General features: G+C 45.2%; 2 protein-coding genes across 5 annotated transcripts; both read left to right on the top strand.

Moving 5' to 3' along the window:
• Positions 1 to 55,032: 55,032 nt before the first annotated feature.
• LOC119965096 (lysine-specific demethylase 3B-like) lies at positions 55,033 to 207,731 on the top strand. 2 transcript variants are annotated; one of them, XM_038795387.1, is made up of 27 exons: positions 55,033 to 55,360; positions 83,698 to 83,865; positions 84,752 to 84,865; positions 91,713 to 91,815; positions 98,814 to 98,938; positions 99,767 to 99,898; positions 100,395 to 100,494; positions 104,120 to 104,877; positions 109,907 to 110,040; positions 118,983 to 120,352; positions 128,003 to 128,204; positions 133,936 to 134,150; positions 150,750 to 150,902; positions 153,116 to 153,223; positions 155,805 to 155,932; positions 158,073 to 158,403; positions 168,816 to 169,075; positions 170,591 to 170,860; positions 176,779 to 176,950; positions 182,894 to 182,984; positions 183,306 to 183,436; positions 185,024 to 185,143; positions 188,496 to 188,519; positions 195,975 to 196,114; positions 202,778 to 202,954; positions 203,416 to 203,550; positions 204,438 to 207,731. In XM_038795387.1, exons 1-27 carry the CDS (start codon positions 55,196 to 55,198, stop codon positions 204,516 to 204,518), a joined length of 5,907 nt encoding a protein of 1,968 aa, XP_038651315.1. In that variant the 5' UTR covers positions 55,033 to 55,195; the 3' UTR covers positions 204,519 to 207,731. The 2 variants fall into 2 exon arrangements, with proteins under 2 accessions (XP_038651315.1, XP_038651316.1); XM_038795388.1 differs by lacking the exon at positions 188,496 to 188,519.
• Positions 207,732 to 221,992: 14,261 nt separating this feature from the next.
• On the top strand, positions 221,993 to 247,940 carry LOC119965097 (E3 ubiquitin-protein ligase NEURL3-like). Of its 3 annotated transcripts, XM_038795390.1 has the most exons (5): positions 222,011 to 222,394; positions 237,052 to 237,167; positions 237,258 to 237,597; positions 243,225 to 243,347; positions 246,730 to 247,939. In XM_038795390.1, the coding sequence occupies exons 1-5, from the start codon at positions 222,349 to 222,351 to the stop codon at positions 246,966 to 246,968; spliced, it is 864 nt and encodes a 287-aa protein (XP_038651318.1). In that variant the 5' UTR covers positions 222,011 to 222,348; the 3' UTR covers positions 246,969 to 247,939. The 3 variants fall into 3 exon arrangements, with proteins under 3 accessions (XP_038651319.1, XP_038651318.1, XP_038651317.1); XM_038795389.1 differs by having other exon boundaries at positions 222,016 to 222,394; positions 237,052 to 237,597; positions 246,730 to 247,938; XM_038795391.1 differs by lacking the exon at positions 243,225 to 243,347 and having other exon boundaries at positions 221,993 to 222,394; positions 237,052 to 237,597; positions 246,730 to 247,940.
• The last annotated feature ends 13,431 nt before the right edge of the window (positions 247,941 to 261,371 follow it).

The raw sequence follows: 261,371 nt of genomic DNA on the forward strand, positions 1-261,371 counted from the left end.
GCGGTGTGGAGGAATTTAGAAAGGTTGGCATCATGGTCCTGCTGGTCATGGCCGCAGATGGTGACATTGTCGAGGTACGGGAAGGTGGCCTGCAATCCGTACCGGTCAACCATTCGGTCCATTTCTCGTTGAAATACCGAAACTCCATTCGTGACGCCGAAGGGAACCCTAAGAAATTGGGTTCGACTGTCTGCCTCGAAGGCAGTGTAGGGACGGTCCAATTTATGGATGGAGAGCTGGTGGTAGGCGGATTTCAGGTCAATAGTAGAGAAGACCCGGTACTGTGCAATCTGGTTGACCGTATCAGAAGTGCGGGGGAGGGGTACGCGTCAAGCTGCATGTACCGGTTGATGGTCTGGCTGTAGTCCACGACCATCCTGTGCTTCTCCCCGGTCTTAATCATTACCACCTGGGCTCTCCAAGGGCTGTTGCTGGCCTCGATGATACCCTCCCAAAGCAGCCGTTGGACTTCGGACCTGATGAAGGCCTTGTCCTGGGTGCTGTACCGTCTGCTTCTTGTGGCGACGGGCTTGCAGTCTGCGGTCAGATTGGCAAAGAGTGAGGGAGGCTCGACCTTGAGGGTCGCGAGGCCGCAAACGGTGAGGGGAGGTAGGGATCCGCTGAATTTGAGGGTGAGGCTCTGGAGATTGCACTGGAAATCCAGGCCTAGTAAGAGTGACGCGCAGAGGTTGGGGAGAATGTACAGACGGAAAAGGTCAAATTCCACACCCTGTACAGTAAGTTTAACCAGGCAGAAACCCTGGATCGGGACAGAGTGGGACCCGGACGCGAGAGAGATCTGCCGGTTGGCGGGATGGACCGCAAGGGAATAGCGCCTTACCGTGTCCGGGTGGACGAAGCTCTCGGTGCTCCCGGAGTCGAAGAGGCAGGAGGTCATGTGGCCGTTGACCAGCACCGATGTGGAAGAGGGTGCCAGGTTGCGAGGACGCGACTGGTCGAGCGTAATGGAGGCGAGTAGCGGGCGATCGGCGGTCGAGTCAGATGAGTCCGGCGAGGAGCGGTAGCGACCCGTGTCCCTTGGCCCCATCCCGGGAGGACAAAATGGCGGCGTCTGGAGTACCTGTGGATAAAATGGCGGCGCCCATGGAGCGCACGTTGTGGGGTCGGTACAAAATGGCGGCGCCCATGGAACGCACATGGCGGTGGTGGATGAAGATGGCGGCGCCCACTGATTGCACATGGGGGCGCGGGAAGCGGACGGCGAGGCCCATTGAGCGAGCGGCTGAGGCAAGGGGACCGGGGGTCGCGATAGCGGCAACCGTCCGGGACTGACACACCGCTGCAAAGTGGCCTTTCTTACCACAAGCTTTGCAGGTCGCGGTGCAGGCCGGGCAGCGATGGCAGGGGTGCTTCTGCTGACCGCAGAAGTAACAGTGGGGACCCCCAGGGAGCGCGATGCGGCGAACAGTGCAGGCGTAGTGCACAGGGGCGGCTGCTGGGGGGGCCGTTTGTGGGGTCCACGAGGGGTAGGACGGGTGGGCCTGGGGGGCTGTTTGCGGGGTCCACGAGGGGTAGGACAGGTGGGCCGAGTGGCTAGCGGAGTAAGATTGCGCACTACGGGAGGCGGCCGTCATGGAAAGCGCCAGGGCCTTTGCGGCCGCGAGGTCGGGGGCGACCCCTTCCAGCTGTCGTTGCCGGATAGGGTCCGATGCAATGCCTGCAACAAAGGCTTCGCACATGAGTAAATCGGAATGTTCCGTGGCTGTGAGGGCCCGGCAGTCGCAGTCTCGTACCAGAGGTAAAAAGGCCCTCCAGAAGTCCTCAATCGACTCACCCCGCTGCTGGACGCGAGTAGAGAGTTGATGCCTCGCAAACAGGGTGTTCGCCGATGGTGAATAGTTCTCCTTGAGCAGTTCCATAGCTGTGATGGAGTCAGTCGCATCTCAAATTAGCGGAAAGACACTGGAGCTAAGTCTGGAGTACAGGAGTTGCTTTTCCTGAGCCTCCGTCGGGGGAGGGTCCGCTGAAGAGATGTAGGCCTCGAAGACTGCCAGCCAGTGAAAAAAGTATTTTCTGGCGTGAGGCGATTGCGGATCCAGCTGCACGCGGTCAGGCTTGATTCTGATGTCCATGGTGAATGGAAAATCACACAGCAATAAATTGTGGCGCTAACAATTATACTCAAAGCCGAGAGACTAGTACTATAGAGGCTTTATTGCTGTGCGATGCTATTCCTCCATCTCCAACTGTAGACTAGGGTCTGAGTGACTCACACGCATATTTATACACAAGCTCCCTGTCGGCGGAGCTAGCCGGCAGGGGCTGACCGGAGGAACCTGTATTACAGGTACAGGCATACATCCCCCTACTGCAAGTACACATCACTACAGTGGTTATATCACCACAGACGATGCATTTGTTTTCAGTGAGGAATGGTAGAGCAGGGGCGCGATTCTCCCGAGTTACGAAAAATCGGGAAGCTGGCGTCAAAAACGGGCGCGTTTGACGCCACCCTCCACCCCCCCCGACCGGGAACCGATTCTGCTCCCCGGTCGGGGCTAGCATCGTGCGGCCGTGAACTCCGGCATCGCGGGCTTAACGAATTTTGTTAAGCCCGCTAGCCGAAGTTAGCGACGGCTGACGCGTCAGATGACGTCAGCCGCGCATGCGCGGATTGGACGACTCCAACCTGCGTATGCACGGATGACGTCATCACGCATATGCGTGAAACCCGCGCATGTGCGGGCCGGTATGCCCCTCAGCCGCCCCGCGAATGGATCGAGCGAGGCGGCGGAGGGAGAAAGAGTGCGCGGGTTAAGGACCCGCTGCCCGCGATCGGTGGGCACCGATCGCGGGCCCATGGCACCCTTGGCACGGCCGTGGTACGGCCATGGTTCCCCAGATCGGGACTTTACGGCCGTTTTTACGAACGGTCAGACCAGGTGTGTTTTACGTTCATAAAAACGGCCGTAAAGGCCTTGGAAATTGGTCCATCGGCCAGGGGTGAATCGCTGCTCGCCGTAAAAAAACGGCGAGCAGCGATTCGTGTCAGGGGACAGCCGGGGGGGGGGGGGGGGGGGGGGGGGGGGGGGGGAGAATAGCGGGAGGGCGTCGGACCAGCGTGGCCGTAAAAATTTCCGCCGCCCGCTATTCTCCGATTTTTCGTAAGTCCGGAGAATCGCGCCCCAGATTCTTGAGACTTCTACCTCAGACTCAGAAACAGTAAGCAGTCAACATTTGAGTGAAAGAGGGCGGCATTCTCCTCTACCCGGCGTGACGGAGGGTCCCGGAGTAGGGGAGTGGCGCCAACCACTCAGGGGTCGCGCCTCCCCAAAGGTGGGGAATTCTCCCCACCTTTGGGGGCCAGCCCCGCGCCGGAGCGGTTGCCACCAGAAGACCAGCGCAAAAAACCGGCGCCCCCGGCAGCGGGGCTGGCCGAAAGGCTTTCGCATGCGCGATGTGGGGTTCTTTTCTGCTTCCGCCATGGCGGAGGCCGTGGCGGCCGTGGACGAAAATACAGCAGCCAGGGCACTGGCCCGGACTCTGAGGGGGGGGCCCCGATCGCGGGCCAGGCCACCGTGGGGGCACCCCCGGGGTTCGATCGCCCCCAAGACCCCGCGGGCCTGATCGTGCCGTTGAGCCCGCCGTTCCAGAGGTGGTTTAAACCTTGGCGGCGGGAGAGGCCTCCCAGTGGCGGGACTTCGGCCCATGCGGGCCGGAGAATCGCCGCAGGGGCCTCTCCGATCGGAGTGGCGAGATTCCTGCCCCCGCCACTTCCCGGGTGGCGGAGAATCTCTGCCACGGCGGGGGCGGGATTTTAGGCGCCCCCAGGCGATTCTCCGACCCTGCTGGGGGTCGGAGAATTTCGCCCAGAGAGAGAGAGAATGACACACAGCCTCTCCTCTCAGCTCCTGGAGCTTTCTGCTGGGTTCTTTGAAAAAAATCATACCTGGGAGGACCCAATAGTTGGCTGTTGCAAGGCATAGTACGGTCCCTGGCCAATCCATTGACTACCAGCCAACCAATCAAACTGAATCCCTCCAATCTTTCAGATGCCATAAAGTCTGAGTTCTGTTCAAAATCTAAATCTTCATAGCACAGTGTACTATTTGCCAACTTCTGAGTTCCTCACTTGACTTAAAGGTATATCTTCATATAAGATCCATGGACTGAAACGATAATGACAAAGTAAAATAAATAGGAACTAAGGGAATGAACAGGAAGGGCCCTTACACACCAAATATAAAATAAGCACCACACCAAGGTAAATTAATATTGATCTTAACGGAATAGACTGCATGAAGTTAGGTCATCATATAATTTCAAAGGGCAGCACGGTGGCCTAGTGGTTAGCACAACCGCCTCACGGCGCTGAGGTCCCAGGTTCGATCCCAGCTCTGGGTCACTGTCCGTGTGGAGTTTACACGTTCTCCCCGTGTCTGCATGGGTTTCGCCCCCACAACCCAAAAATGTGCAAAGTAGGTGGATTGGCCACGCTAAATTGCCCCTTAATTGGAAAACAATAATTGGCTAATCTAAATTTTAAAGAAAAAAAAAATCATATAATTTCAATATTCTATATGTAGTATCCTGTAATGAAACATTGTTATGGGCCAGGGTTTAGAAACTCCAAAGTGTATTATGAAGTCCACCTGACCGACAACCTTTATGTTGAATTTGGCTAGGATGAGCACAAGAGCCTTCCCTTCAGGTGTGATTCATCTGTCTTCCCAGACACTTTAATCAAAACAAGCTTTACTCTAAGAACTTAGTTAACATATACGTATAGAGGCAGCGCGGTGGAACAGCGGTTAGCATTGCTGCCTACGGCGCTGAGGACCCGGGTTCGAATCCCGGCCCTGGGTCACTGTCCGTTAGGAGTTTGCACAATCTCCCCGTGTCTGCGTGGGTTTTGCCCCCACAACCCAAAAGATGTGCAGGTTAGGTGGATTGGCCATGCTAAATTGCCCCTTAATTGGAAAAAATAATTGGGTACTCTAAATTTATGGAAAAAAAACATATACGTATAAACACACAGCAAGAATTTTTTTATCAATTACAAACATAAAGACACCACACAGCTACAGTAATCGATAATCAATAGTCAATAACCACGGGGCATAAATGTAAGGTAAGGGGCAGGAGGTTTAGAGGGGATGTGAGGAAAACTCTTTTCACTCAGAGGGTGGTTGCAAACTGGAACTCAGTACCTGAAAGGGTGGTAGAGGCGGGAACCCTTATAACATTTCAGAAGGATTTAGATTAGCACTTGAAACGCCAGAGCATACAAGGCTACAGGTCAAGTGCTGGAAAATGGGACTTGAGTAAATCAGCTCTTGATGGCGGGCACGGACACGATGGGCCAAAGGGCCTCTTTCCGTGCTGTAAAACTCTGTGACTCTCATGCAAGAAGACAAAATATGCAAGAGAATGCCAGCAGTAAGCATCGTTATTTTTGGTAATGGAACTTGCATTTACTTATTTATAATTTTTTATAAATAAATTTTGAGTACCAAAATCGTTTTTTTCCAATTAAGGGGCAATTTAGCGTGGCCAATCCACCTACCCTGCACATCTTTGGGTTGTGGGGGTGAAACCCACACAAACACGGGGAGAATGTGCAAACTCCACACGGACAATAACCCAGAGCCGGGATCGAACCTGGGAACTCGGTGCCGTGAGGCAGCAGTGCTAACCACAGTGCCACCGTGCTGCCCTGAATTTGCATTGATATCGTGCCTTTGGCATTGTAAAACATACCAAGGCACTTCACAGGAGCACCAAATTTGACACCAAACCAATGAGGAGATATCAGGACAGGTGACCAAAAACTTAGCCAAAGGTGTGGGTTTCAGGGAGAGATAAAGTGGTGTTGAGGTTTAGGGAGGGAATTTCAAAGCTTAGGGCCGAGGCAGCTGAAAACACGGTCACCAAATGGTGGAGAAAAGTAAATCAAGCATGCACACGGAGTCAGATTTAGGGAAGCACAAATCTCAGAGGGTTGTGGGGTTGGAAAAAGTGGCAGAGCAGGAGATTTGAAAATAAGGATGAAAATGTTTGAATCAAGGTGCTATCAAGCCAGGAGCCAATGTCGATCAGCAAACTCAGGGGTGACAGGTGAAGTGGATGGTGCGAGTTGGTGTCAGGATGGCAGAGTTTTAGGTTTTAGTATGTGACAAGTGTGAATTGGGAGACTATCCAGGAGGACATTGGACTAGTCAATAGTCAAGAGTTGAGGTAACAAAGATATGGATGAGGGTTCCCGCAGCTGATGCACAGTATAATAATTCTACTCTCCTCCTGAATGCTGACTTCCACATTGAATGGTAGGATTTGACTTTGCCACATTCTGCTTGTAGTGTTATGGGAGCAGCGTTTTCAGAACCCCAAAATGTATCATGGAGTTCAACCAACCTCTCCCTTCAATGTATTGTTGCTTTTGAAGCACACGGCTTGGTCTCCAGGTGTGGTATTACAATTATGGACACAGGGGTTTTTAAACACAAAACAATGTTTATTCCATGAATTCAACTTAACCTTTTTAAATAAACATTGGATCATTTACCACCCCTTACTCCAAAGATAACCCCGAAAATAATGCAACACTAAATAATCCCTCAAAATGTTCCTTCAAACCTCCAAAAGACTTAACACCTTTAACAACAGAAACACATCAGGTTAAAGACATTACTATTATGAGTTTAAATCATCCAAATGATTCAGAGATAGTCTTTCATGGCAGAGATCACAGCAGAATCCAGCTCATTGCAAACACAGACACACCCAAGCTCTTTTCCTTAAAACTGAAACCAAAAACAGTTCACAGCAAACCAGCCAGGCACTTTTCAGCTGCTCTCTCTCAAACTGAAGCCAAAACACTGCAAAATGGCTGAGTGAAAAACCCAGTTCAACCCACACTCTGACATCACTTCAGTAATATGAGCTGCTTAATTTCTTAAAGGTACATTGCTTAAACATCCATTTCTTAAAGGTACTCTCACATGACAGTAGTATTTTGTGAGATAGAACAAAGAACAAAGAAAAGTACAGCACAGGAACAGGCCCTTTGGCCCGCCAAGCCTGTGCCGACCATGCTGCCCGTCGAAACTAAAATCTTCTACACTTCCTGGGCAATATCCCTCTATTCCCATCCTCTTCATGTATTTGTCAAAATGCCCCTTAAATGTCACTATCGTCCCTGCTTCCACCACCTCCTCCGGCAGCGAGTTCCAGGCACCCATGACCCTTTGTGGAAAAAACGTGCCTCGTACATCTCCTCTAAACCTTGCCCCGCGCACCTTAAACCTATGCCTCCTAGTAATTGACCCCTATGTATAAACAAGTAAATTGGATTGGATTGGATTGGATTTGTTTATTGTCACGTGTACCAAGGTACAGCGAAAAGTATTTTTCTGCGAGTAGCTCATTCATTAAGCATATGGAAAGGAAAGGAAATAAGATAAAATACATAAAAGAAAATACATAATAGGGCAACATAAGGTACACAATGTAACTACGTAAGCACCGGTATCGGATGAAGCATACAGGGGCCTCACGGTAGCATGGTGGTTAGCATCAATGCTTCACAGCTCCAGGGTCCCAGGTTCGATTCCCGGCTGGGTCACTGTCTGTGTGGAGTCTGCACGTCCTCCCCGTGTGTGCGTGGGTTTCCTCCGGGTGCTCCGGTTTCCTCCCACAGTCCAAAGATGTGCGGGTTAGGTGGATTGGCCATGCTAAATTGCCCGTAGTGTAAGGTTAATGGGGGGATTGTTGGGTTACGGGTATACGGGTTGCGTGGGTTTAAGTAGGGTGATCATTGCTCGGCACAACATCGAGGGCCGAAGGGCCTGTTCTGTGCTGTACTGTTCTATGTAATACAGGGGTGTTGTGTCAGTCCATAAGAGGGTTGTTTAGGAATCTGGTAACAGCTGGGAAGAAGCTGTTTTTGAGTCTGTTCGTGCATGTTCTCAGACTTCTGTATCTCCTGCACAATGGAAGAAGTTGGAAGAATGAGTAAGCCGGGTGGGAGGGGTCTTTGATTATGCTGCCCGCTTTCCCCAGGCAGCGGGAGGTGTAGATGGAGTCAATGGATGGGAGGCATGTTCGTGTGATGGACTGGGCTGTGTTCACAACTCTCTGAAGTTTCTTGCGGTCCTGGGCCGAGCAGTTGCTATACCAGGCTGTGATGCAGCCAGATAGGATGCTTTCTATGGTGCATCTGTGAAGGTTGGTAAGAGTTAATGTGGACATGCTGAATTTCCTTAGTTTCCTGAGGAAGTGTATGTGCTGTTGTGCTTTCTTGGTGGTAACGTCGACCTGTGTTGACCAGGACAGATTTTTGGTGATGTGTACCACTAGGAATTTGAAACTGCTAACCATCTCCACCTCGGCCCCATTGATGCCGACAGGAGTGTGTACAGTACTTTGCTTCCTGTAGTCAATTTAGTTGACTAGTTTTGCTGGCACGGAGGGAGAGATTGTGTCGCTGCACCACTCCACTAGGTTCTCCATCTCCCTCCTGTATTCTGACTTGTCGTTATTCGCGATCCGGCCCACTATGGTCATATCGTCAGCAAACTTGTAGATGGAGTTGGAACCAAATTTTGCTACGCTGTCGTGTGTGTACAGGGAGTAGAGTAGGGGGCCAAAAACATGTTCAGGTACCTGCAGGTAAAGGCGTTTGCTAGGCGGCAGTTGGAGGAATTCCCTTTGCTGCCCGCGAGGGGGGTGAGGGACAGGGTGCTTTCGGGGGTCTGGGTCGGGGATGGGAAGGTATCTGATATCTACAAGGTAATGCAGGAGGTGGAGGAGGTGTCAGTAGAGGAGCTAAAGGCTAAGTGGGAGGGGGAGCTGGGGGAACAGATCGAGGATGGGACATGGGACATGGGCAGATGCCCTGGAGAGGGTTAACTCTTCCTCCTCATGTGAGCGGCTTAGCCTCATCCAATTCACGGTGCTGCACCGGGCCCATATGTCCGGGACTAGGATGAGTAGGTTCTTTGGGGGCGAAGACAGGTGTGTCAAGTGTTCGGGGAGTCCAGCGAACCGTGCCCATATGTTCTGGGCATGCCCAGCACTGGAGGAGTTCTGGAAGGGAGTGGCGAGGACGGTGTCGAGGGTGGTAGGATCCAGGGTCAATCCAGGCTGGGGACTCGCGATTTTTGGGGTTGCGGTGGAGCCGGGAGTGCAGGAGGCGAGAGAGGCCGGTGTTTTGGCCTTTGCGTCCCTAGTAGCCCGGCGGAGGATCTTGCTACAGTGGAAGGATGCGAGACCCCCAAGCGTGGAGACCTGGATCAATGACATGGCGGGTTTTATTAAGCTGGAGAAGGTCAAATTTGCCCTGAGAGGATCGGTACAAGGGTTCTTTAGGTGGTGGCAGCCTTTCCTCGATTTTCTGGCTTAGCGATAGGGAACTAGGTCAGCAGCAGCAGCAACCCGGGGGGAGGGGGGGAAAAAGGGGGAGGGGTGGTATTGACCATGTTTATTTAAGTTAATTTATTTTCAAGTTCTTTTGTTGTTTACCGGGTTTGGGAGGGGGGGGTGGGGGTGCTCGATATATGCGCTGTTACGGTCTTGGGGGTGTTATGCTTATTATGTTGTTTTATTGTTGTTTATTACTGTTTGTTGTTATATATTTTGTAAAAAAATTTCAATAAAAATTATTTTTTTTAAAAAGAGTAGGGGGCCAAGTACGCAGCCTTGCGATGCCCCGGTATTGAGGACTATTGTGGAGGAGGTGTTGTTGTTCATTCTTACTGATTGTGGTCTGTTGGTCAGAAAATCGAGGATCCAGTGGGGAGCCAAGTCCTAGGTTTTGGAGCTTTGATATGAGCTTGGCTGGGATTATAGTGTTGAAGGTGGAGCTGTAGTCAATTAATAGGAGTCTGGTGTAGGAATCCTTGTTGTCGAGATGCTCTAGGGATGAGCGTAGGGCCAGGGAAATGCCGTCTGCTGTAGACCGATTGTGGCGGTATGCGAATTGCAGTGGATCAAGGCGTTCTGGGAGAATGGAGGTGATGTGCTTCATGATGAACTTCTCAAAACACTTCATTACGACTGAAGTCAGGGCCACTGAACAGTAGTCATTGAGGCACGTTGCCTGGTTCTTCTTTGGCACCGGTATGATGGTGGTCTTCTTGAAGCAGGTGGGGACCACAGAGTGGAGTAGGGACAGGTTAAAGATGTTCACGAACACATCTGCCATCTGGTCCGCGCAAGCTCTGAGTGCACGACCAGGGATCCCGTCCGGGCCCCTCGCCTTCCGAGGGTTCACTTTCAGGAATGCCAATCTGACTTTGGAAGCTGTGATGGTGGGTATGGGTGAGTTATGGACTGCTGGGGCAATCGACTGCGGATTGTTGGTTTCCTGCTCGAACCGAGCATAGAATGCATTGAGTTCATTGGAGGGGTGCGCTGCTGCTGGAGATACTGCTCGGCTTCGCTTTGTAGCCCGTTATGTTGTTTAGGCCTTGCCACAACCACCGAGAGTCTGTCTGTGACTCTAGCTTAGTTTGATATTCTCTCTTGGCATCTCGGATGGCTTTGCGGAGGTTGTACCTGGATTTCTTGTATAGGTAAGGGTCATTTGACTTGAGCACCTCAGACCTGTCCTTCAGTTGGGATTCAATCTCGCGATTGAGCCATGGTTTCCGGTTGGGGAACATACGTACTGCTTTCTTTGGCATGCAATCGTCCACACATTTGCTGATGAAGTCTGTGACGGTGGTGGCATACTTATTTAAGTTGGTTGCTGATTTCTTAAATATGGACCAGCCCACTGTCTCTAAGCAGTCACATAGGAGCACTTCTGTTTCCTCGGACCAGCACTGCACAACCTTCTTAGCTTGATTCTCCCATTTTAGTTTCTGCTTGTATGCCAGGAGAAGTAGATTTTTAAATAAAAATCCTCTCTCTCCCTACCTGTGTCTGGAATTGTTTCCCATGGACCATTCATTGGCATGATTTCAGCCTGGGATCAGATGAGGTTAAATGTTACAACCTGGCTCTGAGTGTTGCCGGGACCAGGGACATCGTTTGGAATTGGCAGGCCAGCTTACATGTTGCTGGAGCCATTGGCTGCTCATATATCTCTTTAGTCTGTCACCACAGCAGGTGAGACGTAATCTAAGCAATGGCCTTTGTGAGATATGTTGACATGAGTATGAGAACTGGTACCGCTCCACCTGATCTTGTCCCGAGTAATCATCATGAGTTACTGGTTATTACCCCTGGAGGTAACTGCCAGTGTGAGATGGTTGAGGCACCTAATCTTACTGACAGTTGCATATCCATCAATGGTGAGAAGGAAGGTGCAAACACACTTCACACAAGCAGATGAGTTGTCTGTAGCTCCTGTGGGCTCCTCTCAGGGCTCTCTGTATGAGGGCAGCAGCTCAGTCAATCAATGCATCCTTCGTGCCCCTGTCCCCTTGAATGTTCATATCTTTTCCCTCAAAGTCGTCATCCTGTGCGATCCCAGGTTCATCCCCAGACCCATCACTGGAGTCATCCTCCCTGGTCTCACTCTCCTTTGATTCTACTTTGTTACTAACCTGACACACTTTGTGCAGCTGATTGACCCAATCGATCCTGCAATGAACCAGAGGCATGGAAGGTGAGGGATGAGTAACCACCCATTCAATTAGAGGTGATTGCAGGACCTATCATTTTGCAAAGGGTGTCACTGTGTACCTGTAGAAATGGAGCATCCTGTGATACTGAACCACGGACCTTTGGAGGTAGCTGGCACTCTACCTGTATACTCTAGCCTCTGGGTAGTGCCGTTTTTGGTTCCCCCTCCCAACTTGGCCTCCGTGCTGATCGTGCATCAACTGAGTCCATGACGGACTTCCGGTGATGGCGGGCGGGAGGCAGCCACGCAATGGACGGCTCCCTTTCGGGAACGGCATTTCCGGGGCTTTAAGCCCGGTCCCAGGGTCCATGGAGGCGGCAAAAGCAGGGAGAAGGCACAGAGGAGGCACAGTGAAGGCACAGTAAAGGAAAATGTCGAGGGTGAGCAAAAGAACGGCCGTAAAAAAAACAACTGAAGGTTCGTCGGGGAGTGGAAAGTTCACTGTAGGGTCACCAAGAAAAATGGAGGCTGGAGCACTAGGGGAGGCCGCATTGCTTACGACTGAAGAAATAACTAAGGTGATGGCTGCGGAACTCGAAAGGCAGTTTACAAAATACACAGACAATGAGGAAGGTGATGAGGGAGGTTTTGAGTGTGCTGGTGGAGGAGGCAATTTCCCCGGTGACGACAACGGTGGCGAGCGCAGTGGCGGAGGTGCGGGAGCAAGGGGAGGCTCTGAAGGAAATGGAGGTGACATTATTGCAGCACGGTGATCAACTTACCTCGATGGGGAAGGAAATGTGGAAGGTGATGGAGATTAACAAGGATCTGCGAGGAAAAATGAAAAACCTGGAAAACAGATCCAGGCGACAGAATTTGAGGATTGTGGGGCTGCCCGAAGGAGTTGAAGGGCCGAGGCCGACTGACTATTTTGCTGCGATGCTGGCGAAACTATTGGGGGAGGGGGAGGATCCCTCCTGATATGAACTGGATCGGGCTCATCGGTCGTGGAGGCCTGTACCAAAGGCGAGTGAGCCGCCAAGGGTAGTGACTCTTTGCTTCTGTAGGTACAGTGTGAAGGAGAAGGTTCTGTGCTCGGCCAAGCAGAAGAGGGTGGTGCAGTAGGCTGGAGCTGGTTTACGTGTATACCAAGACTTTACAGTGGAGCTGGCGAGGAGGTGGGCTGCTTTCAACCGGGTGAAGAGGGCACTGTACATTAGCAAGGTGCAGTGCGGCATTGTATATCCAGCGAAGCTGTGGGTGACTTACAAGCTCAAGGACTTTTATTTTGGAATGGCGGAAGCAGCGGAGGAGTTTGCGAAGGCAGAAGGACTGTGGCAGAACTGAGAAATTGAGAAATGGCCATGTGCTGATGTGACCTTACGACTGTATTTTCTTCTTTTTTGTTTCACTGTGTGCGGGTGTATGGTCTAAAGGAACCAATGTTGTATATATTTTGACAAGGGAAGTGATGGGACTTTCACTCGAAGTGAGGGCTCTTTGGGGTGTAGGTGGATATGCGGGGTGTGTGTGCTAAAAGGGGATTTCTGGGCTTTCCTAGGGCCGGGCAAGGGGGAAAGGGACCCGGGCAGGGGCCTCCACGCTGGCTGGTTTAAGCTGGCCAGTGAATGGGAGTGAGGTGGGGGGAGGGGCTGCGGCCGTCCGAGCCTGGCAGAACAGGGTCCGAGTGGTCTAGCCGTGGTGGAAAGTTGGGGGGGGGGGGAAGGAACCGAGGTTGGGGGGAGGAGTTTATACAAGAGGCAGTGGACAGGAGGGGTTGGAGAGTGGGGGGGGGGGGGGGGGGGGGGGGGGGTTGTGTTTGCAACTCTTTTTTTTTTTAAATTTTAAAAATAAATTTAGAGTACCCAATTAATTTTTTCCAATGAAGGGGCAATTTAGCATGGCCAATCCACCTACCTTGCACATCTTTGGGTTGTGGGGGCAAAACCCATGCAAACACGGGGAGAATGTGCAAACTCCACACGGACAGTGACCCAGAGCCGGGATCGAACCTGGGACCTCAGCGCCGTGAGACTGCAGTGCTAACCCACTGAGCCACTGTGCTGCCCTGGGTGTTTGCAACTCTTGAGTATCATGTACGGCACTCTTTCAGTGGTTGGATGGCGTTGAGTGTGGGGGGAGGGGGGGGGGGGCGGAGTGGACTCTATGGTGACCATGGGCGGTCCCGGACTCTTGTTTTCTTTTTCTCCTTTGTTTTTTGTTTCTACCATGGGAGGATTTGTTTGATTGGATGCATATATTGACAGGTGGGCCGTTGTTTGGGGTGGTGGGAGGATGGGATCGTTGTTATTGTTCAGGGGATTGATTTTACATTTGTTACCATTTACTGTCTGTGGGTGGGGTGTAAATTTTGAAGGAAAATGTGAAAATGAAGAATAAACACATTTAAAATAAACTGAACCCGTGACTCTCCTCTTAAGGTGTCTGCCTCGAACACTTCCTGTGCTCACCTGCCCTCCTCTTCATCCTGCCCCTCTCCTCCTCTTCAGAGGAGATCCCACCAGCTGAATACTATCTTCATTGGATCAGATGCAGAGGACCAGTGCCTTGCAAATGATGGAACACTGTCGTCCAATCCTCAGGAAAACCTTCCAGGGAAATCCTGAAAAGCTGAAAGTTGGGCCTCAAATGTTAAACAATAACCAGGAAACTCAAGCTAAACTCTATATTCACACAGCTACGATCTCCCACAGCAAACCTGCTGCAGCTCCGGGATCGTTTAATTCTGCCTTTGGATGAGGAAATGCAAAACAATAATGGGCATCCACCCGTTTTGCCTGTGTGATGGACTAGGAAAAGCATGGGTAGCATGAAATCACTGTTGATTGGACTTTTAATGGCCTTAATTGGCCATTTAATTTTTGGCAGGCAGGCAGGCATCTGGTTTGTGCATGTAATATTAATCATGATAATCTTTATTATTGTCACAAGTCGGCTTAAATTAACACTGCAATGAAGTTACTGTGAAAATCCCCTAGTCACCACACTCCGGAGCCTGTTTGGGTACACCAAAGGAGAATTCAAAATGTCCAATTCACCTAACAAACATGTCTTTCGGGACTTATGGGAGGAAACCGGAGCAGCCGGAGGAAACCCACGCAGACACGGGGAGAACGTGCAGACTCCACACAGGCAGGAACCCAAACAGGTATCGAAACTGGGACCCTTGCTCTGTGAAGCGACAGTGTTAACCACTGTGCCCGCCATCCTCAAAATCGCGCATGTGCCTGATGACATCAGCGAACGCACCTTACATCTTCTCATGAGATTTTACTCACTTCCGGGATGAGCGTGATTCCGGCTCAGACAGTTAAAATTCTGGCCCGTGTTTCTTCCACAATAAAAAAATGTAACTGATGCCCTTCTAATCACCAGTGTATGACAACCATGAGGCGTGCCAGCACATTTAGCTCTCTGACTAAGCTAGTCTCCACATAATAACAATGATGCACACATCAAGAGGTGAAACCACTGTCATGTGATACATTTACAAGGGAAATTTCAAATTGATAAACACCCGTGCTTTTGTGTTCTCAATGCGTCTTACGTTAATGGCAATGGATTTGAGCAGAAAAAGATGTAGTCGTGATGAAGATCTTCCCTGTTTTTCCAGGAGACTCTTACCTGCTGCATTGACAGCAGATGGCAGGTTTCACCAATGAAAGCTTCCTCCACTGTGTGATCGCACCCGTCTTCCATTTTTGCTGATGGGTCTTTAAATTTTGCTTGGAAACATGTGGGAAAAAAGATCATCCAGCACCAGTTCAAACCTTTATCTTCCACTTGCATGGCTGAAATGCAGATTAGTTATTTGTGGCAGGCCTGTGCACAGATTTCATAACAGGGAGACAATGGCCAAATCAAATTACTCTGAATAACTTTTGAAATTCTTTTCAGCCATGACTTTTCCCTCAGCTTTCTGACTATGGGTTCAAAGTAAGGTTTGCAACATAATAAAACATTGAAAGCTTCTGCACTACAATACAGACATAATCACCCCATTGTGGCTGTGCCAGTTCAATGCGAGATCAACCTCAAACTAATCCCACTGCCTGCGTTCTCCTCTCAGCCTTGTATCTTTCTGGTTTGCTTTCTAATTATAACTGACAAAACTCCCTTCCCAGATCTATCTGGACTGACTGAGCTTTTGCTCATGACTCTCTTTTTTTTGTCCCTGCTGGCCATAAGATTTCTGATGTCTTCCCTGTTTAGTGATTTATCAATGGAAATGTCAATAAAACCACTGAAAACCTACCCTGGATATTATTGTAGTCATAGATATTTGTAAGAAGCACATGCCAAAGATAAGAAATTGTTCTTGATTGTTGTTTAAACCCACCTGCAATACTTGCCTCTTTAACCTACAAATTCCTCACAGGTTACAGTGCTGGCCTATCAGGAGAATTTTAAAACTGTACAAATTTATTTTAATTGAAAAACATAACTTAAATCTAGAAAACGATGCAGAAAAATCGCTAGACGGCATTTGGAAAAGTGCCAACTTATCTCAACACATGTGCCGGGCTCCAGTTGGTTGAAAGTACTTGTCCAATCCCAGCAGCCGAGTCTTGGAGGGATGAACTAAAGAATGATAGATTCAGACACAACACCGTCTCCACCACTTATACTGCCTATATTAAAAAGGTGACAACCATCTATACCTTGGTCAATTACTATCATCATTTTCCATCACCATACAAGTCAATTTTAAGATTAGCGGTGTCTGTGCAAACATTAGGTGTGCTGATTCTTTCAAGGAATTCAATAAGCTTTTTTGCACCTTGTTAAAGTGCAATTGCTTTAATTGCTTTAATTTCTTTATCTCCTCTATTTACCAATTTAAAAGCTCTGCAAATTGATATGTTTATTAAATGTCTTCCAGTTTATGCTGCTAACTTTTCACGTGGTATGTAGGAGCTGAGTGGCTCAACACTGCAGTGTAGTCAAATGCTGTCACTATCATGAGCATGTAAAAGAGTGGCTGAGTGGTGGGATTACTTCTCGTAGTGGTTCAAGTTTTATTCATCACCAAAGCATTCAATCATGTGAGCAGAGGCGGTCTATTAGGCGGCTGAAGAAAATTGGCTGTCTGCCAAAGCTGCTCAATGTGACATGCTATTTCCATGACAACAAGGAGTAAGGCTAACCATGACAGTGTAACATTGGAACACTTCGAGATCTGCAATGGGGTCAAGCAGAATTGCATTCTAGCACTAACACTCTGGCATATCATTTCCTTTGCTAATGTTGTATGCCACAGTTCATCTGCAGAGGGTATCTATTTACATACCAGAACCAACAGAAAGCTGCTCAGCTTTGCCTCCTTGAGATTTAAGATAAAGGTACGCCAATTCCTCATCAAAGATATTCTTACATCAATGATGCCGCACAAACATTTCACACTGTGGAACACCTCCAGTTGCAAATGGACAGACTCTCTGATGTTTGCAAAGAGTTTATTTGACTATCGGCATTAGGAAGACAAATCTCATCGTTCATGGATGTTGCCATACCGGCATCTATCAGCATTGACAATGTGACACTGGAGGTCGTTGATAGCTTCACGTATCTAGGCACCACAATCACCAGCAATCTGTCACTTGATGCTGAAATCAGCACATGCATTTCAAAAGCTGGAACTGTTATATCCAAGCTAAGTAAGAAAATGTAGAACAGCAAATTGATGGAGAACAACAAATTGTTAGTCTACCAAGTCTTTGTCCTCAGCAACTCCTCTACAGTGGTAAGACCTGGACAACAGATGGCTGGAGAAAAGGCCAATCAGTTTCCACCTTTGCTGTCTCAGACGTATTCTCAGCATCAGGGGCTGGTTTAGTATACTGGGCTAAATCTCTGGCTTATAAAGCAGACCAAGGCAGGCCAGCAGCACGGTTCAATTCCCGTACCAGCCTCCCCAGGCGCCGGAATGTGGCGACTAGGGGCTTTTCACAGTAACTACATTGAAGCCTACTCGTGACAATAAGCGATTTTCATTTAATTTCATTTAATTTCTTTGCAGGACAAGATCACCAACTCAAAGGACTGGAGTGCTAATTCATAGAACATAGAACATAGAAAAATACAGCACAGAACAGGCCCTTCGGCCCACAATGTTGTGCCGAACTTTTGTTCTAGATTAAGAATAAATTAATCTACACCCCATCATTCTACCGTAATCCATGTACCTATCCAATAGCCGCTTGAAGGTCCCTAATATTTCAACTACTTCCACAAGCCCATCAGTATACACTCATTACTAAGCCATTTAAATAGTTCGGCCACTTTCATCCAATGAATGATTGCCATATACAAAAGACCTACAGTACTGCAAACTGGTCAACTGGGTCATGATCTCCTGGACATACATAACTGCCACAAGCATATGAAATATGAAGCTGGCAGACATTGCCCACTGACAGCTGAGAAATAGCAGCTGATAGCTGGTGTTGGGATGGTTTTGGTTGCAGAACATGCCTGTTAAGAAGTTTTTTTATTCTTCTGCATGTTACAAACAAGTGTTTATTAGCTATCTGTAACTATGTACAAATATAGAGTAAAGGATACAGGCATGGAGCTATCTCCTTTCAGATCTTATCACATCTCTGGCCAACACCACACTGACCCAAGGTCGAGGTCATGTGCCTTCTTACATCACCGTGTGAATGGTACTGCACTCAGTCCCACATTAACCCTATGTGTATCAGACCCTTATGTAACAGCTGGGACCACTGGAGTCTGACTGTTTGGAGGAGCATTGGAAAAGACAAGGAGATACAAGAAGCTCAGTTGGCTGAGGAGAGGACCTGGAGAAAGCAGAGGCCAGTGAATGATGCACCTTCTCAGCACACTGTTTTCACCTGCAACTGGTGCTTCAGAAACAGCCATGCCAATGTGACGTTCCTGAGCCGCACGAGGTGATGTTTAATGCACAAGTTGACCACCAAGGCGCCAACCATCATCTTATGAAATGCAAGGCTGCCAGTATACTCATTATAAATGTTCAAGATTTATTAACACACCACTTTAGGAGATTGGTGACTTCTACGTGAACAAGGTAGACCTGGAATATTATGCCATGGTGCAGTTTTGATTCAGATACTAGAGAGCAACTGACTCTTTCCTTATTCTCTACTTCTCAGATTTACCATTCGCTGTTTGTAGTACGAAAATCATGTTAACACTAGAATGGTGGGGTCTGTAATTGGGTGCCAAAATTTGAAGAAATAGGGGGTTTTATTTGGGGGTCAATTCTGATATAATGGACAAATGAGTTGCAGGCAATATAACATTACTGGTTGTGGGAATAAAAATCTCTATGATGAACAGTCAGGCAGAAACACTCTTGGGGTATGAGAGATAAGGGAGAAGCTAGAAACACCAACTTTGTAAATTAGATGTGTGAGGGGAGACGTGGGAACTGGGTTGAGGGGCAGGCGAAAGAGAGCCAAAGCTGAAAGTAGCACTGGTAGGGGGGAGGAGCTAAGAATAGTGTGTGTGGAGAGAGGAGAGACAATCTCAAAACAATGCTCTGGAGAGGGTGAGGAGAGTGCCAGAGTTAACTGGCTGATGAGAAGAAGTCCCAACATTGATTTAGTAGAAGGAGGAAGGTGAGCTCTAATAGCAACTGAAGGAAAAAGGTTAGATCTCAGTTGGATTGATTGGCTGGTGGCAAATAAATTGGCGTAAAAGGCTGTGCTCAGCCCGGTAACAGGTGGCGATTGGACCTGATCCCACTGAAATGTTTTCAGAGTCATGGGGTTTTCAGTTTGGTTTCTGTTTGACACCTGGCAGCTCAGAGAGAAGACCCACTCTCTCTTCCCTCCATTTTCCCCCAGCAAGGCTGTGTTTCTGAACTGGCAGAACATAGAACATAGAACAGTACAGCACAGAACAGGCCCTTCGGCCCTCGATGTTGTGCCGAGCAATGATCACCCTACTCAAACCCACGTATCCACCCTATACGCGTAACCCAACAACCGCCCCCCCCCCCTAACCTTACTTTTTAGGACACTACAGGCAATTTAGCATGGCCAATCCACCTAACCCGCACATCTTTGGACTGTGGGAGGAAACCGGAGCACCCGGAGGAAACCCGCGCACACACAGGGAGGACGTGCAGACTCCGCACAGACAGTGACCCAGCCGGGAATCGAACCTGGGACCCTGGAGCTGTGAAGCATTTATGCTAACCACCATGCTACCGTGCTGCCCACACCTGGATGTATCTGTTACAGGAGAACCATGACAAGTCTTGCAGGCAAAGTTCAGAATCTGTTAACTCTCCCAGAAAAACTGGTGTGAATCGATTATCTTTCTCCAGAAGGCCTGCTGCCTGTGAGAAATACCTTTTCTACACTACAGGAACCTGAATACGAACTACGAGCTGAAAGCAAGGTTTGAGGAAACAAAGTCTTGCTTCTCCAAGAAAAGTTTAGGGCAGCACGGTAGTACAAGTGGACAGCGCTGTGGCTTCACAGTGCCAGAGTCCCAGGTTCGATTCCCCGCTGGGTCACTGTCTGTGTGGAGTCTGAACTTTCTCCCTGTGTCTGCGTGGGTTTTCTGTGGGTGCTCCGGTTTCCTCCCACAGTCCAAAGACATGCAGGTTAGATGGATTGGCCATGCTAAATTGCCCTTTGTGACCAAAAAGGTTAGGAGGGGTTATTGGGGATAGGGTGAAAGTGAGCGCTTAAGTGAGTCGGTGCAGACTCGATGGGCCGAATGGCCTCCTTCTGCACTGTATGTTCTATGTTCTATGTACAGCTCTTTTAAAAACTGCAGGAAAACCAGTACAGGCTGCAACAAAGACTGATTTAAAAACAAATATTTTAATTCTCCTCCTTTTTCACATTTTCTCCCGAATTAGCAACAGTGAAATTGATGCCTGCCCCAAGGTTTGTAGCAGCACTCTCTTCCCTTTCGCCTCTTCAAATATCCCCACCATCAGGGGTTGCCAACTTATCCTTGAATTTTTATAATATTCCACCGGAAACTCATCCGGCCCTGCCACCTTCCCCGACTGCATCCTCCCAATCGCATCCTTTATCTCCTGCTCCACTATCGCTCCTTCTAATGTAGCTCTGTCCCCCTCCCCTAACCTCGTTGTACTCAAACCCATCTAGAAATTCCTGCATCTCACGGTCTCCCCCGGGTGGCTCTGACCTGTACAACCTCTCATAAAACTCCTCAAAAACCTTGTTAATCAGCTCCGGAGCCACCACCAACTTCCCTATCCCTCACCTGAAGAATTTCCCTTGCCGTTGCCTCCCTCCAGAGCTGACCTGCTAATATACGCCCCGCCTTATCTCCATGTTCATAAACTGCACCCCTTGCTCGTCTCAGTTGGCGCACCGCCTTCCTGGTGGACAGTCGGTCGAAGCTCGCCTGTAGTTCCTTCCTCTTTTCCAGCTTCGCTGGGTCCCCATCTTCTGCATTACTCCTATCTACCTCCAACATCTCATCTATTACCCTCTGCCGCTCCAACCTCTCCTCTTTGTCCAGCCTGGCCTTAAACAAAATTATCTCACCCCTCACCACCGCCTTTAGAGCCTTCCAGACCACTGCCGTCGACACCTCACCCGTACAGTTGAAACCTACATATTCCTTAATTGCCTTTTCAATTTTCTCACAGAACACTTGGTTCCCCAAAAGCCCCACATCCAGTTTCCACCCTGGTCTCTGCGCTACCCCTTCTCCAGTACCATATCCACCCAATGTGGAGTCTGATCTGACACTGCAATTGCAAAGTATTCCGACCCCTTGACTCCAGCCAGCAAAGCTTTTCCACCACAAAAAAGTCGATCCATGAGTATACCCTATGGACTGCTGAGAAAACGAGTACTCCCGTTCCCTTGGGTGAAGGAACCTCCAAGGTTCCACCCCTCCCATTTCCATCATTAGCCCAGCCAGCGCCTTCGCCCCCCCACTGATGGGACCAGTGAGCGTGGCCGTGTCTGTCCAACCTTGGCTCCTGCACCAAGTTCAAGCCCCCCACCCCCCCCACAATCAGCTCATGTGGCCAAGTCGGGAATGGCCCCAAACACCTTCCTCGCGAATCCCACATCATCCCAATTGAGACCGTATACACTTACCAGCACCACTAATCTCCCCCTGCACAAACTCGCCTCCATTCTGACCCACTGGGAATCAACCCCTTTGACCCAGCTCTGCACCTTATCCACATTCGCACGCCAGGTTCGGGAGGCCCAAACCCCCTGCCTGCCTGCCCCTCTGTAGCAGCACCTTTCTCACTCTGGCCACCTTCCCTCCCCATATGAACGAGGTAACCCTTCCCTCAATCTCCCTGAAAAAAGACTTTGGCAGGAAAATCGGTAGGCATTGAAAAATAAACAGAAATCGTGGCAACATGTTCATTTTAACCGCCTGTACCCGACCCGCCAGTGACAGAGGAAGACCATCCCACCTTGCCAGGTCAGCTTTCACTCTCCCCACCAAACTAGTGATGTTGTACCTGCGAAGCCTCCCCCACTCCCGGGCAACCTGCACCCCCAGATACCTATAGTGAGTCCCTACTCTACGGAATGGCAGCCCCCCCACCCCTGCCCCCACCCCCGGCCGAGAGACCACAAAATACTCACTCTTGTCCAGGTTCAGCTTGTACCCCGAAAAAGATCCAAATACTCGCAGTAGCTCCAATATTCCTCCTATCAACGCACTCGGTTCCGACACATACCGCAGCAAGTCATCGGCATGTAAGGACACCCTATGCTCTACCCACAACCCCCCCCCCCCACCCCGCACTATTCCTTTCCATGCTCCCAAATGTCTTAATGCGATGGCCAACAGCTCAATCGCAAGTGCAAACAGCAGGGGGTCATAGGACATCCCTGACTCGTCCCACAGTGGAGAGAAAAGTATCTCGCTGATACAGCTGAAGGTATATAGAGCGCACCTCATGAGGGCGAGGATGAGCCGATTTTTTGAAGGAGTGGAAAATGTGTGTGTGCATTCCGGGGTGGGGGAGGGGGGGGGGGGGGGGGGCGCTAATCACGTTCATATGTTTTGGTCCTGTCCAAAGCTAGGGGAGTACTGGAAGGAGGTTTTTAGGGTAATTTCCAAGGTGGTGCGCGTGAAACTGGACCCGGGCCCCCGGGAGGCCATATTTGGGGGTGTCGGACCAGCCAGGGTTGGAAACGGGTGCGGAGGCAGATATCATAGCCTTCGCCTCGTTGATCGCCCGAAGGCGGATCCTGCTGGGATGGAGAGCAGCCTCTCCACCCTGTGCCCTGGCGTGGCGAGGGGACCTGTTGGAATTCTTGACTCTTGAGAAGGTTAAGTTCGAACTGAGGGGAAGCTCGGAGGGGTTCTACAAGTCATGGGCACTACTTATTATGCACTTTCAAGAACTGGATAACATCGAACATTAGTTGGGGGGGATGGGTGGGAGGGTTGGGGGGGGGGGAGGGGGGCTGTAGGCTGAGTTTTTGTTCCTCCGTTGTTCCGGCGGTGCTGGCTTCTGCCAGGTAGGCCTTAAAACATCTCAGCCAGTGGGAAAAAATGTCCTTAGCCTCTGCATCCTGCGGGTCGAGTTCTAGGCGTCCGGGCTTGAGGGCTGCTTCCATGATTTAGTTTGACTGTTTCGTAAGTATATTGAATTGTTGGAACCAACAATTCTACGGACACGTGCTTGTAGGATTAGAATAGCGGTTTTAATATACTTACAACAGAGCCAGCCTGTTAGCCGGTGAACTTTCGGTGAACTGGCTGGCTGACCCTGTGGCACGGATCTTTATACAGCAGCTCCAGGGGGAGGAGTCCTGGGCGGAGCCAAGGGAGGAGCCCAGTACAAACTCTCGAGTACTCCCAGAGCTACTCCCCCTGGTGGTCAGGTAGTGCAACTGCACTTACAATATTGATACATATATGTACAGATTATAATACCGTGTGAATCTCATTCACCGCAGGTATTTTGTAAGAATTATTGGTTAATTCACTTGTGTTGTGACTTGGATGCTGGAATTGACTGCAATTTTCCAGGGTGTTGTGACAAAGATTTTAGTATGATAAAAGAAAATGCATAAACTTTTTTGAAGGATGATCAAAGACCGAGAAACAAAAGGACAGCTGCAGCGGCTGGACAAAACATAAAATAGAATCTTGCAGTATTACTGAAAAATAACATGATCAGAGAAGAATTGAAAATCATAAGGGATACAACTGGGCTCTAAAATGAATAGTTGGAGGGGAGGGTGAGGATTCACGTGAGGGGACATTTGAAATTTAAAATGAAAGGATAAGGCAATACTGCAGGATCGCAATAAGCAGAATAGTGGCCAGAGTGTGACAGGAAATGACAGAGTACGAACATAAAAGTGCATCCGCAAATATGATCAGGTTAGGGAAAATTGGCTTAAAGGGCAGCACGGTGGCACAGTGGTTAGCACTGCTGCCTCACGGTGTCAGGGACGTGGGTTCAATTCCGGCTTGGGGTGACTGTGTGCAGTTCTCCCCGTGTCTGCGTGGGTTTCCTCCGGGTGCTCCAGTTTCCACCCACAGTCCAAAGATGTGCAGTTTAGGTGGATTGGCCATGGAAAATTGCCCCCGAGTGTTCAAAAGATTAGGTGGGGTTACTGGGTTAAAGGGATGGTCTGGAGATGTGGGCCTCAGTTGGGTTCTCTTTCCAACGTTCGGTGCAGACTTGATGGGCCGATGACCTCCTTCTGCACTGTAGGGATTCTAGGAGAAGGGAGGGAAGGTTCAGGTGAAGGGAGCTTTAGAAATCCAAAGGCGAAATTTGTGACAGCAAAAGTATATCAATGTGGGCGATTTCAAACTGAGTGGCACAGCAAGGGGAGAACTTCATCAGCTTTGCTTCCAATTTCAATTCTTTACTTAGTTCCACATGGTCCATCTCCGACACTTCCCTTCCCGTCTTTGACTTCTCTATTTCCATTTCTATTTTTAAACTCTTTTTATTGGCTTTTCTCATATTTATAAACAGTTACTGTGTATATACATTACATTTTTCTTGCCCACGCTAGTTTACTTTATTTTATAGAGGTTTGTTTTGTCCTTCATTTAACTAACTCTATGTACATTTCGTTGCCGTCCGGATCAGTCTATGATTTCGCACCCCCCCCCCCCATTGGCTTCAGCTTCTCTTCCTCTTCTCTTGTGGTATCCCCACCTTCCTTCCGCCCCCCCCCCCCCCCCCCCCCCCCCCCCCCCCCCGCCCGTCCCTCCCCCATTGGCTTCAGCTTCTCTTCCTCTTCTCTTGTGGTATCCCCACCTTCCTTCTGCGCTCCCCCCCCCCCCCCCCCACCCCGCCCCGGGTTGCTCAGTCCTTTGGTTCCCCATCTATCTTTTTTCCCTGGCTTACTCCTCGTTGCTGGCCTCGAACAGGTTTTGGAACAGGCCGACGAAATGCCCCCAAGTGTCCAGGAAGCCTTCCTCTGACCCTCGGGTGGCGTACTTAATCTTCTCCAGGTGGAGATATTCCGAGAGGTCAGCGAGCCAGTCTGCGGCTGTGGGTGGTGCTGCCGATCGCCAGCCGAGCAGGATTCTCTGGCGTGCGATTAGGGAAGCGAAAGCGAGGGCGTTGGCCCCCTTCCCCATGTGTAACTCTGGCTGCTCCGATACCCCGAAGGTTGCCACTATTGGGCATGGCTTCACCCTCACCCCCACAACCCTGGACATTGCCTCGGAAAAGGCCGCCCAGAACCCAGCAAGCTTGGGGCAAGCCCAAAACATGTGGGTGTGGTTGGCCAGGCCGCTCTGGCACCGCTCACATTTGTCCTCCATCTACGGGAAGAACCTGCTCATTCGGGTTCTGGTCAGGTGAGCTCCGTGCACCACTTTGAGCTGCATTAGGCTTAGCCCTGCGCAGGAGGAGGTGGAGTTCACCCTGTTCAGTGCTTCGCTCCAGAGTCCCCATCCTACCTCTGTCCCAGTTCTCCCATTTTTGTCTGGTCTCGTCCAGTAGTGTTCGAGCTCTGTCCAGTAGATGTCCGTATATTTTCCCACATAGCTCTCTCTTCTCGCTGCTTGTGCCTATCAGGTCCTCCAGTAGTGTGTTTTCTGGGCCCCGGGGTGCCCCACCATCTCTTTGCGGAGGAAGTGTTTTATTTGGAGGTGTTTCAATTCCTGTCCTTTTGCTAGCTTACACTTCCTCGCCAGTTCGTCCAGTGTCGGCAGTCTGCACCATACATAGAAGTCCTCGACCTTCAATGTGCCCCCGTCCCACCTCCATCTTTTGAAGGGCAGCACGGTAGCATTGTGGTTAGCACAATTGCTTCACAGCTCCAGAGTCCCAGGTTCGATTCCCGGCTTGGGTCACTGTCTGTGCGGAGTTTGCAAGATCTCCCCGTCTGTGTGTGGGTTTCCTCCGGGTGCTCCGGTTTCCTCCCACAGTCCAAAGATGTGCAGGTTAGGTGGATTGGCCACACTAAAATTGTCCTTAGTGTCCAAAATTGCCCTCAGTGTTGGATGGGGTGACTGGGTTATGGGGATAGGGTGGACGTGTGGACCTTGGGTAGGGTGCTCTTTCCAAGAGCCGGTGCAGACACGATGGGCTGAATGGCCTCCTTCTGCACTGTAAATTCTATGATCTATGATCTAAGGTGGCATCTAGCATGGCTGAGGGGAATCTATGATTGCCGCAGATGGGGGCCATGGGTGACATTTTGGTTATCCCGAAGTGCTGTCTCAACTGGGTCCACGTTTTCAGCATGGCCGCTACCACTGGGCTCGTTGTGTATCTTGTTGAGGAGGATGGGAGTGCTGCTGTAGCCAGGGCCCGGAGGGTCATTCCTTTACAGAATGTCTCCTCCATTTGTACCCAATCTGTGTTGGGTTCTTGTACCCATCCCCTCACTCTTTCTGCTGTTGCTGCCCAGTGGTAGTATTGTGGGTTTGGTAAAGCCAACCCCCTTTGACTTTTCCTCTTTACAGATTAGACTGTCTACGTTTTGGAAAAAGGCCTTGGGGATGAAGATCGGAATGGATCTAAACAGGAAGAGGAACCTTGGCAGTACGTTCATCTTGATTGTCTGCACTCTCCCCGCCAGGGAGAGTGGGAGTGAACCCCACCGTTGAAGGTCTTTTCTTACTTCCTCCACCAGGCTGGTCAGGTTCCACTTGTGGATCCGTGTCCAGTCTCTGGGCTATTTGGATCCCCAGGTAGCGGAACCTGTTCTAGGCCGTTTTGAACGGGAGCCCCTTCAGCTCTGTCCCTCCCCTTTCTGAGTTCACTGGGAATGCCTCACTTTTGCCCAGATTAAGTTTGTAGCCCAAGAAGGTTCCAAACTCTTTCAGTATTTACAGGACTGCCTTCAGTCTCTCCTGTGGCTTTGAGACAAAGAGGAGCAGGTCATCTGCATAGAGTGAAACTCTGTGCTCTCTGTCCTCTGTTTCCATTTCTGATGTGGAGATGCCGGCGTTGGACTGGGGTGAGCACAGTAAGAAGTCTTACAACACCAGGTTAAAGTCCAACAGGTAGGGCAGCATGGTGGCACAGTGGTTAGCATTGCTGCCTACGGCGCTGAGGACCCGGGATCGAATCCCGACCCTGGGTCACTGTCCGTGTGGAGTTTGCACATTCTCCCCGTGTCTGCGTGGGTTTCGCCCCCACAACCCAAAGATGTGCAGATTAGGTGAATTGGCCACGCTAAATTGCCCCTTAATTGGAAAAAATAATTGGGTACTCTAAATTTAAAAAAAAAAAAAGTCCAACAGGTTTGTTTCAAACACTAGCTTTCCCAAACACGCCATCCAGGTACACGCTGCAATTTACGTGTATTTCTTTCAATCTAGTCTGCTGTGTTCGCTGCTCAGAATGCGGTCTCTTCTACACTGCGGAAGTCAAATGCGGATTGGGTGACCGTTTTGCGGAACACCTCCGTTCAGTCAGCAAGCATTCCCTTGAGCTTTCAGTGGCTTGTTGTTTTAATTCTCCACCTTGCTCTGACACTAACATTTCTGTTCTTGGGCTACTGCACTGTTCCAGTGAAATTCAGTGTAAGCTTGGGAACTGGACCTCATCTTTCAATGAGGCAAGGGCACCCCGGTGACGCAGTGGTTAGCATTGCTGCCTCACGGCGCTGAGGCCCCAGGTTTGATCCCGACTCTGGGTCACAGTCCGTGTGGAGTTTGCATATTCTCCCCATGTTTGCGTGGGTTTCGCCCCCACAACCCAAAGATGTGCAGGGTAGGTGGATTGGCCATGCTAAATTGCCCCTTAATTGGAAAAAATGAATTGGATACGCTAAATTTTTTTTAAAAATCTTTCAGTGAGGCAATTTGCAGCTTTCTGGACTCAACAATGAGTTAACAATTTCAGACTATAATCACGGTGCCCACTTTGTTTCCTTTTCTTTTCCCAGTTTGGTTTTTCTCTTATATGTTGCTTACATTCAACAGTACACCTGTTTGAGGCACATCCTTTGTTTTTTTCGGCAGAATTCTACGGCTGCCAGTGAGTTGGAAAGAAGGAGGCGAGGTTCATAAAATATAATACTTGGCCTGCCCATTGCCACCCCGCCCATTCCCAATCCATCTCCTAGGTGAGATGGAGGTGTCAGGATGCCCCTCTGAGTGGCCGTGAATAATAAGGCCCTGAAAAGCTGGTCCGACCCCTAGAAAATGACAAGGGGTTGGGGGTGGGGGGTGGGGGGGGGGGGGGGGTGTTAGGAGATGCCTAGCTCCGCGTTGGAGTTTACCAGGTCAGGAGGGCAGGCTTACTACCTGCACCCATCACCTGCACTAGTGAAAATTGGGGTTGATGGGAATGAGGTCGGGAATCCCAAAATTTGCTCCTGTTTACCATTTTTACAGATCCCTGGAGCCAGCCCATACAGTACAATTGGCATCAGTGTTTAACTATTTCTCCAGTTCAATTTTCACCAGAAACCTAATTTTATCTTGCAAATACAGTGATTAATAACAATAATGAATAATCAGATGTTTATAATGTAGGGAGCAATCAATAGATGGGATCGACTTCCCGATGGAGCAATGGTAGATAAGATTTGAATCATTTAAGGAACATGTCTATGTTGCAATTGGGAATTGACTTGTGAGCTGGGTAGTGAGGGTGGGGGAGGTGCAGGAGGATTGTACACTGCCCCCGGAAATCTAGATCCAGAGTAAATAGGGTCCTTCCACAAATACATGTTATATTACCCTTTGTGGTAATATGTTGTGTTCTTTGTTTTGTCTTCCAGAATGATCCGATGTATTGTTGACAAAGAATCCACCAATCAAAAGATTGAAACAAAACTAATTTATTCTAATACTATTAATTAAATTAAGTTCGAACATTCTACTGAGTTACAGATAATAATTAAGTAATATTGAATCTGTCTAGTAATGCTCAATAATCTAAATAGCCATGAACTACACTATGATCTAATCTCGTGTTAACTCTGTCTAATCTAATCTTCTTCTAATGCTGTCACCGTGCTTTCTCCTTATGCTACTCCCAGAATTCCCTCAGAGTCTGACTCAAATACAGAAAAGTGGTAGCGCCTTCTGGCGTTTGATTTATACAGAGATGTAATAATTAACCCTTCATTAACCTGACTATATACATATCATTCCATCCCCTTTTTTTCTTAGACATTTCTTTTCTGTTTAGTAGTACTCAATACATAATATGTGTATGAATTTAACATGTAGTGAAAAATCAATAACAAAAAAAATGTTTGACAGGTACGATTCACAAATTGAGTCTGTCGGCTTCCTTCTATTCCTGGTGGACCTTCTTAAACCATGAAGAGGAGACTCAGAAGTTTTTAACATCTTCTGTGAATCTTCACTAACTTCATAAGATGTCATTGTATTGTTGAAAATACTTACACGGAGTTGTAGATCTGGAAAGATTGCCTTGTATGTGGCATAAACAACAGGGTGACCCAGCAGAAATTGCTGAATGAACTGCTGTTGGACCTAAAAGGGGCCATTAAGATAGGGGTGCACAGAGGATGGAGCCCAAGAGTTTCAAGGTGTTTCGGGATTGGAGGTGAATGGCATATGACGTCCCCTCATTCAGACAGGCGACGGCCCCTGGAGCCAAACCACTTGGAGCCCACCCTTACCTGAATACTGTTGGGGCCAGGCCTGTTGGCTGAGGACCACTGCAGCCAGGCAAGACAACTCCCCAAAACCACTTGCAAGATAAGCCACAGGAACTGGCAATGCCAGGTCAGCAAACAAGCACGTCACCCAGGTCGCGAGAGGTTCCCACCGAGAGCCAGGACCCTCTACCTAGAGCAGCCTTCGAGGACGAGTGCTTGCATTGAATTGCATAGCCACGCTGTGAGTCGCCCCCCCCCTGCCCCCTCCCCATTAAAATCATTGTCCAGATGAATGGTCACCCACTAAAAATGGAGCTGGACATGGAGGCCCCAGTCTCAGTGTTAGGACGGCAGATGGTTGAAATGTTCAGGACGGGAATCCAGCATTTGAACCTGAGGGGCATCGAGGCGAGGTTGGCAACGGACACGGGGGTACCACTAGCCATCACAGATAGAAAAATGGCCCCAGTTGCCTGCAGACAGCAGTCAGTGATCCAAGATGGTGCCAGAGTGTGGCGACTCTCTGTGAGCTCTCTCACACAATCCTCTTCCTATATCTCCTATAACCGTCCTAATCTCTTAAAACTTAATTCTAACACTAACGCTGTCACTAACCTTCCTCTTTTATGTTCTCTTGCAGGTTTGACGATCCGAAGAGGCCCGTGGACTGGCACTCTTCCAACTTCTTCCATCGGGCAAGAGATACAAAAGTCTGAGAACACGCACCAACAGATTCGAAAACAGCTTCTTCCCCACTGTTATCAGACTCCTAAATGGCCCTCTTATGCAGTGGTCTTCAAAGTCGGGGGTGCGACCCGCGGGTGGGTCGTGGGCGGGTGTCGGGAGGGTCGCTGAGCCGTTGTCCGCGGCGCTCATGATCGCGCAACTCCCCGCGCAGCAGCCGGCTTTTCATAACGCCGGCTGCAAGCGGCCACGAACGTGTTAAAACAAAATTTGCCTGCATTGCGCATGCGCACACGATGATAGGTGCGCATGCGAAAATGTGCATGCGTGCCGATAATCGGGCACACATGCGCAGTGCGGCCGCTATTTATTTAAACAGTTGCAGCTTTTTGTTTTACAAGTTTTGTAGTGGTTTTTATTCATTTATTCATTTATTTTATTTATTTAATTTTTATTTTTTTCATTTATTTTATTCATTTTATTTTTTTTACAAGTTTTGGGGGGTTTATTTGATAACATTTGCAGGAAAACTATTCAGAACTTTGGACAGATGGAGACTCCATACTTTCTGACACCAGAAGGCTTCACCTTCATCCAACAGGTTCCATTGGAGGAGCGTGTACGATGGACAAAGGGACCCAAAACCATTTCCTCCATTTTTGTCAGCAGCAAACAAAGTAAGAGAAAATGGTGGGTCGGGTGGGTCGGGCAGGTCGGCCGGCGTGGGTCGCGAAGGTCGGCCGACGTGGGTCGCGAAGGTCGGCCGGCATGGGTCACGAAGGTCGGCCGGGTTGGGTCCCGAAGGTTGGCCGGTTGGTAAAAATGGGTCCCCGGAAAGAAAGTTTGAAGAACACTGCTCTTATGGACTGATCTGATCTCTTTGCACATCTTCCCTACTGAGTAGTATTACACTCCTGTATGCTTCACCCGATGACTGTGTCTATGTACTTACATTGTGTATTTTATGTTTGCCCTATGTATTTTCTTTCCATGTTTGGAATGATGTGTCTGGACTGTACGCAGAACAATACTTTTCACTGTACCTCAGTACAGATGACAATAAACAAATCCAATCCAATCCAGTCAGGTTTCCCTTGATAATAATATGGGGCCCCAGCCCGAGTCTTCTGGGCCATGATTGGCTACCAATGCTCTTTTTGGACCAGCAGTGGATTTTCAGGATGGGTATTGGGGTTTATATAAGGTCCTGGGGAAGTGCCCAGACGTTTTCCAGGAGGGCCTGGGTGAAATTCAAGGTGCCATGGCCAAGATAGATGTCAGTCCTGAGGTCCAACCAAAGTACTCAGGGCCGGCCCAGTTCCCTACGCATTGCTGAAAAAGATAGAGGATGGACTCAACAACTTTAAAGCCTAGGAATCACCCAGCTGGTACAATTTGCAGATTGGGAAGCACCTGTAGTTCCAGTACTAAAAACAGACGAAACCGTCCATCTGTGTGGGAATTACAAGCTAACAGTGAACAAGACCGCTCGTTTGGACGGATACCTGATGCTGTGAATAGAGGATCTCTACACAAAGTTGGCTGGAGGACACTCTTTTTTAAAACTCAATATGAGTCATACGTACCTTTAAATGGAGCCAGACGCAGGTTTCAGAAAATTTGTGACCATTAATACCCACAGAGGCCTCTATCAATACACAGGTTGCCATTCAGCATGTCATCGACGTGAGATATTTCACAGAGAGTCCTGGAGAACTTTCTCCAAGGATTACCGCGAGTGGTGGTCTACTTGGACGAAGTCCTGGTCACCGGAGTCACCAAAAAAGATCACCTGAGCAACTTGGTGGACGTCCTCCGCCGGTTTCTGGACAGGCATCCACCTTAAGATAGGAAAATGGGTTTTCAACACCAAAAAGGACACACATTTAGGATATCATGCCAACTGAGACAGCTTAAACCCAGTACGGGCGAATATGCAAGCAACCAAACAAACCCCCACATCAGAGAACATGACTGAATTGCAGCCATTCTTAGGACTTGTGAATTATTACGGGAAATTTATCCCTAACTTGACGACCATCCTCGCAATGCTGCATGCGCTATTGAAAAAACACCAGGAGTGACTTCCGGTGGCTGTGATGGAGTAGCAAGCCACACATTTGGGAGCTCCCCTTTTTAAAGAGATTTTTCGGCTCTTTTGAGAACCCAAAACGGAAATTTTTCGACGTCTCCTGGTGGGGGAAGGTGTGCTGAACGACTTTCCCCGCAGTCCATGCCTTGAACTCGGAGTGGAAAGGGGGAAAAAACAGCAGCCGCTCCTCAGAAAAAACGGGGGAAGGGATCCAAGATGGCCACCGACAGAACTCCAGAGGAATGGAGACTCTGGGCCCAGGAGCAACAAACTGATCTCCTGCGCTGCTTTAAAGAATTCAAGGATGAAGTACTGAGCTCTCTGCAGGAAACAAACAGAAGGCTGTCAGAGATTCAGTCCACCCAGGGTGCTGCCATAAAGGAGTTGCAGATGCAGGCCACTGAACGAGAGGAGGAGGCCGTGGTCCTCGTGAATAAGGTGGAGGGGCACGAGGCACTCCACAAGAAGTGGCAGGAACGCTTCGAGGAGCTGGATCGCAGCACGGTAGCATGGTGGTTAGCATAAATGCTTCACAGCTCCAGGGTCCCAGGTTCGATTCCCGGCTGGGTCACTGTCTGTGTGGAGTCTGCACGTCCTCCCCGTGTGTGCGTGAGTTTTCTCCGGGTGCTCCGGTTTCCTCCCACAGTCCAAAGATGTGCGGGTTAGGTGGATTGGCCATGCTAAATTGCCCGTAGTGTCCTAATAGTAAGGTTAAGGGGTTGGGTTGCGGGTATGGGGTGGATGCGTGGGTTTGAGTGGGGTGATCATTGCTCGGTACAACATCGAGGGCCGAAGGGCCTGTTCTGTGCTGTACTGTTCTATGTTCTATGTTCTATGAGGCGGAAAAACCTGCGGATCTTGGGCCTTGCGGAGCGGCTGGAGGGATCGGACCTGACAGCCTATGTGGCTGTAATGCTGAATTCGCTAGTGGGGGCCGGGTCTTTCCATCTGCCCTTGGAGCTGGAGGGAGCGCACAGGGTGCTGGCCAGGAGGCCCAAGGAAGATGAACCCCCGCGGGCGGTGCTGGTGAGGTTCCACCGGTTCAGTGATCGGGAGTGTGTGCTGCGCTGGGCCAAGAAGGTGAAGAGCAGCAATTGGGAGGATGGGGTAGTGCGGATCTACCAGGACTGGAGTGCGGAGGTGGCTAAGCGGCGGTCCGGATTTAATCGGACGAAAGAGGTGCTTTATAGAAAAAAGATAAAGTTTGGAATGTTGCAGCCCGCGCGCCTGTGGGTAACTTATTTGGACCGGGGCAGCACGGTGGCCTACTGGTTAGCACAACCGCCTCACTGCGCTGAGGTCCCAGGTTCGATCCCGGCTCTGGGTCACTGTCCGTGTGGAGTTTGCACGTTCTCCCCGTGTCTGCGTGGGTTTCGCCCCCACAACCCAAAAATGTGCAGAGTAGGTGGATTGGCCACACTAAATTGCCCCTTAATTGGAAAAAATAATTGGCTAATCTAAATTTATAAAAAAAATATTTAAAAAAAAAAACTTATTTGGACCGGCACCATTATTTCGATTCCCCGGAGGAGGCGTGGGCCTTCGTGCGGACGGAGAAACTGGACTTGAACTAGGGGTTGGGGGTTGCGAGGTCGGCTGTAAGATATTAGTGCTGGATTCTGCTGTTGCTGTGTTCTCTTTTTCTTCTGTTTTTTTCTTCTTGTTTTAGTACTTTTGCAATTTTGATGTGGTTATTTACGGAGGGGTTGTTCTGCTATGTTTTTGTTTTTGTGCTGTGGGGCATTGTTTGGGCTGTGTATCTTGAGGGGAGGGTCGGGGGGGTATGTTGTAATCTATGTCGGAGTGGGGGTATGGAGTGGGGCTGATATTTGGGAGCTGCGTCAGAAAGGTGTGGTGGGGCAGGGCGAAAGCGCGGGCTTTCCTCTGGTTTCCCGCGCTGCGGGGCTGGGGGGTGGAGACGGTGACGGGGGAGGTGGGGCCTTAACTGGTTCTTCCCCGCGCTGGAGCAGTGCCAGGAGGAGGGATAGATTGGGGGATGATCCCACTTCGGGAGGGGTCGGGCTATTGGCGGGAGTTTCCGGGGTCAGCAGAAGTTAGCTGACCCACGGAAGTACAATGGAGGACGGTTCGCGGCTGGGAGGGTTCCTAGCCTGGGGGGAAGGGAGGGGGGGAAAGGGGAATACCGGGTTGCTGCTGGTAGGGTCAAGAAGGAGCTGGTGGGGGCCGGGGGGGACAGAGGTGAGGGGTTGTCGCTATGGGGACGGGGTCGAGCAGGGGGTGCTGGCCTGGGGCGGGCAGTCGACGGGCTATGGCTAGCCGACGGGGGAGGGGGGCGGGACGCCCTCTGATCCGGTTGGTCACCTGGAATGTGAGAGGGTTGAATGGGCCGGTGAAGCGGTCAAGGGTACTGGCTCACCTGAAGGGGCTAAAGGCGGATGTGGCAATGCTTCAGGAGACCCACCTGAGGGTGGCGGACCAGATCCGCCTGAGGAAGGGATGGGTGGGGCAGGTTTTCCACTCGGGGTTGGATGTGACGAACCGGGGAGTGGCGATTCTGGTGGGGAAAAATGTGTTGTTTGAGGCATCGGAGGTGGTGGCGGATAAGGGGGGTAGGTATGTTATGGTTAGGGGCAGGCTACAAGGAGAGAAGGTGGTACTGGCTAGTGTGTATGCCCCAAATTGGGACGATGCGGGCTTTATGAGGCGTATGTTGGGACGGATCCCGGATCTGGAGGCGGAAGGTCTGATCATAGGGGGGGACTTTAATACGGTGTTGGATCCTTCACTGGATCGGTCCAGCTCTAGGACGGGTAGGAGGCCGGCGGCGGCCAAGGTACTGAGAGGGTTTATGGATCATATGGGTGGAGTGGATCCATGGAGGTTTGTGAGGCCGAGGGCACGCGAGTACTCTTTCTTCTCCCACGTACATAGGGTCTACTCTCGGATAGATTTCTTCGTGGTGAGTAGGGGACTGATTCCGAGAGTGGAGGAGGCCGAGTATTCGGCCATTGCAATCTCCGACCACGCTCCGCATTGGATAGAGTTGGAGATGGGGGAGGTGCGGGACCAACGTCCGTTGTGGCGGTTGGATGTGGGGTTGTTGGCGGAGGAGGAGGCGTGTAGGAGGGTCCGGGCAAGTATTCAGAGGTACCCTGAGGTGAATGATACGGGGGAGGTTCAGGTGGGGATGGTCTGGGAAGCCCTGAAGGCAGTAATTCGTGGGGAGCTGATATCCATCCGGGCACACAGGGAGAGGAGCGGGAGGAGTGAGAGGGATAGACTGGTGGGAAAGATGCTGGAGATGGACAGGAGGTATGCAGAGGCACCAGAGGAGGGACTGTTGGGGGAGAGGCGCAGCCTGCAGGCTAAATTTGATTTGCTGACCACTAGAAAGGCGGAGGCACAGTGGAGGAAGGCACAAGGGGCAGTGTACGAACATGGTGAAAAGGCGAGTAGGGTGCTGGCTCATCAGCTCCGTAAGCGGGATGCGGCTAAGGAGATTGCTGGAGTGAGAGACAAGAGTGGGAATGTGGTGCGGAAGGGGGTAGAGGTGAATGAGGTCTTCAAGGACTTTTACGGGGAACTGTACCGGTCGGAGCCAACGGGGGAGAGGAGGGGAATGGAGAGGTTCCTTGACAGGCTTTCTTTCCCGAAGGTGCAGGAGGAGAAGGTAGAGGGGCTGGGTGCGCCGATTGAGCTGGAGGAGCTAGTTAAGGGGATCGGGCAGATGCAATCAGGGAAGGCACCGGGGCCGGATGGGTTCCCGGTGGAATTTTATTAAAAGTTTGTGGACCTAGTGGGCCCCTTGCTGGTGCGGACACTCAACGAAGCGTGGGAAGGGGGGACTTTGCCCCCGATGATGTCGCAGGCGCTGATCTCGTTAATTTTAAAGAAGGACAAGGACCCCCAGCAGTGTGGTTCATACAGGCCCATATCTCTCCTCATCGTGGATGCTAAGGTGCTGGCAAAAATCCTGGCCACCAGGATAGAGGACTGTGTGCCAGGGGTTGTGCACGAGGACCAGACAGGTTTTGTGAAGGGAAGGCAGCTGAACACGAATGTGCGGAGATTGCTGAATGTCATCATGATGCCGGCGATTGAGGGGAGGCAGAGATAGTGGTGGCGCTGGATGCGGAGAAGGCCTTCGATAGAGTGGAGTGGGGGTACCTATGGGAGGTGTTGGGGAGGTTTGGATTTGGTGAAGGGTTCATTAGATGGGTAAGGCTGCTATATGAGGCCCCGATGGCGTGCATGGACACGAATAGGAGGAGGTCGGAGTACTTCCGGCTTTACCGAGGGACCAGGCAGGGTTGCCCCCTGTCCCCCTTGTTGTTTGCACTGGCAATCGAGCCGCTGGCGATGGCGTTGAGAGATTCAGAGAGGTGGAGAGGCTTGGTGCGAGGTGGAGAGGAACATAGGGTGTCGTTGTATGCCGACGACCTGTTACTGTATGTGGCGGACCCGGTGGGAGGGATGCCGGGAGTGATGGAGTTGCTCGCCGAGTTTGGGACCTTTTCAGGTTATAAATTAAACTTAGGCAAGAGCGAGGTGTTTGTGGTGCACCCTGGAGACCAGGAGGAAGGAATTGGTAGGCTCCCGCTTAGGCGGGCAGGGGAGAGCTTTAGGTACCTGGGGGTGCAAGTGGTCAGGGACTGGGGGACTCTCCACAAGCATAACTTTACCAGACTGGTAGATCAGATGGAGGAGGAGTTCAGGAGGTGGGACATGCTGCCATTGTCGTTGGCGGGGAGGGTACAGTCCGTCAAAATGACGGTGCTTCCGAGGTTCTTGTTCCTTTTTCAGTGCCTGCCCATATTTATCCCCAGGGCCTTCTTTAGGAGAGTGACTGGCAGTATTCTGAGCTTTGTGAAGGCACATGGGACTCCGAGAGTGAGGAGGGTGTTCCTGGAGCGAGGAAGGGATAGAGGCGGGCTGGCGCTGCCCAACCTTCTGGGGTACTATTGGGCAGCCAATGTGTCAATGGTGCGTAAATGGGTGATGGAGGGGGGAGGGGCGGCGTGGAAAAGAATGGAGATGGCGTCATGTAGAGGTACGAGCCTGGGTGCCATGGTAACGGCACCATTGCCGCTCTCCCCTAAGAGGTTTACCACGAGCCCGGTGGTGGCGGCAACCCTAAGAATCTGGGGACAGTGGAGACGGCATCAGGGGGAAACAGGGGGCTCGATGGAGATTCCACTGGGTGGCAACCATCGGTTCATCCCGGGGAACACGGATGGTGGATTCAGGGGGTGGCAAAGGGCGGGCATCAGCAAATTGAGGGACCTGTTTATTGGCGGGAGGTTTGCGGGCCTGGGGGAACTGGAAGATAAATTTGGCCTTCCCCAAGGGAACATGTTCAGATACCTGTAGGTAAAGGCGTTTGCTAGGCGACAGGTAGAGGGATTCCCTTTGCTGCCCTCGCAGGGGACGATGGACAGAGTGCTATCGGGGGTGTGGGTAGGAGAGGGGAAGGTGTCTGACATCTATAAGGTAATGCAGGAGGTGGAGGAGTCGTCAGTGGAGGAGCTGAAGGCTAAATGGGAGGAGGAACTCGGGGAGCAGATAGAGGATGGAACTTGGGCGGAGGTCTTGGAGAGAGTCAACTCTTCCTCCTCATGTGCGAGGCTTAGTCTCATCCAATTTAAGGTGCTGCACCGGGCCCACATGTCCGGGACTAGGACGAGTAGGTTCTTCGGGGGTGAGGACAGGTGCACCAGATGTTCAGGGAGTCCTGCGAACCACGCCCCCATGTTCTGGGCATGCCCAGCACTGGAAGAATTCTGGAAGGGGGTGGCGGGGACGGTGTCGAGGGTGGTTGGATCCAGGGTCAAACCAGGGTGGGGACTCGCGATTTTTGGAGTTGCGGTAGAGCCGGGAGTGCAGGAGGCGAAAGAGGCCGGTGTCCTGGCCTTTGCGTCCCTAGTAGCCCGTCGAAGGATTCTGTTACAATGGAAGGATGCAAGGCCCCCAAGCGTGGAGACCTGGATCAGTGACATGGTGGGATTTATAAATTGGAAAAGGTCAAATTTGCCCTGAGAGGATCAATACAAGGGTTCTATAACGATGGCAGCCTTTTCTGGACTTCCTGGCTCAGAGATAGGTAACTGGGTCAATAGCAGCAGCAACCCGGGGGGGGGAGGGGGGGGGGGGTGCATTATTGTAGTGTTTATTCTGTAACTTTATAGTGTGTTAATTTGCGTTGTTGTTAAAATGCTGGGTTGTTCATGGGGATGGGGCGAATGTATATGATTGTTAATATTACTGTTATTTTCGGTATTTTACTAAGGTGCGTCAATGTTGTATAAAATCAAAATTTTTCAATAAAAATTATTTTTTAAAAAAAGAAAAAACACCAGGAGTGGGGCGGCATGTGGTGCAGTGGTTAGCACTGGGACTACGGCGCTGAGGACCCGGGTTCGAATCCCGGCTCTGGGTCACTGTCCATGTGGAGTTCACACATTCTCCCCATGTCAGCGTGGGTTTCACCCCCACAACCCAAAGATGTGCAGGTTAGATGGATTGGCCACGCTAAATTGTCCCTTAATTGGAAAAAAAAGAACTGGGTACTGTAAATTTATTTTAAAAAAGAAAAAACACCAGGAGTGGGTGTGGAGAGTGCTGCAAGAAGAAGCCTATGCCAAGGTGAAGCAGCGACTGTCATCGTCAGGGTGTTTGACCCATTTCAGCCCCTCAAAGTCCCTTTTGGTCACTTATGATGCTTCTCCATCTGGAATCGGTCAATGCTATCCTACCGCATGGATGGCGGACAGGGGTGACCATTAGCCTACGCATCGCGGACTTTGGCCGCTGCGGAACTCAACTATGCCTAGATTGAGCAAATAGGGCTGGCTGTGGATTTTGTGGTGAAGACAAGGTAATTCCGCCAATAGCATCTGACCAGAAACAGAGATAGGCCCATTGTTAGCGGCATATCAGTATGTGTTTGAGCATCGCCCGGGCATGCAGATCGCAGATGCGGACGCTCTGAGCTGACTCCCATTGCAGATACACTCACCATCGCCACCAAGGACTGACGAGGTCATATCGACCTTAAAGTTTATGGATAGCTTGCCGGTCACTGCTGCACAAATACGCGATTGGACAGAGCAGGACCCAGTATTGTAAAGTTACGCCATGTCGGCTTACACAGGGTTCAGAAATAGAGACTGCCTAAGGAGGTGTGGGCTTTTGAGACCAAGCAGCAAGAGCTCAGAGTGGAGGACGGCATCCTCCTGTAGGGAGCTCGCATTGTGATTCCAAGCCAGGGCAGACAGGCCATATTCCAAGATCTACACAATGGACACCCAGGGGTGTAAACGATTAAAATATTAGCCAGATCGGGCGACTGGCCCAGCATTGCACCATGTGCCAGAAGCATCAGAAGCTCTTGCCAGCCACACCACTCCATCAATGGACTGGCTGGGCTGGCCTTGGCCCTGCCCACATGCCAATTTTGCCAGGCCTTTTCAAGACTCAATGTTTTTGCTGATAGTGGACACCATTCCAAATGGTTAGATGTCCATTGAATGTCATCCACCGTCAGGAAGCTACAACTCTCATTTAGTACCCATGGCATCCCAGAGGTATTAGTCACGGACAATGATACCTCATTCACCAGCGAGGAGTTTGCATGCTTCACAAAGACAAACGGGGTGAAGCACATCTGGACAGCCCCCTGCAACCTTTCCTCAAATGGCCTGCCTGAATGAGCAGTACAGACTTTCAAGAAGGATATAAGCAAACAGGCCATGGGATCTGTGGAGACGAGGCTAGTGCGCCTTTTGTTCAGCTACCGGACCACACCACATGTTGCAACCAGAGTGGCACGGGCGGAACTGTTTTTTAAAATAAATTTAGTGTACCTAATTAATTTTTTCCAATTAAGGGGCAATTTAGCATGGCCAATCCACCTATCCTGCACATCTTTGGGTTGTGGGGGCGAAACCCACGCAAACACGGGAAGAATGTGCAAACTTCACACAGACAGTGGCCCAGAACTGGGATTGAATCTGGGACCTCGACGCCGTGAACCAGCGGAACTTTTGATGGGCCGGAGGCTCAGAACCAGCCTTAGCCTGACGTTCCTCAATATTCGAGGGAAAGTAGAACGGAGACAAGAACTTCAGAGGCAGGACTGAAGCAGACGAATGCAGGACAGAGGTCGCCGACCGAGAGATACAGTATACATCCGAAACTTCGGAGACAGTGCGCAGTGGATTCCAGGTACCCTTGTGAAACATGGCTAGACTGCCACATGTTCGATAAAGACATGAGAACGGATGGTGAGGAAGCACCTAGACCACCTCCGGAGCAGGGAGCCAGAGTCAGGACGCACCCCACCGGAGGAATCGTCTTCCATCCTCGTTAGCCTGGCACAATGGGGCCTGGGGACATCACTCCCTCGGGGCTCCGACACTGAGAGGCGTGAAGTGGAGGATTCAAGGTTCCAACATGGAGATTCAGACATCAGGGTTTTCGGACGATAGCCTCGCTAGTGAATGGTTGACGGTGGTGCCCCCCCAAAGGAATGACATGAAAACAACATTCACCGATGCGTGACACGCCCCCCAACCCAGTCCTGCAACAGCTGGAGGTGCAACCGCGGGCACAACGGAGGAGACAACCTCCTCCACCACCAACAACAGAGGGACTTACGGACTTTGCAGGAAGGGATGTTATAACCCTGCGAGACCCACGGGGATGACCTGATTGATTTCCCCCTGGGGCTCATGGAGTACAAGCTCCCCTGCTGAAGGGCAGAAGCCCAACAGTGGACTTGTTAATTCCCCAAGATAAAAGCCAGCCCAGGAAGGAGCCGACATCTCAGGATGGTCCCGACTGGACTTGGACTGTTGTTTAGTTTCTGCATTTCCCAGCTGTGAGTAGGAAAGAAGCTTCTTTTGACACACCTTTTCGGGACTCCTCGTTGACTACAGTACAGTCAGTGTACTTTCTCGGCAACACTGTTTGGAGTTTAGAAATATTCTGGATTTTTCTCTCTAACAGACTTATTATTATTCTTGGAACTTTTATTGAAATATATCTAAGATGACTTGAACTACATATTCTATGCTCGACCTCATTTTTGCATTAGACATATTCCAACAGGAGAAATTAAAGTCTAGGGTATTCAGGAATGAGTTTCATGAGCTGGGGACATTGTTTACCTGCGGACACAGTAACTCATTTGGAATCCGTTGGTAGAAAATGGGGCTGTACAGTCACCCTAACCCCACACCAGGTTGTGTTCACCCACTAGCCCTATGCTTGCTGATCCCTACTAGAACCTGGACCAGCAACATCTCAATTTAAAAATTCTCATCCTTGTCTTCAAAATTCCTGTATGGCCTTACCCCACCAAAACCACGTAACCTCCAAGATCTATACGATCCTCCAATTCTTGCCTCTTGCACATCCCTGACTCCCTTCACTCTGTTATTGGCTCAGTCTGAAGCTCCCTCCACAAACCTCTCCCTTTAACACATTCCTTAAAACCTACCTCATTTGCTAGGCTTTTCATAGAATCATAGAATCCCTACAGTGCAGAACATAGAACATAGGACATAGAACATTACAGCGCAGTACAGGCCCTTCGGCCCTCGATGTTGCGCCGACCTGTGAAACCCCTCTAAAGCCCATCTACACTATTCCCTTATCGTTCATATGTCTATCCAATGACCATTTGAATGCCATTAGTGTTGGTGGGTCCACTACTGTTGCAGGCAGGGCAATCCACGCCTCTACTACTCTCTGAGTAAAGAACCTACCTCTGACATCTGTCCTATATCTATCTCCCCTCAATTTAAAGCTATGTCCCCTCATGCTAGACATCACCATCCGAGGAAAAAGGCTCTCACTGTCCACCCTACCTAATCCTCTGATCATCTTGTATGCCTCAATTAAGTCACCTCTTAACCTTCTTCGCTCTAACGAAAACAGCCTCAAGTCCCACAGCCTTTCCTCATAAGATCTTCCCTCCATACCAGGCAACATCCTGGTAAATCTCCTCTGCACCCTTTCCAATGCTTCCACATCCTTCCTATAATGCGGCGACCAGAATTAAGAACATAAGAACATAAGAACTAGGAGCAGGAGTAGGCCATCTGGCCCCTCGAGCCTGCTCCGCCATTCAATTAGATCATGGCTGATCTTTTGTGGACTCAGCTCCACTTTCCGGCCCGAACACCATAACCCTTAATCCCTTTATTCTTCAAAAAACTATCTATCTTTACCTTAAAAACATGTAATGAAGGAGCCTCAACTGCTTCACTGGGCAAGGAATTCCATAGATTCATAACCCTTTGGGTGAAGAAGTTCCTCCTAAACTCAGTCCTAAATCTACTTCCCCTTATTTTGAGGCTATGTCCCCTAGTTCTGCTGTCACCCGCCAGTGGAAACAACCTGCCCGCATCTATCCTATCTATTCCCTTCATAATTTTAAATGTTTCTATAAGATCCCCCCTCATCCTTCTAAATTCCAACGAGTACAGTCCCAGTCTACTCAACCTCTCCTCATAATCCAACCCCTTCAGCTCTGGGATTAACCTAGTGAATCTCCTCTGCACACCCTCCAGCGCCAGTACGTCCTTTCTCAAGTAAGGAGACCACAACTGAACACAATACTCCAGGTGTGGCCGCACTAACACCTTATACAATTGCAACATAACCTCCCTAGTCTTAAACTCCATCCCTCTAGCAATGAAGGACAAAATTCCATTTGCCTTCTTAATCACCTGTTGCACTTGTAAACCAACCTTCTGTGACTCATGCACTAGCACACCCAAGTCTCTCTGAACAGCAGCATGCTTTAAAATTTTATCGTTTAAATAATAACCCCGTTTGCTGTTATTCCTACCAAAATGGATAACCTCACATTTGTCAACATTGTATTCCATCTGCCAGATCCTAGCCCATTCACTTAACCTATCCAAATCCCTCTGCAGACTTCCAGTATCCTCTGCACTTTTCGCTTTACCACTCATCTTAGTGTCATCTGCAAACTTGGACACATTGCACTTGGTCCCCAACTCCAAATCATCTATGTAAATTGTGAACAATTGTGGGCCCAACACGGATCCCTGAGGGACACCACTAGCTACTGATTGCCAACCAGAGAAACACCCATTTATCCCAACTCTTTGCTTTCTATTAATTAACCAATCCTCTATCCATGCTACTACTTTACCCTTAATGCCATGCATCTTTATCTTATGCAGCAACCTTTTGTGTGGCACCTTGTCAAAGGCTTTCTGGAAATCCAGATATACCACATCCATCGGCTCCCCGTTATCTACTGCACTGGTAATGTCCTCAAAAAATTCCACTAAATTAGTTAGGCATGACCTGCCCTTTACGAACCCATGCTGCGTCTGCCCAATGGGACAATTTCTATCCAGATGCCTCGCAATTTCTTCCTTGATGATAGATTCCATCATCTTCCCTACTACCGAAGTTAAGCTCACTAGCCTATAATTTCCTGCTTTCTGCCTACCTACTTTTTTAAACAGTGGCGTCACGTTTGCTAATTTCCAATCCACCGGGACCACCCCAGAGTCTAGTGAATTTCGGTAAATTATCACTAGTGCATCTGCAATTTCCCGAGCCATCTCTTTTAACACTCTGGGATGCATTCCATCAGGGCCAGGAGACTTGTCTACCTTTAGCCCCATTAGCTTGCCCATCACTCCCTCCTTTGTGATAACAATCCTCTCAAGGTCCTCACCTGTCATAGCCTCATTTCTATCAGTCGCTGGCATGTTATTTGTGTCTTCCACTGTGAAGACCGACCCAAAAAACCTGTTCAGTTCCTCAGCCATTTCCTCATTTCCCATTATTAAAACTCCCTTCTCATCCTCTAAAGGACCAATATTTACCTTAGCCACTCTTTTTTGTCTTATATATTTGTAAAAACTTTTACTATCTGTTTTTATATTCTGAGCAAGTTTACTCTCATACTCTATCTTACTCTTCTTTATAGCTTTTTTAGTAGCTTTCTGTTGCCCCCTAAAGATTTCCCAGTCCTCTAATCTCCCAGCAATCTTTGCCACTTTATATGCTTTTTCCTTCAATTTGATACTCTCCCTTATTTCCTTAGATATCCACGGTCGATTTTCCCTCTTTCTTCCGTCCTTCCTTTTTGTTGGTATAAACCTTTGCTGAGCACTGTGAAAAATCGCTTGGAAGGTTCTCCACTGTTCCTCAACTGTTCCACCATAAAGTCTTAGCTCCCAATCTACCTTAGCTAGTTCTTCTCTCATCCCCTTGTAATCTCCTTTGTTTAAATACAAAACACTAGTATTTGATTTTACTTTCTCACCCTCCATCTGTATTTTAAATTCCACCATATTGTGATGCTCCTTCCGAGAGGATCCCTAACTATGAGATCATGAATCAATCCTGTCTCATTACACAGGATTGTGTAGGACCGTTTGTTCCCTCGTAGGTTTCATTACATACTGTTCTAGGAAACTATCGCGGATACATTGTATAAACTCCTCCTCAAGGTTGCCTTGACTGACCTGGTTAAACCAATCGACATGTAGATTAAAATCCCTCATGATAACTGCTGTACCATTTCTTAACTGCTGTACCATTTCTATTGCACGCATAGAAATTGCACGCAATACTCCAAATGCGGCCGCACCAGAGTTTTGTACAACTGCAACATGACCTCATGGCACCAAAACTCAATCCCTCTACCACTAAAAGCTAACACACCGTACGCCTTCTTAACAACCCTCTCAACCTGGGCGGCAACTTTCAGGGATCTATGTACATGGACACCGAAATCTCTCTGCTCATCCACACTACCAAGAATCTTACCATTAGCCCAGTACTCTGTCTTCCTGTTATTCATTCCAAAATGAATCACCTACACTTTTCTGCATTAAACTCCATTTGCCACCTCTCAGCCCAGCTCTGCAGCTTATCTATGTCCCTCTGTAACTTGTAACATCCTTCCGCACTGTCCACAACTCCACCGACTTCAGTGTCATCTGTAAATTTACTCACCCATCCTTCTACGCCCTTGTGGTACACCACTAGTAACTGGACTCCAGTCTGAACATTTCCCATCAACCACAACCCTTTGTCTTCTTCCAGCGAGCCAATTTCTGATCCAAACTGCTAAATCACCCTGAATCCCATGCCTCCGTACTTTCTGCAATAGCCTACTGTGGGGAACCTTATCAAACGCTTTACTGAAATCCATATACACCACATCAACTGCTTTACCCTTATCCACCTGTTTGGTCACCTTCTCAAAGAATTCAATAAGGTTTGTGAGGCACGACCTACCCTTCACAACACCGTGTTGGCTATCTCTAATCAAATTATAGGTGGATTGGCCATGCTAAATTGCCCCTTAATTGGAAAAAATAATTCGGTAATCTAAATTTTAAAAAAATAAAAAAATAAATTTTTTTTAAATATCTTTACATAAGCCTCCTTCTTCCTCTTGACAAGTGTTTCAACTGCTTTAGTAAACCACGGTTCCCTCGCTCGAACACTTCCTCCCTGCCTGACAGGTATATACTTCTCAAGGACACACAGTAGCTGTTCCTTGAACATGCTCCACATTTCCATTGTGCCCATCCCCTGCAGTTTTCCTCTCCATCCGATGCATCCTAAGTCTTACCTCATCGCATCATAATTGCCTTTCCCCCAGATATAACTCTTGCTCTGCGGTATATACCTATCCCTTTCCATCACTAAAGTAAATGTAATCGAATTGTGGTCACGATCACCAAAGTGCTCACCTACCTCCAAATCTAACACCTGTCCTGGTTCATTACCCAGTACCAAATCCAATATGGCCTCGCCTCCCGTTGGCCTATCTACATACTGTGTCAGGAAACCCTCCTGCACACATTGGACAAAAACGGACTCATCTAAAGTACTCGAACTATAGTGTTTCCAGTCAATATTTGGAAAGTTAAAGTCCCCCATAACCACTACCCTGTTTCTTTCGCTCCTATCCAGAATCATCTTTGCAATCCTTTCTCTACATCTCTGGAGCTTTTCGGAGGCCTATAGAAAACTCCTAACAGGGTGACTTCTCCTTTCCTGTTTCTAACCTCAGCCCATACTACCTCAGTAGACGAGTCCTCATCAAACGTCCTTTCTGCCACCGTAATACTGTCCTTGACTAACAATGCCACCCCTCCCCCTCTTTTACCATCTTCCCTGAGCTTACTGAAATATCTAAACCCCGGCATCTGCAACAACCATTCCTCGCCCTGCTCTATCCATGTCTCCGAAATGGCAACAACATCGAAGTCCCAGGTACCAACCCATGCCGCAAGTTCACCCACCTTAATCCGGATGCTCCTGACATTGAAGTAGATGCACTTTAAGCCACCTTCCTTACTGCCGGTACACTCCTGCAACTTTGAAACCTTACTCATGACCTCACTACTCTCAACCTCCTGTATACTGGAGCTACAATTCAGGTTCCCAAGAAGGAGGCCATTTGGCCCATAGAGTCTGCACTGACCCTCTGAAAGAGCACCCTACCTTGGCCCATTTCCCTATCATATCCTCAGAACCCCACCTAAACTCTTTTTGGACACAAAGGGATAATTTAGCATTGCCAATTCACCTAACCTTCATATCTTTGGACTGTGGAAGGAAACCGGAGCACCTGGAGGAAACTCACGCAGCCTCGGAGAGAAAGTGCAAACTCCACACAGACAGTCACCCGAGGCTGGAATTGAACCCTGGCGCTGTGAGGCAGCAGTGCTAACTGTAATGGTATGCATAAACTATCTTGTATATAATGATGTAAATGATCTCTGAACAAGCAGGTGGCAGTGTAAGTCTACCATGTGACTCTGTACCTTGAGGAGTTGGGAGTTAGTCGTGTTACTGGATAGTCATACTTGCAGTAGTTCTAGGATAATTTATCAGTATTGGTAATTTATATCTCTCATATTATATATCTCTCATCTTTACCATGCATTTATTTTATAATAAAATACTTGAACTAGTCAAGAATTGGACATTCTTCTGTGCGTCATTCCTACTGACCTAGCACAAGAACATAACATGGTACCAGAACTAAAGATCTGCTAAGAAAACAAGATTCTTTGAAGATCGAGGGCAGCACGGTGGCGCAGTGGGTTAGCCCTGCTGCCTCATGGCGTCGAGGTCCCAGGTTCGATCCCGGCTCTGGGTCACTGTCCATGTGGAGTTTGCACATTCTCCCCACGTTTGCGTGGGTTTCGCCCCCACAACCCAAAGATGTGCAGGCAGGGTGGATTGGCCACGCTAAATTGCCCCTTAATTGGAAAAAATGAATTGGGTACTCTAAATTTATAAATATAAAAAAAAAATAAAAAAGATTCTTTGATGATCCGAATATCTAAAGATAACTCCGAAGGAAAAAAGAAAAAACTCTTCTACTAATCTCATGAACAACTGGCAAGTTGTATTCAATACAGATAGACTTCGAGGTCCAGGACAGAAGGTTTGAAGGCACCTCACCAGATTCGAGTCACTGCTAATGTAGATGAGAATTGCCGTGTATTCAAACAGCAATTCACACTCTATGTTGCAGCCCTTGGTCTGCAGGCACAGCCTAATGAGAGGCGCACAGCGCTGCTGCCTCACTGTAACAGGTCCACAAGCAATAGAAATATTTAATACGTTTGTTATCAATAGCGAGCCGGATAGCAAGAACTTTGAGGAAGTTGTAAAACAATTTGATCAGCATTGGTCTCCAAAACGAAATGAGACGTTCGAATACTACATATTTCACACGTGCACCCAGAAGGCAGGCAAATGGTTTGCTAATTTTCTGACCGATTTGAGACTGAAGGCACCGTCATGCAATGTCGCTACCCTACTGTCATCGATAATTCGCGATCAGATCGTATTCGGGATTTGTAATGACAAGGTACATGAGAGGTTATTAAGGAAAAATGAGCCTCAGCTTGATGATGCTATCAAAATTTGTCATGCCAGCGGGTTACCTGCACAGCAGATTAGCACTTTGAATCTCAGACATTTTGGCGCAAAGATAGGAGAGGCAGCCAACGCCATTAGTGTAGTGACGCACTCGAGTATAAGAAGTGGTCCCAGCATCGGTGGCCATTTTAAGCGACCGACTGAAACCTCCATTTCAAATATGAGATGCGGCAATCGGCATTTTCACGACAATGTCCAGCGTTTGGTTAGCAATGCTCCAAATGTAAAGGCAAAAATCAATTTGCGAAGTAATGTTTTACCAGTAAACAAACAAAATCAATCGACATGGATGATGAAGTATACCTCGGAGGCACATTCTTCATCGACATGATCTCTAGCGAAGCCAAGGATAGTCAAGGCATGCAAAATGACAACGTTAAAATGACAATTTGTAGCAACAGTGAAGTAAATGCAGAAACTCCAAAAGGCAAACGGACAGTTCCATTAACAATTAATGACACGTCAATTAAATTCGAACTCGACACGGGAGCCAGAGCCAACCTTATCAGTTTGTTAGATTTAAATGAGCTGAGAATTAAACCGCAAGTGTTAAATAAAGCAGTCTTATTGAAAGACTACAACGGAAATTAAATTACCACACTCGGAGCATGAGAGCTCGATGAAAATGTGAAAAACAAGGTTCACACTGTAAAAGCTTCCATTGTCGAGGTGGAACGTGAATCTCTACTGGGAGTGGAAGCATGTGAGGCACTTGAGCTAGTTAAGCTAGCAGACTCTGCTGTGAGCATACAAAATGCATCAGTAGATTCCATACTGGAGCAATTTCCTGGGATATTTCAAAGTTTTGGCACTTTACCTTTCACGTATAGAATCCAGTAAAACAGAACGCGTGACCAGTAATAAAGACACTCAGTGAAATGGCCTCCACAGTGTTCTGCGGCAAAGAGTTCCACAGATTCACCACTCTCTGGCTGAAGAAATTCCTCCTCATCTCTGTTTTAAAGGATCATCCCTTTCGTCTGAGATTGTGTCCTCTGCTTCTAGGTTTTCCTACATGTGGAAACATCGTCTCCATGCCGACTCTATCCAGGCCTCGCAGTATCCTGTAAGTTTCAATAAGATCCCCCATCATCCTTCGAAACTCCGAGTACAGATTCACAGTCCTCAACCGTTCATCATACGACAAGCTCTTCATTCCAGGGATCATTCTTGTGAACCTCCTCTGGACCCTTTCCAAGACCAGCACATCCTTCCTTAGATACGGGGCCCAAAACTGTTCACAATACTTCAAATGGGGTCTGACCAGAGCCTCATGTCGCCTCAGAAGCACATCCCTGGTCTTGTATTCTATCCCTCTCGACATGAATGCTAACATTGCATTTGCCTTCCTAACTGCCGACTGAACTTTTTTTTTAAAATTTAGATTACCCAATTATTTTTTCCAATTAAGGGGCAATTTAGTGTGGCCAATCCACCTACTCTGCACATTTTTGGGTTGTGGGGGCGAAACCCACGCAGACACGGGGAAAATGTGCAAACTCCACACGGACAGTGACCCAGGGCCGGGATCGAACCTGAGACCTCAGCGCCGTGAGGCAGCTGTGCTAACCACTAGGCTACCGTGCTGCCCTTGCCGACTGAACTTTAAGAGAATCCTGAACAAGTCCCTTTGTGCTTCTGATTTCCTAAGCATTTCCCCATTTAGAAAATAGTCTATGCCTCCATTTCTCCTTCCAAAGAGCATAACCTCACACTTTTCCATATTATATTCCATCTGCCACTTCTTTGCCCACTCTCCCAGCATGTCCAAGTCCTTCTGCAGCCTGCCTGCTTACTCAATACTACCTGTCCCTCTACAGATCTTTGTATCTTTTATATCATCTGCAAACTTAGCAACAGTGCCTTCTGTTCCTTCTTCCAGATCATTAATGTATATTGTGAAAAGTTGTGGTCCCAGCACCGACCCCTGTGGCACACCACTCGTCACTGGCTGCCATCCTGAAAAAGACCCCTATATCCGCACTGCCAGTCAGCCAGTCCTCTATCCATGCCAGGACCTTACCCTTAACACCTTGGGCTCTTAACCTATTTAACAGTCTCCTATGCGGCACCTTGTCAAAGGTCTTCTGGAAATCTAAATATACTTAGAATGTTAGGAATGATAAATTTTGTTGGCAAATTTATACCTAACCTTGCAGTGAAAACTTCACACCTCAGAGAAACAATCAGAAAGGCACGATATTCCAATGGCCTACTAGACATGAACAGGAATAGCATGCATTACAAGAAGCATTGATTTCAGCGCCAGTGCTGATGATTTTGACACAATCAGGAAGACAAAAATATTGACAGATACATCGAAAGATGGATTGGGAGTGGTGTTACTGCAACAAGACAATGATGAAAACTGCCTTCCAATTGCTTATGATTACAGGTCAATGTCTGAAATAGAACGATGGTGTGCTCAGATTGAAAAAGAATGCTTAGGTTTAATTAATGGTTTTACTAAGTTCCATGACGACCAAAACTGACCACAGACCATTGGTAGCAATCGTTAGAAAACATCTGAACGAAATGTCCCCAGGATCCAGCACATGTGATGAAGCTACTGTGATAATATGATTTTGATCTAATCTATACACCAGGCAAGCATTTTGTCATAGCCAAAGCACTATCTCGAACTATAGCTATGGAAGAGATACAATGGTTGGATGAGGATGTTCAAGTCCATGTAAATATGGTCACTGAATTTGGAGGCAGTTTTGCCAACATTTTGGGTTGGGGGCAGGGTCAACGGAGATGCTGATTCGGGGGAACCACAGATTTGAGCCACGGAAGTGGGTCGGAAATTTTCGGAAATGGGAGGAGAAGGGGATTAAGACACTAAAAGATTTGTTTCTTGGGGGTCTGTTTGCAGGCTTGAAGGAGCTAGGAGCGAAGTATGGGCTGGAGCAGGGGGAAATGTTTAGATACATGCAGGTTCGAGATTTTGCCAGGAAGGAGACACAAAACTTGCTGGTGGAGCCGGCCTCCACATTGCTGGATGAGGTGCTGCCGACAGGGAGACTGGAGAAGGGGGTAGTTTCGGCGGTTTACGGGGCTATTTTGGAAGAGAAGGCACCGCTGGAAGGGATCAAAGCAAAGTGGGAGGAAGAGTTGGGAGAGGGTATGGAGGAGGGGTTCTGGTGTGAGGTGCTCCGGAGAGTGAACGCCTCTACCTTGTGCGCGAGATTGGGGCTGATACAGCTGAAGGTGTCACAGGGGCGAGGATGAGCCGGCTCTTTGAGGGGGTAGAAGATGTGTGTGAACGTTGCGGGGGCGGCCCCACAAATCACGTTCATATGTTTTGGTCCTGTCCAAAGCAGGAGGATTACTGGAAGGAGGTTTTTAAGGTAATCTCTAAAGTGGTGCAAGTGAAACTGGACCCGGGCCCTCAGGAGGAAATATTCAGGGTGTCGGACCAGCCGGGGTTGGAAACGGGTGTGGAGGCAGATGTTGTAGCCTTCGCCTCGTTGATCGCCCGAAGGCGAATCCTGTTGGGATGGAGAGCAACCTCTCCACCCTGTGCCCTGGCGTGGCGGGGGGACCTGTTGGAATTCTTGACTCTTGAGAAAGTTAAATTTGAACTGAGGGAAGGATGGAGGGGGTTCTACAATTCATGGGCGTTATTCATTATGCACTTTCAAGAATTGGATAATGGTGAACATTAGTGGGGGGGGGGGAGTTGGGAGGGTTGGGGGGGGGGCGGGGGACTGTTTGTGTTAATGGTGACTATGGGTGATTCCTGATTCCTTTTTGTTATTTGTTTATGTTAACATGCGGGCAGTTTTTTGGGGGTTGGTGGAAGGATGGGATTGCTGTTGTTGATATGGGGATTGACATTATATTTATAAGTTTTTTATTGTTGTTGGGTGCATATTTGGGAGAAAATGTGAAAAAGGAGAATTAAAATGTTCTTGAATTTCTTGTATTTTCTTGAATTTTGTTTAATTCCCTTTTCTAATGATCTGTTGAGCTGCTTGCAGAAAAATACTTTTCACTGTACCTCGGTACACGTGACAATAAACAAATCCAATCCAATCCAATCCAAAATATATTTTTTTTAAATGGTGACTGAGTCCCTTCCTGTATTAAGATTGATAAAAGAAGAAATGACCAGACACTATCTTACAAAAGGTGATAAATATCTCTGAGGAATGGCCTAAAGGTTCCTGCTCCAGCTATTACAATGTGAATTAAGTGATGCAAATGTTTTTTATGCTTCAACAACCAAGGATTGTAATTCCAGAATAAGGTCGATGATTCTTCAAAGACTACATGCAGGGCACATGGGAATAGAGAAATAGAGAAGTGCCACAGAAGAACTCGGGATACAGTTTATTGGCCGGGAATCATCCATGATATTCAAGTAACGGGTGACAACTGAGAAAACTGTCAAAAATTTCACCACAAAAGAGCAAAGTTCCGATGCAGATGAGTGAGATTATCCCAACTCCCTGGCAGAAAGTGGGCATGGATCTCTTTTATTCAGCAGGAATGGAGTACCTGCTAGTAATTGACTACTTTTCCAATTTTCCAGAAGTCATACAGTTGGCAAATTCTTCTGCAAGGTGCATTATCACCTGGACAGGCGCCAGAATGTGGCGACTAGGGGTTTTTCACAGTAACTTCATTGAAGCCTACTCGTGACAATAAGCGATTTTCATTTTTCATTTCATTATCAAGCACACTAAAGACATTTTTGTGTGGCATGGGATGCCTAACATAGTCATGAGTGGCAAAGGCAGGGCAGCATGGTGGCGCAATGGTTAGCATTCCTGCCTCACGGTGCAGAGGTCCTAGGTTCGATCCCAGCTCTGGGTCACTATCTGTGTGGAGTTTACTCATTCTCCCCGTGTTTGCGTGGGTTTTGCCTCCACAACCCAAAGATGTGCAGGCTAGGTGGATTGGCTACGCTAAATTGCGACTTAATTAGAAAAAATGAATTGGGTACTCTAAATTTAAAAAAATGAGTGACAATGGCCCACGTTTCAACAGTTATGAGTGGACAGAAGTCACACGCCAGTATGATTTCAAACACATCATGTCGAGTCCTCTGTATCCTCAGTCTAACGGAAAGGCGGAGAAGGGTGTTCATATCGTGAAACAGTTGCTAAGAAAAGCAATGGATAGCCGAGAAGACACTTAGCTTGCACTGCTGAGTTATCGAGCAGCACCATTAATCAATGGGCTTTCACCAGCTCAGTTGCTGATGAATCGGCAACTTTGAACGAACCTGCCCTGTATTCCGAAAGAACCAGTTAATCAAAGACTGGAGAGGAAACTACGCTTTCAAAAATGGAGGCAAAATAGATACAATGACCAATCCATAAGAAGGTTCCAGCCATTGCAAACAGATGACATAGTCAGGCTGGAAGATCCAGGTTAAAGTATGCTGTGATACTGCGACAGGCAGGTCCTCATTCGTTTCTGATCATCACGGATAATGGAGCAGTCTTACGGAGAAACAGAAGAGCATTGCTGAAGGTTCAGCAACCTTTTATCATGGCTTCACAAGAAGACATTGTGAGCACTCCTAAGACAGTTTAAAAAAAAATATTTCAGCATACAGAGCCAGAACAAAGTCAAGACACACAAAAGTCTAGAACAACAATAAGGAACATCAACAACAACAAATGAACATGAAACACGGTCACAAGTTCAACCACTCCTCAGAAGATCAACAAGACAGAGACATAAACCTGAGACTGAATTTATGATGGATTGTAAATAGTTAAATGTCATAAAGAATTATGCATATCATATTGTAATGTTAAACAAAGTCATGAATGCAAATCGTTACATTTCCAAAGGAAAGGGGATGTAATGGCATGCATAAACTATCTTGTCTCTAATGATGTAAACGACCTCCGACCGGCAGGTGGCAGTGTAAGTCTACCATGTGACGCTGTACCTTGAGGAGTTGGGAGTTAGTCGTGTTAATGGATAGTCATACTTGCTCTAGGATAATTTATCAGTATTAGTAGTTTGCAGTATATTAATTACAGTTATCTTTAGCATGCATTCATTTTATAATAAAATACTTTTTTTTCACAATCTTTTTAAAAATTTTATAAATAATTTTTATTGAAATTTTTACAAAATACAAAATATAATCATCTTAACTTTGTTAACATACAACCGCGGTAACCCCCCATGAACAGTATAATAAAATACTTTAACTAGTCAAGACCTAGATGTTCTTCTGTGCATCATTCACAACGCCACGCACAAGAACATAAAACTAACCACTGTGTCATCATGCCACCCAAATGCGGTTAGTATAAAGACAAAAAAATTTGGAAATTTTCAGCAGGTCAGGCAACATCTATCTGTAAACAAATAAACAAGAATTGACGTTTCAGTCCTGCAACATTTCATCAGTCCTTCTACATTAGAATTCCAGGAATCGCTGTATTCTGTTTTTGTCAGTGGTTAGGTTTGAAATTTTATTTTGGTAACGCTCCTGTGAACATTTTAGGGCGTTAAAAGCGCAATACAAATGAAAGCTGCTGATGTAACACGGTTCGTTGTCACATTCTTGGAGGTGTGTGGTTGCCAGCCTGCCGCAGCCTGAGGGCGCTGTTGCCGCAGGCTGGGAGTTAGCAGCGCTCCTCCGGTCCTGCAGGAGGCGCTGTCGTCGCCCGTGGCGCTGACTGTGGCCCTCCAGTCCGGCAGGAGGCGCTGTCACCTCCGCCAGCGCTTGTAGCACCAGTCCTCCCGCCAGACGGCGGCGCTACTCGGGTGGCTTTGGTGGGTTCGGCTGCAGTGGCGGTGCAGAAAGTGTAATGGCGGAATCGTTGTGATTCCGTCTCGGAGACTGACCGTTGCCTGTGAGAAAAGGAACGAACTCCGGATTCCCCCTCGACCCTCTTTCTTTCTCCCTCCGCCCTCCCTCCCTTCCACTCCATGGCGGCGTTGGGAACCGAGCTGATCGGGAAGCGGTTGCTCTGCCTTTTCGGGGACGCGGCTTGTGGGGCCGCTCGGCCCGGCCAGCAACCGTCCGCCTCTCTCCGGGAGCGGGACTGGCACGCTGGCCTCATCCGGGCCGTCATCCTGGCACCCTCACTGACGGTGAGTACCGGGGGCTGGCCGGGGGTGGTGGGGGAACGGATTCCGGACCTTGATAAACGGAGGGGGGAGGGGAGAGGCGGTCAGCTTCAATGGAGGCAAAAGGGAAGAAAGAGTTCAAGGGGGTGCAGTAAGGCGGCGAGGCCGCCGCCATTCGTATCTGGGTAGGAAGAAACATCGGCCGCCACTCCCCCCCGCCTTCGTTGTTGAAGATAAGCCGGGCAATGGGTCTCTTGCACTTAGTGCACACTCTGCCTTCAAAGCAAACATGCCCAGCACCCTGCAGTGACCCTCCTCGTCTCCCAAACAGCCTCCCTTCTGCTCGGCTTTGAAGTAGGTTTTTTTTGGTGGGGGAGGGGGTGAGGCAGGAAGGACACATTGCACACTGGCGTCGCAACCCCTCCGTGTATGTACACTCACACTCGGTTTAAAACAAACAACAAAGAAGCTGCCGCTGTAAATGGGTCCACAGCCGTCCAGGCCAAGGGACGTCGGTTAACCACAGTGTGCTTCTGATGTGTGTGCCTGTTTGATTTTAGGAAGTTACACCATTGAAGGATCTGTTTTCAAATTAAGTCAGTAATTCAGGCGTATGTACTCATCCGGGTGGCGATAAATACTAGATTAGGAAGTCTCTGGTTACATTGGCTGGTTGAAGGCCAGTGCGTTTTTCTGGCCTCCTGTGCTGAGCTCAGCTCTTTCTCTTTGCATGTCCTGAGGTATGGATGGGGACATCACACCAAAAACACCAGAAAGTCGAAATTCAGCTGAGTAGTTTTACTGGGCCTTTAAAGTAGCTGTGTCCAATTCTGGATTGTTGAGGATATTCGATTTAAGCTACTTATGCAGTCATTCAGAAGATCTTGTGGACAAATCCAAACTTGTTCTATTTTCATTTTTGCTGTGATCAGTTGTACCTTTGGAAATGTGTGAGGCGCCTGTATGCATGGAGATACTTTAAAAAGTTCAGTGCAGGGCAGCACGGTGGCCAAGTGGTTAGCATAACCGCCTCACGGCACAGAGGTCCCAGGTTCGATCCCGGCTCTGGGTCACTGTCCGTGTGGAGTTTGCACATTCTCCCCGTGTTTGCGTGGGTTTCGCCCCCACAACCCAAAAATGTGCAGAGTAGGTGGATTGGCCACGCTAAATTGCCCCTTAATTGGAAAAAATAATTGGGTAATCTAAATTTATAAAAAAAAAAAAAAAAGTTCAGTGCTCTCAGCACGTGTCTGTTTTAAGAACTAAATTATGTGTTATTATATGTTATCACTATACCTGTTTAGTCATGCTTGATTCATAATGAAACTCTTTTGTTTACAATGTTGATATCCAGGCGTTTAATTTTGAGAAGTACACAAACAGGCCATCCAGGTCCTTCGGTCTGTTTGAATGTGAAGTTGTGTTTAATCTGTACTTTAAGTCAATCCACTCGCCATCACAATTTTGAGTAGCTGGAAATTTGAAACTAAAGCCGAAAATGCTGAAAATACATGAGGTCAATAGGGATCTGGTTGAAATGGACAAGCAGTCGAAATATTGTTGAACAGTTTTATCCCCAGGCTGTTTAAATGTATTTTTTAATACCTTGTTTTAGGTGGAAGGGTGGGTGATCTGGATCAGTCACCTGCCATGGACTAGCCTTGGTGGAACAAGTGTTTACTATGGAATAGACATAGGCAGAATTCCCACACTGATCCATATGTTGGGGCTGTATGTTCATCCCCAGATTTGTGAATATATGATTAGAGTTTGTCAGTATAGATGAAACAACTGTACCAATTTAGTGAAAAGGTTATTTCAGGGAGAGGACCTCCTCAATTATACATAAAGAATGCAAAGTTGACACGAGGATTTCAATAAAATATAATGGTCATGTGGTTTCCTTGTAAACTTTTTAAAGAATGAAACAGAAATGTCAGGAATTATAATTGATTTTGTCCTACTGAACTCCCCTTTATGATTTAGTGTAATGATATTATGATTAATGACACCTGTAAAACGGAACATCTACAAAAAGAGAGCTTCTTGTTGAAATTTGCAAAGGGATTGAATACCGCTTTGTTTTAGAACTGAAAGAATGTGCTGTTGAGGATCTTTGTCAATAATATCTGTCAGCGGCAGTGGTGTAGTGTTATTGTTGCCGGACTAGTAATCAAGAGACCCAGAGTCATGCTCTTGGCACCCGGGTTTGAATCCCACCATGGAAGATGGTGAAATTTGAATTCAATAAAAATCTAGTATTAAAAGTTGAAAGGTGACCAGGAAACCATTGTCGATATCGTAAAAACCCATCTTCACTTATGGCTTTGGGGGAAGGAAATCTGTCGTCCATACCTGGTCTGGCCGACATGTGACTCCAGATCCACAGCAATGTGGTTGACTCTTAAATGCCCTCAGGGATGGGCAATGAATGCTGGCCCAGCCAGCGATGCCCACATCCCATGAACGAATAAAAGAATTGACAATATGAATTGTGTTTGTTAAATTTACCAGGTGCATTTCAATTTCGAGGCATCAATTTTACTTATAAATTCAGCTGCATATTAGAATTAACATAGTTAAGTGAGGGCAGACTTGACCCTAACTTAACCATTAGCATGTCACCAGTACACTCAATCCATAGCTGACTTCAACATAGATAGTACAGTATCTCAAATCCATTTACCTGAAATAGGATCTTTTCTTTTGAAAAGCGTGCCTGCAAGAATTGTAAGCCCTGTTAAATGTGTGCTCCATGGGCAGCACGGTGGCCTAGTGGTTAGCACACTGCCTCACGGCGCTGAGGTCCCAGGTTTGATCCCGGCTCTGGGTCACTGTCAGTGGGGAGTTTGCACATTCTCCCCGTGTCTGCGTGGGTTTCGCCCCCACAACCCAAAAATGTGCAGAGTAGGTGGATTGGCCACACTAAATTGCCCCTTAATTGGAAAAAATAATTGGGTAATCTAAATTTCCAAAATAAATGTGTGCTCCATTCCCTGGGTGTCATTGAAGGTGGTGGGACGGTTTGAGAGCGTGGTTAACAAAACGTACGGTATCCTGGGCTTGAGTAGGGGCATAAATGAGAAAAGCAAAGGGGTTAATGCAAGACATTAGTTCGGCCTCAGCTGGAGTATTGTGTTCAGTGCTGGGCTCTGCACTCCAGGAAAGATGTAAAGGCATTAGAGAGGATGTAGAAAAGAATCACAAAAATGGTTCCAGGACGAGGAACTTCAGTTATGAAGATAGATTGGAGTGCGGCACAGTGTTGCAGTGGTTAGCACTTCTGCCTCAATGCGGCGATGACCCAGCTTCGATCCTGGTCCTGGGTCACTGTCCTTGTGGAGTTGCACATTCTCCCCTTGTCTGCGTGGGTCTCACCTCCGCAACCCAAAAATGTGCAGGGTAGGTGGATTGGCCATGCTAACTTGCCCCTTAATTGGAAAAAAAGATTGGGTACTTTAAGTTTATAAAAAAAGAGAAAAAAATGAAGATAGATTTGAAAAGTTGGCACTATTTTCCTTGGAGAAGAGAAGCTGAAAGGAGATTTTATTGAGATATGCAAAATCATGAGGGTTTGAACAGAAACTGTTACCAATTGTGAAAGGATCGAAAATGAGACACAGCATTAAAAAAGCAAAAGTGACAAGCAAAAATGTTTCACGTAGCCGGTGGTTGAGGACTGGATGAATCAGCCCAAATGCATTTCCTGAGAGTGTGGTGGAGGCAGGTCCATTTGAGGCATTCAAAAGTGAATCAAGACATTTATCAAAAAAGGAAGATTATGCAGGATAGGGGGGGGGGGGGGGGGGGGGTTGGCTGGCACTCGGTGAATTGGTCATTTGGATATCCAGTGCAGACTGATGGGTCACATCCCGTGCTGCAACAATTCTTTTGGCTTGTTCAGGGAATTGCTGCTGTAGTTATCAGCTTCACACATCTGGCATTTTCCACTCTGAGTGGCAGCTTCACCAGCATGCCTGTACTTTAAATCCAGCACAACCTGCAAGTCAGCCGTACTTATCTTACCAATGAAGATGTCTGAACATTTCCCAGAGATGGTCGAGACAGTTAATGAATGGGATTGAATGAAGTCAGTGCGGATATGGCAGAGACAGTTGTACTACCCCAGGAAGAACAAAAGAGTCTTGCAAAAGACTCTTCAAAGACAAATCCAAAGAACAAAGAAAAGTACAGCACAGGAACAGGCCCTTAGGCCCTCCAAGCCCGTGCTGACCATACTGCCCATCTAAACTAAAATCTTCTACACTTCCAGGGTCCACATCCCTCTATTCCCATCCTATTCATGTATTTGTCAAGATGCCCCTTAAATGTCACTATAATTCCTGCTTCCACCACCTCCTCCGGCAACGCGTTCCAGGCACCCACTACCCTCTGTGTAAAAAAACTTGCCTTGTACATCTCCTCTAAACCTTGCCCCTCGCACCTTAAACCTATGCCCAATGAAGTAGAATATTTAGCTATCTGTTCTACATGCGAGCATATTTTCAGTAAGGATAATGGCAACATTATAATAATAATAAGGCTTACATTGCAATCAAGTTACTGTGAAAAGTCCCTAGTTGCCACATTCAGCGCCTGTTCGGGTACACTGAGGGAGAATTCAGAATGTCCAAATTACCTAACAACACATCTTTCGAGACTAGTGGGAGGAAACTGGAGGAAACCCACGCTGACACGGAGAACGTGCAGACTCCACACAGACAGTGACCCAAGCGGGTATCGAACCCGGGACTCTGGTGCTGTGAAGCCACAGTGCTAACAACTGTGCTACCGTGCTGCCCAGTATCATTGAGGAGAAAACTACAGAAATTAAAACCAAGTAGAAGAGTCATCAGCCTGCAGTAAAAGTAAGAAAAGTCAACCTGAAGGTTAAACCAGTATGTCAGACCCAGCTTTGTTCGCATCAATAGAAAAGACGAGATGTTACAGAAGGGTTAAAAACTCCGATGGATAGAAAACACTTCAACATATATTATGAAGGAACTTATTGTCTTTATTTCATGTGTCTCGTAATTATTGAATTAAGATTCAGCTTTTTGCCCTCTGGATACTATCAAGATCTGAAATCCAGCATGGACTCAGTCTCAGGGTTGCCGGTTTTGAGACCCACGAATTGTACTTTCAGAAGGCAGGGAACAAAACACTTTAGCCTAGACCCATCACAAGAAGCAAGCATTTCTGGACAAGGCAAAATCATATCAAATCAAAGATGTAGTTCTAAAGTGGGTACATGAACAGAGGGGCCTGGGATATGTGTACACAGATTGTTGAAAGTGGCAAAGCAGTTTTGGAAGGTGATTTTTAAAAAAAGGCACATGGGGTCCTGGGCTTTATAAAATGAGCACTGTAAGAAGTCTTACAACACCAGGTTAAAGTCCAACAGGTTTGTTTCAAATCACTTAGAATGGCAGATTTAAAGGACATTTAGTAGTGAACCAGGTTTTCAAAAAAAAAAGTTATCATTAGACTTTCAATTTTTAGATGTTCCTGTTCTTTGTCCTTTTTGCCAAGGGTGGTATCATTCCCGGTCCAAGCTTGGGGGACCAAAGGGCTTGTTCCTGTGTTGTATTGATGTGGAGATATACCCTTCCCCACCATCTGGCCTGTGCTTGCGAAATCCTACCAACTGACCTGGTTTGAGACAATTCACACCTCTTTAACCTGGGATTACCCCTCTCTCTGGATCTGTAAAGACTTAATTACCTGCAAATGCTAGCATTCAAAGTATCATCTTGCATCTCTGACTTTGTCAATATATGTTTCTGGAAACTAGCTCTTCATTCATCTGCGGAAGGAGCAGTGCTCCGAAAGCTAATGATTTGAAACAAACCTGTTGTACTTTAACCTGTTGTTGTAAGACTGTGCTCACCCCAGTCCAATGCTGGCATCTCCACATCAATACAACACAGGAACAGGCCCTTTGGTCCCCCAAGCCTGTACCGGGAATGATACCATCCTTGGCAAAAAGAACAGGCACATCTAAAATTTAAAGTCTAATGATGACCATGAAACCATTGTCAATTTTTTTTCTTGAAAACCTGGTTCACTAATTAATGCCCTTTAAATCTGCCGTTCTAAGTGATTTGAAACAAACCTGCTGGACTTTAACCTGGTGTTGTAAGACTTCTTACTGTGCTCGCCCCAGTCCAACGCCGGCATCTCCACATCATTTATAAAATGAGACAAATGTATAAGGACAAGGATATTTATGGTGAAATGTTTTGTAAAACTGGGTTGGTCTCTCCTGGAGTGTTGATTCCAATTCTGGGCACCACACTTTAGGGAGAATTGGAAGCTTTGGAGAGATGTAGAAAAGAAAGACGAGAACAATTCCAGTGATGAAAGGACTTTAATTATGTGGCTATGGGTGGCACAGTGGGTACTCTAAATTTATTTTTAAAAATATGTGCATAAGGAGAATCAAAGGACACTGATTTAAGATGAATGGGAAAATAATCTACAGGGGCATGAGTTTGGACATTTATTGTTAACAGTGTATAATTAGTAACAGGCACGCATCGATAATGTGGTGGATGCAGATTCAGTTAGGACTTTTTAAAGTGAAGTAGATAAGTGTCTAGAAAGAAAATGTGCAGGCCTATGGGGAAATGACTGGGGAGTGGAATGCATCTCCCTAGGGCAGCACGGTGGCGCAGTGAGTTAGCCCTGCTGCCTCACGGCACTGAGGTCCCAGGTTCGATCCCGACTCTAGGTCACTGTCTGTGTGGAGTTTGCACATTCTCCCCATGTTTGCATGGGTTTCGCCCTCACAACCCAAAGATGAGCAAGCTAGGTGGATTGAACACACTAAATTACCCCTTAATTGGAAAAAAAATGAATTGGGTACACTAAATTTATTTAAAAAAAAATAAAAAAATGTATCTCCCTTGTACTAAATCATTGGGTACAACACGGCTTTTTTATCGCAATGTCTTGTGTGATTTTTTTAATAACAATCGCTTATTGTCACAAGTAGGCTTCAATGCAGTTACTGTGAAAAGCCCTGAGTCGCCACATTCTGGCGCCTGTTCGGGGAGGCTGGTACAGGAATTGAACCCCCGCTGCTGACTTCTCCATTACAAGCCAGCTATTTAGCCCAGTGTGCTAAACCAACCCCTATACCCCTTAACCAAATATTGTCACTAATTGGACAATAAATAAATCTGATCATTAGTTACCTTCCAAAGATTGCAGTGGGTATTTTGACAATGGAAATTTTTAAAGGACGTTTTGACCAATTGCCACAGGAAAGATGGGAAATAATTTTAATTTCAAAGTCTTTTTTAAAAATGGCACACATATCAAACTTACTAATCTGCTAAACGGTGAATGTTTTTCCGAGAGACCAAAATGGGCATTTATTAGCTCGGCAATTCATTTTTAAAAAGCTCACATCCATCATGTTGGAAAGTCCTAGGATTTTTCACCTGTCTGATAAGGAGATTGACAAGAGGAACAAAGACAGGCTGGCTGGCTTTTTGAAACCGGAAATCTGGGGGTGCAGCTAAACTTGTTAAAGTGAATGCTAAGAGAGGTTTTGCTGAGCAAAATATATTAGAAGTACTGAATAGTAGTTGAAAGACATCTTGTTTGAATTAGGTAATTAACCCACTGATGTTGGCATGAATGATGTTTCTTTATTTTTTATCATTTCACAACAGGAATTTTTACAATTTGCCCAAGTGATTCTGGTCAAAACGTCCGTATACTCACCCTAAAGCAAAATTAAGCAGCTTACTGTTTCAAATCAGACCTTGTCCCGCCGTCACTGCGGTTTGCTTAGCCCTTCTTTAGAGAGATTGAAGAAACAAAACATACAGATCAATCTGATTATGAAGGGATGCTATTGTTTTGTCCTCGAGTGCTATCATGTGAGTAGATAATAGGGCATTGTGAGTCAATTCCCAGAAAAGTAAGATGCTCTTATCGCTTTCAGGAATGTAAAAACACATCTATGGCAGACCTGTGTTTGTAACATGGAGGATATCCTTTACTCTGAATACAAATTAATCTTCATATGATTTTCAAAATGATCATGTACAAGCTCAAGAATCATATACCACATTGGGGAAAAATAAGTAATTTGGACAGTTGGGCTTTGCTTTGTATTGTAATCAATACAAAAAAGCAGTTGTACACATTAGTTTAAAAAAAACCTTAGTCTCTACCCCATTTAACTCTGACATTTTACTGGCTAATCACTTGACACATTTTGGCTCTTCTGCTATAACTGTTTTATTGCCAAAAAATTTATGAAATACAAATAATTGAAAATGGGACTTCCATCAACAGGCACGTGTGCAATTTATTACAGTAAGAAAGAAGTCTTACAACACCAGGTTAAAGTCCAACAGGTTTGTTTCGAATCACTAGCTCTCAGAGCGCAGCTCCTTCATCAGGTGAGTCTCAGTTGAGGAATGAGCTGCACTCTGAAAGCTAGTGATTTGAAACAAACCTGTTGAACTTTAACCTGGTGTTGTAAGACTTCTTACTGTGCCCACTGCAGTCCAACGGCGGCATCTCCACATTATGGCTACAATTTATTAGAGGAGTCTTGTGCAGGGTGTGTAATTTTTAGCGAAAACCTTACTATTGATGAACTATGTCAAATTTCCCATTTTAAATTTTCAGTCAACTTTCAGGATATACTTGCAGTCCCCAGCCACAGTTTGGCTCTGTGAAGCGAGTTTCCTCAGCATCTTCTGATTTTAAAAAAATATATAAATTTCGAGTACCCAATTATTTTTTTCTAATAAAGGGGCAATTTAGCATGGCCAATCCATCTACCCTGCACATCTTTGGGTTGTGGGGGCGAAACCCATGCAAACATGGGGAGAATGTGTAAACTCCACAGGGACAGTGACCCAGAGCCGGGATTGAACCTGGGACCTCGGCGCCGTGAGGCAGCTGTGCTAACCATTGTGCCACCGTGCTGCCCTGCAGCATCTGCCGATTTAATCAACTTGAGTTTTTTAATGAAATTATCTTTTGACTTTTTGCAGTGGCGTTGGTAACTTGCTCACATATTTTAAAACTCTTGCATTGCACCTACACTTGCTGTCCATTACATTGCTGTCATAATATTTAGTTACATTTTGTGTCTGCATTTGTCATTGTAAATTGCTAATATTATTGGAGATATCGAGGCATCATAGCATAGAAGGAGACCATTTGATCCATCAAACCCATGTTGGTCTTTGAGGAGCAATTCAGTCCCATTCCCCAGCTGTAACCCGTATTCCTGGCGAATTGCTTCAAGTGCCATCCAATTCTCTTTTGAAATAATCTTATTCAATTTTTCTATGTCAGCCATCATAATACAGTTGCAGGCTCAAACCCACAAGATGGTTTTGTGATGTGAATTTCTGAAGGGTAGTTCTTGGTTCCTCATGGGTGGATTGTGTTTATCTTGCGGGTATGTATATATGTGATTTTATATATATGAATAAGTAAACTGAGTGTTGTCAATGGCATTTATTAGAAATGCTTTTCAGGTTATTTATGAAGTGAATGATGTAACATTTTGCTTGATAATAGGAAGTTTGATTTGTAAAGTAGATTTTAAGATGGAAGTGAATTTTAAAAGGAAACACGAGGCTAAATTTAGTGTTCAGCTACCCAAAAGCTTTTTCTCATAAATGCAGACAGCATTAGGGTCAAGAACAGGGCAGAAAAAAACCTAAGTAGCGAATAATCAATGTGTTTCCGTCGGAATTAATGTTTTAATGATTGCTGTTTATTCGGGTATATGTTATATTTTACATGTTGTGCAGACAGAATTTATAATTTAACCTTGGTATTTCCCCTTGAATATAGGGGTTGCTTGGAAAACGGCCAAGAGGTTTTTCAGACACTTGGACATATTTTTCAAGAGACCTGCACTTCAACTGTTTACACTAACATGAGACTAGTGAAGAATTGTAGTGGTTCCCTGCTTTTCTTTTTCAAATGCTTTTAACAAGCTTTTCAATCACTTGTCTTTTGATCACCTTTTTTTGAACAGATGTTGGCCATTCTAATACATATATTCTGATAAATATTTTTACAAGTGTGTCATAGTTCTTCAAGTCCTCCTGGTTCAGGTAGTTTATAAGTCTGGGCTTGTGACTTTTCCATCCAGTGAACTAACCTTGTTTTGAGCATGCTCATCATAACACCAAGCATGTTTAGAACACACACACCAGATCATGGAGAGGATAAACTCCATAGGCAGGGAAGGCGCTGGGACCAGACGGGTTCCCGGCAGACGTCTACAAAACATTCGCGACAGCACTGGCCCCGCACCTGAGATGTTCATAGACTCACTGGCAAGGGGCACACTGCCACCTATGCTAACACAAGCCTTAATCTCGCTCATACCTAAGAAATTCAAAGACCCAACTGAATGCGGTTCATATAGACCCATCTCCCTACTGAACGTAGACGCCAAAATGTTGGCCAAGATCTTAGCCAAAAGTCTAGAAGACTGCAGACCAGAGGTGGTCGCAGAGGATCAAACGGGCTTTGTCAAAGATAGACAGCTAACATCGAACATCAGATGCCTGCTGAACGTGATCATGACCCCATCCGGGGGCAGAGCACCTGAGATGATCATCTCCCTGGGTGCAGAAAAGGCCTTCGACAGAGTTGAGTGGAAGTACCTTACAGAGATGCTGGAGTGGTTTGGGCTCGGAAAAGGATTCACCTCATGGGTGAAACTGCTGTACAATGCTCCCATGGCAAGCGTACTGACAAGCAACACCAGCTCCCAGTACTTCCAGCTGCACAGGGGCACCAGGCAGGGATGCCTGTTGTCGTCGCTGCTATTCGCCCGGGCGATCGAAGGGGGGGGGGGGGGCGGGTCCAGGAGAGGGGGGCTGGAGGGGGGGGGGGGGGGGGGGGGGTAGGGAGGATTGTATGCTGAGCCAGACAACAACAAACTGTAAATAGAGAAACCTAAGAAGAAACCTTTGGGACTGTACAATAAATGAAAACGAACAGCAATGTATATAATTTCGAAATTGACAATAAAAAGATTTTTTAAAAAAGGAAACACTCACACTACCTTTTCAAAAACAAACTGTACTGATTACGGTAGGGAATTGTTTCAGCCTGTTCTTGTCCAATAGAGCTGAATTCTTCCTTTCTCTTCTTTAGTCTCCTCCCTTTGTTCCTCTTCTCCTTCTCTCTCTCTCTCTCTCTCTCTCCTCCTCCTCTCCCCCCCCCCCCACCTACATCTGTTACAATACCAATGCCTTTTGCTGCTTACAGTTACAGTTTCCTGGCCTTAACTGTCTCCTTTTCACCACAAATATTCAATCCAGCTGCACCTCCATCCCCACCAAGGGCACAACCAGTCACTATCCAGCACCACCCTCTTCGGCCTGGCTGAACATGTCCTCATATTGAACCACTTTCCCTTTGACTCCACTCGTTTCCTCCAAATGAAATAATTGCTATGGGAACCCAAATGGTTCCTAGTTATTTCCTACTTTTCATGTGATACTTGAAGCAATCTTCGTTCCAATCCTAATCAGGTCTCCCGCTCTCACCTCGTCTGCTGCATTTGTGTACTGGTGGCATTGTTGCCCCAAACTGGAAAATGTCACCAATTTTCCCTTCCAATTTCCATGATTTCCTCAACTTCACATGATCCCTCTCCTAACCTTCCTTTCCTTAACCTCCCTGTCTCCATTTCTGGGGATATGCAATAGACCAATATCCATACTTCTGTCACTTCCTCCCACCTCTCTTCCTATAAAGACTTTTAATTCCAATTTTTCCATCTCTCTTGCTTCAGTTGTGATGTTGCTTCAATTGTGATGGTGCTATCTTCATAACAGTGCTTTTGAAATGTCTTTTTTCTGAACCAAGGATTCCCTGATCATTGGTAACAAGGTCCTTGATTGTATCTGTTCCATTTCCCACATTTTGTGTTCATTGCCCTCCCTGATTAAGTATATATAGGAGTTCCCTTTGTTCTCACCTTCCAGCTCACAAACTTTTAAAAATCAATTTAGAGTACCCAATTCATTTTTTCCAATTAAGGGGCAATTTAGCGGAGGCAATCCACCTACCCTGGACATCTCTGGGTTGTGGGGGTGAAACGTGGGCGCAAACGGGGAGAATGTGCAAACTCCACGTGGACAGTGACCCAGAACTGGGATCGAACCTGGGTCCTCGGCACCGTGAGGCAGCTGTGCTAACCACTGCACCACCGTGCTGCCCTACCCAGCTCACCAACTTAATGGATTATCCTGCGCTGTTTCTGATGCCTCTAGTATGTGTCCACCGCCAAATCTACTATCCCTCCCCTCCTGTTTCATTCTGAAGGGACTGATTGTTGTTTTAACTCTGAAACCCCTCTGTCTTATGCCTCCTGCACTGATCCATTGTAGCTCAACAGAATTGAGGAATAGCACCACATCTTTCTGTTAGCCTCTTTACAGCCTTCTAGACTCAACATTGAATTTGGCCATTTCAGTTAATAGCCTCTGTCTTCACTTATATCTGACGGCAGCTGTTGGGGATGATTCTGTTATTACCATTTACATTCACAAATGCAGCAAGACCTGGACAATATCCAAGCCTAGGCTGACAAGTAGCAAGTAATGTTTGTGCCACGTAAGTACCCTGCAATGACCATCTCCAACAAAAGAGGATCTAACCATCACCCCTTGACATTCAATGTCATTACCATTGCTGAAGCTCCCACTATCGACATTCTGGGGATTACCATTAACCAGAAGCTGAACTTGGTTGAGCCATGTTCGGGGCAGCAGGGTAGCATGGTGGTTAGCATAAATGCTTCACAGCTCCAGGGTCCCAGGTTCGATTCCTGGCTGGGTCACTGTCTGTGTGGAGTCTGCACGTCCTCCCCCTGTGTGCGTGGGTTTCCTCCGGGTGCTCCGGTTTCCTCCCACAGTCCAAAGATGTGCGGGTTAGGTGGATTGGCCATGCTAAATTGCCCGTAGTGTGCTAATAAAAGTAAGGTTAAGGGGGGGGTTGTTGGGTTACGGGTATAGGGTGGATACATGGGTTTGAGTAGGGTGATCATGGCTCGGCACAACATTGAGGGCCGAAGGGCCTGTTCTGTGCTGTACTGTTCTATGTTCATGTAAATACAATGGCTACAAGAGCAGATCAGAGGCTGGAAAACCAGTGACGAATAACTCATCTCCTAACTACCTCAAACCTATCCACCATTTACAAGGCACAAGTCAGGAGTGTGATGGAATACTCTTCACTTGCGTGGATAAGTGCAGTTCTAATAACATTCGAGAAGCTTAGAGCAGCACTGTGGCGCAATGGTTAGCACTGCTGCCTCGTGGCACCGAGGACCCGGGTTCGATCCTAGTCCCAGGTCACTGTGTGGAGTTTGCACATTCTCCCCGTGTCTGCATGGGTCTTACTCCCACAACCAAGAAAGATGTGCAGGGTAGGTGAATTGGCCATGCTAAATTGCTCCTTAAGTGGACAAATTAAAAAAAGATCCCGGATTGGCAACTCGGGATGAGCACTAAATGCGACGTCCACATCCCATAAATGAATTTTTAAAAATCTCTTCCAGTTCCATGTTTTGTTTCTTTACTTGGCTCATGACCATCTCCTTTAACTTGTGCTACGATTCATTTTATCATTCAATTTCTCCAGTTTCCACCCTATCAAAGGGCCTGCCTTTGTGTCTCCCTTTTCTATCTTTCTAACTTTTTCCAGTTCTAACGACAGATCACAAACCTTTAATAATCTTTATTGTCACAAGTAGGCTTACATTAACACTGCAATGAAGTTACTGTGAAAATCCGCTTGTCGCCACATTCTGGTGCCTGATCGGGTTCACGGTGAATTCAGAATGTCCAATTCACCTAACAAGCACGTCTTTCGGACTTGTGTGAGGAATCCGGAGCACCTGGAGGAAACCCACGCAGACACGGGGAATGTGCAGACTCCGCAGCAGACAGTGACCCGAGCCGGGAATTGAATCCGGGTCCCTGGCACTGTGAAGGAACGGTGTTAACCACTGCTACCGTGCCGCACACCTGAAATGTTAGCTGTGTTTCTCTTTTCACTGATGTTGCCTGATCTACTGGGTATTTCTAGTGTTTTATGTTTTTATGTTTGGTTTCCAACAATTGCTTTTTCATCCTTTTAACAAAGTCAGCTTGTATGTATTCCACACAGTGTTGGTGCTGGGATTGCAGTCAATTATGTTTTTTTATAGATCATAAGTGCATATAGATCCTTAGTTCGAGCACCATCGAGAGATAATGATGGCACGAAAAAAAAAATCAAATAGTTGAATCAGTGTCTGTTAAAAGGAAAACCAGATTTGTGTTTCTGCTTCTGACTTCCTGAGAACCGAAAACTGAAAGATAAGTAAGACTCTTCGTCAGATGAAAGTGGAAGGTGGGAGAAGAAGCAAATAAAGCAAGTGTTCCATTGACTGAGAAGTTGTTGAATTGATTAACCTGCCCACTGCTTATTGGAGTGACAAAAAAAAACTGTTAAATGATGTGAACGATCATCTCGTACAATAAAAAACTGGGAAAGTCAGGAGGTTTAAAGGAAGGGAAGACATGTAGGAATTGCACAGTAGGCCCATGTCTGAAAAAGAGAGAAAATTACATGCAGAACCTTGCCAGGTAGTATTCTAACAAAAAGTACAGTTGTTTTCCATTCATTCATCCAGGATACTACCAGTCCCCATCACCAGTGTCACATGCTGGATGTAAGGGTTTATTGTTTAAGTTACTGAAGTTACTGAAGATATTGTTAAGAGCAATGGACGGCAGTATACTGAAAAGAAATACATGTTGTTGAAGCTTGTATTGAGCTTGGTTGGAGCAGTATTAGGAGCCAAAGGAGTCATAGTTGGTGATGGGAGAATGTGTTTAAGTGAAGAGCCAAAACAGTAATGAGTTCCACTTACAGATAGAGCAAAGCAGTTTCCTATATTGTGTTTGGTCGCCTCAATTGAAAGATGATCCCACAAGCAGTGAAAACAGACAGTGAAATTAGATAACAGCTCACAAGCTCCTTGGGAGGTGTGTTGGATATTCTGAACAATGGAATGGGCAACAGACAGTAGTTGCTTCTTCTGCGGTTGCATTTTAACCCAATCCTTCCCCTTGGTCTGTTAGTTGCAACAAGCAGGAACCAGTTCAACCTCCGCTTCCAGGCCAGAACCAGGACCTCCCTAAACTCTATCATCGAGCTACAGTTCTTACACGACACTTGTGTTTGCACATACTGAGGCCGAGCTACAAACTGTTATCGATACATTCACCAAGACAGATGAGAGAATGGGCCTCAGACTAAACAACCAGAAAACAATCTGCTCCTGCCACATAAAACTGCCCCCCGACCATCAAGATCCATGGTGAGCCCTTGGACAATGTGGATCATTTCCCATACCTCGGGAACCCCCTCTTGGCAGGAGTAGACATTGACGACAAAATCCAACATTGGCTCCAATGTGCCAGTGCAGTCTTCGGATGCCTGAGGAACCGAGTGTGTCAAGACCGAGACCTCTAATCCACCACCAAGCTCATGGTCCACAGAGCAGCGGGGTACCTGTCCTCTTGTATGCATCAGAAACATGAACAATGTACAGCAGACATCTCAGATCCCTGGAGAGATATCACCAACTTTCCCTCTGCAAAATGCTGCAAATCCACTGGCAGGATAGCCATACCAAAGTAAGCATCCTTTCCCAGGCCAATGTCCCCAGCATCGAGGCAGTGGTCACGTTCGACCAGCTGTGATGGGCGGACCACATTGCCCGACATGACTCCCGAAACAAGTGCTGTATACACTGAGCTCTGCAATTGCAAGCGATCACTAGGAGGGCAGAGGAAACACTACAAGGGGACTCTGAAAGGCTCCCTAAATAAATGCAACATCCCCATTGACACTTGGAAATAACTTGCCGTACTGGAAACTGGAGAAAAAGCATTCGTGAAGGCGCCAATCACCCGGGTGTCGTAAGGTGGAGTACATGGAGGCCAAGTGTAAACAGTGGAAGGAGAGTGCAGAATCCAGAGTGTTCCATCTACCCACATCATCAAACACCACCTGCCAAACTGCAGAGGCTGCGTGTGGATCCATGCTTGCACTGTTCAACCACCGCAGATCTCACCTCACCGGAGTGGAGCAAGTCACTCTTGACGCTGAGGGACTGCCAAAACAAAGAGAAAATGATGCAGCTCCTGGATTGAAGAGGATAGGTGAAAAAAATTAAATAATCCCAGTGATAACTATGTAGATTTGCTATTCAACAAAGTATTCAAAGTAATTTTACAGTAGATCAAATAACCACTGTACACCTTTTTTAAACGTGAAAAAGTGAACACGTTGTTAGAATGTGGAATGAGAAACAAGCTGTTAATTTTAATTCACACATAATTAGATTGTGATAATCACGCCATCGCCTACTATCTTAAACATTAATTCCCTTCACGATGGCTGAAGTCTGTACCATGCGCAAAATATGCTGCAACAACTCATTAAGGCTTTAAAAAAAATTAGGTAGGGAAGGAAAGGTAATTACATAAATTGTGGGGGAGAAATCAGATAGGTTGTTGCATGATTTGCCTGGAGACTTTTCACCACCATGTTGGTGTTGCATTAGCAGAAGTTATCTGCTATCCCAGAGCTAGGAAAAGTGAAGAAATTTGATTTGAAATCAGCAAACAAAATATTGCCATGAGTATGTTTCTACTGTTAACTGAGCTTTTACATTCATTTCAGTAATAAGCATTGTACTGTGCCAAATGTTGTGGCCATTAGGAGATATTAATAGACTATTTGAGTTGGGCAACACCACTGTTATTCAGCTTCTTACTGATTTTAGATTTTGTTCCGGCAGTCATTGAAAGTATAGAGTCCCAAATCATATCGATAGGTTTTTCAATTTACATAGTAATTTTAGCTCATTTTCTCCCAGTATGAGTTACTATTTTAACAGATATTCTTGGGAAAAGAGAAGTTAACTCTCTTAACTGTATCCGGAAAGGCTGTGGTTGAATGATTGCATTCTTGTTGCCCATTGGCGTATCAGCAGCTAATCATTACTTTTTGTTAAGTCTCCCAACTGAGCAACATGCCAAGTATGCTTACATGCAACAAGGATTCAAAACCATACAATAGAGAAGACTAGCATTTGTGCAGTAAGGACATCTGGAATGAGAAATTTGTGGAAATATTTTTATCATAATAAACTGGTCAACCTGTGACACAGTTGCAAATTTTCATTTTTAAGTTGAAAATATATCACTTTTTCACCTCGTGTCAGCATTAAGCACTCCTAGTTTCAAGTTGTTTTACAGCAAAATAAAGAGTAAAATTTCCCTTGGTTTGATTTAACATTGTGTTTTTATCCCAACCTCCAAATGTATCCCTCTGCATTACAGTAATGTTATTTTAAATGAGCTAGATAAATGCAATGTCCCATGGCGTTGACAGAGAAGTCAAGCCAACAAAGATGATAGCTGAAATACAAACAGAAAATGCTGAATAAACTCAGCAGGTTTGGCAGCATCGGTGGAGAGAGAAACAGAGGTAACGTTTTGAGTCTGTGTGACTCTTTAGAGCACGCACAGTATTTTGCTTTATTAAAGACGATAGCTGAAAAGATAACAAACTTTCAAAAGGGAATTGCCTATATTCTTGGACAGGAAATAGAAATTACAGGATTATGGCAGAAGAACATTGGAGTGGGACTGATTAGATAGCTGATACAGAGAGCAAACACTAGTCGCGTAGGTTGAATGTTCCTCTTACAATATTCTGTGATTGAAAAATATTAGCCTAGGTTTTAGGGAAGTGTTTAAATGGAGAGGAAGGTGAAGACGTAGCGTTTGGGGAGTAAATTCAAGACCATGAAGTCTAGCAGGCTGGAAACTCAATTACCAATATTGGTGCATTGGTGGGATGAAAGGAGAGATATGTAAGTGGCCAGAGTCACAGTAATACTGCATTTGTGTGGATTGTATGGCCAAATGACATTAAAAGATAGGGAAAGCCAGGCCATTGAAGGACTTAAACAAAATATAAGAATGTTTAATTTGACGTATTAGAAGAGTAGGAGGTATTGTTGGTCAATGGAGAAAGGTGATGGGCAAGCTAGATTTGGTCCCTGGTAGAATGCTGGAGTATTTAGTGTAACTTCCCATTTTTGCTCCAACAGTTGTCTTATTTAATATAAATTTAGAGTATCCAATTCTTTTTTTTAAATTAAGGGGCAATGTAGTGTGGCCAATCCACCGAACCTGCACATTTTTTTGGGTTGTGGGGGTGAGAACCACGCAAATATGGGGAGAATGCAAACTGCAGACGGACAGTGACCCAAGGCCGGGATCAAACCCAGGTCCTCAGTGCCGTGGGACAGCAGTGCTATCCATTGTGCCACCAAGCTGCCCTAACTGTTGTTGTCTTTAACTAGTTGCCAGCTTGTACTGAAACAAACAATTTAAGAGCTTGGAGACATGCTCCTATAGTTGAAGCAGCTTATATATCTTGGATCCAATCAGAAGAAATTTGCAGCACCATCAATCTGGATTCACTTTGGGTCTTGAAGTTGAATGTCTAGTGTGCCAAGACACTATGCTATTTAATCTTTACACTTTCTATTTCTGGATCATGAGATTGAGATCGGATATCTAACTGTAGACCACAGTAGTCAGTTTTCAATACATTGACTTTATTAAGACGGTAGTTTTATACTTAGTGCGTTTGACAAGGTCCCACATGGCACACTGGTACAAAACTAAAATCACATGGGATTCGGGGTGGGCTGGCTAGATGGATACAGAACTAGCTTGGTTATAGAAAACAGTGTCGTGGTGGAAGGGTGTTTTTCTGAATGGAGATCTAGCTAGTGGTGTTCGCAGGGATCAGTGCTAGGACCTCTGTTTGTATATATAAATGATCTGGAGGAAAATGTGGGTAGTCTGATTCTTAAGTTTGTGGATGACACGAAGATTGGCGGAGTTGTTAATAGTGCTGAGGATTGTTAGAGGATATAACAGTATATAGATTGGAGACTTGGGCACAGAAATGGCAGATGGAATTTAATATAGACAAATGCATGGTGATGCATTTGGAGGGTCAAATCTGGGTATGAATTATACTGTAAATAGCAGAACCCTTCGGAACATTAACATACAGAGGGATCTGGGCATGCAGATCCACAGTTCCCTAAAAGTGGCAACACAGCTGACCAAGGTGATTAAGTCGGGATATGGCATGCTTGCATTCATCAGCTGGGGCATTGAGTACAAGAGTTGGGAAATCACGTTGCAGCTGTATAAATCCTTGGTTAGGCCGCATTTTGGGTATTACGTGAAGTTCTGGTCATCACATTATCAGAAGGGTGTGGAAACATGGGAGTGCAAAGAAGGTTCACCAGTATGTTGCCTGGTTTCGAGGGTGTCGGCTATGATGAGAGGTTGAATAAGCTAGGATTGTTTTCACTGGAAAGACGGAGAGGGGGAAAGTTTAAGGGAGATTGTTTTTCACGCAGAGAGTGGTGGGAGCCTGGAATGTGCTGCCAGAGGATGTGGTGGAAGCAGGCACATTAGCACCATTTAAGATGCATCTGGATGGATACATGAATAGGGAGGAACTGACCGAGTAAGGGCAGAAGGTTTTGTTTTAGTTAGGGCATCATGATCGGCACAGGCTTGCAGGTTCAACGGACCTGTTCCTGTGCTGTACTTTTCGTTGTTCTTGTTCGTTATCCTAGTGAACTGTTGAATGGAGACTGTATGAAGACTGGGGCAGCAGGGTAGCATGGTGGTTAGCATAAATGCTTCACAGCTCCAGGGTCCCAGGTTCGATTCCCGGCTGGGTCACTGTCTGTGTGGAGTCTGCACGTCCTCCCCCTGTGTGCGTGGGTTTCCTCCGGGTGCTCCGGTTTCCTCCCACAGTCCAAAGATGTGCGGGTTAGGTGGATTGGCCATGCTAAATTGCCCGTAGTGTCCTAATAAAAAAAAAGTAAGGTTAAGGGGGGGGTTGTTGGGTTACGGGTATAGGGTGGATACGTGGGTTTGAGTGGGGTGATCATGGCTCGGCACAACATTGAGGGCCGAAGGGCCTGTTCTGTGCTGTACTGTTCTATGTTCTATGTACTACTTTGTGTAGAATAGGTAACCATTATTTTATTCATTTATTTGTGCAGTTGCACTTCAGGAAAACTTGCTTCACTCAATATTGTGTGAAGAAAGGAATAATCTCACAGGAACCTAGGCAAAGTGGCTGACCTTTTAAATGAAGTCTGACTAGATACTGAATTGTCTGTGAGCAAATATGGATGCAATTGTGCTAGTGCATTATATTTTGTGCTGGGAAGGCCAAATCAGTTAAATTTATTGTGTTGTGAATGATTGGCTAGAACTTTGGTTACAGTCTTTACCCTGTGAAAAAAATAACACCCTAGAGTAGGAATCCTGAGGAAGTTTTCTCTGGCACTTATGTACTAATTTAGGGTTGCATTCTGTCCATTTGAATGTTGGTGACTTGGACTTTGCATATGGCATCAGTCTCATTTCATCCAAATACAGAAAACATACAAATAAAGATAATATCTCATAGCTATCACTAGAAAAGTTGAGTTATACCCTTTCAAATACTGAGATAATGAAAATTAAAGTTGACCATGAAGAAATGCCACTGGAAGGTGAGCAAATGTAAATATCGGCATTCTTTCACTTGGGCAGTATGATGCAAGATGATTGAGACTGTCAGATGTCAAACCTATGTCATAATGATGAGTGGAGCATTTTGAATGCTCCATTCAATTGAGGAATGAAACGTGATTGGAGAAACATACATTTTAGAGTTTTATAGCAGATGCTGGCGTAGCTGTTTAGATCAGAAATGTGGCAATTCAAAAATACCTTTGACAAGATGGTTCTTTAACATCAGACGGTTTAACAAAGTGAAGAATGAAAGATTACTTCAATAAGTACAAATGCTACTGCTGATTATAACAATCCTGTGAAGGTACTATACCCGACACCTGCATTCAGACACGAGGATACCCTGGAAATCATGGAATTAATGGATGCAGCTTTACTGACTTTGCAATTAGAGAAATGAAAGCTGAAGACCAAATTGGATTGTGATTTTTGTCTATTGCTTTGTACACTGCAGTAACGTTGGAACAGTTATAATGCTGATGGAATATTGCAAATCTGTTTTGTCAGGGTATAGACAATGCAGTCCAGAATCCTCCACACCAAATTAAATTATGCTGGAATCCAGATTATAAATGTTATATGTCTTGGAATAATTGAATGGCATTACATAACTAACATTTAATTTGATAAAATTTCATGTAATTTAAATAATATGAAGCACAAAGATTTTTTTACTAAAAGCACAATATGTTTAAATATTTATGGAAGAAAGTCTGCTGTGGGCAATTAGTCCTTCAACGTAACGTCTTCGGGTTGATAAAGGGTTATTGTTGTGACAAATTGACTTAGTTTTATTTTGGCTCAATGCTGTATTGCTTGTGTTGGGAATGAAACAGTCTTCAGTTTGATTAATTATCGGTATTTTAGAAAGCACTTTAATTGTATACTTCTACAATTAACCAGTCCGGTATCAAGCTATACACTCACTTGCAATTATATTTCCAGATTTGCTCATCCACTTTTCCATGCTTGGAATTGACATAATTGAATGTTTATGGGTATGGTCATCTGTTTCCTTTTGGAAATGGCAAATCTATACAGGTGTATAACATCTGGAGTGTAAACACCAAAGAACTCCTTGCATTTCAAAGAATGCTGCTAGTAATTAATTCAAGCAAGTTAACTAATTTGATCCTGACCATTGAAGTCCATGAAAGAAATATTTCAACTTGCGACCAGTGTTTCCATCCCTCCCATTTTATTTTTGTTCCTATACTAGTACCTGCCAATGGTAAGATAAGATCTGAGTAGAATAGTGGATGACGTCTATGGCCACTAATAGTCTGCCATGGTTTCCTGTATGTAGAATGTGTAATTTTGTACTTTAGTACTGCTTTTGTATGCAGTGGAGAAAATTAATGAACGGTAGGTCAGGCAATTTTCTGCCTTTTGTATCTGAACACATGGAGCATTCAAAATAAAATGGATCAATTAGTAGCATAGATAGATGTAAAGGAGTATGATATAGTTGGGATTACGGAGGCATGGCTCCAAGGTGACCAAGGGTGGGAACTAAACATGGAGGGCTTCAGTTTTTAGGAAGGACAGACAGGAAGGAAAAGGTGGTGGAGTTGCAATTTTTTTTTAAATAAACAATTTTATTGAGGTAGTTTTTGGCTTTGTAAACAGTTACAGACATCAACAGAAAGAAAGCAAAAATGTGCAAACATCCACGTACATTCAATACTTAAATCGTAACATACTGCACAAGCCCGCTCCTCTGTCACCGGTACTACCCACCATTTTATCCCTCCTACTCAACTCTACCCCCCCCCGCTGATGCTCACTCTCCCGCAAAGCAGTCAATAAATGGTTGCCACCTCCGGGCGAACCCCTGTAAGGGCACCAGTCTGGGGGCGTTGGTAACTGCGCCTCTGCCACTCCCGCCGATGCGGTACTCCACCAGCCCAGTGGTGGTGGTGGGCCTGAGAGTTTGGGGCCAGTGGAAGCGACATGTGGGAGCATCGGTCTGGGCCCCAATTTGTGATAACCTCCGGTTTGCCCCCGGGAGTATGGATGGGGGGTTCCGGGTATGACGGAGAGCAGGGATTGAGAGGATGGGGGATATGTTCATAGAGTGGAGCTTTCTGAGTATGAGGCGTTCGAGGAAAGGTTTGGGCTGGCGATGGGAAACTAATTCAGGTATCTGCAGGTGCGGGACTTCCTTCGTAAACAGGTGGCAACCTTCCCGCTCCTACCGCTGAGGGGGGTTTCAGGACAGGGTAATTGCCAGAGGATGGGTCGGGGAGGGGAGTGTCTCGGACGTCTATAAGGAGCTTATGGGGTTGGAGGAGACGCAGACCGAGGAGCTGAAGCGTAAGTAGGAGGAGGAGCTGGGAGGTGAGATAGAGGATGGTTTATGGGCAGATGCGTTGAGTTGAGTCAACACGTCTGCAACGTGTGCCAGGCTCAGCCTGATACAATTTAAGGTTGTGCACCGGGCTCTCATAACAGTGGCCTGGATGAGCAGATTCTTTGGGGGGGGGAATACAGGTGCACAAAACACGTGGGAGGACCAGCGAACCATGTCCACATGTTTTGGACATGTCCAAAGCTTAGGGGATTTTGGCAGGGGTTTGCGGACGTCATGTCCAAGATTTTAAAAACAAGGGTGGCGCTGGGTCCAGAGGTGGTGAGTTTTGGGGTGTCGGAAGATCCGGGAATCCAGGAGGGGAGAGAGGCAAATGTTTTGGCCCTTGCTTCCCTGGTAGCCCGGAGATGGATACTATTGGCATGGAGGGACTCAAAGCCCCCGAAGTCGGAGACCTGGCTATCGGACATGGCTAGCTTTCTCTGTATGGAGAAAATTAATTTGGCCGTGAGAGGTTCACTGTTAGGGTTCACCTGGAGGTGGCAACCGTTCGTCGACTTCCTTGCGTAAAATTAATCGTCAGCAGACCAGGGTGGGGGTGTAGTAGTTTAGGTTAGAGTAGGGGGGTAATAAGGGTGGGACCTGTACGAAAGGTAAACGGTTTTTGCACGTTTATGGTTTTATGTATATTGCCTATTTTGTTGTTTCTATACCAAAAATACCTCAATAAAATATTTATTTTTAAAAAAGCATAGCACTTGTTCCAAGGTGTAATATCGTTCATTAACACAGGATTTCTAAATGACATGAAGTAAAGGTCGGGGTGGAATAACAAGGTAACTGACGAGTTACTAACTGTCCCAAAGAATAGGTACAGCTGGGATTTTGGATTAATTGGGAAACTCGAATAACTTTGTTTTATTACAATAAAATAGTTGTCAGGAGGATTCCATTGATCCAAAAACTGTAACTTACTCGTCGGAGGTCTGCGCCATATAAATCTAACTGGCATAACCACAGGCTGCTATGATATTTTAGATTGGAATAACTGGCAATTGTGTGCTGAAGTTGTACAATTTAGACAAGGCTGAAATCTGCTGTAAACTCTGCAGAAGGGCTCAGTGTGACTTGAAAATGTTTTAAAATAAATTTAGAGTATCCAATTACTTTTTCCAATTAAGGGGCCATTTAGTGTGGCTAATCCACCTACCCTGCACATCTTTGGATTGTGGGGGTGAGACCCACACAGACATAGGGGAATGTGCAAACTGCACATGGGCAATGACCAGGGGCCGGGATTGAAACCGGGTCCATGGCGCCCTGAGGCAGCAATACTAACCACTGTTCCACCGTGCCGCCCCTGATGTGCCTGGAATTAACTGGAAAAAATCACAGTAGCTGTGACCCAGTTGTTTATTCCTTGGTGGGAAATAGCTCTATCCTTTTGTATGTTGGGTTTGCACTGTGTTGAAACAAATAGGAAAGCACGTCATTCCATCCAACCTAGGTTCTCAGTTTCTTATGATTCAGAGGTTCCAAGATGTACAATGCTGCCATGATTAGTGGGAAGATAGAAGGTTGGGGAAAAAAATTACGAACCAGTGAAGGATGACTGAAAAATTATGAAGGAAGAATTTAGAGTATGGGAGAAAATTAGCAAGAAATATAAAAACAAGACCTGAAAAGCCTCATCAATTTTGTGTGGAAAGGATAAGAGTAGCTGAAGTGGGTGTTGGTTCCTTTGCAGAGACTTGAGTAATGACACTGTAATAATCCATTTAAGAGGAATGCTTGTCACCAAGGCATTTCTAGGTTTCAGAATAATGTTAGAATACCTAACCATAAGTGTGTGAATCAGATATAAATATGTACCTGAGATGTAGAACTGTGACAGAATATTATAAAGCAGTAAAAAGTAATAGTTTTATTTATGCAAAAGAGTAATGAAACATTCTAAAGCAGTAATATATTACAAAACAGTTGATGGGGAGTTTAGTAACTCTAGCGTGGGAGGCCAGGGTCTTACCTCCATTAACCTCTGTCATTCATCTGCCATCCGAATTGCCCTTACACAGCTGTTCCCAAACTGTGGGCCGTGACTCCAAGTCGACATGCAGAGGTAACATTTGGGGTTGCAGACTTTTTAAAAAAAATTCTTGTTGGTGGAATATCCCATTATTTAAGCAAATTGCTAGATTTTCCTGATTTATTTTCTTCAAACTGATTTCAAATTTCAAGTCTCCATACAATTATTCCTTTTATAATCTATTTTCTTAAATTCATAAATTATTTCGACATTTATCCACATAATATTATATTGTACACTTATTTAGTTTAAATATATTCTGTAATAAGGGCTGGATTACAGATCTTGAGATATATCAGATCTAAATGCCGCAAACTGGTATCTTAGGATCAATGTGCTTCGAAAATTAATTTTTCAGCACAAAGGGTCACCAAGGACTCGGCTTCTTTTAATTACTCAAACTTTAATTGCATTTCTTACTGTAAGCTTATCTGAAAAGCATGATGAGCAAGGCATCTGCTCCCTCTGGCCTCATTCAGGTGCAAGGGATTCTAAAATTTCCGATTGCAACTGCCAAAAGGCAGTGTTGTGATGGGATAATAACCATCATAATCTTTATTATTGTCACAAGTAGGCTTACATTAACACTGCAATGAAGGTGCCGTGAAAATCTCCTAGTCACCACACTTTGGCACCTGCTCGGGTACATGGAGGGAGAATTCAATTGGCTAATTCCTGATGAAAGAGTTGTCTGCTGAGGAATGGTTGAACAGTGTTCCCAGACAGTAAGACCTGGCTTAGAGTGAACTCACTTAAGGTGTTTCACTTTAACCTTATTAGTAAAATTGTATCTTGCATCTCTTCATTATTGCCAGTTTCACTTCATTTGCTGCAGACTTCTTCTGTGGCCTGTCGACTCTCATGACTTTTCCTGCAATGCTCCTGACCACGTCCTCTCCCGACCTCACCCTTAACATGGATTCCTGTGGGACTCAATGTTTACTTAAAATATGATGTGGAATGCCGGTGTTGGACTGGGGTGTGCACAGAAGAAGTCTTACAGCACCAGGTTAAAGTCCAACAGGTATTTTTGGAATCACTAGCTTTCGGAGCGTAGCTCCTTCAACAGGTGAGTGAAGAGGTGAGTTCCACAAACACATATATAGACAAAGTCAATGATACAAGATGATACTTTGAATGCGAGTCTTTACAGGTCCAGATGGAGCGACTGGAGAGAGGGATAATCACAGGTTAAAGAGATGTGAATTGTCTCAAGCCAGGACAGTTGGTAGGATTTTGCAAGCCTGGGCCAGATGGTGGGGGGGTTAATGTCGTGAGACATGAATCCAAGGTCCCAGTTGCGGCCGTACTCATGCGTGCGGAACTTGGTTATCAGTTTTGCTCTGTGTTTGTGCGTTATCGTAGTGCATTCTGAAGGCCACCTTAGAGAACGTTTACCCCAAGATCAGAGGCTAAATGCCCTTGACTGCTGAAGTGTTCCCCAAATAGAAGGGAACATTCCTGCCTGGTGATTATCAAGCGATGTCCGTTCATCCGTTGTCGCAGCATCTGCATGGTCACGTGGTACATTGGCGGAATCAAATCTTATGATTTGATTTACAGCACTTATTAAAATTGGACTTCAATTTCATGAAACAAGCCAAAAGTGAAACAAAAGCAACACAGCATGTGGTTTGATGTTCAGCCTCAGTGATTCCTCCCTCTGTTGAACTTAATTTGCAGCAACTGGATTAATGGCCACAAGTACCATTAAGCACTTGCCACGCAAATAATTCAAACCTTTTCTTTTGCATCTTGTTACTTGCTCCAGGTTTTGACAGTTGCTGTGTATTCGGCTCTCGACTGCAGTCAGTACCTGGGTTATTGTCAACACTGCCAGCACATCTGTGTTTTCATTTTGATGTGGGGGGTGGTGGGGCTGTGTAAGATGAGAGATTTCAACTACTCGTACAAGTCTGTGGGCAATTTGGGATTGCAGATGACCTAGGATTAGTCTGTGCCGTGTGAACTGCACGGCAGCAGGCTGAAATACCAGCCACTTCTGATAGTTTCTGTGCTCCTCATCCTTAACCCTATTGTTGCTCTGAGCTGTTTTCCCAATGCTTTGCCCTCACATTGTAAAAATAAAGGGCATTGGTTGCCAATCAGCAATACGAGGCGGTTAGGGGTGGAGGACCCTGACAATGTGGATCTTATTTTTGGTGGACTCCTTGGAACTTTCTCATGGGCCACAGATTACATTCTAGATGTGCTCCTGTTGTGGTTATTCATTTTAGAAGTGCAGGGAAAAACAAATGGTTTAGAATATTGTCTGACCATAACTTTGTGTGGCATCTTGGGATGTTTTTCAAATTAAAGCAAGTGAAAATTGATTTCAATTCAGATCAGTGTGAATGGTAAGATCAGCAGATCATTGAAACCATTAACTTTCTGTCTAAAATAGAAGGAAAAGGTGCCTTCCTTTTTTCAACCCCACTAAGGAATTTACTTATGTTTTACAAAAGTAAAATGCTGTAGATGCTGGATATCTGAAATTAAAAGAAAGTGTTGAAAATGTTCAGGTCAGGCACCAACTGTGGAGAAAGAAGAGTTTAATGTTTCCGGTCTCTGTGACCTATCACCAAAATGTTCATTCTGAGAAAGGGTTGCACCCAAAATGTTAACTTGTCTTCAACGTGTTTTACAAAAGTAAAATGCTGTAGATGCTGGATATCTGAAATTAAAAGAAAGTGTTGAAAATGTTCAGGTCAGGCACCAACTGTGGAGAAAGAAGAGTTTAATGTTTCCGGTCTCTGTGACCTATCACCAAAATGTTCATTCTGAGAAAGGGTTGCACCCAAAATGTTAACTTGTCTTCAACGTGGGATAGAATCATAGAATCCCTCCAGTGCAGAAGGTGGCCATTCAACCCTTTGAGACCAACCCTCCGAAAGAACATTCCACCTGGGCCCACTCGCCTGCCCTATCCTCGTAACCGTGCGCATTGATCATTACCAATCCACATAGCCTGCACATCTTTGGACTGTGAGAGGAAATCAGAGCACTTGAAGGAAACCCATGCAGGGTCACTGGGAGAATGTGCAAACTCCACACAGACAGTTCTGACTGTCTTAGCTTTCCAAACTTAGTTGTCCCAAGGCATCCACTTTTTTTAAATTACTTTGTTTGACGTGCATCTTTTGAAAGTGAATATATCTTTCTGTTCCATATTAACCCAATTGGTATTCCTCACTTTAATCTAAAAATGAATTGGTTAAAATTAAATTTGGATTGTAATATTATTCTGAATGACTTTGTGTTGCAGGTGTATGTTGATTTTGATGATTCACGGTGGAAAAAGCATGCCTGGGTGAAAGCTTATGCTGAAGACGTCCTTGTTTTCCTTGTAGAACATACTCTGGTGTGGGCCTCCAGGAAAGATTCAATACTCTCACCGGGAGGAAGGGTTAATGCGAGTCAATGGCCTGCATTGGTAAGAAAAATCTTGTCTCTCCTGCAATTCAGAATAAAGTGTTCACTACACTTTTTAACTCCTTGATCTGTTCCTAATTAGTGCATTCTTTCTTTAAATCACTGGAACCTAGGTGAAATTATAATTCTTACTTCCAGTGGGTAGGGCTGAAGTTTATTAATTCAATGGAAGCTGGGCATGATTTGTTTGCATCAAATTAGATTTTGTGTAGTGCCACCTCCTTCGCTGGTTTAGCTTTTTGATGTATTCCGTTTAACACAATTTCAATTTATTGCTGAAAAGAGAGGCGCTGCTGAAATTTTTCAGCAAGCATTCATCAGGACAAACTCGAATGCTAAAATTTCAAACAATCACAACAACTTAAACTGCAGGACAAAAGTGTGCTGATTGGCAGCCAGATTTACCAACCAATGAGAAAGCACTGGGGGATTACAGTCTCCCCAAGCTCCCGGGTAATTAAAAAAAGTGCACTGCTTGAACGTATTTCTTTTGTTTGCAGAAAATGGGTCCCTGAAAAATGTGACAATAGGTACCTTAATTGTGGGTGTTTATTTTATGTGCTTGAGCTGTAGCCAATGAGTCCAGAGGCTTGGTGAATGAGTTTGCTATTTTTCTGGGAATATATTTTTTCATTAGTTTGGTCCTGATTTTGATTGCAACGGGCAGTGCTATTACTGTTTGCAAGAGTGATTTGTCTGTCCATTCTCCCTCCAACTAAGTAGGCATGTGTTCATTTCTACGGTGCTCTTGGAATTTGTTTGCAAACTCTGGAATTAAATTAGAGAAATTCAAAATTTGAGTTTATTCATCCATGAGATCACTGAATGCTCTAGTGTCTTTTTTTGTGGTGTGATATGTCATTAACTTTTTTGCTTTGTGTTTGCAGACTTATAAAGCACTGGTAGATAAAATTGGTTTGGGTTCCATCGTTCCAGTTGAGTTCTTTGGTGACCGAGTAATGGATTTTTCTGCTGATGGTGCTGCCCTTCGACTATTTAAAGTAATTCATTTTTGTCTCGTTTAGTATTCTTGCTGCATGTAACTTTTTTACAGAAAGTAATCAAGTTCATTTAAGACTTGATCTCACTCTGCAATGTTATCATAACCTTCAACCTCAGTCTCTTGTTCTGGAAAAGCTATTTTTCAGTTCAAGAATTTACATTCCAATAATTGTTGTAAGAGTGCCATAGCTCTGAATAGTTTTCTTGCTATGTTTGTTCAGCCATCCAATACCTTGAACGCATGGGTCATAATTTTGGAATTTAAGCATTAAATATTTGAAAAAATGAGTTGTGCAGGAATTGGCTGTAAAACTGAGTGAGAACCAGTGAGGGTTTTGTTGGCTCCTCTTTACATGTGCTCATGATAATTGTACTATAAATTGGGATGTGGGTTTCAATTTTGAACTTGCTTGGTCGCCTGTATGTTTATGTAACTAGCTTAGGGAATATAACTATCTGTATTTTAAAATACTAACCTGATCATTTACTTCAGTGTAATTGTCGTGAGTATAACATCTGCTTTTTTTGAGAGATCTCTGTGATTACTTAAAACTGCACAATCACAAGACTGGCTTTTGTCTTTTCGCATTCAAATCTTTTATTCAACAACCTGTCCTGGTTTGTCCCCTTTTCATTGAATGGAGATGGGGAGAGAATCTTGACTTCCACATTTGCACCTTGCCTACTACAATGCAGTTGAGATAGAAGTGTTTAAATTTTTGGGAACAGAGGAGTATAAGGCTCTTCCTTTGTTACAAGGATCAACAAAGGTTGTGCAGAGTGTTTTTCCTTACAATGCTGAAAATCCAGTTGGAGTGCAAAGGTTGCTGTCAATGTAACTAAATATTTTATTAGTTCACTCGGGGCCCACCCCTTTTTAGATGCAGAAGTTAATTTGTGCACAATTGCTGTTCTCTTGTGTAGTGTCCCTTTGCAAACACAGCTTTCTTAACATTGAAAACAATGTTGGGCAATTAACATGTTACAAACCTTGTACAAATGCCGTTCCAATTCCCAATGAAGGAGAAAAAAGACAAAATCTGCAACAAACAGAAAATGCTGGAAACACAACAGGTCAGTTGGTATTTGTGGAGAGAAATTGCATTTATTGTTATGCGTGCCCTTTAGAACTGAAAATGAAAAGAAACAGACATTTTCATACTATTGGGGGAAGAAGAGAGCAGATCGGAAAGATAGGGAAAATTCTCTGCATCATCTATCTAAATATCTGTCAAGAGACGGATTAGAACATAGAACAGTACAGCACAGTACAGGCTCTTCAGCCCACAATGTTGTGCCGATCATTTATCCTAATCTAAGATCAACCTAACCTACACTCCTTCAATTTACTTCTGTCCATGTGTCTGTCTAAGAGTTGCTTAAATGTTCCCAATGACTCTGACTCCACCACCTCAGCTGGCAGTGCATTCCACACACCCACCACTCTCTGTGTAAAGAACCTACCTCTGACATCTCCCCCTATACCTTCCTCCAATCACCTTAAAATTATATCCCCTCGTGACAGCCATTTCCACCCTGGGGAAAAGTCTCTGGATATCCACTCTATCCATGCCTCTCATCACCTTGTACACCTCTATCAAGTCATCTCTCTGCCTTCTTTGCTCCAGTGAGAAAAGCACTAGCTCCCTCAACCTTTCTTCATAAGACATGCCCTCCAGCCCAGGCAGCATCCTGGTAAATCTCCTCTGTACCCTCTCCAAAGCATCCACATCCTTCCTATAATGAGGAACTGGACACAATATTCCAAGTGTGGTCTGATCAGGGTTTTATAAAGCTCCAGCAAAACCTTGCGGTTCTTAAACTCAGTCCCCCTATTAATGAAAGCCAATACACCATCATCCTTCTTAACAACCCTATCAACCTGGGTGGCAACTTTGAGGGATCTATGTACATGGACCCCATGATCCCTCTGTTCCTCCACACTTCCAAGAATCCTGCCTTTAACCCTGTATTCAGCATTCAAATTCGACCTTCCAAAATGAATCACTTCACATTATCAAGGTTGAACTCCATCTGCCACTTCTCAGACTAGCTCTGCATCCTATCAATGACGTGTTGTAACCTCAACAACCCACAACACTATCTACAACTCCCCCAACCTTCGTGGCATGGGCAAACTTACTAACCCACCCTTCCACTTCCTCATCCAAGTCATTTATTAAAACCACAAAGAGCAGAGGTCCCAGAACAGATCCTTTTGGGACACCACTGGTCACCGACTTCCAGGCGGAATACTTTCCATCCACTACTACTCGCTGTCTTCTTTCGTCCAGCCAATTCTGTATTCAGAGAGCCAAATTTCCCTGTATCCCATGCCCCCTAACTTTCTGAATGAGCCTACCATGGGGAATCTTATCAAATGCCTTACTGAAATCCATATACACCACATCCACTGCCTGAGCTTCATCAATGTGTCTCGTCACATCATCAAAGAATTCATGACCTGCCCCTCACAAAGCCATGCTGACTATTTTTAATCAAACTATGTTTTTCTAAATAATCACAAATCCTATCTCTCAGAATCCTTTCCAATATTTTGCTCTCTGCAGACGTAAGACTGATGGGTCTGTAATGCCCATGGATTTCCCTGTTCCCTTTCTTGAACAGGGGACCAACATTCGCCTCCCTCCAATCATCCGGTGCTACTCCAGTGGAGAGTGAGGACGCTAAGATCATCGCCAACGGCGCAGCAATCTCCTCCCTCGCTTCCCGTAGTAACTGTGGGTATATCCCATCAGGCCCAGGGGACTTGTCTATCCTGATGCTTTTCAAAATTTCCAGCACATCCTCCTTAATATCAGCCTGTTTGAGTCTATTAACCTGGTTCACACTGTTCTCATGAGCAACAATGTAGCGTGACCAATCCACCTACCCTGCACATCTTTTGGGTTGTGGGGACGAAACCCACGCAAACACGTGGAGAATGTGCAAACTACACACGGACAGTGACCCAGAGCCGGGATCGAACCTGGGACCTCAGCGCCGTGAGGCAGCAAGGCTAAGTGGTTAGCATTAATTGTGACAGCCATTAATGGAAAAATTAATTGGGTACAATAAATTTATTTAAAAAAAGAATAGATCTTGAAAGAAACCTGCGTAACATTGAATCAGAGTATTTAATATGAGCTACAAAACGTGCAGACTTGGAGCCTTCATGCGCTTCCAAAGCTACTGGAGCAAGTTAGTAGAGTTAAAAGAGAAGTAACTGAAGGTGAGTATGTTAGATGGTGAACAGTGATACTAGATACTGATTGGATGAAAATCTTTTTAGGGCATCACGGTGGCGCAGTGGGTTAGCACTGCGGCCTCACGACGCCGAGGTCCCAGGTTCGATCCCGGCTCTGGGTCACTGTGCGTGTGGAGTTTGCACATTCTCCCGTGTTTGCGTGGGTTTCGCCCCCACAACCTAAAAATGTGCGAGCCAGGTGGATTGGCCACACTAAATTGCCCCTTAATTGGAAAAAATTAATTGGGTACTCTAAACTTTTTTAAAAAAATTATTTTTGATGAGGCCTCAAGAGTGTCTTGGGGAAAGTTGGAAATGTATAGTGGATTGTATGTTTCTGAGTGAAGAGATTATTAGAGCTAGAGAACTTGAAATAACCTGGACATTCAAGGGTAATGGATCACAGGTGTAGAGGGAAGAATTTGATTGAGATAGGGTAGAATAATTAGGTGTACCAGGGATGGCCTTGTTTGTACATCTTGCAGAGGAGTTAAAAGTCTGGCTAAGCAGCGCAAGGAAACTGAGGCTCAATCTGGTGGTTGTGGGTGGAATCTGACAAATATTATTCATAACTGGGCAGAATTCAATAGTGCAGTCATGGGAATAGGAGGAGTCTTTGGAAATTGACATTTGAACTTAACTAGGTGGAGATCCTGCTGCAGATATCAACAGTGCCCTTTTGGAAGCAGATTTAAGGATGGAATTCATAATTGATGATCTCCATAATTGATGATCTCCATAATTGATGATCAACCATTTTTTTCCATTGGTGTGTTGTGGCAATATAAGCTAAATGGTACAATTTTCAAGGAGGTGGAGGAACAGAGTCTTCGAAGCCTTCATGCACAATGCTTCGGAGGACAGGTTGCGAAGGATGTTAAAAAAACAAATAAGTTCATAAGATATAGGGGCAGAATTAGGCCATTTGGCATGTCGAGTCTGCTCCGCCGTTTGATCATGGCTGATCTCATCCTGGTCTTAACTCCACCATCCTGCCTTTCCTCCATAACCCTTCAACCCATTACCAATTATAAATCAGTCTCACTCCTCCTTAAACTTACTCACTGTTCCATCATCCACTACACTCCGGGGTAGCAAATTCCACAGATTCACAACCCTTTGGGAGAAGTAGTTTCTCCTCAACTCAGTTTTCAAATTTGCTACCTCTTATCCTAAGAAAATGATCTCTCATTCTAGAATGCCCCACACGAGGAAGCATCTGCTCCACCTCTACTTTATCCGTACCTTTCATCATCTTATATACCTCAATTTGATCGCCCCTCATGCTTCTAAACTCTAGAGAGTATAGGCCTAAACATGTGGGATCTTTTGACTTCATAAATAAACGAGTTCAAAAGCTGGGAAATTATGGATAATATTTTTAAAACAATGGTTCGATCCCATCTGAGATATTGTGGCCATTTCTGGCCACCATACCGTAAGAAGAATTTCAAGGCCTTGGAGAGAGTGTGGAGGAGATTTACTAGAATGGAGAGACTAAAGAAGCAGCAAATGTTCCCCTTGGACCAGAGAAGGTCAAGGGGGGCTTTAATACATGTTCAAAGTCTTGGAAGGGTTTTTGGAAAGTAAATGAGGAGAAATTAATTTTCCAATGGCAGAAGGTCAGTAATCAGGGGACACAGATTTAAGGCAATTGCAAAACAACCAGGTGCGACATGAGGGGAAGAAAATTACTGAGCAAGTTGGAATGCACGGTCTGAAAGGATAGTGGAAACGGATTTAGCAGTAACTTTGAAAAGACAATTGAATAAATACTTTTAAGGGAAACAAAATTACTGAGCAATGGGAAAAAAGCAGAATACTGGGACAAATTGGGTAGCTCTTTCCAAGAACATAGCTGCTGCCTCCTGACTTTTTCTCAGTGCGACCCCACCCAGATCTGCCTCCTGTCGAGGGATTTTCCGTTTATCACCTCTGGTGCACCCCTGACGAGCCCGGAGGTTTTATGTAATGAGGCTGAAGCCGTGGGATGCCATGGCTACGGTTCTCGGCAGTACGACTTCCAGGGAGACGGCTATAGTCGGGTCTGGGAAGGCAGCAGTAATGGAGAGCGCAGGTTCTACAACCAGTGACATTGAGTCTTGATCTTGTTCTGAGATCCACCCTTCCCCCCCCCCCCCCCTTTCAGTTACAGGTAATTTCTCTTTTTATTGTTTAGGGGGTTTAGGGGGAAAATGGAGATCCGTTAGGAAGGCATGGGATTGCGTAACCAATGCCTTCCCAACACTGCCATTTTATCAACAAAAAGAAAGGTGTTTCCTCGTGTATCTCCAGCAAGATTATAATTTGCCCCATCCATGTACCAGAATGAGAGGCTGGCAGCTGCTTATCCATCCAGGACAAATAATAATAGTTTTAAGGAAAATCCTTTTTTACAGAATAAACTTGGCCCCTTCCCATTCCGTAAAAAACGGGATTTGCCTGTACACCCACCCTCAAAGGTAAGTGAAATGTGGGGTCACAGGGAAGGGGATAGCTGCTTCTGTCTCTCTCTCTCCCTCTCTCTCTCTCTCTCTCTCTCTCTCTCTCTCTCTCTCTCTCTCTCTCTCTCTCTCTCTCTCTCTAATCAAATCAAAATCGCTTATTGTCACGAGTAGGCTTCAATGAAGTTACTGTGAAAAGCCCCTAGTCGCCACATTCCGGCGCCTGTCCGGGGAGGCTGGTACAGGAATCGAACCGTGCTGCTGGCCTGCCCTGGTCTGCTTTAAAAGCCAGCGATTTAGCCCAGTGAGCTAAACCAGCCCCCGAAAGTGAAAATCGCTTATTGTCACGAATAGGCTTCAATTCAGTTACTGTGAAAAGCCCCTAGTCGCCATATTCCGGCGCCTGTCCGGGAGGCTGGTACAGGAATCGAACCATGCTGCTGGCCCGCTTGGTCTGCTTTAAAAGCCAGCAATTTAACCCAGTGTGCTAAACCAGCCATAGACATAGAGAGCCATCTCTCTCTCTCTCTCTCTCTCTCTCCCTCTCTCTCTCTCTCTCTCTCTCTCTCTCCCTCTCCCTCTCCCTCTCTCTCTCTCTCTCGCTCTCTGTCTGTCATGCAGGGGGACCACTACCTGCCAGTTCCCCATTTGGTGGAGGGCTACTTGCCACTGGAGACAGGTGACTTAAGTGGCTCATTGGACTTCAAATGAACAGGCTATCTGCCACCTTTCCTTTTGTTGATAAAATGGCATAGTGCCGGAAGTCAGTGGTTACGCAAACCCATGCCTTCCCATGCCATTTTGCTGGCCTTTCTGCTTCTGAATCTATCCCCAAAGAACCAGTAAAATGCAACCCAATGATTCAAACCAGATGTGACAATAGAACCAAAGACCAGAATAGTCAGGAAAGTATGCAAAGGTGCAAGAAATATTGTTGAAGCCATGCTGTTAATATGTGAACAGCAACAGCTCTCTGGGTTGCATGGTGTCTTTAAAGACCTCATTACAATTTAAACTTGCTTGCATGACATTGTGAATCATAGTGTGGATTAGCAGAATACTGACGTATCTACTGTTGTTCAAAAGGAATATTTAGCTTTTTAAATCGATTTTGGTATTTTTTCTCACCCATCATCTTTCTACTTCTCTCTTCAGGAAGATTCTGACAATCAGAATCCCATTGTCCAGGATAATCAAAAACTTCAAGAATCAATGAAATCTTGGGTCCGAGAAAAGAAAATTCAAGAGATACTCAGAGGTATTGTAGACAGAAACCGTATTGCTGCATATTAATTTACAGATGGTTCTGTATTTAAAATAAACCCCAAAATTCTCTTGTGTTAGAGCGTGGAGTGATAAGTTTTGCAAACTGATACTGATTGTGAAATGATTTTTAAAATTTCAAAACTTGCCACAGGTTCAACTCCAGTACAAGTGTTATTTGTTTTAAATATCAGGAGAGGAAACTTTACATGAAATGTCTCATGAAAGGAACACCCTTGCATAAACACAATCTCCCTTCTCACCCAAATTCATAAATGGCATTTGGGTTGTTCAAAGTTATTAGGCCCCAGGTTCTTGCATTTCATCCATACACCATGATTCTTCCATCGTTAAACTCCTTAAAAATCTTCAATATTCTTTGGATTGCCTTCACTGAACAAGGTGTAACTTTTCCAAGGGCTTTGAAATGAGAATAATGGCACAAATTGAATGTTCAAGTCAGTTCACTGATTCTAATTGATTTCTTTGTGGTACTGTAGCACACCCTGTGGAAGAGCGGGGAAATCACTGACTGCATCTGTATTAAATTGCAGGGGTGCAAACTCGTTGCTGTCAGTTTCACAGAGTAATGCTGACAGTTTTAACGTCATTACAATTGCAAAACCTGGGCTATTGTTTCTGTTAGCTGCTGGGAAATTATGGACCATATAAAACTATTTCACGGCACTGCGTTTGACCCAAGAAAGTCTCTTGTTTCTGTGTTGCTTTGCCATTTCTGATTTGTTTCACTGCATTAAATTCATAAAATTAAAATTGAGAAATGTGTGGTTTATGGTGATTGAAGGTAGTTGCCTGATGTGTAAGTGATATGAATACAGTTAACAAAATCCATGCAAATTCAACCACTGATCTTTTCTCCTCCTGATTGTCTCTGTACCTCTACTTCCCAATCCACAAATGTTGTCGCCTTCCAGCAATTATTGCACCAGGTTAAACTATATATGTTATCTGGATTACAGAAGAACGTAACTGAAGTTAACATCAATTTTCTTAAAGCTAGAGCTGGTTGGAAGTTTTGACCCAAAAGAAGATTAATTTTCCATTTACTTGTGCTCTTTGTTTTGGTTGCTTGTGTTCTACATACTCGTGTACAAAGAGAAATGAACTGAAGGTGGGGAAATTTGCAATGGGCCATTGAAAAACCAGTAGAAAATAAAATAAAAGCAATTAAATATTAAGATGTGAACTCAGACTTACAGAAAGGAAAAAGAAGACTGGAGAAAATACACAAGTTAGAAGACAAGTGATGGTGAATTTTGCTCAGTAAGCCACAAGATGGTGCCCACCAGACATCCCTAAAGCATTGCGACTTAGTCATGTTGGTGGTATTTTCCCCTCTGGAAACCACTGGGTTTTTGCCATGCCTTCATTCTACTTATGCACCACAGAATATTAAATGCCAATTTTTCATTTCTCCCCCTATTATTTTCAGTGAATGTTTTGCTCATCAGTTAAATCTAATGCATACAACAACTTGTATTGGATAGCACTTTGAAGACAGAAAATGGTTCAAACCACTTTGGAGAGTGGGGCAAAAGATGGATCAAAGGAACTTGAAAAAGTGAATGTCAAGCCATGGTGCGCCAGTTATAAGAGTTGATTGCAGACCTGCATTCTATAGCACCTCACAGCTAGATTCTATGAGGAAGCAGAATAGATGTGTATTCCCCAGCAATCAGGGCAGTTTCTGCTTTGCTGAATTAGATAAATCATATTACAAAGAAAACAGAAAATCACATTGCTTTCCTAATCCCCATCAGTTGATATTGAAAAGGGTTTCTTTGTCAGAATGGGATCTGTTGTGTTTTTAGTCCTGGTACCTTTCAAGATCAATCAGTGCGCAAGTAGACACAGGAAGTGATTAACATTGCAACTGTCCCTTGTTGCTGTTACAGTCAGACTAATAAGAAAACAAGTACAACAAGCTAGACATATCGTACAATACAGAACATGTTGTTCCCTCTTGTTTGGAAATGTTGGTTTGATAAAAACATTTTCTGAATTAGGGAAAGAGGGTACACTGCCTCAAAAAGTGGGTTCACCTTAACTATAATTCAGATGCTCAGGAGGTCTGCGCTGCTGATGTGGGCATTGGGAGTCTTCTGGTGCATTCATAGAATAATGTTCATTGGGGACTAATAATTTAGGACTTGTAGCTGAATTTGAAGTTTTATTTAATGCTGTTGAAGGTGAGACAACTTGAACTTCGGTCGAATTAGACTGAGGAGGTTAGACTGGAGTCGGCATTCTTTACTTAGAGGTGGCTCACGGGAAGTGCTTGTGACATAATGTGTCTTATTTAGAGGTGTATCCTGAGGTGGAGTTTGACCTGACATCTAGTCAACTTGTCTCCGCCAGATGAGATGATTTGCCGTTTACACTGTGTACGAAACGGGTCCTGTCTGAGCAATCACAGTACCAGAACCCATTTAGTTCCAGTGGTATAATTGTAAGCTAGCAAGAACCTCTTGACCGACCAGAAAATGTTTGGCTTTGATCTTTGTGCTCTTCTTTCCACTTAGTCGTAATGTTGATCTTACACAACTTGTGTTTTTGTTGGTTTTAGCAAATCAAAGCAAGTGCATAGTTACCATCTCATTGATAGGAATGCTGGCAATGTTTTTGTCATGTGGCATGTTTAGGTGTGTCAGCAGAAATGTGTTTTGAATAGAGCAATCTCCTTGCGACAACCTTAAAGTGTGTTTAATGGTTTGAGCAAATACCTCTGGTAATTCGTTGGTGGATGGTGCAAAGATGATGTGGTGAATACCTCTACACCTCAAAGTATTCTGAAACTCCTGTGAGACAAATTGAGGTCCATTGTCTGTCACAAGTCATTCTGGTAACCCGTAATGACTGAACATTTGTCTTAACCTTTGAATTGTACTCTCAGCTGTGATAGAGAATATTGTCAAAACCAACCGTTTGGAATGACCATCCACATCCACAGTCACCAAGAACCTTGTTCCTTCAACATGAGCAGCAAAATTGACGTGGCTACACAGCCAAGGGTTTGCTGACCAATCTCATGGATGGAGGGGTGCCAGTTGAGGAAAGGTTCTCACACTCAGACATGAAGTACAAGATTTTGACTTGACTATGCTGTCTTGGTCCAGGCCAGGCCACTAGAAGTAGTTCCTGGCAATCTCTTTCATGCAGACACTTCTGAATTTTCCAACACAGGTTTCCTCAATGTTCGGAGAATAATAACCCATAATCCCAACGTAAACATCCTGAGGTGACTGATAACTCCATTCTCCTGGGGCATAAGGAAGAAGATTCGGGTGGAGGTCTGGGAAAATAATGCCATCCATCACAAGGTCCATGACTTTGGACATTGTTGGGCCCACTCGAGTGGCCGCTTTCATTTGGACTGAAGTGATGGATGTGTTCTCTAACCAATAACATAACAAACTGCCAACAAGGATGATGGACCTTAGCGTAATGCCACTGGAAAAGTTAAACCAAAGTGCGAAAACTTTAATTTTCACCTGAATCACATGTTGGATTTGTACTGCATTGCAAAAAGAAACGCTGCTAGTTAAATACAGGGACCTGCAGCATTTGGAACAAAAAGGAACATGCTGACAAGAAAAGTATGGAATATGGGGGGGAGGGGGGGGGGGGGGGGGGGGGGAAATGCAGCTGTTGGAAGATTTAAAGAAAAACAGCAATCAATCAGAAGCGCTGTTTTAAGTTTAAAAACAAACTGCAGTACTCAGGAAAAAAAAAGCTAATGAAGTTCCTGATTGTAAAATACAAATGGCTCCCAATTGGCGCGAGCCCACCAGGGCTCCCCCAAGTGCGGGAAAGATACAGAGTGAAAGTCCCCGAGGCCAAAGGGAAAAATCCCCTCGAAACGCCCAGAAAAAACCCAGATTGTATCTCTGCTTAACGAGCAACAAAGAAGGGTTTTAAACTTTTAAAAACAGAGTAGCCATGTTGCCAGTGAGCTTGCCAAAACTCAGGAAGCCAAGAACTCGCAGCAGAGAAAGCCGACAGCTGCAGTGACAGCTTGAAATGAAGAAATCAGTAACTGCTCTTAAAGTGGCAGCAACTGACAAAGGGAAAAGAAAAGCTGAAAATGGCCACACTTAACGAACCTATGGGACATTTTGATAAGATTGTTGAACAATGCAGCTCCTACACTGAACATTTTGAGTTTTGTCCTTGCAAATGAAATTAGAAATGATAGAAAGATGGCAACTTGAGTGTAATGGGACTGAAAACCTTTGGCTTATTAAGAAGTTTGGTGTTGCCTGACAACCTGGCACGCGATCACATAGGACATTGTGAAACTCTTGGAGACACATTTTCCCCCTGAGCCAGAAAGAATTCGGTTTCACATAGGAAACCAAGAGGGAGAAACAATTGCGACAATATGTTGCAGTACTTAAAAAGCTCACTGAAATTGTGAATTCAATTAAGTACTGAATGATAACCTCCATTACAGGTTGATGGGTGGCCTTAGTAGTGAATCAATCCAGAAGTGCCTTCTTACAGAGGCTATCCTCACCCTGCAGAAAGCCATAGATATTACAGTCTCCGTAGAGCTGGCTACAAACGAAGCACAGCAGCTGAATGTGTAAACCGACTGCCTAACATAACAGCTGAGCATGCACACAAGATAGCCAGTAGCCAAGAATGTTACCATTGTGGAAAGCCTGGACACGATCCATCTGAATGTTGGTGCAGGGACCTTGAATGTCGTCAGTGTGGCAGAAAGGGACACATTGAGCTTTGGTGTAAAAACAAAGAAGAAACACTGAATCCGAAACACAAACCAGAAAAAAAGCTATCTGCAGTCTGACGTAGCAAGAAGAAGAATCTTCATGGCCTACAGCAAGAATGGGTGGACCGCAGTGACACCGAGCTCGAAGAAGAAGGAACCATTGACATCTTGTCAGTTCTAAGCAGTTCACAGGGCTATTGAGTGACACCACTTCTGAAAGGCAAACATAATGGGATTGGATACAGGGGAGCCGTACCTCTGTTTCCAGATGCTGTAAGGAAAAGCTCACAAACATCTACCCTTGATAACCTGCAAAAATTGTTCTAATAACATATAATGGGGAATCTGTACCTATGATGGACAAAATGGAAGTTAATGTGGAACTAAGTGAACTGCTAAGCTACCACTGTTTGTGGTGAAAGGCAACTGCCCTGCCTTGGTTGGATGGTCAAGGGTAGAGAAGATCTGCTTAAACTGGGCGGACATACATAACATTGGAAAAGAAGAAACTGGTCCGACAACTGACATACAAAAACTTGGTGTTGATTTCAAAGGAGATTTGAAAAGCATATAGGGAATTACCATGAAATTGAATGTCAAAGGGAACTCAACTGAATTTCTGAAGGCCAAAACCGTTCTTTATGCTATACAACCAAAAGTCGAAGCTGACTTGGAGCATCTGGTTTGGGTACCTGTCCCTAATGGTAAATGAGCATCACGCATCATTCCAGCGCTCCAGAAGCAGCTCCATATGCATATATTGAATTTCAAGGTTATTGTTAACCCAGTGCTACGTGCTGAATAATATCCTCTTCCCTGGATTGAGGACTTTTTTCTTGGCCTGGTTGATGCATGGGAAATTCTTGACGTTGATCTTTGTGCTCTTCTCCCCACTTGGTTGTGCTGTTCATCTTAGAATCATAGAATCACTACAGTGCAGACAGAAGCCATTTGGCCCATCAGGTCTGCACCGACCCTCTGAAAGAGCACACCACCCACGCCCATGCCCCCACCCTATCCCCGTAATCCACCAACCCCACTTTACCTTTTTCACACTAAGGGGCAATTTAACATGGCCAATCTATCCAACCTGCATATCTTTGGAATGTGGAAGGAAACCGGAGCAACTGAGGGAATCCATACAGACACGGGGAGGACATACAAACTCCACACAGGCAGCCACCCATGACTGAAATTAAACCCGGGTCCCCAACGCTGTGAGGCAGCAGCGCCAACCACAACTTGTCGTGTTTTTGTTGGTTTCAGCCGATCAAAGTAAGTGTGCAGTTGCTGTACCGCTAGTAGGAATATTGGAGGTGCTCAAGTCGTAGCATGTGGTATGCTTCAAAATTCTACAGAATAGGCCTATTCCAGGCCTTTTCACAAATGCACATTGCTGAGAAGTTCTAAGAATATGTTATCATCACAGCAAGGGATTGTACAGATATTGCAGTTTGCATTCTGGAATGACGTCAGCCTCCGCCCTGCTTCAGAGGACCGTGAACCGGATCGTGAGTGGCTTGCCTGGAGTTTGCTGCCACCGTGATAACATCATGGTTATGGATAAAATTGATGAGGATCACCTCCAGAACTTGGATCGCACCCTCAGTGCCAGTTTGTTATGTTTTTGGTCCTGATACATTTCAAGATGAATCAGTATTCAAGCAGGCACGGGACATGATTAACATTGCAACTGTTCTTTACTGCTGCCTCAGTAGAACGTAAAAATAAAAAATTAGAGTACCTAATTTACCTTTTCAAATTAAGGGGCAATTTAGCCTGACCAATCCATCTACCCTGCACACCTTTTGGTTGTGGGGGTGAAACGCACGCAAACATGGGGAGAATGTGCAAACTCCCCATGGACAGTGATCCAGAGCCGGGATCGAACTTGTGACCTCGGCCCTGTGAGGCAGAACTGCTAACCGCTGTGCCACCGTGCTGCCCATTGCCTCCGTAGAACTAATGAAAAAACATGGATCCTGCAATCCCCCACTGCACTGGCTTGCAAAGTACGACAAGCCAGATAAAACATACAATACAAAACAAGATCCACATGTTTTAGATGGTTGCCGGTTGTTGTGATTTTTGTTTATTGTTCCCAGCATGGCCATGCGCAATTTTAAAGGGCACGTTGATTGCTTTGTTACAACATTCTCTATGGGTTGGAATACTGGCTAAATTATTGTGTTTTCCATAAACTGGTTGCTTTCATTTTACTGCTGCATTATGTCTTTTAGGCCCATACAGTTTGCAGGGGCATAGAGTAAAGATCTACCAACCAGACTCTTCCGAAGAATGGGTCTTTGCGGTTGTTGCACATCATGACCCTGCTTCGCGCACCATGGTGGTCACCACAGAACAGGTACAATGTGGGGCTGACTTTAAACATATGTTATAGTTTGCCTTCACTTTTCACATGTTCCACCCAGAAGGTACAAATCTGCGTTTCCTTTGACTGGCGATAGCCAGACTCTGGCTTTGGTTGGATCTTGTGGGCATTTGATGTTTACCCTGAGGGATGCAATGGGGAGTGACTAACGTTATTTATGTTGGCACTAGAGAAGTCTTTGTCCACATTCTCCTTGCCTAGGATTTTATGTGGATATTGGATTTTGAAGGCCATAAGATAGTAAGGGGAGGACTGATGAAAAATGTGAACAGATGTTAACATTGAACCAAGGAGCATTCCACACTTAGAAATAGGAGAGCCCTAATAGAATAATAATGGATGATGGAAGCACCATAGTTGTTCTGCAGATCATGAGGCTGTTGTGGAGACCATTCAAGTCAAGATGAAGGCAACTGTACAGCAGCAAGCTACTGGGCTATTGTTGCAACTGTTCAAACTATTTTTCCTGGCCAATAAATATCTTGTGTTTGATATTCTGTCTTTATCAAATTTTGCTGCAGGTCCTTGACGATTACCAAAAAGAGTTAAAAAACAGAGTTCCACAAGAATAACATTTATTTTCTCTCCATACAAAACCTTAAAAGAACTTTCCGAACCAGCTTTAAAGCTTGAAATTGTGATCACATGATATTGAATTCCCAAACTCAGTTAAAATGGGATTCACATCTAATTTGGCAGTGGCTCTGAATTCAGATCACTGTCAATCTTGGGCAGTTGATATCTCATCATATTTAAGGGCATAGAAGTATGTTTCTGTTGCTGACTTGTTTTTCATAATAGGAACAGCAGACAAAGACTGTTGATCCTTTGCGGATTTATATCACACTTGTGGATGAAGTGCTTCAATTACTGAAAGGTGAAATTGGGATTCTATGTAAAAGCATCGAGCCAAATGAAAGCAATGCAGCAATGGTGAGTGATATCAGTTCTTACTGTAATCTTTTGAAGGGTTATCCAATCATTATTTTCTCCTATTGGTCTATACCCACATGTCAGGTGGTGACCTGTTGTTCTACTTCTGCTACGACTCATAATGAAGCAATATTGATGCTCTGTGATGGTATGTACTTATAAGCCATCGTGCACCTTTCTCTCCACACAGTAATAGCTATGATTGTATGATATTCACTGATATGATCAAACTTAAAATAAGTTTCACATAGCCTGATTGCTCAAGGCAGAGTGTTATTTATAGTATAAGTATCTGGTTTTGGTTCGATCCCAGTTAACAGTGTTTAACATGCTCTGTGTTCGGCCGCTAGACTATTTTGTACTGGTAGTGTTTCAGCTAATGGCTGTTGGGGGAATCTGTGAAATGTACCTCTTATTAATTCTGTAGAGTTCCATTAATGGCGTTTGGAGAAAAGGCAGCAATATCATCTTGTTGTTCGTCTTTTCAATTCTACAGGTTGCTCAAAAACAAGTATCTCAAAACTCCAGAAGCAGACGCAAGAAGGGAGCTGAGCCCAGTCCACCTTACAGTCCAACTAAAGAAACTGATGACAAGGGTAAGGCACAAGCTTGTATTAGAACTAAGGAATATAGCATCGTTGTGGGTTAATGAAACTACTAACTGGGGTAGGAGAGAGGGAATCTGTCCATGGTTTGCATTGACAACTAAGCAAATAGCTCTTGGACTATGGTTATTAAATTTAGCAAATACAAGCATGTGCCCAGGGTGTCCAATCTACAATTTCAGAAGATAACTGCAATATCCCCAAAGGAAAGCCATGTTCTCATTGCAGAAATTGTTTTTATTGCCAGACAACAGCATAAATAATCTAAAAGTCAAAAGTAGAGGAATCTGACGACCTTGCAGATGCCCCAAGTTTCGGTATAAGATTCAGCAACCCTGGTTTGAAAGCCGACAGCATTGCTTCCCCAAAGTTTTCCCAATGTGACCATATTTAATGCCTCAGGCTCTGTGCGAACCTAAGTGAATATATGGGAGGTAATGAGTGCTGTTGAACAGGTTTTCAGTAGAGGAGGGGAGGGTTTGACTGCAGGGACTGGGGAATCTACAGTTGTTGGAAGTGTTTAATCAGTTGGACATGGAGAAGCTTCAGTTGCTGGTTGGGGTGGGAAGAGTTTGATTGGTTGGGCACGGGGAAGTTCCAGGTTCTGGATGGGTTGGGAGAAGATTTATTGGTTGGGCATGGGGGAGCTCCAGTTGCTGGGAGGGATGGGCGAAACGAGGAAGTTGACAAAAGGCAGTGTTTCTACAAAGAAACGCAAACACCTGCCTTTTCATGTGCTTTATTTGCAGCAGCAACTGGGTCTCTGAAAGAGCTGTCTTATCAAGTCACACCCCCCAATATATTAATTATGGGTGACTTTAAACTTTGTGTAGATTGGGAATATAAAATTGGCAGAGGTAGCCACAATGAAAAATTCCTAGAGTGCATTCAGGACAGTTTCCTAGAATATAATGGTGTGGATAAAAACAATAACTATCACTAGAGAAAAAGTACTCTGGGAAAATAAATGGGGCTAAAGGTTAAAGTCCCCTGGCCTGATGGGTTGCATCCTAGAATATTAAAGGACGTTGCTATAGTCATAATCGCAAAGTACCAGAGAATTGGAAAACTGCCTATGTAACAAACACCCTGATTCAAAAAGGGAGGGAGACAAAAAAAAATAACTACTAGGTCAATTAGCTTAACACCTGTCATTGGGAAAATATAATATAATCAAGCAGAGTCAGTGTGACTTCATGAAGGGGAAATCGTGTCTGACAAATCTATTTAGACTTCTTTGCAGTGGTAACGAGCAAGATAGATAAAGGGAACCAGTAGATGCATTATTTTAAAATTCTAAAATGTCTTCACTAAGGTAATACATAAAAGGCTACTTATAAGAGAGCCCATGGTGTTGGGGGTAGTATATTAGCATGGATAGAGGATTGGTAACTAATAGATGACCGAGTTGGGATAAGAGGAACATTTTCAGGATGGCATCCTGTAAATAGTGGATCAGTGCTGGGGCCACAATTATTTCCAATATCTGTTCATGACTTGGACAAGTGAAGTGAATATACTAGCGCCAAATTTGCAGATGGTACGTAAATAGGTGGGAAGGATGACACACTGAGGGATATAGCTAGGTTAAGTGAGTGGACAAAAACGTGGATGTTTCAGGTGGAATAAATAATGTGTTTAAGATAAAATAATGTAAGATGGAATAATGTTTAAAATGGAATGTAATGCCAGAAATATTAAGTTATGCACTTTGGTAGGAAGAATAAAGGAGCTGAATATTATTTAAATAGAGAAAGACTGCAGAAAGCTGCAGCACAGAGGTATTTGGGGGTCCTTGTGAGTAAATCACAAAAAGCAAGCATGCAAGATAAGGTAATAGGAGAGGCAAATGGAATGTTGGTATTTATTTCAAAGGAAATGGAGTGTACAATAAGAAAGTCTTGCTAAAACTGTACAAGGTATGAGTTAGAGCACACTTGAAAATGAAAATTGCTTATTGTCATTATTGTCACAAGTAAGCTTCAAATGAAGTTATTGTGAAAAGCCCCTAGTCGCCACAATCCAGCGCCAATTCGGGGAGGTTGGTACGGGAATTGAACCCGCGCTGCTGGCCTTGTTCTGCTTTGCAAGCCAGCTGTTTACCCACTATGCTAAACCAGCTCCATTCTATATGTATATATGTGATTCTAGAAGTATATAAAAGGGAACTGTGTAACTAAAATCATTGTTGGTCCATTAATGGATGAGATTGGGGAATTAATAATGGGGAACACAGATATGGCAGATGCAACCAATATTTTACCTCCGTTGTCATGGTGGAGGACACTAGAGTCATCCCAATATTAACATAATGCAAATGTTGTTGAAAAGGAGGAAATTAAAACAATCATCATCACTCTGTTCAGAAACGGAGAAAGGCAGAAAATAGGATACCATAGACCAGTTAGTTTAATATCTGTTTTTGGAAACTGTTGGAATCCATCAGAGTCAGCATGGTTTTATGAAGGGTAAATAGTGTTTGACTAATTTGCTGGAGTTCTTCAAAGATGTAACAAGCAAAGTGGATAATAGGTGTCCTGTAGATCTAATGTATTTAGACTTCCAAAAGGCATTTGATAATGTGCTTGCCAAAACGCGTGAGGGTTGTGAATCTGGAATCTTTTACCGCAGAGGGCTGGCGAGGCTGGATCATTAAGTACTTTCAAGGCTCAGGTAGACAGATTTTTAATTAGTAAGGGAATCGAGGGTTATTGGGATAAGTTGGGAAAAGTGGAGTTGAGAATTGTCATATCAGATCAGTCATGATCTCATTCAAAGACAGAGCAAACTCGATGGGCCGAATGCTCTTCTTATGATCTTCCACTCCCGGAATACCCAATGGCGGAGGCCTGCTGAGCCTTGTGTTACTATTGGTGGGAGGCCTTTTTTTTTCTGACAGCCCACCAAGAACCTAATCCAACTTATCCACAATGTCAGCTTTCTTTGATTTGTCAATGTTCCCCTATTTGGAGCTTGCTTGGAGTGGAAGAATGCCCTAAATGACTCTTATGGGTAATGCACCAGACCTAGTTCCAGGTGCGGATGTATTTGAACTGGTGTTAATGAACTTTGCCAGTCCTGTGCTAAAGTCTTGCGCTATTCTGGTTGAAGCCTGTGTCCATGGGGCTAGCTCCTGTTCGCCTCAACCCAGCTTACCGTCGTCACTCTTCACCGTGGGGCATTTCAAGTCACTGTCAATTGTGCTGGATTGGGCTTCATCAACTTCTTGAGCTTAAATCTGGGCTTGTGTCGTTGTTTCTATCCCTGGTTAGTTATTCTCAAAAAGTGAAGGTCACCAAGGAAATATATTTTGCTATATGACTCCAAATAGAGATGAGATTTTCCATTGTAGTAACATTGGCCTTAAATTGACACAATTGGTTGCAAATTTTGAACCTAGGTTTGAAGGTAGAGTGTGATGTACTGCTTAAAGATTCATGCAGACCCCAGTTTGAGAACCCCTGATCGAAATAACTGATTCCTCTAAGAATGCTTCATGAGATAACTATTGCTAAATCTAGTTTGTTCTGAATGCATTAGAAAATGTCTGTAATTATGCTTTGAGACATTATCTGGCTATACGTTCACAAGCACTAAATTGGTTTACTCTTCATAGATAAAAGCAAAGACAGTCGTAGAAGAAAGAATGCCTTTGATGGAGAGAATGAACCTGCACAAAAAAAAGTGAAGGATGCAGAAGAAATGGAGCCTGACAGCAGCAGTGTAGGCTTGTTGGCTGCTGGAGGCAATGGTCGCAATCTGCCAAAGAGTGAGAATCCTGATGTGGAGCAAGCAAGCTTTGACTCCAAGAGAATTGAGGATTTAGCCTGGGGAAATGCTGACAGTGCTTCAGATCGATCTCGCTTTGTACCTCAGTCACAAGCAGGCTTACGCTATGCTACCTATACCAAAGAGAATGGTCGGACCTTGGTTGTCCAGGATGAACCAATACATGGGAAGCCTTTCGTGCCAATTGGTACTGCTGCCCCTCGACCAAGTGGAGTGTCATTTTCCAATACAGAATCTCTGAATCCTCAGAGCAAGAAGGGTTTGGCAACTACTGATTCAGGCAGAACCCCTGAAGTGCCGGTCTTGGAGCCTTCAAACCTAGACCAAGATACTGCAAATGCAAACACACATGTTTATTTAGAGACTGCAGTATCTGACCAGGGGATAAAAGAAAACTTTTCTGGGAATTCAATATCAAAACAGAAGCTGCAGAATACATCATCTGAGTCCCAAAATGAAAGTCTTCAATCTGCTTTGGTGATCCCAAACACCTTCCACGTCCCACAGGATCACATGCACTCCACTTTGCGAGTTTTCGAATCACATCAGTCTTTTACAAACCGCAGTGAGACTCCCAACTTTGATGTAAGCAACAGTTTTATATTGCTTTTTGGTACCATGTCTCCTTGACAGTTCTACAAAATTAATGGATTAAGAGCAATTTTCTGCAAGTTATCAATAAGACTGTGGGTTACATGCAGATGTTTTTATAAACAAGTCAGTTTGTTTTGTCTGCATTAGTTATAGACTGATAAGAATTAGGAGCAGGACTGGACCATTTGGCCTGTTCTGCCATTAGGAGAATTGTTAAAGCACAGAAGGCCATTCAGTGTGTTGAGTTCCTTCTGCTCTCTGCAAGGGTGTTTCAGTCCTACTCTCATCATTTTCTCTGTATCCGTACAATTTTTCATCTTGGTGCTTATCTAATTCCCCATTGCAAGCTACAATTAAATTTGCATCCACCATCGTCTCAGGTAATTAATGTATTCTTTTTTTAAAAAATAATTTTTATTCAGATTTTCAGAAAATATTAACAAAACAAAATATTAACAACTAAGAAAAACAAAAAAGAACAAACCCCCCCCCCCCCCCCCGTTAAATACAAAAAGAAGAAAGAGATTAACACCCTTCAACTGCTGCTGGCCTTTTTTCCCCTACCGTTCTGCCAAGAAATCTAGGAAAGGCTGCCACCGCCTGAAAAACCCCTGTACTGATCCCCTCAGGGCAAATTCCACCCCATATCGTTGATCCAGGCCTCCACGCTTGTAGGCCTCGCATCCTTCCACTGAAGAAGAATCCTCTGCCGGGCTACTAGGGACGCAAAGGCCAGAACACCGGCCTCTTTAGCCTCCTGCACTCCCGGCTCCACTGCAACCCCAAATATTACGAGTCCCCAGCCTGGCTTGACCCTGGATCTTACCACCCTCGACACCGTGCTTGCTACCCCCTTCCAAAATTCCCCCAGCGCTGGGCATGCCCAGAACATATGGGCATGGTTCGCTGGGCTCCCCGAACACCTAGTACACCTGTCTTCGCCCCCAAAGAACCTACTCATCCTCGTCCTGGTCATGTGAGCCCTATGTAGCACCTTGAACTGTATGAGGCTAAGCCTCGCACATGAAGAGGAGGAGTTCACTCTTTCCAGAGCATCCGCCCACATCCCCTCCTCAATCTCCTCACCCAGCTCCTCGTCCCATTTACCCTTCAGCTCCTCCACCGAGGCCTCGTCTACCTCCTGCATCACTTGGTACATGTCTGAAATCTTCCCTCCTCCAACCCACACCCCAGAGAGCACCCTGTCCTGGACCCCACGTGGGGGCAACAGAAGGAACCCCGCCACCTGCCGCCTGGCAAATGCCCTTGCCTGCATATACCTAAGCATGTTCCCCGGGGGAGCCTGAAATTCTCCTCTAACTCACCTAGGCTCGCAAACTTCCCATTTACAAACAGGTCCCTCAACCTCCTAAAACCTGCCCTGTGCCGACTCAGGAACCCGCCATCGATTCTCCCTGGAAGAAACCGGTGGTTCCCCCGTATCGGGGACCCCATCGAGACCCCCACCTCTCCCCTGTGCCGTCTCCATTGCCCCAAATTTTGAGGGTAGCCGCCATGACCGGGCTCGTGGTATACCTCGTTGGAGGGAGCGGCATCGGCGCCGTGACAAGCGCCTCCAAGCTCATGTCCACACAGGACGCTATCTCCATCCTCTTCCATGCTGCCCCTTCCCCGTCCATTACCCACTTACGCACCATCACTGCGTTGGCAGCCCAATAGTACCCACAGAGGTTGGGCAGTGCCAGCCCCCCCTATCCGTGCCCCGCTCCACAAACACCCTTCTCACCCTCGGGGTCCCGTGCGCCCATACAAATCCCGTAATACTCCTGTTGACCCTCCTAAAAAAGGCCTTCGGGATAAGGATGGGGAGGCACAGGAATAGGAACAAAAACTTCGGGAGCACCGTCATCTTGACTGACTGCACCCTGCCCGCCAGTGACAGCGGCAACATGTCCCATCTTGTAAACTCCTCCTCCATTTGCTCCACCAGCCTTGTAAGGTTAAGTTTGTGTAGGGTCCCCCAGCTCCTGGCCACATGGACTCCCAGGTACATAAAGCTCCTCTCCGCCCTTTTTAGTGGGAGCCTACCAATCCCCTCCTCCTGGTCCCCCGGGTGCACGACGAACAGCTCGCTCTTACCCAGGTTGAGCTTATACCCTGAGATGTCCCCAAATTCCCTGAGAATCTTCATCACCTCCGGCATTCCCCCCACTGGGTCCGCCACATATAGCAATAAGTCATCTGCATAAAGCAACAATCGGTGCTCCTCCCCACCCCGCACCAGTCCCCTCCAGTTCCTCGACTCCCTCAACGCCATGGCCAGGGGTTTGATCGCCAACGCAAAGAGCAAAGGGGACAAGGGACACCCCTGTCTCGTCCCTCTGTATAACCGAAAGTACTCCGATCTCCTCCTATTCGTGGCCAAGCTCGACATCGGGTCCTCATATAACAACCTCACCCATCTGACAAACCCCTCCCCAAACCCAAACCTTTCCAGCACCTCCCACAAGTACCCCCACTCAACCCTATCAAAGGCATTCTCCGCGTCTAGCGTCACCACTATCTCCGCTACCGCCGGCATCATAATAACATTCAAGAGCCTCCGTATGTTTGTGTTCAGCTGCCTTCTCTTCACGAACCCCGTCTGGTCCTCGTGGATGACCCACGACACACAGTCCTCTATCCTCGTGGCCAAGATCTTCGGCAACAGCTTGGCGTCTACATTTAACAGTGAGATCGGCCTGTCTGATCCACACTGCAGGGGGTCCTTGTCCCGCTTAAGGATCAAGGAAATCAGCGCCCGGGACATAGTCGGAGGCAAAGCCCCCCCCTCCCTTGCCTCGTTAAAGGTCCTAACGTAATTAATGTATTCAAGATCCGAACTACTCGCTGCATAAGAAGAATGCTTCCTCACGTCACTTTTAGTTCCTTTACCACTCACCTTAAATCTGTGCCATCTGCTTTTCTACCCTTCAACCAACGGGGACAATTTCTCACTATCTACTCTCGCCAGACCCCTCATGATTTTGAACACTTATCAAATCTCCTTTTGACCTTCTCTCCAAAAAAAATCATTCTCAATTCTCCAATCAATTCGCCAGCTGAAATCCCTCATCCCTGGAATCATTTTCATTAGAATAGGGAGAGTTTTAGAAACCAGCAAAAGCAACCAAAAAGTAGATGAAGGAAAAAATAGAATCTGGGAATAAGCTGACCAGAACTATAAAACAAATTGTAAAAACACTTGAATACATAAAAAGGAAAGTAGCTAAAGCAAACTTAATTCCTTAAAGAAATTAACATGAGGAATGATGAAATTACAGAGAGAAACAAATATTTTGTCTATTTTCATAGACACTAATGATTTTCCAGAAATAGGGTATAATGCTGTTTATTATTACATTGTTGCAAGCTCCAATTGTTTCTCACTAAATATTCCGTCTGAATTGTAAAAACAGTGTTCGGGGGCATGTAAACAACTCCACATGATCCCAATCTTGCATCCTAATCTCGCCCAGTATCGAATCTATTTAATGATTTTTTGAATCAAGATCTTTCTTACTATTGCCTTGTCATCCATTACTATCAGGGCTACTGCTCCTCTTCCATTCTGCCTGTTGTAAGTATACCCCTGTCTATGTAAACCCAGGCATATTAGTGGCAACAGCTGAGCAGTTGTAGCATTAGTCGAGGATTCTTTCATAGCTTTACTAGGTAAGGTATGTTCACCATTGTGGGGGGGCTCTGCTGTCCTCCATGTGTGACAGAATACCGTTGTACCCTGTTTTCACAACAATGTAATTTAGTTGCAAAATATTTACCCCTATATTCCCCTGTATCAGTAGAGATTTGACAGATACATATTTGAAGTATGGCGGTTGCCCCATTTCTCGGCTGTTGAGTGGACTTCTGTTCTAATTGGCAACTGGATGAATGAGAACACTGAACACTTGATTTCACATTTGAACTATTTTTCACGATATTGATAAAAAGTATGTTTCACCTAAATCTGGGAATTCGTTCTTGAGGAACAGGAACTATAGTCTATTTGAAGTTAATGGGCAGAGGTTTTCCATCCTCCACAGGAGAATTTGGCAGGTGATGCATCACCAACGATCAGGGTTCCATCTCAGCCATTTAATGCTCGAGGGAGCATTATTTGGCTGCAGGTGGGCCTACAGCCCCACACTCAGGAGGAAATTCTGCGTCAGATGCTAGCCAATCTGAGGCGAGATTTCCACCTAAGTTGAGGCGTAGAAAGCGTGCCTGCAGCCAATCTGATTGGTTGACAGCTATGTAGTCCTAGTAGAGCCATCCGGAGCAGTGGCTACTGCTAAGACTGCAAGCAGTCCCCAGAGTCTGAATGCCAGAGCCCCAGGAGACGGGGAAGTCCAGGGTCTCATGGTGAACATAGAATATACAGCGCAGAAGGAGGCCATTCGACCATCGAGTCTGCACCAAGTCTGAGGGTTGGGGTGAGACAGTTGTGATTTAAAAGACAGGCAAGGAGGGGAGCACCTAACAGTTTGCTTTTCTATTGTCTATTGTCAAATTTTCTATTGTCTGTGCACAGTGGTTAGCCCTGGTGCTTCACGGCTCCAGGTACCCGGGTTCAATTCCAGCCTTGGGTAACTCTGTGGTGTTTGCACTTTCTCCTCGTGTCCATGTAGGTTTCCTCCGGGTGTTCTGGTTTCCTCCCACAGTCAAAAGATGTGCAGGTTAGCCCATGCTAAATTTCCCCATGGTGTCCAAAAGGTTAGGTGGGGTTACTGGGTTATGAGGATAGGATGGAGGCATGAGCTTAAGTAGGGTGCGCTTTACAAGGACCGGTGCAGACTCAATGGGCTGAATGACCTCTTGCACGGTTGTATAATTCTGTAATTTGGTTTAACTTGAATAGTTTTTCCAAAATTGCTTTTTTTAGTTGGAAATTTGAAACTTTTCTCATGGTTTTTATTCAGAAGTGTTGGTCAGATTGCAAGTTATAAATATTTGTTTTTTTTTAATGGTATTTTACTTGCACACTTTATTTTCCAATCTATTATTTCCTAAATTTCAGGGAAGTAAAAATCTACCGACATACAGTTCACCTGCTCCTGGGTCAGAAAAGCCTTTGGGAAATTCTTCAGCATTGGAGTCCTCAAAGGATCCATCATTGGCAGCAGTACAGCAAGCATGTGGTACTGCTAAAGGGTAAGGAGAAACTAGTAATGTGCATGAAATTTGCCTAATGCATGTAGATACTCAATATTTTCTCAATTTTTGGAGAATCATGTTTAAACTCAATAAGGTTCTTACTAGAGTGTGGGCGTGTCCGAAGTTGAGGGGATTCTGGCAGGGATTTGCAGACGTCATGTCAGAGGGAAGGGAGAGTGACTCCTAGTCCAGAAATGGCAATATTTGGGGTATCGGAAGATCCAGGCTCAATAAGGTTCTTACTTCTGGGCAGCACGGTAGCACACGTGGCGTCACAGCGCCAGGATCCCAGGTTAGATTCCCTGCTAGGTCACTGTCTGTGCAGCGTCTGCATGTTCTCCCCGTTTCTGCGTGGGTTTCCTCCGGGTGCTCTGGTTTCCTCCCACAGTGCAAAAACGTGCAGATTAGGTGGATTGGCCATGATAAATTGACCTTGGTGTCCAAAAAGGTTAGGAGGAGTTATGGGGATAGGGTGGAAGTGAGGGCTTAAGCGAGTCAATGCAGACTCGATGGGCCGAATGGCCTCTTTCTGCACTGTATGATCTATGTAGAGATACCTTTTATTACAGCAAATCCAGTAATCTTTATTAATGTCACAAGTAGGCTTGCATTAACACTGCAATGAAGTTACTGTGAAAATCATAATAGTCAGGAAGCATTTAATCATCCATTCCTTTTTCTCTCGGTTTCCATGTGGCCTCTTTGGCTGGTTGCTGTTTCAATTTCTTGGACCTTAGAAAGTGGTTCAGTGTTTAGACATGGGTTTTTTTACGATGTTGAAACCGCCTTAACTGTTTTGTATTTGTATCTCATTTACCCAGGAGGGAAAATCATGCTTTGACACATCATAACATTTTCTTTAGAAAATATTTTATCAAAGCATTTGTAATTTTCACAGTTTACCAAATTAACATTCTAAACAACATTGCGGCCCGATGCACGCGACCACATCACAATAACATACCCAACTACCCTCCCGCCCTAGCTCCGAACTACCCGTATATTAAATTCCCTGCCCTTATTTTACACTGCCATGCCTTCCATTTTCTCCCCCCCCCCCCCCCCCCCCCCCCGCCCCCCACCTTTCTGTTGACATTCAATTTTCCTTAAAGAAGTCGATAAACGGCTGCCACCTCCGAGCAAACCCCTAAGTTGAACCTCTCAAGGCGAACTTAATCTTTACCAGCCTGAGAAACCCTGCCATGTTGCTAACCCACATTCCTGACTTTGGAGGCTCCGTGTCCCTCCATCCCAGCAAAACCGTCCCTGGGCCTCTAGGGAGGAGAAGGCCAGAACATCGGCCACCCTCCTCCCCCTGGGCACCCGGATCTTCTGATACCCCAAATATTGCCATTTCTGGACTCTGAGTCACCCTCCCTTCCAGGACCTCTCACATGACGTCCGCAAATCCCTGCCAGAATCTTTTCAGCTTCAGACACACCCAGAACATATGTACATGATTCGCCGGGCTACCCCCATAGCGTTCGCACCTGTCCTCCACTTCCTCGAAAAACCCACTCATCCGGGCTACCATCATGTGGGCCCTATGCACCACCTTGAACTGGATCAAGCTAAGCCTGGCACACAAAAGGTTAAGTGGGGTTACGGGGATCGGGTAGATACATGGGCTTGAATAGGGTGCTCTTTGTAAGGGCCGGTGCAGACTTGATGGCCGAATGGCCTCCTTCTGCACTATCAATTCTATGACGACGAGGTTGAATTAATTCTCTTCAAGGCCTTTTCCCACAGTGCGACTTCCAGCTGCCCTCCCTACTTTTCCTCCCACTTCCCCTTCACCTCCCCGATTGGGATCCCGTCCCACTCCATCAATTCTTTGTATATCTACGAGACCCTCCCCATCCAACCCCCATTTTAAACATTACCTTATCTTGTAGTCCCATGGGGGGGGGGGGGGGGGGGGGCGAGGAAAGCTTGGAACCTGCCTCCGAACAAAGTCCCGTACCTGTAGCTACAGAAACCCGTTCCCACCCGGCAATTTAAACTCCTTCTAATGCCTCCAGGCTCGGAAAGCCTTCCTCAATTAAGAGATCCCCAAATCTATCAATCCCTGCCTGCTGCCACCTCCTAAAGACCGCGCGCAGCCCTCTCAGAACAAACCGGTTTTATCACAGATCAGTGACCACACTGACGCCCCCTCCAATCTCACGTGCTGTCTCCATTGTCCCCATACTCTCAGGGCTGCAACTACCACAGGGCTAGTGGAATACCGAGTTGGCGAGAATGGCAGGGATGCCGGTAGCAAAGCCTCCTAACTTGTACCCTTACACGATGTGCTTCTACTTGCTTCCACACCGACCCCATGCCCACTACCCACTTCCTAACCATCGATATGTTGGCCACCCAGTAATAGTTCAGAAAATTCGGAAGGGCTAAGCCCCCCTCCCCGCGCCCCCGTTCCAAAAGTACCTCCTCCACCCTCTGGGTCTTACTAACCCATACAAAACCTGAGATCGCCGTGTTCATCTTCCTGAAAAAAGCCTCGGGGATAAAAATCGGAAGACATTGAAAAACGAACAGCAACCTCGGGAGGACTGTCATCTTCACAGTCTGCACCCTCTCCGCCAATGACAGCGGGAGCATGTCTCACCTGTGGAAGTCTCTTTTCATATGCTCGACCGCCCTACCCAGATTTCATTTATGGAGCTGACCCAGTCCCTTGCCACCCGAATCCCCCAGATACCTAAAACTCCGACCCACCACTTTGAACGGTAACTCCCTCAGTCTCCTCTCCTGCCCCCATCCCTGGATCACGAACAATCTAATCCATATTTAACTTGTTACCTGAGAATCGACCAAATTCTTCCAGTATCTCCATAATTCCAGCCAACCCCCCCACCAAGGAGCAAATCGTCTGCGTGGAGCGAGACCCTATGTTCCACCCCCCCAAACCACCACTCCACCCTCTCACTATCCCGCGCCAAACATTCGATGACCCGAGGGCTACTGCCACGGGCTCCACAGCCAGGACAAACAGTCGTGGGGAGAGCGGACACCCCTGTATTGTCTCCCTACGCAAACTAAAGTATTCTGACTGGACCTGGTTGGTCCTTACATTCTCCACCGGTCCCTGGTATAGCAACTGGACCCAATCCACAAATCCCTGCCCAAACCCAAGCCTTCCTAAGATATCACGCAAGTACTTCCTCTCCACCCGGTCAAAGGCCTTTTCTGCATCCATGGCTACCACCTCAATCTCGCGCCCCTCCGCTGGCATCATTATAACATTTATGAGCCGTCTAATGTTGGACGTCACGTGCCATCCCTTCACAAATCCCATCTAGTCCTCCCCTATTGCATCCGGGACACCGTCCTCTATACGTGTGGCCAGGAGCTTTGCCAGCAACGTCGCATCTACATTCAAAAGGGAAATCAGCCTATACCAGTGTTCTTCAAGCTTTTTCCGGGGACCCATTTTCACCAACCGGCCAACCTTCGGGACCCAACCCTGCCGACCTTCGCGACCCACGCCGGCCGACCTGTGCAACCCACCATTTTCTCTTACCTTGTTTGCTGCTGACAAAAATAGAGGAAATGGTTTTGGGTCCCTTCGGCCTCGTACACGCTCCTCCAATGGAACCTGTTGGATGGAGGTGCAGTCTTCCGGTGTCGGAAAGTATGGAGTATCCATCTGTCCAAAATTCTGCATTTTTTCCCCTATAATATTTTATCAAATAAACCCCCCCCCCCCCCCAAACTTGTAAAAACAAATAAAAATGAAATGAATAAAATAAATGAATAAAACCACTGTGAATTTGTAAAACAAAAAGCTGCAGCTATTTTTTTTTTAAAGCGGCCGCACTGCTCATGCGTGCCCGATCATCGGCGCACATGCGCAAAACTATGCACATGCACACCGATGATCTGGCACCCATGTGCAGTAGGGCCACATTTTTTTTTACATGTTCGCGGCCATTTTGAAGGCTGCTTGCAGCCGACATTATTAACAGCCGGCTGCTGTGGATATTGCGCGCAGATTTGCGCGATCGGGAGCAACGCGAAGGACGGCTCCGCGACCCTCCCGACACCCACCCACGACCCATCCGCGGGTAGCACCCCCGAGTTTGACAATGCCTGGCCTATATGATCCACAACTCTCTGGATCATTATCCCACTTCAAAATAAGGGAAATCGATGCCTGTGATAACGTTGCGGGGAGCACTACCAGCTCCTTGGACTCATTAAAGGCCTTTACCAAGAGTGGCCCCAGTAACCCAGAAAACATTTTGTAAAATTCCACCGGGTGTCCGTCAGGTCCCGGAGCCTGACCCGATTGCTCCGCATATCTCCTGTCAACCTGTAAAATTTCACCTACCAGCCTGTTCAACTCCGTCCGTTCAGTCTTCTACCTATGAGCCCGAATCAAGGTGAATTCCCCCCTCATAACCGCCTTCAGTGCCTCCCACACCACCCCTGCCGAGATCTTACCCGTATCATTATTCTTTATGTACCCCCGAATGGCCTCCCTCACACACCTCATCCTTTGCTAGTCTAACCTCCATCTAGCCTCCATTGCGGCCGCGGGCCTTTCCTTTACTCACTCGCAGGTCTACCCAGTGTGGGCCGTGGTCCGACACCACAATTGCTGAATATTCAGTATCCATCCGCTCCCCCACAACGTAGGTCTTCAGCTCACCCCCCCCCCCCCCCCAAAAAGAAAGCACTTTGTTGTTTCAAACATCGCAAATTAAACGTTGAAAGTTTAATGTTTTTACAAAACATTGCTCATAGCTCAGTTCCCCACAGTCAGACTTCAAGTTTTTCATTCTCCCATCAGTTTATTGTCTTTCATAAAGTCCACCACGTCCTCTGGCAAGAAAAAGTGCAACTTCCAACCCTCATAGGTCACCCATAGACGGGCCGGGTAAAGCAGACCAAACTTTATTCCTTTCACATATCGGGCCGACTTGACCTTATTGAAACTCGCCCTCCACTTTGCGAGTTCTGCTCCCAAGTCCTGGTAAACCCGGATCTCGATCTCTTCCCACACACACAGCTTTGTCTGCCTGGCCCATCTCATAATATGTTCCTTGTCCAGGAAGCAAAGTAGTCGTACCACCATCGCCCTCGGGGGCTCATGCCACTGGGGTTTATGTGTAAGTGCCCTGTGGGCCCGGTCTACCTGCAATGGCTTGTCAAACACACCTTCCCCCATCAGCTTCTCCCGCATCTTCCCCACATACGCACCAGCATCTGATCCTCCTTTCCCCTCCGGCAGACCCGCGATCCGGATGTTCTGCTTCCGTGAACGGTTCTCCAGGTCATCCACTTTCTCCAACAGTTGTTTCTGCTGGCCTTGCAGCATCCTGATCTCCGCTGCCATCGAGGTAGACTGCTCCTCATGCTCACCCGCCTGCTCCTCCAATCTCTGGATCGCCTGTCCCTGGCTCGTCAGTCCCGCCTCCACGCAGTCAACCATCACCTTGATCGAGTCCACCGCCCGAGCCAGGTCCTCCGCACACTCCTTACGTTGTTGGGAGAACTTCTCATTCAAGAAGCTCACCAGCTGGTCTGTCGACCACAGCTGGCGGGGCCAAACCCTGCGCATTCGCCATTGCCGCACTCTAAATCTGGTCCTCACACGCCACCAACTTCTGATTCTTCCTTTTCCGATTTTTCCTGGGGCGCAGCTCCATAAACTAGGGGTCCCCAGCTTCTGTTCCTGCTTCTACACCTTTACTTCACAAAATTCCTACAACAATCCGGCGTAAGAGCCACAAAAGGACCACCATGAGCGGAAGCTGCCAAATGTGCGACCTTTCACTCCACGGCCGCCACTGGAAGTAGGTCACAACCTTTTTGATGGACCTGCGCAGGATGTGACGTATTGCTCTGGGTTGAGTAAGAAGTGGAAGAGTTTAAATACAAAATAATGTGGCTCATGCGTACAATCTGCTGGCAATTGTGCAGTTTTTAAAAAACTGACATATTTAGACATATTTTTATGCCATTTATCGTCACAATTTGAGTATTTGTATCCCAGTTATGTCTATCTGAACCTACTTGAAGGAGGCCAAGACAAAAAGTGCAGGGTGTAGGATAGATAAACTGATAGAGTGGACCTGTCAATTGTTTGGTTTATTTTCAGTATTTAAAGCCCAATGGTCATCGTGACAGGGGGCGGGATTCTCCGACCCCCCCCCCACCGCGTCGGAGAATCGCCGGGGGGCGGCATGAATCCCGCCGAATTCTCCGGCACTGGAGAATGCTTAAAATCCACAATCCCACAAATGCTTAAAATCTTCTCTCATAACAATGTTTTCCCTCAGTGGTTTGCATTCTGAAATCCAGTCCAGGCTTACAAATTACTTTTAACCCAAGTCTGCACTTCATTTTTAACAGCAAAACGAGTCCTGGATCGCTTTTTGGTTAACTGCTTTTACATAAACTCGAAGATCCAGCCACCAATTTCCATATCTCTTTGAACTCACGTACCACAGGCTGTGGTAAAATCGCTCAAACTTGAAAATCACTTTAGGCATCTTTCTGGCCTCATGATCCAATGCCTTTTCAACTCTGTGACTTTACTGAACAGTTTCTAGATAGATAGAATTTATAGTGCAGAAGGAGGCCATTCGGCCCATCGAGTCTGCACCGGCTCTTGGAAAGAGCACCCTACCCAAGCACACACCTCCACCCTATCCCCATAACCCAGTAACCTCACCCAACAGTCAGGGCAATTTTGGACACTTAAGGGGCAATTTATCATGGCCAATCCACCTAACCTGCACATCTTTGGACTGTGGGAGGAAACCGGAGCACCCGCAGGAAACCCACGCACACACGGGGAGAACATGCAGATTCCGCACAGACAGTGACCCAAGCCGGGAATCGAAACTAGGACCCTGGAGCTGTGAAGCAATTGTGCTAATCACTATGCTACCATGCTGCCCAAGTTGCAGTTCTGTTCCAGTTGTTTTAATCTCAGGTGTCCTGGAAACTTCTTAATTTCTCTAGCCTCCTTAACTAGCTGCTCTTCAGAACTCTGCATTTGTTTTATTAACCATTACTCCATGGTATGGGTTTTCTTCTGGCTGCGAGATATTCCCTCTCTAGCCTTCAGAACCAACTGCTTCTAGCAGAGCTGTGAGAGCTGCCTTCTCTCTTAACTACCTATCTCCAGCTGCAATCAAATTAGCTAAACTAAAACGTAAAAGTTTCTCTACATTACAAGACCCTTGTTGCTAAGCAATCCCTGCTGGTTTATTTACTCTTCATGCCACAGCCCTTTTTAAGGACAATAGAACCACAGTTGGGACTGAACCACCCCCACGCATACAATCACTTTTGTCCAGCGTGAATCTAACTATAGATGTTATCCCTCCAGACACCAACATTAAATTAAACCCATTTAAAACTATAACTTATTTCCAATGTTTACCATTACAAATATAAATCCCGTAAAACTGCCTATATTTTCCTAAAATGAGAATTTACTTTTCTTCTCTACAGCTTGGGAATGGAATTGTCCAATTAGCGTGGATCATCCACATTATTTGGAGTCCCTTTGCTACTGTTTTCCCACAATCTCAAAATTGTTTTCCTAACAATGTTTCTATCACTCTTTTCTTGCTCCTTAAATGAACAGGTATCACTTTTCATGTTAAACGTCAGAAGACCAAACTATTCCTGAGGCAAGCCAAAAATGACTGCTTGTGGAGAAGGTTTTCTGGGAATTCTAGTCTGAATATGGCCCGTAACTTCCCCAGAGTGGCAATCTCCGTCAGATTGCCACCCTGGATTAATTTAACCTCCCTGTCATTCCAAAACCCCTGTCTCGCCCAACCGTCTGCACTCAGGTGGGGTGAATGGGAGGTGGAGCAGGGATTGACAGGAGGAGGAGGGGGCAATGGACTTGCGCGGGGTGGGGGGGGGGGGGGAACGGAGAGAGGAGGAGATGTAGACTGGAGACTGCGGGGGGCTGGTAGGATAAGGCAGGGCAGACCTTGGGGGTCACTTTTGTGCAGGTTGTCTCATGTGAGGCTGGTCTTAGTATTTAAAAAGTTACTATCAGGATAAAACTGACAGAAACACTTGGAAGATAGTGGTTTAAATTGCTTCTTATGGATGGCTCCCAGCCCAGTGCAATTGTTCATAGGATGTTAGCACTTCTGGACAATTGCCAGGTAAATGCTTACATAGGAACTTCCTGGAAGGATTCCCAGTGCATCATTGGGGTACTCTTTAAAAAAAAAAAAGACGCTGGGGAACCAGAAAATTATGGGCCATAGTTAACAAAAAACCGTAATGGCAGTATTTATGCTGTAGTATACTTTGAGCGCTGCTGAGCCGGAATGATCTTTTTATACTTTCACCAAGTGCAAGGTTATGAGGGCACCAATGGCAATAGCTTCCAGATTTAAAAATTGAGCCTACCCTAACTGCATATGAAAATTCTCTGAGCAGTGGGATATAATGACTGTTTAAGAAAGCAGACTAGATTGTGTTACCTATATTTAAGTAGCTGCTCATACTGTTAGATTTTATTTCAGTATCTCAAAACTACATTTAAAAACAAGAAAGTGCTGGAAATACTCAGCAGGTCAAGCAGCATCTGTGATGGGAGACAGTTAATGTTTCAGGTTGAAAATGACCGTTTCATCACAACTTTAAACGGTCACCTTGACTTGAAACATTGACTGTTCCTCTCAACAGATGCTGCCTAACCTGCTATTTACAGTATTTGTTTTGTTTTTATTTCAGACTTCCAGCATCCTCAGTACTTTGCTTTTATCTCAAAACAGCACAGCTTTTGTGAATAAGTTTATTGGTTTCACGAGTTTTAAAAATTGAAAGTTTTTTTCAAATAACTTTCTTGTAGCTTTCTCAAGTTCTTCTATGGTGTAATGATGAGATATACCTGTCGCCTGCTATTGCAATTTAAAACCTTTCTGATTGAATACTTTTCATTGCAATTTTAGGGAACCACTGAAGAAAAGGTTTGCAGATCCTTGTCAAACACTAAAAGAGGAAGCTTTAAATGAAGACAGTGTACTTCAGCCATCAATTCAGAATCAAGCCCTTATGGAAGAGCCAAAGAGAAATGGTAATGAGGGAACAAATGGAACATTTGACCAAGAAAGCAAACCCTTTGGATTTGGGTTTGGCAGGAATATGACCGATGAATCTGAGAATAAAGCTGGCAACAAAATCTCCATGGACTCTGGCAACTTGTCGAATAACTTGTTTTTCCAATGTATGCCTCAGAATGTTCCACAGAGCAACTACTTCACTGAAATTTCTGAAAGCTTATCCAATGACCCTCTAAGCTTCAATTCCTTTAAAATGGCTTCCAGTGCCACTGGCCAGAAAAGTGTCACAACACAGGCACTTGGAACTTCTGTTGGGTTGCATGCAGGAGGTAAACATGGGCAAGATACTGAGCGAAAGAATCTTCTTGGGGCCATTGAAGCCATGCCAACTCTAACTCCAGCTTTTCCAAGAAGTGCTTCTAGCCTCCAGTTTCTTCAATCTGTTCAACCGCCAGACCTTATGAAGGAGGAAATGCCTACCATTCCAGCAGGGAATCCATTCCTTGGATTTACAGATCTAAAGGGAAATGGGGACAGTTTGCCCACAAACAGATCACAATCTAGCCTGTTCAGAAGTGACTTAATACGGCCTGCGGCTTCTGCTCCTGCATCAGTTATTGTGAAACCCCCTTTGTTGATTAACTGGAAGAAGCCGGAAAAGATGGTGTCAGATGTGGGCAATAATAAAACTGAGCTTCCAAAGACATTTTCACCTCCATTTTCCTCTCCAACTCAAAAGGCAGCTATTTTAGGTACCTCTAGACCAGACTCCCCAGAAACCCCATTTGCTGCAACCAATATTGAGATGCCAACCTTATCCACTAGCCCAACTGGGGATCAAAGTTCAGGAAACCTTGCAATTCCAATTTCTGGTTCCGTAACTCCAGACAATCCACGTCGACAAGCTTTCTCAGACACTCCTCATCCCAGCAAGCAGCAGCACTCTATGTTTGCCATCAGTCTATCTGATAATGGCCTTGATGGTTCATCCAGTCAGCAGTCCCAATTTGATCAGAGGAGGTTTTCTTTAGATGAACGAAGCTTGAATATGAAGCAAGATTCTGATTCAGCTTCCGACAGTGATTTATCAGACCTCAGTGATTCTGAGGTGCATATGCGATTGCAATCAAAGACTAGTTTAAAAGGATACCTGTCTTTTTTGCGTGAAGCAAGGGTGCCGAACGGCGAAGGAAATAAAGAACAAGTAGCAAAGGGGAGAGGGCGTGGGAGAGGACGGCCTCGGGGAAGACCTCCAAAAAGTGAGTTTGCAGCACTATAGAAATAAAACACGGACAATTTCTGAATGAAGTTGAATTTGCACTAGGTGTGGTGAAGAGAGCAAGCTTCTTTTTTAATTACTTAGTAATACATACTGCCCAAATAGTATACTGATCGAGTAGCCTATTCTGGGACCAGCGAGATACATTGCATGAGGGGGTCAGCTTACTGGCCGTTATAACTAATGAAAGGGCCCTGTTAGACTGGAGACCAATGTTTCCAGACGTTAAGCTAGCAAAAACAGCGTTCTTTATCAGAATGACTGGAAAACATCATGAATGGTAAAGTGTGCATTTTAGGGATTCACTGTCTCTCTTTTTGTTCGATGGATCTTTGTTACAAAGCACTTGCATTTCATCCCTTTATGGATGTCTTGTATTTTCCAATCAATACCTTGTTGAAAAACAATTGCTGGAGTACATGAGGTACATAAAACATTATTTCTTTGCAAAAAGCTGATCATATTAGCTGGTGAGAGGAAAGTGCAGTTTGCACTTCACTTTCTATTTTTGAGTACTAGTGCTACCAGTAAGTGTGGACTCAGTAGAGAGGTAAATTAAAAAGGGGTGTGCATTTTTTGTTGCTTCTGGCCGCTCCTGGGACATTTGAAAGGTCAGGCATCAAACAGCATTGGAAGCATTCTCGCCCTTTTTTAAAAAATATAAATTAAGAGTACCCAATTAATTTTTTCCATTTAAGGGGCAATTTACTGTGGCCAACCCACCTGGACTGCACATCTTTGGGTTGTGGGGGTGAAACCCACGCAAACACAGGTAGAATGTGGAAACTCCACACGGACAGTGACCCAGAGCTGGGATCGAACCTGGGACCTCGGCGCCATGAGGCAGCAGGGCTAATCCACTGTGCTACCGTGCTGCCCCTTTTCTAGCCCTTGATCATGTAGGAGTATTGTGTGCCTGGTGCTGGTTGCTCCTAAACAGAGCAAAACTGGCACTCAAGTGTTTTGCCCTGATTATAGCTTTTTTGGCAGAATGTGCTCCCCAAACTGTCCATAATAGAAGAGACCTTAAGGTGGTTCTGTTGATTGATCCCAAAGCAACCGCTACTTTACTGTTTTGGAGAGAAGAATTATTTTGAGATTCTGGTTTACCAGATATTTTTGAATGTGCGGGGAGTCTCATTGACGATATTTACTGATGTCAGTGCAAGGGAGTGGATGAATTGGTTGAGCTGTCAGGGAAGGGTTGCCAAGTCTGCATTCAGTTATATATGTAAGTTCAATACGCTTGGGTGGTGAGACTCTGATCGTTTGCACCTAGCTGCATGTGAACCTTGCTGGTCGATACAAGGTGGCCCCATATCTCAAATTTAAACATTTTCTCTGATGTGGCTTTATTTCTGGGTCATGGGTGTCAGCTATAAATACTAATAAATACACGCAATATCATAGAATTTTGTGACGCTTCAAGGCCAATTTCTGTGGCAAGCAAATGTAGATTCTGCAACAGGCAGTGTTTCAAATGCTAATTTGGAGTGAATTAATGCTGACAGTTGCAATTCCAGCCCAACCAGGCAAAGAATTGATTAGCTCTTCTAGCCTGAACTGTAGCTGTTTTATTTCGAACTTTGCTATACTGTATCAGTAGTCTTGTCCCATATTTTCCCGAACAGGCGCCGGAATGTGGCGACTAGGGGCGTTTCACAGTAACTTCATTTGAAGCCTACTTGTGACAATAAGCGATTTTCATTTCATTTCATTTCATTTCAGCTAGAAATTGATTTCTTTTTTTAAGAGTCAAGGGCCTGGCCCCAAACGTTTCCCGCCAGTTAGGTTTTCAAAAGCTTAGTTGCAGCAAAACACATTTATTGATTACACTCCACTCCCTAATAAGGCCATATAACCGGTCCATTTTGTGGGATGTTTTTCAAACTCTTTTTTCCCAGGATGCACTTTTAACAACCGGCTGACCTTTGGGATCCATACCAGCCAACCTATGCGACGCACAATTTTTGCTTAGCTTTAATGCCACAGATGAGCATGCTTGGTCCACACATTCTCACTTGCTTTGGCACTCTATTATTTTTCTGCTAAGGACTGCAACTGATTATTAAAGATGCCGCTGCATCCTTTGAAAAAAAATCAAGAGGTCTGTCCTTAAACTTGCCATGCTTAGTCTTCAAATGCTTTTGAAGTTTGGAGGGGTTTAAACTCTCTCTTCCAGTACTTACCTGCATATAACGCACACATGGGCTTTGGATCCTGAATTGCATTGGCACAATTAGCAAACCCATAACTCAAGAAATCATCCTTACATTGCTTTGTTCCTGATTTCAGATTTTTCTTTGTTTAAAACGACCCATCTTCAGTTCTTCACAGTCCTGTTTCCTTGCTTGCTCGCAGATGGAAAATGGAGGGCTCGCCCCACCATGATTTCATGCCAAAAGCATGGACATACAAGGCACACAATGTCCGTGTGCGTGCCCTGCTGTCTTTTTTTAAATAAACATTTAATTGAGGTATTTCTTTGGCATTGCAACAACAACAAAATCAACAATGTACATAACAAGGAAAATATTAACATAGTGCAAATACTGCCTCCCACCCCCATGTTTACCCCCCTGATCTATACTAACCTAACCCCCCCCCCCCCCCCCCCCCCCCTCTGCTGACGATTAGTTCTCTGCGCGGAAGTCGACGAATGCTTGCCACCTCCGGTCGAACCCTAACAGAGACCCTCTCATGGCGAACTTAATTTTCTCCAGGCAGAAGAAGCCAGCCATGTCCGAAAGCCAGGTCTCCGATTTCGGGGGCTTTGAGTCCCTCCATGCTTGTAATATCCGCCTCCCGGCTAAACCCACGTCGCACACCTGTCCTCCATCCCAAAGAATCTGCTCAGCCAGGCCACTGTCAAGTGAGCCCGGTGAACGACCTTAAATTGGATCAGGCTGAGCCTGGCACATGTTGCGGTTGCGTTGACCCTACCCAGCGCGTCCGCCCAGAGGCCCTCCTCTATCACTCCCCCCAGCACCTCCTCCCACTTTTGCTTCAGCTCCTCGGTCTGCATCTCCTCCGCACCCATAAGCTCTTTATATATGCCTGAGATGCTCCCCTCTCCTATCCATCCTCTATAAACCACCCTTTCCTGAATCCCCCTTAGCGGCAGGAGTGGGAAGGTTGGCACCTGCCTCCGCAGAAAGTCCCGCACCTGTAAATATTGGAATGCATTCCCCCCCCCGCAAAAACAAACTTCTCCAGCGCCCTCATACTCGGGAAGCTTCCTTCTATAAACAAGTTCCCCCATCATCTTGATCCCCGCTCTCAGCAAATTCGAACCCCCTGTCCATCCTCCCTGGGGCAAACCGGTGATTGTCGCAGATTGGGGACCATACCGATGCCCCCTCTGCTCCCAATGTCTCTTCCACTGCCCCCAGACTCTCAGGGCTGCCACCACCACTGGACTGGTGGAGTACCATGTGGAAACGGCAGAGGCGCTGTTACCAATGCGCCCAGACTTGTGCCCTTACATGAAGCCGCCTCCATGCACACCCACGCCGGCTCCTTCCCCCCTGCCAGCCGCCACCTCATCATGGCTATATGAGCCGCCCAGTAGTAATTGCTGAAATTCGGCAGCGCCAGCCCTCCATCCCCCCAACTCCGCTCAAGCATTGCTCTCTTCACTCGCGGGGACTTGCCCCCCAACACAAAGCCCACAGTTATCTTATTGATCCGCTTAAAAATGGACCGCGGAATGAAGATGGGGAGGTATTGGAAAACAAATAGGAATCTCTGGGGGACCATCACTTTTACCAATTGAACTCTGCCCGCCAGCGACAGCGGGAGCACATCCCATCTCCGGAAGTCCTCCTTCATCTGATCTACCAACTGGGCCAAGTTCAATTTATGTAGCCGGTCCCAATCCCGCGCCACTTAGATACCCAGGTACCTAAAACTGTCCCCTACCACTCTGAACGGTAGTTTCCCCCAGTCGCCTCTCCTGACCTCTCGCCTGGACAAATATCTCGCTCTTCCCCAGATTGAGCTTATACCCCGAAAACCGTCCGAATTCCCCTAAAATTCCCATAATTTCTTCCATCCCCTCCATTGGGTCTGAGACATACAGCAGTGGGTCATCCGCATACAGCGATACTCTGTGCTCCACCCCCACCCCTCCCCCAGACCAACCTCTTCCAGCCCCTTAAGGCCCTCAGAGCAATTGCCAGCGGCTCTATAGCCAGCGCAAACAGCAGTGGGGAGAGGGGGTATCCCTGTCTCGTCCCCCGGTGCAGTCTGAAATAGTCCGACTTCGTCCTCTTTGTCCATACACTTGCAACCGGAGCCCGGTACAGCAACCTAACCCAATCAATAAAGCCCCTTCCAAACCCAAACTGCTCCAGCACCTCCCATAAATAATCCCACTCGACTGGGGCAGCACGGTAGCATTGTGGGTAGCACAGTCGCTTCACAGCTCCAGGGTCCCAGGTTCGATTCCGGCTTGGGTCACTGTCTGTGCGGAGTCTGCACATCCTCCCCGTGTGTGCGTGGGTTTTCTCCGGGTGCTCCGGTTTCCTCCCACAGTCCAAAGATGTGCGGGTTAGGTTGATTGGCCATGCTAAATTGCCCTTAGTGTCCAAAATTGCCCTTAGTGTTGGGTGGGGTTACTGAGTTATGGGGATAGGGTGGAGGTGTTGACCTTGGGTAGGGGGTAGGGTGCTCTTTCCAAGAGCCGGTGCAGACTCGATGGGCCGAATGGCCTCCTTCTGCACTGTAAATTCTATGACCCGGTCAAAGCCCTTTTCCGCGTCCATCGCGGCCACCACCTCAACGTCCCTACCTTCTGGGGGCATCATTTAACAGCCTTCTTACATTGGCCACCCGCTGCCTTACCCTAAATGAACCCCGTCTGATCCTCCACTATAACATCCGGTACACAGTCCTCAATCCTGGAGGACAAGACTTTGGCCAGAAGTTTGGCACCTACGTTCAGCAAGGAAATGGGCGTGACCTGTTCTGTCCCACCGCTTCTGGCGAGAGGACTGCATTGTTCCATTTAAAAGCTGGTCATGTCTGGCATTCTCAATTTAAAAGCGAGTTGGGCGTTTCTCCCACAATTGGGCACACCACGACGATCTCTCCACGACCCTCCCAACACCTGTCCTGAGTCACAACGCACAGTTTGAAAAACTCTGATTTAGTGAATGGTGCAGGTATACTAAATAATGACATTTTATTGATGTTCAAGCTAATCCCATCTCTTACCATGTCGTTAACAACTCTGTTATGTAAAACACTTTATATTTAATTTAGTAACGTTTTCCACATCCATGGGAGAATTTTCAAATATGGCTGGTTTTTGATTGAAAATATAAACGTAATATGCAGGATAAATCTGGAAGTTGAGTTTATAAACGGGTATTTCTTGCTTTAAAACTGTCATTGCAAACAACAAATAGGTACGGCCTTGTGTTTTTGATCATGTTAAAAGTTGCCTGAACTCGGCAAAAGCCATTTTAGGCATACAGCCAATTGGAAATGAAATATGTATGCTTTCCATGGTCAACTGCAGTCCACATTAAAAACTACTTTGGGAATGAATGGCAGAGGGCCTTAAGAAAATTGGGAACTTAATGCCATTTTTCGAAGAATGGCCATAAGATATAGGAGCAGAATTGGGCTATTCGGCCCATCAAGTCTGCTCCGCTATTCGATCATGGCTGATATGTTCCTTATCCCCATTCTCCTGCCAATTTCCCCGTGACCCCTGATCCCCTTATTCGTCAAGAACACCAGATTTCTGCTTGAGGTGTTGTTACCTACAAGGCTACAGACGAGGAGCTGGAAGGTGGTATTAGAATAGTTCTTTCTTAGATCATAAGAACTCGGAGCAGGAGTAAGCAATTTAGCCTCTGGAACCTGCTCCACCATTCAATATGATCATGGCTAATGTCAGCATGGCCTCAACCCCACCATCCTGTTCTGTGTAACCCTTCAACCCATTACTAATTACAAATCTGTCCAACTCACTTTTACTCATTGTACCAGCATCCACTACTCTGGGGTAACAAATTCCATAGATTCACAACCCTTTGGGAGAAGTAGTCTCTGTTCTCCTCATCTCCGTTTTAAATTTGCTACTCCTTATCCTGAGACTATGGCCTCATTCTTGAATGCCCCACAAGAGGGCGCATTCGCTCCACGCCTACTTTATCCATACCGTTTATCATATATACCACAATTTGATCTCCCCTCATTCTTCTGAACTCAAGAATGTATCGGCCTAAACTGCTCAACCTCTCTTCATAAGACAAACCCCACATCTCTGGAATCAATCTAGTGAACCCCCTCTGAACTGCCTCCGATGCCACTACATCTTCCCTCCAATAAGGGGGCCAAAACTGTGCACAGTACTCCAAGTGCAGCCTCACCAATGCCTTGTACAGTTGTAACAACGCTTCCTTATTTTTCTGTTCTATTCCTTCCTCTATAAATACCAACATTCCACTTGCTTTCTTTATTATCTGCTGTACCTCTATGTAGTTTTCTGCCACTCATGAACAAGGGCACCCAGATCCCTCTGCACCAGAGCTACTTGAAGTTTCTCCCCACCTAGTTAATAAGTTGCTTTTCCATTTTCCGACCAAAACGAATGACCTCGTATGTATCCACTTTAAACTCCATTTGTCACATTTTGGCCCACTCACCTAACCTCTATATTCATTTGTACGGTTCTTATTTCCTCTTTGCAACTTACTGTCCCACCTATTTTAGTGCCACCTGCAAATTTGGCTATCGAACTTTCTGTCCCTGTATCAAAGTCGTTAATGAAGCCAGACTTTTGAAATCTCATATGTGTAATTTGAGACTTGGTAAAGTAGCATGCTTAGCAGGAACTGGTGACATTGGACCTTCACCACTGGGGGGGTTTCTTTGCCTGATATCTGGGTATATTGTAGACTAAGTAATAAAGATCAGTTGATGTCAATGTTGTATCATGTGCCTCACGTGCAAGGGTAGTAGAAAGCAAACTAGGTGGACATTAGTATCTTGCTTTGCATTTCTGTTTCCATTAACGTGGCAGCTAGACTTTGCTCAGTATAACCCAGCATGAGGGCTGACCAACTTGAAAGCAAAAGAGACAGAGAATGGTGTTCTTTCCTTTCAAGAAAGAAATGGTGTGCAGTCAACATCTGGGGGTCACCTGTGACCAGACATTAGCAGGACCAGCCACAGAAATACTGTCGCTGCGCGAGCAGGCCAGGGGCTGTGCATCCTGCGGCAAATGATTCGCCGCCACCTCCCAAAGTCTGTCCACAATCTACAACTATCAACAAGAATTGTAAAGGAATACTCGGTTTGTCTGGATGAGTACGTTTCCAACACACCAGGAACTCTATCAAAACATTTGAGGCCCCTCTTCAACAATACGGTTTGTGTACCTGTCCCACACAGACTGCAGGAGTTGACTCATCATCACCTTCCCTAGGGCAATTAGAGAGGACAGTAAACACTGGCCTTGTCAGTGACTTGTACAAATCATGAATGAATTTTAAAAACTAGACAATTTAAAATGGAAGCTAAAAGTATAGTAGTGATGGGCATGTGTGCCTGTGAAGACTGCTTTACTTCATGTCCAAATAATGGGTTCTTATTCAATTTTCTTTCTCTCGATTAGTTTCTGTTGATCAGTCGGTTTTGAAGGATGTGTGTAAAGTGAGAAAGCTGAAACAGTCTGGGGAATCCTTCTTGCAAGATGGCTCCTGTATCAATGTTGCACCGCACCTGCACAAATGCCGAGAATGTCGTTTAGTGCGTTATCGAAAGTTTAAAGATCATGATGAATCGACAGTTTCCTGCCGTTTCTTCCACTTCAGAAAGTAAGTAAGCTGGCGTATTAGACAGTACAAGGCTTTGATGTATTCAGTGTTGAAGGTGATTTGTCCAGTACATTATGTAAGTTTTTAATTTTTGGATTGATGTTTTGTGATGTCCACCCAGCTTTTAGGTTTTGTTCTCTTAAAAGCCTTATGCATGCTGTTTAAGATTGCTTGGTACAATGTTCACTAGTTTATCTTGACTTAAGCTAGGTCAAAAGCAGCATTTTTGTGGTTGCAGGGAAAGCCTACTTTTTGAACTTTAGATTTTTCCTTAGAACCACGGACAAGACTTTTCGAAGTTCCAATTAGAATTTAGTGTTTCTGAGAACCAATAGAAGTAAAATTGGATGGCTCCTCCAGTGCTAAATTGTCAGTCTGTTTATCCAATATCCTCCAGTTAAATATTGGGAAGAAAAAGAAAAAGTACAACACAGGAACAGGCCCACTGCCCTCCAAGCCTGCGTCCACCATGCTGCTCATCTAACCCAAAACCCGGGGTCAATATCCCTCTATTCCCACCCTACTCGTGTATTTGTCAATACATCCCTTAAACGTTAATATCATACCTATCACCGCCTCCTCCGCTGCGAGTTCCAGGCATCCACTACCCTCTGGGGGGGAAAAAAACTTTCCTCGCACATCTCCTTGCCCCTTAAATCTATGTCCCCTCGTAATTGACTCTTCCAACCTGGGAAAAAGTTTCTGACTATCCACTCTGTCCATGTCCCTCATAATTTTGTAGACTTCTATCAGGTCGCTCCTCAACCTCCGTTGTTCCAGTGAGAACAAACCAAGTTTATCCAACCTCTTCTCATAGCTAATGTTCTCCATACCAGGCAACACCGTAGTAAATGTCTTCTGTACCCTCCAAAGCCTCCACATCCATTCTGCGACCAGAATTGAAGACTATATTCGAAGTGTGGCCTAACTAAGGTTCAATACACCTGCAGCATGACTTGCCAATTTTTATACTCAATGCCCAGGCAGATGAAGGCAAATATGCCGTATGCCTTCTTGACTACCATCTCCATCTGCGTTGCCACTTCCAGTGACCTGTGGACTTGTACACCAGATCCCTCTACCTGTCAATATTCTTTTGAGTTCTGCCATTTACTGTACATTTCCAACCTATATTTAGACCTGCCAAAATGCATTACCTCACATTTGTCCGGATTAAACTCCATCTGCCATCTCTCTGCCCAAGTCCTTAACCGATTTATATCCTGCTGTATCCTCTGACAATCCTCATCGCTATCTGCTATTCCGCCAACTTTTGTGTTGTCTGCAAACTTACTAATCAGGCCAGTTATATTTTCCTCCAAATCATTTATATATTCTACAAACAGCAACGGTCCCTATGGAATACCACCATTCACAGCCCTCCGTTCAGAAAAGCACCCTTCCATTGCTACCCTCCATCTTCTATGATCGAACCAGTTCTGTATCCATCTTGCCAACTCACCTCTGATCTCATGTGACCTCACCTTCTGCACCAGTCTGCCATGAGGGACCTTTTCAAAGGCCTTAGCTGATGTCACTATAGACAGCATCCACTGCCCTGCCTTCAATCAGTCATCTTTGTCACTTCTTCAAAAAAAAACTTGATCAAGTTAGTGAAACATGACCTCCCCTTCAGAAAACCACGCTGCCTCTCGCTGATAGATCCACTTGCTTCCAAATGGGAGTAAATCCTGTCTTGAAGAATCCTCTCCCAATAATTTCCCTACCACTGACATGAGGCTCACCGGATAATCAGACTGAAGCCATTGTTTTTAGTTCCTGCTTCAAACTCCGTTCCTTATACGAACATATGAAAAAAGAGCAGAAATAGCTGATTCAGCCCCTTGAGCCAGCTCCACCATTCAATAATGCCATGGCTGATTTGTTTGTGTTTCAAGTTCTACATTCTCATCTACAACCGATAACCTCTGATTCTTGTTGGACAAGGGAATCAATATACCTGTGCCATAAAATATTAAATGACCTCCACCGCCTTCTGAGGCAGAGTTCCAAAGTCGCACAACTCTCCTAAGAGAAAGTCCTTTTCCTCATCTCTGTAATTTAAGGGCAACTCTAATTTTAAAATACTGCCCTCTAGTTCTGGACTTGCCTACAAGAGGAAACATCCTTTCCATGCCCACCGTGTCCAGACTATTCAGGATCTTGTATACTTCAATCAAGTCAACCCCACCTAAATTCCAATGGAAACAAGCCCTGGTATCTATCTAGCAAACCTCCTCTGAACCGCCTCCAACACCTTTGCATTATTCTTTAAATACGGAGATCAAAACTATACACTATTTAAGATGCAGTCTCACCAATGCCCTGTCTTACTCGAGCATAACATCCTTACTTTGATATTCAATTCCTCGTGTAATGGAGGATAGCATTTGATTGGTTGTAATTGCTTGCTGTACCTACATACTACTTTTTTATGACTCATGCACGAGGATACCTAGATCTCTTTGCAACTCGGAATTCTGCAGCAGTCCACCATTTAAGTAATATTCAGTTTGTTTATTTTTCTGACCAAGGTAAACAACTTCACATTTTCCCATATTATACTCCATCTGCCAGATTCTTGCCAACTCACTTGACCTATCTATATCGGTCTGAAACCTCCTTATGTGCTCTTCACAAAATGCTTTCTCACCTATCTTTGTGTCATCTGCAAGTTTAGCTACAATGCCTTCACTCCCCTCATCCTAAATCATTGATATATATTGAAAATATTTGAGGCCCCAGCACAGACCGCTCCATTCATCACATCCCGCTAATCGGAAATAAACCCGTTTATGCATATAATGTACCGACTCTATCCCTATCCATGACACTGATTTGAGATTGTCAGTCTGTTCGCAACCTTGGTGCCATAACTGATGCTGAAATTAGTTTCCTCCCTTATATTTGTGTGATGACTAAGACCATCTATTTCCACGCCGTTACATCACCCAACTTTGCCCCACTTGCAGCAATTTTCCCTTTCCACCCATGTGCTTGCTGACTTAAATTGACTCCCCTTCAAACAACAACTTGATTTTTAAAATTCTCATCAAATCTCTACATGGTCTTGCACTTACCTATCACTGTAATCTCCTCCAGCCACACAATGATCGTAGAAATTGGTGCTCCTTTAGTTTTGGCCTCTTGTACATCCCCTGTTTTAATTGCTCCACTGTTAGTGTATGTGCCTTCAGTGTTAAGCTCTGGAATTCCCTCAGAACACCTCTCCACCTCTTTTACCTTACATGCCTCGTTTGGAATATTCCTCAAAATACTGCCAGACTTAATGTGTCCTTATATGGATCAGTGTCAGGCGTTGTTTTATAATGGGCCTATGAAGTCCTAGGACCTTTACTTATGTTAAAGGTGATATATAAATAGAAATTGTTCCAGGAAAAGCCAGCAGAACTCGACCCAAGCCAACCCAGTGATCACAATCTGAAAAGTTTATAGCCCACCTGTTTTAGAGGATGACACTGGGAGAATAAGATGCTCTTTCCCACTAGTGCCCAAATTGGTACTAGCACAGGATTTTTTTTATTCTGAAGGTTTTAGCAAATTAACTAAGTTTTTTATAAACCATACAAGCTTGATTAGGGCCTTAACAGTTGAAGATCCATTTACTTCAATTATTGGATGCACTTGGTCTGTTGCATTGATTGTGTAACCCATGGGCAAAATTGTTGGAAAAAGGAATCTCGTGCCAATAATTGATTAATACTGGGTTATTGGCAGTTTGGAGGCACTTTTTTTAAGTCACCTTTGTTCAGTGACAGCTCTCGCCTCTGAGCCAGGAGATTGTGGTTCAAGCCACTTCAGGATTCGACCACATAATCCATGTTGACACCAGTGCAGTACTGGGGAAGGTACTGCATTGTTGTCAGTGCCAACTTTTAGATCGAAAGTTCAACCAAGCAATGACTGCCCTTTTCAGTGGCTATAAAGAATTATTGGGTACTATTTCTTTTAAAAGTCCTGGTGTCCTGGCTACCACCATATATTCTCCAATTCACATCAGAAAAAGAGGTTAACTTGGCCATTTATCTCATTGCTGTTTGTGGGACCTTGTACACAAATTCTCTGTTATATTTTCCTGCATAACAAGGACTGTACTTCAAAAAGAATTAATTGGCCATGAAGTGATTTAAGACTTCCTGAGGATGTGATAAAATGTGACATAAATACTTGACTTTCCTCCTCCTTCACCTTCTCATTTCTTAACATTTAAGAGAAAATTCACTTTCCTCGAACAGTCAACGCCCAATTCACTTTATAATAAGAATTGGGAGTAGGAGCAGGCCATCTGGCCCCTCGAGCCTGCTCCGCCATTCAATGAGATCATGGTTGATCTTTTGTGGACTCAGCTCCACTTTCTGGCCCGAACACCATAACCTTTAATCCTTTTATTCTTCAAAAAACTATCTATCTTTATCTTAAAAGCATTTAATGAAAGAGCCTCAACTGCTTCACTGGGCAAGGAATTCCATAGATTCACAACCCTTTGGGTGAAGAAGTTCCTCCTAAGCTCAGTCCTATATCTACTTCCCCTTATTTTGAGGCTATGCCCCCTAGTTCTGCTTTCACCCGCCAGTGGAAACAACCTGCCCGCATCTATCCTATCTATTCCCTTCATAATTTTATATGTTTCTATAAGATCCCCCCCGCATCCTTCTAAATTCCAACGAGTACAGTCCCAGTCTACTCAACCTCTCCGCGTAATCCAACCCCTTCAGCTCTGGGATGAACCTAGTGAATCTCCTCTGTACACCCTCCAGCGCTTTTCTCAGGTAAGGAGACCAGACTGAACACAATACTCTAGGTGCGGCTTCACTAACACCTTCTACAATTGCAGCATAACCTCCCTAGTCTCAAACTCCATCCCTCTTGAAATGAAGGACAAAACTCCATTTGCCTTCATAATCACCTATTGCACCTGAAAACCAGCTTTTTGTGACTCATGCACGAGCACACCCAGGTCTCTCTGCACAGCAGCATGTTTTAATATTTTATCATTTAAATAATAATCCCTTTTGCTGTTATTCCTACCAAAATGGATAACCTCACATTTGTCAACATTGTATGCCAGACTCTAACCCATTCACTTAACCTATTGAAATCCCTCTGCAGACTTCCGGTATCCTCTGCACATTTTGCTTTACCACTCATCTTAGTGTCGTCTGCAAACTTGGACACATTCCAGTGTTGGCCTCCAACTCCAAATCATCTATGTAAATTCTGAACAATTGTGGGTCCAACACTGATCCCTGAGTGACACCACTAGCTACTGATTGCCAACCAGAGAAATACCCATTACTCCCCACTCTTTGCTCTCTATTAATTAACCAATCCTCTATCCATGCTACTACTTTACCCTTAATGCCATGCATCTTTATCTTATGCAGCAACCAATTGTGGCCTTGATCTAATGACGTGTTTGTGAACTTTATGTCAGCCGCCTACATTATTTGCAGTTTTTGTTCTTTATGATGTCAAAAATACAAAGGATTATGGTCATCCTCCATCCAATGCATAACACAGTTAAATCCAGCTTGTCTAAACCTTGGCTGATGAATGAACACTTGAATTTTGAGTACATTAGCAATTACCAGAATTTATATTGGTTCACAAACCGAGAAGAAACAAAATATTTTGATTTTGTTAGTCCATATTTTTGTAAATGTTTTTCTTGGAAATAATCTTCCCTACAAATATTTCATTTTTTCCCCAGACTAGCGTTTACAAGGACTGGTGTCCTTCGTGTGGGAGGATTTCTAAATCCCAGACAGTGCGATGCTGAAGCCCTCAGTCTTTGGATCCCATCGCGTACACCTGCTCTAGGCCTTGATTTGGAAACATCGAAGTACATATTGGCAAATGTCGGTGACCAGTTCTGTCAACTGGTGATGTCCGAGAAGGAGGCGATGCTTCTGGTAGAACCGCACCGTAAGTTAAATTTTCTTTTTAGCAGTGTTGTAGCTAATATACGAGAATTTATCATCCAAGTTTTAAAATGTCAAAATAATGGTTTGTGCAGCATTTCAGGTCCAAGTGGGCCAACTTTCCTTTATCCCTACAAGATTACTAGTGGGCATTTACTGAGTGAAGAACTGACATGAGTTCAAATGCCTGTCTGGCAAGTTGTGAGATTGAATTCAATGAGTGTTCATTTGAAGGCAAAAACTAATTGGGGTGGCATATTGTCCTCCAGGGAAGGGACTTGCTATCCATATTCGGATTTCACACAGATTCCAGTCCCAGTAAGTAGTTCATTCCTGAGTGCACTTGGCGATCAACAGATAACTAATAAATAGTCGTTCCACAGTTCTCCACAGGATGTTAAGAGATCAGTGATTGAAATTAGTGGTCTGATTCAGCAAAGCAGGTCTCAAAGTGGCAACGTTTTATTCACGCATTGCATCCTGCTTCGATGCCATGTGCCAGTGATTTATGTCAATCTTCAACTGTTCTAGATATTCTACCTTAGTTCACAAAATCTGTACTGCTGATATGTCTAGCAAATGGCAGAATTCAACATAAAAATAGTACCCGTAAGCTCATAATATTATCTGAATTTTATTTTTCTCGAGGACATTCTGCTGCTGAAATTTGTTACATATTTGCATCAATTATTGATCGTGTGCATTTTGCAAAATAACCGTGGTTGTATTCTTGGGGTACTAAACTCAGAAACTAGCCATTCAGTCCAGCTAGTCCATGCTGACCCATAACTTTTAATAGATTGTGGTATGGGGTGCACACAGCCCACTCTACAGGTGTGGTACAGCAGAAATGGAAACTGATTTTTTAAAGCAAAACAATGTTTATTCTATAAACTCAAGTTAACCTTTTTAAAACATACAGTGAACATCTTAGCAACCATTAGTTCAAATACAGCCCCCAAAGAATGCAACCCCATGTAATCCTTAAGCTGTCCTTTTAACATCCATAAGATTTTTTAAAAACCTTTAAAACGCAAAGATCAGGTTTAAATTCACTATTGAGAGCAGTTATTAGTTTTAAATCACCAAAGGATCGATTTACAGTCTTTAGATTACAGAGAGAGACTGACTAATACACCTTCTGGCTGCGACTGCAGCTATTCAGCTCAGAAAATGAAACTAAAACACACCCTGCAGCAAACAGCCTAAAACAAAAGTAAAAAGCTGACACAGCCCAGCTCCACCCACACTCTGACATCACTGATAACACCCATTTCTTAAAGGTACTCTCACATGACACCATCTCACTCGATCTTTGGTTACCCAGCATTTCTGGGAGGTTTTTTGTGAATTCTTTTGTGAAGACTGAAGTAAGGTAGTTGGTTAATTGTTTTGCCATTTCCTTATTCTCCATTATCAATTCTCCTGTTTCAGACTATAAGTGACCTACATAAGTCTTCACGAGTCTTTTTCTTTTTACATACTTATGGAAGCTTTTATAGTCCATTTTTATGTTGATAAAAGTTTAATCAATCTCTTGGTCCTCCATTGCAGAATTCTAACCTTCTCCCAATCCTGAGGCTTGCTATTTTTTCGAGAAATTTTATATGACGACTCTTTGGATCTAGTGCTAGCCTTCATTTTTTTGTTAGCCATGGTTGGGCCACTTTACCGGTTGTGTTTTTGTGCAATATAGAAATACAAAGTAGCAATTGTAGTATAAGGGTCTGGCACAAAAAGTGTCAACTTGGGGCTGAGCATAACACTGTCCACAGTGTGATGTAAAGGCACACATGACCAGAGTCTCGAGGGTAGTCTTGTACTAGACAGATGTGTGTTGAGTCAAGCATGGGGACAGTTTCCAGCTGAGACCTTTCATACAGTCATAGGAATTAATTAACATTCACTGTTAAATTATCCAAACTCAGAACTTCTTCATGAGACCTGTCAAACTACACCCAACAGCAATAAACTAAGAACAGTATAAAGAAAGGAATGTACTTTTATGAGTTAATATTATAAAATAAAATACTTATAATATATTTGGAGCGAGGGAAAGATTTTACGGCAGCTCAGGGCATCCACTGAATCAAGGCAGTAGAGTCAATGAAGGGGAGCAGCACCACCTAGTGTGGGAGGACTGATAGCTTCAGTACAGCAATGTGGGTGTGTCACACTAAAAGTAATGTAAATAGACATTACTCATGATGCGACTTCATCTATTGGCAAGTGTTCATGGCGTGAGAATGTGTGATTAAAGATTATTCAGCAGGAACAAGTGAATTACAAACTACCCGCGATCATATGTTCAGTAGTCAAGAACAGTCTGCACCATTAAATTGTGTGTGAGTTGCCTGCAAGTTATGATAGCTGGTTCCAACTGATGTGAAGCTAGAATTGCTTCTCCAGTATCAAAATTTAATTTAACAGTACTGGACAAAAAGTGAATGAGAAACATACCTGTTATCATAATATGTTCCTGTATTCCAGTCACTTTGTAAGCACTCATTGGTATTTACTTTTTAGATTTATAACTGAACAGAAAGGTGTTGAGTTAGGCATGTAGGCTGGAAAGAATTCCACCAGCGGCAGGAGCTAAAAAGACCATTTTATGTAATTTCCTCTTGAACTTCAAGAAATACTTTTTCCATGAGGAAAATGAATTGATGAATCCATAGAATCCCTACAATGCGGCATAAGGCCATTTGGCCACCAAATCTGCATCGCCCCTCTGAAAGAGCACTTGACCGAGGCTCACTCACCTGCCGTATTCCTGTAACTCCATCTTTGGACACAAGGGGGCATTTTAACATGGCCAATCCACCAAACATGCATATTGTTGGACTGTGGGAGGAAACCGGAGTACCTGGAGGAAATCCACGTAGACACCAGCTGAACATGCAAATTCCACACACAGTCATCCAAAGATGGAATCGAACCCAGGTCCGTGGTGCTGTGAGGCAGCAGTGCTAACCACTGTGCCACCCAGTACTCAAAGCCAAAACGTCAAGAAATGAGTAACTTGATAACAGGTAATTGCTGGCTCCCAACAACTAGTTCAACTGCTCAAAATATCTGGCCCACTGAATAAGTATGGCTTAAAATTGTGTCTTTATAATTATCGCATCTGGAGTAGGGAAACGGTTATCACTAGTTTTCAGGTAAACACTGACAGTGGAAGTGATGGTGATTATATTGAGTGGAGGCAAGGCCACACCTGAAGTATACTGGAGTTTTGGTCTCCTTCCCTTGAGGTAGTATAACATACTACAGAGAGTCGTGAACACAGCGCAGTCCATCACGCGAACCCACCTCTCATCCATTGACTATCTACATCTCCGCTGCCGTGGGAAAGAGGACAGTATTATCAGAGTCCCCTCCCACCTGGATTATTCTCTCTTCCAACCTCTTCCATCGGGCAGAAGATAAAAAAGACTGAGAACACGCACTAACAGATTCAAAAACAGCTGCTTCCCCACTGTTACCAGACTCCTGAATGATCCTCTTACGGACTAATCTGATCTCTCTACGCATCTCCTCTGCTGTTGTTCGCACTGCACTCCGTATGCTTAAATCGATGTCTATGTATTTACATTGTGTATTTATTGTATGTCCTATGTTTTTCCTGTATGGAACGATCTGTACTGTATGCAGAACAATGCTTTTCACTGTACCTCGGTACACGTGACAATAAATCTAAATCTGACTAGGTTAATTGGAAGAACTGCTGGAATGAGGAGATTGTCCTTTGAGGAGAGATTGAGTAGACTAGTCAGATATTCACTGGAGTTGAGTGAGGTGTGATTTAGTTGAATCATAGCATTCTTAAGGAACTTGATAAAATGGATGATGAAAAAATATTTCTCCTGGTTGGAGGGAAGGGGGGTTTGGAACGCAAGGTCACGTTCTCAGAATAAGAGGTCAGCATCTAGATCTAAGATGAGGAAAACTTTTTTCACTTAGTTGTGAAACTTCGGAAGTCTCGACAGGAAAATCCCCTTAATCGGAACAAAACTCCATTAACCCAAGCTTTTCAGGAAGGTTTAATTGGTCCTGGCTCCCAACCTTTCAAACCAAGATTATTTTAAAACATGACTGCTCCTGATCCTTTCCTTTGATGTTTGTATTTAAAATGTTGAGGGTTGTTTGGGGGTTGGTGGGAGGAAGGGATGGTTGACCAGGGCATTGACATTGTATTTGTTACCGTTGATTGTTTGTTGGTGGGTGTAAATTTGGGTCTAAATGTGAAAAAGGAGAATAAAACTACTTTTTTTTTTAAAACATGACTGCAGCAGTCAAACACACTCTAACTCATCCTATTAACCCTTACTGCACTAATACCTAGAATACAATATATCTGAAATTCCTACATTCATTGCACCGAAGTGAAGACAGATGTGAAATACGTGTCATCCATCACATTGTACAGATTACACCCTTGGTCCCTAAAGGGTCCTACTCTTGGTTGTCCTCGTCCCCTTGATATACTTATGGAATATTTTAGGATTTTCGCTAATCATACCCACCAGCACTTTTTACTGCCATTATTTGCTCTCCTAATTCCTCTTTTGAGATGCCCCCCCACCCCCGCACTTCCTATACTGCACGAGGGCCTCTCTAGATTTGCTCCTTTTGTACCTATAAAAGCCTCTCTTTGCCTTCCATTCAGTCCTGAATATTCCTAAACATCTAGGATTCTCTGGATGTGTTGGTCCCACATTTCACCCGAAATGGGAATGTATTGGACCTGTACTCTCGCCAATTCCATTTTGAACCACCCCACCCAAATGTTCTGCTGTAATTTCCCCAGCAGTATACTTTGGCCAGATCCTGCCTTATTTTAATAGAATCAGCCTTCCTCGATCTAAAACCCTTTCCTTGTAGACCATCGTTTTCCTGTTCCATGACCAATTTAAACCATACAGTGTTATGGTCGCTGTCACTAAAATGCTCCCCTACTGCTATACCTGCCCGGTTTCGTTTCTCAGAACTAGGACCAGCACAGCGCCATCCCTTGTTGGGCCTTCGACGTGTTGATATTAAAAAGCTCTCTTGAATACTTTTCAAGAAATCTGCTCCCTTAAACCGTATCTATCCCAATTAATGTTTGGGAACTTGAAATTCCCTAATATAATTATTCTGTTTTGACACACCCCAGTGAATTGTCTACATTCTGCTCGCCTGTTACCTGCTGACTGTTTGGTGGTCTATAGTACACTCCCAGTAGTGTGACTGCTCCGTTTTTATTCCTAAACTCTACCCACAAAGCTTCAATTGAAGACCCTTCCAAGATATCGTCCCTTTTTACTGCAGTAAAAGACTCCTTCATTCAATGCAACACCACCTCTTTTACACCCTTCCCTGTCCTGCCTGAAGACGCTTTACCATGGAATGTTGAGCTGCTAGTCCTGTCCCTCCCTCAACCACGCCTCTGTGATGGCAACAATATTTCAACTCCATGTGTCAATACACACCCTTAATGCATCTGTTTTAACCATGATACTCCTAACAAAGTAGAGGCCATCCAGACTCGCCTTACTCCCTTGAAACTCGACATTCTACGTCCCTATTGCATTAATACTTTGTGTCCCCTCCACCTGTTAAAATACTTTAAATCGCTCACCTCTTTTTGTTTCGGGTCTTTTTTTAAAAAAAAGTGTTTTTATTGCGTTTTCGCATCTTATATTTCACGATTCACGTGTTACATATTATAGAACAGTGCCATAAAAAGAAGATTAAAGAAAAACAGAAATCAGCACATATATTTACAGGCAATTGTCTTCCCTCTCGCTGTGGCCATGTTCCCTTCAGTCGGCATCTATCTGTTACAATCCCAAGTATGGTCAAAGCCGTATTTACAGGTATCTATTTGCAGGTCAATTTGGGCTTCAGCTTGCCGTTGGATCAGTCCCTGTGACTGGTCCATCTCGTTTTCTTTGCGTGCCATCGCTTCCCCCCTCCCAACTCATTTTCCTCTTTGTCCCCTACTGGTTGCTGGCTATGAACAGATCTTGGAACAAGTTGGTGAGCAAATAGCACATCTTGTGGAAACCGTCTTCCGAATCCCGAATGGCAAATTTTATTTTTTCCAGCCTGAGAAATTCTGCCAGATCGGACATCCAGTCTGCAGCTTTGGTGGTGCTGCTGTTCACCAGCCGAGCAGGATTCTCCAGCAGGCGATCAGGGAGGCAAAGGCTAGAATGTCGGCCCCCTCCCCATAAAGGGGAGGTCTGATTTGAAACCACGAAGACTGCCACTTTTGTGCATAGCTCCACTATCTCCCACATCCTGAACAATGCCTCAAAAAAGGTCATCCAGTACCTGACAAATCTGGGGCAAACCCATAATATGTGAGTGTGGTTGGCCAGGCTTCCCTGGCACCATTCACATTTGTCCTCCATCACGATGAGTCGGTAAGGGTCTTTGTTGGGGATTTCCACCATGGTTTTCTGTATGGTCCTATTTGGGAGAGTACACATTTCCAAGAACCACCGGTGCCCCTTCCAGGACATCACTAACCATGATGTACCCTCTCACTTAGTCCGTAACCGTCCATGTCACTGTAAATGCTGTCCTCTTATTGAGCAGTATGACCATCACCTTAGCCTTTGTCCCGTAGTACAAATGGTAAGTCTGTCCCACCCAGCTTTTTCTTAACCGCAGTCGGTCCTTCTCCCTCAGGTGGGTCTCCTGGGCAAAAACTATGTCGGCTCTCAGACTTTTCAGATGGGCAAAGACTCTGGATCTTTTCACTGGGCTGTTAAGTCTCCTCACGCTCCAGGTAACTATTCTGATGGGGGGGTTCTTTCTGCATCCTCCCCCCCCCCCCCCCCCCCCCCCCCCCCCCCCCACCCCCCCACCCCCAGCTCCAGGGTCAAACTTTGTGGATGCACCCGTGTACTCTGGGGTTCACCCTTGTTTGGGGACCATCCTAGATGGCTGTGGTCACTGTCATAATATCCACTCGTGTAGAATGAGATGCAGACAGGCAGTGATTGACACGCAGGATGACCAGTAAGCGTACAACACAGTACAGCCAATCACCAGACAGGACACTACCACTATAAAGCCAGAGGGCACTAGGTTTCCCGCTCTCTCTCGGGACTCAGCTACTTAGACAGTCAGAGTCCACGAGCTAGCAAGTGCAAACACCATGCGGTAGCTAGTAAGTCTGGTCAGGCTACTACAAGGTCACCAGTCAGATAAGTATAGTGTCGACCCACAGCTGAATATATATATATAGCAGTTCTATAATTGAATAAAACTGTGTTGGATCTTCTCCAGTGTTAGACGTCTGTTTCTAATTTCCCTGCATCGAGTTCAGTCCACATCGAACCAACCTGCCTAACACATCATGGTACCAGAGTGATGCTGATCTTGACGGACCTACCTCGAGTGAATCAGCATTGACCAGCAAGCAGCCATCCAGCGAAATGGAAAACATCCAGCCTCCTCCGCATCTCCGGCAACCTCGACGCCAACTGGAAAATCTTCAAGCAAAAGTTCCTCTTGTACATCGAGGCCTCTGACCTCGAGTCAGCATCGGATGCCAGGAAGATCACGCTATTTCTCTCCACTGCGGGCGCTCATGCCATCCATATCTACAACTCCCTTATGTTCGCCGAAAGCGAAGACAAAACAAAATTCAAAACAGTCCTGCTGAAGTTCAACAGCCACTGCGACATTGAGGTGAATGAGAGCTTTGAACGGTGCATCTTCCAGCAGAAGCTTCAGGGTAAGGATGAACCTTTTCCGTACTTCTTGACCCATCTCCGCATCCTAACGCAATCATGTAACTATGACTTAACGGCTGATTCCACGGATCAGATCGTTTTCGGGGTCCACTCCGACGCCTGCGGCAGCAGCTCCTTAAAATCAAACAGTTGACCCTCTCTGTCGCTATTGAGACGTGCGTTGTCCATGAGCATGCCAAGAATCGTTACTACCACATCAGGGTGGCAGAAACTGCAAAGCTGGCCTCCCACGAGGCGGAAAGGGTGCAGGCCATGGCACAGATGCAGGACCTGAGCATCGAGGAGAGTGGCCATTTTGCGCGCTTTTCCCGGATCCCTGCGCATGCACGCCTCGACCGAGTGGACGACGAGACCAACAACCCGACTGCGCAGGTGCGTACATCGACCGACCACACTGTGTATGCACGATGGCGCACAGAATGCGCTGATGTCAGCGTCATGACGTGTCCGAATTGTGGCTTCGCCTATTTAAAGCGGCAATGTCTGGCAAAAGGACGACGATGTCTCCAGTGTGGCAAGCTTAGCCACTACGCAGCCCTTTGCAAATATGCTCCACCGCTCAGCAGCCAGCGATCCCAGCTGCGGCGCAGAAGTGTCCGCTCAACACAGCAAGACATGCCAGATTCCAATCCCGACGGCCCAATGGACCCTGATGCTGACTGCCTCAAGTCTGATGCTGACTGCCTAGGGCAGCACGGTAGCATGGTGGTTAGCATAAATGCTTCACAGCTCCAGGGTCCCAGGTTTGGTTCCCGGCTGGGTCACTGTCTGTGCGGAGTCTGCACGCCCTCCCCGTGTGTGCGTGGGTTTCCTCCGGGTGCTCCGGTTTCCTCCCACAGTCCAAAGATGTGCGGGTTAGGTGGATTGGCCATGCTAAATTGCCTGTAGTGTCCTAAAAAGTAAGGTTAAGGGGGAGTTGTTTGGGTTACGGGTATAGGGTGGATACATGGGTTTGAGTAGGGTGATCATTGCACGAGTGGTGAGCTGTCCTCACAGTTAACAAAGCTCGCATCTGATTTAAACTGGACACCGGCGCGTCTGCGAACCTCATCTCACAATCCGACCTCAACACCATCCAGGCCTGACCAAGCATTCTTCCACCAGCCTGCCAGCTCCTTGACTACAATGGCAGTGCCATAGCTGCCAGTGGCTCGTGTCAACTCGGGGTATCCAACAAGGCGATCAAGGCAACATTACGGTTTGAAATTGTCAGGCCTGACAGGGCGTCCCTGCTCTGTGCTCACTATGCAAGCTCCTGAACCTGGTTCAGCGAGTCCACATCATGTCATCGTCACCGGCGACGGCCTTGCCCGATGGAAATTTGCAAGTCGACATAGACGACATTATCATAGATAGAATTTACAGTGCAGAAGGAGGCCATTCAGCCCATCGAGTCTGCACCGGCTCTTGGAAAGAGCACCCTACCCAAGGTCAACAACTCCACCCTATCCCCATAACCCAGTAACCCCACCCAACACTAAGGGCAATTTTGGACATTAAGGGCAATTTAATCATGGCCAATCCACCTAACCTGCACATCTTTGGACTGTGGGAGGAAACCGGAGCACCCGGAGGAAACCCACGCACACACTGGGAAGATGTGCAGACTCCGCACAGACAGTGACCCAAGCCGGAATCGAACCTGGGACCCTGGAGCTGTGAAGCGATTGTGCTATCCACAATTCTACCGTGCTGCCCACATAGCCCATAGTACCACAGTGTATTCGATGGAAAGGGCACGCTCCGGTACCGATATAAAATCCTGCTCCAGCCGAACGCCACCCCTGTAATTTATGCACCACGCCAGGTGCCGGCGCCCCTCAAGGATCGTCTGAAAAAGCAACTACAGGACCTCCAAGACCAGGGCATTATCTCGAAGGTCAAGGCCAACAGACTGGGTCAGCTCCATGGTCTGCGTAAAGAAGCCATCGGGGAGCTCCGCATTTGCATTGATCCTAAGGATCTAAACCGCAACATCATGCGGGAGCATTACCCAATCCCGAAACGTGAAGAGTTGACCAGTGAGATGGCTCATGCCAAATTCTTCACTCGGCTGGACGCCTCCCGGGGCTTTTGGCAAATACAGCTGGACGCGTCCAGTCGCAAGCTGTGCACGTTCAACACCCCGTTCTGTTGCTACTGCTACAACCGCATGCCTTTCGGCATCGTATCTGCCGCCTAAGTGTTTCACCGCATCATAAAGCAGATAATGGAGGGCATCGAGGGGGTGTGAGTATATGTGGACGACGTGATTATCTGGTCCACAATGCCCCAGGAGCACATCGCTCGCCTTAAGCAGGTCTTCCAGCGAAATCATTAACATGGTCTCCAGCTCAACAGGGCCAAGTGCTAATTTGGTCAATCGGATATTAAGTTTCGAGGTGACCACATCTCGCAGCAGGGTGTGCGGCCAGACGCTAACAAGGTCTTGGCAAGGTCTTGCCGATCAACGCCATGAAGACCCCGGAGGACAAGATGGCGGTCCTCCGCTTCCTCGGGATGGTCAACTTTCTCGGGAAATTCATTCCCAATATGGCATCCCACACCACGGCCCTCCACCGTCTCGTCAAGAAGTCAACAGAATTCCAGTGGCTGCCCACTGGAAGCGGAATGGGGTGAACTGAAGGCAAAGCTCACCACAGCCCCAGTTCTAGCGTTCTTTAACCCAACCAAGGAAACCAAGATATCAACTGATGCAAGCCAGGACAGCATTGGGGCGGTGCTTCTCCAGCAAGATGACTCCTCGCCCTGGGCTCCAGTGGCATATGTCTCCAGGGCCATGGCGCCCACTGAGCAGCGGTATGCCCAGATCGAAAAGGAGTGTCTTGGTCTCCTGACAGGAATAGTCAGGTTTCATGACTACGTTTACGACCTGCCGAAATTCACGGTGGAAACGGACCACAGGCCCTCTAGTCCACATAATCCAGAAGGATTTAAATGACATGACACCTCGGTTACAGCAAATTCTTCTTCGACTCCACTGCTATGACTTCAAACTTGTCTCCACACCAGGAAAAGAGCTGATCATTGCAAATGCCCTATCCCGGTCCATCACCACACCGTTTGAACAAGGTGACTTCATCTGCCACATAGAAGCACAAGTGCAATTGTGTGCCACTAACCTCCCAGCCTCTGACTAACGGGTGGTCCAAATTCGTGAGGAAACAGCCAAGGATCCTCTACTGCAGCGTGTGATGCAGCACCTTACCCATGGCTGGCAGAAGGGACAATGTCCCCAATTCTTTAACGTGAAAGACGAGCTGACGGTTGTGGAGGGAATCCTTCTGAAACTCGACAGGATCGTTATTCCTCGGGGCATGCAGGCTTATGGTGCTGGGTCAACTCCATGAGGGTCACCTTGGAGTCGAGAAATGCCGACGCAGAGCTCGAGAGGCGGTTTATTGGCCGGGCATTAACCAGGACATTGCCAACACGGTCCTCAACTGCCCCACCTGTCAGAAGTTTCAACGGGCTCAACCCAAGGAAACACTGCAACAGCATGAGATCGTGACCTCTCCATGGTCCAAAGTAGGTGTAGACCTTTTCCACGCCAAGGGGCGTGACTACGTACTCCTGGTCGACTACTTCTCCAGTTACCCAAAAGTGGTGAAACTGTCTGACCTCGCGTCGAAGGCGGTCATCAAAGCCTGCAAAGAAACGTTCGCCAGGCACGGGATACCGCTCACAGTAATGAGCGACAACGGTCCATGCTTTTACAGCCAAGAATGGTCTGACTTTGCACAGTCCCACAACTTCCGTCAAGTTACCTCCAGTCCCCACTACCCGCAATCAAATGGGAAGGCCGAGAAAGGGGTCCATATTGTCAAGCGGTTGCTGTGCAAAGCTGCAGACTCAGGCTCTGACTTCAACCTGGCAATGCTGGCATACTGGGCAACCCCACTGTCTAAAGCTCCAGCGAAATCGATTGTGTCAATACCTGTAAACTGTACGGTAATATGCAGCAAACTATCAATAAGAAAACCGTCAACTTTAAATTGACTCCCTTACTGTTTTCAGTTGTCTTGTCTATATTTTCTTGTATCATCAACTCTTTTTACAGGCCATTACTGTTTTAATCTGACGTATGTACATCACTTTTTGCTGCTTCTTGGTTCTAAGATGCCTCAACTCATCTGTTTTGTACTTAAGTTGATGGAAATTGAAGGAGAGGAAAAAAGTTAGTTTGTATACCTTCTGCATTATTTGTTGCTACCTTCATGGAAAGAACTGTGATGTTAATCCAGATGTGACCTTGTGTACAGCAGAGACGTGGGGAGATTGTAGGGCATCCAGCATTAGAGCATTCAAGATTTGATAGTGTCCTATCATTTTCCCCCTCTACTGTTGGCTTATGTACAAAGATCACAAAATGGGAAACTGCAAATTGCCTTGGATAATGTAATGTTTAATCTTCAGTTCTTTCTAGTTTATCTGCCTTCGCCTCGCTGTATGGTGGTAACACTAGCTCTAAATTCTCCTGTCCCACCTTGCTGTCATGCTTTGGCATCTCCAAGCAGTTGCTCAAGTTCCAAGGGAGAACAGAGCCAAAGGTCCCTTCTGATACTCATCAAGTATACTTCCTGGTAAATTGAGACAAATTAGGTTTGTTGTAACCGTAAGCTGACTGTAACAAGTAGAATCAAGGTTAAAAAGGGGAAAATGAGAAATGTAAACGTTTTAAGGTGACATGTTAATGTGGTCACGGTTCTGAGGTTTGTAAACTGCATTTTCTAATAACTTCTGTTATGAATTTTGAACAATGGATGAAATGGCTTCCAGCCGGTTTATGAAATAACACTTTAGCTAATTTTGTAGAAGCTTTGAAACATACAGCACAAATGCAGATTTTTCAGTCCATCATGCCTGCTGATTCTTTGAAGGAGCGTTTATGCTTAGTCGCACATTCCTGCTTTGTCCGTAACTCAATAAGTTCCTTATCGTCAAATACATATCCAACTCCCTTTAAAATCATTTATGAAATTATCTTTCAGCATCTTTGCAGGTGAAGCATTTCAGATCTCAGCAACGCCGAGTGAAAAAATTCTAATTTCCCCGCTAGATCTTTAGCCAATGATTTTGAATCTCTGATTATTGGCTTGCTTGCCAGAGGGAATATTTTTTTCTCTGTCTACTCTTATCAAAACCTCTCATCTTATAAAGATCTCTATTAGTTAAAGCCATAACCTTCTGTGTTCCAAGGAGAAACAGCCTTTACGTATTTCCCGAAATATGGTGCCCGAATTGTCCCTAGTACTCCAGCTAGAGGGCATGTGACATGGTGGCACAGTTGTTAGCACTGATGCCTCAAGACACCGAGAACCCAGATTCAATCGTGGCCCCGGGACACTGTCCATGTGGAGTTTGCCCATTCTCCCCGTGTCTGCGTGGGTCTCACCCCCACAACATGCAGGGTAGGTGGATTGGCTACTCTAAATTGCTCCTTAATTGGAAAAAATAATTAATTACATTTTTTTTTTAAAAGTTCTTCAGCTAAGGCCTAACCAGTGTGTTTCAAAGCTCTAGCATGATCTCTTTCCTTTATATTCTATTGTTCTGTTTATAAATGTAAGTAACATAAATGTTTACTTGCATCACCTTTTCAACTTGCCCTGCCAGCTTTAAGGATTTGTGAACGGGGACATTAATTTCTCTGCTCATCTACACTTCTGAGAATCGTGCTATTTATTTGGGCTACTGACTTTCTATATAGTCCTCCCAAAGTGCAGCACTTAACACTTCTCTGCATTGAATACAATCGGCTATCTTTCTCTTCATCCTCTCACCATCCTGTCTATGTCATCCTGAAACCTATAACTTTTCTCATCACTTTCTTCTACTTTGCCATTATCTACAAACTTTACAGTCCTGTTTCTACAACTGAGTCTTGGTCATTTCTAAAATTTTAAAAGAGTAATGGACACAAAACTGATTCTTGGGGAAAACCACACAAACCATGCAATTGCACCAAACTGCAACAGAAACGTCAAAAGACAATGAAACCGGTAGGACCATCTGGCATTGATTTAGGCACAGAAACAACAACGGCACACCCAGCCTCTAGACGCTGCAAAATCCTCCTTTCTAGCATCATGAGGCTTGTACCAAAGTTGGGAGAGCTGTCCCACAAACAACCTAATACAGCCACGCTTACATACCATACAGAAAATGTCCCAGACGCCACCATCACAATCCCTGGCTATGTCCTGCCCACTGACAGGATGGATCCAGAAAAGGTGGCAGCACAGTGATATTTCATCAGGGGAGAGTTGCCCTTGATGTTGGACCCCATGAAGTCTCAGGGCATCAAACATTCTTTATTTTGTCACAAGTAGGCATACATTAAAACTGCAATGATGTTACTGTAAAAAGCCCCGAGTCGCCGCATTCCGCCAGCAGTTCAGGTACACATAGGGAGAATTTTAGAATGTCTAAATTACCTAACAGCACGACTTTCGGGACTTGTGGGGGGAAACCGGAGGACCCGGAGGAAACCCACGCAGACACAGGGAGAACGTGCAGACTCCACACAAACAGTGACCCAAGCGGGAATCGAACCCGGGACTGGTGCTGTGAAGCAACAGTGCTAACCACTGTGCTATTGCGTGTCCCACAAATCAAATATGGGTAAGGAAACCGATTGATTACCACCTACTCTCCCCCCCCCCCCCCCCTCTCTCATCTGATGAATCTGTACTCCTCCATGGTGAACACCACTTGGGGGAAGCACGGAGGGTGGCAGGGGCACAATGTATGGTGGGTAGGAGATTTCAATACTCATCGCCAAGAGTGGCTCTTTAGCACCATCAATGACTGAGCTGACCAAGTCCTGAAGGACATGTTTGCCAGACTGGATTAGTAGCAGGTGGTGAGGGAACCAAAAAGGGAGAAAAGCCGACTGGACTTGACCGTCACCAATCCAAGAGTTGCAGATGCACCTGTCTATGACAGCATAGTTAGGAGTGACCACCTTCTCAAGATTAAGTCCCGTCTTTACTCTAAGCATACACTCCACCGTACTGTGTGGCACTACCACTATGCTGAATGGGATATATTCAGAACATGGTGTTCATGAGTGGCTGTGGGCCCCTAGCAGCTGCGGTGCGGAGTTGTATTCAACCACAATCTGTTGCCTTGTGGCTTGGCATATCTCTCATTTTACCAGGGCCATCAACACTGGTTCAATGAAGAGTGCAGGAGCAGCCACCAGGCATACCTAAAAATTAAGCATCAACCTGATGAAGTCACAACACAGGACTACTTGGATGCCAGTCAGCAGAAGCAGCATACAAGAGACAGAGCTAAACAGATCAGATCAAAGCTCTGTAGGCCTATCACATCCAATCATGAATGGTGGTGGACAATTAAGCAACTAACAGGAGTCGGGTCTGCTGATATTCCCATTCTCACTGATGGAGAATCCCAACACAGTGCAAAAGACAAGGCTGAAAAATTTGATTGAGAAAGTTCTGCACACATCAGAAATTCCTTCGCTGTCCTTTATTTTTTCTCAGCCTATATTGGAGTAATTACATTTTCCTAATATTGCTACTTCATTTGATTATTATTATTAAGTTTGTTACATACCTTTTTAAATTTGCCAACAAATATGCTCATCCATCTTCTTTCACTTATTGAAACTCTACTTTTTTTTAAATCAAGCAATATAACAGCTGTTTCTCAATACAAGCCAATCGATTCAATCCTTAGAACCATTTTGTATATCCTTTCTTGCAGAACTGTAATATCCTTAATCAATACTGCCACACCTCCTCATATAACTCATTCCTAAGTACTTGGTAACTAGAAGTATTACTAATTTATTCCTTGCCTTGTTAATTCGACCATATCATACTCCCATATAACTATATGCCTGCAACTCGCCAGTTACACTCCCAACATTGACATTTGTATAGTATAATACCATCTTTGCCACTTTTTTGTTTAACCCAATCGAGACTCTGAAAAGTTTGGGATATATTTTACTGCTGTTTGTATCTTTTCTCTAATTTAATTTCTGCGCATTTCCATTACTTTCTGGTGCACTCCCCCGCCAAATTAATTTAAACCCTATCCAACAATTCCAGTTAACCCCACTGGGAGATGTCATAAACCGAGGTGTGAGGAGACGATTACTGCTACCTTCATTACTCCCTCTGCACTTGATTGATCCTCCCACACAGTTGCCCCTCAATGGCCTTAATCATTGCATGGAGATGATTCCAAGAAAAATGGGATTTTAGAAAACATCTAAAATACCGCTAGCATAAAAGCACAGTACAAGCATATGAAAGATGAAAGGCAGGACAAAGATCAGCTGGTTCATAGAGCCTGCCTCATGCTGTCATAATTTACAAGAACTGCCACCTGCCAATAGCCACCTGATCTCCTGGCAACAATCAAATACAAACCCCATGGACAATTTATGGATGAGATAACGTTTACTCTCTGGCCCTTCATTACCAATACTAATCCAACAAAGCATTTTTACTACCATTTCTGACCGATCTAAATTAAATAACTTGTCTTTGCAGACACAGTTTATTTAATGATTTTGGTATCGATGTGTTTAATGTAATGCCCCAAAATTGTAGATTGTGCCTCCTCTAAAACTGATGTTAATTTGGATCTATTTAAAGCTTGCAAGGAGTTATAGTTTCATGCAAATTATCTGTTCATCTACATTTGTGAATGATTCTGTTGTCTGAAATATAAATGGAAATTTAAAAATATTGTTCTGCATGCTAATTGTGCTGTGTTGAAGTCTCTTTATTTGAATCTTGGTGGGCCAAGTAGATTTTGATTGAATATCCCATTGTGAATTGATTATATTTTATTCTTGTTGCTTCAAGAGCAACTAGCATGGAAACGAGCTGTACGTGGTATTCGTGAGATGTGTGATGCTTGTGAAACAACGCTCTTCAATATCCACTGGGTCTGTCGTAAATGTGGTTTTGGTGTGTGCCTTGACTGCTACAGGATGAGGAAGGGTCGGCCACCACAAGGTATGGCAAAGATGTGAATATAAGGACTTATTAAAGGGTTAAATTGGAGGGATTATATCTGATACTGTGATCAAACAGCACCCATTTTGGTAGCCAAAGTTAGACATTATGCAACTATATGAGCGATTGACCTAATTATTTGGTATACTAGTACAGAAGGAGAAAGGCACCGCATTTGTATTAACTGAAAGACAGTAAAATATCTTGAACCATTGTGTGCTCTGCTCCGGTAAAACTTTAAATACCTGTTTTCAGGATTAAGTAAAATGCAAATCGAGTATAATTAGATTGTGTGTACTGCAGGAGGATGACTAAGTTTTAGGCTTTTTGATAAAATAGATCTAGATTAGCCTGCAGAGGAATCTGCTATTAAGTTTTTGAACAAATATGTAATGATCCAATTTTAAAAGTCTACAGTCACCTGGAACAAAAGGTATAGTAAGCAATCGGGACCAGGACTAATGATGTGTATGCAGTATCTTGGAGTTAATACAAAGTATCTAGAAGGCATTCACATCAATGGTATGTTACGGTTGAAGAATTTTTGGTTTGGCAATGAAGGAAACAATTTTCCTCTGTTCCACCATTAGTTTTTTTCTTAATTTTAATTTTAGAGTATCCAATTATTATTTTTGCCAATTAAAGGGCAATTTAACCTGCACATCTTTGGGTTGTGGGGAAGAGTGTGCAAATTTCGCACAGACAGTTACCCGGAGCCGGGATCGAACCCAGGACCTCGCGTCCTAAGCAGCAGTGCCAACCACTTCGCCACTGTGCCACCCGTTCCACCATTAGTAACCGTGCCTTCAAATGCCTAGGTCCTAAACACTGGAACTTTTTCCGAAAGCCTCTTAGTTCCCTCAACCTCTCCTTAAAGTTATTCCTCTTTGACCAAGCTGCCCTCATATCTCTATGTGGCTCAGTGTAAGATTTTTTTATTAGTATTCCTTGGCTTCAGGTTCATAGAAAAAGTACAACGACCAGGGAATCTGTACAAGCTGGCACCTTTTTCCTGAATCAGACCAGTGCCAGGATCCTGGCAGAGATGGTAGTTAGATGGTAAGGGCAGTAAAATGATAGTAACGCCAATAGAGCATTCCTAGAAATGTGAAAATCCAGATGGGGGTAGAAAAACTATAGAAGCGAGATATGTGTTTTGTACATATGTTTTTGACAGTTTAAGTGCAAGTACTAAAGTATGCATGCAGAGTATTAGATAATGGCAAAAGAAGCGAATACATCAGCTTAGGGAATAGTCATCTCAAAAGTAATTAGTGGGCTGAAGAGGTTGAATGAATGTTATGTATCTGCAGGCCCTGATGACTTTGTTCTATTTATATTCTGGAAAAACATTTAATACTGTTTCACTCATACAATTAGCTTGGAAGGTAGAAAATTGTCAAGTTGGAGGTAAAATTCTGAGGTGGGTTGAAAATCCAGTGCAAGCAAAGGGTAATTTTGAATGAAGATCTGTAAATTTGGTAGGGTATCACAGGGCTCAGTGCTGGGTTCACTGGTGTTTGCAATATATATGCATGTAAATGATTTAAAGCTGGAGATAGAACCAATGCTGTCTCGAGAAGCCATCAAATAGGGTGTTTCTCTAAGTAATTGGGAATGCACAAACCAAATATAAAGGTTGAGGAGGTGTGCCTCTTGCGTGACGTTTACTATGCCAAATACTTGGTAATGAAATCAGTGAAGGAAAATCAACTGAGTGACTTTGGGTTATAGAATGCATTGCAGGAAAGGGATATCAAGGTATTGTTGGGTAGTTTACACACGCCAAATTTCTTTATGACAGTAGAAGACAGCTAACCAGAAGGTACAGCATGAATGTAAAAAGATCACGAAAGGCCACACCTGGAGTATGGGTATAATTCACTTCTCATTAGAGCAAGGATGTGTAAGTATTGCAAGCGGTACAAAAGATGGGTAACCAAACGTGTTTCCCAGTTTGTACAAGTGATGAGATTTTGAAGAGCAGTATTTTGACTTTGATATTGGCTTAGTTTGTAAAATAATAAGTATGTTCATAATTAGCCACTCAGCCATGAAAGAATTGGCAGAGAAGTTGAAAAGAATAATATGAGATACAGAAATGATCATCTGATCTTCATTACTGTAATAAATGAACACTTTTATACTTTTCTACGCATTCATTCTTTGGTGCATGATGTCTAATTTGTTTTATTTTCTTTCTCCCTACTTAGTGGAGGATGACAGTCTCGAAGATGAGGTTTTCTCCTGGTTGAAATGTGCTAAGGGGCAAACCCACGAGCCAGAGAATCTAATGCCAACACAAATTATTCCCAGCACTGGTTAGTATATGAACTGTAAATTCATTAAATTGCCTTTCCTCTGGGCTTCGATACGCTTTTCCTTAATGGGCTGATGAGCTTGCATTTTTCCATAAGCATTTTTTTTTTGGTGTTGTTAACATTTTTTTTTTAAATTTAGAGTATCCAATTCTCTTTTTTTCAATTAACCGACAATTTAGCATGGCTAATTCACCTGCCCTGCACATCTTTTTTGGATTGTGGGGGTGAGATCCACGCAGACACAGGGAGAATGTGTAAACTCCACACTGACAATGACCTGGGGGTGGGATCAAATCCGGGTCCTCAGCGCCATGAGGCAGCAGTGCTAACCACTGTGCCGCCGTTATTAACATTTTCAGTCATTTTTTTACTGTGCACCAATTCCAAGCCTTTGTCATTACTGCACTTGGTCTGACTTCATTTTTCTTGCATTTCGTGAGACAGGCCCGACATGTTAACTTGTGATCGGATCCAGCTGGTCATGTGTGAAACCATTGATATGAGCCTGCCTCATTGTGATGCAGCAACATACATAAGGGAGCACCTACAATCCAACTTTTTTGATGCTCTGTTGGTTTTGTTGAAAATATTTATTATTTTAAACGAATGCTGCTGGATTCAGAATCAGCTCTGTGTCTTGTTTCTAAAGTTCTTTCTGCTGATACTTCAAATCAAACAGGATCATTTATGTCTGTCATTACTCACTCCAACTATTATCTGAATGGCAATAGTATAGGTTGACTGTTGTGTTTCAGTAGTAAATTGTTTTATCCAAATAATTACAATGGTATGGCTATGTTTGTTAATCTCTTGGCAGAGTTTTGAACTCCCAGTGTCATGTGCCTTAAAGTTGGAAATTGGGCATAAAATAATTATTTGCATCAACCTGATGATGTTTGTTTCTACCTGCCTAAGCTACGATTAATACAAGGAGCTAGCTCTCCTTTATCCCACGACTAGAATATCAGAGAATTAGAGATTCTGCCATAATGTCTGGATCAATGCAGCAACATATTTAGTTTCTTTAATGGAAGTAGTAAAAATTTGTGAATTGAAAAGCAAAATTGTGCAGATGCTGGTTGCCATGACGCCACCCCAGCATGTTATCTGTTGAACAGGCATCAGGTAAATGCAATAAGCTGGAATCGTTTATCTTCAACATATATTATACTAGGTTTTGTAAATAAACAGTGCAGACTACATTTCCCTTCCACCGTTACCCCGTAGCCTTTCCCCAATTAGCATAAGCTGCTCTTAATCACAACTAGAGCATTCACTCAAAGACTTAAATTATTAGAAGGCCAGTAGTGTGCAGCTATTTATATTAGATAATGCAGTGTTATTTGCTCAATGTCCATCAATCTGCCTCTTATGAATGCAAAAAGAAATTTAGATTTCCTGCCAGTTTGTTTATCCTAACTTAAATTGTTTATAAAGATCTAGTTGATTATTACATAATTGTAAGTGAATTGCTGTTACATTTGTACAATTGCAAATTAAATTGATATAGCCAGCAGGAACTAATTTCTCTGCAATATGGGCTGTCGACAAGCATCCATGTTTTTGGGTGCCTGATTACTGTAAACTCATAGCCTGCATAATGGCACAGCTTTAAGCTTCCCAGACCCGACAAATTCTTCATTTTTTTCAGCTGCCATATATTTATAAGCATTGGCATTATCTCACAGTGGGAGAAATAATCTGCAATGACAATCCCTTGAACTGGGTTAGGTCACCTGACCCCACTTAGTTGTGAATAAAGTCACATCATTAGCACATTACTGCTATTGACTGTAGAACAAGTTTGCTCGATATGTCATGTCTCATTTTCTACGGTAGATTTTAAAGATAGATTAGCAATTCTTGAGTTTATTTACCATTAGCAAATGCTTTTTTGTGAATACATCCTTGATGCCATATTGAAATATGTCAACTTGGCAGTCCATATTTTCCCTTTCTGCTCATTTATAATAGCAATAATAATCTTTATTAGTGTCACAAGTAGGCTTACATTAACACTGCAATGAAGTTACTGAAAAGCCCTAGTCGCCACACTCCAGCGCCTGTTCGGGGAACGCTGAGGAATTCAGCATCTCTAATTCACCTAACAAGCACACCTTTCTGGGCTTGTGGGAGGAATCTGCAGCACCCAGAGGAAACCCACATAGACATGGGAAGAATGTGCAGACTCCGCACGGACAGTGACCCAAGCAGGAGTCGAACCCAAGTCCCTGCTGCTCTGAAGAAACAGTGCTAACCACTGTGCTTCGAGCCCTTGTTTTGTACTGGAACTCTGCACCTGCAATCTTGTCTGCACACAACTACAGAAAAGCGGCTTATAACCCTGTTGTAATACTAGGCACCAAATGCTAAGTCTAATCCTAAATCTCTTTCTGTTTATTAAATGTGCAGCCTTGTGTGAGATTTCTGGGCAGCAGAATTTCTTCACTCTGCCATTATTGCGTTCTGCATGTTGCATAGAGCAAAGTTAAAAGGGTGTTAGTCAGGTTTATTGAGTAAGCAACAAGGCCTTTGAAAGGAAAAAGCCTGCTCATTTCTGAAAACATTCATCTCTTCACAGCTCTTTATGATATTGGAGACATGGTTCATGCAACAAGGGGAAAGTGGGGTATCAAAGCAAACTGCCCTTGTATTACCAAACAGCTTAAGCCTCTGCCCAAGCCAGCAGCACCAAATGGAGTGTCACAGGTATGTTTTATTAATCATAGACATTGACATTCAGGACTTAGCATTTGAGAATAGCTACTTTGAAATCTGCTAGCCTGTCTTCAACGCAAACATCAGTATGATTAGCATGGTCATATTCAACTTCGAATATGGAGGATGAAGAGATTTAACAACAAATGTAGAGGGCAGTCTATGCATGGCGAATGGATTCTCAATGGAGGTATTTTTGTCTGTTTCTGTCAAAGTTAGAGATAGCTGGATATCTACCCTAGAGAATATGGAGAAAATTTGTTCGAGCTATATCATATGTGTAAGAACATAAGTCACAGTAACAGAATTAGGCCGTTTGGCCATCGAGTCTGCTCTGCCATTCAATCATGGCTGATATGTATTCCTCACACCCTTCTCCTGCCTTTTCCCCATAACCCCTGATTCCCTCATTAATCAAGAATCCATCTATGTCTATTTTTTAAATAAATTTACAGTATCCAGTTATAATTTTTTTCCAATTAAGGGGCAATTTAGCATGGCCAATCCACCTAATCTGCACATTTTGGGTTGTGGGGGTGAAACCCATGCAGACACGAGGAGAATGTACAAACTTCACAAGGGCAGTGACCCAGGGCTGGGATTCAAACCCGGGTCCTCAGCGCTGTAGTTCCAGTGCTAACCACTGCTTCATGTGCCGCCCTGTCTATCTCTATTTAAAGGCACTCAATGATTTGGCCTCCACAGCCTTCTGCGACGGAGTTCCACAGATTCACCACCCTCTGGCTGAGGAAATTCCTCCTCTTCTCAATTTTAAAGGATTGTCATTTCAGTCTGAGGCTGTGCCATCGGGTTCTAGTATTTCCTACCAGTGGAAACATCCTCTCCATATCCAGTCTATCTGGCTAAGGGATGTGTTGTTTTGGATAGTTTCACCACTCAGTTCTACGTTCCTGTGTTGCAGTGAAATTAGATTTTCATAATAGGAAGATCTCTGCATAATTTTAACTGGCTTGTATTACACAAATGATAAGCCAAAAGCAGTTCCAATAAAATATTAGAAATAGATATCAGAAAAACCCGATCACTAATGTTTTTTCACCAATGGAGGTTCTGGTAGTAAATGTGATCGATGAAGAATCTGAGATATTGATATGACATTAAAAAGGAGAATTGGATCACTGGTACAAAAGCAGAGTAATAAGAAATTATACTTGTAACCTGTTAAATTTTGAATATTTTATGATCAAATAATAGTTCTGTTCATACAGTTTGGTTGAAGCAAACAGCAACAGTTTTATTCTGAATTAAAATAAACTTGGTATTGTAAAGAAGTGGTGAAATGTGGGTGGGGGAGGGAAGCCAGTTCAAGATATTAAATAAAGGCAGCACCTCAATTTCATACAGCTGTTTAGCTATTGGAGCCGTAGGTTTTATCTTGAGGTGTAGAATTTAAATGCCAAGAGGTATTTATGAAATTTTTAATAAGCCCTCACAGTACTGTGCACAGTTGTGGTCTTTATAGGGAGGATATTGGGCTTGTTGTCGGGCATAAAGAAGTACAAATATGAAGAAAGACTTGAAAGATTTGTTTTCTTTTCATGGGAACAATGCAGATAACTGGTTAATAAAATGGATGCATTAAAAAAATTCTGAAAATATGATAAATTGAAGCTTACTTTTCCCACTAGTTGAGGGCTCAAGAATTAAGGGCCAGAGAAACGTGTTTAAATGAACATGATTTAGAATAGAGAATAGGAGAAACCTTTTGAGCTTTGAAGTTATGAAATTCATTTACAGGGTTGTTGAGGCAGAAACAGTATCACAATTGATGATTGTATCGGTGGGTGAAGGGTTCTGGAAATAGGATGGGTAAATGTGATTTGCTCAAGTTTTTTAAACTATTTCACAGGATGGGGCAATGCTGGCTAAGCCAGTTGCCCATCCTTGACTGCCCTCGAGAAGGTGTTGGTGAGCCGCCGCCTTGAATAGCTGCAGTCCATGTGATGTTGTTGCACCCACCGTGTTGTTAGGAAGGGAGTGGTGGATAAACAATACAAACTTGTTTGGCTGAATGGCCTGTTTTTGTGTTGCAACCTCTAAACATTTCAACCAGTCTTGTTTGTAAATGGATGCTTTAGTGTTATTTGAAATTCTGGACTTTTTGTTTCAGCTTTCAAGCAGTCTTCCAAATCCTGCCAGTGCGGTTGCTACAAATGAGGTGTCAGCAAGCAGTGGAGGCTCTATTATGTTACCTCAACCTGATGGCAGTTTAGTGGAAGTGAAACCAGATACGGCGGACTGCAGCGGTGGTGAGACTGGTGCAGACAATGCCATGAACCAGGGTGGGAGCAATAGCAATAATGTGAGCTTTGTTAGTGACAATGAAGGGCTCTCCACCACAGCCAGCCTGAAGGATGGCACACTGAGTTCAGCAGACACTACATCAGCTTTGCACTGGTTGGCTGACCTAGCCACACAGAAAGCAAAGGAGGAGAAGAAAGGTAATTTTTTATAATTTATTAGTCCAGTCTATTCCTGGGGTATATCATTCCATCACTTTATTATACTGTTGGGCTTCTGTGATTGAACAGGGTGCTGTGCTGATGATTTTGAGGGGAGAAAGAGCGTTATGAATATATTTTTGACGAGAAATATTCTTTAGATTCCCAAGTTACTGGTGCTAGCAGCCATCATGGCAAATAATTTGCAATGGGATGAGATTTAATAATCATATGCATGCATGAAGAGATGTATTTAAGGATTTTTTTTTAAGTTTAGAGTACCCAATTCATTTTTTTTTTCCAATTAAGGGGCAATTTAGTGTGGCCAGTCAACCTATGCTGCACATCTTTGGGTTGTGGAGTTGAGACCCATGCAGACATGGGGAGAATGTGCAAACTCCGCACGGACAGTGACCTGGGGCCAGGATCGAACCCGGATCCTCAGCGGTGCGAGGCAATAGTGCTAACCATGTGCCACCATGCTGTCCAAGATGTGTTTAAGGTCTATTGCATTTGATCCAAATTGCAAATTCAGATCATGTTCAAGTTGTCAAAAGACTAAAATTACACTGTTGTAGTATCCATTCTTGTCACCAGGTGGCACACATTACGCACCATAAATGAGTTAGTAATGCTGAGGAAGTTGGAAGAAAATCAGAATGTAAAATACTCTTTTTTTTTTAAAAAGAAGAAAAATGGCAGAAGTGAATGAGGGAAACTACTGAATGGAGAAAGCCAACACAATGGGTATTAATTTGTAAATATTCAAAAACCGTGCAGTGCTGGCCCAAGGCATCCGAGGACATCCTCCGCGACTGCTTGGAGTCTGTGGACTGGTCCATATTAAAGGCCGCGGCAGCTAACCTTTGATGAGTACACAACCACTGTCACAGACTTCATCAGTAAGTTTGTCGAGGGCTGTGTACCAAAGAAGACAATACGGGTATTCCCCAATCGAAAACCCTGGCTCAACCAAAAGGTTCACTCCCTGCTGAAGTTCCGGAAGGAGGCGTTCAAGTCCGACGACCCTGACCGACATAAGAAATCCAGCTATGATTGATGGACCGATCAGGGATGCCAAAAGACAATACCGCATCAAACTAGAGTCCCAGGCCAACGACACAAACTCACGACTACTATGGCAGGGCTGACACAAGATCACAGGCTACAAAGCAAGGCCAGGCAGAGTATCTGGGGCTAGAGCATCCCTCCCCGATGAACTGAACAAGCAGTCAGCCAATTCATCACTGCCACCCGCCCCAACAGCCCTGGACACAGCCATACCCACTATTACAGCCTCAGAGGTATGAGCTACATTCTTGAAAGCGATGGGCCCCGACAGAGTCCCTGGGCAAGCATTCAGAGCCTGCGCAGACCAGCTGGTATTCGTAGACATCTTCAACACCTCACTCTGAGGTCCCCACCTCCTCCAGGAAGACCACCAAAGAAGGACAACTTAGCCTGCCTCAAAAACTACCGACCGATGTCCCTGAAGTCTGTTATCATGAAATGCTTCAAGCAGCTTGTCATGAGACGGATCAACGGCAGCCTCCCAGATGGTCTCGATCCATTGCAGTTCGCCCATCACTGCAACCGGTCCACAGCAGATGCTATCTCCCTGGCTCTACAATCAACACTCGAACACCTCGACAACAAGAACACCTATGTGAGACTGCTGTTCATAGACTACAGCTCTGCGTTCAACACCGTTATCCCGACGACGACATAACCAAACACTGCAATCTTGGACTTGACCCGTCCCTGTGCAGCTGGATCCTTGACTTCCTCACCAACAGACCACAATCTGTCAGGATAAGCAACAGCACCTCCTCCACATTAGTCCTCAACACCGGGGCCTCGCGAGGATGTATGCTCAGTCCTCTACTATACTCCCTATACACACAACTGTGCGGCAAGATTTAACTCCAACTCAATCTATAAGTTTGCAGATGATACGACTGTGGTGGGTTGTATCTCAAACAATAACGAATCAGACTACAGAAGGGCGATAAATCACTTGGTTGCATGGTGTACCGAAAACAACCTCTCCAAATGTCGGAAAGACCAAGGAACTGATCATCGACTTCAGGAAGCATAGCACGACAACCCCGTCCCCGGTCTTCATCAATGGCTCTGATAGCTTTATGCTCCTGGGGGTCACCATCGGCAACCGTCTGTCCTGGCCCACTCACAGTGATGCAACAACGTCTCTACTTCCAACGGCAGCTGAAGAAATTCGGCATGTCTGCATCGACTCTCACAAACTTCTACAGATATACCTCAGTGATCATCCTATCCGGCTGCAACACAGCTTGGAATGGCAACTGCTCGATCGCTAGAAACTGCAGTGTGGTGAACTCAGCCCAACGCATCATACAAGCTTGCCACCTGCACATTGATTCTGTCTACACCTCCTGCTACCTCAGGAAGGCAGACAGTATTATCAGAGACCCCTCCCACCCAGGCTTTATCCTCTTCCAGATCCTTCCATCAGGTAGAAGATACAGAAGTCTGAAGATCCGCACATTCAGACATAGGAACAGGTTCTTTCCTACAGCTACTAGACTCCTCAACGACTCACCCTCGGACTAATCTGTTCCCTGTAAGCACTAATCACAACGTCCTATACTGCTCTTGCTCATGTATTTGCTTTGTTTGGCCCCTTGTTCCACACTGTAACCAATCACTTTATCAATGTACTTTGTCGCTTATTCTTTTTTTGACTCCTGCGTTCCTTTGGCCGCAGAAAATACTTTTCGCTGAACTTCGGTACATGTGAAATAAATCAAATCCAATCAACATGGGTGCATTTTCTGTGATCAACTTCATAATCATCAGATTTATAATCCAAATATTCTTCATTTCCACATAATGTAGATTTAAAAAAAAAAATTTAGAGTACCTAATTCATTTTTTCCAATTAAGGGGCAGTTTAGCGTGGCCAATCCACCTACCTGCACATCTTTGGGTTGTGGGGGCGAAACCCATGCAAACACGGGAGAATGTGCAAACTCCACAAGGACAGTGACACACAGCCAGGATCGAACCTGCGACCTCAGCGCCGTGAGGCAGCAGTGCTAACTACTGCACGACCGTGCTGTTCACATAATACAGATTTAAACCGAAATTATGCTTGGAGGCGAAATCAGAATTTGGGGCGGAATTCTCCGACTCCCCCGGAGGGTCGGAGAATCGCCCGGGGCCCGCCGTGTCCTGAATTCTCCGCCCCCTGAGATTCGGCTGGGGTGGAAATTGCACCAGTTGGTGGGCCCCCCACGGCAATTCTCCGGCCCATGATGGGCCGAAGTCCCACCGCTGACCGGCCTTTCCCGCCGGCGTGGTTTCAACCACCTCTGGTACCGGCGGGATTGGCGACGGGGCGGGGTCCGGGAGGGGAGGGGGGGGGCGCATCTGACCCCGGGGTTTCCCCACGATGGCCTGGCCCGCGATCGGGGTACACCGATCGGCGGGCGGGCCTGTGCCATGGGGGCACTCCCTTTTCTTCCGCCCCCCCCATGGCCTTCACCACGGCGGAGGTGGAAGTGACCCCCTCCCCTGCGCATGCGCCGGTATGCCGTCAGCAGCCGCTGACGCACCGGTGCATGCGTGTACTTCCGCCGGCCGGTGAAGTCCTTTCGGCCCCGACTGGCGGTGCGCCAAAGGCCGTTCGCGCCACCCGGCGGAGCGGGAACCACTCTGGCGCAGGCCTAGCCCCTCAATGTGAGGGCTTGGCCCCTAAAGGTGCGGAGAATCCACACCTTTGGGGAGGCCCGACGCCGGAATGGTTCACGCCACTCCGTCCCGGCGGGTAGGGGAGAATCCCGGCCCTGGAGTCCCCTTAAAAGGAAGAACAGATATTGGTATAATACCTTTGGCATTCTCAATCAGCCGAAAGTTGTTCATGTCCAATGCATTATTTTGAACTGTAGCCACTTATAACTATTTGCAGCTAAACACCCCAAAATAGTAATCACACAAATGAACAATTAAGCTGTTTTTAGTGGTGCTGTTGTGGTTTGCCTTTCTCATGTGCTTTATCGCTTCTCCTTAAATGTATCTTTTGTTATTTGCCCCAATATATGGCCTTATCTTCCTGAGACTGAGATGTAATTTGTTTTTTGCCTCATCAGACTGTTGTTTCCTGCTCTGAAACGATTTCAGTTTTCATTTGCTGCTTTGTGAAGCTGTAGCTTGCAAATATTTTTAAGAAAGTGTCCATTGATTAGATGTAGCAGATAATATCAAACAAGTGCTGCTTGTGGGGTGCATTCTTCATTACCAATAGTCATTGAAAATGCCATGTACCTTTTCCATTTAGGATTGTCACCCAGTCTATTTTGAAACGAGCAACTGGATGATGAGATAGACCACTAAGGCAATTTGTATTGCACAAGTAGGCTCTGTAAAAATCAGTACTATTGATGGTGGTTAATTGTGAAATCTTGTGCCCAAGGAGATGAGCCCATGTCCTTCATTCAATTCACAGAGGAGCATCAAAACAGGAATAGGCCTGTCAATCCCTCAAATCTTGTTCCGCCATTCCATGAAATCATGACTGCTCTGTACCTGAACTCAGTTTACACACCTTGGCGCCATATCATTGCAATAACTCTAAGCTCCTTTAAACTCAAAAAAACATGTATCGAGTCTTAAAAATATCAGTTAACCCAACATTTGCCTGGGGGGGGTGGCGAGTTCCGATTTCCACTCCCTTTGAGAAAAATTGCGTTCTGCTATCACATAGGTTCCCGAATGACCAAACAAATTTTACCATTTTGTACTCAGTCCAACCCCACTGGAAGTCGTTTCCCTGTATCTACCAAATCCTTTTTTAAAATAAATTTAGAGTACCCAATTATTTTTTCCAATTAAGGGGCAATTTAGCGTGGCCAATTCACCTAACCTGCACATCTTTGGATTGTGGGGGCGAAACCCACGCAGACACGGGGAGAATGTGCAAACTCCACACGGACAGTGACCCAGGGCCGGGATTCGAACCAGGGTCCTCAGTGCCGTAGGCAGCAATGCTAACCATTGTGCCACTGTGCTGCCCTCTACCAAATCCTTTTGATAGTTTAAATGTTTTGATTAGATAACTCAACAAATCTTCTAAACTCTAGGGATGCAAGCTAAGTTTGTGGTCAGCTTCCTCTGTCATGCTGTAATGATTTAGTCCATTGAGGTGACACCACTTGATGGCATGTAGAATAATTATAAGCTTGTGCTGCCCTCTAATTTATTAACTTGATCCAGTTCCGTATAATGAATGTAAGCCTACCTTAGTGATGTGTCACAGCATTTGGTGAGCCTGACAGAATTTACGTGGTGCCAAGTGGCACCACCATAATGGAGTAAACAATTCTTAAATGATAGAGGAAGCTAACCACACAAACTTGGCTTATATCCCTTGAATATAGAAGATTTGATGAGTTACCTAATCAATGTATTTAAAATGACAAAAGTATTTGGTAGACTAGATACAGATAAACTATTCTCACTGGTGTGAAAATCCAGGATGCAAAAGACAAAATTTTCATTTTGTTGCTGCATAAGTTGCATGTGCTTTTTGCCAGATTTGGGCTTTAAAAATGCCATAGAACAGGGTTCCTGCTGTAAATAAGTATTAGTTATGATTATGTTCTGTCTCCTCTGGGAGAAAGATCAGATGCATCCTTCCAGAGGAAATCAGATAATATGCATGATATTATTCATGCCCTTTGATTTCCCCGGCGAGACTGGTATCCAAAAATGAGACCGTATTCTAGTAACAAACCTTTTATTTTAAAAAAAATTTATTCAAGTTTTAGTCAATTTTCACAAACCCCCCCCCCCCCCCCCCCCCCCCCCCCCCCCCCCCCCACCCCGCCCGACAGAAAAAAGAAACAAGAACACAACGTGCAAGAATTATACATAGGGATTTCCCCAAAATACAATAGCCCCCCATATAACACTAATAACACAGATCGGGAAACACCCCACCCTAACCCCAACGCCACCCCAAGAGGAAACACCCCCCCACCCCCCCGGTTGCTGCCGCTGCTGACCTCCTCCTAACGCTCCGCGAGAAAGTCTAGGAACGGTTGCCACCGCCTGAAGAACCCTTGCACAGACCCTCGCAAGGCAAACTTTATCCTCTCCAACTTGATGAACCCAGCCATGTCATTAATCCAAGCTTCCACGCTAGGGGACTTTGCATCCTTCCACAGTAGCAAAATCCTCCGTCAGACTACCAGGGACGCAAAGGCGAGAATACCGGCCTCTTTCGCCTCCTGCACTCCCGACTCGTCCGATACCCCAAATAATGCTACCCCCCAGCGCGGCTTGACCCGGGTGTTCATCACCTTGGACATAGTCCTCGCAAAGCCCCTCCAAAATCCATCTAGCGCCGGGCACGTCCAGAACATATGGGCGTGATTTACTGGTCTCCCCGAGCACCTCACATCTGTCCTCCACCCCAAAGAACCTACTCCACCTTGCCCCTGTCATATGCGCTCTATGAACAACTTTAAACTGTATCAGGCTGAGCCTGGCGCAAGAGGAGGAAGAATTAACCCTGCTCAGGGCATCAGCCCACAACCACTTATCGATCTCCTCCCCTAGCTCCTCCTCCCATTTGCCCTTCAGCTCCTCCACCGAGGCCGCCTCCTCCTCTTGCAGCTCCTGGTAAATCGCTGAGACCTTGCCCTCTCCAACACATACCCCCGAGATCACCCTGTCCTGAATCCTGCGTGTTGGAAGCAGCAGGAATTCCCTCACCTGTCATTTCACAAACTCCCTCACCTGCATATACCTGAAAGCGTTCCTCGGGGGTAGCCCAAATTTCTCCTCCAGCACCCCTAGGCTCGCAAACACCCCATCAATGAACAGGCCCCCCATTCTTTTGATCCCTGCCCGATGCCAGCTCAGAAACCCCCCATCCATCCTTCCCGGAACGAACCGATGGTTCTCTCGAATCGGGGACCAAATCGAGGCTCCCATCTCGCCCCTATGTCGCCTCCACTGCCCCAGATATTCAGAGTCGCTGCCACCACCGGACTCGTGGTGTACCTTGTCGGTAGGAGCGGCAGCGGTGCTGTCACCAGCGCCCTCAGACTCGTGCCCACACAGGACGCCATCTTTAGCCTCTTCCCCGCCGCCCCCTCTCCCTCCATTACCCACTTATGAATCATCGCCACGTTGGCTGCCCAATAATAGCCACATAGGCTCGGCAACGCCAGCCCCCCTCTGTCCCTGCTACGCTCCAAAAACACCCTCTTCACCCTCGGGGTCTTATTCACCCACACAAATCCCATGATGCTCCTGCTTACCTGATTGAAAAAGGCCTTAGGGATCAAAATGGAAAGGCACTGGAACGCAAAGAGAAACCTTGGAAGGACCGTCATTTTAATCGACTGCACCCTACCCGCTCGTGAGTGTGGCAACATATCCCATCTTTTAAAATCCTCCTCCATCTGCTCCACTAGCCGAGTCAAATTGAGCTTATGTAGGTCCCCCCAACTCCTAGCCGAAAGGTCCTTTCCGCCCCCTTCAGCGGAAGCTCGTCTATCCCCCTTTCCTGGTCCCCTGGATGCACCACAAAGAGCTCACTCTTCCCCACCTTGAGTTTATACCCTGAAAAGTCCCCAAACTCCCGAAGGATCCGCATGACCTCCACCATCCCCTCCACTGGGTCCGCAACATATAGCAACAGGTCATCAACATACAACGACATCCGGTGTTCCTCTTTCTCTCTCTTTCTCTCTCTCTCTCTCTCTCTCTCTCTCTCTCTCTCTCTCTCTCTCTCTCTCTCTCTCTCTCTCTCTCTCTCTCTCTCTTCCCCCCACCAATCCCCTCCAGTTCCTGGACTCCCTCAGTGCCGTGGCCAACGGCTCAATTGCCAGTGCAAACAACAAGGGGGATAAGGGACACCCTTGCCTCGTCCCCCGGTACAACCGAAAGTACTCCGACCTCCGGCGGTTCATAGCCACACTCGCCACAGGGGCTTGTATAGTAGCCTGACCCAACTTATGAACCCTTCCCCGAACCCAAACCTCCGCAGCACTTCCCAAAGATACTCCCACTCCACCCGATCGAAGGCCTTCTCCTCGTCCATAGCCGCCACTGCTTCTGCTTCCCCCTCCACCGAGGGCATCATAATCACATTGAGGAGCCTCCGCACATTAGTATTCAGCTGCCGCCTACCCTTCACAAATCCCATCTGGTCCTCATGAATCATCCACGAGACTCAGTACTCAATTCTCGTGGCCGAAACCTTCGCCAACAACTTAGCATCAACATTGAGGAGCGAGATCGGTCTATACGACCCACATTGCAATTTGTCCTTGTCCCGCTTCAAAATCAAAGAAATCAGCGCCCTGGACATTGTCAGGTCAAGGTTCCCTCCTCCCCCGCCTCATTAAAAGTTCTCACTAGCAACGGGCCCAGCAGGACCACGTACTTCCAGTAAAATTCAACCGGGAACCCATCCGGCCCCGGGGCCTGCCCCGCCTGCATGCTCCCCAATCCTTTAACCAGCTCCTCCAGCCCAATCGGTGCCTCCAGCCCAACCACCTGCTTCTTCTCCACTCCACCCTTGGGAACCTCAGCTGATTTAGGAATCGTCGCATCCCCTCCTCCCCCTCAGACCTATACAGATCCCCATAGAAGTCCCTAAATACCTCATTTATTTTCACCGCACTCCGCACCGTGTTCCCCCCTTTATCCCTAACTCCACCAATCTCCCTCGCCGCCTCCCTCTTACGAAGCTAATGTGCCAGCATCCGACTCGCCTTCTCCCCATACTCCTATGCTGCCCCTTGCGCTTTTCTCCACAGCGCCTCTGCTTTCCCCGTAGTCAGTGAGTCGAATTCCATTTGGAGGTTCCGTTGCTCCCTAAGTAACCCCTCCTCAGGGGCCTCTGCATAGCTCCTGTCCACCCATGATATCTCCCACACCAGTCTCTCACTCTCCCTCCTCTCTCTTCTCCCTATGGGCCCTAATGGAAATTAGCTCTCCCCTAACCACCGCCTTCAACGCCTCCCAGACTACCCCCACCTGCACCTCCCCATTGTCATTGGCCTCTAAGTATCTTTCGATACACCCCCAAATCCGCCCGCACGCCACCTCATCCGCCAACAGTCCCACATCGAGGCACCACAATGGGCGCTGGTCCCTCTCCTCCCCCAGCTCCAGCTCCACCCAATGCGGGGCATGATCCAAGATGGCTATGGCCGAATATTCCGTTCCCTCCACTTTCGGGATTAGCACCCTACTCACTATGAAAAATTATTCGGGAGTAGGCTTTATGAACGTGGGAAGAAAGAAAATTCTCTGGCCACCGGCCTAGCAAACCTCCATGGATCCACTCCCCCAATCTGGTCCATAAACCCCCTCAGCTGACTCCTGCTGACCCCAGCCTCTCGAAATGAAAATCGCTTATTGTCACGAGTAGGCTTCAATGAATTTACTGTGAAAAGACCCTAGTCGCCACATTCCAGCGCCTGTCCGGGGAGGCTGGTACGGGCTGGTACTCCCGCCATTCAGTAGCAAACTTGGGGTCCTACAAAAAATCTGGGTGTCTGAAGCTGCTGGCAGGATATTGGGGTTAGATTCAGCAGGATAGACATGCTACATGATTTACATATATTTGGGTGATTGCTTGCATTGGTTGATCACGATACATAATATCTTGTAGCACCTTTATAGGACAGTGATGGCACTTGATGTATCCTTGGAACAGATTTGTGATGATTCAAATCTGCAGTGCACAACCAACTATGCAGACTTTTAATGTCTATGATTACTGATACCTGCAAAGATCTTAATGGAGCTTTCATTTGTAGAGCTTACAATCATAGAATCTCTACAGTGCAGAAGGAAGCCTTCAGCCCATCGAGTCTGCACTGACACTCCGAAACAGCACCCCACCTGGGCCCAATTCCCAACCCCTGGCCTTTGGACACTTGGGGGCCATTTAGCATGGCTAATCCACCCTAACCTGCACATCTTTGGACTGTGGGAGGAAACCCACACAAACACTTCTTATAAATTTTAGAGTACCCAATTATATTTTTTCAATCAAGGGGCAATTTAGCATGGCCCATGTACCTACCCTGTACATCTTTCAGTTAGTGAGGGTGAGACCCACAGAGGCACAGGGAGAATATTCTAACTGCACACAGACACTGACCTAGGACTAGGATCAAATTCACTTCCTCAGTGCCACGAGGCAGCAGTGCTAACCATTGTGCCACCTCCAACCTACACAAACGCAAGGAGAATGTGCAAACTCATCGCAGGCACTCGCCCGAGATCTGAATCGAACCCGGGTCCCTAGCACTGTAATCATGGACAATGAATGTGGTTATTGCTTTCTCTAAGTCATGCCAATTTATATTTCATTAGTTTCACATTTATTTTGTCTTCCTTCCTAGAAAGTAGCAGTTCTTTGAGATCTGTGTTGAATCAGAGCCAAGATTCCAGGCCTCCCTTAGCACTGGACTCATTCAACACTTTGTCCAAGCCTCCCTCCATTTTAGAGCCATTCAGCAGCCTTTTGTCTGGAGGCCCCTCAACCACCAAGGCAGAAGGCTCGAGCCTTCGAGATCTGCTAAATTCTGCCCCAGGGAAATTACAGCGTGGAGCTGCTGAGACCAGCCTCCCATTTCCTTCGGTCTTCACATCTGTTTCAACGGTAAGTATGACAAACAGAAGTGTAATGTTTGAAATTCTGAATATGGAAAAATAATCAATAGTTTTTTACTTTGATATTGTGCTTGTATTAAAACCTGCAGTGAGCTAACCCTCGCTTCTCTCTGGCACTTGTAGAATTTCCTGTTGAAGAAGGAAATCATGAATATGAAGCATCATGATTATCTTCATATATTTGAGAAGAGTCCTAATTCAAAAGTAGATTGAATGTTGATACAATAAGTAGATCTGTGCAACAAAAGTCTATGGCAGTTGTCACACTTAAAGTAATAACGGTGAGAATATCAGCCCAGTTTTTTTAAAAAAAGTTCAGAGATTGGTAACGGTTCAGAGAAACACAGTAGGAATGCTGTTGAGTTTCAATCCGGTAACTGTTTCATTTGGACGCAATCAACTAAATCACCATGATCGAGCCGTTATATAGGGAAATGAATAAGTGTGCAGTTTTAGTCATTCTTTGCAGTTTTGGTCTCTTTATCTGAGGAAGGATGCTCTTGCTATCGAGGGAGTGCAGGGAAGGTTTACCAGACTGATTCCTGGGATGGCAGGACTGATGTATGAGGAGAGATTGACTAATTTAGGATTGTATTGGCTGGAATTCAGAAGAATCTCATAGAAACCTATAAAATTCCAACAGGACTAGAAAGGGTAGATATTTGAAGGATGCTCCTGATGGGGGTGTCCAGAACCTGAGATCTGAAGAGATGGAGGTGGACCATTTAGGACTTGGATGAGGAAATATTTCCTCACCCAGAGAGTGGTTAGCCTGTGAAATTCACTCCCACAGAATGCAGTTGAAGCATTAGCTCTATGTTTTTAAAAAGCAGTTAAATATAGCACTTGGGACGAAGAGGATTAAAGGATATGGGGGAAGGCAGGATCAGGCTATTGAGGTGGATGATTAGCCATAATGATCATAATGAATGGCGAAGCAGGCTGGAAGGGCTAAATGGCCAACTCCTCATATTTTCTATGTTTCAATGTGTGAATAGTGAAGAAAATGTTTCCTGCTGAACAGAGAACATACAGTTACAAGTTAAGAAATTAAGACTAGATTTCACATTCAGTGAGTGTAAAATGAGTACAAACATTTCTGGAAAAAGGTGAGCGGATTTCTTAAGAGGTAAGGAGTGTTTTTTAATTTATTCATCTGCTGGATGTGAATGTTGTTGGCTAGGCCAACGTTTCTTGCCCATCCCTAATTGTCCTTGAGAAGGTGATGGTACTGCTTTCTTTTTGAATCGATGTAGTCCATGTGGTGTAGGTACACCGAAATATAGACCTGGTGTCAAAATTGAAAGGAAATCAAATTATCTAAATGTTCTGGGAGTTTCAACAGCCTTTTCATTCCTCTGTTGTAAATGCTATGTTAATGGTCCAAAATATTAAATACTAGCTACCTTCCTTAAAGAACGCAACAATATTATTTGAAGTAGCTCTTTTGTTCATGGGCATTAGTTGTTAACTCTAGTTTCTTTTGTATGATTTTTAAATACAGGCTGATAAGGGAAAGGGAGGCTTACCAAACTTTCTGGATCACATAATTGCATCGGTAGTCGAGAATAAAATGTCTGTAGACACGTCAAAGCGAATTGGGAATCCCACAGAGGCAATAAAAGACACCAAGAAGCAAGGTGTAATGGAAATGAGTGTTCTGGACCCAAACACACAACACTGCTGGCTCTGTGATGGTCGTTTGCTTTGCCTCCAAGATCCCAGCAACAAAAACAACTGGAAAATCTTCAGAGAGTGCTGGAAGCAGGGACAGGTAACCATTGTAGACACAGAATGATTCAACATCAATGTGCGCATGCTCGTCTTTGAATAAGTTTCTTTTTATTAAATAATTTTTATTGGAAAATTTTGTATTTATACAACAACAAACAGTAATGAAAATAGCAACGGTCTCTAACAATAACAGTCATAACACCTCCAGAACCGTAACAGCTCGTACACAGAGCCCCCCCCTACCCCCCAACCCCAATGACCAACAAAATAAATTAACAACAAATTAAATTAACAACATATTAAATTGAATAACCGTAGAACAAATGGATAACACCTCCCCCCCGGGTTGCTGCTGCTATTGACCCATTTCCCTATCTCTGAGCCAGAAAGTCCAAGAAAGGCTGCCACCGTTTATAGAACCCTTGTACTGATCCTCTCAGGGCGAATTTGACACTTTCCAGTTTGATAAACCCCGCCATGTCACTGATCCAGGTCTCCACACTTGGGGTCCTCACATCCTTCCACTGCAGTAAGATCCGCCACCAGGCTACTAGGGACGCAAAGGCCAAAACACCGGCCTCTTTCACCTCCTGCACTCCCGACTCCGCCAAAACCCCAAAGATCGCGAGTCCCTAGCCCGGTTTGACCCTGGATCCAACCACCCTCGACATCGTCCTCGCTACCCCCTTCCAAAATTCCTCCAGTGCCGGGCATGCCCAGAACATATGGGCATGGTTCGCAGGACTCCCGAAACACCTGACACACCTATCTTTGCCCCAAAAGAACCTACTCATCCTAGACCCGGACATGTGAGCCCGATGCAGCACCTTAAATTGAATGAGACTAAGCCTCGCACATGAAGAGGAAGAGTTAACCCTCTCCAAGGCATCCGCCCAAGTCCCATCCTCCATCTGCTCCCCTAATTCCCCTTCCCACTTAGCCTTCAGCTCCTCTACTGACGCCTCCTCCCCCTCCTGCATTACCGTATAAATGTCAGACACCTTCCCATCCCCGACCCACACCCCCGAAAGCACCCTGTCCCTTGCCCCCCGCTAGGGCAGCAAAGGAAATCCCTCCACCTGCCGCCTAGCAAACGCCTTTACCTGCAAGTGCCTGAACGTGTTTCCTGGGGGGAGCCCGAATTTCTCTTCCAATTCCCCCAGGCTCGCAAACCTCCCGGCCATAAACAGGTCCCCCAACTTCCTAATGCCCACCCTGTACCACCCCCTAAATCCCCCATTGATGTTCCCCGGGACGAACCAATGATTCCCCCTTAATGGAGCCTCCACCGAGCCCTTCACTTTCCCCCTGTGCCGCCTCCACTGCCCCCATATTTTTAGGGTCGCCGCCACCACCGGGCTCGTGGTATACCTCGTGGGAGGGAGCGGCAACTGCGCCGTTACCAGGGCCCCCAGGCTCGTGCCTCCACAAGATGCCATCTCCATACTTTTCCATGCCGCCGCCGCACACCCCCCCCCCCCCCCCCCCCCCCCCATCACCCATTGACGCACCATTGACACGTTGGCCGCCCAATAATAACTCGAAAGGTTGGGCAGCGCCAGACCCCCCCCCCCCCCCCCATCTCTACCTCGCTCCAGAAAGACCCTCTTCACTCTCGGAGTCCCACACAAAGCTCAAAATGCTACTCGTCACCCTCCTGAAAAAGGCCCTGGGGATGAAGATTGGCTAATTCCTCCTCCTTCTGCTCCAGAAGCCTAGTGAAATTGAGCTTGTGAAGAGTCCCCCAGCTCCTTGCCACCTGCACCCCCAGGTACCTGAAACTCTTCCCTGCCCTCTTAAATGGGAGCCTTCCAATTCCCTCCTCTTGGTCCCCCGGGTGCACCACAAACACCTCACTCTTGCCCAGATTCAGTTTATAGCCTGAAAAGGCCCCAAACTCAGCCAACAGCTCCATCACCCTCGGCATCCCTCCCGCTGGGTCCACCACATACAGTAACAGGTCATCTGCATACAACGACACCCGATGTTCCTCCCCACCCGCATCAAACCCCCTCCACCTTCCTGACTCCCTCAACGCCATCACCAAAGGTTCGATTGCCAGTGCAAACAACAAGGGGGACAGGGGGCACCCCTGCCTAGTCCCTCGGTAGAGCCGGAAGTACTCCGACCTCCTCCCATTCGTAGCCACACTCGCCATCGGGGCCTCATACAGTAGCCTCACCCACTTAATAAACCCTTTTCCAAATCCAAACCTCTCCAGCACCTCCCATAGGTACCCCCACTCCACTCAATCGAAGGCCTTCTCCGCATCCAGTGCCACCACTATCTCCGCCTCAATCGCCGGCATCATAATGACATTTAGCAACCTCCGTACATTCGTATTCAGCTGCCTTCCCTTAACAAAACCTGCCTGGTCCTCGTGTATCACCCCTGGCACACAGTCCTCAATCCTGGTGGCCAGGATCTTTGCCAGCAACTTGCGTCTACATTAAGGAGAGATATGGGCCTGTGCGAACCACACTGCTGGGGGTCCTTATCCCTCTTTAGGATTAAGGAAATCAGCGCCCGCGACATCGTCGGGGGGGGGGGGCAAAGCCCCCCCCCCCCTCCCATGCCTAATTAGGGGCAGCACGGTAGCATGGTGGTTAGCATAAATGCTTCACAGCTCCAGGGTCCCAGGTTCGATTCCCGGCTGGGTCACTGTCTGTGCGGAGTCTGCACGTCCTCCCCGTGTGTGCGTGGGTTTCCTCCAGGTGCTCCGGTTTCCTCCCACAGTCCAAAGATGTGCGGGGTTAGGTGGATTGGCCATGCTAAATTGCCCGTAGTGCCCTAAAAAAAAAAGTAAGGTTAAGGGGGGGGGGGTTATTGGGTTACGGGCATAAGGTGGATACGTGGGTTTGAGTAGGGTAATCATTGCTCGGCACAACATCGAGGGCCAAAGGGCCTGTTCTGTGCTGTACTGTTCTATATTCTATATTAACGTCCGCACTAACAGGGAGCCCACCAGGTCCACATACTTTTTATAGAACTCCAGCTGACGTCTGCTGATCCCGGCAACTTCCGCCAAAACTCGACCCCTCCCGACGTGGGATCATCCCCCCTCCTGCCACTCCCCTTGACACCACTCCAGCGCGGGGGGGGGAAAACCAGTAGAGGCCCCGCCCCCACCGCCAGCTCCAGCCCCGCAACGCGGGAAACCAGAGGAAAGCCCACGCTTTCGCACTGCCCCACCCCACCCTACTGACGCAGCTCCCAAATACCAGCCCCATCCCATCCCCAACCCCATATAGAATACAACAAACCCCCAACATCCCCCTGCAAAATACAAAACTCAGACCATACCCCCCCCCCCCCCCCCCCCCAGAAAACAGAGCAAAACCCACATAAAGAAACCATGTCAAAATTACAAAAGTACAGAAAACACAGCAACAGCAAAAAACAGCAATATAACAATACAACCGACCCCGCAACCCCCAACCCCTAGTTCAAGTCCAGCTTCTCCTTCTGCACAAAGGCCCACGCCTCCTCCGGGGACTCAAAATAGTAGTGCCGATCCAGATAAGTTACCCACAGGCGCGCAGGCTGCAGCATCCCAAACTTTATGTGCTTCTTATGAAGCACCTCCTTTGTCCGGTTAAACCCGGCCCGCCGCTTAGCCACCTCCACACTCCAGTCCTGGTAGATCCGCACTACCGAATTTTCCCACTTGCTGCTCCTCACCTTCTTGGCCCAGCGCAGCACACACTCCCGGTCAGTGAACCGCACCAGCACCGCGCGCGGGGTTTCAGTCACCCTGATCCTCCTGGCCAGTACTCTGTGGGCTCCCTCCAGCTCCAGGGGCAGATGGAACGACCCTGCCCCCACCATTGAATTCAACATGCTGGCCACGTAGGTCGGCAGATCCGACCCCTCCAGACCCTCCGCAAGGCCCAAGATCCTTAAATTCTTCCACCTCATGCGGAGATCCAGCTCCTCAAAGCGGTCTTGCCACTTTTTATGGCGTGCCTCGTGGTGCACCTTACCCACGAGGACCACGGCCTCCTCCTCTCGTTCAGCGGCCTGCTGCTGCAACTCCTGGATGGCAGCACCCTGGGTCGTCTGGGTCTCCATCAGCTTGCTGGTTGTTTCCTTCAGTGAGCTCAGCAACTCAGCCTTCAGCTCCGCAAAACAGCGCAGGAGAGCAGCTTGCTGCTCCTGCGCCACAGCCTCCACTCCACGGTAGCATTATGGATAGCACAATCACTTCACAGCTCCAGGGTCCCAGGTTCGATTCCGGCTTGGGTCACTGTCTGTGCGGAGTCTGCACATCCTCCCCTTGTGTGCGTGGGTTTCCTCCGGGTGCTCCGGTTTCCTCCCACAGTCCAAAGATGTGCACGTTAGGTGGATTGTCCATGATAAATTGCCCTTAGTGTCCAAAATTGCCCTTAGTGTTGGGTCGGGTTACTGGGTTATGGGGATAGGGTGGAGGTGTTAACCTTGGGTAGAGTGCTCTTTCCAGGAGCCGGTGCAGACTCGATGGGCCGAATGGCCTCCTTCTGCACTGTAAATTCTATTAAAATCTAAGATCCTCGGGTGCTCCGCCGGCCGGCATCTTGGATCTTGGGGCTCTAAAAGTCTGTTAAAATCAGGAGCTCCCAAATGTGTGGCTTAGCACGTCATCACCGCAACCGGAAGTCCCTTTGAATAAGTTCCTGATTGGTGAATTCATGGTAGAAGCGGGAAGGCATGAGTCACTTTCGCTGGCGTGTGGGTAGGAACTATCGCACACATTTTTTGTGAATGAACAATAAAAGGAATTACTTGAAAGCATCCAGTGGATTCTTAAATTATTTTCCTGCCTGTAAAATGATCATCCAACTTAACACTTTGTCATTGTATATTACAATTCCATCTGCAAACATGTGTGTCATTGTTCCATGAACATGTTGACAGAGGATCATCACATTTCGAGTTTAACGTTTATGTAACCTTCTCATTTATTCATGTTCTAATTGCTGTCCAGCAATTTCAAAATTCTCCAGTTTAAACATTTCAAATTTCAATCTGTTAAGCAGCTATGTGGAGGTGGCGGCACAGTGGTTAGCACAGTTACCTTGCGCGCTGAGGACCCGGGTTCGATCCTGGCTCTGGGTCACTGTCGTGTGACATTTGCACATTCTCCCCATGTCTGCGTGGGCCTCACCCCCACAACCCAAATATGTGCAAAGTAGGTGGCCTCTTAATTTAAAAAATATATATTTAGAGTACCCAATTTTTTTTTTCAATTAAGGGGCAATTTAGCATGGCCAATCCACCTAACCTGCACATCTTTGGGTTTGGGGGGTGAAACCCACACAGACATGCGGAGAATGTGCAAACTCCACACACACAGTGACCCAGGGCCGGGAACGAACCCGGGTCCTCCCTTTAGGCAACAGTGCTAACCACTGTGTCCCGTGGCACCCCAAGTTGCCTCTTCATTAAAAAAAGGAAACAATATGGATAAATTCACATGGGTTTATTGAAAATTACGGTTTAATATGAAAACTGACAATTATTTCAAGCTGGCCTTGGGTTTATATCCCATTTTGCAGTACAGCATTCCATTTTTGTGTAGTGATTCAGTGCATGAGGAGGAAAGTTGCATCTGTCTCATGATTTCTGTATTTAAAGAGTATATTTCTTCTGTGTATGAAAAGTCACTGTATTTCCATTTTTTAAAAACTTTGCACACCTGGTTATTTCTCCTCGGTCATCTGTGAATGTAGCCTTTCTAAGTTGAATGTATTTTTTAAATCTGTGTTGGTTCACACTGATAAAAGTCTTTGTTCTTGCATTGAATGGCTGCTTGATTATGACACAGGCTCTATTTACTAAGTTGATTTTTTTCTTTCACTGCTGATCGTGTTGATAAGTCATTATTTAATTTGGTATCTGACATACTCAGTTGGCTTAAGAAAGAATGCTTTGAATTCCTGACAGGCATTTTTCTCATGGTTAGTGTTTTGCTTTTCTCAGCCGGTATTGGTGTCTGGTGTCCATAAGAAGTTGAATTCAGCCCTCTGGAAACCTGAAGCTTTCAGCCGGGAGTTTGGGGACCAAGAGGTTGATCTGGTCAACTGTAGAAATTGTGCCATCATCTCTGATGTGAAAGTCCGGGACTTCTGGGATGGTTTTGAAATCATTGCAAGTAAGTACAGTGATTGTTTTTCCAAAATGTGTTAAGCCCCTGCATGAAACTAAAACAGTGTTGTTACGTAGCAGACAGTCAAGATCACATGCTTTCTGTTCCCATGAAAAATTAATAGAATCAACAAATGTAACCTCCAAAGAATCAGCAAAAATCCCCGGATTAGTAATGAACTCATTTGACTTTCGTGTTTATGGTCAACCACTGACCCCACTGAAAAGTCACGTGGGCAAAGAATGAATGTTTGAAATTTGGATTTCAACATCAACATCTGGAAAACAGTTTTGGAATGTTTTTAAAAAGCACACGTGAGAACTGTTGTTCAATGTAAATTGAGTGATGATTCAGCCAGCTGTCCAAAAGTATGAGCTGAATGCCTTGAGAGTTAAACTCAAGTGACTTATATTCAGAAGTTGGTCCTAAGATGCTGCACAATTCTGATGGAAACTGATCATCTCCTGCTGCTGCTTCTCCTCGAGTGTAAAGCAGATGTTTTAAAGTCAGTGGGGAAGTCTTGTGTTGCTTGTTGGACACATCTTGTCAGATGGAAGGATAGCTTTTATAAACGAGTAACTCTTGAGCATGATGGCCTAAAGAATCTTAGCCCAGGTACGACACTACAACTGGTATCTCAGAGATCCCACTTGAGGGATTGTTTTCCAGAGACTTCTAAACCACTTGCAGTAAGGCACAGCAATGAGTGAAGCAACTTTAATAATAAACACTGTAGAGGAAAACAGTTAATATCCAGTCCATGATCATCATCTTACCTTTCAGCTGAGTCTTCATTAATACAAAAGAACCTATTAAAGATTCTGACAAGTATGTTATCAAATAGTTCATAAAACATACACATTTAATGATTATAAATACGTTTTAAATGTCAAGACAGACGGTAAAAACCAAGCTGTCAGCTGGAAACATCAAATGAGTTGTTAGATAATGCTTTAATTTCCCAATACCATATTCAGCAGGACCAAGGTAGCAAATTCAATCTGTAACCGTATTGTACCTACGAATATATTTTGCACTTATAGTAATACTGCCTCTAACTCGAGATCATGAAAGAAGCTTGAGAATGTAATGGCTAATGGTAAAATTCTTGGTAGTGTGGATGAGCAGAGGGATCTCGGTGTCCATGTACATAGATCCCTGAAAGTTGCCACCCAGGTTGATAGGGTTGTGAAGAAGGCCTATGGTGTATTGGCCTTTATTGGTAGAGGGATTGAGTTCCGGAGCCATGAGGTCATGTTGCAGTTGTACAAAACTCTAGTACGGCCGCATTTGGAGTATTGCGTACAGTTCTGGTCGCCTCATTATAGGAAGGACGTGGAAGCCTTGGAACGGGTGCAGAGGAGATTTACCAGGATGTTGCCTGGTATGGAGGGAAAATCTTATGAGGAAAGGCTGATGGACTTGAGGTTGTTTTCGTTAGAGAGAAGAAGGTTAAGAGGTGACTTAATAGAGGTATACAAAATGATAAGAGGGTTAGATAGGGTGGACAGCGAGAGCCTTCTCCCGTGGATGGAGGTGGCTAGCACGAGGGGACATAGCCTTAAATTGAGGGGTAATAGATATAGGACAGAGGTCAGAGGTGGGTTTTTTACGCAAAGAGTGGTGAGGCCGTGGAATGCCCTACCTGCAACAGTAGTGAACTCGCCAACATTGAGGGCATTTAAAAGTTTATTGGATAAGCATATGGATGATAAGGGCATAGTGTAGGTTAGATGGCCTTTAGTTTTTTTCCATGTCGGTGCAACATCGAGGGCCGAAGGGCCTGTACTGCGCTGTATCGTTCTATGTTCTATGTTCTAATGTCTCTAATTATACAAATGTTCTGTGCAAAAACTTACTCAACTGCCATTAAAGTGATGACCCCTCAATAGCATGCTGTAGGTTCTCATGAATTTGAATTCTCACATTCTTTAAATTAGAAATATGCATTGATATTAAAGCTAAATATCATCTTATGTCTGTTTTGTCAAAAAATACAATTTTCAATTAATTGGTCTGTCTCGCCTTAGAATATTGAATATGTATGACACTGATTCTATGATTGATTCCTGTCCTGCAATAGATAATGGTATAATTGGGCAGCATGGTGGTTAGCACAAATGCTTCACAGCTCCAGGGTCCCAGGTTCGATTCCCGGCTAGGTCACTGTCTGTGTGGAGTCTGCACGTCCTCCCCGTGTGTGCGTGGGTTTCCTCCCACAGTCCAAAGATGTGCGGGTTAGGTGGATTGGCCATGCTAAATTGCCCGTAGTGTCCTAAAAAGTAAGGTTTAGGGGGGGAGGGGGGGGGGGGTGTTGGGTTACGGGTATAGGGTGGATATGTGGGTTTGAGTAGGGTGATCATTGCTCGGCACAACATCGAGGGCCGAAGGGCCTGTTCTGTGCTGTACTGTTCTATGTAATAACTTGGTATTGAGATTGGATAGTTTTTGATGCTCGCGTTGGGGGGGGGGGGGGGGGGGTTTATTGCCGCCTGGTTTGTGGGGGATGGCGGCGTCGATCTGGGTAGACCTGGAGCCGTGCGAAGTGGGGCCCAGTTAAATGTGCTTGCGAACAGGATATGGCTGGTCGCAGGGCGGGGTGGGGGGGCTTTGCAGGGGCCCCCAATCAGGCAGTTTACATGGGACATGAGGGGATTAAATGGGCCAGTTAAAAGATCTCGGGTGTTTGCCCATCTAAGGAGTTTTAAGGCGGATGTGGTCTTCCAGGAGACATACCCGAAAGTCTGAGATCAGACAAGGCTGCGGAAAGGGTTGGTGGGGCTGTTGTTCCACTCAGGTTTTGACATGAAGGCGAGGGGGATGGTGATGCTGATCAGTAGGAGCGTGACCTTTTCGGTGGCTAGTATTTTGGTGGACTCGGGGAAGATATGTAATTGTGAGTGGGGTGTTGCCGGATGTTCAGGTGGTCTTGGTGAACGTACACTTGCCGAACTGGGACAATAAGGACTTTTAACAAAAGGGTGCTGGCGGCCATCCCCAAACTTGACTCTTATCAGTTAATGATTTAAAGGGACTTTAATTGCATGTTTGAGCCCAGGCGAGATGAGGATGAGCCCCAAATCCTTTCCCGCATCGGGGTGACTAAGGGGTTGCAAGTGGTGGGGTACTTAGTCATAGTAATATTCGATCATGTCTCACACGATGTGGATATGCAGTTGGTGTCGGGCCACTTTCGGAGACCCCCATTAAGGTGCTTCTAGTGGGTGAGTGGTTTTGAGAGATTTTGCTTCTGCAATTGAAAATTATGTGAATTTTAATAAGAATGAGGAGGTTTCACCTCTCACGTTTTGGGAAACACTGAAGGCAGTCATCGGGCGGAGATGATTTCACTTAAGGCCCATAGAGATGAGTGTGGTATGATGGATTCCATCCTTGAAGTAGACCGTCAATATTCTGCTGCCCCAATGGCGGACCTGTTAGCAGAGAGCAAGAAGCTACAGATGGAGTTTGAGTTGATGTCGACAGTAAAGATGATGAGCCAGCTTTGTCATTCAAGATGGACATTTTCTGAGTACGGAGAGAAGGCCAGCTGTTTATTGGCTTGCCAATTGAGCCATCAGGCAGCCTCGCGGGAGTTATGGGGTGGGTGATTCTCTGTGGAATTTTATAAATGCGACTAGGAGACATATGTTTAAGGTGCGGGGGCAAGGTTTAAAGGAGATATAAGAGGCAAGTTTGTTTACACAGAGGGTGATGGTGGGAGCCTGGAACTCGCTGTCGGGGGAGGTAGGGGGAGCAGGTACGATAGTGACCTTTAAGGGGAGTCTTGACAAAAACATGAATAGGATGGGAATAGAGGGATATGGTCTCCAGAAGGGTAGGGTGTTTTACTTCAGACGGGCAGCATGGTCAGTGCAGGCTTGGAGGGCCGAAGGACCGGCTCCTGTTTTGTAATTTTCTTTGTTCTTTGTGTTGGATATGTTTAATGATTCTCTGTCCCGGGGGATATTACCAGCCACACTGGCAAAGGCATCGACCTCCCTCATCTTGAAAAAGGATAACGATCTCAAGAAATGTGGATCATATAGGCCAGTGGTGGGCAAACTATGGCCCGCGGGCCGCATGCGGCCCGCCAAAGGTCTTTATACGGCCCACCAAGTCATTTAAAAAAAATAAAAAATTTTAATTTAAAAAAAAAAATTTTTTTTTTTTTTTTTAAGGTCAATGAGGGGGGCTGTTGGGTTACTTACTGGTATAGGGTGGATACGTTGACTTGAGTAGGGTGATCATTGCTCGGCACAACATCGAGGGCCGAAGGGCCTGTTTTGTGCTGTACTGTTCTATGTTCTATATGAGGCGCCCAGAATCATAACCGGGTGAAGTAATTATTTTACTTAATATACTATGCGGCCCTTTAAAATTGTGAATTTCTGAATGTGGCCCTTGCACGGAAAAGTTTGCCCACCCCTGATATAGGCCCATCTCTCTGTTGAACGCAGATGCACTGTTGCTGGCTATGGTGCTGTCAACCTGTTTGGAGGAGTGCCTGCTGGGGGTATTTCTGAGGATCAAACGAGTTTTGTTAAGGGCCGGCAGGTGTCAGCCAACATTAGGAGTCTGCTGAATGTGGTGTTCTCGCCCGCCTTGGGGGTCAATTTCCATGGATGTGGAAAAAACGTTTGCCCAGGTGGAGTGGGAGTACCTTTTTGAGATATTGGGGCAATTTGGCTTTGGACCTCCATTCATTTTGTGGATTAGGTTTTTGTACAGGGCACCTACTGTTCGTACCAAAGTACTGAGTTCAGGGTACTTTCGGTTATATAGGGGTACAAGTCAGGGATGTTCAATTTTCCCGTAACTGTTTTCTTTGGCGATTGAAGCGTTGGCCATTGCACTTTGGTCATCGGCCGGGTGGATGGGTATAATGAGGGGAGGTAGGGAGCATAGGATGTCCCTGTAAGTGGATGATCTGTTGTTAAATGTCACAGATCCTCTCTCTAATGTGGGACGGATAATTAGGTGCTTAAGTTTGATTCCTTCTCTGGATGTAGATTGAACATGGGCAAGGGCGAGATATTTCTAGTGAATCTTCCGGGGATGCGAGCGGACCTGTAGAGACTGCCGTTTCGGCTGGCCAGACCTAATTTTAGGTACCGGGGTAGCTCAGGATTGGGCCTCGTTACATAAGTTGAACCTGGCCAGCCTGGTCGAGGGTAATGAAGGCGGGCTTGAAGAGGTGGGGTGCCCTCCCGTTGTCTTTGGCGTGAAGGGTGCAGATGGTAAGATGAACATTCTTCCGAGGTTCCTGTGTTTCAGTGTTTCTTCCGCAGTCTTTTTTTAGTAGGGTCAACAAGTTAATTTGACTTTTCTTTGGGCAGGTAAGATTACCCCAGGTTCAAAGGGCTTTCTCGCAGAGGGATAGGCAGTCGGGGAGGTTGGCACTGCCTAATTTGTTGTATTACTGGGCGACAACGTTAATAAAGTGCGGAGCTGGTTTATGGAGCTGGAGTCTGTTTTGGGAGTGGTTGGAAGAGGCTTTTTGTATAGGTTTGAGCTTGGGGGCACCTGTTACTGCTCCTCTTATGTTCTCTTTGGCTAGGTTCCCTTCGAGTCCAGTGGTAATAGCCTCTCTAGGAATATGGAATCAATTCAGACAGCACTTTAAATTAGGGTTGATGTTGCTACTGGCGCCGATCTGTGGGAACCTTAGGTTTGTACCGGCTGGGATGGACTTGACGCATCCGATCTGGGAGAGGATTGAGAGGTTTAGAGATTTGTTCGTGGAGGGTAGGTTTGATGAGCTGGAGGGGATAGCGGAGAAGTATAAACTCCCAAGAGTGATTGAGTTGTCCTCCTAAATAAGGAAGATCATACCTATAGCAGATACTCAAACTGTTTCATCCATATAAACAGGTAAAAGTTTGATGGAACTATGGCAACTATTTAAAATTCCTGGAGTCCAATTTGAATTTTGCTTTTGTGCCACAGAACGCTTGAAGTCTGAAGGAGGGCAACCAATGGTTTTGAAGCTCAAAGACTGGCCTCCAGGTGAAGACTTCAGGGACATGATGCCAACCAGGTAATAAAATTTATACCCATGCCAACATCTTCAGACTCTTACATAAAATATGCAAAAGGTTATCCTCTTATAGGGAGAGGCAGTGGTATTGTCACTGGACTAGTAAACTAGAAACCCGGGGTAATAATGCTCTGGGGACCCGGGTTCGAATCCCGCCACTGCAGATGGTGAAATTTGAATTCAATAAAAAAAAAAATCTGGAATTAATAGTCTAATGATGTGACTGACTCTTAACTGCCCCCTAATGGGCAATAAATGCTGGAACAGCCAGCGACGCCCATGTCCCATGAACAAATAAATTTTAAAAATCTTGTTTTGCAGGTTTGATGATTTGATGAATAACCTCCCTCTACCTGAATACACAAAAAGAGATGGAAGGTTAAACCTGGCTTCAAGGCTCCCAAACTATTTTGTGCGACCTGACTTAGGACCAAAGATGTACAATGCCTATGGTGAGCATTATGAATTGTATTAATCATTTCCTTCAGTTTACCACAGGTCTGTCAACATTTTAATTCCTGGCCTTCCACAAACTTAGTTTAAATTTTTGTGTGTGCATCCTTGTAAAGGACTACAGATTCTGATCGGTGCCTGGAATTTCAGTGTATCAACAGAATTCTTCCATTTCTACCATGTAAAATTGCTGATCCGAGCAAAATCTTTTGATTGCATAAACATTGAATCCAGACAGAAACTACTTGCACGGTATATTGCCTAATGCATTCTACTAAATTGTAATATTTAACTCATGGGTATTATGTTATGAATATAGCCTCGTGTTTTGTGCATGTCTTAATTAATTTTTCAACCTTGGAAGAGAAGTTTCTGCTGTTCCCAGGAATCTAGCAGGCAGTGATTCACTCAGATGTAAATGATGGACACAAAATATTGTCTAAGAAGGACGGGTAAGCTAAGAAAATCCAACATGCCAGAACTTGCACTCCCATTGTCTCTGATACAGTAAGCCGCATCTTGTATGTTCCTGTCTTGTGAAACTTATTGGTGGAGGATTTCAATTGTGACTGGAAACCCAACATGGGATGATATAGAAAAATACATACCATCCAAAGTACTATATGAAAAATGAAATGAAAATCGCTTATTGTCATGAGTAGGCTTCAATGAAGTTACTGTGAAAAGCCCCTAGTCGCCACATTCCGGCGCCTGTTCGGGGAGGCTGGTACAGGAATTGAACCGTGCTGCTGGCCTGCCTTGGTCTGCTTTAAAAGCCAGCGATTTAGCCCAGTGTGCTAAACTATAGACTCCTTTCTTCCCAGTCAGTGGAATGAAGCTGCTTAATTGAGATTTATATGTTGTTTGATGAACATCTTATCTTTTCATTCTGTTATGGTGCAGAGCTGCAGAAGCTTCTTCTAAAAATAAGCTTTTTAGGTAATGTTGCCCTAAATTTAATATGGAAGCATCTACCTGAAATCTCTATTAAAAGTTGTTTTTTTTGGTAATTTCTTTTCCAATTAAGGGCAATTTAGCGTGTTCAATCCACCTACCTTGCACATCTATGGGTTGTGGGGGCAAAACCCACGCAAACACGGGAAGAATGTGCAAACTCCACACGGACAGTGACCCAGAGCCAGGATCGAACCTGGGACCTTGGTGCCATGAGGCAGTAGGGCTAACCCACCGCGCTGCCCCACTATTAAAAGTTGATGGAGAACTGTTTAGTACCAGTTGGTTTTATAGATGTGGTATGTTTCGCTTCCACAGCCATCTTGTCTCCTCCGAATATTTTAACTGGGGTACTTTGTTAGTTTGGCGAAAAGGGAATGGACTGGGATTCAAACAGAGATTTTTCTACTTATTCAACATTTTTTTCAGGATTTCCTTCCCTCAAAGCTTCCACATTTTTAGTAAATTACTTCGACTATTTGTTACCTTGGTTTGAAAAGTAATTTTAAGTTGAACTTTTGACGGACATTTTACTCATTTCAAATAATATTTACTGCCTATCTGACCTTGTTAATTGTATGTGGCACAAGAATTGAATTGAAATAATTAAACGCACTGCCTTTCTTCATTAGGACTAATAACAACAGAAGATAGAAAAGTTGGAACGACAAACCTCCATCTGGATGTGTCTGACGCGGTTAATGTGATGGTTTATGTTGGTATACCATTAGGAGAGAACAACCATGAAGAAGGTAAGTACGTTTAACAGTTTTGTTGTCAGTGGTAGGTAACATTACACATGTAAAATAGTGCCTTACACTATGCAGTATTTTCTGACGGCATACTGAACCTGTTGTCCTTTAGAATTAATTGTAAATCGTGGATCTAGTGATGAAGTTGAGCTCCTTTATTTGTGTATAAAATAAAAAATAGTACTTGAAAACTGCGGTATTCACTTATGCATGGTATAACTCCATGACACATGTGAAGTATCCTGTGTTTGAAAGCAAGAAGGATGAAAAGTGGGTATCATGAAAGTGAAAGAAGGACAAATCATAGTGGATTTAAAGCATTAATACACTGTTTTCCAATACCAGCTTGGAATCAAATTGCATGACTGCAAAATTTGTTGGTTCAAGGGTCATCTGCCATCTTTCTCACCATATCTCTTAGGTGCTATTTAGTTATTTCTTGGAGTTGTTAATACTATTCTCTTCAGTGGCCTTCTCTGGCAACTTATTCCACAAGTGCACTGTGGAATTCTCTCAAGTTCAAGAATCTATTGTTCTGTACACTCGATCTCTGGACCCAAGCAACTCATGGCATAATTTTGGAAGTGGAAACAGAAGGTATATGGTATTTGAGATTAGTGAAACACTTTATATTACTCCTTTATGTTTCAGGTAATATTTCCAATGTCTCCCTATTTACAGAACTGTGGTTAGGCATGCTAAGGTCATTCCGTAACTCAGAAAATACTGAAATTCAGAAATGACTTGTTTCAAACATTCTAGACTAGAGAAGTTAGTGTATAACCAATATTCCTTGCCTTAATTTAAAAAAACTTCAAGTCAGAAATTTCTAATTGCTCATTTCTGACTTGTGTTCCTGGTATTTAATTAAAGACTATCTTAAAGGCATCTGTGTTTGTCAAATTTTCCATCATGTTGACTTTTATTTCGTAAAAGTTAATAGATAAAAGAGCTATTGGAACAAACCACCAATGTGCCTCTCAGACACCATATAGCCAAGTACTGTTTTCTCCAGCCTCAGCATCTCTAAATTAATCTCTTTGGGTTGAATTTTTCAAGAGGTGGATAGGAGCGTTGGCAGCAAACTCAAGTGTGGAGTGAATCGGATTAACATAAAACTTATCTGTGATGCTGGGATATCAGGAGGAGGTTGAGAAGCATCATCCACTTGTCACTTCTGGCTGAAGATTGCAAATGCTCCAGCTTTTTATATTGATTTGCTGGGCTCTGCCATCATTGAGGATGAGGATATTTGCGGAGTCTTCTCCACTGGTTACTTGTTTAATTGTTCACTGCCACTCTTGACTGAATGTAGCAGGCCTGTTTAGCTTTGATCTAATCCATTAATTGTGTGATCACTTTTCTCTGTCTATAGTATGCTGTTGATGTATTTATAACTTTTGATGAGCAGCAAAACTGAGCCTGTGAAAAAATGTGTTATGTTAAAAAAAATGAAAAGTGATTTTATTTTGTGCTTTTAGTTTCCTGTTTTGGGGGTCAGAAAATCCTTTAATGTGTTTAGCCTTTTGGATAGCCTGCTGAAGTCATTCTAGCTCCACACTGTTAATGCCCAATAAAGAACGCTGCAATCAGTTGGGAGTATCACTGCATGACAAGAGAGCTGAAATTCTCACCAGAGAGGTCAGGAAGGCTTATTCCCAGTTTTGCCACTGACTGTAGACTCCAGGCCACTGTGTAGTCAAACAACCATTCCTCTCCCTGACAACGGTTTGAGGCTGAACCAGACTGTTTGAAACCTTGGTGTTATGTTAGGCTCTGAACACGCCAGGACTCGTACCTCACCAAGTCCCATTTACCCATCACCCCTGTATTTGAAGATTAATATTGACTTTCGGTCTCCAGCAACACCTTCATTTTAAAATTCTCAATCTTGTTTTCAAATCCCTTCCTTGCGTCCTCCCTCCCTAACTCTGTACCCTCCAGTCCCACAACCCTCCTAGAAATCTGTATTCCTGTAATTCTAACCTTTTTACCCATCCCAATTTTTATTGGCACCCATGCCTACAGTTTCCTGGACCCTAAGCTTCAGAATTCCCTCCCTAAACTTTCCATCCTCACTCGCATTTGCTGGTCCCTAAAACCTACTTGTTAATTTGTCCTAATCTCTCCAAACGTGAGTGCAGGTCTTGGTCAGTTTTTTTTAATGCGGCTTAAGCCCAGAACACAGAGATTACCATTTGTTGTTTGTAGCTGTGAAATTAGATTAATTAGTTGGAAGTAAACAAGATAATTTGACATGTTTGGAATGCTGAATTTTGATCACAAAATTGAAGATCAAGTTGCCTAATATCATGGCAATGAATCTGTTCCAGAAACTTTTCCAGAGTACAAATATCAAGCACCTTTTGAAAGTCAATGGAGTGATGGTGTTAGTGTCACTACCGAAGCTGAGCATTTGAGGCATTTACTATTTTAAATCCTGGAATATTTGGGATACAGCTAGGCACCGTATCCTTTTCCATGTTGTGTTGAAGGTTATAAAATGCATTGCATTTGTTTGAGACCAATACTTAATTGTGCCACCGCCCCTCATCAGAAGCATATTCTCCAATGCCACCTCACTGCAACTTCAAGGTTGTCTTCGGTAAAAATTGAAACCTATACCTGCACTAATCCAGAATATGAAAATCTGTTGATAGTACTTATTATTAGTTCTGCCAGTTGGACGATATTGTGGCAATTTCATTGTGCAGTGATGTGGTACTTTGGAAGAAGTCCTATTTTTCTCATCATTTTCATTGTGTTCAGGGCCTCTGACTTGCGCTTTTTACTGTAAAATGGATGGCATTGGCGCATTCAATGCTCAAAATACCAATAAAGATTGTAGATTCCCAAATAATAAACAATTTAAATTGTATAGTAAATCAGAGGCCCTGATAGACGTGGTTGTAGAATTTTCTGTTTGTTTTAATCTATCATTGTGAGCTAGGAGGAGGATAAGCTTTGTGGGATTTTGATCAGTTTTCTGTTTTTGTATTGCATTTCATCTGAGGGAATAGAATATTCAAATTGCAGATTTTGTATTGGGCAATGGTTAATTTCTGATCAGTCATATAAGCTCGTGGGTGTGGCTAAGTAGCTCACTGACACTCCCCACAAGGTTAATGCAAGAATAATCACTACTTCGCAGGATACCAACTGGTGTCTGTAGAATAATGCCATTGGAAGGGCATGGATTGGCAGTATTTTCTAAGGCCCCTAAAATCCAGACTGAAATGATCTTCCGTCAAGTGAATTAACTCTAGAGCTTTAATTTTTTTGTGGGGTTGGGGGTCATTCCAGATCATTTAATTAATTGTTTTAGTTACATGATGAATTTTCTCCTTCACAGATACAGACAACAGCGGAGTAGCAGGTCTGTGCATTTTCATTCTGTTTTTGAGGCATGTAGTCCATTGCAGTAGCTTCTCTTTATTTATTTTTCCATTATTCATAAGACCAGGTGGTGGTGGCACATTTCTGAAGTAGATTGCAAATACCTTTATTACTGTGGATGGCTCTGAAACTAATATAACAATCTCTGCATTCACATCAGAAAATAGTTTTATGTTTGGGTTGAAATTTTCTTGTGCTAGAAACATGTGACAGGTCATTCACTGTCTACTTGTTCCCTTTGCAACTCTCTGATTGCGCTTTCAATTCAGAGAGACTTAAATTTGCATCTTGGGTAAAATCTTTGCATCCTTATGTTGGTACAAACATGGTTCTGACTCACATTTAACTTCTGAATAACATAAAGCACACTTTATATCTGTGCTTAATATTAATCATGGCTAATCTCGTTGCCTCATATCTCGCAAAAGCTTTAACATCTGCTTTTTCCATTAATCCGATTGACTCAAAAACGTGGGCGGACTGGATTGTGAATTCAAGGCTAGTATTTACTTGGTCGAACAAACTAGTAGTTACCAAATAAAGCAAAGTCCTAGGTTCTTTTTATAATGTATCTCAGATAAATGACTGATACAGATAAAGACTTTAGTCGCTGTTTATAATCAATAATTCTTCCTGACACTAATTCATGTTTTTTTCTTCTACATAAACAATTTACCAGTTGTGTGGAGCTTTGGCGCTATGCTGAGTGCACAAAACTATATAGAACAATAATGGTGATTCTGGATCAATTGTAATAAATACTGGGGATCAGATATAAAACCAACTTTCACCTTTAAGTTTGTATCTTGTATTGCTGAACCATTTGTAATATTTAGTTTTTAGTATGTCAGTTTAACAGCATTTTAGCTTGTTGCTGCAGTTAAAGCTCATATTTTAATTGACAACTGGGTATTTTAGAATATTCAGTTTATTATGTCCAGGATCCAATCTGTGATCTATCTACGGTTGCTGTTCAATGTAGCTCAGTAGCAACAGCTGCATTTTATCATGTCAATATAGCCAACATATGCTGCAAATGATTAAGTCTGTTTCTTTGCCAAATATCCCACAAAATTCTCGGTTAAAGTTACTAATTGTCTAATATTGGACAAAATATATTGGATAAAATTGTATCAGTGATGGGGCAGCTGGTCTGTCCACAGTATTGGTTCACTTTCAAGCATGGGCCTTGCCATCCTCAGCCCTATTGTGAATGAATGTATTAGCGTCTTGGCTTTGGCTAAAATGTTAGTCATAGGTAGTGGTGACACCATGCCCCTTATTGAAGCGTCTTTCTTGACTATTTTCCACTATTTTTCCTCGCACAAAGGCTGTGGTGGTAGGGTTGTTAGAACTAAATCATTTCTTGATCTCTACCCCATAAAAACGTTTCTTCCCTCCTTTCTTGCCTCAGCCTTGCACTGGTTAATGCCTCGTCCTCTTTATTCTACGTTTCATCTCCCTTTGCCCCCAATCCTGAATTCATTGACATTCTGTTCTCCCAAAACCTCACTCCATATAAACTTTCCATCTATTAAAGGCCACCTCACTGAAGGTATCCCATATGGATCTTCGACTCTCTAAATTCTGATCATATAGATTAGGCTATTTCTGACCACTTCTTGTTCTTGACCTCAGCAATTTTTTACTGTCTCCCACCCTAATTGTTCCCAGAAATGGTTCTTATCTGCACTCTTCAAGTCCAAGCAGTGCAGACTTGTGTGCCTGACACAGACGTGGACTTCGGGCACTATTGGGCCTTTTCCCAGCTGAAACATCCCATATCCAAGATTATCTTGGCAAGTAAAGATAACCCAAACTTCTTTTCTACAATACTAATACTTAAACTCCTCTCCCCTTCACCCTTGCCTCCAAGAAAGTGAGAAGCTAATGACCTTCATTGTCACTATGATTGAATCCATCTGTTCCTCTCTCTGCTGTTCCAGCTTCCCAACCAACCTAACATCTTAAGGTTCCTCCTTTCCCTAACATAGATTCTACAACCTTCTCTGGTTTCTCTCATCCCACTTTTTGCCATCTGTCATCTCTGCTTCCTCCACCCAATCCCAATAAATTGCAAAGCATTCAACTTGCCTTCCTGGCTCACATGTTAGGTGACACTGTAATTGGTTGCTCTCTTTTCAACTGCAATTTCCATCCCTTTTAAAGCTTCAATTTATTATCATTGCCCCAAATAACTCATCCTAAATCCCTCTGCCCTTGCAACTTAACTCCTTATTTAAAATCTCCCTTTCCGTCCTGAAGTCTTTGACTATGTTGTCTCCCTAAGCAATCAATGTTCATCTTTCGTGCAGTTTCCTTTCAAATCACAGAACCCTGTGACCAATGAGCATTATCCTTCCTTGATGTTTCTCCAGTCTTTAAAATGGTTGACCTACATCATCCTCCAGCTGCCCTCACAGATCCTCTGGTTGCAGCTGTAGTCAGAACATCACTGTCAATTATTTATTTTCTTGCACTTGGAATTACCTAAAGATCTAATCTCACCACCCTCCCCATTGCTGTATACATGTTGTGGCATGTCGGTATCATCCACATACTTTGACGTGCATGGCATGACAACGACAGCTATCTGTACCTCACCATTCCTGTCTTAACCCCTCCATTTATGACCTTTCATGCAGATAAACATTGAAAGGATTGTTGTGAGATCATCTTTAGCTCCCAAAGCACACTCCATGTCCTTCCCCCAGTTCCATCCAAAGAACAAAAAAAAGTACAGCACAGGAACAGGCCCTTCGGCCCTCCAAGCCCGTGCCGTCCATGCTGCCCAACTAAACTACAATCATCATCTACATTTCCTAGGTCCGTATCCCTCAAGAACATAGAGCATAGAACATCACAGCGCAGTACAGGCCCTTCGGCCCTCGATGTTGCGCCGACCTGTGAAACCACTCTGAAGCCCATCTACACTATTCCCTTATCATCCATATGTCTATCCAATGACCATTTGAATGCCCTTAATGTTGGCGAATCCACTACTGTTGCGGGCATTCCACGCCCTTACTACTCTCTGAGTAAAGAACCTACCTCTGACCTGTCGTATATCTCTCTCCCCTCAATTTACAGCTATGTCCCCTCGTGCTGGACATTACCATTTGAGGAGAAAGGCTCTCACTGTCCACCCTATCTAATCCTCTGATCATTTTCTATACCTCAATTAAGTCACCTCTTAACCTTCTCTAACGAAAACAGCCTCAAGTCCCTCAGCCTTCCCTCATAAGATCTTCCCTCCATACCAGGCAACAGTCTGGTAAATCTCCTCTGCACCCTTTCCAATGCTTCCACATCCTTCCTATAATGTGGCAACCAGAATTGCACGCAATACTCCAAATGCGGCCGCACCAGAGTTTTGTACAGCTGCAACATGACCTCATGGCTCCGAAACTCAATCCCTCTACCAATAAAAGCTAACACACCAGATGCCTTCTTAACAACCCTCTCAACCTGGGTGGCAACTTTCAGGAATCTATGTACATGGACACCGACATTTGAAATGAAAATGAAATGAAAATTGCTTATTGTCACGAGTAGGCTTCAATGAAGTTACTGTGAAAAGCCCCTAGTCGCCACATTCCGGCGCCTGTCCGGGGAGGCTGGTACGGGAATCGAACCGTGCTGCTGGCCTGCTTGGTCTGCTGTAAAAGCCTGCGATTTAGCTGAGTGAGCTAAACCAGCCCCATTTCTCTGCTCATCCACACTACCAAGAATCTTACCATTAGCCCAGTCCTCTGTCTTCCTGTTATTCCTTCCAAAATGAATCACCTCACACTTTTCTGCATTAAACTCCATTTACCACCTCTCAGCCCAGCTCTGCAGCTTATCTATGTCCCTCTGTAACTTGTAACATACTTCCGCACTGTCCACAACTCCACCGACTTTAGTGTCATCTGCAAATTTACTCACCCATCCTTCTATGCCTTCCTCCAGGTCATTCATAAAAATGACAAACAGCAGTGGCTCCAAAACAGATCCTTGTGGTACACCACTAGTAACTGGACTCCAATCTGAACATTTCCCATCAACCACCACCCTTTGTCTTCTTCCAGCTCGTAAGAAGTCTTACGACACCAGGTTAAAGTCCAACAGGTTTGTTTCAAACACGAGCTTTCGGAGCGCAGCTCCTTCCTCAGGTGAAGTGATCCGAAAGCTCGTGTTTGAATCAAACCTGTTGGACTTGTTACTGTGCTCACCCCAGTCCAACGCTGGCATCTCCACATCATTCTTCCAGCTAGCCAATTTCTGATCCAAACTGTTAAATCACCCTGAATCCCATGCCTCTGTATTTTCTGCAATAGCCTACTGTGGGGAACCTTATCAAACGCTTTACTGAAATCTATATACACCACATCAACTGCTTTACCCTCATCCACCTGTTTGGTCACCTTCTCGAAGAACTCAATGAGGTTTGTGAGGCACGACCTACCCTTCACAAAACTGTGTTGACTATCTCTAATCAAATTATTCCTTTCCAGATGATTTTACATCCTATCTCTTATGAACCTTTCAAAGACTTTGCCCACAACAGAAGTAAGGCTCTCTGGTTTATAGTTACCAGGGTTGTCTCTACTCCCCTTCTTGAACAAGGGGACAACATTTGCTATCCTCCAGTCTTCTGGCACTATTCCTGTCGACAAAGATGACTTAAAGATCAAAGCCAAAGGCTCAGCAATCTCCTCCCTAGCTTCCCAGAGAATCCTAGGATAAATCCCATCCGGCCCAGGGGACTTATCTATTTTCACACTTTCCAGAATTGCTGACACCTCCTTATGAACCTCAAGCCCTTCTAGCCTAGGAGCCTGTATCTCAGTATTCTCCTCGACAACATTGTCTTTTTCCTGTGTGAATACTGACGAAAAATATTCATTTAGCACCTCTCCTATCGCCTCGGACTCCACGCACAACTTCCCACTACTGTCCTTGACTGGCCCTACTCTTACTCTAGTCATTCTTTTATTCCTGACATATCTATCCAAAGCTTTAGGGTTATCCTTGACCCTACCTGCCAAAGACTTCTCATGTCCTCTCCTGGCTCTTCTTAGCTCTCTCTTTAGGTCCTTCCTAGCTAACTTGTAACTCTCGAGCACCCTAACTGAACCTTCACGTCTCATCTTGACATAAGCCTCCTTCTTCCTCTTGACAAGTGTTTCAACTACTTTAGTAAACCACAGTTCCCTCGCTTGACCACTTCCTGCCTGCCTGACAGGTACATACTTATCAAGGACACGCAGTAGCTGTTCCTTGAACAAGCTCCACATTTCAATTGTGCCCATCCTCTGCAGTTTCCCTCCCCGTCCGATGCATCCTAAGTCTTGCCTCATTACATCATAATTGCCTTTTCCCCCCAGATATAACTCTTGCCCTGCGGTATATACCTATCCCTTTCCATCACTAAAGTAAACGTAATCGAATTGTGGTCACTATCACCAAAGTGCTCACCTACCTCCAAATCTAACACCTGTCCTGGTTCATTACCCAGTACCAAATCCTCGCCTCACGTTGGCCTATCTACATACTGTGTCACAAAACCCTCCTGCACACATTGGACAAAAAGGAACCCATCTAAAGTACTCGAACTATAGCGTTTCCAGTCAATATTTGGAAAGTTAAAGTCCCCCATAACAACTACCCTGGTAAGTTCGCTCCTATCCAGAATCATCTTTGCAATCCTTTCCTCTACGTCTCTGGAACTTTTCGGAGGCCTATAGAAAATCCCTAACCGGGTGACCTCTCCTTTCCTGTTTCCAACCTCAGCCCATACTACCTCAGTAGACGAGTCCTCATCAAACGTCCTTTCTGCCACCGTAATACTGTCCTTGACTAACAATGCCACCCCTCCCCCTCTTTTACCACCTTCCCTGAGCTTACTGAAATATCTAAACCCTGGCACCTGCAACAACCATCCCTGTCCCTACTCTATCCATGTCTCCGAAATGGCCACAGCATCGAAGTCCCAGGTACGAACCCATGCCGCAAGTTCACCCACCTTATTCCGGATGCTCCTGGCATTGAAGTAGACACACTTTAAACCACATTCCTGCCTGCCGGTACACTCCTGCAACTTTGAAACCTTACTCATGACCTCACTACTCTCAACCTCCTGTATACTGGAGCTACAATTCAGGTTCCCATCCTATTCATGTATTTGTCAAGATGCCCCTTAAATGTCACTATAGTCCCTGCTTCCACCACCTCCTCCGGCAGCAAGTTCCAGGCACTCACTACCCTCTGTGTAAAAAAAACTTGCCTCGTACATCTACTCTAAACCTTGCCCCTCGCACCTTAAACCTATGCCCCCTAGTAATTGACCGCTCTACCCTGGAGAAAAGCCTCTGACGATCCACTCTGTCTATGCCACTCATAATTTTGTAGACCTATCAGGTCGCCCCTCAACCTCCATCATTCCAGTGAGAACAAACCGAGTTTATTCAACCGCTCCTCATAGCTAATGCTCTCCATGCTAGGCAACATCCTGGTAAATCTCTTCTGCACCCTCTCTAAAGCCTCCACATCCTTCTGGTAATATGTCGACCAGAATTGAACACGATACTCCAAGTGTGGCCTAACTAAGGTTCTATACAGCTGCAACATGACTTGCCAATTCTTATACTCTATACATATCCTCATGCCTGGACACCGTCTTGGGCTGAATCGATAATTTTACTGCATTGTAATTTATTCAACAAGAAGCTAAGCTTCCAACCCTATTATCTCCCTCATAAAGATTCACTGTTACTATCTCTGCAACATTACCCTCTCTCAACATATCTGTTGTAACTCTTTTCCATGCTTTTGTTACCTATTGGTTGACCACTCTGATGCTCTCCTTGCCCGCTTCCCAACCTCCACCTTGAACTTGTTGAAGATTCAGCTGCCTCTATTCTACCTTATAGTATGTCCTGGTGACCATCACTAACATTCCCTCCAAGCTACGTGGCTGCCCAGGAACCTGAAAGTCCACACACAGGCCATGCATTTAAATCGCCTCTGTACTTAGAATAAGTAAATTAAAGGAAACATTTCCCATTGCATCAGCCCTTATTGACTATATTGAATGCCGGCCCCCTCACACTACCAATTTAAATTCACATCACTGTGTTTAAACCTTTTCATGATATCACAACTCCCCATCTCGGCAATCTCTTCTAGTCTCACTATTGGTGGCTGTATCTCTGTATCTTCAGCTACCTAGGCCCCAAATTCTACAGTCCTCTCATTATTTCCTTCTTTCTCCTTCTTGACTCTCCTTAACACCCACTTTTGACAGGTCTTTTGGTCAAACTCCCAAATATCTTGTTTTTGTTAACATTCATTTATTTCTAATTTGCCTCTGAAGTGCCTTGCAATGTTATTTGCTGTTAAAGGCATCATATGTATTAAAGTATCATGCATTTGTTGTGTTGTATATGATCAGAAGTTATGAGGACGATCGAGGAAGGTGATGTGGATGAGGTGACGAAAAAAAGAATTCACAAAAGCAAAGAGAAGGCCGGTGCACTCTGGCACATCTATGCAGCAAAAGATGCTGAGAAGATCAGAGAGCTGCTCAGAAAGGTGAGCTTCACATTGAACTTCAATGTGAATGTCCCTTGCCAAAATATTATGTTTTCATAATTCATTCATGGGGCCATCACTTTTGGCGTTTGAGTAGGTGGTGGTGAATTGCTTCTTGAACTACTACTGTCTTGGTGCTGTAGTTGCAGCCACAGTGCTGTTAGGTAGGGAGTTCCAGGACTTTTACTCAATGACAATGAAGGAATGGCAAAATATTTCCATGTCGAAAGAGCATTGGTGAATTGCTGCAGTGCAACTCCCCAATGGTATACGCTTCAGCTTTGGTGTAGAACTTGGAGGTTTGGAGCTGCATTATTATTCAACACAGTACTGTATCTGCATCAAGCTAATAGATGGAAATTGTAAAAGTTTGGATTCCCTTAAGAAAAAGATTTTCCTCTTTCACCTACTGCTACGCAAAAGCCATTTTTTTTTAAATAAACAATTTTATTGAGGTAATTTTTGGCTTTATAAACAGTTACAGACATCATCAGAAAGGAAGCAAAAAAGGCAAAAATGTGCAAACATCCACGTACTTTCAATACTTCCATCGTAACATATTGCACAAGCCCGCTCCCCTCCCACCGGTACTACCCGCCATATTTTCCCTCCTCTACTCTTCCCCCCCCCCCCCCCCCGCTGACGCTCACTCTCCCGCAAAGAAGTCAATAAATGGTTGCCACCTCCGGGTGAACCCCTGCACAGATTCCCTCAAGGCGAACTTAATTTTTTCCATCCCCAGGAAACTCGACATGTCCGCAAGCCACCACTCAGTCTTCGGGGGCTTTGAGTCCCTCCACGCCAATAATATTCGTCGCCGGGCTATCAGGGAAGCAAAGGCCAAAACATCGGCCTCTTTCTCCCCCTGGACGCCCGGGTCTTCCGAAACCCCAAAAATTGCCACCCCTGGACTCATCACCACCCTTGTTTTTAGCACCTGGGACATGATGCCCGCAAATCCCTCCCAGTACCCCCTCAGCTTAGGGCATGCCCAAAACATGTGAACATGGTTCGCTGGTCCTCCCGCGCACCTAGCGCATTTGTCCTCTATCCCGAAAAATTTGCTCATCCGAGCCACCGTCATATGGGCCCGGTGAACGACCTTAAATTGGATCAGCCCGAGCCTAGCACATGTCGCGGTCGAATTTACCCTACTCAGGGCCTCTGCCCACAGCCCATCCTCCATTTCCCTGCCTAGCTCCTCCTCCCATTTAAGTTTCAGTTCCTCTGTCTGGGACCCTTCCTCCCTCATGAGCACCTTATATATACCCGAGACTCTGCCCTCTCCTTCTTCCCTCCTAGAGACTATTCTGTCGAGGATCCCCATTGGCGGGAGGCGTGGGAAAGATGGGACCTGTCTACGAACAAAGTCCCGCAACTGTAGGTATCTAAAATCATTTCCCCTTACCAACCTAAATTTCTCCTCCACGCTCCTCAAACACGCGAAGCTCCCTTCCAGAAACATATCACCCACCCTTCCCGCCCCTGCTCGCCGCCATACTCTGAACCCCCCATCCATACTGCCGGGGGCAAACCGATGGTTGTCGCAGATTGGCGCCCAGACAGACGCCCCCATCTCCCCCCACATGCCTCCTCCACTGGCCCCATATCCGCAGGGTCGCCACCACTACCGGGCTGGTGGTGTACTTGGCCGGCGGCAGCGGTAGAGGAGCCGTGACCAGGGCTTCCAAGCTGGAGCCCCTGCACGAAGCCGCCTCCACCCGCTCCCAAATAGACCCCGTACCCACCATCCACTTCCTTATCATAGCGATGTTGGCCGCCCAGTAATAATTGATCAGACTCGGCAAAGCCAGCCCTCCCTCGCTGCGGTTCCTCTCCAACATCGCCTTCTTCACCCGCGGGGATTTTCCCGCCCAGACAAAGCTCATGATCAGCCCGTTAACTCTTTTGAAGAAGGACTGTGGGATAAAGATCGGGAGGCACTGAAAAATAAACAAAAATCGAGGGAAGATTGTCATCTTTACAGTCTGCACCCTCCCTGCCAGCGACAGCGGGAGTGCATCCCATCTCCGAAACTCTCCCTTCATTTGCTCCACCACCCTGGCCAAATTTAACTTATGCAGCCTGCCCCAGTCTAGTGCCACCTGGATTCCCAAATACCGGAAATTTTCCTCAACCAGCCTAAATAGTAGCCCTCTCAATCTGTTCTCCTGGCCCCTTGCCTGGACCACAAACATTTCACACTTGACCGTATTTAATTGTATCCTGAGAACTGGCCGAACTTCCTCAGCATTCCCAGTATAGTTCCCATCCCGGCCACTGGGTCCGACACGTACAGGAGCAGGTCGTCTGCATAAAGAGAAACCCTGTGTTCAACCCCATCCCTCACCATCCCCTTCCAACCCTCTGCGGCTCTCAGCGCAATCGCCAGCGGCTCTATGGCCAGCACAAACAGCAGCGGGGAGAGCGGGCAGCCCTGTCTGGTCCCTCGGTACAACCTAAAGTACTCCGACACTTCTCTGTTGGTCCTGACGCTGGCCCTCGGGGCCTGATATAATAATTTGATCCAATCCACCAATCCCTCCCCGAACCCAAACCGTCCGAGCACCTCCCATAGATAGTCCCACTCCACCCGGTCAAAGGCCTTCTCGGCGTCCATTGCCACCACTACCTCCACCTCCCTACCCGCCGGGGGCATCATTATCACATTGAGTAATCTCCTCAGATTGGCCGCCAGCTGCCTACCTTTCACGAACCCCGTTTGATCCTCCCCAATCACCTCCGGTACACAGTCCTCCATTCTACCCGCCAGTACCTTTGCCAGGAGCTTGGCGTCTACATTAATCAGGGAGATTGGCCTGTACGACCCGCACGCCTCTGGGTCTTTACCCCGCTTCAATATCAGAGATCTGGTGGCTTGTGACATTGTCGGCGGCAGGGTCCCTCTGTCCCTTGCCTCATTGAAAACCCTCGCCAAGACCGGGCCCACCAGCTCAGAGAACTTCCTATAAAACTCTACTGGGTATCCATCCGGCCCCGGGGACTTCCCCGACTGCATAGCCTTAAGGCCCTTCAATACCTCCTCTACTCTAATCGGGGCCCCCAGCTCTTCCACTCGCCCCCCACCAACTGTTGGGAATGTTAACCCGTCCAGAAACCTTTTCATCCCCTCCGGTTCTTCCGGCGGCTCCGAAGTATACAGCTTACGATAGAAGTCCCGGAATACCCTATTCAATTCTGCCGGGTCCTCCACTTTGCGACCCCCCTCGTCCCTCACTGTACCTATTTCCCTGGCCGCCTCCCTCCTCCTGAGTTGCTGCGCTAACAGTCTGCTAACCTTTTCCCCATGCTCGTACACCACTCCTCTCGCCTTCCTAAGCTGTTCCACGGCCCTGCTCGTGGATAGTGCCCCCAGTTCCACCTGTAGTCTCTGCCTCTCCCTGAGTAAAACCTCCCCCGGGGACTCCGCGTGCTCTTCATCTATCCGACCCATTTCCCTGACCAATCTATCCATCTCTGCCCGGTCTGCCTTGGCTCTGTGGGCCCCAATTGAAATCAGCTCCCCCACACTACTGCCTTTAGCGCCTTCCACAGGGTCGCCGCTGAGACCTCCCCCGTGTCATTCACCTGTAGGTAATTTTTTATACATTTCCGAAGCCTCTCGCAGATCCCCTCCTCCGACAGCAGTCCCACATCTAGCCTCCATTGCGGGCGTTGATAGCTCGCTCCCCCGAACTGCAGGTCCACCCAATGCGGGGCATGGTCTGAAATGGTAATTGCTGAGTATTCCGTGTTCTTTACCTCCCCCATACAGTCCCTGCTTAGTACAAAGAAATCCATCCTGGAATATACTTTATGGACGTGCGAGTAAAACGAGTAGCCCCTTCCTGTTGGCTGTCTATCTCTCCAGGGGTCCACTGCCCCCATTTGCTCCATAAACCCTTTCAGCTCCCTTGCCATTGCTGAGAGTCTACCCGTTCTGGGACACGACCGATCCAAAGTCGGGTCAAGGACTATGTTAAAGTCCCCTCCCATTATTAGCCTGCGAGAATCCAGGTCCGGGATCTTCCCCAGCACTCTTTTAATGAAGTCCACGTCTTCCCAGTTCGGGGCATATATATTCACCAGCACCACTCTTCTCCCCTCCAGTCTGCCCCGTACCATCAGGTATCTGCCCCTCCCTGTCTGCGGATATGCCCTCTGCCTCAAATTGCACGCGCTTGATCATTATTGCCACCCCTCTGGACTTCGAGTCCAAGTCCAAGTGGAAGACCTGGCTAATCCAGCCCTTCCTTAGCCTGGTCTGGTCCGACACTTTCAGATGTGTCTCCTGCAACATAATTACGTCCACCCTCAGGGCCCGCAAGTGCGCGAACACCCTCGCCCTCTTAACCGGCCCATTCAGTCCCTTGACTTTCCAGGTGATCAGCCTGGTCGGGAGGGCACATCCCACAACCCACCCCGCCAGTCAGCCATAGCCTTTCTCGGGCCGGCCCCTGGCCCGTGCGTCCCGCCATTCCTGGCCCGCCCTTTGGCTGCCTCCACCCTCAACCTCCTTTCCAGTGCCTATTTCAAGTCCCTCTCCCGTCAGCAAAACAACCCCCCCCCTCCCCTAACCCCATCCCCCGATATCCCCACCCCTGCCATCTACTGGCTGTAACTTCCCCCCCCATCTGACTCCCTTGACTAGCCAATCTGCTAGCCCGGTGACTCAACACTCCGGCGCCTTCCTGTCTCATTCCCATTGTTTCCCCGTCCTCCTCCCCACTCCCCGGCGCCCCATCCCCCTCTCCCACCCACTGGGGCAAGCCGGCTCCAGTGTCTTCCCCGAGCTGCACAAAAAGCACAAACCAGCCCAAACAGGAAAGAAAACACAGAAAAAAGAGAAAAGGCACATAAATATATACCCAACCCCCCCCCCCCCCCCCCCCCCCCCATAAGAAACAAGAGAGACCACAAAAAACAAAAAAGGGGGGGGGGGGGGGAGGGAGTTAACCCCCCAAACCAATGTCCATGAACAAAGGAAAGAGTCCCAAATGTTCCGCTTGGCCCCTTTGGCCCAGCAAACCGTTGAGCAGCAGTCCAGGCACATTCGGCGTTCCTTCCCACAGAAATCCTCGGGCCCTAATTTGTGTCCTTGGGGCCTCCCTTCGGGACCAGCCCCAGGTCCCTCACAAAATCCATCGCTTCTTCGGGCTCGGAGAAGTAGTGGTGTTGACCCTGGTGCGTGACCCATAGCCGAGCTGGGAACAGCAGACCAAACTTCACGTGCTTCTTGAACAGCACCAACTTGACAATCTTAAAGGCTGCTCGCCGCCGAGCCACCTCCTGGTTTAGGTCCTGATAAATGCGGAGAACACTGTTGTTCCACGTGCTGCTCCTGGCGCTCTTTGCCCACTGCAGCACCCGCTCCTTGTCCACGAACCTGTGGAACCTAATCGCCATCGGGTGGGGGGTCCGCCCGGCCGCCCCTGCCTTGCCTGCACTCTGTGTGCCCCCTCCAGCTCCGGCAGTCACGGAAAGGCTTCGGCCCCCATCAGCTGCTTCAGCAGATCTGCTACAAACGCTGCAGCATCAGCTCCCTCAGCCCCCTCCGGGAGGCCGACCATCCTCAGATTGTTCCTGTGGACTCTATTCTCCAGCTCCTCCACTCTGTCCAGCAGTCTTCTCTGCCGCTCTTTCAGGCCGTCAACTTCTAGCACTGCAACCGTTTGCGCATCCGCCTGCTCCTCCACCGCCTCTCCCAGCTCCTTAACTTTAACATCCTGGGCGTCCAGCCTCTGGTTCAGCTGATCCACCACTTTCTGGATTGGGTCCAAGCTGTCCCGCTTCAGCACTTCAAAACTGGACTTCATTTCCTGGATCATGTTATCCAGCGCCTGCTGGATTGCTGAGTCCGGGGTCCATGTGTCCGCCATCTTAGGTCCCAGGTAATTTTCTTCAGGTCCTTGTCTCTGTCCCTTTTTCTCCTTCTTCTTCTGCCTTCTGGACTCCCGCTGTTCCATGTGCTGCAGCCCGCTCCTCAGCACCTTCGCTGCCGCCTTCCTTCTCCCAGCTCCTTAAATTTTACCTTCTGGGCATCTGAAGTGGGTCCAAGCTGTCCCTCTTCAGCAACTCCAAACTTTTTTTCCTTGTCCTGGAGGAAGGAAGGTCCGTGGGTCCGCCATCTTACCCTTCAGGTCAGTTTCCTCCTTGCCTCCGTCTCTCTCTCTCTCTCTCTTTCTTCCTCTACCTGCTGGCCTCCCACGATTCCATCCGCTGCAGCCCGCTCTCCTCTTCTTTCACGGCAGCCTTTTTGCCGCCCCCGTGGTCCCGCTATCGCGGGGAATCAGCTGCTAAGCCCCGCCGGAGTGAGAGCCCACCGAATGTGCGGCTCACTCAGGCATCGCCGCCACCGGAAGTCCCCCAAAAGCCATTTTAAAACTTTTCTTGAATGCTGGTTGAGTGTTAATGCTATGCAGATACTCTACAAAATTGTTCTTTTTTCTGATATTGGTAAATTTGTACACCCTGCACTTTCCCAAGGCAAATTTGTTGACTAGATATCCAAATGTCCATCGTGCTAAGATACATGCCTTCTAGCTCAGGAGAGCTGTTGACTTCAGCCCCTTTAGATTAATGGCAGATGTGAATTGTGTGGTGTATTTAATTTACTACTATAATGGGTACCAATTATAACTGCTGTTGTTGTTTCCCCCTCAGGTGTCTGAAGAGCAAGGTCAAGATAACCCACCAGATCATGATCCAATTCATGATCAGAGCTGGTACCTAGATCAGACTCTACGGAAACGACTGTATGAAGAGTATGGTGTGCAAGGCTGGGCCATTGTGCAATTCTTGGGGGATGCTGTCTTCATCCCAGCAGGAGCACCTCACCAAGTAAGGACTGCTGCTTACCAAATTTTAAGGAAGAATCAGGAATTCCACAAGGCGTCAGTTACACTGAGGATTAGGTTAAGAAAGAATGAACTTTATAAAATAATTTCACAGTTGAATGAGAGAGGAAAAGCTGTAATTATTAATTGGACACACAAAGTAATGTGAAGCACCAGATGCCTGTTTGTTTCTGCCAGATATGATTTTGTCTGTAATATCTCCCTGGACAATAGTCTATGGTAATTAATGCATCGGCATTTTCACAGTAAGAATAATTCGTGTGTCTGAACCTGGTTGGAGGGAAAAATTTGATATAATGATTAGACTTAAATGACATTTTAATTATTTTCAGTTGTTTTATTTAGCTGTTGCTTATTTATCCTGGTTCCGACTGTTCGTTTCTATAATGTATGAAATAAGGAAGGCCAGGAACCTGTGGTAATGACTGTTTGTTTTTGCTCCAGGTACACAATCTGTACAGCTGTATCAAAGTAGCCGAAGACTTTGTCTCTCCAGAACATGTCAAACACTGCTTCCGTCTTACTCAGGAATTCAGGCACCTCTCAAACACTCACACCAACCATGAAGACAAATTGCAGGTATGCCATTGTTAATAAGTGCTTCTAATTAATAATGGAATTGTCTGATTGGAAGAATATTCCCACTTGCAAATGAATACATCTCAAGGCCCCAACAGTGAGGGAAATACCTGGCCCTAAACCAATTTGCTCTTAGCTGCTGATAGTGTCTGTCATATTTAGCCATTCTAAAGGTGAGTGGCAGAAAACTGTGAACCGGTGAGTTGTACAGTGAATTCCAGTTCCTGTAGGCTTTATTTAGAGTTATATAATATGTTATTTGGGCATGTCCACAGTAATCTACAGAATCAGCTTGCAGGCAGAGCAGCAACCAAGACCCAACATGATTAGCTTCTAAATTGGCAAAAGGGACCATCAGTAGCAAACTGTGCAGCACAATAGCATAGTGGTTGGCACAGTTGCTTCACAGCTCCAGGGTCCCAGGTTGGATTCCCGGCTTGGGTCACTGACTATGCGGACTGCACGTTCTCCCCGTGTGTGCATGGGTTTCCTCCAGGTGTTCCAGTTTTGTCCCACAGTCCAAAAATGTGCAGGTTAGGTGGATTTGCCATGATAAATTGCCCTTAGTGTCCAAAGAATTTTAGCTGGGGTTACTGAGTTACGGGGATAGAGTGGAGGTGTGGGCTTAAATAGGGTGCCCTTCCAAGAGCAGGTGCAGACTCGACGGGCCAAATGGCCTCCTTCTGCACTGTAAATTCTATGATTCTATGAATACATAAGATACTTTCATGGGGAAAACTTGTAAGAATACTGCGTGACTTCACAATTTAAACAGGAAATAGTTCTATTTTCTACCTTTCCCTTGCACCTCTGTTTGTATTCTGTATGTTGATGCTGACTTGCTAATTATGTGAACTATGGGTAAGCATGAAGTTTTTTGTCCTTAGGTGAAGAACATTATCTACCATGCTGTCAAAGATGCAGTTGGAACACTGAAGGCTGAAGAACCTAGACTGGTCAAGTCATAGAAGCACCTGCAATTGAAATCAGACTCGGAGAAACTGTTCTGTAACATATGCTCATGAAGAAATACATGCGGTTAAAAAAGGAAGCAGTTTTGGGTGGAGATAAAATGTTCAATAAAAGTCCAGTATCACAGTGGAATATATATCAGTTTTGCTATGTTCTGCCGCAAGCTGTAGGAGCAGAGGATTTGGGAGAGTATCACATTGTAGTTAGTTTCGCACTGAGTTAGTGATTATATTTAAAATAAAATTGAAGTCCCTTTCCCCTTAATTTTTCCATATACAATATGCTGGGATAATGAGAGAGGATCTTGTAGATGTAGCAAAGCCCACAATTGTAACATACTCGTTCCCAGAGTGAGGAGCAAGTTTTGAAGGATAGAAAGTCTTTTTGTTTGCTCACAGTGACTACGATCCACTGGTCCCTGATTTTATTTAATTATAATTGTACTTAAAGGCCTTTGCAGCATTCCAGACACTCGGAGGTTCTGAACTGTTTCTGTATGGTACTTGGCTACCCATTGAGTTACAACCAGACCTCACTGGAATCATAAACTAACTGCTGAATCAGGTCAAGAGATACGAGTTAACATGTTATAGTTTAGAATGATCACTGAATCATTCTTCTTCCATCCCCTCGAGGCCCCAATCGCAGATCAAGGTGGCAGAGGGAATTGGATTTCTGGTTAGGTCTGTGGATATTAAGGTTTCAGAAATATGGAACTGTTTTAAAATAATTTTGTTTTTATTTCATTTTCCAAGTTGAATTTTTGTGTCCCAACTTCCTATATTTAAAAAGAACAGAAGTTATTTTGCAATACAAAGGAGCAATCTCTTTTAAACAAAATCTTCTGACCTGTTTGCTGCAGTCTGCTGCCTTCAGCTGGAAACTATAAATGATGCTCCTTCTGACATGGGCAAATGAATATGTCCATTTTTCTCACAATTTTTCTGAAGCACGCTCCATTGCTTCTGGCTGCTAGATTCATGCATCAAGCAGCCTAGAGAATCTGACCCTGTAAGCACAGGAAAATGGTTTGAGTTCCTTGCTTGGATATTGAAATTTAATTTAGGGTTGTCGAGAGAATTACACAGTTTAACAGTCAGACACTACATTCTTAACCAGGCAATAAGAAATGAATTGGGTGTCATCAGTGCCAAGCCTTGCCACACTCAAGTGAAAAAGCAAAATTTCAATACTAAGCTGGAGTCAACTGTGCTATAAAACTAATATCGTTGAACTGAATTTTAGAGGCATTAAGAAAATTCTGAAAACATTTTGCAAGCCCCCCCCGGTATATCATTTCAGTCCTCAAGTCTTTCATTGTTTGATATCAGAACCATAAAGTAAGAATCACAGGGATGTCTAAAGGTGAATTTTGAATCTTATTGAACAAAACTAGGTCATAACATTTTGGTCACTGCATCTGAGCTTCACTGCACATCTGATGCTAATCCATGAGGTCTTAAGGGCATAATGTTCAAATATTGGGTAGCTTAAAGTGATTGTGACTAATCGGGACTCTCCTTTATGCATACCTTTCAGAGAACTGAGGAACGGCTGTGTGGATGTGGAGTTCAAAACATACAACCAAGTGTGATGATCTGATGATTCCTGTCCAATTGATAGTCATCAAATGTTTAGTATTTCTATAAGTAGTCTTAAAATATTCTCCCATTTGTAAACATATTTTTCAAAGAAACATTTAAGAACATGAGCCATTTATTGATATTTTGGGCTGTTATAATATTCACCTGTGTGGAATTATTTTTGTTACACACACGCATTGCTGACAATTCTTTTACCAGGCATTAAGTTCTATTTTTTGGTGAATGAACAATTATACACAGGATTGCAAACTCTTAAGTATGGCCTGTGATACCCACTGTGGTCCAAGAGTGTGAATGAGTGCTTTTATACTGGGGAGTTTTGTTTTAACGTTGATAGTTTCCATGTTGCGTTGTCAGTGAAGAAAATAGTTCCAGCTCGGGGTATGTTGAATAGAATGGCGAAAGCGACTTTAGCCGGTTTGAGTAATGTTGGAGTGCCAGGTTGCAGGAAGGAGTTGATCGTAACGAGAAAAGTGGGTATTGCAAAATATATATCAAATCACCTGAACAGTCCACATACCTTAGGTGAAATTAGATTACTTACAGGTTTTTGTCATGTCGCCATGTATAGTTTAAATTTTTTACAGGTATCTATTGCTGTTGGGAAATTGCCTAATATATTTTGGGATTGTGAGGTGTGGTGACACCTAAATATTTTGAGTCTGGTCTTGCAGCCATGCAGTTAATTCCAGTTTTCAGTCCCTGACTTACTTTGTTTCTATGTATGACAGGGCTCCAATCAGAGCTACTTACACATGGTAATTATTCTTCACTTCCAAACAGGAATCTTGAACCTGATGACAGGGCAAGTTGACAGGATGTTGTGGGGACATAACTTTCACTTTTGTTCAGCCACTTGTGCATTTCAATTAAAAATAGCTTTCTTAATCTGCTGGAAGTGATGCCTTTGCTCCTGAGCTCTACACTGTTAATGGATAAGACAATTCCCAGGGACAGGGAAGCTCAATAGTGTAGCAAAGTTTAGCATTATTTACAACAGTGCTTGAGAAAAAGGTACGGACTGATAAACCTTTATTTTAAATAATACACACACTGGCAGCAGTTTTACTGGCCTGTTGCACCTTCCAGCAGATTTCATTCAGATTTTTTTGGCCATTTATATATACTTTCGATAATGATTTGTGTGGAGGCGCTTTTTGTCAGTCGCTGCAATTCTATTTTTTAAAAAGGATTAACTTTGGATCTTGAAGCAAACATGAATACAAAATATGGACATTATCCTCAAATGATGACAGCTTTAAGCATTTGGCAGACTTCCAGCATTGGCATTCAGGCAGATTTGGCGGTACCCACCAGTTTTTATTTTTCCAAATAGACTGCTTCCAAGATTCAGTATTTACAACCAAAACTGTCTCTAGGAGTATGTTTCTGTTTATTTTTTGTTTGGGCAGGTACCATGGTACCATTCGTAAATCCAATGTTTTTTTGTTGATATGTATGCTGTTGTGACTTTTTAATAAAAGGATAAAATGAAGAAAAAAAATACTGTCACATAATGTAGAATACTTTGTCTTCATTTACTGCAAGCATTTTGTGAAGGGCTGATTTAGGTTTCAATATTCTTATTAAAATTTAAAGAAATAAGTTTGTTTCCAGTGTCAATTTATTTAAAATTTGCTTATTCTTAGGGCAGTACATTTAGACCCACTTGGAATTGAGCCGGGTCAATTCTCATGTGAATCCAACATGAGTTAGAAGTATATCGTGTTCTTAATATCTCCGCTCATCCAAAAGTGGCAACTTTGGAGTGTAGCTTGACGGAAATTTATCATGGGCAAACAATCATAAAATGATCCAGCATAAAAGGCCATTTTGCCTCTGCCAGTGCTCTAATTTATCAGTTCATCTGTTAATTTTTAATTTGTCCTGTTACCTTTTAAACCATATTATAGTTTCTGCTTCTGTTGGTGTGATCAGTGTTTTTTATTCAGCATTTAATTTCCTAGCAAGCCCTCTTTAATGAAAACAAATCTCTTAACCATTAGGTTAGGTGGGTGGCCATGATCAATGCGGTGTTATGGAATAGGGTGGGGAGGCGGGCCTTAGTGTGCTCTTTCGGAGGATTGATGCACGCTCAATGGGCCAAATGGCCTCCTACACTCAGGATTCTCTGACTGCTTCCATTCTTTTTGTGATGTGGAGATGCCGGGGTTGGACTGGGGTGAGCACAGTAAGAAGCCTTAGAACACCAGGTTAAAGTCCAACAGGTTTGTTTCGAATCACTAGCTTTCGGAGCACTGCTCCTTCCTCAGGTGAAAGCTTTCAGCTGAGGAAGGAGCAGTGCTCCGAAAGCTAGTGATTCTTTTTGTGGCGATCTTAACCAGAGGATCAGAATTTACCAACTCGCTGATCAGTGGAAATATTTTTTCTCAACTTGTTTTTCAGCTCTCTCTTCCTCTGAAATGTGCCATGGTCTTTAAATGCTTCCTAAAATAGGATGCCCAAAGTTGTGCATGATAACCAACAAACTACAGGTCTCTATTTATGATCTTCGCATCCCCGAAATTGAGAAACAGAATAGGATTAAAAGAGCCAAGTATATGAGAGTCATTACGCTTGTAATGGATGTCAATGGAGAGCCGATTGCCAGGCACAAGTTGTGAAAGGGAAGGGTGGAGCCAGAGATGGGCCCAGTGAAAACTCAGTAAAAATGAAATTCACATTATACTATTAGCAAGAAGCAACATTTATAATTACCAAAGTAACAGCATGTCTGAGAAGTACTGGTGTGGGTGATGAACATTCAGTATCTCACAAAGACGCTTGCCGCTGGGATGCAGGAGGAAGAAGTAGAATTTAAGAGTTGTTCAAAGTGAGAACCAGTTTAGCCAGACAGGAATATGTTGTAGAAAGAAAACTGGTTAGGCCAGTGTTTCAAAGAACCACCAAAGGGCCTGCAATCTACCTTGGTGAACACTAGAGGTGTAATAGGACTACACCCAAAATGTAAAGTTGATTGGGCCGAGTGGCAGCAATAAGTGTCAGGGAACTCATGGACATAGGTGGATAGAGTTTGGTACAAGTGTTCAAACCAGAGCAGCATGATGGTGCAGTGGTTAGCCTCAGGGTGCCGAGGTCCCAGGTTTGATCCTGGCCCTGGGTCGCTGTCCATGTGGAGTTTGCACATTCTCCCCGTGTTTGTGTGGGTTTCACCTCCACAACACAAAAAAAAAAGTGCAGGTTGGTGGATTGGCCACACTAAATTGCCCTTAATTGGAAAAAATGAATTGGGTACTCTACATTTTTTTTTTAAGTGGATAAACCATGCATAAAGTTGGAGGAAATTTGTTTCAGTTAATTCATGTACCACTTAAACCAGTGTTTTTCAAACTTTTTTTCCGTGGACCCATTTTTACCAACCGGCCGACCTTTGCGACCCACGATTTTCTCTTTTTTGCTGCTGGCAAAAAGGAGGAATCGCAATCGCGCCAAAGGCATGTGACGTCGCGTTCGGGGGGGCATGACCTGCTCTCTGCCTCCCTTCAGGCAGCAAGATTACATTGCATTTTTTTTTAAAATCATCTGCTTCTCCGATTGCGTAAACCTACCTTGGCTAATAAATGGAAGGATTCCAGGTGTCTCTTAACCACCTTAGCAACCTGTCGTGCTACCTTCAGGGATCTGTGGACATTCACCCCAAGGTGCCTCCCTTCCTCTACACTTCTCAGTATCCTCCCATTTATTGTGTAATTGTTTGCCTTGTTTGACCTCCCCAAATGCATCACCTCACACTTCACTGCGTTGTATTCCATTTGCTGTGTTTCTGTCCACCATCTGCTTCATATTTTGAAAGACATGAGGGATAAAGTATTTGCTCCTGTATCAATTTGCATTTCATTCAATTCCAAGGTGTGGGCTGGTTGGCTGGCCAGAATATTCTTTTGTTTCTCCACTTGTTTTCTCTCCTGTATGAATAGTACCTTCTGCTCAATTGTGTTCCGAACGGGCAGCACAGAAGCACAGTGGTTAATGGGCTGCACGGTAGCACAGTGGTTACACAGTTGCTTCACAGTTCCAGGGTCCCAGGTGCGATTCCCGGCCTGGGTCACTGTGCGGAGTCTGCACGTTCTCCCCGTGTCTGCGTGAGCTTCCTCCGGGTGCTCTGCTTTCCTCCCACAGGCAAAGATGTGCAGGTTAGGTGAATTGGCTATGCTAAACTGAGTGTCCAAAAAAAAGTTAGGTGGGGTTGCAGGGATAGGGTGGAGATGTGAGCTTGGGTAGGGTGCTCTTTCCAAGGGCCGGTGCAGACCCGATAGCCTTAATGGCCTCCTTTTGCACTGTAAATTCTATGAAGCAAAACTGTGGACGTGGGCTGGTTGGCCAAATGTGGTGGTATATTCAATGTAATTCAGTGTAACACAGGATTTGGCTACTTAGGTGCTGGTATCTCAGTCGGTTTTGGGATCAGAAATAGAAAAGAAATTCATAACAATTAGAAAAAAAGTACCGTCACATTTTGGGTGAAATCTTGCCTTTAATTCCAACCTTTCAGTTTTCCTTATTGGAGCTCACAGAACCACGTGGTTCTGCGCATGCACGCTGATCAGCGGGCACGCATGCACAGTGTGCCTGCGTTTTTTTTATATAGTTGCGGTCATCATTTTGAAGGCCACCCACTGCAAATATTGTTAAAAGTCGGCTGTTGCGCGGCAAATTTGCACAACCAGGAGCACCGCGACGGATGGCTCCGTGACCCAACGACCGTCGCGACCTCGACTTTGAAAATGTCTGACTTAAACTATCAGTTTATTAGGACAGCCCTTGGGAGGAAATGCATGTGTTTGTGGAGTTATGAGGTTGAAGGCAGTGAGTAGAAAATCTCCAGAGGAAAAGGGCTTAGTCGAGATAGGAAAATAAATTTTTATGTTTGACCCCATTTACATATCTCCAGCCCATGAAATACTATTGTCCTTTCTTGTTTATTAGCTAGCTTCCTATCCCATTCCTGTTTCAAAATGCACATTAAATAATTTTTTATTGTCACGAGTATGAAGTTATTGTGAAAAGCCCCTAGTCGCCACATTCCGGCACCTGTTCAAGTAAGCCGGTACGGGAATTGAACCCGCACTGCTGGTCTTGCTCTGCATTGCAAACCAGCTGTCTAGCCCACTAAGCTAAACCGATTCTTCATACACAACATGGCTGGTGTGGAGTATAAATACCATGAGTGCCGAATAGCATTCTCTTACACGCTAAATTTGACAAAACATCTACTGTGTTTCATTTATTAAGATTCTCGAACAATTCTTATCACATTTGCTAAATATGTCTTGTCTTTTGCAAGTCTGTCTTAGTGCATGGGATTGGCTTCATCCTCATATAGATTGTGGAAGTCATACAGTACAAGCAACCTATTGCCTGTGATAAAGGTGGTTACAGCCACAAAAGGAGTGATCACTTCATGGCCTGTCCTACTGTTCATCAGCCTGAGACTGCTTCAGGACTGGCCCCAATGTCTCAGGAATATGAACATATTCAAGTCAATATTTTCAATCCTGAGTCAGCTTTAATCCCATGTTGTCAACTGTGCCTCTCTACACAATTTTTACAATTGCCTTGTGTCGCATTTTCTCTTAAAGGATTTATCCCAGCCGATTTCCTCCTTAAAAGGAGCTTGTCCCAACTGGACGTTCGTACATCTGGACACTGAATCTTAAAGCACCGGAAACATTTAGGCCATTGAATCTGTGCCGGCTCAAGGGCAGCGCGGTGGCACAGTGGTTAGCACTTCTGTCTCATGGCACCAATGTCTCAGGTTCGATCATGGCTCTGGGTCACTGTCTGTGTGGAGCTTGCACATTCTCCCCATGTTTGTGTGGGTTTCGTCCCCACAACCCAAAGATGTGCAGGGTAGGTGGATTGGCCACACTAAATTGCCCCTTAATTGGAAAAAATGAATTGGGTATTCTAAATGTGTTTATTTTGTCAAAGCTGTCTATTAAATCTATTCTGATATCCCAAAGGTTTGGTGCCCAGAATTGAACAAACATCTCCAACTGAGGCTCAACCAGAGTTATAAAAGTTTAGCATTGCATCTTTACTTTTGTACTGTATTCCTTGATCAATAGAAGATGTGTACATAAGCCTTCAGGTGTCTTTGTTCCTGCACGCCTGTCTTTTCAGTTAATATTGTCTCTCGTTCTTCCTACCACACTTCTCTGCATTGAATTTCATTAGTTACTCATGCTCCTGGGGTCTGTCACCATCCTCGTTGATCCCATTTCTGATTCTGTGTGATCTGCAAACTTTAAAATGTTGTCCTTCCTGTGTTTTGTAAGAGGTTTGGAGTTCAAATGACATTATTGCCAGTGATAAAGTCACTTCCTCCAATGATGTGTTGAAAGTAAAATTTCCTGACAAAGTTGAATAATGACAACATTTGCTATGATTTGCTAACATTGTAAAGATAGGGACTTCTTCTTTTCAGAAGTTTGGTAACCAGAAAGGAAACAGATGTTCGGGGCTTGAAGAGTCTTCACTGCCAAAAAAAACTTTAAAATCTGTCATAGATCATATGGTGGCACAGTAGCACAATGGTTAGCACTGTTGTTTCACAGTACCAGACACCTGGGTTCGATCCCCGGTTTGGGTCACTGTCTGGGCGGAGTCTGCACTGTAGCCACCTGGGTTGGCCACTTCCCCACACAAAATAGAAGAACGCAAAGGTTACAGTGAAAACTGAACAATTATAAAGAGACAAGCAGTTTGCAGAAGTTCATGTGTATTCTGGCTGCAAAGAAAGCAGACAGCACCGAAACCAGCAGTTTACATATTAATGAAGCGATCCCCGGGAACAATGGATGCAACGATTAGCTACAATTGGGACATTCTATGGCAGGTCAGACTTCCCGGTGCCAACGGGGTCTGAAACAAAAGGAAACACACCAGTTAGGAAGAACCGCCCCACGATCGAGGGACAGCCTCAGTATTGGGGGATTCATACCAATCAATTGGGATGAGACCCAATCGATGGACAGTAGGATTGGGGTCCGCCCAAAAGGGCGTGAAGCCCCGGGACCTATAAAAGTCAGGTCCCAAGACTAGTTCAATCTCTTAGCCGGCCCTCCCAGCAGAACACCTTTGCAGAAGCTCTCTAAGAACTTGAACGTGAGAAGGAGAGGCCTGGCCAATTGCTGACACTCCTGACCCCTTTAGTCCCCACCAACTGGAAGCCTGCGGATCCAGTACAGAGCAAGAGGCCATTGTTCCCTGATCTGGCAGTTCCCTTATTCCAGATAAGTATTGGCCTAGTAGTGGTAGGAATAGTTTAGTCTTAGTATTATATGCATGAGTAGTAAATAATTGTAATAATAAACGTGTCTTGTTTTGAACTTACTAACTGGTGTATTGAGTCATTGATTTGAACTTGAACCTCGTGGCGGTATCATAAAGATACCTGGCGACTCTAGAGCTAAGGAATAAATCAGAGCCAATTGAGTGTAAAGCACACTCACCCAGAACGAGCAACATCACGTTCTCCCCTTGTCTGTGTGGGTTTCCTCCAGGTGCTCTGGTTTCCTCCCACAAATCCTGAAAGATGTGCTTGTTAGGTGAATTGGACGTGCTGAATTCTCCCTCTCTGTACCTGAAGACGCCTTAGTGTGGCGACTAGGAGATTTGCACAATAACTTTATTGCAGTGTTAATGTAAGCCGCCTTGTGACACTAATAAAAATTATTAATTGTTAATGTTAAATTAATAAACTAATAAAAATTCTTCCAGTAGGACAGGTTATCCAGCAACACTGCAGGACAATGTGATGAAGGTACTTTTTAAAAAATAAATTTAGATTGCCCAATTATCTTTTCCAATTAAGGGCCAATTTAGCATGGCCAATCCACCTACTCTGCACATTTTTGGGTTGTGGGGCAAATCCCATGCAGACACGGGGAGATTGTGCAAACTACCCTGATAGTGACCCAGAGCCAGGATCGAACCTGGGACCTCAGTGCCGTGAGGCAGCTATGCTAACCACTAGGCCACCGTGCTGCCCGTGATTAAGGTACTTGACAACACATTTCTTTTCTGAAATCAAACTCGAGTGAAGGTGAAATATCTACAGCACTGCATGGTTTTTCTTACACATTTATTTCTGATGATCACTCAGCAAAATTACTTGAAACACTTTTTCACATTAAAAAAGTTCAATAAATTCAAGCTGTTACTGTATATTCACAGTAGTGTTAATACAGAAAGAAAATGCATGACACCTTTCATGACCGCAGGATGTCCCAAGACACTTAATATCGAAACTTTTGAAGTGTGGTTGCTGTTGTCTGGAAAGTAGAAATGTATTCTGTGTATTCAAAACCAAATTATTTAATGAGATCACACAGCTAGTAATTCATTTCTTGAAGTCTATCCCACATTTGAATCATCAGAATCCCCTATATTGCATTACAACTCACAGCAATATACTATTTTTTCAATTAAGGGGCAATTTAGCATTACCAATCCACCTACTCTGCACATCTTTTGGGTTATGGGGGTTAGGCCCATGCAGACACTGGGAGAATGGGCAAAATTCACACTGATAGTAACCCGGGCCAAGATCGAACCCGGGCACCTCAGTGCCATGAGGCAGCAGTGCTAACCACTGTGCCACCCTCACAGCTACATTATATACAGAAGGCAAAACTATTCTTGCTTGGGTGCTGATCTGTAAATAACCAATAAGGACAGAGCAGTTTCCTATTTATGGCCCAGATTATGCAGTCAGCAATGATGTGACAGCATTTGCCATTGACCTTGAGAAACACTGCCGCAACATTTAGCAGGTTGAAGAGCATTGATTTCTTCTCTTTTAATGTTAGTTTCAGTCAATCTGGCGTCATCAATGGGGGATCTGTGATGTATGGTAACAGTGATGTAATCAAGTAGGCTGAGGAGCCAATCAGGTTGAACATTTCTCGCAGACAGCAAGCCGAAGTAAAAAGAATGGATTATAATTCAATTTCATTTTACAGAAAGCAAAAATAAAGATTGGGGCTTACAGATGGTGTTATGGTAAGATGGTGAAATACTGTAGCGTTTTAAATACAAGAAAATGTTTAAAATCATAAAATAATGGAATTTTATCACGGAATGGAGGAAGTAACACTTCGCAATCATAAAATTACTTTTTCAAAGCGACAGAGGTTGTTCCCAAGTAGCTATTACTTCGTGGTTAACACTGCTGCCTCACAGCACCAAGGACCCGAGTTCGATCCAGGCCCTGGGTCACTGTCCATGAGGAGTTTGCACATTCTCCCATGTCTGCGTGGGTCTCAGACCCATAACCCAAAGATGTGCAGGGTTGGTGGATTAGCCACGCTAAATTGCTTCTTCATTGAATTTTTTTTAAACAGAATACAATTACAAACTTGGTTAAGCTCATTCAACAAGATTCATGTTTCCAATTGATTTTGCATTTGGAATAGTTCTTAAAATATGACGTTCAGATCTAATCACTGATTCTATATTGATTGCATCTGCAGACAGCAACAGTGAAGTCTAGAGGGCAGCACGGTGGCCTAGTGGTTAGCACAACCGCCTCACGGCGCTGAGGTCCCAGGTTCGATCCCGGCTCTGGGTCACTGTCCGTGTGGAGTTTGCACGTTCTCCCTGTGTCTGCGTGGGTTTCGCCCCCACAACCCAAAAATGTGCAGAGTAGGTGGATTGGCCACGCTAAATTGCCCCTTAATTGGAAAAAATAATTGGCTAATCTAAATTTAAAAAAAAAACAGTGAAGTCTAGAGGAATAGGGTACCCTGACAGTAACCTCTGGGTTTCAATGTTTAACTGCACTTCTGCAGAAGCCAGATGTTTTACACAGTAATGACAGTGAACTGATAGGTTTGTCTTATTACAACTGTAAATTCTCATCCACCACCCTTGTGAAAAGTGCCTGGTCTCAAATGAATATTTTTTCCAGGCAGTACAGAAAAATTCACGTTTTTTTAAAAAAGCTTGGGAGTGGGAATTGTGGTTTGTTTCACTTGTCAATAAATGGAGATTGCAGGGCAACGACTCTGTTTATCTTCACTGCATGAAACTGAGGCAGCAAAGAGACAGGGTTTGCAGGAACCTGTGCCTGATTACAGTGCAGAAAGGAAAGGAGGTGTTTTCAACAGTCTAAATGAGAGCTGTCTGAATCCAAATGAATCATTGAAACAAAAAGTGGGATTTCCCCGTCTGGTCTAAGTTTTGTTTTCATCACAAATGGTTGCTGCAGTGATTCCTGTATTTTCAAGCAGAGTACGAAACAAAAATGAGGATACCCTTGTGACATAATCACAGGATCATTATACACTCATTTGCTGAGTTTGCCTTCTAGACCTGAAAGCACTCTTTATTTATTTTTAAAATTAAAGTACCTAATTCAATTTTTCCCCAATTAAGGGGCAATTTAACCTGGCCAATCCGCCTACCCTGCACATCTTTGGGTTGTGGGGGTGAGACCCACGCAGAATCGGGGAGAATATGCAAAATGCACACGGACAGCGGCCCAGGGCCGAAATTGAAACTGGGTCCTCGGCGCCATGAGGGAGCAGTGCTAATCACTGCACCACTGTGCCGCCCAAAAACTACTCTTTATGGGCAGCACGATGGTGCAGTAGTTCGCACTGCAGTCTCACGGTGTCAAGGTCCCAGGGTCTCTGAGAGCTGGGTCACTGTCGTGTGGAGTTAGCACATTTTCCCATGTCTCCTGGGTCTCATTCCCACAACCCAAAGATGTGCAAGGTAGGTGGATTGGACACACTAAATTGCCCCTTAATTGGGGAAAAAAAATGAATTGGGTACTCTAAATTTATTTTTTTTTAAAGTCTTTATCATGGATCCTCACCTCAAACCACCAAGAATACGGAGCTATGATTAGTTTGGTAAATCCCCTCAAATGAAACAAACACCAGTATAATAAAAGCAAAATACTGCAGGTGCTGGAAATTTGAAATAAAAACAGGAAGTGCTGGATAAACTCAGCAGGCCTGGCAGCATCTGTGGAGAGAGAAATAGAGTTAACCTTTCAAATCTAAATGAGTCTTCCATCGAGCTACAGTTCTGTAGAAAGATCATTTAGATCGGTTTCTCTAGTTGTATAAAGTCCCATGGGGCCTTGTAGTCTTCATCAAGAGGGAGATTGATGTATTCAGTTCTGAGACTAGGGTCCTGAAATCTAAATAAAGGAAACTATGATGGTATGAGGCGTGAATTGACTATGATGGATTGGGGAACCTTACTTAAAGGAATGACAGTGGATAGGCAATGGTAAACATTCAAAGAGCACATGGGTGAACTGCAACAATTGTTCATTCCTGTCTGGTGCAAAGATAAAACTGGAAAGATGGTAAAACCATGACTTACGAGGGAAATTAGAGGTAGTATTAGATCCAAGGAAGAAGCATACAAATTGGCCAGAAATAAACAGCAGACCCAAGGATTGGGAGCAGTTTAGAATTCAGTGAAGGAGGACAACGAGATTGATTAAGAAGGGGAAAATAGCGTACAAGAGTAAGCTTGGAGGGAACATAAATTCTATAGGTATGCGAAGAGAAAAAGATTGAAGACAAATGTGTAAGTCCCTTACAGTCAGAAACAGGAGAATTTATTTTGGGGAACAAAGAAATGGCTGACCAACTAAACAGATACTTTGGTTCTGTTTTCACAAAGGAGGGTACAAATAATGCACCAGAAATGTTGGGGAATCAGGGTTTAGTGAGAGGGAGGAACTGAAGGAAATCCATATTAGTGGGGAAAGGGTGTTGGGGAAATTGATGAGGTTGAAGACCAATAAATCCCCAGGACCTGGTAATCTTTTTCAAAATAAATTTAGAGTGCCCAATTCTTTTTTCCAATTAAGTGGCAATTGAGCATGGCCAATTCACCTAACCTGCACATCTTTTTGGGGTCCGGGGGTGAGACCCACGCAGACACAGGGAGAATGTGCAACCTCCACATGGACAGTGACCCGGGGCCAGGATCGAACCTGGGTCCTCGGCACCATGAGGCAGCAGTGCTAACCACTGAGCCGCAGTACCACCCCTGGCCCTGATAGTCTACATCACTTGTAGATAATTTACATCAGAACACTTGGAAAACAATGGCAGGGTCAGACAAAGTCAGCATGGATTTCCAAAAGGGAAATTATGCTTGACAAATCTATTGGAATTCTTCAAGGATGTAACTAGTAGAGTTGACAAGGGGGAACCAGTGGATGTGGTTTATTTGAATTTTCAGAAGACTTTTGACTAAATGTTACATAAGTGTGTAAAATTAAAGCGGATGGGATTGGGGATAGCGCTTGAGATAGTTAGAAAACCGGTGGGCACACAGGAAACAAACGCCAGACAGTGACCAGTGAGGTACCACAGGTAGGACCCCAGCTATTCACAATGTATATTAATGATTTAGATTAGAGAACTAAATGTAATATCTCCAAATTTGTAGATGACACAAAGTTGGGTGGGAAGGTGAGCTGTGAGGAGGATGCAGAGATCCTTCAGTGTGATTTGGACAAGTTGAGTGATTTGGAAAATACATGGCAGATTCAGTATAATGTGGATAAATGTGAGATTATCCACTTTGGTAGCAAAAACAGGAAAGCAAATTATTACCTGAATGGCTATGGATTGAGAATTGAAAGAGGAGAATGTGCAACAAGACCTGGGTGTCCTTTTACACCAGCCACTGAAAGTAAGCATGCAGGTACAGCAGTCAATAAAGAAGGCTAATGGTGTTGGCCTTCGTAGCGAGAAGATTCGAGTACAGGAGCAGATACGCCTTGCTGCAATTATACAGGGTCTTGGTGAGATCACACCTAGAATATTGAGTGCAGTTTTTGTCTCCTTATCTGAGGAAAGTTGTTCTTGGCTCTAGAGGGAATGCAGAGAAGGTCCAACAGACTGATTCCTGGGACGGTGGGACTGACATATGAGGAGAGATTGAATGGGTTAGGATTATATTCGCTGGAGTTTCGAAGAATTGGTGGGTGTATTCATAAAAATACTAACAAGACTTGACAGAGCAAATGCAAGAAAAATGTGCCCGATGCTGGGGGAGGGGGGGGGGGGGGGGGGGGGGGGTGGGGGGGGAGTCCGGAACCAGGTGTCACAGCCTAATTATATATTTTTAAAAATAAATTTTAGAGTACCAAATTATTTTTCTTCCCAATTAAGGGGCAATTTAGCGTGTTCAATCCACCTACCTTGCACATCTTTGTGATGTGGGGTCGAAACCCACACAAACATGGCGAGAATGTGCAAACTCCACACAGTGACCCAGAATTGAACCTCGGACCTCGGTGCCGTGAGGCAACAGGGCTAACCCACTGCACCACCGTGCTGCCCTGTCACAGACTAATTATAAGGGGGTAAACCATTTAGGACTGAGATTTTAAAAAAAATTTAGAGTACCCAATTAATTTGCCAATTAAGGGGCAATTTAGCGTGGCCAATCCACCTGCACATCTTTGCGTTGTGGGGGTGAAACCAACACAAACACGGGGAGAATGTGCAAACTCCACACGGACTGTGAGCCAGAGCCAGGATTAAACCTGGGACCTCAGCGCCGTGAGGCAACAGGGCTAACCCACTGCACCACCGTGCTACCCCTATTTAGGACTGAAATGAGGAAACATTTCTTCACCAAGAGAGCGGTGAGCCTTTGAAATTTTTTACCACAGAACGCAGTTGAGGCCAAAACTGATGCTGTCAGACCTGCTGAGATTTTCCAGCATTTTCTGTTTTTGGTTGAGGCCAAAATATGTTATGGTTTTAATAAGGAGTTAGATATTGTCCTTGAGGCTAAAGGAATCAAAAAATATGGTGGAATGTGGGAACAGGTTACTGAGTTGGATAATCAACTATAATCATAATGAATGGCAGAGCAGGCTTGAAGGGCCAAATGGCCTACTCCTGCTCCTATTTTCTATGTTGGCTGAGTTTATCCAGCATTTTCTTTTTTTTATACCAGGTGCACCTTATAAAAAAGAATATTGTACACGTTTAGCATTTGAAATTTGAAACTGATGGAGACAGAGATGGTTGTGAAAAGTTGAACTGACTCCAAAAGCAATAATTGAGACTCCGCATTCCTTTCGGTTCTAGTAACTTTAGGATTCCAGGCTACATTTACACCATAGCGTCACCATTCTACACACCCTACAGTTTTGCAAACCTACTTCAATGGCAACATTGGCTGATATTGGGATATATGTCTTCACTACTTTTCCCAGAGGTCCTTACCAAACATCAACTCCTTTGAAGAATTTCATGATGTTAGACAGGAATTTATCTTTCATGAGAATGAAATTATGCCACTGTCAACTGTTTACCTTGAGATGCTGCAACCAATATACGTTAAGTCAAATAAAACCTCATCTCTTTATTCTCTCTGATGATTGTGGAGCTTAATAATGATCACATTTTTGCCCTGTTATTTACGATACATCCAATACACATATTTACACATTCCTCTCCCCTATGTAATAATACCTATAGAGAACACATACCCAGAATGATGGCTCAAGTTGAAGCAAACAAAATGATTGGTAAAAGTGGATGTCACCATGCTTATAGGAAAGACTTAGCAGACATCAGAGGTCATAGTTTGCACAAACTGTTGGAACAAGTCATTCTCAAACAGGCTCCATGCAAAAAAGTATCATGTTCAATCCATAAGAAAACGAGTACTCTCAGAACAATCATTATGTAGTTAAGGATTGGCTAAGATGGAGCTGGTTAATTACAGATGTTATGTCGCCTAGAAACCAAAAATAAATTGCTGCACCATACACATCATCCCTATAGGTGTTCAACAACAACAACTTGCATTTATATAGAACCTTTAAGTAAGGAAATAATCTCAGAACATGCTAATGGAGCATAACCAAACATAAATTGACACTAAGTTAGGGCAACACGGTGGCGCAGCGGTTAGCACTTCTGCCTCACAGCGCTAAGGACCTGGGTTTGATCCCAGCCCCAGGTCACTGTCTGTGTGGAGTGGGCACATTCTCCCCGTGTCTGCGAGGGTCTCACCCCACAACCCAAAGATGTGCAGGCTAGGTGGATTGGCCATGCTAAATTCCTCCTTAATTGGAAAAAATAATTGGGTACTCTAAATTTATTTTTAAAAATAAGATGCAAGAATTGAATAAATGCTAAGACATTTGGTTGTAGTGTTGGATGAAGTTACCGACGCAGGGAGTGGTGAGGCAATGGAGAGATCTGTCCACAAGGTAAGAATTTTCAATTCATGGCATTGCCATTTAACAAAAGCCAATGGAGGTTCGCAAATATAGAGTGAATAGGATTTGAGTGTGGAAAATGACAGGCTGGCCAGGAGAGCATTGGAATAGTCTAGCCTAGGGCAGCACAGTGGCCTAGTGGTTAGCACAACCGCCTCACGGCGCTGAGGTCCCAGATTCGATCCCGGCTCTGGGTCACTGTCCGTGTGGAGTTTGCACATTCTCCCCGTGTCTGCGTGGGTTTCGCCCCCACAACCCAAAAATGTGCAGAGTAGGTGGATTGGCCACGCTAAATTGCCCCTTAATTGGAAAAAATAATTGGGTAATCTAAATTTTTTAAAAAAGGAATAGTCTAGCCTGCAGGTAACCAAAGCACAGATGATCGTTTCAGCAACCGATGAGCTGAGGCAGAGGCGGCCATTGTTCAAGGGGATAGCATATGATCAGATAGGTTGCCAATATTGCAAACTCTTTGTAATTCAGCCATGGAAGGGAGGGATCGGAGTTTGTCATGGGGGCCAAAGACAATGGCTTCAGTCGTTCTGATGGCATATTGGAGGATATTGCAGCTGCTATACAGGATATTTTTTTTGGAGTGACTCCCTGAAGCAGATGGTGCACTGCGCTGTGTCTGCATCTCCGAAGCTAATGTCCCGTCTGACTCAGATGACCCTGCAGGAAGCCTCCTTAACAAAACACATGGTACAGAACCGGCAGTGCGACCTCTTGGCGCAAAATGTCACTTCTTACATTAACGATGACATTTCAGAGCCTGTTATCTGGCTGGGAATTACAAGGTACAAGGTTTGCTCTGTTCCAGTTTCATCTACTAACTCCTCCTCTTTTCGCAGCCGAGTATCATGACGTCAGGAAGCGCCGCCCTGTGTCTGGCTCATAAGTAATCGGGCAGAGAGGAGCCAGTGGCATCACCACAGGTAGAGGGGGAGAGAGCAACTACCCAACAAAGGCATTTAAATGCCGGTTAGCATGGGAAACATCTACATCAAAGAGACTCCCAGGGGTAAGAAGCACCGGTACTGATGTCCTTTATATGTAGCTAGAATTCAGACTAAATATAGGAAGTGTAAATAATTAATTACTATATTTTTAAAAACCTTTGTTTGTCTGTCGAGTTTTGTACTCACATAATTTGATCCTGTTCCTCTTAGAGACATTTTAAGCAGCAGAGTACACAAGGAAATGTTCAATTTCAAAGTAAAATCGCATCTTTGGGAGATTGCAAGTTCGTTGTTTATTAATATTTAAATTTTAATTAACAATGCTGCAGAGCCCAAATTTGTTTTAATGCTCAATGAGAGTGAAGAATTAAAGCAAATTTGTTATTTTAAAAATTATGATCAACGGGTGTTTCAGTGAACTCAGCATAAAGCTATAAATAATTCATATGTCCATAAAATTGTGCAATGGTTTGTAGCGATCTGTTGCGATTTAATTTTGTCACTTCTCCACATTTTGCTCAATTCTTAAAAGTCAATCTACAGGTAAAAGAACCAGCATTAAAGAACATGGTATAATTGTGTCAGAGTTTAAAAGGCAATTTCCACAGTTCTGTAACTAATATGGTCTGTTCAATGTCCTTTCATTTATCCCGGTCAGTCCCTTGATATTTGGAAGAACTGATCAAATAAAATGCTCTGTATGGTGTTGAGCTTTTTGGACATTGTTGCAGCTGCATCCTTCCAGTCGAGTGGAGCATACTTGATAAATGGTGGACAGGCTTTGACAATCAGGAGTTGAGACACCTGCCATTTAATACCAAGCCTCTGGTCTGCTCTCGTAGCCATGGCCTTTACATGGCTCTTCCTGTTGAGTTTGAGATCAGTGGAGATCCCCAGGATGCTGATACATTTGCTATGGAGAGAATACAAGGTGAAAACCCCTTCTCTTTTTCAATTGGAGACTTGGCATCATTTTATAGCTATTTGACAGTGCAGACAGGACCTCAGTTTCACACTGCATCCGAAAAATAGTACCTTTGACACTGCTGCACTCTCAGGACTGTGCTGAAGTGTCAGTTTAAAGTATATGCTTAAAGCCCTGGAAGTAGGACTTGAACCCACAATAATCCGACAACTTTTGAGAGAAGGTTGATACCTTTTTATATTGTACAAATACTGATTGCTGGCAACCATATTAGAAGAACTAACTTGGAGGAATTTCTGAGTCCAACAGTAAAATGGCATTGAGTAATATTGGTAAAGGCGAAATCATAAACAGTGGTTCTACAGCTTCACTACACAGTGTAACACCCAAATATTCACATTCAGAAGTGTAGTATTAATGTGAAGGGTTTTAACGGTTAAGGTCCTGATTCATTATTCGGGTCCTATTTGCACAGTTGCTGTAATGTTAATGCAAAGACAAACCTTTTCACAAAAACGCGGCGTTGTGTGAATGTCTTTAGAAATTCATGCAAACCAGTTTGTTGCAGATGTTATCAGTGCTTACTGTAACAGATATATGGAAGGAATACTCGGAAATAAACAAATGGATATTCAAGATAAGTATTATTCTTCGCAACAATCCTGTTTAGAAAGGGGAAGTGATGGTGCCAGGCTCTCTTGGGAATTTAACAGCAAGGCTTCCTCTTTAAAATGGAATCCGCAGAGTGAAATCCTGTCTTTAAAATGAGCCATCATTATAACTGTTTCGAGTTTGAAAGATGATATTTTTCCTTTTTAACAAACGCCTCAATAATTATACTCTCACCCTTTAGAGCAGATGCTGGTAGTGATGCCATTTCCCTTTGAACAACAGCTTTACTGAAAAATAGGGCAGCACGGTGGCGCACTGGTTAGCACTGCAGCCTCACGGCGCCGAGGTCCCAGGTTCGATCCCGGCTCTGGGTCACTGTCCGTGTGGAGTTTGCACATTCTCCCCGTGTTTGCATGGGTTTCGCCCCCACAATCCAAAAATGTGCAAGGTAGGTGGATTGGCTACGCTAAATTGCCCCATAATTGGAAAAAAGGAATTGGGTACTCTAAATTTTATTTTTAAAAAGCTTTACCGAAAAATTCTAACAAGAGTTCTAACAGTGACACTCACTCTCTAAATGGAGTTCCTGTTTCATCTGTGTTTATTTGCTAAAATAAATCTTTTGTTGTAAAATGTTTCCAATAAGATGTTGGAAAGCTAGGCTACCAGAGCTTATTTGACAGTAGCTTGATAAGATCATATTGGTAAATCTTCTTGTCCTTGGTAAATCTCCCCTTCACAATCTGATATTGCTCAATTCTAGCTGCTAATCATATACTAATATTTACAAGGCGGCACGGTAGCGCAGTGGTTAGCACTGCTGCCTATGGCGCTGAGGACCTGGGTTCAATCCCGGCCCGTATGGAGTTTGCACATTCTCCCCATGTCTGCATGGATCTCACCCTCACAACCCAAAGATGTGCAGGGTAGCAGGGTAGGTGGATTGTCCACGCTAAATTGCCCCTTAATTGGAAAAAAAATATTGGGTACTGTAAATTTATATTTTAAAAATATATTTGCAACGATAGAAGATACCAAAATAAAAGAAATAGATTTTAATTGGAATTCTGTTAATTTTTCAGAAGCTTCCTGCTGGTAGTGTTTCTCTTAAAAGTAGCCCCATAATGAGCCATAAAATCCGTACAGTGGAAAGGACGCCATTCAAGCCATTCAGTCTACACTGACCTGCCAAAAGAATACCCTATATAGGCCCACTCCCCCGCCCCATCCCTGTACCCCCATCTAACCTTTGGACACTAAGCCACAATTTTTAGATGACCAATCCACCTAACCTGCACATCTTTGGACAGTAGGAGGAAACCCGAGCACCCAGAGGAAACCCACGCAGACACGGGGAGAAAGTATGAACTTGACACAGACAGTCACCCAAGGGGGGAATTGAACCCGGGTCCCTGGCGCTGTGAGGCAGCAGCGTTAACTACTGTGCCATAATGCCGCCCCAAGTCGCCCTCTTTAAAAGGACCTAGAATAAGATTCTTTCCTTTAAAGGGGGGCCTGATGTTCAAACCCACTGACTAAACCATAATGGAGAGAGATACAAGATAGTGATGGGGATGCAGAAACGGAGACTGAAGTAGAGACTGGATTGCCCCCTAGGTAAATCAACATGGGATGTGGTAATGGCCTTTAGTATCTTGTACTAGGGCGGCACGTGGCACAGTGGTTAGCAGTGCTGCATACGGCGCTGAGAACCTGGGTTCGAATACCGGCCCTAGGTCACTGTCCGTGTGACGTTTGCACATTCTCCTCATGTCTGCGTGAGTTTCACCCCACAACCCAAAGATGTGCAGGTTAGGTGGATTGACCACTCTAAATTGCCCCTTAGTTGAAAAAAATAATTGGATACTCTAAATTTATTTTTTTTAAAGTATCTTGTAACGACATTAAGTTTCTTAAGGGCTATTCCTGAAATAGCACATTTTAATCCATTCAACAGTGAGGGTTGAATTCAGTAAAACTGGGTACGGTAGCCATTGTTTTGGGCAGGCAAGAGGGAATTGACAGTCTGTTTCACACACAATCCGATTTTCACTGAAGTCAGGACTTCTTGTTTCAACCAGCACAAAATTCACGAGAGAAAAGTGTGTTTTTTTAAAAAAAGATACAAAAAGATAATTAGAAATGTAAAATGTACTGATATAAAGTGCGGGGGTGAGATTATGCCAAACGGTTGCCAGGAGATTAGAAGGACTTAGTGGAATCTGTGATGAAAGTACACACATAAAGATAACTGATTTCATTTTAAAATGAAGTAGATTCCACCTCAATCTGACATAGACTTGTAAGTTTTTTTTTTAAATCTCCACATCCTGTCGTTTGTTTGCAAATTTCAAAACATAAAATATGGTAAGAGATTGGCTCTGTGTACTTTTATTACTGCCTGGCTGTGAAGTGCTTTATTTACAAGGAAGTGATAAATCTTGGGAGAAGCAGCCATGGCAGCGTTGTCTCACTGGGTAGCAACAAGCTGAAATTGAACTGCTTCATTGACCACCTGCTACCTGCCAGCATTAAACATTAACAGGCTTTCGCTCCATGGTGCACCTGTATCAGCCTGCTGTTTGTTTCTACCATGTAGAGTCAGCATACACCGACAGCACCCTGCTTTCTGCTCCCAGTAAAACACTGTTAGCTCTTTCATTCTTTTTTCTCAAATTACACCAGGGCATCAAGGGATTAAAATCTTGTGAACCATCCAAGTTTTTTTTCAATTCGTGATTTTTTTGTGTATGGGCTCATCTTTGGTGGGGAAAGAACTGCATACTAATACAGATATACCAAGGTTAGACATGGGATAAAACACCTTCTATTCATCTCCACAATGTTGCTTGGCCCCTGCCTCAGAATGGCAGTCTGTGAGCAGCACGGTGGCACAGTGGTTAGCACTGCTGCTTCACCGCTCCGATGACCGGGATTCGATCCCAGCCCTGGGTCACTGTCCGTGTGGAGTTTGCATATTACTCTCGTGTCTGCGTGGGTCTCACCCCCACAACCCAAAGATGCGCAGGGTAGGTGGATTGGTCACACTAAATTGCCCCTTAATTGGAAAAAAAAAATTGGGTACTCTAAATTTTAAAAAAAGAATAGCAGTCTGCACTGCATTAGGGCCATACTTCTTTCACTTCCCACTCCAACCATTCAGTGGCCTCCTCTGAGTGGGGGTGCCAATTCTCTTGAACTGTGGTGAGTCAGTGATCTGGGGCCATTTAAAAACAAGACTGGAGCGTGGCACAGTGGTTAGCACTGCTACCTCACACGCTGAGCTCCCAGGTTCGATCCCGGATCTGGGTCACTGTCCGTGTGGAGTTTGCACATTCTCCCCGTGTCTGCGTGGGTTTTGCCCCCACAACGCAAAGATCTGCAGGGTAGGCAGATTGGCCACGCTAAATTGCCCCTCAAGTGGAAAAAATGAATTGGGTACTTTAAATTTAAAATTAAAATAAAATAAGACTGAAACGATACAACACGCTTCACACACAACCCTGACAGCTGGCAGAGCGAAAAATCTTTCATCCCCTGATGAACTGATTTAAACGGATGTGCAACACACTGCACCATCATTCCTCGTGCTGTTTTATTATAAATTGTTTCTAATGCGTATATTTTTAGGAGAGCATAAACTCAATCAAGTCTTTCCATCAATGTCAATTGTGCTACCTTCTGACACGTGATGTCATTAAGTATGTGCTACGCTATATATAGTGGGTGCAAATTTTCATAGAATTATTTTCATAGAATTTACAGTGCAGAAAGAGGCCATTCAGCCCATCGAGTCTGCACCAGCTCTTGGAAAGAGCACCCTACCCAAGGTCAACACCTCCACCCTATCCCCACAACCCAGCGACCCCACCCAACACTGACGACAATAAGGGCAGCACGGTGGCCTAGTGGTTAGCACAACCGCCTCACGGCGCTGAGGTCCCAGGTTCGATCCCGGCTCTGGGTCACTGTCCGTGTGGAGTTTGCACATTCTCCCCGTGTCTGCGTGGGTTTCGCCCCCACAACCCAAAAATGTGCAGAGTAGGTGGATTGGCCATGCTAAATTGCCCCTTAATTGGAAAAAATAATTGGGTAATCTAAAGTTTTAAAAAAACACTGACGGCAATTTTGGACACTAAGGGCAATTTATCATGGCCAATCCATCTGACCTGCACATCTTTGGACTGTGGGAGGAAACCGGAGCACCCAGAGGAAACCCACGCACACACGAGGAGGATGTGCAGACTCCGCACAGACAATGACCCAAGCCGGAATCGAACCTGGGACCCTGGAGCTGTGAAGCCATTGTGCTATCCACAATACTACCGTGCTGCCTAATGTTGAGTAAACATTATTTTTTTAAGTGTGTTAAATGGAATGAAGCCTGGGACAGTTGGCTTCTGCTCGCCATTCATTATAATTATCAGGAGCCACAGCTTGCATTGTTTATGGGTTTCTTTTGAGTTATTGATGTGTTTTCACCATCTGTCTGCCATGCGTCTGTTTCTATCCAGAATGGAATTTTTGATTTGGTGCATTTGGTAACACCACAGCATGGCCGTGTGATGAATGTAGGCATTTCAGATGGATTGTATTATAGGGATTTGGTGCAGTAAGGGTTAAAAGCCTGAGTTAGTGTGTGTGTGACTGCTGCAGTCGTGTTTTAAAATAAATCCTAGTTTGAAAGACAACTAAGGTTTTGGGAGCCAGGGTGCAGTTAAACCATCGTAAAAGCTTGGGCCAATGGAACTTTTTTGGATCAAGGGGGATTGCCTGTGAAGTTAATTAGATTCCAGCTGGTAAAATGATGTTGTTACTTGGTGGTGCTAAGTCATTAGGCATTTAGGTGGTGCAGAGGTTAGCACTGGGACTAGGGTGCTGAGGACCCAGGTTCGAATCCCGGCCCTGGTCACTGTCCGTGTGGAGTTTGCACATTCTCCCTGTGTCTGCGTGGGTTTCCTTCGGGTGCTCCGGTTTCCTCCCACAAGTCCCAAAAGATGTGTTTGTTAGGTGAATTGGACATTCTGAATTTGCCCTCTGTGTAACTGAACAGGTGCCAGAGTGTAGCGACCAGGGGATTTTCACAGTAACCTCATTCAAATGTAAGCCTTTGAGTGACAATAAAGATTAATATTATTATGCTGAGAGTGCTACTGAGAGAACTGACATAAAGCTGACACTGAAAACACCGTTGAAAATGACATTGTGATATACCCACAATGCCTTCAACTCCATGTATAGAAGTCTCTGATGTGCCTAGTGTTCGTTGCAAAATAAACACTCATCACTTTGTGTGAAAACATACAAAGGAACCACGTACGATCCATATATTTGTGTAAGTTTTCCAGCATGCTGAGTGTCCTCTGGAGAATCTAAAGGGAAGGAGAGTCTGAAGGACGGTTTGTCATATTGGGCGGGGCAAAGGAGGGAGAATTCTTGTTTAACCTGGTTCAAAAGTGTTATTACTAATAATATCTCCTGCTTTTTGATTAGAAAGCTGGTGTTTCCAGCAGAAGAGGTGGGGCTAGTTTTTTGCTTGGGGTATACAGAAATAGTGGTTTTGTACACATCATAACAATGAGTTTTACTTCTGTTTTCAGAATGTCAGATTGCTTTCATTTTATCTTTCCTAATGACGTGAATCTTTGCCCTGTAGTCTTGGAATTTCCCTCCTGTCATGGATTTTATTTGTTGCAGTGTACAAGGTAGGAGCATAGGGAGCACGCAAGAAGTTAGAGACTTTGTCTCACAGAGCCGAGGACCCAAGTTCGATCCTGGCCACGGGTCACTGACCGTGTAGAGTTTGCACATTCTCCCCATGTCTGCGTGGTTCTCACCGCCGCAACCCAAAGATGTCCAGGTTAGGCGGATTGGCCACGCTACTTAAATTGTCCCTTTTTTTAAAAAGGAAATTAAAGACTTAACTATTGCCACCATATCGAAATATAACTGTTGTGTGGATAAAAGTTCAGAATAACAAACGACTAAGCAAGTCTCTCTGCACATGTCTTGTTTTAAAAACAACCAATGATGGGTAAAACCATAGAACCCCGACAGTGCAGAAGGAGGCCATTTGGCCCATCGTGTCTGCACCAACTCTCTGAAAGAGTACCCCACCTAAGCCCACTTCCCCACCCTATCCCTGCAACCCCACCTTACCTGCAAATTCCTAAACACTACAGGGCAATTTAATCATGGCCAATCTACCTAACCTGCTTATCTTTGGACTGTGGGAGGAAACCAGAGCACCCAGATGAAACTCACGCAGACCCAAGAGGACGTGCAAGCTCCACATAGACAGTCACCCGAGGCCAGAATTGAACCCTGGTCCCTGGCACTGTGAGGCAGCAGGGCTAACCACAGTGCCGCTGTGCCGCCCCAAACAATGGCGCTGGACACTGGGCTACACATGGGACTCGAACCCAATACCCTGAAATATCATAACCCATTTAAATAGTCACATTAGCTGCTTGTTTTAACACACTTCCTGGTGTCACATGACCCACTGCATTATTTTTCTCTCACACAAAGAAATGACATGAAGGGTCATTGAACGCAATTTATGATGCCAAACAGTAATAAATTTTCCTGACAAGGAAATATGCCAACACAGTATTTCACTTAAACTGGACTGCTCTTGGGTCCTGCTTTTCCACTTTATGTCCTCTCAGTTTTCAATACATCCTGAGAGCGATGCTAACTTAATTAGGTCATCACGTACAAGCGTCGGCACAGAACCAATAGCAGGTTCCCGAGCCAACTCCTGTCTCTGGATTGAGAGAGTCAGGTTTGCACGTTCGGTGCAAGTAAGAGGCTGAGACAGTGGCACATCAAATCTACATCCCAACATGTCAGCATCCTTCCCGGACTGGGGACTTCCCAGAACCAGTAAGAAAAAAAAGGAAATGTTCATTTCACATCTGGTGTGCTTCCCATATGTAAGTAAAGATGGCATAAAGAGATGTTAAGGTATTGGGGAAAATATATATTTTTTGGACACAAAGATATAACACAGACATTAGATTTGTGTGTTAAATGTGACTGGGACTACTGTTGATGAATTGGACTGGTGCAGGAAAAGACATGTCATCATTTAGCCACTGGTGCAATGGAGGTTATCCTTGAGACAGTGGGATCATTCCTGAGGCACCAGATTGTTGTGGCTTGTTTTTGAAGCTCTTGTTGTATTGATTTTGAATGGGAGGTTGTGACTAAGCAGTCATTCCTGAGGCTCCCGAGCAACTTGAGCTATTTCAGGTGGTGCTGTGGCCTGTTGAACAGACAACTTAGGAATGAATCCCAGTCACAAACAGGTCTCGTTTGGTATTTGTTTCCCGGAGAAACAAAATGGTTATTTGAAGCGCACTTCACTGATAAGTATCAACATTTAAATCTGAGCATGTAAAAACATGTCTTCAAATAAATATTCCTGTGAATGGTGCAAGCACCCAACTGCCCACCTCAAGTACACCCGCTGCTGGTATCAGCCACACTAACGCGGAGTTTCAATCCATCCACTCCCTAAATGTAAGAGCAAAAGCCGGTTTGTTCCAGTTTACTGCTGGGTGTGGACAGCCAGGGGTTAGTTTCATGTTTTTAATTAAATTCCTATTGGTATAACTGCCAGAGGATATAATGTGATTATACTAACATCAGAAGAAACACCTCCAGAAACATTTTGTGTTCTGGCATGCTGATCCCATTCTCCTGAATCATGACTTAAGTGCTGAGCATCAGGTATCCCCAGATAAGCCAATTATCATACCTCCTCGTATAATGTAATTATAAATTTTCAGCCAGTGCAGATCTAGTCAAACAACTTGAGCTACATTGTCATTTTGATTTGTTTGCCCAGAATAGCCCGTGACGTAGGATGTACTAGGTGAAACACACAAAGCCTAGTTCAAATTTCAGGCTGAAAAACAAACTCGGGACAAGTCTCAACATTTCCTTTTTTTTACCGGTTCTGGGAAGTCCCGAGTCCGGGAAGAATAAAACCTCCAACAAGATGCTCAAGTGGAGTTAACAACCTTAAAGCTTCTCAAGGTTGTGTGGATTAATGAGGGCAGCACGGTTAGCACTGCTCATGGCGCCGAGGTCCCAGGTTCGATTCTGGCCCTGGGTCACAGTCTGTATGGAGTTTCCACATTCTCTCCATGTTTGTGTTGGTTTTGCCCCCACAACCCAAAGATGTGCAGGGTAGGTGGAATGGCCATGCTAAATTGCTTCTTAATTGGAAAAAATGAATTGGGTACACGTAATAAAAATGTTGTGCGGATTAATTTACCATCTTGACAAAAATATGTTGAATGATTGAACCTAGGATCTCCTGGGAGAGTAAGGCTTTGAGCCATACAATATGGTGGATTTCTAAATGGGATCTCCTTAGTGAGCAGGACAGGGACGACTGTTCAGTGCACTTGGGGAATTGTGACAGACGATTGCAAATCAAGGTGTGTTTATCCAAGAAATTCACATAACTGCCACTGGTTTCATTTACATGGTAAGTGGATTTGCCCTTGAGAAGCAAAGACCAGGACACTAGCTGGCAGGAAGAACAGCGATATTCTGATTATCCAACATAATTACATATACACAAGCCTTGCATGAAATACTTAGTATTTTGGGGTTAACTGGACATTTCAGTGGTCACGTAGCATAATACATAATGGTCTTGGAGTGTTGAGAATGTGGATTTTCCCTTGCCATTCCCTGCATTGTGGGATCCAGTTTCAGTAGCGCCTTTTGTTGAAGGCATTGGGAAAGATCACGGGCTGGATTCTTCGCACCCCGATGGGGAGTACTCCACGCCAAGTATCCACCGCCTCAGGCCATTGCCTGAGGCCCGCCCCCCTACTCTCCGTCCCTGACCGGCTGAATTCCTGACGGCATGGTTCTAATCTGGTTCTGCCATTCGGGAACCTCATGTTGGGGGTGGGCCGATCGGAGGGCTGACCTCATTCAGGCTGGGGGCTATGTGTGTGGGCCGTTCGGTGAGTGGCCGATAGGGGGCACTATTTCGGTGGTCCAGGTCCGCGGGCTGAGTCTGCCATGGGGCACGGCACAGCCACTGGAGGCCGCCACTATGCACATGTGCGGCCTTTGACCCGGAAGTGCAGGGGGCCATATCGGCTCCTGGAGCTGCGAGCTCCACGACAGCTGCCTGCTAGCCCCCTGCAATGCTGTGAATCTGTAGCCTTTTAACACCAGTTTTCCTGGTGTAAAAGTCCACAGTTTTCATGACAGCGTGGGCCATAGTCCCTGAAACGGAGAATCCAGCGGCACATTTTCAGATTGAGGAAAGTACCTCAATAATCTCCTAACTGCTGAACTAAGAGTGTGGATTTCTTTTATTTTGCCTTCTGGATCATAGCAGAAAAACAGAAAGCTAGCAGACAGGTGCAGCAGGTAATCAGGAAGACAAATGGAATGTAGGCCCTTATCTGAAAAGGTTGGCGTATAAGAGTAGGGAAGTCTTGCTGCAACTGTACAAGAGTACTGTGAGCACTTTTGGTCCCCTTATTTAAGGAAAGATATTGAGCTGGATTCTCCAGCACCCACCCCAGCCACGTGTTTCTCGGCAGCGACCCGTTCAATGGCAGTGGGATTCTCTTTTCCTGTCGCTTTTCAATGTGATTTCACATTGAAGCCACACCAAATCGCTGGGATACCCACAGGCGGGGGTGCATAGTCGGCAGGAACAGAGATTCCCAATGGCCGGAGAATTCCGGCCATTATTTCATTGCAGACGGTTCAGAGAAGTTTCATTATGATGATCCCTGGAGGGATTGTCTTATGAGCAAAGGTTAAACCGGTTCAGACTCTACTCATTGGAATTTGAGGAATGAGAGGTGATCTTATTGAAACATACAGGATTCTCAAGGGGCTTGACAGGGTAAATGCTGAGAGGATGTTTCGCCTCATGGGAAAGTCTAGGATCAGAGGGCCTAGTCTCAGAATAAAGAAGTGCCAATTTAAGACAGAGATGTGGAGGAATATCTTTAAGGTGTGGGGGCAGAGTTTATATTTAAGGCAGAAATAGATTCTTGATCAGTCAGGGATTTAAGGACTTTGGGGAAAAGGCAGGAAAGTGGATGTGAGGAATGTCAGATCAGCCTCGATCCTATGGCGGGGCAGGCTCGAGAGGCTGGAAGGCCTACTCCTGTTCCTATTTTAAAGAAAATTTAGAGTACCCAATTCATGTTAAATTTAGGGGCAATTTAACATGGCCAGTCCACCTACCCTGCACATCTTTGGGTTGTGGGGGCGAAACCCACGCAAACACGGGGAGAATGTGCAAACTCCACATGGACGGTGACCCAGGGCCGGGATCCGAACCTGGGACCTTGGGGCCGTGAGGCAGCAGTGCTAACCACTGCGCCACCGTGCTGCCCCATTCCTATTTCTTTTGGTCTTATAGTACTTAAACTAGATGGGATGGATGTAGAAAGAAAGTGCAACAGAGTCCTGTGGTAAATGACCCATGTAGTCTTCAGCTACAGTGTCTTTTGGGCTGGATGCATTTTGAATGAGTTAAATTGGGCACTCTGTGTGGAGCTTCCTGAGCAAAATGTATTCCTGAACCGTCTGTTATGGAGTCTCAAAACAAGCCTTGTTTACTGACATTAATAAATGACCATAAATATTTGCAACACTTCCCTTATCTAGAAAGAATTGCAGGGCTATGCAGGAAGAGCAGGGGTATTTGACTAATTGGATCATTGTTTTAAAGAACTAGCAGAGGTGTGATGGGCCAAATAGCATCCTTCTATGCTGTATGAATCAATGAGTCATGTTAATAACTTGGACAAACTTCTTTTAGTAGAATTCTTGTAATTGTTGTTTAAATAACTGGTGCAATAGTCACGGATACATTGTTACTCCTGGCATCTTAGCCAAGAAACAAAAGCAAATCAAATATTTGTTGCGTACATCTCCTGAGGAGACAGGATATTTATATCCAGTTCTCCTTTTCCCCCATTTTCCTGAAAATGGTGACTCTTACTGCAGTAGATATGTGGATGACCAATGACACACTCATTCTTTTACTAGCTTTCTATGCACCTGTCAGCATTGACAAAACCAGGTGATAGGAGGGAACGCTCCATTTGCTTCTCAAATAATTCCACAAGGATATCATCATAGGTGAATTTAAATAGCCCCAGAAAGCTAAACAAGTTTTCTCCATGACTAAGTTCTCCACATGCCCCACTCCCTCATGCATCTCAACAAAATAAAACAATAACAGGTCTAGTGCCAGCTAATTTTATCCTTGATGTCGTTAACGCTGTAGTTTTAGAATTTTAAAAAAGTTGCTTCAAGTGCTTACAGGAAGTTAAAGGCTAACATATTGGACAGGTTGCATAAACTAGGTACACATTCTCTTGATAATAGAATTACTAATCACAAATGCCTCTCCCACCCACCCAATAAAAAATAGAAGTATAATAATTTCATGATGTTTCCCACCAACCAGAAAGCAGAAAAGCCTTAGGTGGCACCGTGGTTAGAACTGCTGCCTCACAGCGCCAGAGTCGCTGGTTCAATTCTAGCCTTGGGTGACCGATTGGAGTTTGCATGTTTTCGCTGTGTCTGTGTGGGTTTCCTCTGGGTGCTCTGGTTTCCTCCCACAGTCCAAAGATGTGCAGGTTAGCTGGGTATAGGGCAGGGGAGTGGGCTTAGGTAGGGTGCTCTTTCGGAGGGTCAGTGCAGGCTCAATGGGTCAAATGGCCTCCTTCTGCACTATAGGGATTCTATGCATGCAATGGTGCTTAAAATAGGGAAAAGATAGAAATGGGGAAACCCTCCTCTGGTGGGGGAAATCAAAGAATGAGGGGAAAGATTAAAGCTCAACTCTTCCGGGGTGAAATCAGGAAACACTACTTCTTACTAAGGTGTGAAGTGATGGATTGCTCATCCCCAAAAGGCTGTGGACAACTGTGTTTTGAAGATTTTGACTGATAGATATTTGTTAGGTAGAGGTATGAAAGAATATGGAGTTAAGGTGGGTCAGTAGGGTTGAGGTACAGATGAACTATTTCTCATTGAATGTCGCAATGGATCCGATGGGCCACTGCTCCCATGTTCCTAATTGTTCCGTCCAGCCTGGCCTGCCCTGCCTTGCTGCAGCCCTGTTCAATCATGGGCACTGTGATAAGTTCATAAGATGTAGAAGCTGAATTAGGCCATTTGGCCCATTGAATCTGCTCTGCCATTCGATCATGGCATCCTGCCTGTTCTCCAAACTGCTTAAACCCATTACTAATTAAAAATCTGTCTAACTCCTGAAATTTACTCACTGCCCCAACCTCCAATGCACTCTGGGGTAGCGAATTCCACAGATTTGTTTTGTATTCGTTCATGGGACGTGGGCGATTCACAGCCCTTTGGGAGAAGTAGTTTCTCCTCAACAACATTTCAAATTTGCTAGTCCTTGTCCTAAGGCTATGACCACTCGTTCTAGAATGCATCTGCAATCTACAAGAGGAAGCATCCGCTCCATGTCTACTTTATCCATACATTTTATCGCCTCAATTTGATCTTCCCCATTGTATGTTAAAGTGCTCACTTACTGCCATATGTCTCCAAATGCTAAAATATGGCCCAAATATCGAATGCAAACAATGAAGCAAATGTGTCAGGTTTGTCAAATGGGATCTGCGGCCTAATAATTATTGTTTGTTTTTTAAAAAATATAGAATGCCCAATTCATTTTTTCCAATTAAAGGGCAATTTAACATGGCCAATCCACCTATCCTGCACATCTTTTGGGTTGTGTGGGCGAAACCCACGCAAACATGGGGTGAATGTGCAAACGCCACACGAATAGTGACCCAGAGCCGGGATTGAACCTGGACCTCGACACCATGAGGCAGCAATGCTAACCACTGCGCCATCATGCTGCCCCCTCCCCCCTAATAATTATTCTAATTGGTGTTTCACTTGGCTTCTTAATGTTGTGTGAAATGTGACATCCATTTATGCAATATGAAAGTAAATATCTGTGTTGGATAATTGCCCGTGGTGATGTACCTCAATCAAATGGTAAGAATGGAGTAAGATTACCCTATTGATGGGAAATAATGCTCAGCGCGTAGCTGAGAGCGTGCCATGCTCTGAGTAACAATGTCCTGCATACACCAGTGTTGTGTTAAGCACCCTTTTTTCTTCATTCATTTGCAGAACATGAACAACAAAATGATCAACGGCGTGCCTGTGGAAAAAAGACAAAATATCTTCAAAAACCAAATACCTTGCTCAGTCCCCTTTTTTTCCATCCGTACACCAAAGGGACCCAGGTAAATATGGATTCATCCCATCATTGCGCATGGAGGAAATCTGGATTCTGTAATGGGATCATTTTTACCAACCGTCCTGTCCTTATCCAGGAGAAAGTGGGGCTGAAGATCACAAAGACGGATGCCTCGTGGAAAGGGGGATTGCGACTCGGCTGCACAATCTTTGACCCCTCCCTCATGGATCCCAACGCCCTTCCAAAGTTTGTGTGCCCTGACCTAGAGAAAACGCATGGCTTCTGGGTCAGTGCATTACCCCAGGACTGTATGAAAGAGGGAACCGTCATCTCGTTCTGGGTGAACAGCCAAGGCCACTTCCTGTACACTGTGAATGAAGGGAGGGAATATCTCTTGATGAAAGGATTATTGGTGTCATGGCCATTGTGGGTAATCATTGATGTGTATGGAACAACACAAGAAGTCCGGCTCCAAGGTAAAGAATTATTAGACACATTTGAAAGATGTGATAGAATGCTTCATGATGTTTTACTACGTGTTTAATTTGATAGGAGATAACATCCAGGCTTCGATTAGATGATTTCACTTCCTGATGTCCTTGTGGGTATACTTATATCATGCAATATGCTATTAAACTATAGACAATAGAGGTTCCCAGGCATAATCACTGGCCTGTGATTAATTAGCTCATCTCTGTCAGAGAAGCATTTGGAGCAATATTAGTTCCCCCAGATGAGAAAGAGAAAATTACCCAAGATTCTTGCTACAAATTGCTATTCAGTGACTTGCGCTCATCATTGTGTGTGTAGATATTGGTAGAGGGCACATTTCATTTTAGTTGAGAAGCTCTCTTCAGGTGGACAGGCCAGCAACATTCCCTGTCTTATCTTCCCAAAAATAGGACCACTGGACTTGAATGAGCTTCCAGTGAATCAGGGAACTAAGTACCCAGTAGAAGTCAGCACATTTGGGAGCGGGGTAAAAATTGAGAAAATTAAAATCTGAATGTTTAAAGCTGTATTAAACGTTATCTGTACTTGAAAGTAGAAAAGATTATGATAACACTAAGTACCACCTGACAAGTTAGCAGCCTCAGAGGTCACCAGCTTATTTACCCAGTGATTTTGATGTTGAATCTTCCAGATGTAAATCATATTTCAATAAAATCTTCTGACTAAAGACTGCAGCTCACTACAATGTTGAATGGTATTCAACAGGACGATTATTATTTTTTTTTAAAGTAATTTTTATTCAAATTTTTTAAACAACAAATTTTCTCCCCATAGTTAAAACAAACAAAGTGTGGTTCTGCACCAAAACAGAAAAAGAACTCTACCCCACTCCCAAAAAGAAAAATTAAATTATAACAAACAACAGTACAAGAAAGAAGAAAATAGCAGACCCACCGTCACAAATACAAGCCCCCTTAACCAGCCCCCCCCCCTCCCCAGGTTGCTGCTGAAACTGACCGCTCTCTACCCCTTCGCCAGGAAATCGAGAAAGGGCTGCCACCGCCGAAAGAACCCCTGTACCGACCCCCTCAGGGCAAACTTAACCTTCTCCAGTTTGATGAACCCAGCCATGTCGTTGATCCAGGCCTCCGAACTCGGGGGCCGCGTATCCCTCCACTGTAACAGAATCCTGCGCCGGGCTACTAGAGACGCAAAGGCCAGAACACCGGCCTCTCTCGCCTCTCGCACTCCCGGCTCCGAAGCTAACAGGACGATTATTTACACTCCGGAAACCAGAGGCATTTTGAGTGACATTGATTGATTGATTGATTTATTGTCACATGTGTCGAAGTACAGTGAAAAGTAATTTTCTGCGGCCAAGGGACCAGACACAGTAAGTACACAGTGGACAAAAAGAATAATCAACAAAGTACATCGAGAAATAGTGATTGGCTACAGTGCAGAATAAAGGCCAAACAAAGCAAATACATGAGCAATACATTGGCCTGAGTTGAGCAACGATGGCAAAGCTGTCAGAATTTGCACATCATTACTCGATTGAAAAGTTTCCGTCAGTGATTCTCTGTTCCTCCAGACAATGTACTTTGAGGTCACCCAGAGTGCAGTCCCAAAGGGTTCGGGAAACTGATGAAAACTTCCAATGTGACACTGTTAGCCACATTGTAAACACCCTTAAAAAAGCTACATCTTGTTGCATGAGGTGAATTGGGTTTTTAACAGCATACTAAATTCATAGCTATTGATAAATACCCTCACTTATCCTGTAAACCTTTTTTTATATGTGGTATGTCAAATTTCTCCATTATGATAAAATTCCACATATTTTCAAAGTAACGTTTGTTCCAGTTTATTTGCAGCATTTTAACGTCTGTGTTAATCTAATCATAATGATTCTTATCTATAAATTGAAATTAAAATTGAAAGGTCTTGATGTTTTTAACTTCCCAGCTTTCTGTCTGTGAGATTACTTCAATATGTTTGGCTTCTTTACTCTGCTCTCTGACATCATTCCTGTTGCACACCTGGGCCAGAGGTTTACATTGCTCGGGCAGGTGGGAAATTGCACGTGTCCCAACATCTTGGCCCACTCGCACAATGTTTTGGTCACAGGCACACTTCTGACTCACATGCACCTGTCAACAATCGAGCAGGCAATCTAGTCCATTAAGGGGCCAATGAAAAGCAATTGTACCTGGCTTGTCTACTTTTAGAGTTGGCGGACAGGCAAATTGTCCAGGCGACCTTTACTTCTTAGCTACAACCTCAATCGAGGGCGAGTTGAAGGGATAGATTCTACATTCCTCGACGCCGTGATCGGGATTCCCGATGAGACAGAGAATGGAGCATCCTCTGAAAAACGGGTTTGGCGCCAACCCGTTGCGATGCATCAATCCCCCGCTGACGGCCTCAGCCTGCTACTCGCCCCTTGCTGGTAGGAGGACGTAAATTGGTTATATGCATCCATTTCTATTAACGGGCTGGAATCCCGATTCACCACGCCCCTGTTAAGCACCGATCCCCACCAAGGTAAATGCATCAGGTGAGCTTTGATACAGGTTTACCCAAATGTGGCCCTGACGCGATGGACCCCAAGGTAGGTCAAGGGGGTCAATGCATAACTGACTTGCCTCTCAAGGTCCATCGGAAGGCCCCCCTCTCCCCTACAACACAATCCTGACCCCATCCCCCGACAAGTAGGGACATCCTCTTACCCCACCACGGGATTAATGGGTTTACCCCCCCCCACAGCACGTATGTATGCGGGTGATCCAAACCCCTCCATCAGAGACCCCCACCAATAACCCCTGCCTGAAAGCTAAAGAGCAGTCGAGACAGTAGATTGAAAAATCACTGCATTTTCACCTCGCTTCCCTAAATTCTCCTTAGACAAAGTTTTTAAACATCAGCTGTTATAAGTGTCCAAGCCAAGTACACTTTAAAGGGCTTCAAATCTCTTGCCAGCCATTGAAATGCAAATCTTCCATTCAATTTTGCACAGCAATACATTGCATTAGCTAGTGATTGGCAGTTTTATTAGTCCAGAGATGGGTGCTTGGTGAGTTGTTTATCTATCTTGCCCTTCATGCTTGAATGCATCTCCATTGCCATGCTTTGATTCCAACCATGATGTTTATAAACACTTGTTATGATTGACTGCTCCTCACCACATCAAAAGCAGCTAAGTGCTTTGTGCTGTGAATAATAGGAAGTGAAACCACTTAGCATAAATGTGTTTGTTAGAGGGACCAGAAACCCTTTGTGGTCAGAACGCTGAGACTGCAGAGCAGTCGTTGTTTATCTATCAATGGGCCGGGCTCATTCCCCAATACCAGGTCCAGTACAGCCCCTTCCCTAGTTGGACTGTCTACATATTGTTTTAAGAAGCCCTCCTGGATGCTCTTTATAAACTCTGCCCTGTCCAGGCCCCAAGCACTACGTGAGTCCCAGTCAATATTGAGGAAGTTGAAGTCTCCCATCACAACGGTGTTGTTTTTACTTGCTTCCAAAGTCTGTCTACCTATCTGCTCCTCTATCTCCCGCTGGCTGTTGGGAGGCCTGTAGTAAACCCCCAACATTGTCACTGCACCCTTCTTATTCCTGATCTCTACCCATATGGTATCGCTGCCCTCTGAGGTGTCCTCCCATAGTACAGCTGTGATATTCTCCCTAACCAGTAGCGCAACTCCGCCAACCCTTTTACATCCCCCTCTATCCCGTCTGAAACATCTAAAACCTGGAGCTGCCAATCCTGTCCTTCCCTCAACCAGGTCTCTGCAATGGCAACAACATCATAGTTCCAAGTACTAATCCAAGCTCTAAGTTCATCTGCCTTACCCCTAATACTTCTTGCATTAAAATATATGCACTTCAGGCTACCAGACCCGCTGTTTTCAGCAACATCTCCCTGTCTGCTCTTCCTCGGAGCCATACTGGCCCTATTCCCTAGTTCCCCCTCAATGCTTTCACCTTCTGATCTATTCTACCACCTGGCCCCCCCCCGCCACACTAGTTTAAATCCTCCCGTGTGACACTAGCAAACCTCGCGGCCAGGATATTTATTCCTCTCCAGTTTAGATGCAACCCGTCCTTCTTCTACAGGTCACACCTGCCCCGGAAGAGCTCCCAGTGGTCCAGATAACGGAAACCCTCCCTCCTACACCAGTTGTTTAGCCACGTGTTTAGCTGCTCTATCTTCCTATTTCTAGCCTCACTGGCATGTGGCACAGGGAGTAATCCCGAGATTACAACCCTAGAGGTCCTGTCTTTTAACTTTGTGTCTAGCTCCCTGAACTCCTGCTGCAGGACCTCATGCCCCTTCCTGCCTATGTCGTTAGTACCAATATGTACCACAACCTCTGCTTGTTTGCCCTCCCCCTTCAGGATGCCTGCTACCCGTTCGGAGACATCCTGGACCCTGGCACCAGGGAGGCAACATACCATCTTGGAGTCTCTTTCACATCCACAGAAGCGCCTATCTGTGCCCCTGACTATAGAGTCCCCTATGACTATTGCTCTTCTGCGCTTCGATCCTCCCTGCTGAACATCAGAGCCAGCCGTGATGCCACTGCTCTGGCTGCTGCTGATTTCCCCTGATAGGCTATTCCCCCCCGACAGTATCCAAAGGGGAATACCTGTTCGAGAGGGGGACCACCACAGGGGATACCTGCACTGACTGCCTGCCCCTTCTGGTGGTCACCCATTTCTCTGCCTGCACCTTGGGTGTGACCACATTTATATAACTGCTATCTATGACGCTTTACGCCACATGCATGCTCCTAGTGCATCCAACTGCTGCTCCAACCGAACCATGCGGTCTGTGAGGAGCTCCAGTTGGGTGCACTTTCTGCAGATGAAGCCATCCGGGACGCTGGAAGCCTCCCGAACCTGCCACATCTCACAGTCAGAGCACTATACCCCTCTAATTGACATTGCGTCAATTAATTACTAAATTAGATTTTTTTTAAATGTTTTTCTCAAAAAGTTACTGTTAACTATATTTTTTCTAGCACTAGATTTCTACTATAAATGTGAAAGCTAAATACAGTACTCTCCGATCTCTGGCTTAGATACCCCTCTAAATTATAATTAAGTAATTATGTTTAATTAGTTTGGGAAGCACGGTGGCACAGTGGGTTAGCCCTGTTGCCTCATGGCGCCGAGGTCCCAGGTTCGATCCCGGCTCCGGGTCACTGTCCCTGTGGAGTTTGCACATTCTCCCCGTGTTTGCGTGGGTTTCACCCCCACAACCCAAAAGATGTGCAGGGTAGGTGGATTGGCCACGCTTAATTTTAAAATTTAGTATAGATTCCCAACCAGCCAGTCAGGTCACAGCTTTACTGTGATGTCATTTCAGCCCCCCCCCCCCCCCCACACACACACACACACACACAGTTTGAAAAGGTAATAAAAATAAAAATGAATAAAAATCACTTACCTTCCCAGGTTCTCAGGTGCTCTCTGGTTCACTCCCTGCAGATTAAAAGTTACAGGCCATGTAACTAATGGTTAATGTGAATCCAGGAATTACAAAGTCATATAATTTCAGACAAATTATATTTTGCTTCTAATCTAATTGTATATTGCCACTCTCATTCTGTTAAACTAAATAATCGTATCTTTATTTCTCCAGATCCCCCCATGAAATGTGTATCCCAGAGCAAATTACCACTGCAGCCGTCACACCCTGTCAGAAGCAGCAAGGCCCAAACATCATGTTCTGATCCGTCAGTCTCTTGTGTGAGTCCCACCAAAGGTGAGAGCAGTTAGCTAAACACTTGGGGCTTTAGTATTTTTTACGTTCTTCTGAACAATTGTTGGGCAAAAACCTGAGCAGCACCATAAGGGGCCCATCACATTTGGAACATGGTGTCTTGTTGACACAGCCCTTTGGTCTTCTCTCAACACATGAGCCCAGGCTAAATAATTTAGACAGTCTTGTCCCTAATAGAAAAGTTCATAAAACTGTCTGGATCTGGAATAGTTTTTGCACACTTGCATCCTAAAGAGGCTGAGACCATTGTGAGTGGAGGCATTGTTTTTTAAAAGTAAATTTAGAGTACCCAATTCATTTTCTTTTTTTTCCCCGATTAAGGGGCAATTTAGCGTGGCCAATCCACCTATCCTGCACATCTTTGGGTTGTGGGGGCAAAACCCACACAAACACGGGGAGAATGTGCAAACTACACACGGACAGTGACCCAGAGCCGGGATTGAACCTAGGACCTCAGTGCCGTGACGCGACAGTGCTAACCCACTGCGCCACCTTTGCCGCCCCCGCTGATTCCCGCCCCCGCCAATTTCCGGGTGGCGGAGAAATCCGGCCATGGCGGGGGCGGGATTTACGCCGGCCCCGGGCGATTCCCCGACCCTGCGGGGGGTCGGAGAATTCCGCCCCTTATTCTGAACATGATTTTTGCAATATTCCCAAACATTATCCAACCCAAGAGTTTCGATTGCAAAATTCACGTGCATTGGAGTCTCAGCTGTCACTACAGAAATGCCTATTGTAACATAAAGTTACAGAGAGCAGATCTCCTTCCATGTCTAGTCCAGGCTGGGTTGTTACCTAGTCAGTGCTGATAGGGCAGCAATGTAATATCTTGCACTATCCAGTACCCAATTAGAGGAAAAATAGCTTTATTCTCTTACTCTGGATTGCAATTAAACTAAGATCCTAATGCTAAATAATAGGGTCATATCCATATTGTAATATCTAATACCACCATGCTATTAGAATTTATGGGCGCAATTTTGAGCCTGTGAGGGGGCCAGTGTAAATGGCAATGCAAGCCCAAAGTTCTGCAAGAGTCGGGAAACGGGATTCTTGCTGGTGAGGTCTCATTTCCCAATTTTCCCCACCCCTCGCCAGTGACATAACAAGGTTCCCACCCAGAAATGGCGGAAGCTCGTTTCAATATATTTGAATACATTTCAATATCATTAAAGGATTTCCCAGCCATATGATCCCCCCCCGCCTCACTGATTAGGTTTACAACAGCTATATAAAAATGGGTATCAGTCAAGATGACTCCGCCGTGTGTGCCAAGGTAAGTATAGCCCCAGGGGGGACAGAGTCATGCTTGGGAGGTGCCCCTGTCTGTGCCAGGAGTGGGCCCTCAGGAGTGGAACCCCATATTTATGGGGTTGGGGGTTGGGGGGGTGGGGGGTTTCTCCCCCCCCAATGATGGAGGGGAGGGTTGATGCCAATGCTGCAGCGGGAGGGGGGGTGCAAGAGTATCTCGATACTTGAGTGTAAAAGAGTAAACAACCCGCTCTCTCCCCGCCGCGCCTGACCGGCCCCGTGACCCCTCCCTCAACCACCCCGCTCCACTGCTCTCTGTGAGGGCAGCACAGTAGCACAAATGAATAGCACTGTGGCTTCACAGCGTCAGGGTCCCAGTTTCGATTCCCCGCTGGGTTACTGTCTGTGCACGTTCTCCCTGTGTCTGCGTGGGTTTCCTCCGGCTGCTCCGGTTTCCTCCCATAGTCCAAAGACATGCAGGTTAGGTGGATTGGCCATGCTTAATTGCCCTTAGTGTCCAAAAAAAAGGTTAGGAGGGGTTATTTGGTTACGGGGATAGAGTGGAAGTGAGGGCTTAAGTGGGTCGGTGCAGACTCGATGGGCCGAAAGGCCTCCTTCTGCACTGTACGTTCTATGTTGAATGTAGTGGGGGAGAGGGTCGCCTCGATGCTTATGGGGGGTCTGCATTGTCTGTTTGGGGGGGTGCGGTAGAGTTTATTTATAGCATTGATCGGAGCACCTTTTAAAGATGCCAGTTCAGGGCAGCACAGTGGTGCAGTGGGTTAGCACTGCGGCCTCACAGCGCAGAGGTCCTGGCTCTGGGTCACTGTCTGTGTGGACTTTGCACATTCTTCCTGTGTTTGCGTGGGTTTCGCCCCCACAACCCAAAAGATGTGCAGGCTAGGTGGATTGGTCACGCTAAATTGCCCCTTAATTGGAAAAAAAGAATTGGGTCACTGTCTGTGTGGAGTCTGCCCATCCTCCCCGTGTCTGTGTGGGTTTCCTCCGGGTGCTCCGGTTTCCTCCCATAGTCCAAAGATGTGCGGGTTAGGTGGATTGGCTATGCTAAATTGCCCGTAGTGTCCTAATAAAAGTAAGGTTAAGGGGAAGGGTTGTTGGGTTACGGGTATAGGGTGGATACATGGGTTTGAGTAGGGTGATCATGGTTCGGCACAATATCGAGGGCCGAAGGGCCTGTTCTGTGCTGTACTGTTCTATGTTCTATGTTCTATCTATCTATCTACTCTAAATTTTTTTAAAAAGATGCCAGTTCTATCAGACTCCGCCCCAACCTGCCAGAGTGGCAACACAAACCACAACTCCTCTGGCACAGTGTGCCAGAAAACCTGGAGTGATAACTTGGCAGGGCATCCAGAGAGTTAAATGCTGATTTTCAGTCTGAACCTGACAGCCTGCCAAAATTTGGTAAAATTCCACCCATATGTTGAAAGGAAAATGCCAAATTCACCATGTTTTAAAAAAAATTTAGCATACCCAATTAATTTTTTCCAATTAAGGGGCAATTTAGCGTGGCCGATCCACCTACTCTGCACATCTTTTTGGGTTGTGGGGGCGAAACCAACGCAGACACAGGGAGAATGTGCAAACTCCACACTGACGGTGACCCAGGGCTGAGATCGAACCCGGATCCTCCACAACCCAAAGATGTACAGGTTAGGTGGATTGGCCACGCTAAATTGTCCCTTAATTGGAAAAATTAAAAAAAAAAGATTTGTCAGGAATTAGCTGGTGGGTCAGGATATCATGCCCCCCCCCCCAAACCGATGGGTATTAAGGTCCTACCGAAGTAAGCAGGACTTTCATTGGCCCACCGTATCTGCGAGGGCAGACACACCGTGTTGAGGCTGTAAAATCCTGGCCATAAGTTCATGAATGTTTCTGATATCCATAAGATACTGAACTATTTTCCCTGCTGTCAATTGTAACTAATTGACCCCTGACATGTGTCTTTACCCTTGTTTTGAAAATTGGGATGTGTTATGAATCAACCAGTCCTCGGGTGCCGCTGCTTAGTCAGATCCTTGCTAACTTTGTGCTTAAAAAGAGGAATCCTTTAACTTAAGATGGTAACCATTGAAAATTTTATTTTCAGGCCGTTCTGGTTCCTGTCCTTGTGCTCCTGAAGTATCATCTAATACCCAGCCCCAGCACTCCAAGTCCCTGGATGAAGACTGTATTCTTTGTTGTTCTCACCAAGTTGACTCTGTTTTATACAAATGTGGACACATGTGTGTGTGCTTTGGCTGTGGTAAGAAGCTCCTTGGCCAGAACGCAAAATGCCCAATCTGCAGACAACCAGTCAAAGAGATCATCAAGACGTATCGCAGTTAATACCTCAGGATTGAATCAGAAACTCCGTTAGTTGGAGTGTTTGAGTGACCTTCATTTGAATATCAGCAGCTTGGCTCCCTGCCGCGCCAATCACAGCTTTTGTGGCACTTGGACATGTGGACTGGTAGAGGATAATGCAAATGTGAGAGCTCCGTGATTATGAAGATCCAATCTGAAATGTAGGGAGAAAATTGGTGTAAAGGAGAGGTGGGAGAAGGATGCGATGGAGAGAGACCGGGATGTGTATGGAGCAACGGACACAGAGAGGGACATGCTGTGTGGGAGAGCAAAAGGCAATAAAAAGAATTGAAATGAAGAGGTTCAAATTAAAATGGGAAGCAGCTGTAAAGGTTTTGGGGACTCGGGGCAGATTCGATGGGCCAAATGGCCTCCTTCTGCACTGTAGGAAGTTAAAGAATGTGACCCGAGTTAGAGAAGTAAGGATTCAGCTTGTAAAAGGAAGCAGTTCTAATTATTGAAGCAGTATGTGAAATGGAACAATAACTAAGAATGTTATTAATGAGGATATAGCCAATTAATGAAAAGAAAGTCCAAGAATCGGAGATCATTGAATGGGGCAAGTAAGAGGGACAAAACCAACTCAAGGCGCTATGTGGAAAGATGAATGAACATGTGCACTGAGAAATAACAATCTGCAGTCCTTCTTGGGTCAATATTGTCAAACCTTTAGCTATTACCTATTCATTGTCAGTCAGCTCCCAACGCCCGAGCAGAAAAATCTGCCCCCCCTCCTCACCTAGTGATTAAGCAGCTGACATATAGACTTGACCTTCATTTTACACAGCAACAAACCACCACCTCATCCAATTTCGATTTTCATAGATTATCATAGAATTTACAGTGCAGAAGGAGGCCATTCGGCCCATCGAGTCTGCACCGGCTCTTGGAAAGAGCACCCTACCCAAGGTCAACACCGCCACCCTATCCCATAACCCAGTAACCCCACCCAACACTAAGGGCAATTTTGTACACTAAGGTCAATTTATCATGGCCAATCCACCTAACCTGCACATCTTTGGACTGTGGGCGGAAACTGGAGCACCCGGAGGAAACCCACGCACACACATGGAGGATGTGCAGACTCCGCACAGACAGTGACCCAAGTAGGAATCGAACCTGGGACCCTGGAGCTGTGAAGCAATTGTGCTATCCACAGTGCTACCGTGCTCCCCATTGTTTATTTTCTTCATGGTTTATTTAAAAGCAATAGTAGAGACTTTCATTTCCCCACCTAGGAAAGGTTAGAGTGTGTGATTGACTTCTAGGATTCATACTTGGCCTTTTGCGGGAGAAGAATACGAATGATCAGGAGATCTCGGGCTACCATATTTTGGTTCAGTGCTGTAGCTTTAAATTGCACCCTTGCCATTGCTCCTCTGGAATGAATATTAATGACTCAAGCCTAAAAATCTCAATGAAGGCCTTGTGTGTTTATGTAAACTCTGTAGTTTTTCTGCCTTATAACCTTTCAGGATCTCTGAGTTCCTCCAATTCTGATCTCTTCCATTTCCCTGACTTTAATTGTGCCACCAATAGTGGTTGTTCTTTCAGCTGTCAAGGCTCCAAATTCTTTAAGCCCCCCTCCCTAAACTTTTCTCTTCTTGTTTTAAGGCATTCCTTTGATCCAACTGTCTTTCCTCTGTTCTATTGTCTCCTAATCTGGCTCCATCTCCTGATACTCATCCTTTGAAATGTCTTTGTTCATCTTATCATGTTAAAAGCACTATATAAATTCAGGTTATTGTTGTTAGGATATTGTAACTTACAAATTGTACATTTTTGACTATGGTGGTCATAAAGGATTTATATTTTTATAAAGTGACTTGATACAATGAGATGCCTTGTTTATATTAAGTTAGACCATAAGACGTAGGAGCAGAAGTAGGCCATTTGGCCCATCGAGTCTGCTCCGCTATTCATAGAACCACTGCAGTGCAAAAGAACAAAGAACAAAGAAAATTACAGCACAGGAACAGGCCCTTCGGCCCTCCCAGCCTGCGCCAATCTAGATCCTTTATCTAAACCTGTCTCCTATTTTCCAAGGATCTACTTCCCTCTGTTCCCGCCCGTTCATATACCTGTCCAGATGCATCTTAAATTATGCTATCGTGCCCGCCTCTACCACCTCCGCTGGTAAAGCGTTCCAGGCACCCACCACCCTCTGCGTAAAAAACTTTCCACGCACATCTCCCTTAAACATTCGGCCCATCAAGTTTGTTCTAAACCTCTGAAAGAGCAGCCTTCCTAGGTCCATGCCTCCACGCTATCCCAGTAACCCCACCTAACCTTTTGGATGCTAAGGGACAATTTAGAATGGCCATTGCATCTTTGGACTGTGGGAGGAAACTGGAGCACTCGTTGGGAACCCACACAGACATGGGGAGCAGAAAGTGTGAACTCCACGTAGACAGTCACCCAAGGTTGGGATCGAATCCAGGCCCCTGGCGCTGTGAAGCAGCAGGGGTAACTACTGTACTACCGTGATCTCATTCAGTGAGATCTTGATTCTTAGTTTCAAGAGCGCAAAGAAGCATTCTCTGTGATATCAAGGACCAGATTATTACGCAGTTTCATCAATATAATGTGTGGAGTTGGCACGTTCTCGCAGTGTCTGCGTGGGTTTCCTCTGGGTGCTCTGGTTTCATCCCACAGTCCAAAGTGCAGGTTAGGTGGAAGGCCATGCTAAATTGCCTTAGTGTCCAGGGATGCGCAGGTTAGGTGGGGTGACAGGGATAGGTCAGGGGCATGAACCTAGGTAGGGTGGTCTTTAAGAGGGTCAGTGCAGATTCGATGGGCCGATGGCCTCTTTCTGCACTGTAGGGATTCTATGATACATGTCCACGAGGGTGAGAGAAGGAACGTGTAGAATAGTTAACTTCCAGTAGCTGTTTGTGATTCATTCTCACCATAAAAATGGAAGCCATGCCCCCAGTCAACCGTTTGGTAAAGACAATGCAAGATGTAACATTTAAGCCATTGACATCAGAAGGTTCTAACTTTGATGCAAAAACGCAGTCAGGGGAGCCATTGGTTAACTCAGTGCTGTAAAAATGGGCTTGCAGACATAAGGGAGCTATAAGGAAAACAACGAAAGGTAACTGAGAAGTGTCTTTGTTGTGACATTCAAAATCTTCAACCCAATAGATAAACTGGATCCCTGAAAGATCTTCAATATCTGACTGGACAGATTTATTGGTCATTTCACAGAATAATGTAGCACAGAACAGGCCCTTCGGCCCATCGTGTGTGCACCAATATACGAAAGAGACCTGAACTGCCTAACTAATCCCATTTGCCAGCACCTGGCCAATAACCTTGAATGTTATGACATGCCACATGTTCATCCAGGAACTTTTGAAAGGATGTGAGGCAACCTGCCTCGAACCAGCCTCCCAGGAAGTGGATTCCAAACCATCACCATCCTCTGGGTAAAAAGGTTTTCCTCAAATCCATCTAAAACCTCCTGTCCCTTACTTTGAACTGGTGTCCCCTCCACACCGACCCTTCGACTTTTCTGTTTTTTAGTAAATTTAAAGTGCCCAATTCTTTTTTTTCAATTAAGGGGCAATTTAGTGTGGTCAATCTACCTACCCTGTACATCTTAGATTGTGGGGGTGAGACCCACGCAGACATGGGGAGAATGTGCAAACTCCACACGGACAGTGACCTGGAGTCGGGCTCGAACTTGGCGCCATGAGTCAACAGTGCTAACCATTGCGCCATCATATCGCCCCCACTGACCCTTCAACTAAGGGGAACAGCTGCTCCCTATCCACCCTGTCCATGCCCCATATAATCTTGTACACCTCGATCAGGTCGCCAGCAGTCTTCTCTGCTCCAGCAAAAACAACCCAAGCCTATCCAACCTCTCTTCATAACTTAAATGTTCCATCCCAGGCAGCATCCTGGTGAATCATATCCTTCCTATAATGTGGTGACCAGAACTGCACAGAATACTCCAGCTGTGGCCTCACCAAAGTTGGATACAACTCCAACATGACCTCCCTGGTTTTGTAATCTATGCCTCGATTGATAAAGGCAAGTGTCCCATAGGCCTTTTCACCACCCAATTAATGTGCCCTGCTGCTTTCAGAGATTTATGGACAAATACGCCAAGGTACCTTTGTTCCTCGGTACTTCCCAGTGTCATGCCATTCATTGAGTACTTCCTTGTCACATTACTCCTTCCAAAATGTATCACCGTAAGCTTTTCAGGACTAAGTTCCATCAGCCACTTTTCTGTCCATTTGACCATCCCACCTATATCTTCCTGTAACCCAGGACACTCAACCTCACTGTTAACCACCCGGCCAATCTTTGTGTCATCCGCAAATTTGCTAATCCTACTCCCCAATATAGTCATCTATGTCATTTTTATAAACGACAGATAATAGGGGACCCAGCACAGATCCCTGTGGTACACTTCCAGTCACTAAACCAGCCATCTGTTACCACCCTCTGTCTCTTACAACTAATCCAATTTTGAATCCACTGTATCAAGTTACTCTGTATCCCATGTGCATTTGCCTTCTTTCTAAGTCTCCCATGTGGGACCTTCCCAAAGGCTTTGCTGAAATCCACGTAATCTACATCAACTACACCACCCTCATCTACACAGCTGGTCACATGCTGAAAAAACTCAATCAAATTTGTTAGGCATGACCTCCCTCTGAAAAAGCCATGTTGACTATTCCTGATCAAACCTTGCCTCTCCAAACGGAGATACATTCTCTCCTTCAAAATGTTTTCCAATAGTTTCCCTACCACTTGTTATGGGCCAGGGTTTAGAGAACCCCAAAGTGTATCATGGAGTTCACCTGACCCACAACTTTCAATAGATTGTGGTATGGGGAGCATGCGGCCCGCTCTACAGGTGTAGTACAGCAGAAATGGAAAAGTATTTTTTAAAGCAAAACAATGTTTATTCTATGAACTCAAGTTAACCTTTTAAAAACATACAGTGAACATCTTAGCAACCATAAATTCAAATACAACCCCCAAAGACTACAACACTAAGTAATCCTTTAAGCTTTCCTTTTTACGTCCACATGACTTAAAAACAAAACTTTTAACAGAAGCATATCGGGTTAAAGTCACTACTGATAGCACTTATAATTCTGAATTCACCAAATGATCAAGAGATAGTCTTTTGATGGCAGAGAGAACAGCAGTACACCTGCTTGGTCTGGATTCAGCTCCAACATTGAAAACGAAATTTAAACACACCCTACAGCAAACAGCCTAAAAGGAAAGAAAAAAGCTGACAGACAACCCAGCTCCACCCACACTCTGACATCACTGATAAACACCCATTTCTTAAAGGTACTCTCACATGACACACTGATGCAAAACTCATGGAGCTGGATTCTCCCGTCGCCGAAACCAGGTTTGGGGATCTGCCGGAGAATCAGAGTTCCTGACCAAATTGGGGGCGGTGCCGCTTTCATCATGCTCCGTCCCCACCAACGTGGAGAGTACGCCATGCCACGTATCAACGGCCTCAGGGCATTGCCTGAGGCCCGCCCCCCCCTCCGATGCTCCGCCCCTGACTGGCCGAGTTCCTGATGGCATGTGGTCGCGTGTGGTCTCATCCATCGGGAACTCGGCGTGGCAGCAGCGGACTCAAAGAACAAAGAACAAAGAAAATTACAGCTCAGGAACAGGCCCTTCGGCCCTCCCAGTCTGCGCCGATCCAGATCCTTTAAACCTGTCGCCTATTTTCCAAGGATCTACTTCCCTTTGTTCCCCGCCCGTTCATGTATCTGTCTCGATGCATCTTAAATGATGCTATCGTGCCCGCCTCTACCACCTCCGCTGGCAAAGCATTCCAGGCACCCACCACCCTCTGCACAAAAAACTTTCCACGCACATCTCCTTAAACTTTCCCCCTCTCCCCTTGAAATCGTGACCCCTTGTAATTGACACTCTTGGAAAAAGCTTGTTGCTATCCACCCTGTCATCATAGAATTTACAGTGCAGAAGGAGGCCATTTGGCCCATCGAGTCTGCACCGGCTCTTGGAAAGAGCACCCTACCCAAGGTCAACACCTCCCCCTATCCCAATAACCCAGTAACCCCACCCAACACTAAGGGCAATTTTGGACACTAAGGGTAATTTATTATGGCCAATCCACCTAACCTGCACATCTTTGGACTGTGGGAGGAAACCGGAGCACCTGAAGGAAACCCACGCACACACGGGGAGGATGTGCAGACTCCGCACAGACAGTGACCCAAGCCGGAATCGAACCTGGGAACCTGGAGCTGTGAAGCCATTGTGCTATCCACAATGCTTCCGTGCCATCCATACCTCTCATAATTTTTCCCCTCCTCAACCTCCGTCTTTCCAATGATAACAATCCTAATCTACTCAACCTTTCTTCATAGCTAGCACCCTCCATACCAGGCAACATCCTGGTGAACCTCCTCTGCACCCTCTCTAAAGCATCCACATCCTTCTGGTAATGTGGCGACCAGAACTGCATGCAGTATTCCAAATGTGGCCTAACCAAAGTCCTATACAACTCTAACATGACCTGCTAACTCTTGTACTCAATACCCCGTCCAATGAAGGCAAGCATGCTGTATGCCTTCTTGACCACTCTATCGACCTGCGTTGCCACCTTCAGGGTACAATGGACCCGAACTCCCAGATCTCTCTGTACATCAATTTTCCCCAGGACTCTTCCATTGACCGTATAGTCCGCTCTTGAATTGGATCTTCCAAAATGTATCACCTCGCATTTGCCTCCACCAATCTTAGTATCACCTGCAAACTTGCTAATCAGACCACCTATACCTTCCTCCAGATCATTTATGTATATCACAAACGACAGTGGTCCGATCACAGACTCCTGTGGATCACCACTAGTCACCTTTCTCCATTTTGAGAGACTCCCTTCCACCACTACGCTCTGTCTCCTGTTGCCCAGCCAGATCTTCATCCATCTAGCTAGTACACCGTGAACCCCATGCGATTTCACTTTTTCCATCAACCTGCCATGGGAAACTTTATCAAACACCTTACTGAAGTCCATGTATATGACATCTACAGCCCTTCCCTCATCAATTAACGTTGTCACTTCCTCAAAGAATTCTATTAGGTTTGTGAGACATGACCTTCCCTGCACAAAACCATGCTGCCTATCACTGATAAGTCTATTTTCTTCCAAATGTGAATAGATCCTATCCCTCAGTATCTTCTCCAACAGTTTTCCTACCACTGACATCAAGCTCACAGGTCTATAATTCCATGGATTATCCCAGCTACCCTTCTTAAACAAAGGGACAACATTAGCAATTCTCCAGTCCTCCGAGACCTCACCTGTGCTCAAGGATGCTGCAAAGATATCTGTTAAGGCCCCAGCTATTTCGTACCTTGCTTCCCTCAGTAACCTGGGATAGATCCCATCCGGACTTGGGGACTTGTCCACCTTAATGCCTTTTAGAATACCCAAAACTTCCCCCTTCCTTATACCGACTTGACCTAGAGTATTTAAACATCCATCCCTAACCTCAACATCCGTCATGTCCCTCTCCTTGGTGAATATCGATGCAAAGTACTCATTAAGAATCTCACCCATTTCGCTCACTCCACGCATAAATTACCTTTTGTCTTTGTGTGGGCCAATCCTTTCTCTAGTTACCCTCTTGCTCCTTATATACAAATAAAAGGCTTTGGGATTTTCCTTAACCCTGTTAGCCAAAGATATTTCATGACCCCTTTTAGCCCTCTTTATTGCGTGTTTGAGATTTGTCCTACTTTCCCGATATTCCTCAAGCTTCATCAGTTTTAAGTCGCCTAGATCTTATGTATGCTTCCTTTTTCATTGTAGCTAGTCTCACAATTCCACCAGTCATCCATGGTTCCCTAATCTTGCATTTCTATCCCTCATTTTCACAGGGACATGTCTGTCCTGCACTCTAATCAACCTTTCCTTAAGAGACTCCCACATTTCAAATGTAGTTTACCCTTAACAGCTGCTCCCAATCCACATTCCCTAGCTCCTGCCGAATTTTGTTATACTTGGCCTTTCCCCAATTTAGCACTCTTCCTTTAGGACCACTCTCGTCTTTGTCCATGAGTATTCTAAAACTTACGGAATTGTGATCGCTATTCCCCAAGTAATCACCGACTGAAACTTCAACCACCTGGCCAGGATCATTCCCTTTTAAAGGAGACCAAGGCAGGCCAGCAGCATGGTTCAATTCCCGTACCAGCCTCCCCGAACAGGCGCCGGAATGTGGCGACTAGGGGCTTTTCACTGTAACTTCATTGAAGCCTACTCGTGACAATAAGCGATTTTCATTTTCATTTCATTTCAATACCAGATCCAGTATGGCCCCTTCCCCAGTTGGACTATTTACATACTGCTCTTAAAAACTCTCCTGCATGCTCTTTACAAATTCTGCTCCATCTACGCCTCCAACACTACATGTGTCCCATTCAATGTTTGGGGAAGTTAAAATCTCCCATCACGACCACCCTACTTTTTTCTATAATCTGTCTACATATTTGTACTTCTACTTCACGCTCACTTTTGGGAGGTCTTTAGTAAAGTCCCAACAAGGTTACTGCACCCTTCCTATTTCTTAGCGCAGTTGCTGCAGGCCGCTGCGTGTGCATTCGTGGCCACGGACCTGGCAATTCTCCAGTCCGTATCGGCAGCTAGAGCCGCGTGCTCTACGCTGCCGGCATGCTAGCCCCCAGCAAAACGGGGAATCAGTGACCGTTTTGCTCCATTTGTTCTGGCGTAAAACACCACCGTTCCGACGCCGGCATGGAGACATAGCCCCAGAATCAGAAAATCCAGCCCATGGTCTGTAGGTCCGTGGCGTACCACCACAACCTTTCTTAAATAGTGGAACCACATTAGCGGTTCTCCAGTCCTCTGGCACTTTCCCAGAAGTTCCAAGAGAAATGGACATGGATTAAAAACTTCAATAAAACCTTTACGTTAATGTAAATGCGTGGAATAACTTACCAGAGAGGCAGTAGAAAGAGAGGCTGCTCTACATTTTAAGAGGATATGTTTTGACAGCTCGTCATCAACCCAATCAATATCTATGGATCAGGAGCAATGTCTCTTTCTATGAACTCTTTAATGTTAATTTCTTTATTGATGTCAATTGCCATCAGGTTACTAAGTGTCCCATTTTTGAAGGGGCACTAATATTAAAATTAAACAATTATAAAAAATGAAATGCACCAATTAATTAAAAATTTGATTTAGGGGGTCCATGGGGTGTTTCAGTTCCTTCGGCGCATATCGGTCACAGAAGGTCTCAAGTCTCTCAAGACACCGTGTGGTTCCACTCCAGGGTTACCATGTTGTGAACACAATTGCCAAAGTCAAGTGTGCACTGTCTGGAACAGTGAATGGCTACACAGCCCGGATTAAGAGTCTAGTTCAGCTAATCTAATACCTTTCATTTCACAAGACCGGAGGTAATACCATCTGGACATCCAGTAATCCGCTTGCATGTTGACAAGCAGAAATCCACACTTAATTATACTGTGGCTGCTGACAATACCAGCATCATAACAGATAAATCACCTTGCACTTGTGATTTCAGTGGTCTCTTGGTAGCAATACCGAGATTCTGTAGGTCACGAAGCAAACTTTCATTCAATGGAAATCTGACAAGGTATCTTCTGTGTTTAAGACACTGAGATGATCACAGACATTGGCAGAAGCCACAGAAACTAGGTTTTGATGAGTAATTTTCCCAAACAAAGGTGTGGTAACTTGTAAAGGGTTTAATTCAATAGTTTAATCATATATAAAGTAAGAGTGGGCAAATGACTTTGTATGTCACTCCTCCCATTGTCACTCCTCCCATTGTTTTAAGTAAAAACACCAAATCTGCCCGGAGCATTTTGATTTTTCCTTATGCTCTTAATGCAGTCTGACTTTGTTCTAGTCTATTGATTCACTCGGAATTTATTCATCTCTTTGTTTTAAAACTTTGTTTGTGCTGAATGGAATCTAACTCAGAGGGTATTGAGTGCCATAAGTAAGCAATAACAATGGTCACTGTTTAAATTATATATTTGCTCATAGTTGCCTTAACTGAGAAAAAATATGTTTTCACATTCTCTTTGAGTTGGATGAAAAACTTGGCCAACTAACTGCATCTATAGCCAGATAAATAAACTGTTTTAGTGAGGTTGCTTGTTAAAGAAAAACTGGAAAGAACTCCCCTGCTCTTCCTGAAATACCTTAGGATGGGCACTTCATCTCAAAGGCAGCACCTCAGGCAAAGCAACACTCCCTCAGTACTGAAATTATTGGTTTATGTGCTCAAGTCTCTGGAGTGGACTTGACGCCCCCCCCCCCCCCCCCTCCACACAAACACACACAGCCCTACCACTGAGCCATGAAGGAAGGACCTTGGCAGGCACAATTAGTTGAATTCCTGTCAAAAAGACAGAATTGGGAAATAAATTAAGATAGCCATGTAGATCTGTATGATTGATTAAAGGGCAACGCTTGTTAAGTCTACTTCAGAAGCCTTTACTTCCTCTGACAACGATCAACTTCTTTGTCAGATGCAACAGCATTATCAATTGCTCTTCACATTTCAATAAGATGGAGTTCAATGTGGTTGTACTTATTTTTGCATAATTATTTTTGACAATTCGTTCGGGCTGCCTGCTTCAACGTGCAACTTGGCTTCATTCATGGAGGGGAGATTGTAGGATGGTCGGGGGAGCATAATACAATTCACTCCTCGTGATGTCAAGCTGCTGCTTTGAACACTTCTGTCTGAGGCAGCAGGGGTAAGGGGCTGGTGAGTGGAAAAACAGTGAATTTCCCACTGTTTCTGTCTGGACTATTTTTTAAGCTTTTAGCAGGGATGACTGATGTGTGGGGTGGGGTCCTCCAGTGGACTTTGAGGGCACCAACATTAAATACTTCCTGACCCAGAGCAGGGTCCACCGTGTCACGGTCAGGTTCAAAAATACTTGCAATTCTGCACTACCGAGTGAATCCCAGCCGAGAGGAATGATGCATCACAGGGATGTGGCAAATTGGCCTTCCAGCCCATTAATCCAATGCAAATTGGTTCAAATGACCCATTTGCATCCTCCCAAAGGCAGCAGGTGTGTAGCTGCCGAGCAATCCCATTTTTTGCCCAACGCTCAATTCTCTGCCGGCTCAGTAACCCCGCTACCAACGGTGGGCGGTGGAGAACCCATCCTCCAATGTTTTCCAAAGATCAGGATGCAAACTTCTTTGTGAAGCAATGACTCTTCGTAGACCTCAACTGTTGAAACCATAAATTGTTTTTTTTTTTGAGAGAATCTACACAATCTCACTCCAAAGTAAAAACACACAACAGGGTTGGTTTTGCATGTTTTTATATTGCAAATGAAAAACAATTTAAATCACAAAAGCATTTCAACATATTTATTAAACATTTGTTCTCTAAAATAATGTAATAGTTATTCATAATATAATTTAAAAGTCAAGTAACAGTCTAAAATTATCAGAGGGCATTGAGCTCTCCTCAACTGCTGACTGCCGAGTATTCCATAATCTTTTCTTTGCAATCTTCTTGTTTTGTGGGAGGACAGGTGACAAGCAAGCTAGAGATTAAAATAACAGCTCATGAAACAGAGCAATCCTCCAAAATTTTCACACACACCCCAAACTAAAACTATAGCAAGAAAAGGAGGATTGGGGAAACCTCCATCTTAGTGACATTAACATTTTGGAAAGTGTCAAGAAAATCTGTTCTCCCCTTCCCAGATGTATATATTTTTTAAATGCAAGGATCGTTCAGAAGTTACATTTTGCAGGGTGTGTGTGTGTGTCATCAGAAAATGCTAACGGTGGTCAAAAACAGCACCATCCTTTTTAAGGCATTCTGCCTTTACAGCCCGAACATCTCCATTCAACCCATTACATGTAGTAAATCTGCGCTGCACATTCCAAATCTGGCCTCGACAGTGGAAATTACTATAATTACATATGCTTTTAGATTTTCCAATTACTTTTTGCAATGATATAGGAATATCATATGATCAGGTTGTACTCTAGAACCCAAAGAAACTCTTAAGGTAGGATGGAACTTCCCATCCCAAACAAAATTTCTATCTGCAGTTCATCTCATTGTTTTTGTTTCGCTGTGAAAAGATATATAGGAGCCAGGTTGTTTTTCCAAAGGGAAGATCGTTACTTTGACTGGCTCAGGGCCATTCTCCGTCATAGTTTGGGTGACTTTGGCAGGTATCCAGCACCAGGTGAAAGTGTACAGGAAAGAATAGGCAGTCCAATTTTTTTTTTTTCTTTTTTAAACCCTCTGCATGTTGGCCACCTTTAAGATGTGCCGTTGGCAAAAATGCTCAAATGGGTGTGGAAGAGCGCAGGTTTGCTCAGATACACTGGCCAATGGAGACAGTGACACGAGAAGTAGGGTTTGTTCCACCAAGAGCACTTATAAATTGGCAGAGATTAAAGATGAGATAGGTGGGTGGACTTCACGTAACTGCACCAGATCGAACCAGATTCCTTCTACTCTCATGGTGTAGAACTGCTGGTAGAATTATTGCCGGCTGCCCAATTATCTGGGACTTGACGCTGGTTTCATTAAGAATACTTAGGGCAACTATTTTTAGACATGACCAATTTAATCAAGTGGCAACAGGCTCTCTGAAAGTAATCTAAATGGTGATCTTTTTGTTTATTTTAATTAACAAAGTGTGCTCCTATACGTGTACCTACAACCAAGTACAATGGGAGGTCATGATTGATATGCTACTGCCATTCATTTAGTACCAGTGCAAGAGATAATTACAGTGGATATTTCTCACAAAAAAAATCTGCAAAGGCACAATTACAGGGTTATACAAAAAACCCAAATGAGTATAGAATATTTTCAAAAATTATAAAGTACTACTCGCAATTTTCAATAAAAGGTACATTTTTAAAAAGTTGATTTCTGATGAACATTGACAAGCCATCATAACTCGAGTTAACTCTCCCTTGTCTCTCCTCCACCGATCATTGTCACCGAGTGTCCAGAAAGCAAATTGACCGCTCCCCCTTCTACAAAACAGTATCCAACCCCAATGGCCAATCCCAGGTAAAGTACAAATAATTAAATATGTATGTCCTTACTTCAGTTTGTGTTGAATGAGCAATAAATAGAATGGACAGAACTTTTCTAAAAATTGACTTTTTCCTTTTGACTTGCAAAGTCTGAATCAAGAACATTCATGGCTGGAGCAAAGCATCTCCTCCCCTTTCTGCTTCTCCTGAAGTCAGGATCACTTAGGGGAATGTTGGCGAGCACTGACAACTCTGATACAATGCTCAGGCTACCATTCCACACGTGTGCGCCTAGGCAACAAGATTTTCAAGCTCATGATGGGATCTTCATCTGATGTTAAACGTACGCCCACATTTTTCAGCAGAGATCACTGGATAAATAAAGAGCGAGACTACCAAATTATTTCCCCCTTCCCATAGCTCAGGAACAAAGAGAGCAGATCTAATGATCCGGAGTACCATCCTGGCTAAGAATTAGCACGAGCTATGCTTATAGCCTTGGGTTTACTGTTCAGTTCAGGCGTGCACCACTCAAATATGTTAATTTGATGTCTAAAGAAGGAAGATGGAATTCACTATAAAAATCCATCAAAATTGGCTGGGTAGATCCAGTTGATCAGAGAGCAAAAATCACCAAGATTAAATGTGTTATGGTGGGCAGATGTTGCATTACAAATTTTTAGAAAACTATTCTAAAAAATTACATTTTAAAATCTTTGCTGAGTTTAAAGAATGTTTTCAAAATGACTCCAGGCTACCAGACAGAATTGTGGATTCAAATCATCTTTCGCTAATCTCCTGAAAGACAAGGGAGTGCATTCCCTATATATGACACATATAATACAAAAGACATTTGAAATTCAAATAGTGTCACAAATGAGTAAACAAACTCATTGACTTGATGGCCTTCCCTCCAAATACAAAGACACTAACTGATAAGCCATTGGAAGGTGTGAAACAGCCTTTGCCCTTTTGAACATAGCAAGTGCTTAAAATAATTCAAAACTAATGGAATTACCACTAGCCTTATGTGGAACTGATTTAGCATTACAGCAGCCACCTTTGTTTAATGCTGTTTTTAAAAAAAGGACAGCATACTGTCTTAAAAACAGATCCATCTTAAATCAGCTTCAGTGCAGCAGAAAAGACAACTGCTTGCACAGGGAACCAAAGGGGGTCATCCAGGTCATACAGCTACTGATCTGCTGCAAGGTAACTTTGAACTAAACGTACCATGCCTGAGAACAGAAGTAAGGAACCTTCTCTCCTCTCTTGTGAACTTGATTTCACCCAAGTTCGCCTGTCAACGCAACCTCTGGCAATTC

Source organism: Scyliorhinus canicula, chromosome 4 (genome assembly GCF_902713615.1).
Source record: "Scyliorhinus canicula chromosome 4, sScyCan1.1, whole genome shotgun sequence".
NCBI lineage: Eukaryota > Metazoa > Chordata > Chondrichthyes > Carcharhiniformes > Scyliorhinidae > Scyliorhinus > Scyliorhinus canicula.

Coding starts and splice junctions, on each gene's coding strand:
- LOC119965096 (XM_038795387.1), top strand. CDS start 55,196: ATGGCGGCGTTGGGAACCGAGCTGATCGGGAAGCGGTTGCTCTGCCTT. Junction 55,361..83,697: donor TCCTGGCACCCTCACTGACG/GTGAGTACCGGG, acceptor TTTGTGTTGCAG/GTGTATGTTGATTTTGATGA. Junction 176,951..182,893: donor TGGTTTTGAAATCATTGCAA/GTAAGTACAGTG, acceptor TTTGTGCCACAG/AACGCTTGAAGTCTGAAGGA.
- LOC119965097 (XM_038795389.1), top strand. CDS start 222,349: ATGCCGGTTAGCATGGGAAACATCTACATCAAAGAGACTCCCAGGG. Junction 222,395..237,051: donor CATCAAAGAGACTCCCAGGG/GTAAGAAGCACC, acceptor ATTCATTTGCAG/AACATGAACAACAAAATGAT. Junction 237,598..243,224: donor ACAAGAAGTCCGGCTCCAAG/GTAAAGAATTAT, acceptor TTATTTCTCCAG/ATCCCCCCATGAAATGTGTA.